This window comes from Cheilinus undulatus, linkage group 18 (assembly GCF_018320785.1).
Source record: "Cheilinus undulatus linkage group 18, ASM1832078v1, whole genome shotgun sequence".
Lineage (NCBI taxonomy): Eukaryota > Metazoa > Chordata > Actinopteri > Labriformes > Labridae > Cheilinus > Cheilinus undulatus.
The window spans coordinates 6155174-6359956 of NC_054882.1; the positions used below are offsets into that span (position 1 = coordinate 6155174).

Consider the following 204783-nt stretch of genomic DNA (forward strand, 5'->3'; position numbering starts at 1 on the left):
AAGTAAAAAAGCTGGGATTCTGAGTAACAGAATCACTCTGATATGTTACTTTTTTGCAGCGGCCCCAGTGGCTGGAAGTTCAGCCAAATCACCTGAAACTGCTCAAAAATACCTCAGTTTGGCAGAGGCCAATTTCTCACTCTGAGACTTTCTGTTTTTAAAATGTTTGCTTGCAAGGCAGTTTTAAGCACTATTTTCATCCATCCATCCATTTACTATACCGCTTGTCACTGGGCGAGAGGCCGGGTACACCCTGGACTGGTCGCCGGGATGACGTTTAGAGACAACCAGGCATGCTCACACTCACACCTACCGCCAATTTTAGTCACAAGTTAACCTAACAAGCATGTCTTTGGTGGTGGGAGGAAGCTGGAGAACCCAGAGAGAATCCACGCATGCACGGGGAGAACATGCAAACTCTGCACAGAAAGGCCCTGACCGGAAAGCAAACCAGAGTCCTTCTTTCTGTGGGGCAACACCATTAACCGCTGCGCCAATGTGCAACTCCCACTATTTTCATGCCATCTTAAATTCTAATGTAGATTTAAAATACTAACTAATCTATTCACCATTTGTGCAAAAATAAATCATACAGTTGAATTTAAAAACAGCCTTTAAACCAGCATCATTTTCACTCTCAAAGTTTTATCAGCCTACTCATCCTTGTGAAACCAACATTCTGAATATCAATAACTTTCAAATCGCAAATTTAACTACAAAAAAAATCTATCAACCAGTAAATGACTGATATGCACAGTCACTGTTTTTATTAATAACATTATTATTATTCAAATAATTTTCAGTCTTTTGTTCCAATCAGTCACTTTTATAAACCTCTCATTGAAATACCTTTGTCCACTACTCTGAACTCTTTTAGCTGGTGATTTTTTTCCAAAATGGAGTGACATTAAAGTATATCTTATCCTTTCTCTACTACAGTGAAGCACGTACCAAAGTGTGCTTGAATCATCCTGCAGGGACCATGAATGTATGAAGACAATTTTTATTGTAACCTTGCTAATATCTGTGCGCACATTTCATTTTAGACATTTAAAGGGGACATATTTTACCTTTTTCAGACAAGTTTATATTGGTCTCAGAGGTCAAAACATACCTGTGAAGTTTGTTGCTAAAAAAACACTCTAGTATAGTATTTTTGCATGTCTAAAAACCCCTCCGTTTCAGCCCTTCTCAGAATGAGCTGTTTCTGCGTCTATAGCTTTAAGTGTTACTGAGCTGTCTGGCTCCGCCCCTGACCACAACCCTCTCAGGAAATGGATGTGGCACTCCTGATGTTACAATGTTATTATAACAGGAGCGGCGGGCGGAACTTTTTTCCAAGCGGAAAGGCCACAAAACCTGGGGGTGGGCCTAACTTCTCACATGACATCATGAGGGGAAAATCTGAGAAGGGCTTGTTTTAGTACACATTTTCTGAAAGGTGGCGAAAGAGAGGGTGGAAGGGAGTGGATTTTTCTGTTTCTTGGGGGGATTGTGGACAGGCCATGGGCACATACTTTTGTTAAAAAAAACCTGAAAAGGTGATTTTTGCATAATATGTCCCCTTTAAGGCAATTGTCAACCAAATCACTGCACTCCACTAAAAGCAATGGTAACAGTGACCTTCTCAGGTAAACATGGACATCTGAAGCTCAAGACTTCATACTGAAAAAGTCTCTAAACAAACTTTTCTCTTAGCTAAAAAGCTTCCAGACTTAGAACTGAAAACTAGCTGAGGTATTTTAGTCAGGAGAAAAACGTCTGAAATCTTTTGTTCTGAGCTCTTTTCATTGCTGAAATAAATGAGCTGATTCCATTAATTCATTTCCTTTCTGTTTTAAAAGCTTCACTTTTTACCATCTTTGCTTGAGGAATTTGCCCCAGCAGATGACGGAGTCAACAGAAAATAACTACACATGACCTACAGGTGGAGTTCAGCCATTAGGTGAAAGCAGATAGGACTCCATATGGACAGTTCGTCTTTGTAATCTCTGATACTCCACTTTAAGAGGAATGCAGCACGGCTGTCAAACCTCTCATCTACCAAAAATCCTCGTCTTTAAACTTTTATTTATCCTGGGAACAGCTTCAGAATATTCTCACTTACACAGCATCTCACAATCAGCCATACTTGGAGATATTAAATTCTCAGAGCCCAGCTGCAACACGAGAAGCTGCAGGAGAAAATTCATTTTCAGAGCCCTGTTCATTAACATTTATACATCTGCTGACACTTTTGGGCAGTATTTCTGGAGGTTTTTGAATGGAGAAAGAGGGAATAAGAGATTAATGAATGATATGTTTGTGATATTTATGAGATTTATCAAATATTAGCCTATGGTGGTCCACGGCTAACGAGATGCAGGTTGCTCTGTGAAATCACACCAGGGGGAAGCAGTTCATACACCCAAGAATAACACGAACACGGGCCATCACAAGATGCAGAGCAAATTGAAAAAACTCTCTCCGAGCTGGCCTTCAAAGCCTGCACTGGAAAAACGAGCTGCATTACCATGAAGCTGGTCATACATCCAGCACTCCCTCCATCCGGAGTAACCTGAGAGGAAAGCGTTTCCTGGGATGTGTGTTCAGTTTTTTTGTTATCCAAACATGAGGATCCCACATGGAACCTGATTTTTCCGGTTTGAACAGCAACGAAAACATCGGACAGACTGCACAGGTGAAAAAACACTCACCGGAGGCTGAATCCAGCCTGCGACACTCAGAAATGATAATGTGGACTCCCCTGATGATGATGATGGTGTGACTGTGTGGAAGCAGACTCCAGGCTTGGCCCACAGTAATAAGATCAGCCTGTTTGGGCCTGACAGGCTGAGCCCCTCTCAGGGTGGCCCATCTGGCCAGCGCCCAGACCTCGGCGCCAGCCACCGGCTCCTCTGTGCGGGGACCCATCTGTGGTCCTGTGTGGTATCAACCATTACAGTGCCAGGACTGTCACCGGCTGCACATGGGTCCGCTGGTCTGTGTGTGTTCTGCAGATGGGAGACTGGGTCAGCTAATAGCATCGAATCACTCAAAGGGATTGTCTGAACTTGCCTGAGGTGGGCAGATGGGCCGGAGCAAGATAATTCAGTTAGAGAAAATCAGGTAGAGCGTCTGAGGCAAGCAGACAAACCTGGTGGACGCTGGTCATGTTGGACAAATTTACTCAAAGTTTAAACTATTTTTTCACATACTCGTGCTCCTTGGATTGTGCAGTAAAATCCTGTTCTCTGCTCTTTCGCAATATAGGAGGCTTATGTGGTTGGCTCTTTTATTGAAATGTGCTACTGTGTGTACATGTGAATTATTGTTGCTATTGTTCTAATGTATTGCTTTTATGTTATAATCTGGCAGCTTAATGTGTGTAGCACTTGGGTGTCCAGGACAAATTTCCCTAAGGGGAGAATAAAGTGTGTCGTATGGTTTCGTATTTGCATTCATGCCGTGCTCTGGCCCACCTCATCCTTCTGTGCTGGTGCCAGGGAAGTGTACCACGCCTGAGAATGGCATGGTGCACTCACACCAGTCCAATCAACTGGACTTCAGTCTCAAATGTGCTCAGGCACAGTACAGATTGCCTTGTGTGAGTGCGCCCTTAGAGCGGTGAACTTTAAAAATGTTCTTTTTAATCCTCTGAGGTCTTGAGATATTTCCTTGATTTTTATATTATTTGGTAATCCACCTTTTTAAGGTATCTGCAAATAACACAATACCCAAGTGTTTTATGTCAAAGTTTTCAGGACACTCTCAGCCCATCTTTGTCCTAGAGGACTGTGTAAAGTGTTGTTTAGCCCAAATGCTGCATTTTGAAATCCAGTCATTGTGGACAAATTTTTGTAGTGCTTGAATAGGTTCACCAAGCTCTTAGCTTCATAAAAGCAGAGCAAATATCAATAAAATAATAGGTAAGTACAAAAAAATGTCTTAAATGAAATTTTGTCATATCGTTTATGGAGCTTAATGTTGTCTGCCATTCTGTTTTTTGCCAAATGTTTCAAATATGAGATAAATGAGGCTGAAATATGACTTTAACTTTGCTTCACCATAAACAGAGATCAACAGGTCTTATACTCTACTCTTGCTTCAGTCTAACACCTTACCTCTGCTGCAAAAACTGTGAAGGGAGGGCTTTAGGAATCCACAGTGTCGGTTGGCAAAAGTTGGCAGACAAAGAATTCATCCAGTGACACACAGTGAGAGGTGATGGCTTGTGCCCATTGCCCTCTTGTTGGCCCTGTAGCTCTGTCTGTGAATCACATGAGATGGCAAGTGAGGGTGGAAGTGAAAGATGAGATTCTCCCGTTCACATAAGTGTTTGAACCACATTTCTATGATGTAAAATGACAAAGATATTAATAAAATCATAGCAAAAACAAAGCTGAAACACAGCGGCGCAGGCGCTGACCTCAGAGGATTTATAAATGTTTAAATGAACTAATCTATTCTTGGTTTTTATTCTTGGTCTTCATTTTTATTACAGATCTAACATATCTGGGTTTTTATGATGACTTTCTAAACTGACACCATTTCGTGTTTAGAATGTTCTGCTAGTTTTTTATGATGTTGGAGTTACTTTGCTGGCTGAGTTTTTCATGGGTTCATGGATTTCATGGTCCCATCTCTATATTTTCTAATCATGACGGGGCCTATCTCAGCCAGGACACTCTTGTAAATGAGATTCTTGATCTGGATGAGGTATCCTGGTTACAGAACTCTAAGCTATAATAATAACTGGGGTCAGTTGTTTGTATGCAAACCAAATGCTTTCTTTCTCATTCATTGCACTTTTCCAGTTGTCTGACTTCTCAAAGCCCTTTCAGTTTTCATGTGGCATTGACCTAATCATAATTATTCACTCCACAGTCACACACTGAAGGCTGCTAATGCTAAAGGTTGCTATAAAGTGGCCAACGATATAAAATAATCAGATTTATGCGTATTCATGCAAATTCACCCAGCAGCAGTGGTTAGGTGTCTTGCCCAAGTACACCAACATGTGACTGCAGGAGCTGAGGATTGAGCCCTCAGCCTCCTAACCTTGCAAAGCAGATGGATACACCCGTTTCCTTGTTTTTCACTGGTGAATCCATCTTGCAAAGCTCCTGCCTGAACCCTTAGAAAATGACAGGAACAATCAGAAACAAGGGGCAGTACTTTCAGGTGTGGCGGAGTCGTGACGCAAGCAGCAACAAGAGGCCGGTGCAGTTATGGTGGAAGAGATTAGCATGGATGCTGCTAAAGTGCCAGTTTTATCAGAACTTGATGACAACTCTTCCTTAAAAGAAGAACAAAGAACAGCAGTGAGTTGTTTCCATTTCAAAAATGACAAGTCGTGTACTGACATGTCTACAGTCGCCATGGTTCATGTTATTCAGCTCTATATGGAGTTTATTCCTCGGTAGCTGCGCATGCGCTCCTCGGATGCGGCTACGTCTCTTGTTTTGTTGCTCTGATTGGCCCATGAAGATGTGACAGACAGAACATTCATCCAATCATCTTCCAAGTTTTTTTTAAAGGCTCTGCCCTTTCCCAAACGCTGTATATTGAAGGTTTACCAGATGGATGCGTGAAACAAATCCATCAGGTGTGTCAGGTTATCAGCCTCCAGGATGAGAGAAAACCAACCTATTAAGCCACAGCCTGCCTTGACGTCAGTTTTTATCCATGAAGATGTCTGTAGATTTTATTTTGAGGCTATACAAAAACTCCTGAGACACATCAATGTATTTCTTTGTAAACAAAACCAGCATGAGGTTGTTTCCAGTGATAAAAATATACAGGAAACACTTCATTGATCATTAAACTCTTCTTTCTTTACAGCTAATGCCTCAAAGAATGAAAAGTAGAAAAGATTAATCAAATCTAAGATCAGTTACACTGAGAGTGTCCCTCTGCAGTTCAGATTTAATGTATCTGTAATCTTTTTGTTTATTATAATAATGAAGAACAAGATCTTTTGGGAAATATCGTCTCGGTCGACTGGAGGGGCGTGTTGGTGTTGGGTTTGATTGACAGCAGCTGCCGGGCTGAGTGCCGGTGTTTCACCGTGGGGACGGACACTGAAAACAAACTTGTGCTGTAGCTGCAGGTAATGAGCAGACAGCATGTTGTTAGAGGTACTAAGGAGTAGAAATCACACCGAGCTGTCTGCTCTGCCTCTGATAGAAATGACCTTACAGCTTAAACTCTATTACAACACAAAACACAAACACTCAGTAGGAATACAGGATTAGATGGAAGGCTGAAAATACGACAGAGCACATGCACAAGCTGAGAATTGGACTGCCGTTCAGCCACATAAGCCACTTATCCTTGAATATGTTGTTGTTGTGAGCGTACTGTTTCTTTGTAATTCGGTTTGAGGAAATTGAGAGCGAGATGAGAGAATGCAGAGACGACAGCAGCTGCATCGCTAAAAGATCACAAGAGACAGCCGAGCATGAACTAATACAAGACGAGACACATCTGTCTCTGAAATCTAATGGTACAGGAAGTGGAAGCTCTCATATGTGTATCAGAAGCAGAGCACAAAGACTGCACAGTACAGTACATCAGAGCTATTCAGATCTTACCGTGCAGGCCGAATCTGCTGCAAGGAGAAAAACATCGGACAGCAGATTTCAGGCCAGAGTATGGCTCTCAGGGACAGAAAACTACTTTAAGCTTTACTGGGCTGCACAATAAATTCATAACATGTTTAAAAACTGCCAAATCAAAATAGGAAATAGATGACAAGATGTGCTGCTCAGCTCTGCTGGCTCCACTTTTGAATCAATTCAACACACAGTAAATTTACTATAAAGTAAACAACTATTTTGGTTTCATGGATGCATTTTTCATAACTGAGGAGCAAAAGCTGCCCTTACTGGCTCATGCCATGAATGATCCCAGAATGCTTTGCTTCAATATTGCAAGAGTTTCAACAGGCATAGCTGAAGGAGTAACTAGATACCAAAGGCAACAGCTTAGACATATTTCTGGGTGGTTGATTTACAGAAACATATTCTGACTCTTTAGCCTGGGTTATGCTGTAGCCACTCCAAAATGACCTAGCCAGCAGTACACACTGGTGTGTTCATTCTGCTTTGCAAATCTCCACCAAAACGCTACTCGACAGTGAGATTGTTTTTTTTACATTTTTTAATGTTTTATTTTTCCTTTTATTATGACAGGGCAGCTGAAGAGAGACAGGAAATACGGGTGGAGAGAGCAGAGGAAGACATGCACCGAACAGCGCAGTACTCTGAATGTCCTTGCACATTAGCAGGCATAGGCAGAGCAACGGGGGTGGCCTGTGGGGCTTAAGCCTGATTTATGCTTCTGTGTCACGTAGATGGCGTAGGTACGCCGTCGACGCAACACCGTCGTTGACCATTCAAAGTTCTGCGTCGAGGGAACGCGTCGCTCTGCAATTCACCACCATGCTGCTAGGAGGGTGTGGCTGTGTGTGTGTGTGTGTGTGTGTGTGTGTGTGGTTTCAGTGGGGTCAGATCCAAATCCTGAACAGGTAAATTTACCACACTGCTTCGCCCACTGAGGGACCTGGATGAAGAAATTACGTTTTAAGCAGACCAATCACAGCCCTTGCAGTCCGCGTCGTCGCAACGCGTAGTTAGGATTTTTTGGAGGTGTGCGTCAGGCTACGGCGTAGGGGTCTGCATCGATGCAGAGGGCTACCCGTAGCTACGCCGTCGATGCAGAAGTATAAATCAGGCTTTAAGCCCCAAATGTTTTCTCAAAAGTCCCAAATCTTTCAAGCTGGTTAAATGTATTTTGCTTATGTATGCTATGAGAGATAAATACACACAGGAATAAGTGACAAACAATAGGGCGTTGCTGATAACAACATCGAAATTTGATTCTTAAAGCCAAACATAGTCAAAAAAAAATCTCATCATTTTTACCCATAACATCTCATGCACTCACTGCATAAAATTTGCCTTTAACATTCTTCTAAAAATACAGTTTTCAGCATTTTTGTGAAAAAATCTTTTTCTGTAACCCCACATATTTTTATTATGTTCTTTTTATAAAAATGCTTAGTTCTGGTTGTAAATTTGTACATCAAATTCCTACCCTACCTTTGCAAAGTAATTTTAAAAATAAATATCTATTTTTAGGAGACAGAAGTGAAAATTATCGAACTTTGACAGGGAATTTCATTATTTTAGAACATAAATGACACTTTTAGCACAAGTAAATCGAGAAAACAACTAAGTAAGCACTGAGGATTTTATTTTAAGTTGAACTAAATCATTTTTGCCCAAATGATGCATAAATTTGTTGGCACTTTATTTCTAAATTGGTGTTTCAAATTACATAAAAATTAGGGGTGGGAATCACAAGTGGCCCCACAATATGATATTATCACAATATTTAGGTCACGATTTGATATTACTGCAATTTAAACATTTTTGCAATTTATACACCATGTATTGCAATTCATGGACACCATGTATTGCAATATATTGCAATCTATACAGTTTTTTCAACTGTTTAGCTGGTTTAGCATTAGTCTTGCCTTCATGTTTGTTGCTGCTGATGTTGTTTGCATTCCTAATGTCCTTCCCTGATGCTGCCATGTTTGTTGTACTAACTTTCTCCTGCTCTATGACCGGCACCTCTACTTACCACACTGGACAAACAATTGTCCAAACAATTGATTTTATTTTTCCATTATCTTAGATATCAGTTCATATTAGCAATCAATATGAAAAAAAATCGATACTTGGTGGACGGGACAATACGATAAATCACCAGACAAAATACTGCGATTGTATGCTGTATTGATTTTTTCTTCCACCCCTAGTAAAAATAGTGCATAAAACTGCCTGATAAGCAAAAAAATTCTGGGGAAGCATCCCCCCTCACCGTCCCGTGTTTGGGTTTAGCACCTGATATTTAACACATATGGCTCCACCCCTGTTACCAGAGACATGGGAAAATAATATGTTAAAAAAATACCAAAGTCTGCACCTTTAGGGCAGAGTCAGGGGTGGTTGTGGAGAGTAAGCACAACCGAGGGTGGCATCCGGGCAGGTAGCAGGGTTGCCATGAGCTCTTGCTTGTGCTGTGGATATCCCAAGGGCCTGAACAACTGCCAGTGGTCTCGGGTCATATCACTAGGGGTAAAAAGGCCCGCACAAAAGAGATGCTGTCGAGCTTGACCTTGGCTGCTCAGCGACAAATACGTGTTGACATGTATCAAGCCTATAATGAATCCTTACATGCCTTTAACTTAGAGAGCGTCAATCTTTGTTCCTTGTTTGGGCTCCCAAAAACCTTTAAACAGTATGGATTTTGCATTTTAAGCTTTTAAAATGTTAATGTCCTGTCTTTCCCATCAGCCATCATTCATTTTGATGGAGCATTTTCACCCAGAAATGTGCAGGGCTGGCATAGTCTGGGTAAAGTACCCACATGGACTGCTCTTATTGATTAGCCTTCAACTTGAAGCACAGCCCTGAGAAAGTACAGCTTTACTTGTTTGTGGTTTACTGTAACTATTCCCATCACTGCAGAACTGTTTGCATCATATTACTGAGAAGTAACTTGATTTTTGTTGACGCCTGACAGTTTCTCTCTGCCGATTAAAGACAACTTTAAAGACTTCTTTCATTTATTATTCAATCTGCAGTTTACCTCATGCACAGCACTGAGATGGTAAAATCTCACCTGGGAGCAGCGTCACGTCTTTTTGATGCTTATGATCAAACCTTTTACCTTTCTTATACCCTCTTGCTACTTTATGGAGCTGTCACAACCCATTAAGCTCAGTAATACTGCATATATTTTAGACTCGGGTGGCCACAGTGGCAATTAAAGCTCTGGCAGTGTCGATGCAGCCATAAAGAAGACACACATATCAGCATTGTTTCAGCAGAGGTTCTAGCTACTGGACGAAAACACGACAAGGAGACTTCAAACGCTTCGCCGTGCACTCGCCTGGCTGCACAGTTTAAAAGCTCGACATGGTGTGTGGGACAATGGGGGCTCTCGAAAAGCATTGTGGTAATCAGGCCCGATGGAATTTTCCCTGCATCATTAAAAAGGGATTGGTCTGTTCACTGCGTCCATGGGAAGTGCCGTTAGTTAACCCAACAAAGGTGCTCCGGCTGTGGACCCCCAGAGATGAAGGGCATCACAGGGGCTCAGTGAATCCACCTCTAATCCTCCCGGCCCCATTGTACCGATACACTCGAAACCCTTTGACCACTTCCCGCTCTAATCTCGGTAGATTTGTGCGAGTTAAACAAGTTTCTGATCCATGGGCACAAAACTCCCCTCCTCCTCCTTGGCTGCCCTTCCTTCTTCAAGTTTAGATCCACTGGCTGGGCTCAGCTGAGAGTTTTAGGCCCCTTTTTTAACAACAAAACATAGACAACAGTTAGAGCTATGAGGAAAAATGCTGGTTACTGGGTATTGATTTGTGGTCGAACTTACTGTGTGGGGAATTTCTGCTGAATGTTTAGTTTTTATCTCTCTTTATTTGCTGCTTTTTATTTTCTCTATCTGAATGAAAAAAAAATATTTTTACTTTAGAATAGTGGTGGGACATAATGATCATCTGAGCACACCAGTGCCAACAATGCCGACAATAACAACAATAATGATGCGGCTTACAGTTCTGTTTCTATTTGTGACAGTTAAATATCCTCAGTGATGTCCACTCGGCTGTCAGATCGTTGCTTTGTTTCCAACTCTTTCCTCACTCTGCCTTTCTTTTTTGGTCTTAGCTTCATCCTTCAGCATCCTTTCCATCTCTAGTCTCAGCTGTTGTATTAAACACTGCTGAGATGGGCTAACTGGCTTCTTTTTAGCTGAAGGCCAGTGTGTGAACCAGTGCAATAGAACCATCACCAAAGCTACATAGTGCTGAAAGCAGATGACCAGGGCACTCTGTGGAATGGAGATAGAAGCCATTGTGCTTGTTGAGGTTATTGTACTGTTAGAGTGGCTTTAAAACTCTTCTAAGGTGGAGAGGCTACATATTGTTGCTTTGAATCCTGAGTGAAAGTGAATAAGTGTCCATATTTTTAGTTTATGTGAGAATAAGACTAAAAAATAGCACATTTTACCAGAAGTGAAGGTGAAATCACCTTTCAAAATAGCAAAAATATTCAGTATGCACTGAATAAAGTAAAGAAAATCTGAAAACCCCCTATTACAGTATTAACTGTTTGCATTGTTGGTCTTTTCTAAACTACCTCTGCCCATTTAATTGTTTTTTGCACGTCTTTCCAACCTAGTGTACAATACCATACTTTCAGTTACCATAGAGTGTAAATAAACATGATCGGCCTGCAAATTGCTTAAAGTCCAGCTGCCTCCTGCACATACGTCAAGAGTCACAGTGTCAAAGTCTGCAAAATGAGACAACAATGTGAACGTGACAGCAGCTTTATTGTCTTAGTGACTCATTTTGAGTTGTTTAGGTCAGATATGACCTCTAACACTCCTGCATGATTGTTAGGAGGAATAATCACTTTATTATAAGTCATGAAATTATAGCAAACCAATGTTTGTGCTTGTGTATTAGCAACTGCACCATGCTGAAGCTTGCATCTTCCAGACATGTCAGGGCTTAGGCAATGTACTGTGCTCGAGCATGGTACGCAGTCGTATTACAGTGCATGGTGAACTGCACCCACTTATATTTTTCCATGACCCCCTACATGTGTCGAAAAAAGTTGTGCCCCTCCAAGACCTACGCACAAAAATCTGACACATTGTTTTCAAAAATTCATATCAGTTTTAACTGTTCATTTATAACCCCCTAAAAAAGGGCCCATGTGTGTTTTTCTTACCTAAAGACATTTGTATAAATCACTTAAAAATGGTCTGATCACTGTTTTAGTGAATATGTGCAAATTTAATTTGGCAGCCTCATAGCAGCCAGAGCCTTGCACCCCACCTGAGATCTTTGGCATCTCCCCTAGGGAGGATAGGACCCCAGGTTGGGAACCAAGCCCATAGAGTATACTCACTTCTCTATCCCCTCCGATACAGTGATAATTTTGGCAGCTATCTTTAATTTTAGTCTTAGTCTTTATACCAAATGTCTTTTAGTTTTAGTCACATTTTATTCATTTCTACCCTTTTTAGTTTTAGTCTAGTTTTAGTCCACAAAAACTCAACACATTCTAGTCTAGTTTAAGTCCGTAAAAAGTCCTCACATTTTAGTTTTTACTTTTAGTCCAAGCATTTATTTTCTTGCCTAAATCTGGTACCAAATCATGCTAGCGTGTTCAATGCACTCTACCAAATCTGGGGTCCCTGCTTTCTACAGCTGAGAGACAGAATAGATACAGATGCATTGTTTTTTTGATGGATTTACCACCAGTAGAGAAATATCATGGATTTTGAATGTCCGACGAAAACTACATTACATTTTAGTCTAGTTTTAGTCATCTTGATGAAAACTAAACTTAGTTTTTTCAGTTTTAGTCATCACAGATCTATTTTTGTTAATCTTAGTCTAGTTTTTGTCAGTTTTAGTCATCAAAGATTTATTTTTGTTAATCTTTGTCAAGTTTTTGTCATGGAAAAAAAAGGCTGTGACCAATAGTTTTAGTCGACAAAATTAACACTGCTCTGATGTAGATCCATCAGTAGTGTAGACTAATGCTTTTTGCTTGGATGGTGTATGTGACCCACTGTACTCTGCCTCTGATTGGCTAGTACTTATTCTTGCCTTTATTGTTTGGGTAAGGATACCAGGTTAACTTAATCAGAGGCAGATTAGAGCAGGTCATAGTTTTCAGCTCTCTGAGATACTTACAACCTGAAGCCTAAGCAGCAGAAGTTGATGATCAATGTGAAGAGACAAAAGGTCTATCCTTAGGTGTACCAAACACGCAAGAGCAGTCCATAAAAATGTTCACGATTGCTAAAAATGTGGGGCAAAAATGAAGCATAAACCAACTTCTGCAGCCATCACTACACCACTGACAGTATGGAGCATTCTCACTAGTCAAACCATTGGACTCTGGGGTCAAATATGCTTGGATATGGTAGAGATTTCTTAGTGCAGTGGTTCCTAAAGTTAGGGGAACCCAAGTGACGATGAGCAGGGAAGCCTGGCGAGTTTATATAAAATTATGTGCATCAATTTTCTCCACTAATACAGTATGGTAAATTTTGTGAGACAACACTGAGTTAAACATGATTAACAATGAATCTACATCAGACGTCACAACTGCTTCAACGTAGACAAGAAAATATGACGAGTGATATTTTGTTCTGCATCGTTTTATCGCCCAGAAATTTTTAATGGAGGAGTAATTGAGAAATTCACCCCAATGTGTGCTGATAAAAATAGCTATTCAGACCATTTTTTCTTTGTTTAATCAGGCTGTAAACATGTTTATTTCTGCTGAAAATTGTGCATTTTTCAATGGGTGTGTGTATGTGACCTCCAGGGATTCTGCAGCTAGCCCCTAGTGGAGACTCTTGCAGGTTTCTGAACTTTTGCCTCAGTTTTCATTATCATAGTTTGCTGTTTGATTATGACCTCTTAATTTCAAATAATACCTCTTAATTGGCATCAAAATCAGAAAACACATTTTTTTTCTGCAGGATATTACTGAAATGATTGTAAGGAATAAAACATTATTTAACTTATTATTTAAGAGGATGCAATCAACAACATGAATCCTCTAAAATTGCTAACTGAATATTAAGATAGTTTCTTATGAATTTTCTATTACCTCAGTCATGAAATAAAACTTAAATTATTTGCATAGATATTTTAAAAAGGAAATGAAGTAAAAAGCTTCATCATATTAAGCATTAATATTAAAGTGCACTTTGAGATTTTCTCATGCCTCTCTCTGCAGACATTGATCTTCCACCCATCCACCCGTCAAGAGGATATTGTCTATTTGTGTTTGTGAATACATGAATGAGAGTCTGCTGAGAGGAGGGGGAGGAGTTTTAAGTAATAGCAGAGAGCTGCCGGTCGTGACAAAGCACTTGACAGGCACAGAGACACCCCCTAATTTCAGCTTGACCTTGGCTTGTTTTGCATTCTCCACTGCTGCTGGTGACGGTGACACGTGTCTGGGGTTGGGTCAGATCTAGGAGTTAGGATCTTAGGGGAGGGGGGGTGGGAGAGGAGAAGGAGTGTGAGTGTGTGTGTGCAGATGGACGGACCGTTAGGGATGCAGCCTTATATTCCCAGGAGAGGAGGCAGAGGTCAGGGATCAAAACCCCAGCGTACTCCCCTCCCTGCTCTGTGTCTGGGGACGTTCAGAGATGCAGAATGAAGCTCTGCAGCATTATGCAGTTTGTGCAATTAATGCAGCGATGAAGGAGGCCGGAGCGTATCAGGATTGGTAGGCTCTTTTTGTCTCTGTGTATACGTTTTCACGCAGGGGAGGGCTGTGAGTGTCTGCCAGGCCGTTGCAGCTTGCACAGTGTAGCAGTGCAGCTGGCACGTGCCACACACACTCACAGAGCAGAGTCTAGAGAGAGGTCTTTTAATTAAGGGATTTGTTAATTTTCTATTCAACCTGACAGTGATGAATGGGGGAGCGGAGCCTGCCCATCTCAGCCTCGGCTGCTCGGCAGACTCGGCGTCCTAGGAGGCCTCTGGGTGCCATCATCACCCTCTGAAACTGTGTTCACACATGAAGATTATTAACCCGTTGGAAGTCAGAGCCAGCCATGCTACACTCACTAGAGCTGAAAATAACACACACACACACTGTAGCAGCCAGTGTGGAAGCCTGATAGCACTGAGAAGTAAACAAATCCAAACAAAGGCCTGGTGATGTGAGAACAAAGAAAGATTTGTTACTGCTGCTCTGTCACAGTGGAAGTGACTCTTGGACCAGTTGTTGTTATCTTGGACAGCCACCAGTTAAACCTCTTTTTCAGTGTCAAAAAATATAAACATTAAACCAGGGGTTCTCAGCTGACCTAAAAGTGGTCGTGGAGCTGTCAGTAGAGTGTTATGGACTTGTACCAGGGACCAGTATGGAAGCCCTAAGTGGATGCATCCACAAATTTTACTTCACTCAATTTTGCCCTGAAAATGCCCCGTTGTTTTTCTCAAGATCACCAATTTTCCCATGACATCATCTCTCCGAAACGACTAAATTTGCATGTTAGCATCAGAAAGTTGAGTAGAATAAAATGAATGCATGTACGTAATGGTGGTTGTTTTTGTGGCCCCAGGCAAAGGTCCCAAAGGTGCTTGATGGGGTTTAGGTCAGGGCTCTGTGCAGGCCAGTCAGCACACCAACTCATCAAACCATGTCTTTAGTCATTTCTTCGGCACAGTCATGTTGGAATAGAAAAGAGCCTTTCCCAAACTGTGCCACAAAGTTGGAAGGATAGTATTGTCCAAAATGTCTTTGACCCTGCAAAACATCAAATCTTCACAGCTGTATTTGTCTCATTTCTAGTTGAAAATATTTCTGACAGTCCCTTTAAATATATAGTAGTAGAGCAGGCGTCCATATATAGAGACTATAGTCCTCAATGCACTGGTCCAAGGATCAATACTCGGTCTCAGCGCTGTTTGGTGCATGACTTCCCTTACACTCTCTCCTCATTTTTCCTATCCCTCTTCAGATGTCCCCAAAACAGACCCCAAAGTTGATTTAAAAAGGAAGTATTTGGTGCCAGTTTAGCTCAGTCCTAACGCAACAATTGCAAAAAAGCCCCCAAAGAAATCCTTTAAATAGATATATTTAATCACACTAATTTTTAGACACATTCAGATATGAAACATAAAAAGTCTGCTTTGCAAGAAATAAGTCACAAAATGGTAATTTGGCAAGAAAATAAACTTGCTGAGTGTCTTGAAATTAGATTCATTTGTTCATAATATTTCAAGGCACTTTAATAAAGTTAAATGGATGGATGGATGGATGGAAGGATGGATGGAAGGATGGATGGATGGATGGATGGAAGGATGAATGGAAGGATGGATGGACCGACGGTTGGATGGATGGGTGGGTGAATGTATGGATGTATGGCTAGACAGATGGATCTATGGATAGATGTATGGATGGGTGGGTGGATGGATGGATGGATTGACAGACTGACGGATGGACAGACAGCTGGGTGGGCGGGTGGATGGATGTATGGCTATACAGACGGATGGATCTATGGATAGTTGGGTGGACGGATGGATGGATTGACAGACTGACGGACGGGTGGGTGGGTGGGTGGATGGATGGATGGATGGATGTATGGATGGATGGGTGAGTGGGTGGGTGGATGTATGGATGTATGGCTAGATGGAAGGATGGATGTATGGGTGGATTGGTTGGATGGATGGACAGACCAATGGACGGATGGCTGGATGGATGGATGGCTAGATGGATGGATGGATGGATGGATGGATGGACTATACTATATGGATCCTGAGGGAAATATTGATCAGAATGTTTAAGGACACATGTCTTGAAACTGCAGCAACCGAAGGATTAAATAATAAAGAAGAAGAATCTAAATTAGATTTTTAAAAAACTTGGTTTGTTCATGACAGAGCAACAAAGCAGGAGAAAAAACAGGACTAGATATTTTTCAAGGTTAAAGACAGCAGAGTTTAAAAAAATAGTGTTTATCAAACTTTTGATGGCAATTTCTGCTATTTGTTGACAATCATAAACACATGCAGCTTTATGATTGTAGATACAAAGATCTTTTTTTTCATTCACAGCTAAACTAACAGATTTCAGATAAAAGAGTCCTCAAATGTTCATTTTTGTCTTTATTGAAGCCTCTCTAAGTGGAAACCCTCTGGTTATCCTTTGTTGAAGCTAACCAAGATGAAGCTTTGTTTAGCCTTCATCCCCCACACAGATGGAGCCACTTATAATTGTATTTCTCTGTCTTTGACTGATTAATTTCTCTAATGCACTTAAGTCTTTAATAAATCTGGGATGATTTATCACCATTCTCTCTGCTTTTAACATTTTCCATTCTTTTTCATTCCTTTATAATTGCTTCTGCTTTTGATTCATCGTGTTTTAAAGCCACTTTTCCTCATTCATGGCTCTTTTTCTACGCTCCTGTGTTTGAAAAGTGGCTTTTTCATAGCAGAAATCATCCTGTAAGATCAGCTGCAGTCCTTCTAAAGTGCTGTTGCTCTGATTGAACCTCTTCAAATGTAAACTGAATGTATTTCATATTCATTGTCAATACTTTCTTTGTTGCAGCCAAGCATGCTTTGCATTAAGATATAGCAATATATGCACCCTAAAGCAGCGGAGCCACATGTCATATTGTCTCTAGTGCAATTTATCTATTGTGATTTGGCAGCCATTCATCTTTTAAATGCTCTCTCATGATTTCCTTTGTGCACGCAGAGCCGGAGGTGACCTTGAAAATGGACCATGTGGTGTATTCTGATGATAATTTATTCTCACATACAAGGAAACTGTCTCGCTAACATGATTTTTTCTTCACGCTTTGTGCTGTCTGCACGCGCTGGGAACTTTTACAGCAGCTACCATGTTTTATCTTTGCATAGAATACATTCAGAGATTTATATGAGCATGCAAATTTCAAACACACTTTTTCTTTTGTTGATATCAGCATGATTTGACTTCAGCCTTGATCCTTTTTGACCACAAAATAGATACCCCTTTTACAGTATTTAAGGGGACTGCCAGTGTACAAAAACAGCTAAAAGTACCCTAAAAGTAGTGATAAAGTGACTTAAATCACACTAAACCCTGTCTTGGGAGGATTACACACTTTAGGATAATACCTTTGAGTTCTTTCCAGTCAAATATGCTGCCAGCTGGATCTTTTTGCTGCTGATTTAAATCTCTGAAGGGGTATTATTGATTTATTTCATCAATAAAAACCCCCACAATGCTTGAAAACTAGATTTCTGCTCTAAATTTGATATCTAAGATATGCAAATGACTTTGTCTGAACTTTTCTCCCCCCAATATTTCACTTGACTAAAATAGTAACAGCCATTGTCCCGGTCAGTTATCAAGCCCTTCTTTTTTGGGGAGCCTGCCTCACTGCTGTGACTGACACACTCACACGCACACAGGCGGCACACTCTGTTTTAATGCATATTAATGAAGTTAAACGGCCCACTGTAGGGAGGAGACAATGGAGCAGAGGAGGGCTGCTGGTGTGAGCACAAAGACGACGATTCTGGGGAAGCAGAACAGGTGCAGCTTTACATTGACAAATATAGTAAACTATAGGCTCATTGGTGCACAGAGGGATCTCTTTATGTCCTTGAATGCATCATTTTTGTCGTTTTTTTATGACAAAAGGTCACAGTTGTGGAGTTGCTGCACATCATGTCCTCATCCTCCTTTACCCAAACAAAGACTCCTGTGTCTCCTTTGTTTTGTTGGTGAACTTGAGTGCTGTTTTATTTATTTCTTTAACCACATAGTTGTCCCTGAGTCTAACTAACCAGTAACTAGAGCAGATCTTGTAAGATTCACCTCAACACAATAATGACTAAGCCATTTGCCTGTAAAGGTCAATATTTTTTTGGTACAACTGCATGTCTAGCAGCAAAGTCTGTAGTTTCTCAAGTGTACTGTGGTCCAAAAATTAGAGAAAACCCATGAACACCTGTGTTATAATGCCCAGTTTTACATAATAAATAAATATTTTATAGGCTGATCCAGTAGTTGAATAGTTGGTCTGAATAGCTCACCTTTTCATTGTTAAAAATGGCGATTTAGACTATAAAATCTGGTGTACAAGCAAAACTTTCATACCTAATTTTTCTTCTAAAATGTTGGCTGCAGCGTAAATACCAGGGCAACTTACCGACCAGTATTAAAAGCTACAACACACAATGCCATGCATAAAGCTGCCACTGTAACACAATGAATAAGACCCAATGTGATTGAAAAATCAATTCCATTTTTTGTGTATTGCAAATAGTTGGTTCACTGCTCAGAGAGAGCTAAAATACATAATAACATAGGCCAGAAAGGCAGGGTTTGATGCTGCTTTTTAACCGCTTTTCTTCCTCAGTAGGTCATAATCACGCATTTAAAAAATAATTGGTATGTACTGGTACTGTTGCCACGGAGTGCTGGTTTGACTGGAAACACTTCAGATGGTGGACGGCAGAGTGGAGGCAGAGATTTTAATTACCATACTGTAGCTCAGTGGTTTTCGAAGTGTGAGGTGGGCCTCCCCTGGGGGGGTGGGGGCACAGAACTTCAGGGGAGGCGCGGAACCATAAACAAGAAAAAAGGTGATTTGCTTTGTGAGCCTCTGCTGTGCATGGAGAAAAATGGAGAGACTTATAGTTATTATAGGGACTATGCTATAGAGCAGTATTACTCAACCAAAGAGCCAAATTGTTGAAAAATGCCTTTGGAAGAGCCACAATCTGAGAAGTAAAAAGTGGCAAAAACACCTTGAAGTAATAAGAAAAATAGGTTAAAGGTGGCAAAATGGTCAAAAAATGGGTGAAGAGGGGCGAAACTGGGGAGAAAAAGTGGAAAAATGGTCAGAAAGTAGCAGAAATGGGTGAGACGTGACAAAAAAATGAGTGGAAAGTGACTTAAATGGGGAAAAAAGCAGTCAAGAGTGGCGAAATTGGGAATAAAGGAAACAAGTGGTATTTAATGGCAATGGGTAGCCTAAATGGACGAAACAAGTGGCAAAAAATGGTTAAAAAAAAGGGCCAAAAATAGGATAAAAGTGGCAAAAATTGGGAAAAAGTGACAAAAAGACATAACAAAAATGAGCAAAAAATTGGAAAAAGGGATATCTAATGATGAAAGGTAGCTTAAATGGGCCAAAAGGTGAAAAAGGGCAAAAATGGGGTATTTAATGGCATTATAACTGAATAAGAGGGAAAGGCAGATGTTTAAGGACATCTGCAAACCAAAATATCCAAAATATATTAATGTTAAAATGTTTTAAGATTAGACATAAATGTTTGAAATGTTGTTGTTTAATTTTTTTTCAATTTGAATCCTTTTTGTGGGTGGGGGTCCACTAAATGAATAATTTCTTCTTCAAGTAGCACTAAAAGAGCGACACGGTGGCACAGGAACTTCATGTTGTGGACTCTGGGGAATGAAATAAAAAGCAGCTTAAATCTTTTCCCTTTGGGAGATTTCAAAAACAGACTGCGGCTTACATACCGAGGTAATTTAAATTCCAGATTTTATGGCAGATTAGGCTTGGAGTTTGCATAAACATATATAATTAAGGGTGAGGCCAACTTGAATGACAAGTGGGTGTATTACTGCTGTGTGCCAGGAGGCCAAAGGCCCGCCTCAGCTCCACCTCATTGCCAGTTTCTAGGTTGACTGAAAGTTAGGCTGAGTCCTAAATTGTATGCTTTAACACTATTCATGCTGAATGTCATTTCAATGAGGCAAACAGTATTACACACAGCCTGTGTGTAATACTGTATGCATCTTCCCAGTTAGTTTTTTGTCAGATTTTGAGCATATGAAGAGCTGTAAAGGTTATCATGCTTTTTTCTCTTTTTAGGTTGCAAAGTGACAGATTTTAAAAATGTAAACTACGCTGTAGAAAGAATAAAGAAATTGAAATACAGAAATGTAGAAGGCATTGTTTTTATGGGTGGGAGGAGGGTTTTAATTCACGGTAATGCGAAAGCACTCCAACATGCTCCATTTCCTATCGTGTAGCACATAAATATAAAGAGTTACTTTTAAAAGTAATGCTACCCAGCCCTGGCCAGGAATCCTTGGATTTCACGCATCTCTGATTATGTCTGTTAGCCAGGAGGCTGGAGGCAGGGGCGTAGCTCGGGATTCTGGGCCCCCAGAAAGAATATTACACAGGGCCCCCTTAACTGGCTAGCCAAGCAACAAATGTTGCAAAAGTTTGACAAATATCTATGCATATTAATATATTTTTGAACCATAATTTCTCCATGTATGAGCGATATTTTTACTATGGTTAAACTGAATTTACTTCCATTATTTCAAAATGCTGGACTACACCATTTGGACATTATTAAGGGAGGAGCAGAGGCCCCCCAGTATTTTATTTTAGTCTATTTCAAATAGAAATACAAATTTCAGTCTGTGGGCCGATTCATTCAGTCACTTTTGCTTCAATATTGACACCAGTTACCAGGAAAAAAAATAAATAAAACACTCTTTTCATTGTAGGCATCTAAAGGGCCCCTTCCTACTGTGGGCCTGGGTAATCAGAACCCTTTTCCCCCTGTGCTACGCCCATGGCTGGAGACCTGCCTCAGCTCCATTTTGCCCATTTATAGACTGACTGAAAGTTAAGCTGTGCCCAAAACTGCACGTTTTAACCTAATTCATAATAAATATCAGGGCTGCACAGCAAAAAGGTCCCTGATTCACTTCCCAGTCAGAGACTTTCTGTGCGGAGTTTGCATGTTCTCCCCGTGCATGCGCAGGTTCTCTCCGGGTACTCCGGCTTCCTCCCACCACCAAAGACATGCTCATTAGGTTAATTAATGACTTTAAATTGGCTGTAGGTGTGAGTGTGAGTGTGCCTGGTTGTCTGTCTCTATATGTCAGCCCTAATTGACTGGTGACCAGTCCAGGGTGTACCTGGCTCTCACCCAGTGACAGCTGGGATAGGCTCCAGGGACGGGATAAGCGGTATAGAAAATGGATGGATAATAAATATCTACATGTGATAAATGCAAAATGCAAATACATTCAAGAACCATATATGTGTACTACCAACCTCCTCGCTGGTGCTTGGTTGGGACATTTCACTCCAGTCCTCGAGTCTCTGCCACGGACATCGTTGTACTAGCCTACATACGTCTGCTATTTCCTTGCTGGAGTGCGACGTGATTTGTGTCGTGTGCAGGTGTGATGGATCACGTACAAAACAATAGGGTGCCAGAATGGTATTATGTTTATACTTCTCATCCAACCACAATCAAATTCACTCTATCCGGATGGCGAGATTCATCTGGATAGGTTTTGGGGTTTTTTTATTTGTGTTTTTTTGAATGATGACAAGCCGGAATGAAAACAAGCTGAAATGAAATAGGAGTAACGAGGCTATTTTTAAAATGTAAGGGGTAGAAAGTACAGATAATTGCATCAAAATGTAAGGAGTAGAAGTAAAAAGAAGGCTGAAAAATAATTACTCCAGTAAAGTATAGATACCCAAAATTTCTACTTAAGTAAGGAAACGAAGTATTTCTACTTAGTTACTTGACACCTCTGCACAGAAGGCTACTTGCTGTTTTTATAAGTGGGACAAGCAGCTAAAGCAGTTTAATTTTTGCAAAAGTAGATTAGCCCAAATTTTAAAGAATGAAATGGGATTACTGTGATCATACTAGAATGACCAACAGTGCACTGCAGCCCTCAGATTGTCCAGTAGCGATACTCGGCCAACCAGCACTTTGGAATAGAAGTAACTGTGCTGTAATGTTTAAAATACTGTTTAATAACACTCAATAACCACCTGCATAAAAAATGAATGCGTGTTGATTGTTGCACTAGCTTTGTGCTGCCTTGACAACAAAGCATGGAGACGAAATAGAACAGTGATATAGTAACATGATGTGGAGATGACAGCCTTTTAAATATGGTGAAACTTGCAGTAGCCATTAGCATAATATGCAGCACACATGTCTGAGGATGTAGCAGCATCATAGTATCTTGTTGCAGACACAGCCTTAGGCCTCGTCTCTGGCAGGTATTTTTAAAAGCAGGTTTTCCTCCTCTGTTTTCAAAACTAACCCTGATCACATATTCTATGTTTTAAAAAACACCTTCATCCACATGAAAATGCAGAAACAAGCACCATGTCAGCAGCAGGCTGTCCACTGTCTGGGTGAAGCAGCTCACTCTCAGATAGCACTGATGTTCCTCACATGTGAAAACTTCCACTGTTCATCTGCAGTGACATTTATACATTTATTTCCAAAGTTTTAGCATCTAACAATTATTTTTTTTACTAGTATCATACTAAAGTTTATAATTCTGTCATTTTAAAAAACTGGAAAGGACAAAGAACGGCTGATTTCAGCTTTCAAAGCCTCCTCCTACAAAGAAAGCCCCACTGTAAGGAAAGAAGCAGCAGTACATCAGTCTCCATCAGTATAAATAACTCTCCCAACACAAAGAAACCCTCTCTCCATGATAATGGTCATATCCTGGAAGAAAGACGGATTTTCCCAGCTCAGTGGCTCCCTGCTCTGCTCTGTGGACCCTCCTCTGGATCCACACGGATCATCAACTTGAACGAAGCCACGCCCCCGTGTTTTATTCCGGGGATTTTATCAGCGCCGACATGTGGAGCTCTCTGCACATCAGTCTGAGAGAGAGAAGAGAGAAGAGCCATCCACAGACTCCCCATGCTGACAGACACTCCTACCCAAACAGCCCCTCTCTTCTGCGGACGTTGAAGTGTCTCTGCGCGCTGACAGGATGGATTTCTTGGACCGTGGTTACTCTCCGTATGACTACACCTTTAATTTCTGGAACGACTACCTCGGCCTGTCCACACTTGTGGCTAAAAATAAGATCCACAGTCCATCCTGTAGTCCTAACTCCATAACTGAGTCTCTAAAAGCGACGCTGGGCTTGGAGGATGACTCCTCGGATTGCTCGTGCGTAATTGGGCACGCTGACGGACACTTGGAGTGCTGCTGCGCAGCCCCGGGCTCTCCTCCGATCTCCATCTACGACCTGAAGGAGCGAATGTCTCTGCTCAGGCCGTATGAACACCTTTCCAGCGATTCCCCGCTCGGAGACAGAGATTCGCCTTCTTACAGAGGGAGCTACACCGGCCTCGACCTGCTCTCCATGGAGAGGAGGCGCAAACAGACTCAAAGAAGCAAGCCTGAGCCCAAAGTGTGCGTCTTCTGTCGGAATAACGGCGCCCCAGAGGAGGTTTACGGCACCCACATCCTAAAGACAGCGGACGGGAGGGTGCTGTGCCCCATCCTGAGAGCGTACACCTGCCCTCTCTGCAGTGCCAACGGGGACAACGCGCACACCATCAAGTACTGCCCGCTGTCCAAAGACCAGGCGAGCCAGAGAGTGGCCAAGGGGGGCAGAGCGATCGGGAAGAGGCTGAAAATCTTCTGAAGGAAGCAGCACTGGAAACTACAGAGGAGCTCTGGGGTAAGGCAGGGAGAAGGAACGATGAGAGGAGGGAGGGATTTTCTGTGAGGCACTACAGTCGAAACGTTGAGGGGGAAAAGTCAGAATGCTGCGAAAAAAGACTAAAAATAGAGACAAAGTTACGTTTTTTTAATAAAGTCACGCTGAAACTGTACTTTAACATCGTTCTGGACTTTTTCCTCAACATTGTCTTCAATTGTTTGAAATAAAAGTTAATAAAGAAGTCAAAATCTCATGACAAAAGTTGTTGAGAAAGGTCAAATGCTACAGAAAAAATTCTAGATATGGAGGAAAAATTCAAAATATTAAGGGGAAAAATAAAAATGTTGAAAAAATAGTCAAAATGTTGAGTAAATAGTTTAAATATTGAGAAAAAAAATCAAAATATTGAAGAATAAAGTATAAATGTTTACAAAAAATCAAATTGTGAAGGGAAAATGACATTAATATTGATGAAAATAGGTTTACAATTTTGAAGAAAAATCTAAATATTGAGCAAAAGGTTTTAAAAATCCAGTAAAAAGTCCAAATATTGAGAAAAAGATCATAATGTTGGGGGAAAAAATACTGAGGGAAAATTTTCTGAGAAAATGTAAAAGTACATTTTCAAGAAAAAAACAGTATGAATTAAAAAAAAGTCAAAATATTGAAGAAAAAAGTCAAATTGCTGAGAAGGAATATGAAAAGTTGAGAAAAATAGTCAAAATTTTGAGGAAAAAGTTGAAATATTGAGGAAAAAATCAAAATAGTGAAGAATAAGTAAAAATGTTTACAAAAAATCAAATTTTGGAGGGAAAATGACAAAAATATCAACAAAAATAGGTTTAAAATTTTGAAGAAAAATTGAAATATTGATCAAAAGGTAAAAAAAAAATTGCAGTAAAAAAGTCTAAACATCAAGAAAAATATCATAATGTTGAGAAAAAAATATTGAGGGAAAATTTTCAGAGCAAATGTAAAAGCTAAAAAAAGAGAAAAATTTACATTTTCAAGAAAAAAGAAGTCCAAATATTGGAAAAAAAGTGAAATTGCTGGAAAGGAATGTGAAATGTTGAGAAAAAAAGTCAAAATATCGACAAAGAAAATCTTAATGTTGAGAGGAAAAATGCAAATCTTGAAAAGTAGTCGATATGTTGAGGAAAATGTTGAAATATTTTAAAATAAAGAAGAATTGTTGAGGAAAAATGTCAAAATGTTGAGGAAAATGTGAATAAATTGAAAGATAGTCTTAATACTGTGAAAAAAAATCTGCAATAATAAGAAATTAAGTCAAAATGTTGAGAATAAAGTCAATAACAAAACTACGTCCTAACAGTATGTCAACCTAACAACTTTTCTCGTGTTTTATCAACTTTTTTTTGAACATCATAACAACAAAAAAAAAATCTTCCTCCTCTCATTTCTTTCTCATGCCTGGTCTGAAGTATCCTCCATAGAAAACTCATCTTGTAGGCAGTTCTTTGCTCCATTTCATGCACAAGACAAGTCTGGATGAAGATTTTTGGATGAGTTTCTCTTCAAGCGTCACTGCTCCGTTGGTTTTGGTCTTTCTTGTGACTCTGTGGGCACATAGTTTACACATGGACGCATTGTGCGCAGTATTTTGGCCCCGTCCTCCTCCTCCTCCTCCTCCTCCTCGTCTTTCAGCACTCTGTGATCAAACTGAACCAAAGTACTGTACAGATCGACCTGTGAATGAATGAACACCTTCATGCTGTCATCAGAAGCTGCTGCCGAGCCGGAGTGCCAGAGCAAACAGCTCTGGCTTCATGAGATGCCAACGTAAATGACCCTGCAGCACTTCTGAACTGAGATGAATGTTTGGCCCCGTGGATGTATAAAAAGTCTGACAGACAGGCCATGCAACATGCAAGATCTTTCTATGGAGCACATTTTATTTCTAAGATTGATGTTTTCTACCAAAGGATGACTCTTTTTGTATTCAAAGCTCATTTCTGTATGTTGGTTGTCTTATATTCTTTACGTGACTTTATGTGTGTTGTACTTTGCAGCTGAATGTAAACAAAGGAAGGTAAATCTGCTCTTCAGACTAAAAAAACACTTCTTCATGTGAAATATTTTCCTGTAATTCTTGTAAATGTATAAAAAAGGTGAACATTTTTAGCAATGAGAAGCCTGACATTCCAAAGTCTTTATCTGTCAATAGAAATGTTTTATGTACTTATTTTTACCTTATGTATCATTGGGAAATATATTCACTGTAAATGATCTCTGAATAAACATGGAATTTGCATTTTTCTTGGACTTTATGAGACAAAAAACGAACTTTCACATCAGGCTATGATGTAGATGACACAATGAAACCACACTAAGTAATTTTCTCTGTTTAGATTAGTGTGAATGTGCATTTTCACAAGAGTATTTCTAAAGAAAAGAGGGAGCAATAGTAATACATGCAATGCGAGGGTGCCACCTAGTGTTGTAAGAATGAAATGGCAGCATCTTTTAGTGGTTTGGATGTTGCAGAAGGGTCTCTTTGTTGATCTCCTGGGCCTACTAGTATATCAGCAGAAAGTGATACAAAACCTTTACGGGAATTTTTCAGGCTGTGGTGTCTTTATCAGAGTAGCATGTTTTATGAATGAGCTTTATGTGTTCTCAAAGTTAGACAAGACTGTAGAAAGGCAATCAGTTTTAGGATTAACAACATGATCTTAAAGCAATTTTAAAAATGCGTCAGCTCACCTGCAAGGTGACAGATTCTTAAAAACCTCCTGACGTCCCTGCATGTCTGTGGCTTTTCAGAGTTTAAAATTAAATGCCCCTTTTTGAACGCACTTTATAATCACTGCACACTTGAAGTATTAGTTGTGCTAAAAACACATCTACTAACCTATAATAAGGCTTTGATACTTTTTTGATGCCAACTATTAAAAATAGGCCAGACCAAGGAATCAGACTGGACTTTATTGCAAGTATACCAAAAGATAAAACTCCTATTTTTTTCACAAACTAAAAGAAAAAACATCCCACTGAGTTTTTAACCAATCAAATCCCTAGTTCTGACTCTTTTTAAATAGAAATTTGAATTAAATATATCTTGGTCCATGCTCTGAAAACTTTCCTTTGACACTGATCCAGTAGCAGAGATGACAATCGATTAAATACAGACACAGAAATAATCCATATCCTTCTAATGGTTTGCTTTATTTTGTAGGTCACATAGAAACTTTAGTCAATTCAATTTGTTAAGCAGAAAAAGAAACTTTTAGACCCTCAATGTCATTTTAAATAAATCCTGAAACTAGTCAGAGGTGGCAAAAGTGTAAGACTTTAAAACTTCAGTAAACCCACAGTAGGGCTGGGTAATTAATTGAAAATGAGATTAAATCAAAGCATGGCCTGCTTTCAAATCGCAGAAGGTGCAATATTTCTTTGACGTCGAATTTGTATCAAAATACCAGTTTTAAACTTTTTTTTTGCAGCAGAGATGTTATGCATGACATATCATACTATTGTTCAGTTGCCTTTTTTTTAGAAGAATCTACAAAAAATCCAACCTTCTTCATTTTTGTACTTTTTTCTTATTAGATATAAGAATGAGAAAAACCCTTCAATGCACAATTCATATCCAATTTGCAATGTGAGTCAAGATCATTAAAATTAGACATGTTTAAAGAATTGTCTAGTCCTTGTTTAGGAATAAAAGAAAGTTAAGGAATAATCACATATCAAATTGTGATTGCAATATTGGGGTAAAAAAATTGCAATTAAATTATCTTCCAACATTGTTCAGCCCTAAGCTACAGTCACTTTAGTTATATTTACTTAAGTAGAAGTCAAAATATTAGTTTGTAAATCTGCTCAAGTAAAAGTAAACAGTAGATTAATCAAAGTTTACTAATCACACTGAGTCTGAAACGAAATGAACAGCTGTCCTGATGAACTATGGACTCATTCTCTCTTTGTGAAGTTTATGCCAAACTACTCTCCAGTGTCATGTTGTTGACAGAAAGCTTGGACCTTTCCATTTGTCTTTTAATGCTCACTTAATTCACGCAGTACTTGATGCTGTCTAAAATGTAGAGAAGAATAAAACTTACACCAAAATATACAATCAGTAAAGTATAAATATAAAGCTAACGCTGACTATGGTGCACTTTCAAAGATGAGTTTACGGCTAACTTTGTTAAATTCTACTGATAAAATAAAAGCAAGACGTGTTTTAGGTCATTTCTTTTCGTTCATAGTTTTTTAAGCAGGAAATAAAACAGATCAATTTCTTTTATCTGGTTTGGTGTGAAGAAAAATCATATTGCCCAGCTCTAGTTCAAAACCATACAAAATCAATTATACTGGTGATTGATAATAATGAAAGGCACCACAAGGTTAAAAAAGAGCATGTGTATTTCATAAGATGGATGTGTAGGGAAGGAATAAGTCCACCACAAACTGCAGGCAAACCCATTCACCCTGTCTTTACTAAAAATGTAGAAAATGCTGCACCCTATTTGTAAAATATAGCTAGAAGGTGTGCAAATGTTTGTCTGCATTTTTTTGGTCATCAACCCAATTAGAGATAATGGATACTGGATGCACAGGAGTATCAAAACACTTCTCAATATTGTTTTATTCTTACAAATACATCAACGTTAAAAATGTTGGAATAATAGCAACCTTTTACTTGTGCACGTTTGTGTAAATTATACAAAACACACCTTAATGACTGCTAACACTTATAAATGATCTTATGATAAACCTCTGCCAACTTTTCAATAATATTTTGGAATAAATGGTAAATCATTTATGCATGAAGTGTAAATACACCATCACACCAACAATTAAGGATGCACAAATGCATCAGTTTTACATCGGTATCAGCTGATACAGGCCCTGTTAAAGGGGACAAATTTTATCCTTTTAAGACAAGTTTATATTGGTCTCAGGGGTCCCCAAACATGCCTGTGAAGTCTGTTGCTGAAAAAACACTGTAGTAATTTTTGTATGTCTAAAAACCCCTCTGTTTCAGCCCTGCTCAGAACGAGCTGTTTCTGTATCTGTGGCTTTAAATTTTTCTGAGCCCTCTGACTCCACCCCTGACCCCGCCCCTCTCAAGAAATGGATGTGGCTCTCCTTATCCTCCTCTCAGCTGGCAGCTGAGAAGATCAGGGAAAGAGGAGGGCGGAACTTTCTTCCAAACGGGGAGGGCCAACTGAACCTGGGGGTGGGGCTAACTCCCCACATGACATCATTAGGGGAAAATCTGAGAACGGCTTGTTTCAGCAGAGAAAGAGAGAAGAGGAGGGAGTGGATTTTTCGGGTACTTAAGGGGATTGTGGACAGGCCAGGGGTACATATTTTGTTAGAAAAGCCTGAAAAAGGGATTTTTGCATAATATGTCCCCTTTAACAAACATCAGCCATTGGCAAAGTAACCAATATTTATATGTTGCTTCCTACCGATTAATGATCTGGCAAACTTAAAAGGTGAATCAAATAGATTTTTACTGGGCAGAAGACATCACCTGTTGGACACACTTGATATTTTTTCATGGTGAATGAGGAGAGAAAAAGTTGGCATGGTGGGAGTCACACACCAAAAGAAGTGGCATTTTGCTTCACTATTATTCTTAACATTGGTATAATTTTTACAAACAGTGCATCTCTATCAACAATAAAACACAAACAACTATTGATAAATTACATTATGTCTCAACAATCTTTATAGATGATGAATTTAGCATCACCTATAATACATTATAGTATGCAATTGTTAAAAAGCCCTACCTATGTTCTTTATCATCATAGTTTACCTTCATTATTTTCACAGTCAGCAGCTTTAATTATTGAACAGCGGTTCACAAAAAAATGCAGTGAACACTTTCTCTCTTTTACATTTTTAATGCTGTTGATATCATAACTACAGAAATAAACAGATGGGAGCATTTTGCAATGGCTACAGCAAATTTTATTGAAGTTTTGATATTTTATTGACTAAGAATGGATCTATTAATTGTGTAAATAAACAAGAACAAGACAAGAATGCAGCTCTAATAAACTGTACTTTATCAAAACATTGGCATGCAAACAGTGAATAAAAAGTTAACACATTACTGTATACTAGTATCAACATTTCTTTTGTAAGGACAGAGAGGAAATGTTTTAAAAATTCAAAAAGGTCTCCAAATTTCTGTGAGCATCAATGTCCTATAAATTCTTTAAAAGTCACTGTTTTAGCTTTTTAATTAATAATCTTGCTGCCTCACAGAAACCACACTCTCCACACTCCAGCTAAACAGAAGAGGAGAAAAGCTCTGGTTGCAGTTTTGGATGAGCTGTCTCTTTAAATGTAAAGTAATCAATGAGATGTATTGACCTCTAAAGGCAACTGCTTAGAACTGCATCAACATAAACAGACCTCCTGCACCACCATTATTAATACTAAGAAAACGTGCCAGTGGTTCGATTAGTATTCCTGGTTTTCAGCTTAAATGATGTGATGACCTCCATCAGCTCTGCGGCTACTATCAGGCTTTAGCTCTTCGTTTCTGTCCCTAAAGCAGCTAAACATGATGTAAAGAAAAAACGTGGTGATGGTTGAGGGCTTTCTTATCTTCATCACTGTTGTAATATTTATGGACATGCTGTATGCTTCTCAAACATCGGCTTCATTTCATCATAAAGAAAAAAAAATCTGCTGTTCGTGAGACTTCAAGAGTCAGTAAACAATTAGAGACTTAAACAATGCTGACAAATAACGGTCATTTACTGATAAAAAAATGATTTAACTCATTTCACCAGGTGCTTCTCAACTGAACATTCAGGACCCGACATCAACTCCTCTCTGAGAAATTATGATCAAATTTCTAATATTTTATCTGATTTATTTTAGAAAAATAGTACGGTTTGGATCTTAAACAGTATGAAACGTGACAAATCCAAGAGATAGAAAAAAACAGGCATGTTTTCAAAGAGTTCCATGGATGTTTCCAGGAATACATTTGTGACCCACTGAGATGGGTCCCAACCCACCAGCTGAGAACCATTGATTTAGATAATGCACTGAATTAAAAGATGCCTCTTTAACTCTCTCTCTCTGCAATTGAAAGCTTTTGCATCATGTAACACATCAAAACAGAACCTCACCAAACGAAACTAAACCAAACAGAACCACATTAAACCAAACCTAAAAACAGAACCAAAACGACCAAAACCAAATAAAACAGAACCAAACCAAACAGACCAAAACTAAACCAAACAGAACCACATCAAAATAAACCTAAAAACAGAACCAAAACGACCAAAACAAAATCAAACAGAACCAAACCAAATCAAACAGAACCAAACCAAACAGACCAAAACCAAATCAAACAGACCAAAACCAAATCAAACTGAACAGAATCAAACAGACCAAAACCAAATCAAACAGAACCAAACCAAATCAAACTGAACCAAATCAAACAGACCAAAACCAAATCAAACAGAACCAAATCAAATAGACCAAAACCAAATCAAACTGAACAGAATCATACAAAACAGAACCACAAGAAATCAAACATATCCAGCCCAAACCTAAAAACAAAACCAAATCCAAAAAAACTAAACCAAACAGAACCACATCAAACCAAACCTTAAAACAGAACCAAACCTAAGAGAATCACACAAAACCAGTGCAAACAAACAGAACCAAACCAATAAAAACACAACAGAATCTCACTAAACAGATCCACACAAACCAACAGAAGCAAACCAAACATACCCAAACCAAACCCAACAAAACTAAACCAAACCAAACCAAACAGAACTAAACCAAACCGAACCAAACCAATTTAAACAGAACTAACCCAAACAGAACTAAACCAAACTGACCCAAACCAAATCAAACAGAACCAAGCCATGCAGATGCAAACTCCCAACAAAACTAAACCCAACAAATCAGACCCAAACCAAACAGAACTAAACCAAACAGACCCAAACCAAACAGAACTAAACCAAACAGACCCAAACCAAGTCAAACAGAACTTAACCCAACAATACAGACCCAAACCAAACAGACAAAAACCTACACGTAGTACTAACCCCAAAAAACAGACCCAAACCACACAGAACTAAACCAAACAGACCCAAACCAAACCAAACAGAACAGAACTAGTCCAAACAGAACAGAGCTAAACCAAACCAGCCCAAATTGAACCATCAAACCAAAACAATCAATATGGGACTGTGCAAGGAATACAGCCTGGTGGTTATATCCTTCCAATTATGGGTCAAACAGAAGGGCTAGATGTTTATGTCTATAGTAGTGTGATTCATAGAATCTTATAAGCAAGGGATGTATACAACCAGTGTGACCTTTGACCTGAAAATCATATCAGTTCAACTGTAAGTCCAATGTTTGAAGAAAATCCCTCAAGGCATTCATGAGATAATTTGTTTAGAAGCAAGGGATGCATACAGTCCCCATGACCTTACCTTCCAAAATTGAATGATTTCATCCTCAGAAGATGATGATCATATGGCAAAGTATGAAGAATGTCAAAGTATAAGTATTCCAAAGATATTACTTTTAGTAGAATGGCCTGGAAAGCAAAAGCTGAACAAAAAGCCTAAGGATTGATGAAATAGAGACTCACTGACCTTCACCTGTGAGCTTCAAGTCATCCTTGAATCAGAGTGGAAATCTGTGCAAAGTCTGCAAAAAAATACCCAAATGGGTTCTTCAGATATCCCCTTCACAAGGATGGTCCTGATGGACAAACAACTCAAAAACATGATGCTTCTGGCCTTAGCTATCACTGGGCTGGTGGTATAACAGGGTTCGTAAGATAAGAGAATAGGAGAGGAATGATGAATCAAAAACTGTAGGTAATTCCCTCTATGTTGTCTAAATTGTACAGAAGCACTGGAGACAGTTGGCTTCATATAATGATAACCCAACCCTTGCCCTTGAGTACAACATTGCTTCAAAGACACGGTCATACAACAGTCAGAGAAACTTTTCCTAAGTGAGCTGAATTTTTAACATCTTCCACTATTTTTAATCTCAATTAGGTTTTTCTGGTTAAATAAAATAAATAAATAAACTCACTATAAGAACCCCAGTGTACTGCCTGCTTTTCAAACAAAAACTAAGGGTGATTTATGGCTACTCTCTGACTCATCTGTGGATGTAAAACAGCAGGAGGGTTTCTCTGTGTCAGCAGACGAGACTTTCTTCTCTCAGCGGTGTCTCCCACACACACTGTCAGAACATCAGTGACTCATCAGTTTGTTATCTAAATGGATCAAACAGATCCGTCTAAAGATACTCGTGGATCAATAGCAGTTTATAGGTCATCGCAAAAGGCTGCCTATCTAATAAAGGACACCCAGAGCTATAAAGGTCCTGTTAAAGAGAAAGTATGATCAGAAAGAGAAGAATTAAAAGCTATTTAGATGTTTGTAACATGGAAACAGGTGGGATATAGTAGAGATATATGTGTGCATGGGCTACTTTGGGATTATTTATTTAGATCTGAAGCATTAAGATGCGTCAGTTGACATTTATCACCCACATTAATCAATTTAAGTACCAAGAATTCATTGTAATGTATTAGATTAAAATCTTTAAGTGCCAGGATGCTGAGGTTTATAGCCCCATCAGTCTGTCTTTATGCTCTAAGTATCGATTCTCTCGAACTGGGATGTAGAAAAGACTTTGTTTCAAGTCATTCTCACAACATTTTCAAGTTTTCATTACAGTGTATTGAAGACCATATTCTAATCGCAAATGATGCACTTAAGCATTCATTGCTTTACCTCTAAGTATCTTGAAGTTGAAACTGTATGCCTCAGGGCTCAGTCATGGGGCCGCTTATATTCACATTTATTTCAAAAGTATTGGTCATAATGCATCCAGTGGAAATTGTCACCATATGCAGATGACACTGTCATTTATTGCTCTGCTCCTACATCACACCAGGCTCTCTGTTGCTTACAAGTTTCCAAACTCAAAGAAAAAGCTACTGAACCTGCCCATGACTACATCTCAAGGTTATATTATTGAGTCTGTATTGTCTAATAAATACCTTTTAGAGTCTTTTCAGCTTCCCACTGAGCGACTGGTAAAGAAGTTAAAGCTGCAACTGGGTTTTTATTTCAGGAATAAGTCTTGTTTTCCTTTAACTACTGTTTGGCCTAACTGTTTGGCTACTGTATAGCCAGTGGTTTCCAAATGGTGATGAGGCAAGCCTAGGTATGCCATGAATTTGAAAAACCATACCTTAATACTACGACTAAACAGCAACTACAGATACTGCAACATGTTTGTGTCAGCATGGCCTAAACTATCAAACATTAAAATAGCCATTCTTATTCTTGCGTCATTTTGAAACATGCAGTATCAAAGTATCAAAAACTGGATATCTTAGAAAACATAAACGTCTTCTGGGGTATTTTTGGGATAGTTTGACTGTGCTTTTTCTTCATATGCTGTCAATATATTAAGGATTATTTGGTGAAAAAAATTCTTATAACAGGTACCAAAAGTTTTGGATTTATTGCAACAGATTGATTCAGTTGTGAATAAGGCTGATATTGCCAAAATATATGCAGCAAAAAGGTAAACTTAAGTGTCTGTTTGTTTGTCTTTTCAGTTGTTTTTCAGTTGTCCCCAGGCACAGCAGTGTGCTTGAGGTGAGTATGGCTGGGCTGTAGGAATCTGTGCAGTCACTTGTCTTTATTACAACTACACACTAATTGATGAGTTTACAAGACATGTTGAAGGGTCTCTGTTGCATTGATATGAATATGGTGTACCTTGAGATTTAGGCTTGATTTTAAGTGTACCTTGGGGGGAAAACAGAAAATCACTGCTGTATCCCACGGGGCTATTGAGGTTAAGGTCTTTTATTTTTGTTGTTTTGTTGTTTCTCTTGTCCCTCTCATCTTTTTCCTTTTCTCCACCCCTACCCCCTTCTAGCCCTTTCCAACCTCATCACAGCTTCTGCAGAGAGCTGTCAACATGAGTCTGGTCTGCTTGAGGTTCTTGCCTGCTAAAGAGAAGGTTTTTGTTGCCACTGTAACAGGGCTGAGTACTGCTATTTCTGTACTCCTGCTGATTAACACTGATCTTTATTAAAATAGGCCATAACAGAGAGGATGGTCTAGACCTGCCTTCTTTGTAAAATATCATGGGAAACTTCAATTATAAATTGGTGCTATACAAACAAAGATTAACTGATTGATTGAACAAATCACAGGTCTTCAATTCATCATTTCTCTCTGTATCATTGAGTTGTCTGGTCTTCATTGGTCACTCTTAGACAAAAGCGTTGGCACGATCTGATTTATTGGGCTACACTAAACCTAACTTTGTCATGCTTGTGTGATTTTATTCATATGAAAGTGCTGAAGCAACAGTCATTACTCTGTGACTCAGTCACAAGACTTACTTTTGCTCTCTGTCCCTAAAGTGCATCTTGAAAAGGCTAAAGAAGTTTAAGGTCCAAGCTGCTCCTGAAGCTCGGAATCAACTGCAGTGTTAGTTTCAACAAGAGAAGAAATCCCAAACCGCTTACTATTTGCCTCCACAAGTCAATGTTGCAGACTGATGGGTAGCATAAAGCCAACACCTTGCTGGTGTTTCAGTCATTTAGTCCCATGACAACTCCAGAGAGCTGAACTAGTTCAAAGAGTATAAATGTTTTTACATAAATGTATGGACTTTATATTGACTAAAACTAGACTAACCCTCTGAGCCGTAAGCCTTGACTTTTTGTCTTAAAAAGCTCGTAAAACATCAACCCTGTGGTGAACAGTCAAACTGTAAACACCTTTTTTTCCCTAGGACAACGTGGACTTTAGGAATATGTGTGCTGAAGTAAAGTCACTTGAGTTTTAAAAAAAATACAGGGCTATAAATGCAAAAGAAAATACTAAATGGAAATTAAACTCAAAGATTTTATGTGTAACACGAAGTAAACAATAATTACTAAGACTGTTTTTACACAAACTTGTTCTCCCATCTCTTGGGAAAGAAAATGTGAAAAATAATCATTTTGTGACAAAAAGTATGTTCAAATTATTGAAATTTATACAAAAAGTCATTGCACTTCTTTGTAATGGCTGTTTTTGAGCCATTATTCAAAGCAGTTCCTGTCTGCAGTGACACAGAGGGCCACATCACAGGCTCTCTGTCTCTCTCTCTCTCTCTCGCTCTCTCTCTCTATTTTGAGCTAATAGTTTCCTGCAGGATCCAAGTGTAAAGACAGTTTGATACAGCATGACATGACGACAGAACAGCCTGCCATTGGTTGTCACAGTCTGTCACAAAGCATTGTGGAATACATAATGGTCGATAGCACTAGCTGCTAGCAGCAACAAAAATTGCAAATTGATTAAAAATAGACAAAAACGTGTTTAATGTCAATTTTACTGGTGTGGATTAAATCTCTAAGAGCCCAGAAAGTCTCTCACATTTTAGACTCGCTTAAAAGCCTCCAAAAAGGCTATGAAGGAATGGATAGCAGCATTAGAATGGCACAATGGCAGGGTGCAAGAGGAAAGAAGGTGACTATGACTTATAGTTCAAAAGTCATTTAACTTTTTATAACCTATCCCTTCTTTGTAAATACACCAGTGCCAGTCTTTGAGGGTTTTAATGATGAAAATATGACTGAAACTATGAAAACTTTAATCAAAAGACTAGGACTAAATGTAAAATATCTGGCAAAGTTAACACTGTGTGGAGGATGACGTTTCACGTTGTAGATGTTTAGAATGATGACTTTCAGCTCTGTGACTCAGGATTTGGTTGATCTGTGTTTGTAACTGCTGTTTTTTATGTCTCTTTGTTAAATGTGCTGCTGTCTGTCTTGGCCAGGACACTCTTGTAAATGAGATTCTTAATCCCAACGAGGTTTGTCCTGGTAAATAAATTTAAATAAATAGATTGAGGGCATAAAGTAGACTGAAATATGCCTCCAGAAGTGCAGAGAGCAAAGAGACTAATTAATTGAAAGCCTATTTTTAGGTTAGATAAAGAACAAAACGTGCACTACCACATCAGCTCTGCCTCCTGTGGCTCTGAGAGAGACTCTGAAAACCAACCAGCTCTCTCTTCACTGCAGCAGTCTGCGATTGGTCTGTGAATGCTGACAGCACTGATGCTTCTCTGTGTTGGAGGAGGGAGGGGGGTCAGCCTCTCTGAGGCTATAAAAGCCGGGGATCTGCAGCATCACTGAGCTGGTGCAGTGCAAAAACGCTCGCTCATCCTCACCGATGGTGTGCAGAACAAGGGGGACATAAAGAAACCTTCTGAAACTGAAAACATCCATATCCTTTCCTGAAACTAAAAAAAAATCCACCACAAAAAAATCATCATGAGCTACGACTCCTTCTACTCCTACCGCCGTCCTTGGGACAGCTACAGAGGCTCCCAAACTACCACCAAATCCTCCCTGTCTTCCTCCCTCTTCTCTTCTTCTCGAGCTCCTCCGTCTGGTAAGAGGATCCTGAGGCTGGCCTCCTCTTCGCTTCCTGATGGGTCAGAAAGGATGAACCTGGCTCAGGCCAGCTCCCTAAACACAGAGCTGCTGGGGCTTCGCTCCCAGGAGAGAGAGCAGCTGGTGGACCTGAACGACCGCTTCGCCACCTACATCGAGAAAGTGAGGCACCTGGAGCTGCAGAACCGAGCCCTGCAGGCTGAGCTGGAGGCACTGAGACGGCGGCAGAACGACCCGTCCCGTCTCCAGATGCTCTACGAGGGGCAAGCGCGGAGTTTGAGGGCAATGATAGACTCGGAGAACGGGGACAAGCTGCGTATGGAGGCGGAGAGAGACTACCTCCGTGATGTGTATGAGCAGATGAAGGAGCGGTTTGAAGAGGAGGCCAAGAGGCGGATGGATGCTGAGGAGGCTCTGCAGAGGGCCAGAGAGGAGGCCAGCAGGGTCGTTCTCTCCAACTATGACGCCGAGGCCTCAGTGGTGTCTCTGTGTGATGAGCTGGTCTTCCTGAAGAAGGTCTTTGCAGAGGAGCAGACAGAGCTGCAGGCCCAACTGCAGGTGGCGAACATCAGCGTGGACGTGGAGGTGTCCCGGCCTGACCTCTCCACTGCCCTGCGGGACATCCGGGCGCAGTACGAGCGGCTGGCCAACAAGAACATGCAGGCCGCTGAGGATTGGTACAAGAACAAGTTCGCGAGTGTGGCGGAGATGGCCAGCAAAAACAACGAGGCGGTGCACGCCATCCGAGAGGAGACCATGGAGTACCGGAGGCTGCTTCAGTCCCGCTCATCGGAGATTGAAAGTCTCCGGAACATCATCGACTCCTTGAATAAACAGCTAGAGGATCTGGAGGAGACACAGGCGAAGGAGGTGACAAAGTACCAGGTGAATAAAAAAAAACTTCTAATATTGGCTCAATAAGATTCAGGAAGTAATGTTAAGGACCAGAAATAAGTAAAGTAAGACAAAAAAAGATGAAAGGTGGCTGGTGTAGGGCCTTTACATTAAGGTTAGGCACAGCAGTGGGATGGAAAACGATTGATATAAAGCTCTAAGAAGAAAAAAATGCCTTCAAGTGAAAAATGTAGGCTAAGAGCAGGAGGAGTTCATGCTTCTTTTGCTACAAAATGTAAATTTATTCTCTGCAGCAGCTTCACCCTCCCCACACAGTAGTGCTCAGCAGGGGACTCACACAAAGGTGAAAAGCTGCAAGGTTACTGCTGAGATTACCTGACAGAGCACACTGTAGGTACTAGGACTCTTAAAGCTGCATAAAATGTGCCATCTTTAAATGACTTTGTGACTTGATCACAAACTTTAATATTGTGGATTTAATGGCTGTGTCTTTCTCTCGTCTCATAGATGAGGATAAGTGAGCTGGAGCGGGACATCGCTGAAGCCAAACAGGAGATGGCACGCTATCTGAGAGAGTACCAGGACCTTCTGAATGTGAAGATGGCTCTGGACATTGAAATAGCAGCGTACAGGTAAGACAGCTGCATACGTGAAGCTACACTTCCACCAGGAGGTCTGGTTTGGTGGAGTATGTTTGAGTATAAAGTTTGGTATGGTAAATCCAAATAGTGCTCCACAGACCCTGGTTCTCTTGCTTGGTGGATGAGGGTCTAAGCTGGATGGAATTTGCTGCAACAGCTACGTAACAGCATGATATCATGGCAGACCCCTGTCCCAAGGGGAGGGATGATTCTTCTGGCCAATCAACCAACTGTGCCAGCTGTGTCTAGAGCTCAACAGTGTGGTTCTGGAAGTAAAAATCCCATTCATTTTCACCACAGCAGATTCTATTAAAAGCCATAATGCCAGAAATATACAAGTAAGGCTTACCACAAGCTATCTGAGAATAAAATGATGGTATACCTCTTTAAAGAACACATAGTTTATTTTCTATGTTAGCCAATACCATACCCACAAATCTGCGAAGTCACAGCAACACCTCTGATTGGTGGGGCCTGCAGTAACAATAGAAAAGTCTGCCATACCGTCAAAGATTGTCAGTTGTCAACTGTGACATAAATACTTTGATAGTATGAAGCAATAAATACACAAGCTATGATAGACTACAACATTATCATTAAAGTCAACACTTAAATAAGACACTTGCAGGAAGAAAAGGAACATGTATAGTTTGAAAGTTTAGAACATTATTTTTTTAAGGCAGACAGTCTGTAGAAGTTTACTTTGATTTTTTTTTTTGTTTGTTTGTTTGTTTTTTTTGACAGATTGCCCTCGCGTGCACCTATCTGATGAGATCTGCAAAGCATTTTTCCCCTGTCTTTATTCAATGCAAAGTGTTCATCAACACCAGGTGTATTTTAGGCAGGTTTTAATAAAATCAATTAAATTATGTGTAGAAATATCAACCATAGCCACACAGCCAAGCCCATGTGCTAGCACTACAGCCAATCTCCTTTTAAAGGTGTTACAAAATACAGTCTCTGTTGTTTCCAACATTGTTAGCATTGAAAATACCGAAGTTTAAAACAACAAATCTTCAGTCAGATTTGCAGCCCAAAGAGAGCAAGAACTTTCCAAATATGATAAATATACTGTCAATGATTTAACACAGAAATAGAGTGATTATATTCCTGCAAATAAAACAGCGTGAAAGAGTTTACCTGCAGTGTTTAAGGGGAACCCTGCCTTTAAGACATGTTGACCTTATTGGATTAACAGCCATATCTTTTGTATGCACATTAAATACACAAGATTTCTGCATTTTAGAAGGAAAAAGGCCCCATGTCGATTCAGAAAGGCTGCCATTTTTGTACAACGCACTCTAGTTTGTGATGTCAGATCAGCTGCAGAGTTCTTCTGATGTATTTTGGGTTGCACTGGCCTTGAACTACTTTACAGTAACTTCAAACTCAAGGCCTTTGCATACCAACCTCATTTTTTAATCTGAATTTGCTGCATGTTAAAAAAGAAGTAAAAACCTATGTTGTATTAATTACATTTGCATACTGACTCTAAAACCTCTGGAGGTCTTAAGTCTTTTCAGAACAGGTTAGGTTATTTGCATTTCTTCGTATCAATCCAAGTTATTTAAATGGCTGATTGATTATTCAGAGCAGTGGCTGCAATCTTGTCTCTCTCGTACTGATACCTAAAGGTCTTTGTAAGCTGAATTTCCCAGAATGAGGCAAAATGGTCTCAAACTGTAAAGAAAAAAAAGAAGTGAAGATGATGTTGTGGCTCTTGTACTCCTTGTAAAAAAAGTAGAAAACACAGATCCATCCATCTTGACAGAGACCCCTTGTTTTGGGGCTATTTGCTTGTGCATCACAGCACCGTGCAAAGTTAGAGAAATAGAGCACAACTTTGTCATTCAGTCTCTTTGTGGCTGGGGTTACAAATGTAGGGCTGTACTAATATGTTCAGTAGTTGAAATCCACACTGAACACAGGCAAATCCAGTGTTTCAGTGAATGGCAAACAGGACTTAAGATTGTATTTCTTCTTCATGCAGCTATTACGATGAAAACAATACAGGCTTTATTTGGCTTCCAGTTAAAAGGAATAAGTCTGTGAGCACTCTTATAAACTGATCATCATCTGATTTCTGAAATGACCACACTACTCAAGTATTCATGTAAACAGCTTAAATCACAGCCTTTATCAGGTGGAATCAGATTAACAGCTTGCTTTAAGCCCAATAATCAAGAGGACAATAAGGAGGAAGTTATTTTAATTTAGATGGAGGTAATTATAATACAGATGATGTGAAAAGAAGAACGATGCACCCAGAGTGCACTGCACAAAAATGGCAGCCTGTATGTGAATATGTAAAATGTAGAAATCTAGTCTGTCTCTATGTACAACCTACTTATAAAAGAAAAACAAGTTGGCCAATTAAGACTAATCAAATGTATAGTATTAATTCAGGCAGACCATGGACTCAAGCACTCTGATCTCACACAAGTCCTCATCAGCTGACGTCCAGCTGCTCCTAAGCATTTTATTGGCTTATCACACTCATGGTGCCACATTCAACCTGCTCTAGCCTGACTAAGGCTGAATCCCATTTCTCCCCTTAACCCTCAATCTTAACCCTCAGTCTCAAAATGTGTGTTCCCACAAAGTGCAAGGGCTGTTTGGTGGAGTATGGGCCCAATTCTCCCGGGAGTTGAGGGGTGAGATTGAGGGCTTTATCTCCCTCAATTTTAGATGTTCCTGAAACTCCCTTGGTAATGAGGGTTATCACTCAAAGAAAGATGGTGGTGAATGCGGGGAAGAAATTGAGCTATAAATGTAAATTTCTGTGTCAATAGAGATCTAAAAATTACGAGAACCACTTCAATATCTTAGTTTAATGTTATTTTATGGATTACTTGCCTTTTTGTAGCGTATTTACTTTCATTCTTATGATGGTAAGCCGGTAACAGTGCCGTTGCGGACAAGCCTATGAGTTACAACTGGTGTTTCGCATTAGCTAATGGCCGTGTTATACGGTGACTTTCAGCTGAATATGTCTGTGGTTGTGGTGTTTATACATGTTAATGATATTATGGTATTGGTTGAATATTAACATGTTCTCATTCTTCTTCTTCTTCCTCTGAATCGACAGACTACACAGTTTCGGAACATCACTGCCCTCTATAGTCTGAAATCATAACTGTTATTAAGGGGTGTCCCACTTCTAAGTCACGAGATGGCCCTTACACTTGGTTTTGAGGGGCGAGTTAAGACTGAGGGTTGAGCTTGAGGGTAAGATTGAGGGTTAAGGGGAGAATTGGGATTCAGCCTAAGATCTACTGCTCCCTCTGCTAGCTGCTCTTTTTCAACCCTCCTCCACCCCAGCTCCTCCTTTACTCTGCTTCTGACTAAATCAAAGTCATTCTGTTGTCATTGATGCCTGCTCTGCTCTGGGTTTATTGCTCTTGGCAAGGATATCCCAGAACAGACATACTGCCAATTATAAATAACAACAGGGGCGCGCCATGTACGTGGGTGGCCTGGGTTGGAATCCGGCCTGTGGCCCTTTGCCTTATGTGTCTCCCCCACTCTTCCCTGTTTCTGAGTCTATCTGTCCTCCACTATCCAATAAAGGCAAGAAAAGACCCAAAAATAAATCTTAAAAAAAGAAACAACAAAGGGTGCTAATTAATAACAGATGATAATGAAAAATATTTATAAAATCATGCATGTTTCTTGACAAAGTGGTCCTAACTGAAATATGTTTTACTATGCAGAGTTTTTTTAATGACTTTCTCTGGAGGCTTGTTTCTAAGCCTTTATTTTGTCATAAATAATGAAAACTGTGTAAAATCTTTTTCTGTCTTTCAGAAAACTCCTGGAGGGGGAGGAGATCCGGCTGGCGTACCCTTCTCTTCCAGCCCTAAATTAAAAAAATGCCACCAGCCTGGCATAAACCTGAATTCTTCATCCCCTCTCCTCCCCTGCTCATATTTTTTACATTACCTCCCCCCATCATCTCCCTCCCTTTTTCTTTCCTCCTTTCAAAACCGAACCTCAAACCAAAGCTCATCCTCCTCAAGACAGATGCGCCCTTGTACTAAACAAGAGGTCCACCAGAAGTCCCCCTTCTTCTACACACGTTGTGACACCACATCATGAAGACGAAGTGTCTGCACTGCATTAGTCACAAAGCTACGCCGGACTGCAGTATTGTTCAGGCTGAGTTCCTCATGGTCGCACATGTAAAGGTCCAAGAAGCAGAGTTACTGTTTGACTAGTCCTAACCCTCACTATGCAAACATTTGACCAAGTGTTTGTGAAGGAGGACTCAACAATCCTTTAATCTCTTGCTGTTTGAGCTTTATCTGTGTTTAACTGATGCAACACCTGAGAGAACTCTGCCTATCAATCCTGCATTGTTCTGCACCCCTGGTTCTGCAGTAGAATCCCGTGAACCAGTAACCTTAAAGTTTTCTTTTAGCTTAATTAGAGACTCATTGTTGTCTTTTGATTTCTTCTTCCTCTGCAGTTACATCCACACTAACTATACCAGTTTTTACACCACAGTGAGTTAATGTCTTTCATAATTGGCAGCTTGTTTAAAGTTCTAATAAAGCGTTGTCTTTTCTTGCAAACGCTCATGTAATGTAAATGCAGCGGAAGTCTAACTGTTACTGGGTTCTCCTTATATTCATGCAAAATGTGTCTCACAGCCTATCTGCATTAGTTGTTACATTTCTGTTCTGTGATTTCATTCAAAGCTAAACAATGAAACTGAACGTTAAGTGCAGGAGCTCCTTGTTATCTGTCAGCTGATGTTAGGAGTAAACATCACTTTTAAACCTGAGAAACTAATACAAAGTCTGCACCATGTTTGGTGTACCTGTAACAGCTGGCAACAAGCTGAATAAACCTATAACTGACCTGCAAATCACATCACTTCTCCTGTCTTTATTTCATGATTTTAAAACTTTAAAAGACTACTTTCAGTGCTGTGCCTCTTCTGTAGGTCTTATTAAAAACTGAGTTATTTGCTTGTATTAGAGATGTTAAAATACTCTAAAACAATTCATATTTTTTCTATACAGAAATTTCAACTGGGTGTTTTGAGTGCATTTCCACAACAAAGCCATAATAAATCGCTGCGGTCATTAGGCCTTAAGACATTCATACTGATACCACAACAGCATGATATTTCGTGTCCCTTTCTGTCAGTTCATAGTGTTTTTGGAAATTCAGGACAGAGAGAGCATGGCACAGCTGACGTACAATCAACCATGCACATACATGGCACTGTGCTCCAACCCTGACTCTGCTGATCCTGTTTTTCTCTCTGTTCCTGCCTCAAAGGCAGCAGAGAGGGATGATCCCCTCATTCCCCATGATGCCTGCTTGTTGAAGGCAAAACATCACAGGGGTGTAAATATCATGGCTTTGAACCTACAGTATATAAATTCTGCCAACAGTGTGCTCTCATTCAAAACAAAACCAAAACATGACAATTAAAGACCAGTGCTGCTCATCTCCACTGTTTATTTATTGTTTGTATTAAGAACTCTGTTCACTGGAAACTGCAGTCTACATTGTGTATTTACTAAACATTAAACCCGTGCTGGCCTTCCATGCTTTCTGAGGTCGCTTGAAGCCTGAATGAGGAGGGCAACTTCTCCTTCATTAAAGAAGTGCAGTTTATGTTGAACAGATGGGTTTTTTCTGTGACACTGAGCGACTACTTGAACTACCCATTAGCTCGCTACCTGTTTCAGGGTGAGCTAGTGATGCTGCATTTTGAGTCGATGACACTAAATAGCTGCGCTCCAGTAAGCATTGATTTGTTCTGCCAGAAGAAGAAGAAACATTGATTTAGCTGTCTATGATTCTTCTTCTTCCTCAATGGTAATCCTGCAGGTACTTTAAAGTTTGGTGCAGCTGTTGCTTTATAAACACGTCTGCAAGGCATGCCTGAATGATGAAGAATTGCTGTGACATTACTGCGGTGCACTTGGAGGCAGGGCAGAGGCGCTTGGGCCCCGCTCAAGAGCAGGGTCATTCTAGGTGCAGCTTGATGTAGCCAAACTGGTGACGGAAAGGTAAATCAGTTTGGCTTAATTTGCAATGGCGAGGCCAAACGTCAGAGCGGAAAAGCCCCAAATGTCTTCAATACTGAGCAGCGCTGCTCTTTACTTGCTCTGGATATACTCAAACACCAAAACATTACAGTGGGTTCATAGTTACAGGAGTGAGCTTCGGCGACTGTACTCGCAACAGATGCCAGAGAATAACTGTGGTCCATCACAAGTAAGCAGCACTGAACAAGAATGAGATACTGCAACAGAACGGAAGCTTCCAGTATCAGTTACCACTGAATTGTGCAGAAGTCTGTCCTGTAACATCCAGCTTTTCAGGGCAATGATAGACAAGCCGTGTCTTACGTGGCTCTGTCTGACAGCCGCTGTAACAAGACTTGTCCCGTTACGGTTATGAAAGTTAAGAATTTTCTCTTAGAAAAAACTATTTGAAATATTTCAGGAAATGTAAGAACTCAAAATGAAAATAGATATGATAAAGAAGTAGTCATTATTTAAGTAATACAGATATTTCAATGCAAAATTTATACATACTGTAGTTTTAAATGGATCTGTGACTTGTGAAGTGTTTGGCTAAAAATGAGAGGCCAAAGCAAACAGCACCCCCTGCTGGTTAGAAAAAATATATATATTCAACTACAAGTATGGGGAATCAGTTCTAGTTGTTCATACAGTATTTGTATGGATTTTTAATTGTAATGTAAGGTACTGTTATATCTGTAGCCTGTTTATTTACCTTCTTTTAGACCACTAAGCAAATTAATAACATTTTTCACTAATGTAGGTATAATTAATGCACATATGCACATCACAATCCTTAAAACACCACCAACATCGGCCTTATTTTAGTCATAATGTCTATATGTTGTGTTTTATCAGTCACATACATTTTAAAGAAGCAATTTAGCCAAATCAGACCAATTTTCCCCTGGGTAGTGTTGTTGTAATAATAATCTCAGTGTCCTAGAAGTATTTAATGGTAATAAAAGGCCTCTATGTTCATAATTAGTCATGATTATTAATGCTAATTACAAGGGTTCCTTTGAACACATCAGTGCCCAATGAAAACACCCTTTTTGAAATATCAAAAATGTCTCCTGAAATAGAGGAACTGCATTCTAAATGATGATAAACCTTAAAGTCATGGCAAAGGGCGACTCATATCCAGACACTGTTGACGTTTAAGGTCATAATGTAAAGGATACGGTGTCTCCAACATACAGTAGCTAACAGAGTCTGCTGATATTAGTGATTATTTTCATAAGTGTACTTTAAAATGTTCTGAGTTCTGGGGCTGCTTTTCCCCTTCTCTGAGATGCATCCTGCTTAAATTTCTCCTTACTTACCGCTTTCAATGTCACAGCAACAACACAAACAGCAGCACTGCACCATTTCCCATCATTCCATGTTCCTGGCAAGCTGACTGTAGTTAAGAGGTGTTGGTGCTTTGCCTCAGCAGGATCATCCATCATCAGGCTGACACCAGCATCCCACTGAACCCTGAAGAAACAAGAAGAGAAACAAAAGGGGATTATTGCTTTTTCAATGTATGAAACAATCACTCAGCAAACCTGAGTGTGGATCAGCAAACCAAACATCTTTTATTCCACTAATGGTGATTCATGAGTGGGAAAAACTGGGGCTAGAGTCAGAACATCATGCATTACACTTTACATGTAAGTTGTAGTTTAAAAAAATGAACCTCAAGTGCTTCACTAAAAAGGAAAACCAGGCTGTAAAAATAATTTTTACAAGGCTTGCTCCCAACTTTTTTTCAGTAGAGGTGAAAAAGGGTCAAAAAAGACCTTTAAATACTTCTATTTTACAGCACTGTTAGAGCAAAAATGGTGTGCAGTGGAAGTATCAAAAAAAGAAAAAAGGGCCAGATTGATCAAAGTAAGTGTATAATTATAATCCTAATTGACTGTAAACCAGAGCTGCTACAAGATTCAAGCCTTATTTGGAACAGTGGGATTGTTTTCTAGTAAACAAGTACGTACTACCATGTTGCTTTTAAGTTACTGAAGTGATTTATTAAGTGTTGTTTTTATCAAAAATGTTATAATTTCAATCCTGCTATTCTTGTTTTAAGGTGCTAGCCAACCCAAGATGTGAAACAATTAAGTATAAAGTAAGTACATCAGTCCAAAATGTAGCAATTAAGAAGGCTAAGGAAGCAGAAACTTGATTTAATAGATTAAAGCAGATTACCGTATCTTTTTATATAAGTACAATATTTTAATAAATATAAGTAGTAATAATTAGGTTGTTGCCAGACCTGCACGCATAATTGGCTAGGTTCCACTTTACACCAATTTTGTAACATTTTAGCCCTTTTTCACTCTCATTATTGCCATTTTTCATCAAATTTCAACACTTTCTCTCCCAATGTTTGCCACTCTGAAGCCATTTTTGCAATTTTTAAACCCTTTCCACCAATTTTCCTGCCTGTTATTTGTGACTTCTAACCTATTTTTGCCACAGTTAACCCATATTCTCCGCTTTTTACATGCATTATTGCCAGTTTTAATTTTTCTGCCCATTTTTGCCACTTTTGTCCACTTTTTACACACATTTTTGCCAATTTTAACTGCATTTTACTATTTGTAAGGCCTGTTTTTTTGCCACTTTAAACCAGCTTTTTCTACTTGCAACCCATTTCAACATTTTTTCTTGGCATTTTTTTGTCTCATTTAAGCCACTCTTAACGCATTAATTTATATTCTCCAACTTGTTTGCCAATTCTCAAGCCCCCTTTAATCCATTTTGCCCATTTCTGCCTATTTTTTTTGCCTCTTTTAGCTCTTATTTTGCTATTACAAACCCCTTTTCCCTCCCTTTTAACTGTTTGTGTCCCCCCCCCCCCCCCCCGCCCTTTTTTTTTTAACCCATCTTTGCTTCTTTTAACCCATTTTTAATACTTTTATTCCAATTCACCACTTTTTCTGCCAATTTTAAAGCCGCTTTTAACACATTTTTACCAGTTTCCACCTACTTTTTTGCCTCTGTTGACCAATTCTTACTGGTATTAACCTTTTTACCACTTTCTACACTCATTTCTGCCATTTTGAGTCAATTTTAGCTACTTGTAAGTTAACCCATTTCACCACTTTTTTTGATGGTTTTACTGTGTTAGCCCATTTCTGTTGATGTTGAAACACCATTTCACCACCACTTTAAACCTGTTTTAAGTGTTTTATGAATAGGGATTTACACTTTGAAGAAGACTATATCCTACGTCATAATAGGTAAATAAATACTGTTATTTTGAGAAGAGCGGATATCATTTTGGTAAAGAAAAACTCCAACTTCACTGACTTCCTTGGGTCCCTAATATGGCCGGGCCCCTGAAAGAACTCCCCTGAATCCTTTTATCCCCCCTTGCGGGCGGCCTTGACTGTTGCACCTGACAAGCTAACCCGGTGTAACGGTTAAATTAGCGACCATGTAATCTGGCGTGGCTAGCGTAGTAAGAGGTTGAAAAAAATTAAGCCCTCTGTCCTCTTTGTTTAGTTTTTAGGTATAAATATATATTTGGTGGGCATATTTTGAAATTTCAAAAGATAAAACAGAAGAAGAATTCGCAAGGACTCTTTAATATCTGCTGTATCTACAGCAACCACAGTTGACTGCAAGTCATCAGTTTACACGATCACTCGTTACACCTTAACACCAGCTATCTAGCTTGCTACTTTATTTGTAGCTAACTAGCTCTCAGACACGGTGACTAGCTTAGTTTCACCGTCTGCCTCAGAAGTAAGCCTATACATCGTATTTTGTATTACAAAAATACTGATTTGGGGGGAGTTATGAACTTCGAAAACTCTCTAATAAAAATGTAATGTGCCGAAAAAGCCATCTCACCTTCCTACAGATGGCAGTAGAGGCTAGCGCCATGCTAATGAATTCACCAACCACTTCCTCAGGTCAGAGGACACAAACATGGCGGCTGCCTTAAGTCACTAACATTTCTGTCTCAATGTTGACTTTGAAATCTTACTGTTGTGACACACCATTACATTAAACGACCGATAATCCGCTCTTATTACCACATTTCAACGCCGACATGTTCCAGGTACTCAGCGGGCGGAGCGTCCAGGCAGCCCGGCTCCTCTCACCCAGGAGCGCCGTGCTCGTGGAGGCTGTCCGGGGCAGGAAGTCCCGCACCGACCCGGTGGCTAAGTCCAAAGAGGGGCGAATTAAAACGCCTCCACCTGTGGACCCGGTGGAGATGGTGGTCCTCAAGGAGAGATTTTCGGAGTACCAACTGATCATGAAGGCGTTACGGTACGTTAATGAGCAGATAGACGTCAGCAGACCGGTGGTGTTGTGGCAAATTCTGTCACTGCTTGAAAAATGTGTCCTTGTTTTACGTTTTGCCACTCCTCCATAAACGGTGAAAACAGGTGCAATTATTAGCACAAATGACATATTTGGTATCCCAACTGCGTCCACAAAGGTGTCAAAAATTTAATAGCAATTCTTAAATTCAGGGGTGGAAAGTCACTATTTTTTACTCAAATTCCTGTTATTTATTCGATTAATTGTGTGTTTTTATTTTGGGGTACATTTTGAAATAGGTCATTTTACTTTTACTGAAGTCCACAGTAATTCCCAAGTACTCAGTACTAAAGTAAACTTTAAATAATACGTTTAGCCTTTATTTGAGTAGATTTATCGTTTAATTTTATAATTTTAACTGTACTTTTATCTAAGTACAGTTGTTTTGTAATTTTTTCTGACTCAAAGGAATTATTTTGATGTTTTCTTATTCAAAACAGAAGGACGAAAATTGGAACAAGATTTAAACCAATCTCTTTTCAGCTTTGGATGCTATCTTTTCCCTCTTTGCCAACAAAATTCGAACAAATGCTGCCTTAATTTGCTTAAATATTCTTGTAGAACAGAAATCCTAAAATAACAAATGTATGAAAAATACTGTCCTATATGAAACTGGATTAAAGTGTATTAAGATTTGAAATCTGCTTTGGATCAGAACTATTTAAAAAAGGCTTATCTATCAACATAAGAACATCATAAAATAATAATAAATAAACTAAAGCACTAGATATAAACAAATAACCAAGTTTAAAAATGCATTTAACAATGCTGTTTGCTTGCTTTTCTTTGAAACCTATACTTGGAGTTGAAGGCATGCTAGTTAGAAACTAGAAGTTTCTACAGATCCAGAAAGAATGATTCTTTTAAACTTAATGAAATGTTCTTATACTTTAATTTGGTTCTTTCCTCTGTGTTTGCCAGGCTGGAGTTTAAGGAGGAGGTGCTCAGGAGGAAATACGAAGCAGAGACAGGCTCCTATGCAGAAGAGAGGATGAGGCGTGAGACTGAGGAGCATCGCGCCCTCATGGCCTTCAACGAACAGGAGAACCAGCGCTTACTTAAACTCAGGTAAAAAATACCAGGAACTAAGGTAGATGAGCTATTTAATGCTTGTTTTACTTTTATATATCTGCTATGTGATCTAAAATTAGAATTTGCTCCTGTTTCTGACCTTCTCCTCTCTATTTTCAGGTTACTGAGGTTCCAGAAGGAGAAGGAGGAAGCTGAGCAAAAGCAAATCGAAGCTGCTATGAAACGAGAACAAGAACAGCAAGAACTTATCAAACAAAGAGAGATGGAGATTTTACAACTACAGGTAGGATTGGTCAATCTTTGTTTATTTTTGTACCTCTTAAACATCAACTCTTCAGTCTATCTCACATGTTCTTCTAGTTTTCTGACAATATTTTTCCCCAGCTGAAAAAAATAAAAAATAAGAAAAGCTAGCTTTGTTCTAACTGTTGAGTCCAGACAGATGTTGTGGGTCAGCCCACAGAACTGGCTGGGCTGAAAAACCCAGAGAACCGGCCCTCCCCATTTGTTTTCATTGATGACATCAGTGCATTTGTGTTGGATTTTTTGCCACTATTTGCCACTCTTCACCCATTTTTGCTGTTACAAGCTCTTTTCTGACAGTTTTTGCCACTCTATGCCCTTTTTGCCAAGTCTGCCCATTTTTGCAACTTTTTACCTCTTTAAAGCTCATTTTGTGCTCTTTTTTTGCCATATTTCACAATTTTTTTGCCACTTATTGCCACTCTTAAACCATTTTGCCGTCTGAAGCCCCTTTATGGCAATTTTTGGCCCTGTTTTGCCACATTATGCCAATTTTTGCAACTTCTTGACTTTGAAAGCTCATATCAGCCACTTCTTTTTGCCACATTTTTCCTCTTATAACCCTTTTACTCAGTTTTTGCTACTGATTTGCCATTTAATGCCCATTTTTTGCCATTTTTTACCAGTGTTTTGCCACTATTGGCCCTTTTTTTTTACTACATTATGTCTATTTTTGCAACTTTTTATCCCTTAAGCTCATTTTAGGCACTTCTTTTTGCCATATTTTGCACAATTTTTGCTGCTGACTGCCAATCTTAACCCATATTTACTGTTTAAAGCCCATTTATGCCATTTATTTGCTGGTGCTTTGCCACTTTATGTCCATTTTTGCCTCTTTTTTCCACCCTTAACCCATTTTTGCTCTTTTGAGCCCTTTTATGCCAATTTTTGTCCCCATCTTATCCTTTATGCCACTTGTTGGCTGTGTTTTGCCCATCTTCTCTTTGTTGCCCCTTTATGCCACACTTTTGGTGCTGTTTTGCCACTTTTAGTTCATTTTTGCTACATTATGCCATTTTTTTCATCTTTATGCTCTAGCCCTAGAAACTTTATTGGTTCAACACAAAATCAAAGCAGTCTGATACATTTATTTGTATCATAATTTCAGAGAATTCTTGATGATAACCGTTAAATTTCAAGGTTAGAAAAAACTGATTCAGAATGTCCTGCATGATTTTCTATCATCTGGTGTTTCTTCCACAGATGTTTCAAAAGCAACATAAACCTTTTATCACTGGTATAAAAAGGATTGAATCATTATTATTTGTCTTCCAGCATCTTAGAAAGCTGCTGCTGATAGATCTACTAACATTTTTTTTGTAAGAAACATAAAAGAGAGGGTTTGTCTTAAAATTTGGAGATTTTTGGCTTTTGCTAACGTAAAGTGCTCTATGAACCCGATATCCCGGCATAACCAGTCCTAAAATGTTGGTCTTAGATTAATTTCTATCTTTAGATTTGAGTTTAATGTTTGTTCTCTTGTAGGAGGAGGCTAAGAACTTCATCACCTTGGAGAATTTGGATCAGCGAATAGAAGAAGCTTTGGACAATCCGAAGAATTATAACTTTGCCATCGACAAACAAGGCAGAGTTGTTAAACAGACGATGCTGAAGTGAAACAAAGGACCTAACTGTATACGTCTGTCTCTGAGGAGTGAAATAAAACTCAGACAAGGATCATTTGTAGTCTGGACTGTGAGTTCAGACTGAGCTGGCCTGGACAAGAGGACTCTGTTGTCTGTTAAAGAAGCAACAATGATGGGGCTTTCTATCAGCAGCTTTTGTTTGTCCGGTTTCTGCTTCTAATGATGTCACTATAGCATGTTATTTTTCACTATTGTTTTCTCAAATGTGCAGTAAATCAATGATGCATTTGTGTTCCTGTAAAATGAGTCTGAACCTTATAAAAGTAGGTATTGACTAGAATTGGACTTGGTTGCTTATTCCTCAGAGACGGCACTTTGACAGCCTCTACAAATGAAAACATTTGACCTGAAACTCATTTGATAGGCTATAATTTCTTTTTAGAGCATTGTGCTGAACCACAAGAGCCTAAAATTTAAACTGTTGATACTGAATGTTGATTATTTAGGGGAGGAATACTCTGACAACTAAAGGATAGGGACTATGTCTCTAACGTGCTTCAAATTTTGACATAAAATCAGACTTCGATCAGATAAAGTACCTTTAAACTTTCAGATTCTATCCAGAGTAAAGTTGTGAAACCTCCTGAGTGATGTGTTTAACCTCTTCTTAAAGGACAAATCCCTAAAAGCTCCATGTTTCTACTGGGTTGTGGTTGTTTCTCAATATTTACAGTGCATTCATAACGTATTCGGACCACTTTCACTTTTTTCAGTTTTGTTGCATTGCAGCCTGATGCTACTCTCTGCAAAAGCACCCCTTTAACCTTGTACTAGAAGCCCTTGTCCTCTAAGAGGCGCCATGCCTCCCTGTCCTCAGTGTTTGGAGGATATCCCATGTGAGCCAACGTGCAGCTGGTTAATCCTCTTGTGTGAGGCCAGGCGTGCAGGTTAGAAAGGGATGATGAAGTTCAGAGGTGAAGACAATCAGGCAACCTGCAGGTTCACAGCAAGGACTGACAAACAAAGACTTAAACATGGGACGATACCAACACTGCTACTTTAAAGCAACCTTTACATGCAACACCAGACCTTTGCTACTAAATATCATCAATGTATATAGAAGTTAAATATATCAGATACGTCTTCAATTGAAATGACATACATTTCATGCAACATTACTAGAGAGAACAAAAGGACAAGGAGAAAGCATGATTAGATTTGTTTAACATAAAACTCATGGAAAAAAGAAGTGCATTTGGCTCAAACTGCAGCTTTAATTCTTTGCAGCTGTTATCATTGTAACCCTCAGTAGCATGTCATATCTGGTCCTGTTCTCTGGCTGCAGGGTTAAGCAGTCGTAAAGCTGTGCACACAGTTAATACGATCAGTTTCTAAGGTTAATGGGATTGTTCAAACATGGTAGCAAAGGTCAGGATCAGAGGAGATGCGACAGTAAGATTGAGATCAGCTCACAGGTAAGAACCAAAACAGGCAGCTGTCCTCTGAACTCGGTCACTTCCTCACGGTCAAGGTGATTCCATTTATCTCAGAATCTGTTCATATATCTTTTTAGGTAGACAGTGGTCCTTTTAAAGCCTTATTTAAACAGGACTGACCTTCAAAAGCACCTGAGGTTAAAAAAAAAAAAAACGATTAGAAAATAAGAAGAAATAAAGCAATAAGAAGAGTCAGCAGCAATAAGGAACAGACTAGAGTAAAATGGGTGTAGTCATGAAAATACATTATGTTGTTCAATTAAAACATTATAATACATGTGTCAAACATCTGCATCTATACAGTAAAGTAGAGGCAATACAGGACATCATACTTGCACTCTGATGACCACCAGATGGCGATACTTGTAAAAGAAGTGCTGTCGTAAAGAAGTCAATGACCTTCTACTGTTAAAGTCACCTCGGTAAACTTTTCCTAATGTTTCACAGTTTCAGTGATTAGTTTCTAGTCAATTTAAGTCACCACAGTGTTTATTTGGTATATTAACGCCACACTTAGAATGAAATGAGCTTTAAAGGAGGGTGTCCTCAAGGACTCCCTGTTCCTGCTTTTTTGTCCTCCGTCATCCTCATCTTGCTCTATCTCTGCTTTCTTCTCCTCCATAATTCTCATCTTGCTATCCATATCTGTTTTCATCTCCTCCATCATCTTGCTCTGTCCTTACTTTCTTCTTCCCCATCATCCTCAACATGCTCTGTCCCTGCTGTCTTCTCCTCTATCATCCTCATCTTGCTCTGTCCCTGCTTTTTTGTCCTCCGTCATCCTCATCTTGCTCTATCCCTACTTTCTTCTCCTTCATAATTCTCATCTTGCTATCCATACTTGTTTTCTTCTCCTCCATCATCCTCAACTTGCTCTGTCCCTGCTGTCTTCTCCTCTGTCATCCTCATCTTGCTCTGTCCCTGCTTTTTTGTCCTCCATCTTCCTCATCTTGCTCTGTCTCTGCACCTTCACTGAAATCAGACAGAACAGTTAGTGATGAAATAGATCTCACACTCATCACAGTTCCTATTCCTCTCCTTTATTTGGTGAAGCAGGTGCGATTACATCAGCATACATGTACAAACAGCCACTCTTCAGGGTTATTGTAGTTGTTTTTTGGTTATTTTCCTTGTGTTCTGACCCTACATGATTAAACACATGACTATACATGATACAGACAGACTAAGGCTACAGATGGCTTCAAAACCACAAAGCAAACAGACAGAAATGCTACTGAAGGTGTTGATTTTAAGCACCGTCCTTCATTATGATCAATAAATACATTCACAAAGTAACTGTGGATGGAGGCAGGCGTGTTAAACTGAGCAGAAACTGATGTAAGGATCTGTATTTTCTTTACCAAACTCTTTTATATTCAGAGAAAAATGGTGCAATCCAGAGTGATTTATCCAGGTGTTGCTTTAGTTGTACTCTGAGGAGTAAAAAGTGTTTCTATTGTGTCCATTACACCCAGTATGAACCAGTTAGACCAGTGTTTCGTTCCTGTTAATGCCTCAGTTTTATCATTAGACTGCTCCAAGTAAAACACAAAAAAACTGGTTATAAAAATAATAAACCTCATTCATGACTCAAAAACATTCACTAAAGGCTGTACACACACAGATTGAATGACTGGCTTTGTAAAATCATCTTGTGGTAAAAATATAGCTCACATTAGACCAAAAATTAAAAAATAAGCACTTGAATATTCAAGTATAAAACGTCTGACAACACATTCACTGGTGAACAATACTGCTGGTTTCTTCCTTGAGATAAAAAAGGGGAATCTATTTAAATCAAAGATTTTGGGTGCTGCTTTTTGGGCTTTTGAGGTGAGTTTTTAGTCGTTTAATCGTCCAATCTTTGTCTCATATGGTTGATGATTTTAATGATTAAGAAACTTGATTGTTCAGCTGTCCGGGATATTTTTCAAACCTTCTCTCTGCCTCTTCACTGAAAGCATCACCTGTGAAAAACAATCAGTAAAATAACAAAATGGTTTTAGAAAACAGCACCGATTGACATTAAGTAGTGGAGTTGTTAAGTGTTCTCTTACAACTCAAGTTCCAAAAAAGTTGGGGCACTGTGTAAAATATAAATAAAAACAGAATTCATTGATTTACAAATCTCAAACCTATATTTTATTCACAATAGAACAAAAAAAACATATCAGATTTAGAATCTAAGACATTTTTATCATTTCATGAAAAATTTAGGCTCATTTTGAATTTGATGGCAGCAACACATCTCAAAAAAGTAGGGATGGGCAACAAAAGGCTGGAACAGTCAGTAGTGCAGCTGGAGGAGCATTTTGCAACTAATGAGATTTACTGGCAACAGGTCAGGAACATGACTGGGTATAAAAGAAGAATTTTAGAGATGCAGAGTCTCTGAGAAGTAAACATGGGCGGAGGCACTGCATTAAAAACAGGCATGATTATGTACCGGAAATCATTGTCTGTCAACATAGTTCACCATGCCATCCCCGAAAGACAGTTAAAGCTGTACCATGCAAAGAGGAGGCCATATGTGAACAGGATCCAGTAATACTGCAGTCTTCTCTGGGCCACAGCTCTTTCAAAACAGACTGAGACAAAATGGAAAACTGTTCTGTGGTCAGATGAATAAAAATTTGAATTCTTTAAAGCTGTGTCCTGCAGACTAAAGAGGTGAGGGACCTTCCAGCTGGTTATCAACACATGATTCTAAAGCCTGCATCTCTGATGGTATGGGGTTGCATTAGTGCCTATGGCGTGGGCCGCTTACACATTTGGAAAGGAACTTTCAAAGCTGAAAAGGATAAAGAGGTTTTCTGAGCAACATATGCTCCCATAAAGACAACGTCTCTTTCAGGAAAGGCCTCAACTATCTCAGTAAAACAATGCTAAAGCACATCCATCACAACAGCATGGCTTCACAGTAGAAGAGTGCTGTGCTAGCTTCCCTGCAGTCCAGACCTTTCACCAATAGAAAATATTTGGTTCATCATAAAATCAAAGACCCAGGACTGCTGAGCAGCTAGAATCATACATCAGACGAGAATGGGGCAACATTCCTCTCCCAAAACTCCAGCAGCTGGTCTCCTCATGTTTACGGACTGTCGTTAAAAGGAGAGGGGATGCTACCAGTGGTAAACATGGCCCTGTCCCTACTTTTTTGACATGTGCTACTCCAACTACTACAACCTCATAAATGTTGAAATGCCTCAGTTTCAACATCTTATTTATTGTTTGTGAGATCTGACAGTCATTGCATTCTGTTCTTGTTTACATTTCACACAGCGTCCCAACTTTTTTGTAGTAGTATATGAAACTCACCAATGTGGCAGTTATGGAGCCAGATTCGATGTCCGTCATATTTACAGTTGCATTTCATGGCGTTGTTGGTGAAGTCGCTCTCAGCCACCTCTTGATTTGGATTAATTACAATCTGAAGATGTAAAAATGTAACACAAACAATCAAAAACCTAAAAACAGAAGCGCTTTATTTGATCAGTGAGAATATTTGGATTGCTGCTCACCTGCAAGATGTAGTTCCCGGGTTTAACGTCTGTGATGTCGATCCACTGGCAATCGATGTCATGGCGGTATAAATCCCAGCAGCCAACGGTGATTCCCTGATCGCCAAAGTTTGCACACTCGTACCTCTTAGAAATACCTGGGAGAGACAAAGATAGATCAGGTATAGAGTTGGAAACAAAAACTGAGTTACTGTGAAGCATTTAACCATTTAAAAGATATTTAAAGGTACCTGGCAAGTACTAGTTCATTTTATCCTACATATTTAGAAGCTAAGAGGTTGATCAACAAAACAATGGACGGTTAAATTACTAATCAGTTTGACTGACTCCACTGAGAGATATGACTTAAACAGTCTGGCTGACTGATTTGAAAACAGGCTGTAAATCTGAAGCCACAGACTCACCCTCTTGACAGTCTGTGTCCTCCAGACAGAAGCTGGCTTTGTGCCCCTCAGCCACTTTGGTACCGTTTGAGTTCAGAAGGTCATAGTGGGTGAAAATATCCATGCTGTGGTAGTGGCTGTAGGACAGAGAAAATGCTGTGAGAAGCTTGTTGGTTATTAAATCCTCCACTAAACAATGTCCTTGATCTGAGGTTGCTTGGATAAAATTACCCGTGACAGGCGTGCCAGACCCAGGAGTGGCGCCCAGCCTTCGGTTTGAAGTCAGCGCGTCCGATGTTGTGGATCTGTGAGGAGAAGCGGAGCAGGCGCCGGTGTCCGTAGGGCCAGTTGGCTTTGGCTGCAGACTTTGACAGGCAGTCCTCCTCTGCAGCACAGTAGAGCATGTGCAGAGGGCGATCCTCAATGTAAACCGTCTGCTGGACCAGGGGGGCGTTCAGGACTAGGTCGGACGCCGCTGGGAGCAAAGGGAAGATTGGGATTGAGTTCTGACATGTGATGTCAAGACTGTTAAGCTGGGCAGTAGGAAAACTATCACCCAGTTGCAGGTTGATCTTCCAACATCAGGCCAGTGGCTGGGGTCAATAGATGAAATGTACAGTATGGAAAGACTTACTTTCATTGCAAGGCTTGAGTTAGAAAAATGTATGGCACTTTGGAACAAATGGGTTATGTATAAACATTAAGAAAAGTACGAGTGTACTCCAGATTGTATGAAAAAGATCTGTGTTTGTAATTGTAACACCTGTGACAATGTTGTGTTCTCTGTTAAAAAAATAAATAAAAGGAAAGTAAAAAAAAAAAAAAGACTGTTAAGCTGGCAATGTGAACTTTGTCTTAATGATAAACATCTTAAGGAATGTTAAGTTGTATTACTTTTATTAAAATCACTATCTAGTTGAGCACTTCAGATCTGCATCTGAATATCAACTCTTTAAAATGAGACATGCTTCAGGAAAGATGTCAAAAACAGACAGAATCAACAACATGCACATGTACAAATGTAAGCAAGTTATAGGTGCTGTATATGGGAAATCTCAAACTAAACCTCAGTATTAATGAAACAATTCATTTACTTTTTGTAGCAGTAAAAAAAAGTCTCATAAAAGCAGCTCTAATGCTTAAATTTGCTGCCAGAATAAAATAATATTTTTAATGAGTGACTGCTCTTGATTTTTGTCTGTTTTGTATTTGGGATTTTGCCTTTGTGAAAATTTCCTTGGAGATCATAAATGATCAGAGAAGAGCAAACAAATATTTTCCATCTGTTTATTGTGTGAACTCAGATTAGTGAAGCTGAAAATGAGATTAATGGTTGGTTTTGCCATCTTTTCAAGCAGACATAAATAAGGTACTTTAAAGTAAAACGGCTGTCAACTTTGTATTGATTTCCCATCAAAGCTTACCATGAGAAACATTTTATTTAACCCTCAGCTGAGGACTAAATCATAGCCCCCCTAAGAAAATTTCAGTGAAGTGCTGTTTGCAGGGGCGTAGCTGGGGATTAAGGGGCCCCCAGAAAGTATATTACACAGGGCCCCCCTTAACCGGCTAGCCAAGCAGCAAATGTTGCCTCATTTTTACGAATATCTCTGCATTTTAATGCACTTTTGAACTTTCATTTCCCCATTTATAAGCAATACTTTTACTAAATTTCTTTGTATTATTCTGCAGCACTGGGCTACACCATCTGGACATTTTTAAGGGAGGAGCAGAGCCCCAGTATTGTTTTTTACCCTATTTGATACTAATTTCAGTCTGTTGACCGATCCATGTAGTCACTTTTGATTCAATAATGACACTAAATGCTAAGGAAAGATAAATAAAAACACCTTTTTCACTGCAGGCCTCTTTAGAGCCCCTCCCTACTGTAGGCCTGGGTAATCAGTAACCTTTCCCTCCTGTGCCTCGCCCCTGGCTGTATTAGACAGCTTTTCCAAACATTTTGGTATCAGTTGTGTCTTCTTTTCATAGCCTGCAGTCATTGGTTGTAGTTTTCAACAAGTCTCAGACATTCTCCTGAGGAACCCCAGCCCATTCTTCTTTGCTGAATCGTTAAAGCTCCTCCAGATTTGGTGGTCTTCTGGCATGGACCTTGGTCTTGAGTTCACCTCACAGATTTTCAATGGGATTCATGTTTTACTGCTGACTGTTTGAGGTTTTCTTTCAAAATCTTCACAAATCCTTATTTCTTCATGATTCCACCTTTATGAGATTACCAGTTTCAGACACACTAAAGCATCCCCACAGCATAATCCTCCCACCATGTTTCACTGTGTTCTTTGGGTTATCCAAACATCACCAACGTCTCTACAACCAAAGAGCTCTAGTTTGGTTTCATTTGACTAAAGGACACACTTCCAGTATCAAAATCTTTCTCCAGGTTGTCCTAAGCAGACTTCGGTCTGGCTTTCAGGTGCCTCTTCTGCAGAAGTGGACTTTTTCTTGGTCCATTCCCGTGCAGGGCTCTAGTGATGGTCTTCTTTGAAGCTACAATTCCTGACTTGGCTGAGTCCTTTACTCGTGTCTTGGCAGTTGTTCTGGGGTCTTTAGTCCAGTGATTTTCAAACATTATTTGCTCAAGGAACACCTAAGATCAAGCCAAAATCTCGAGGCATCTTCATATCCATTCAAAACCAATGTACACCTAGACATGCCTCACTCCACCATTTGGGAACAACTAAATAAATGTCAATTTTAGCATATAAACAAATGCTAAAATTGACATTTTTGTCATACCAGCCTTACTCAAAATTGCTGATTTGTGCAATCTGCTGTAGCCAATCCAAACTTTTTGTACCTGTTTATAGTAATTTTTACACCAAATTCTCCAAAATACTTGCATATTAAGTAAAGGCACTGTGAGAAAATACACAAAATACTGCAGAAAAAAAATTTAGCTGTCTAAGAAATTGTCTACTTTTTGAACATTTTGATAATTATGATACTATGAGTTTTAAAAGTGGTTATCTTGATCATTGATAGAATCCAAAAAAATACCAGTGCAAACATATGTTAAAGTATCTTTAGCTGTTGTACAGTTATTTTAATCAGGCATGGTTGTACAAATTCTCAAAGCACACCAGTGTGTCACACCATTTGAGAACCACTGCTTTAGACAAATCTCTCACTAGTTTTCTTTCTAGAGTCTTTGAAATCTTTCTCTTCCTACTTCTGCCAGGCTTTGTGAACAGCACGATTCTTTTTCTCCAGTTTTAACTATTTTTTTTTGTTTCTGCCATGATGCTTTCTCCAGTGACAGCTCAAACCCTACTGAAGTTTTTTTAGACTGTGTGCTAATGTGAGATAACCCCCCCGTTTTAACTTAATTTTATGACCTTTGAGCATCGCAAAGTTAAAGAACATCACTGAACAGAAGTAGTTGGGCTATGGCTCAACAAGAAGGTCAATTTTAAAGGGGGCTGATATTTTAGACCCTAGTAGTTTTTTTTTGTAAAATAATTCTGTTTCTGTTACCAAAGTAAATAATGTTAATGTTTTTTTTTTTAACCTCTGATACCTTTTTGACATCCCATTTTCCTTTTTAAAAAAGCTGCAAATAATAATAAAATGGAAATATGGCCTGCAGAAGAAGAAAAGCAGCAGACACCAACAGAGGAAAGAAAGAGAGAGGAGAAAGTTGGATTGTCACCCTGATATTTTTCTGTATTTGACCCTCAGTTAAAAGCCCATTTTAGCCTAATTTAATTCTAAATGTTTGCGTTTCTGTCACTCACTGTCAGAACAGATGACTCCCGCTGCAAACTTGGCCGCAGACTTCTGGCAGTTGACAGTTTTGTGGTGCTGACACTGACTCAGAGACATCTCGTTTCCCGTGCACTTCACCCCGCTCATCACCATTTCAGTCACATTGCTGCTGTCCCAGTACCACGTTTCCTTAGAAGGGTCAGAGCAGAGCAAACAGACAAAGAGCATTGATCAGAAAACAACCATTCAAACACAGAGCTGCAGAGCTTTAGAAAGCTGAAGAAGAGAGAAACAGATGTTCATGAGTCATGTTTGGCTGCTCACTGAGGACATAGTGAAGCTAAATTTATGATCACTGGAGGACAAAAACAATGTTCAGATCCTGAAGGATTCAATGATCTGATCACGAACTGGAAGGCTGCTTTGTTCCATAAATTTAACAGGAAACTGAGCACAAAATTAAGTTAATTTGGGTATTTTGGATCACACATGAGCTTCATCTTAAACAGCTTTAAAGACCTGAGCTACCCAAATACAGCAGTAAAAGTCAGAGTTTTAATCCCTTAAATTGCATCAAATTAAACTCCATAATTACAATCCTGGAAGTCATAGTTTCAGTTGTATTGCAGCTACATGTGCCTACTTTCCCTCTGCCTACGTGCCAGTTTTCTTCTGCTTCACTCGGTGATTTACAACGTTTTCAAGAAGCCACAGAATAACAAAGTGAGTCTTACCCTGTAACTGTGGTGTGTTTTGATTTGTGGGTATCAGTACACCCAAATATCCAAATGACTTCATGTGAGCTGTTTAAGAAACCAAACAGTTACGGCTGAGCTTCAACAATGAGCTGGGATAAAAACGAAGGCTGTGGAGATGCAACTGAGTGCTGAAATGATGAAAAGGTCTATTTAAATGGTAAACTTTTTGATTTTAAAACACCAAACTGCATTATTTGAGATAGAAATTTTGCACTGGATGTTAGAGGTTCTTTGCAGCAGCCGAGAACTCCTTTTTGGGAGTGATTTCTGCATATAGAGACGCTGCCAAAAAGACCATGCAAAAATAAAAACATTCTGAAGCTACTTTTGTGTCTTAGAATAGTGAAATCTTCATCCAAAACATAAAAATGTAAAAGAAAAAAATGCACAGTCAAATGGCAGCAGGCAGGAATTAAAAAAACTTAGTTTGAAGCCTGGGCAAAAAATGTCACACAACGTCCATGTATGGTCTGTTTCCACAAAGCGGTCTGCTTTATTTCAGTAAAGTTTTCTTACGAAAAGCCGTCTTTTTACTGCAATGAGATCCAGATCATTTGGCTCAGCTCAGTAAGGCTGGTTGTTTGGCTCCTAAATAGCTCTTCATTTTGGTATAGGGCAATTAATCGCAAATGAGATTAAATCCCAATACCGCATGTTAAAATTTACAAATCGCAGACGTTGCATTACTGCTTTAACTTGAAGTATGTCAAAATACCAGTTCAAGACATTCATTTTCTGCTGCAGCAGAGATTTTATGCACATTATGCAAACATTCAAGTGTCATTTTTTTAATAAAATGGTTTACAAAAATTGTTCTTTTTGTCTTTTATGCATGTTTTTCTTAATTAAATGTTTTTTAATTGTTCTGCCCTTGTTCATTCTATCTAATATTGATGATGGCAGCGTAAGTTCACGCATGTCAGACTCCTAGCCACGATCGGCTGATCGCCAGATGACACCAATTATTGCCTCCCAGCTCCCACAGCCAATCACAGCTCTTTCTCTGCACACAACAGTCCATTTAAAGATGACAGACTGCTCCCTAATCCCTGCTTACATCAATGCTGATGCATCATGCTGCTACTGGCAAAGCTTACCCTCCTCCACCCCAGCCTCCTCTATTATAGCTTAAAGCTTGTTGCTCCCTCCTATTCAGATTCTACTTCTATGGATTAACTGCTTCATAAATGCATTGATCCATATGGGGCTTTCTAGCTAAGCACTCACTAGAAAGTCAAATCATGCTGCTTGACTAAAAGTAGGTTGTGATGTTGCTTGAATTTGTTGAAAAATACACAAGATGAGGTACCTAGTAGTAATCATACATCAAATCGCAATACTGGGGGAAAAAAACTGCAATTAGATTATTTTTGCATATTGTTCAGCCCTAATATGGTACCAGTTTGGCTTTTTTAAATTTGGATTAAATAACGACAAAGGATGGAGGAGAGGAAAGGAAAGCAGGAGCTAGCTACCGTGTCTCACATCAAAGAGTCTTTTGTGGAGCAAAATCATTATTTGACCTCTTACCCTGCTAGTGGTAATTTTGTCATCTAAAACTGTGACTAAAAATGTTTGTTGACTACCTTTTTTTCCATGGAAAGACTTAGATGACTGCAAAGAACCTATACTGTAAATCAATACAGTCTACACAGGAAGCCAAAATTCACAGAGAAGAGAATAAAAAATTTCAAGGATGCAGCAAGCAGCAAAATAAAGTAATTACCTGATGCTCACATGCTATTAGAACTTTTAAACATACAGAACGGCATTTTCTTTCTTAACCTTTAGGTATACCTAGGCACATTCTTTGCGTTCTGTATTGGAATTCTTGAACCAGTTTGTGTTGTGGAGCATGTGTATTTTTGCTCAAATACTCACGTTGGTGTCCCTTGGGGACAGAAAGTCCCCATTTAAACCCATTATAATTGCTTATTTTGATCGCAAATTTGCAATACCTTGTATCACTGTTACTGCCATTATCTGTGATGTAATTTTGAAGGGGGACCTTAGACTTGCAATTTTACTCCTAACCACTAGATGGCGCCATTATCCTTTTTGGGCCAAGTGTGTGTCCGTAGGGCACTTAAAAGACACACTTACAGTGGGATTTTTTTTATAGCTCTGTGAAATAAAGGCATAAAGAAATGAAATAAAAAACATCTGTGGGTGTTGATATGAATGTAAACTTGGGTTTCGCATGTTAGATATGAGAAATTGCATCTCTGAAACACCACTCCAACGTGCTTCATTGAGGATATGCCGTATGTCTATGTTCAGTGCCGTCGCTGCCAAACGGCATTAAAACCCAATGTTTAGAAATCTCAAAAAAGGAAATCAAAAACTTAGAGTATCAGGTATTTCAAATGATGTCATTATTAGAACTTGAGGTAATTACAAAAAAAAAAAAAAAAAATCAATTAAAAAATAAAAACAAATTATGAATACAATCATATAAAGTAGGGGTCAAAATGTTTCCTAGGGGTCCATCTTTTGCATAATTTCCACCAATTTCTGAACACTGTACAAAAAAAATGAAAATGCATTAAACTCGATTTTGGTGGTAATTGCTGACTTATGAACATCTTTGATAATAATTAAAAAAAATCCACTTAGCATTTCTTATATGGAAAACACCCCATTCTGCTGAATTGAAAATTGAAAACATTTGCATTGAAAGGGTTAAAAACAAATAAAATCCTGAAAATGACCAAAAATTTGCTATGACATGATCAGAACTGCAGGTGATAACAAAAAGCAAAACAAAACATTTAAAAAAAATATATACAAATTATAAATATTAGCATTTAAAGAAGATGCAGGAAATGTCACCCAGGGATATATGTGTGCAGTCGTTTAAAGGGATGCCGAAGGGTTAAAGTCAGCTTCTTAAGCCTTCTTTGGTTACTGTTGTTTAATGTCACAACAAAGAGGTTGTCATGCTGTTGTTTTTGTTTGTTTTTCCCGCAGACAATAAAAAAAGAACCATTATGTCCCACTGCAGAAACAATCCCTCACAAAAAAGCTTTGGTCTTACTTACAGTGATGGCATGCATGGAGTATCCGAGCCCTAGCTGCCTGCAAACCACCATGGCTTCCCTTGTGGTCCAGCCTGTGCTGCACACTGTGCCCCACTTGGACCCCACCTGAACCTCCACCCGGCCCTCATAAGTGCTGCGGCCGCCCACTATCCGGATCTGCAGAGACGTCCTGCTGGGAGTCAGTGAAGGGACATACTTCCTGTCCTGTCTGAGCTCTAACCATCATTGTTCATAAACCGTCCTGAGGCAGTGGAGGATGTTTCACTGAAGCGGCGGTTTGGTTAGGCTTTTCTAGTCGTGGAAAATGTCAGCGTGGTTTCCAGATGAGGTCACCACTTGGCTTTAGTGGTGAGTTTTTTTTAGTTTGATTAGAAACTTCATGTGTGACCACTTTGGTCTGGCCACAGAGAGGAGACCAGAAACCAGCATCGTGTTTCTACATGAAGGAAAAGACGCATTGACCATATGGAACCCAGAATGTACTGTCTCATATTAACACTTAAATGTTCCAGAATGTTCCAAAATAAGCCAGATTTATTGAACGTATCTCAGTACATATGCATGTTAAATCTCATTTTATAATCTGACTATGCCTGGATGCAAAATCCTGACAAAATAAAGTGTACTCAGAGAAAATCCGCTCTGATTTCATTATGACAGTACATGTTGAGTTCATATGTCTAATACACTAAAAGGAAACCAGCCGCTGAAGAGAGTTAGACCTAGTTTGGGGTTAATAACCTACTTTCAGACCCTGGTTAGCGTAGTTCAAGCCCAGCTGCCTGCAGGCCACCATGGCCTCCTTGGTGTTCCAGGTCTCTCCACAGATCAGACCCCAGCTCTGAGTCCCGTTTGAGTCAGTGCTCAGGACCTCCACTCGGCCCTCGTAGCGGGTCCGACCGCCTGTGATTCTTATCTGTGAGAGGCCGAGGGGTTAGAGAGAAGAGAACATAGATACACAAGGACTGGGCTGGATGAAAACTCTGTTTTAAGGTCGGTTTTGGTCTTGGATCTGTTAAAATTATGTCAAGTATCTATGAGATGAAAATGAACCCTTGCAGAGTTTTTATCCTGTTCAGTCGGCCTTTAAATGTATCTATGAGTATGATCTGGTAGAATACAAACTACACAAGCAGAAAAACTCTGTTAGAGAGAGATCAGTGCTGTCAAGAAAATAAAAAGTTCAGGCTTAAAGCAACTGAATAAAATCAGACAATAAAAATGTGGGACTTTTTACTTAGTGACAAATTATAGAATTGCTTTCTTGACAGCAGTGAATGAGTATTGAGTGAGATATTTGAAAAAAAAAATCAGATCTACATCTATGTTAGAAATGATCTACAGCAGCAGAGTAATACATTTATGTGCAACACAAATAAACATTTTTACCCTATGGAAAAGCAAAAACTGTATAAACAAATCTTATGTAGCTTTTTCTTATGCATAAATATCATATCTACACAGTTTTCTGCATCTGCTGAAAAAACTTTCAAGTTAATAGAACATTAATTTCCTCATATAAGCCTCTTTGATTGATCTGCAGAGCACCATTCAGAGAGCTCCTCTCTCATAGCTACCATTACGAGGTTAGACAAACGTTTAAACTAAGGAGAAGTCTCTTATTACTTCTGCATGGTTAAGAAGTGTGGGAGTTGATAAGAGTGACTGAAGACTAATTTTGGGGTATTTTTGTCTGGTTTCTTAAGCTGGGGGTTATTTAACAATATTGCCTTATCTAATTTCACACTGGCAAGTTAACCAATTAGCCATCACAAAGAATACTTAAAAATGGTTAAAGATAAGAGAAAACATTATAATCCTGGTATTATGTAGAGCAGGGGTTCTCAACCTTTTCAGCCCGCGACCCCCAAAATAAAGGTGCCGAAGACTGGGGATCCCACTGTACCTGAAGGTGGCTGACACAGCCGTGCACATTCAGGAATAGTCATGCCCATTAGAGGGGGAAAATGGGATAGCTTTCTGGAGTCCAGCCAAACCGGGGGCCAGCAAAATCATGGTCCATTGTAAAGTTAAGGAGTATTAAGTGGTAAAAGGGGATTCGAAAGTGGCTGAAATGGTGTTAGAGTGGCAACAATAGGTGGAAATTTGGTGAAATGGGATGAAAAATGATATACACTGGCAAAAAGGAATAACTGAGGCAGAAATAGTCAGAAATGGGCAAAACTGGGCATATCAAATTTTGAAATGTGGCTTAACAAGTGGTAAAAGGGGTTAATAGTGGCAATAATGTGTCAACAGAGCCAACAATAGGCAGTTGCAAGATTTGGTTTAGAAATGGCAAAAACAGGAAGAAAAAAAGTGATGGAAAGGGTTTAAAATGGACAAAAAATTTGGCTAAATTTGTGTAAAGTGGCAACAGTGTAATTCAAAGTGTTTTTAGTTTTTTACGGCATCTGGAGACCCCCTCTCAGTGTCTTGCGACCCCCAATGGGGTCCCGACCCCAATGTTGAGAACTCCTGACGTAGAGTTCTGGTAATGTTACATAGCTATAAGACTATTTAATGGCAAAATTACAAATGTTACATTGATAGCATTGTTAGCAGAATGATAAATTTACTGCTCCCTTTGGCTGGAACAACTGTGTTTTCTTATTTGACACCTTTAAGAGGCTGCTGGATGATCTGGAGGCAGGTGCTCGGTTTGTGTAAGTTCTACCTGACCTTTGGTCTTTTTTATGAATGTGGTAAATATTTGCCACATTTAATTATTTCATGTTCTCTAGTTTGCTATTATTCTGTATGAAAGACTGCTCATTGTCTGTTTGTGTCTTTGTTAACTGTGCTGCCTGACTTGGTGGACATGCTTGAAAAAGATTTCTGATCTCAATGAGGTTTTTCCTGGTTAAAAAAGGGTTAAATAAAATTTATAACAAATGATAATGTAATGTTACTTTCCTAACTAGTGTGGACATCAGCTTGCTTGCTTACTTAATGTTAATGCTGGTTTAGTGGAACAGATCTGGATGTACATCACATGTAATTTTACTCTTTTTGTAAAACAAGCTCTGTGTGTGCATTGAGAGGACAGGTAATAATTAGCATCAGGTATCTGTAATATTTAAAATTATTCTAACACAGTTTTAGAGATTTTCTGTCGTATCCATGCATCTGTATCTTTGTCTTTATCCTTTTAATTTATTAAACAACCATATCAATAAAATCTAAATATAATTGAGTCAAATTTTGGGGTATTTTCAGTTGTTTTAAATAAGAAGAGTTTGATTTAAACTGGTAATGGCAACCACGGAGAGATGGGGTTTAATAAAGGGTCAATTAAGATTCAATATGAAGTTTCAGCTCTGACCGAGTTCTCCAGTCCGAGGTAGGGCACGTTGCAGCGGACAGCAGCGTCCTCCATGTGCTGACAGTCCTCAGATGTGATGTTTTTGAACGGGCAGCTCCAGATGGACTTCTCCAGGCCGTGACACTTAACCTCGTTCATGTAGATCGGACCCATACCTGGATAGACAGATGGACAGGTACAGATACAGACAGAGCCTTTTAGGTGACTTTTTTTAAATTATAAGCACCAGTTATCTTGTTGGGGAAACATTAAATTAAGCTTTTTTTGAGCACGGATCCTTTAATGAGTTGATTGGATCACTTTAAAATAATCCAGGCCAACTTGCTGCACTCGAAGGAGCTGCAGAATAAACTGTAAATATCTCAGATTTCTTTCCTTATTGTTAGACTGAAGCAATGTAAGCAATTTACTGGTAAATCTTCCATTTACGAATCGGAGAATGTAAGAGTTCCTCAAGGCTCTGTTCTTGGTCCTGTCTTTCGAAAAAAATACATGTTTCATATCCTTGCTATGCTGATGACACTGAGGTATACATGTCTGCCACTGCTAACAAACTCAGCCCATGAAGCAGAACCGTAAGACGACTGTAATATGAAGTTTCTGAGTCAGTGGGGCTTGCTTCCAACATTCAGGAATGCGTCTTGGAGCGGTTCAGCTAGGTGGTGGTCTGACATTCCCCTGAACACTGAGCAGGTCTGCTGCTGCTGCCTCAGAGTCTCCTCCGCTCACTTCCTCTGCGGTAGTAATCAAAACGTGCACACGTGAGCGCAGACATCCCCACCCGAGCTGCACGTCAAAGGCTGCTTGTTCCCTCTGCAGTGGAATCTTGGAGCAGTTTACCTAAAATCTACACACACCTCAGAGGAATCGCCAATGAGGAAACACCTCCACTAAAATAAATATTTGAATATTGAGCTGTTATTCCGACATACATGACAGCACTCACACAACACTTTCATCTGGTACAGGGAGAATTTAGTTACAGTAATATTTCCACCAGAGACGTCCTGATACAATAATTCTAATCATATGATTGCAGCAACTTTTAGTGAAATCTGACTCATAATCTACATTTTTGTTTATGCTTTGGCGCTTCTTCAAACTAGAAAAATCTTTTGCAGTAAGTCCAAAATTTAACATAAAGATATTTCTACAAAACTCCCACACTCCCAGTCTTCCTGCTGTTATTCTAAAACAGGAAAGAAGGATCTGTCTCACTCACTTGTTCCTTTGTGCAAATGATGGTTTGGGCAGAAAAAAGCTAGGCTAGAGGATGATTAGTCACAGATAAGATCGAGGAAAGATGGCTGAGCTGCAAAAACTGACACTTCTGAGTGATTTTCCTCAGACAAAAGCTAGTTTAACAAATTTCCTCTTTTTGGAGCAGCCTTATGTGTGGTGCTTCATGAGAGCTGCAGAAAGTTTTATCAAATTACTTCTTTATGAAACCCCTTCACACAGCTGCACCAATCTCTAAAATCCTCCCAGGCTGCTTTCATCCTTCAGTGAGGAAATTTGAGTCGTTTTAGCTTCTCTGCCAAATTTCCACTCAGTCTGCAGCCAGCCAAAGAAATTAATATGAAAAATGTGTGATACTGAAGTGTGTGAGTATCCAGAACAGACAAAAAAGCAGCTGAGAAGATTGGTCCCAACATGAAGTATAACTGCTAGAGTTTGAAAACACTAAGATGAGATTAAATCTGGTAAAAAGCCTGAGTTTAGTCTTACGTCATCACTAAACCACCATTCTCGTTTCATTGACGAATTTCAAACCATGACGGAGAAAAGCAGTTAAAAGTGGCCTTCCTGAGTGGCGTCACAAGCTACTCTAAAAGCATCCTGGGACCGCTCACGTTGTCTACAAGGAAGGCCACTTTTAACAGCTTTTCTCCCTCATTATTTGAAATTCATCTATGAAATGAACAGAGTTTTACTGCTTAGTAAATACACCACATGAAGTGCAGGTTTTTGTTGAAAAGATTCAACACTTGACTTGGGAATGTCCCTTGGGGCCACAGCGTTATGGGGTCAGGAGTGGGGGATGGAGTCATGTGCTAATGTGGGTACTTGCAGTGCAGTGCAGATAAAAACAGAATAAATTTAATTAACTAAAATCCCAAGGAAAAAAGACTCCAACAAAACTTACTTTACCAAAATAACAAACCAGGTTACAAAAATCCAGAATACGAGGAAGACTTCACAGGAAACATCAAACAGCAAACAATGAACTGACACCAGAAAGGGAGAAACAAAGAACCTAAATACACAGGGAGTGATCAGACACAGGGAAACAGGTGAGGACAATGAGACACAGCTGAAACTAGTGAGAGTAATCAAAGTGAAGGGAAACTCAGGCAGGAAGTAAAAGGAAACACACACAAGGGAAAGCAACTACAAAATAAAACAGGAAACTTCACAAAGCACAAGAACACTGGACAAGGAGGAAGATATACATAAGAAACACTAGGAGGGGAGCATGGAAACAAATACAAACACAGGGAGTTAAACTAGACATGAAACACAGGGGACAGGGAACAAATGCCAACACTCAAATACCATAAAGTACAAACTAGGAAAAATCTAAGGAAACCTAAGACAAAATAAAACTAGAAACATTGAAATAACAAAGAATAAACAGGAAAACACTGAAAAAAACTGAGGAACATCACAAATCAAAACCTGGAACATGACAAAACCAAAAGTCATAGTGGAAACGCCCCATTAGTTAGAGCACAGAGCTTCAGTGTGTGTAGTATTATTTAAACCATCAGTTAACTTTAAAGGTCAATTTATGCAAAAAACACTTTTTCAGGCTTTTCTAACAAAAATATGTGCCCCTGTCCTGTCCCCAACCCCCCCCAAGAATCAGAAAAATCCATTCCCTTCCCCCCTCTCCCTCTCTATTTCTGTGTGCTGAAACAAGCCGTTCTCAGATTTTCCTATCATGATGTCATGTGGGGAGTTCGCTCTGCTCCAAGGTTGGGTTGACCCTCCCCGCTTGGAAGAAAGCTCCACCCTGCTCTCCTGATCTCAGCTGCCAGCTGAGCTGGTTCTGTCTCTTCCTCCCTTCGTGTCTCTGAGTCGGATCTGCTGTCAGACGGTTGCTCAGGTTTATATTTAAAATCTGACTATGACAAAGAAAAACTATCGCAGTGTCTGTTTTGTCCAATATACAGTTCTAGTATTAATATTTGGGATAAGTACTGATATATTTAAATAACACAGGATTAAAGCAGGGTTATATTCAACATATTTAACTTTTATACTCTGGGTATTTAGGCGCTGAGGTTTGTTAAGTTCCAACCATCTCATGATTTACTGTCACTCATGTGGAGGCCAGGTGTGTTCTAGAACAAGATGGACTTTTAAAATCTCATAACTCACTTTCACATGAAAAGTTCCAAAGCCTTACCGGAATAACACAGATGGTGTTATGATCTGAAATAAAGCCTGACACTCACTCAGGAATAAAGCATGCAGAAGACGAGCCGTTAAATGAAAGTTAAACTGTGTGGGATAAGTAAGCTGTATTTCCAGAAGCCGGTCTGGTCTGGTTTGATTCCAGAAGCCGGTCTGGTTTGGTTTGATTTATTTTGGTACAGTCTGGCATGGTTCACTCTGATCTTGGTTGCATCTCCACAGCCAATCGTACTCCTACGTGGTGGTCAGGGTTAAAAGCCAGATAGTGGAAGCTGCGTATTGTGATAGCTTGAGATAGCAAATAATTTACCAAATGGGAGCGCAAAACAGTGAGCAAAGAGAAACAATGGAGGAGATAAAGCAATCGGTGCTCTTTTTCTTGGCATGTGACAGGTTATGACAAGAAGACAAACCTTATTTGAGAGAAGGCAGATGGCCGCCAGGAATAATACAACCGAAAACTCAAGACAGTTTTGGGAGTGAGATTTAAAAGCTCAGATCAGAATTAGGGTGAAAATAAGGCCGCTCAGGAGGATAAGCTGACTTTTCTGCATTTTACCTAATGCATCTTCTCATAAATCAATCAAGTATGATAAGAATTTGGAAGTTTTTACCTGCAAGACATCAGCATTGGTGTCAGTATTTCTAACTATTAAACATTTTTAGTTTCCTGACTGTGGTGTTAACATTTGTGAAAAGAAAATCTTTCCATTTCTTATCCTCTTTTATTTCTCTATCACTGTATTAGCCTTATGAGAACATGAACAGTACGTTAATTCACTCTGATGGGCCCCAGAAAACTTTCTTCCTTTCATGTTTTTTAGTCCGTTTGTCTTTACTTTGGTCACGCATGCATTCCTTCACTTATTAAAATAAGCGCCAACAGAAGCATCCGTTCAGGAATGTGGACTTGTTGAGAGCAGCTTATCAGTCCTGTGGGGTCGTAAGATGACCTGAGAGATAAAACAGATAAACAGCTGATGACTGAACCCCTGCTCTGGAGATAGTAACAGGCACATCCTGCCTCTAGTGAAGGAGTTAAGAGAGATTTAGTCTTTGAATGTTTGATGGTAAGCATTTCTGGACTTCCAGTTTAGCTAGAATAACCCTCATACCAGTTAACCTTCCTTACCATGTGCTGAACGTTGTTTACAGTCTGACCAGAATCTTAAAACTCTTTCATAAGAGATTAATTGAAAGCTTAATTACGGTTTTCTCATTTGCCACCAGGACTATTTTCTTACTTGCTATTCAAACATGATTGCAATCTTAATTCATGTCTTTTTTCTGTATCTATGTCTCTTTTGGGCTAAGAAACCTTTTTGAACTTGCATAAACATTCAAGGATACAATAATGATAGCTTGAAACTTATGAAATTGTGTCTTCCAGGTAAACCTTCAGAGTAAAAAAGTGTTACTCAACCCTGCTGAACCAAAGAGCCAAATTGTTGAGAAATGTCTTTGCAAGAGCCACAATATAAGTTGCGAAAAGTGACAAAAATGGGTAAAAGTGGAAATAAAATATAAGGTAAAGGTGGCAAAAAGGTTGAAAAGCAGCAAAAAAAAAGTGTCAAAAACGGTCGAAAAGGAGCAAGGTGGGCATTAAATGGCAACAACTGGGTGAAAAGTGGGAAGAAAAAAGTTGCAAAAAAGTGCAGGAGGTGGCAAACATAGGTGAGAGGTTACCAAAAAATATGTAACAGGTGGCAAAAATGGTCAAAAAACACCAAAAACATGGCAAAAATGACTTAAACAGGCAAGAAGGTAGGAAAAATGGGCAGAAAGCAGTAAAAAATGGCAAAAATGCTGAAAAGAGTGGCAATTAGTGGCAAAATGCAGCTTAAATGGATGAAAAGTGGCCAAAAAAAACAGCAAAAAAGGGAAAAATTGCAAATAGCAAAAGGGGGTTAGAAGTATTACAAATTGGCAAAAAGTGAAAAAAAAGACGCTGCAAAAGTGGGCTTAGAGCAGCGAAAATGGATTTAAAATGGAAAAAAATGGAAGAATTGGCAAAAAAATTGCAAATATGGGCAATGGAAATATACAGACAAAAATATAAAAGTTGACAATTAAAGCCAACTTTAGAAGTGTGGGAAACAAACTGATTGTGACTTGCAATGGATGGCTTCTCAAGTCAAAGTTTCCTTTTTTTTTTTAGGTTTTCTGAGGGAATAATATTTCAAATTAAGACATAAAAGAGCCACAAATCATCACAAAAGAGCCACATGTGTATCACTGGAGTAAAGGTTTGACAATATCAATCTTAATTTTGTCAACCACTTTTGTATGAAACTGGAAAAATCTTTTGTTTTTTCACTTCCAGTCCATATCTAAAATGTGTTAAATGTAAAGTCTGATCAGAATCAGTTTTCGTGCTTGCCTAGACCAAAGAAGTTTAAATACTTTATCAATAAATGTATTCAGACTGGCTTGTATTAAATAATAATCAGGGTTTTTCTTAGATTTTACCATTATAAAAACAATCTTTTAGTCTTTGATATAGGCTGGGAATTACAGGAAAATACAACAAACATGTCTCTCCCTCTTGTTCTCTACCTTGTCCCATGCGGCCTCCAGTCAGAGCTTCCTTTGCACTCCCAAAGCCAAGCTCCCTGCAGACGACGCTGGCCGACTGCAGGTTCCAGCGATCGTCACACACTGTTCCCCACTCGTTGTCTTTCAGCACCTCCACACGTCCTTCGCCAACCCTAGCGCCTCCCTTCAGCCTCACATTGCTCTAGACAAAAACAATTTTAAAATCTCATCAGTCAAATCTTCTACTTCTCAGTAACCCTACGTCTACATATACACTGATTTGCTTTTATTGTTAAGGCTATCTATGCCAAAGCATGCCTAGTTTTGTTATAAAGTTAGTTTAAGGCAGCCTTACTGAAATTTTGAGTTTCTTCTTTAATCCGCTGTTCTGCATGAACTGTGGTCCTGGCATGCAGCTGACAACAGCCGCTATGCCTCCCTGACAAGTGGACGTGGCGTTTGGCTTGCTGAACTCCAACGGGCAGGCTGCCAGGTGGACCTCTGTGCCCGTACATGCCACTGAGTGGATGTGAAAGTAGTTCTTCTGACGCTCCAAATACAACCTGCAAAGAGCAGAGACAGAAAGCATGAGCTGTGCCTCCAATCCAGACTGTATTTTTACTTTTAATCACTTAACTTTGCCTTAAACTTAAAAATTTCTGTGTAATTTTTACGAATTTAATACGCAAAAGTATCAATAACTCACAAAATTTGAGTTATCTGAATGGTAAATCCTTTACCAAAACCTTCCAGTTAAGTCACCCTAAACCTTTTTTTAACAACTTAGGATTTTTTAAGCCCAGGCCAGACCAAAAATTTGTGATTAGAAGAGTTCAATCTTGCAACAGCTGCTCTGTAATGTTCTGAGACTGTAGGTTGTCACCGCTGCATCTGGAAACAATACCATCTTTCAACAGCTCTCGGTGCTTCTGCTTCCACTCATAGTGTAAAGATTAGAGTTTTATCAATTGTAGAATAGGTGTCCCCTCAAACATGCAGAGAAAACACAAACTGCCGATACTGCATTTCAGCCGGGGAATTGATGATGACAACACCATCTACTAGCCTGATTCAAGCTGCAACGGCTCAGTTCACTACTAGCCCTTGCAACATCGGAAACAGTCTTAGAATCCCAGAATCTTTGGTCTAAACTGGGCTTAACATGATGGGCAGTCTTAAGCAGCTACAGAACAGGGCATAGTGGTGTTTAAGAGAATAAACTATTCCTGTTCTTATGCACATCCAACACTTTTGCAGAAACCTCCCAGATGTTCTTATCAGTGTACATTTTGGATGCAGCATGTGTGTGGGTCTTATCTTAGCTTTAATGAACCCACTGAATAGTTTATCCTCAGATTACCTTTGGCTTGGGCTGCTCTGTTTAGACTTAGAGTAAGCTTTAGCTTTGGATGTCGGCCTGTAAGGTAAACATGGTTAGACTTCACAGTTGGAAGAACACAGCGAGACAAAGTGGAAAATAACAGCAAAAGCAGTGACATTTTGAGCTATAATTACACCGATTCAAAGGATGTGTACAAGTACAAACAAAATAACAGCTTTCAGAGGATTTGGTTAAAGTGACACATCCTTTACACCAGGGGTTCTCAACCTTTTCAGTCCGCGGCCCCCAAAATAAAGGTGCGAGAGACCGGGGACCCCCACTGTACCTGAAGGTGGCTGAACACAGCTATGAGAAGCCAAGAATGGTCATGTGGAGACAAGGCTGCCCATTAGGGGGGAAAAAATGGGAGAGCTTTCTGTAGCCCAGCCAAACTGGGGGCCAGCAAAATCATGGTCCACTGTAAAGTTAAGCTGTGGTATGTTATATTTTACCTAAATCATAACCACTCTTATCAAAGAAACAATTTTAATTCATTAGTGTAGTAAGTAGCCCTCGTAAAAATGTTAATCCTTTGGTTAAAAACAGAATCAAAATATGTTAAAAACACCTAAAATGGGTTAATAATGGCAAAAAATGGTGGGAAAGGTGGTGAAATTGGATTTTAAAAATAGCAGAAATGGGTTAGAGCTGCCAAAAATAGATTGAAGTGGACATATCAAGTGGTAAAAAGGGATTCAAAAGTGGCTGAAATGGCGTTAAGTGGCAAAATTAGGTGAAAATTTGGTGAAATAGGATTAAAATTCATATAATCTGGCCAAAAAGGGTTAGCTAAGGAAGAAAAAAGTACGAAACTGGCAAAAATGGGCATATCTAATCGTGATATGTGTCTCAAAAAGCCGTAAAGGGGGTTTCTAGGGGCATTAATGTGTCAATAGAGCCAACAATAGGCAGAGAGTTGCAAGATTTGGTTCAGAAGTGACAAAAAAAAGGCAGAAAAAGTGATGGAAAGGGTTTAAAATTGACAAAAAATGGGTTTCAAGTTGCAAAAATGTGTTAAAATTGGTACAAATTGGAGGGAAAAAGTGATAAAAATAGGTAAAAATTGGCAAACTTGATGTAAAGTGGCAACAGTGTAAATCAAACATGTTCATAGTTTTTTAAGGCATCTGGACACCCCCTCTCAGTGTCTTGCAAACCCCAATGGGGTCCCGACCCCAATGTTGAGAACCCCTGCTTTACACAACATTAAAAACACAAAATTTCACACAGAAATAGTCACTTAAATTCAGGCTTTGGTTATTTCATTACACCAACTCAAGCTCATAAAAAGTGCATAGCTGAAAAGTATGTGGACACAGACTTTGGACTCATTCTTGCTTAAATTTGGCCCAAGACTGTTTTTCATAGTCTCCTCCATCACCTTTGGGATGGATGTAAATTGCATTTATGTTTGGGTGTCCATATACCTTTTGCTATATAGTTTATGAGATGTAAAGTACAGTCATATGTATGTATGTTAGTAAAACTATGCTACTGGTTTCTGTTTCAATGTGCACCTCAAGTTAAAAAATAATTTTTATGGATGCATGGCACTGCTTTTTGTTCAGAGAGGATGCTAAAATCATCAGGGTTGGTAAAATGATTAAAGCATGATTATATCACACAATCTATGTGAGTGGTTTCTTTAGTGTTTTTAGGATCAGAGAGCTTAAATCTGATTTAAATCTAAAGTGTGGTTAATAAAATGCACTTTGTAAATTCTGCCACTAGGGGGCTCTTAAATCAAAGCAGTAACAAAAGATGACAAGTAGGGACTTGCCCAGCTCCATCCACCTGTGCTGCTAGCTTCTTGTTTTGACTTGATGAAAGCTGTAAGCTACTTGGAAAGCATTGTGGATCTTGCAGTGTTTTTTCAGGAGGACAACTTTGACAGCTTTTCTCCCTCATTATGTGAAATCAATGAGCCCTGGAAACTTGACTTATGTTGAACAACCATGGAAAATTTACTGCCTTCTGCCAAAAAGCATGCCATATGGAATGGGATTAGATTGCATAAGATAAAGAAGGTCTAAAAGGTATAAAAACCAAGCCCTGGAAACAAAGCACAGACTGATGTCAAAGCTGACAGATGAAAAAGGCCCCCAAAAATCTGCACAATAAAACACCCAATAAACTTTGTTTATACTGACAGAAAAAGAAAGAGATTCTTCTCTGGTTATTGAATTAAATAACACTTAAAATGCACATTTAAGAAGTTTTTTCTGGCCTTGAATAGATCAGCTTTGACCGTCCGCTCTATGTTAGTAAAAATGATCGAAATCCAAAAAGAAACACGAGTGAAAAGAAAACAGAACCTCCACCCAATGCAACCACAAGTTTTAGGAGGATACAATAAAATCTAAAAACCCATTCACATGCTGCACATCATAATGATATGATATTAGAGAGAGGGGAAGTGGTAATCTAGCTGGTAACCAGGAGCTGGATGGTTATTTTCTACTCCAACAGGAAACCCACTGTCAGTCTAGAGTAAACAGCGAGCAGGCGGAGGTGGACGGTGGGTTTCTCTCTGACAGTGTACCTTCCACCAGCTGAAACATTAACCTTTGGCCTGGACAGCTTCTCAGCCGCTCGCCTTTTCAGACGTCTGCAACAGTGAGACAGCCAAATTCTATCACATACAGGAGAGAGACTGCATGCAAACACACAGGCTGCATATATAAACACACAGAGAGGTTCCTGAGCTGCACACATACACGTCTCTCAGGTAAAGAACTGGAGGGTCAGAGGTGAATAACATTTTTGACATTCCTCAAGTCTTCACTATATTATGTTACAGACTTTAGGTCACCAATGTTCATCACTTTACAGAGCTATTTCAACTATTCAGTGTCTAGCACGTTGACCGCCTTTGAGCCACATTAATTCACTCTGTCAATGTCTGCAACCTAGAGGTATCCTGCTAGCTGTTTAAGAGAGGATTATGTAGGAACAGGTGCTCTATCTCCATATCTATGATAACAAGGTGCATTTCCACTATGTGGTCTAGTTTGGGTCGTTGGTGCGGTTTGGTACAGCTAACCCTGATCTAGCTTGTCTGATCCACAGCCATCTGCACGCTTACAGGGCTCTCTTAAAAATACAGGATATTTAAGCATGGCTTACTTTGTCCTTTTGCATGGGAAGATGACTATTTAGCACAATGGACAATCAATGGACTCTAGTGTGTCTTGCTCCAACCCTGTAAGGCCAGATGGGTACGCCTAGTACCACATCTTTAACCTGACAGATACGTCCACTAGGACAACACTCCAAGTTGCAAAGTGATCAGTTAGAACAACAATTCTAATAGCAAGAGGCATCCAATTCAATTTCAAGGGCAATGATTCTTGATAACACGTATAATGTACAGTGAATGAATAATAAAAGGAATAAGATTATCTTTAACTTATTTTCTCTTGTATATACGGTACTAGAGATGTAAAGGTGTACCGCCGTGGACACGTGACAGTTTCAAAGGGCAAAAAGTGTAGGTGTTTAAGTGGAGCAGACTGAAAGGAAATGGGAACCTTAAGTACCCATCAAACTTCGCGCTCCAATTAGTGGTTTGATCTTATAGCGGGTAAATGGTGAATACTACAAGTGGTAGTTTAGAGATGTGGAGGCTCCAGCAACTTTTAAATCTAAGGTGTAGAAGCATTTTGGTTTCTCGGCGTCAAGAAACGAGAAAGGAGAAAAGGTGGCAAACATGCTAAAAAAATATGCAGACACTGCCAGACTGTGGTGACATACTTGTAGGGAAATACGAGTAACATGAGGAGCCACTTGGCAATCATCACCCCAAAAAGATAAATGAAGATATGAGGAGCAGAATCCAGCCAGGCCAGAAGACTCTGAAGGAAGCGTTCACGATCCCACTTCCCCAAAACAGCATGGGGCTCAACAGAACACAAGGTGCATCAGTGAATAACTTATATCACCAAAGACCTACAACTATTTTTTTGGGTGGACAACAAAGGTCCTAGAAGGTTGGTAAACCCACTAGACCCAAGGTCTAAGTATATATTCTAAGCCTAATGCAGACCTAAGGCACTTATTTTTCATATATTTTAATATTCAAAGTGAAATTGTTGTTTAATAAATTCTGACGTCACTTTTTTCAACTCTTCATCTGTTGTTTTGGTTCTTCTTTTGTGTGTAGGTTCTCAGTCATCCAGGTCATGGTTATCCAACGCTGATCAAAGTAAATGTTGTTACCAGTCTTGTTGCCCCTTTGATTGGCGTTGGTTCTTCTTTTGGTACCACTATAAAAACCAGACTGAAGGCTTGTTAGTGAGGTTTTATTTTACCGTGAGATTTTACAGTAACTGTACAGCAACAAATTGACTCCCTTGGATCTCTGACCAAGCTTAAATTTCATTGTGGTTGTGGCCTTTTTTACTGGGAACCTGCTCCATCAAACTGAGCTAATCGCGCCTCTTTTTGTACAGTTTTACACAGAAATGTAAAATAAAAAGGATGACATGTCAGGTACTGTTGCATTCATTTGTATCCTTGTTTTAAATATCTGTCTTAATTTTTGCAGTGTAGCATAGCAGTAATTCTAAGTAAGTGATTTCTGCCTTAAAACATCTCATAGATTATTCATCTTTCTTTGGGTTCAACTGATAAGGTGCATAATTTCTCACTGATGAGCTGACATGCATATTTTGGTGGAAAATGATCAAACTTAGGGACAGGATGATTTTAAAATATCACAAAATAAACGTGGTAAAGTTGCACTGGTCAAACATCTTTATGGCAGCATTTCGCTTTGATTCAGTTAATTTAAAGCGCTACAAGACCTTTGGGTTATGCTCTTACTGAGTAAGACAACAGTGAAAGCTCACTGTCTGCCTTCAGTCTCCTACACTTTAACATTCTGACTGAACATACTAAAAAAAGCTAAGAAAACAAAGAACAACCCCGAATCCAGACGATTCCCCAGAGCTTCAGCCTTCACACACACTTGAGAGAAAACACACGTTTCCCCTCGTACTACTGTGAACCATCTGCAGGGGATGAATAAGACGCCTTCAGCTGGACTGCAGCCAGGAATGTGTGCAGTCATACTGGAAGGATAAACTGGGAACAGAGAATGGAGGTCTGGGAGTCGACTGTACTCACATACCACAGCAGGGTCTGATACTGTGGGAGGCGGGATACTCTAACGGTTAAAAGGTCTTAAGTGATGTAACTCTACTGCTGACCTTTGTTTTGGTTGAATTTTCAAACATTCCTTTCCTTTTTCCATGTTTTAAGACACAAATACACCCTGAAGATTTCACTAATAGCAGCCTAAAGTGCATCACACTGAAGACCATATTTTTATGAATGTTAAGCACTGATGTTATTCCAATCTGAAATGATTATTTATTTATCAGTTAGTTTAACTTAAGGGATGAAGCAATGTCAGTTCATGTCTCAGTATGGAAATCAGTACTTGCTGCTTGAGCTGTAGCAGATCATTTCCTGAAAACTGCTCTGGTGCCCTTAACAGCAGGATCAGATGACTGATTTTCTGTCTTTGCAATGACGCCATTTCAGACCATGCAACAGAAATCTTGTCCTGTGTTCGTCGACAGACTGGGGACTGATCCTAACCAACTGTCTTAATGCTGAAGCCACGTCTGTCTTTGGGACTATGCATGACTTCAGGGCTCATTGGGGAGGCTGGTTAAGAAATGTCAGTCACGCTTTTGTGATGCTGGCTCTCTGGAAAGAAACGACTGTGGACTAGTCCTTATGTAGAGGACAAAAGGATGGCTATCCTGAATAAAACTCAAGGTACTAATGTGGTAATGTCAACAAAAGTTAGACAGCTAGCCTGGCTAAATACTGTTATGAATATTAGCTATGCTAGCTTGACTGGACATAGGCAGAAGGTCCCCCAGAAGAAACAAAAACTGAGTTTGGGAAAGGTATAATGTCAATCTGCCATATGAAGATACAGAGATATGTTAATTATCATTTAGGGAAAAATGCTATTCTACTGGACAAAATCAGGAAAAACATGTCTTTGGTCAGGGTGTCAAACTAAATAAAAGATTAAGACAAATTCTGATGTGCCAGTCTAGTCGAGTTTGGGTCATTTGGGATCTTATAGACTCATTGTTGATTATGTCACACTACTAGAGTGTGTGTCGGTCTCAGCTTTCATAGTCAGGCCTGCAATGACAGATAAAATCTTGCAGAATTCACAAGGTCTGATCCAGCCTGAATTAAGGCACTAGACCCCAAGGTGCTTACTAGATAGTCTGTGTGCAGCCCCCTCATTTAGACATCTCTCAATATACTATACATTAAACCTGAACGATTTGAGAAAATAATCTAATTGTGATTTTTCCCTCAATATTGCAGTTGCGATTTGATATGCGATTATTTTACGGTTTCTCATCTTATTTAATATTCAACAAACATAAGCAATAAATCATTCTATATTATAACCAATTCAATACTAGATAAATTAAACAAGGGATGAGAGATTTTTTTAAAATCTAATCATGATTTTGGCTTGTATAGCAAATTTAATATCGATTGCTATACTGAAGGAATGATACATTTTTTAATGTTATTCTCATTTTGATCAAGAAAATCATATACACTGAATGGAAAAGTAGGATTTTCCTAAACTATTTTAAAAAGAAGACACTTGTATATATGCACAATGTGTAGAGCATGAATAGATCAGAAATGATAGATCAGAAATTTTCTGATCTATCATATTGGTCGACGTTTTCCATAACTAGTAGCCATCTAAAGGCTTTTAAACATGACTTTTAAACCATGACTTGCACTGACTGTGGAGCTGAACTATAAAAAAGGAACTTCACCGGGACTTCACTTATCTATCACGGCCTATCTGATGAATGGCGGCAAAATTAGTCAAACTCAAATGTCGGAACAAGAACTAACAGTCCAAGATAAGCCCATACATCTCTTGGATTTCCAGACCAATCCACCATAACTTGAATCTACTAAGCTATCATATTGATGTCTCTCATATGTTTTGTCAATAATTCTAACAGATGTGAAAACATGTGATAAGCCAGCTTTGGCTCTTCCTCTTCCATCTCTGTCAGTGGTTCATAATTCCTACACAAAGTGATGAACACAGACGAGAACATGAAACATGTGACCCCGCACACCAAATCCCAGCTTCTGTCATGTTAAGCCAAAGAAAAACAAAGACATCTTCAAAAGGAAGACAGAAGGATCGGAGGAGAACAATCAGAGGCTACAGATGCTTTGACTTCAGTCATGAGCTCTGATGTGAAGCTGCAGTCCTGAAAGATGGCTGACAAGTTTATATACAGTCACTCCAATATAAACAGCAATCACACTACATTTTTGGACATCATTTTATATTTTACAAACACCTTTTTTTCCCCATTCCTTTAAGCTGTATCTGTAGCCGCAAAGACAAAGTACTGACTGCTTTCAATTGATGAGAGATTAAAGATCTAAAATTTATAGAAGCTGTGTTGGTGCCAGAAAAGCAGCCTTTTGGTGCAGAATTAATTTATCAGAACATCTTGACTGCCTCTCGCGTCCTTGGCTTTCTTATTAATTTAAGAGTGGTTTAAACATGCCAGTCTTTTATAGAAAAAGATAAATGAACTCTGGTTGAAGTCGAGCACTCACTTGTAGAAGTTCTTGTTGACTTTCCTCTCATGTGGGAATCCCAGCATGCCACAGACCACACGTGTGTTTTTGATCGTCCAGCCCTGATCGCAGATCTGCGCCCAGCCGTCCTTGTACCTCACCTCCACCACGCCCTCTGTGATTGGCTTCTTCTTTTTGGCCACGGCCACCACGGGACGGAGTCGCACCTCCTCTATCTTGTTCTCATCGACGTGAGCCTAAGCAGAGATGAGTAACCAAGAAAAATTTATTTAATTTTTCTAAAAAATTCAAAGTTCAAATTTGCTTCAAGATTCATCATATCTATCTTTGCATCTCTTCTTTAGTAAAATACCACTGATTTGTGTTAAATATGTATTTACAGGATATGGATAACAGTAAACAATCATTTCATGAAACAGAGAAGTAGCCATCTTTAAAGCAAACATCTTTTCTTTGCATGTTTTTCTGTTAACCTCATTAAAATCCTCAAAAGGTAAATCAGTTTTATATTGTTCGACTTCAACTTATAGCTAATTGGTGACAGGAGGGAATAAAAGGGGTTGTTTTCCTTAAACAGATCCCTATTTCATTTGCTTACTCCTGCACGTTTCCGTGAGACTCCTAAATGAGAGAAACAGACCTCACAATGACTCAGACCCATTACGGAGAGAAACTTTGGGTCAAATGCTCTGCATAAAAGCTCATAAGAGGTAAACGTGACTCTCTGTGATCGTCAGTATTGCAGTGACTCATTTCCTTTCAGTTTTATTTGGAAAAAAAACCCGGCTGTGGTCTGGAGGCCACATCAGGGTGAATCTGACTCTCAGCAACTTTCAGAGTGAGAGTATCTGAAAGTCTGCCCACTTACTCCTAAGAAAACTTTTATTTCTTCATTATATTCTTTTGTGTAACACAGACACATAACCCAGTTACAAAAACACTTCATTGTGGTCTGTGTGGATGAGTTCCTTGTGGGACAGGAGGCAAAGGGAGTCTCAGGATCCAGGGCATGAGGCACAAAGGATGCCATAGTTTTATTACCCGTAATATATACAAGATGGTGGACAAAATAATATACATATATATCATGAAATTTCCTGATAATCCACCGCTGCATTCGTGCAGCTTATCCTGATTTCACACAAAACATCATCTATGTGTCTCTCTGTTAAATGCTGTCAAAGTTGGGGTAGAAATGTGGCTGTTAGGAGTTCAAACTTGGGAAATGTGCAGGAGTTTTCTGCATAAGTAAAACTGTCAAAAAGATGAGTTAAGAAGCATTTAGTGCAAAAACACTTAAGAAAATGTAATTAAAACTCAACCACAATGTTAAAACACAGAACTTCTTGAGAAACAAACTTGACAGAGACAGCTGGCTGTGCTATCAAATCTGCTCACTCCTGCCATGCAGCTATTTATCACTTCACAACAACACAATGGACATTAAACCTTTGGCTAACAGAAAACACAAGTCTCTGCTGACTTTGAGTGAATTAACCCAGTGAGATTAGACTAAAAGTTCTGCTGAAGGGGCAGAATTTCACATCTGAACCAGAGAGCCTGAGGTCACGACCTGCTCTTATCCACAAACACCCAGACTGAAGCTGCAGTCTGTGAGGGAAGGTGTCGAGTTTACAGCACACGCTGCATCGCCTCAGGACAGTAAAGTTAAAGGGCTGCTGCTTTAAACGGGTTCCAACACAGGGTGGAGCAGAGCTTATCAATGCCATGTGTGTGGTAGCTACAGGTGGAGTTGCACTGAGGCGTTGAATGTTTTCCACGTGGGTTTAACCATATAGTCTATAGGCTATGAAGCAGCAGCTGTAAAACATAAGCCCACTTTATGGGCTTGTAACAGCCTCTTAATGAACTCTAAACATAATTTAACTGCAACAACATTACTCAGTCTCTTTAAATGTATTTTGGTGACTTACGTCGATAACATTTGGGTCCACAAAGCCGGGAATCCTCTCATCTTTGCACACGACTCCGGCGTCCTCGTCATGAGTGCAGTCACTGTTGCCCCAGCCGCGATGTCTGCAGAATTCGATGCTCTTCTCTCCTCCAGCACACAGCACGTTGTCCAGCCAGATTTTCCCTGGACAGACAGCAGACTGTAAGTGGAGCTCCAGTTTACTCCCAGGCCCCTGATTGTACTGGGTTCAGGACTGGAAGTGACACTCGGGCGCTTGTGAATTCAGTGATCTGAAAAGTTATGGTAGGAAATTCTCCACAGCGGCTTCTATTATAGACACGAGGCTCAGTTCAAGAGTTAAGTTTATATTTATGTTTAAATGACTTGTCAAAAATAAACTCAAGTATGATGATTGGGAAATTTTAAGGCAGCTTTGAGGTCAAAGAAGTGAAAAATTAGAGAAAAAAATTGCAGCCTTAAATATTGGTTAACAGAAAAATATGTTTTAAAATATTTTAAATACATTTTATAAAATATCAGAAATATGTCGGCATGATGTGAGAGGATTTAGGTAACAAATTCAATGTATATGTAAAATATGAGTTACCAATGTTTTTTCTAACAGTTAGGTGTTCTCACATCTGATAATAAAACTCCCAAATATGAGTGTAGTGTGAAAAATAATACCTGTAAAAAAGTTTGAAATGTAAAAAAATTTAAAAATTGCATGAAATGTCACAAATGAATAAATGAATAAATAGATAAAAAGGCAGCATGCCTAAAACATGATGGACATAATGTTTAACATAAGGTGTAAAAAAATATGTCGTGTCAAGGTGCAAAATGCCCAAAATTTTTATCCCAAAACTTAAAGTATAAAATGTCTTTTATCAAAAGTTAACATGCCTAAAATAATTTACAAAATGTCAAAAAGTTAAAGGGCAAAATGTCCAAAAAAGTTTGACAAAACATCCAAAATATAAATGCATGGATAAAATATCAAAATTGAATAGGAACATGTTTAATAAAATTAATAAAAATGTCCAAAATTATTGTAGAAAATGTCCAAAATCAAAAGTGAAAAGTGCCTTAAATAATTTGTCAAGTGTCAAAAAAATAAGGGGTAAAATTTCAATAGAATTAAAGGGCAAAAAAATCCCAAAATGCTGGATGAAATTGCCAAAAATGAAGAGCAGAAAAGACACATAAAATATCAAACTATAAGGGCAACATGTTTAATATTTCTTTTTTCATGTCCAAAAAGGGGCAACAAGCAGGTAAAAAGGTAAAAAAAAAAGACAAAACGTGTGAGAATAAAAAAATAAATAAAATCATACAATAAATATTGGATCAAGTATTCAAAAAAAAAAGAGTGAAATGGCCCAAAAATTTGAGATAAAATGTAAAAAACATATTGGGCAAAATGTAAAGAAATAAAGGGCAAAATACCCCCCAAATTTTTTGATATAATGTCAAAAAATATTGAAAAAAAAATGAAGGATAGAATGTCAGTCAGTCTGAAGGTCAAAATGTTCAAATATACCAGAAAAATATTTCAAAATGTTGGACAACATGTTAAAAACTACTGGACAAAATCTCCATGAAAGGGGCAAAATGTCTGAAAAATATTGGATTAAAATCACAAAAACTAAAGGGTAAAACGTCCAGAAGTATGGGATGACGTATTAAAAAAATTAAAGGGCAAACTGTCTGAAAATATTGATCAAATTAAAGGTGTGGTTTGAATGTAGAAGAAAAACCGGTACAATCCATACAATAAAAAATAAGTCTACTAGTGGCTGTGTGAGGCTGAGCTAAACGACTAAGAAGATTTTTCTCATTCACAGTTAACAAGTTAATACATCGAAAGTATATTTTTTGCCATCAGATAATGAAAAGTTTGATCAGTCTGCAAAAACACAACCATAAGATTACCTGCTGCATCATTTTTTATTTATAGCTTAGCTGGGGGCTGCCATTGACATAGGCAATGCTTTACTCAGTTTAAAAAAAGCCTCTTAACCTTTTTAACATTCAATAATATCTGAACTTCAGGAAGCAGCTGAGGTCACTCTTACCTTGTCCCTTGCCATATTTGGCGCTGTGGGTCCATCCTGTTGCTGAGACGAAGCCCAGTTGGCGACAGAGCACGTTGGCGTTTATTATTGAGAAGTCGTCGTCACAGATGGTTCCCCACTCTCCCTTGTAGAAAAGCTCTATCCGGCCCTCGTTGTGTTTTCGTGGGTATCCAGCCAGTCTGACCTTTAGCCGCTCGGTCTGGGGCTGGGAGGACGGTGAAGGCGTGGGTGTCGGTGAGGCTGTGCTTGACGGTGTAGTCTGGGTTAAACAGCTGGGTAACCACAACCCAAACAGAAGGCTGAATGCTAGCTGTTGTCTGTGACGGGACTTCACCATTGTTTTAGCTGCAAGGGAAGAAAAGAAAAGACACCAGTCTAAAAACAAACATCCTGTGAAATCAACACTGGTTACTGGATCCACTGTGGTGGATTTTTTACATATTTTCTGTTTAGAAGATGATAGATGGGTGAATCTGACAGGAGCAAACATTTAAACTATGCTATATTGAAGAGAAAACACCCTCACCTTTCTGGGTTAGAAACCAGAGAGAAAAAAGAGAACAAGGGTAAAAAATGTCTCTTGGTTGTCGGAAAGTATCATAATGGCTTTAAGGGCCTGTCAGAATCCATTTTAGTTTTTATGATATAATGGAAAAAACCTGGCAAGTGAATGAAAAGGCTTTAAACTCAAAGCAATAAAGTCTAAATCCAATATGGTGGGGATGACGTTCATTCACTGGCCCACTAAGATTAACAAGGAATTATGATTTTAAGGTTTAGTCTAAAACCAACTACATGATAGAGGCACTGGTAGCATAATATTCTAGTATTTCCCTGTTTATGCTATGCTAATTTGACAGGCTGCTGGCCTGTAATCCCACAGACATGTGAGTGCTTTCAATCTTCTTACCCAACTCTCTGAGATAATAGCAGAAAATGGATTTATCAAAATTGTATTCCTCTTCACAGAAAATATATAACCCTGGATTATGTCTGGAATTTCCTGTAGAAGGGTCACAAATTAGATCCATTTATTTTTAGTGTCTGGATTAGAGACAGAGATAGCTTTTGACCAACATGGTCTGGACTGGGGTCTACATGTTTACAGGCATCTGTGGAAAGGTTGCAGATAATTTACAATATACTCAACATGCTCAGTCTTTAGTCATCACTCGCCCGTATCGCATATCTCTAATCAGATTCTGCCACAACCTTGTTTGTCCAATCATCATACACCTTTCAGATTTTAAATCTGTCATTCTCTCTTTCACAGTCAGCGAGTCATCAGGTGTGAACACTGCAACCCTCCTCCACCCTAGCCACCTCCTTTCAGTTAATCTGCGTCTAGTCCAGGTCCTCACAGGTCTCCTGCTCATCTCATTCTGCATACATCAGTCCAACTCTCCATGCCGTCTCATTGGTTCCCAGTCCAGCGTCTCAGAAGTCTGCTCTCATCAACACCACCACCAGTGTCTAGACTCCATAGGGGGTATCCTATTCCTGCCGTTTGCTTCACTACTGCTTCAAATACATAAAGTCGCCATGATGGACTCTAATCGCCAAAGACTTTGCACATTTCTCTTTCATTAAATTTGTAATAGGGCTTGGAAATTATTCAAAAATCAGACTAAATCCCAATATGGCCTGCTGCAGTTTTCAAATCGCAAAAGATGCAATATTTCTTTAACCTGAAATTTGTGTCAAAATACCAGTTTAGAACTTTTTTTGCAGCAGAGATGTTGTGCATTACATATCATGCACTCATTCTAGTGCCATATTTTTAGAACAGTCTACAAAAAAATATTTTCTTAATTTTTGTATGTTTTTCCTATTTAATATGAGAATTGTAGGGCTGACAGCCTTAAGTCGCTCGGTCGATTGATTGATGACCTCATTTCCGACCAAAATCCAATTGGTCGAACATTCGCACATGCTCCTTTAATTGGAAGAATCCATTTTTTGCAGGGGTGAGATGGGAGACATCATGTGCTTTTATTTTTGCAGTTATCTAGTGTTACGAAATATAATTTACAAAAAAAACAACTATGAATATAACTATTCAAATATGATTTACTTGTGCCTTTAAGGGTAATTAATTACAGGTTAAATACCCAGAAAGTCAAAACAACATCACTAGGACCCTCCCACCTTGGAGGAGAGCAAAGCTGGTAAAGCACGTTTATACTCCGTTTCCCATTAATTGATAACATGTCGAAAAGGTCAGTGGTGTGTCAACATTTTGTTAGAAAGGATGATTTTGGTCCATCCCATGACCAATCGATTAATTGATGATCTGGTGGTGCAATTTTAGTCGACATAGTTTTTCTTTGGTTGACTACAGCCCTAGAGAATTGTATAAAAGTTATCATTCCCTCTAATGCAACAGTTCAAATTTGCAAAATGAGTAAAAAACATTAAATTTATATATTTTTTAATTATTCTGCCCTACTTTAATCTAATATTGTGTTGGTCATAGTTTAGAATTATTTCTTTTTTTTTTGTTGTAAAATGCATGAGATGAGGAACTTACGAAATAATTGCATATTAAATTGAAATCACACTATTGGGTAAAAAAATCGCAATTAGATAATTTCCCCAAATTGTTCAGCCCTAGTTTAGATGGCGCCTCACATAGGCGGATGGCCCAGGTTGGAGTCTGGCCACAAGCTTCTGTCCTGCACGCCCCCTCTCTCATCCTTGTTTCTGACTCTGTCCTCCTCTATAAATAAAGGCATAAGAAGTCCAAAATCAGACATTTAGACAGGGTAGTTTATTTGTATCTGATTGCTTGTCTTCATAACAGTAAAATTAAGGATGCAACCCATCCTGATGCGAATCAAGTTGTTGGCAGGATAATTCTAATGAAATCATGGGACCAGTAGAAAAGCACAGTCCTTTCCTGAGATGTATGTTAAACCAGACAACGCCTATTCCATACTGAAACAGATCTTTATGTACCATTTAGTGCTGAAATAATACCAGAGACAGGACTACAGGCGACTCCTAAATGTCTCTCTGGTCTGCGAGGACACACTTAACCTTATAAATAGCTGTAGCTCAAACCAAAAGGCTCAGATAGACGAGCTGAAAATATGCTCAACATATGGAGGATGGATTGATGTGACCGTGTGGAGCTGCTCCGACAGTTTGATTCAAACCATCTGGTCAGTGTTTACTCGACTGTGATGTGGGGAAGAATCACAGGGAACATTAAAAACACGCAGGCCTCATATACCACAGGATCAGACCCACAGACAAAAGACACATGAATGTCTAGCTCTATCAAATTAACACCCTCCCAGTATGTTTGTGCCATTTCATAGCTCCATTTTTTTCAGTGCCAAAGTGATAATGGACGGTTTAAATGAGCAGACACAAGGATAATTCAAGCCTTGTTTGTCTGGAGGAGTATTCATTCATACTTTGGGATACAACAAGCCACTTTTACTCACTTTCCTCTCCTGTACAGCTCTGTCAGGCTCTGAATGCTAACATAGGCCGGCTATTGATACTCTGACAGCTTCACTCCCTCTTTGCTTTCAGTAAGTGGGGGGTTGTTCCTCCAGAGACACAAATACAGTAGTGTGATGTGTTTGTACAGAGACCACAAACTTAAGGTGCACTTTCCAAAACATGTCAGAGACTGACTGCATCGTCTGAGTCCGATTTCACAGCCTGAAGGACGCACACTAAGCCTTAGTCAGCCTGGTAGCATTAGAAGCTTTTAAAAACCTCGCTACTGTCTGAACTGAGGCAGTGGTGCCATGGTTTTATGCACATATTTTGTAAATTTGCTGCAGATTGGGCTGTGGAAATGAAATCTACTCCAGTAAAAAAAAAAAGATGCTAACACCCCTACACCAGGAAGACATTAGGAGAAAAGATGCTGTTTTTAATCAGCGCTCCTCCCGTTCACTTGGAACTAACTAACACACGTGACCTCTGTGGATTCAATGATCCATCACAGTTAAGGACTCATTTCCTGCTTCTTTCAAATGAGGCGAAAGACTTTTAGTGTGTGCTTTATTTCTGGAGCACCTTAGAATAAAAAAAGGGCTGCAATCAATTATTATTCATGTTACTTTCTGGAGGGGCTTTCTTGTGTTTATCAGAAAGTATAGCTGAGGAGAGACAGGAAATATGAGGAGAGAGAGGGGGAAGACGTGCAAAAAACAGCACCAGGATCGGGATTCAAACCTGTAACCAGTGCATTGAAGACTGTAGTCTCTGCATATGGATGCCTGCTCCAACAACCAAGTAAAACCAGCACCTAATTATCATATCAATCTGCTACCTGCCTACAAGAATAGCCACTCAAACTAATAGAAAATGTCATAACAATGTCTAAATGCTCAGTACCATTTCTGGGAACTCTAAGCAATGTCATGTAATAGCTGCTTTTGTCCAATTATTATATCAAAACCCATAGACTCTTCTTTTACTTTCATAGATTATTAAGAAAAGGAGCAAAGTTTTGCCTTCTTTAGGAACGTAGTTGAAATAATCTAGGGATAATCTGACCTCTCACCTCACTGCAGCAAGCCAGGACATTTCATATCGTTGCATTTACTCTGGTAAAGAGGATGCAGGTTTTGCACAATCAGCATTTACTTCATAACTCAGCACAGGAGGTTGCCACCTATATGGGTGCACACTTAAAGGGACTTATATACCAAGAAACATGGTCAGGAACCCTCTTTAAGTTCAGACTGGGTGGTTTGCTGTATGATTAAAACCCCTGCAAATGTTTTAAAATACACTTGAAGCTAACTTGAAGTTTGCAAAAAAAAAGCCCCTGAAGAACTCAGAGACTGTGAGAAACAACAGTCTCTGGTCTGATTAAACCAATACTGAACTGCCTGGCCTTTATCTGAACATTATGTCTGGAGGACACCAGACACTGCTCATTGCTTGTCCAAAACCATCCCAACTGTGAAGCACGGTGGTGGCAGCATCATGCTGTGGGGGTGTTCTTCAGCAGCAGGGATGAGGGAAAGCTGAACGGAGCAAAGCACAGAGATATCCTCGATGAAAAATTGTTCTGCAGCGCTCAGGACCTCAGACTGGGTCAAGGGTCCACCTTCCAACATGACAGTGACCCTAAGCACACAAACAAGACAAAACAGGAATGGCTAAGGTACAACTGTGTGAATATTCTAGATATTGGTCCTCTTCAACCTGACAGAGCTTGAAAGATTTACAAAGATGAATGGCAGAAAATCCCTGAATCGAGGTGTGCAAAGCTTCTTGCGTCAGATTAAAAAAAAAAAAAAAAAAAACTTGAGGCTGTAGGTCAGGGGTCATCAACTAAATTCGCACAAGGGCCAGCTTACGTCTATGCAGAAACTGTGAGGGCTGCCATGTTAAAGGAAACATCTTTGTCTAAATAAATGTATTTTCTTTAAATGTGCCTTATTTTTAGCCCTCCAGCAGTGAACTCAGTCCCTCTTCACTAAATCCCTATACTGCAGCAAGCCACAAGGGGGCGACTGAGATATTTAAGCCATATATTTCATGTAGTTTGATGTGAATATGCTGCATCCTCATTGGTGAAAAACAAGTGAAAGGAAAAGATATTTTTGTTTAGGCAGTGGAAAATAAACTCTTAACCCCCTGAACTGTTACATTTATGCAGAAATCTGCTGCTTCAATCAGGAATTAATAGAAGTAAGTTTGCTATGCATGTTATTTGCTAATAATGGTCAATAACAGTCTTTTTTTTTTTTTTGCAAAACTGATCAAACATTATTCCAATCTTTAAAAAAAGTTTCAATCTCACTGATTTTTTGAGTTACTTAAATATCTGTAGGGATCATAAAAGGAAAGAAAGAAAAGAAACCCTAAATATAGATTTTTTTTTTCCTCAGCAATTTTCCTGAATTTAATCAAGCTTCTGTGGGCCGGATGGGAAGCTGTGGGGGCCCCGATGTGGCCCCCGGGCCTCCAGTTGATGATCAGTGCTGTAGGTGCTGCCAAAGGTTCAACTAAGTAGCGTAAAGAGTCTAGATACGTCTGTCATCGTAAAATTTCATTTTATAAATTTGCAAACATTTCTAACATTCTATTTTCACTTTTGTCATCATGCATAAATGATTGTAGCATCAGGCTGCAACATAAAACTGACAATAAAGTGATGGGGTAAAGGGAAAAAGTTGCCTCGCTTCACTGAATGACAGATTTACATTCTTTAAATGTAGAATTCAAGTTTCTGAAGATTATATTTTTACTGTAAATGCATATTAATTGCAGGTATTGGTTACCTATTTCATAAATTTCCCTATTAGAAAGTTATCCAGAATAAATAACTGCCTAAAGCTGACTGACTGGCCAAAACGTTCTTTCAACTTATCAAAAGTAAAATAAAAGTTAAAAAAGCTTGGTAAACGACCTCTAAAGTGTGAAGTCTGCTGGATTCTGTCTGAATCCAGCACTAATAGGTGTAAAAGATGTGGGTGGGAACTTTGAGTGGGCCCAAAATTGCAGCAGTGAAGACCATGAGTTATGCACCAATAATAGCTGGAATGATGAAGTGCTGAGATTGAGCTGTTCTGCCACGAACCCAAGAAAAATATTGAAATTGTAGCAGTGGTTTCAGAACTATAATTTAGCCTCCTTAAGATATCCTCTCCGCCTTTAAAATAGAACAAAACAACAGGAGGTGTAGACAACAGGAGTTAGCCAGTGTTAATTTTTAGTTCATGAGACTGACAACTGATATTTGGATCTGGCATGTGGTGAAAATGAGCCATAGTTTAAGTAATTTCAGTGCTATATTTACAGAATGTGATAGGATGTAAACATGGCAGACAAAAATTGACTATTTCATTATTAAATATTATCAAATAAAGATGAATAAGCACTATGATGTCCAGCCAATCAGATAGTTCTGTGGGTGGGACTGTGCAGAGTGGAAATAGAGCCAGAGGGGAAGGCATAACTCCAGTGAAGCCATAGTAGTGCTCTTTTTAATCAGGCAAATGCTGAAGATCAGCTCTGAAAATCAGTCAGCCCCTAGAGCAGAAAGTAAAAGGTCACCCTTAAAATGCTTTAATGAAAAAGGCCATCCTTTACAGTACATATCAGCCCATCTCTAATTAAAACCAACCACAACCATCTTGACCTATCACTCTTCCTCACATCAGCAGGGATCCTCCATACCAATGTGCTCATGGATCAGGTCTTGTTAAAAGCTTGAATCACCCAGGCAGCGTTTCAGTAGTGTATCCAACCCTGAGACTCTGCATGTACGCGCCAAAACATGCTGAACGCTTTGGCTAATTGCAACCAGAGGTCTGTACCTTGCTGTGATTTGGTAGACTGAACCAAGCTGGGAGTGAAAGCTCCCTGCCTGGGGAACAGGAAAAGATTTTCATGCCTTTCTGGAAGCATGTTGTTGACCTCAGAGGAACTTTGAGAAACTTTATCTGTAAACTAGTCAACATGAGCGTGAGCCACATCAAAGAGAGACGATGGATCATGAGGAAAAATGGCAGCAGCAGATGAATAATGTGGTTTAAGGTATAGAGGAAAGTCACTCAAAAATGGAAAGAAGACAGCATGCTAAGATTTCCTAGAAATCCTAGGGGAGTAATAAGCTTTTGTAAGCTTTCTGGCCGGCCCAGCTGTTAAGTAAAAGCAGCCGAAAACCATAATGCTCTGTTGTAATCCTTTCCAAACACAGCAGAGAACTCTAACAGCACCACGCTCTAATGAGGGACTATTTAAAAGCTTTCAAAACCAACTTTTAAGGTGCTTTATCATCTAGTTTCTCTTATATTTATGGTGCTATCTAAGTATGACAAGCATTTGTCTTTATTTAGCTGTTTAGTCGTCAGAAAACCTAAATCAGCAGATCAATTTATCACATATTTTATTGGAAACAGCTGCAGATTACCTGGACAAATATAAATTTATATATAATGTAGGGATCCAACCATTAGAAAGTAACAAGATCTTCTGCAAGCTTTAATTATTGAGAGGGATCATGTCACTCAAAATTTGTTCTGCTGTGCAAAAATACAGAAATCCAACAACATATTTTAACATGCTGTTATTCCTTTCTAAACAAAGGAGCAATCTTTGAACCTTAATAGAACTATCTGAGTTGTTTTAAGTGGCTTTATAAGCCAGCCCCATAAATATACATCACATGAAAATGCAAGAAGGGATTCCTGTATGCTAAAAAACTTTTTCGCAAGTCATTATTTGGCTTTTTGCACTAATTTTGAGTCCTGTTGCTGCATTCTTCCAAGTTTTTCACTTGCAGTATTAAGCATTCTTTAAATGAATGAGCAAGTTCTGACTATAGATAGAAAACACCAAAACACAGCGGCAGACAGTCTGGATTTAGGAAAAGCAATCTTTTCATCAAGGTTGTCTTGCTGAGTTTGTAAAATCAGGACCAAATTCTAATATATACTGTCTCAGACATGCTTCTCTTAACAAATTATAGTTTTGCTGTGGAGATTTGGCTAAAGATGGAAGTTCCAGCCTCTTTTCCTTCTCTTAGCTCTCTACAAAGTCAAAATTGAACAGCTGTCCCTTACCTTATGTGTCCAGTATGAGGAGGTTATAACGGTTCCAGTGGAGAGATGGGGGAACTGACTCTTGGATTCTGGTGATCCAGAAAGGTATAAACCAACCCCCAGTGATGGTAGATGAATAAATATCCTTGTATGTCTGCTAGTTCATCTTCTTCATCAATCGCGGGTCCAATTTGCAGGACAGTGGTCCACCCAGCAGCCAATTACTCCTTCCAGCGTTATTGTCTGTAAATTGCCAGCTGTGCAGCCTTCACCGAGAAGGAGGGAAAGGAGGAGGAGGAGGAGGGTGCAGGACTGAAGGGGGCTGGTTTTATTCCCTGGAAAGACACTAACTCTTTCATGGATCGTTCTGTAACGGGCAGATGTCCGCTTGCATAATGCCAAAAAACGTGAATCTGGCTTATTCTCGTTCTCAGCCTACGTGTCTGACAAAACGCAACGTGTCCTCAGATTCAACTGAAGAGCAGCTAATACTTTAAAACACATTAACTGCAATCTGAATGAGATAAACTTTCCCTGACCTGAAATCTGGGCAGGATAAGAAGCAGAGGTGACTTCACACTAAAATGTGCATTGTACTTCTATTAATCTTAATCAAGATCTAACAAGAAAATGGAATTTAACTTTTCGAAAGCCTAAAAATAAAATGAAAACCTTGGGTTCTTTCCATTTACCTTGTATTTAATGAAATAATTAAACTTGTTATGGCTCATATAGCGTCCTTCCTTGGAAAAAAATCAGGTAAAAGTCGAGACTGGCAAAAGGAGCGTCGAACAAACGCAGGTGTACTGAATTCACTGGTAACCATGCTATCTGGTGACCTCTAGCCGAATGCGTCTGTGGTTGTGAGCATACAGCAGACCGCAAAAAGTTGCATTATACTGTTTTTTTTAAACAAGCTGCTAAGAACATAAGCCAATTTCCGCCACGTAAAACATAAAATATATAAGCTAGGTTATTTTCTGAATTAATAAATAAGTCAATAAATTCCAAATCATAAGATATTAAGTCATAATTGTGACATAAAAGACGAAATTATGAGATAAAACTTCATAATCACCATGTAAAATGTCGAATTTATGAGATTAAAATCTGAAATACTGATTTTCATAATTTTGATAAAAGTAAACTGAGATAAAAACTTACAATTTGACATGTCTCACTGTCATGACTATCTAATAATTTCGACTTTTACTCATAATTTGCACCTTTATCCCATAATTTCGACTTCATATCTCATAATATGAATCACTTTAATTTATCTCATAATTTAGATTTTTTTTTATCACATAATTTCACTTAATATATACTTATGATTTACTATTTCATAAATTCAAGTAGAGATTTTTTTTAAATAATTAACTTTCATATTTTTACATTTTAAATAAAGTAGGCGTCTGTATCTCGAAGCAAATTTGTACGTCACAGCATCACACATGCGCACTCAGGTGAACATCGCCAGTTAGCGAGGTCACCAGTTTTACTACAACACCGGTAATTTAGCGAGTAGCTTGCTAGTCAGCAAGTCTGAGTTGGGGGCCTGATTTTTTTTAACCACAGCACTACTTACAAGCACAAGTGTAGGTTGCCAATTTAACCCAATTCAAGTTAAAGTTTACGAATTGCTCAATCCTGAAAACATACGTTGGATGAGACAGGTTTCAAGTCATGTCAGCTAGCGGTTGTTTAGCTAGCTAGCATTAAAAATGCGAAATTGGGTACGCAAATGTTAGCGACAAAAATGAATCCGTTATCTAAAACGATACCCGATATTCGTTTAAACTGACAAAGATTCATAAAATACTTAAAAAGAGTGGACTACTTATTGGCGGGAGCGGAGACTTTCTTAGCCTAACCCCTTTTGCCCTGTAAAAACGCAGAACGCCAACATCCGAGCCTCAGCGCTTCCCGCCGAGCTAGGAGGTGAACTGCTGCCCCCTGGTGGTCTTTTTGTATATCATAATGATCCAGAATGATCTTAGCCTGTTTATTTGAAAGCTCGCATTGTATTTAAGTAGATGTCAAAAGATGATCTAAAAGATCTTGAATCAAACGCTGCAGGTAGTCATAAAAATAAGAAAAATGTATTTAACAGGGAGAATGCAATCAGAAATTTGTAATCACTGATACAAAACCAGGTACAAAGTTGTCTTTGCAATGTACAAGCAAACAGAAAACTTAGAATACAGATTATTTCTTTTTTAAGATCACACTGCTGAACAAATCAACGAATTCTATACAAAAACATGACAGGCACTTATTATTTACTTAATTATCTCTAGTTTCTTACAGATAAAATTGTGTACAATGAATTTTCAACTATACTAGAGGTGACTTTTCTTCAGTCAGTAGTTTGATTCATGATGGTCCCTGTGTTTGATAATTGGACCAAACAAACAGTGAAACTGGATGAATAACAGTAAATAAAATAAGAGACATCTTGCTAAACTCCCATAAAAATACAGAGCCTTATGGAGACAGACAAAGATGAAAATTAAGCTGAAAATGTGGATGCTTTCAGACAAACTGAGCAGTGTCAATTAGACAGAAATGGCTTTGGAATATGGGATTGTAGACCTCCTATGGAGGGAAGTACCATTCTTCTTGAATACAGGAAAAGCTGGATGATATAATGCCCTGCTTTTTTACCTCTATAGTGTTGCCACATGTAGCTTTCTACATTTTCACCACACTTCCTCTCAGTTTCACAAGGAAAGAAGTTTCTTGAGGGAACTTAAACAGGGCAGAGATAAAATTATGATTAAAACTTTACATTTTAAATAACCAAAACACTGATTGTCAAGATATCCCGATAGAAAACTGTTGAATTAAAAAAGATCTTTAACAAAAGGCTGAGCTCACAAATTCTGGCCCTTCATTTTAGAATACAACTTAAGAAATGGTGACCTCTTGTGCAAATATTTCACATTAAGGTGTAATTTAAGAGACTGTTAGTCAACATACAGTAAGGAAAACCTGCTATTTTTGCAGCAAATCCAATCAGTAACAATAAGGAAATGTTCACAGACGATAAACAACCAGTATTTAGTGGTTTCATGTGATTTTCAGTATTTTTTCAATCTGCTGTGAGATGGAACCATCCATCCATTTTGCATTTAATGCTACAGTAAATAAAAAAAAACAATCCAACTGTAAGTCATGCAAATTTTAGATTTCAATCTATTTAGTTCAAAATATGAACAAAAAGATAACAAATTTAGCTTGCCTGGTTTCCAATGACTTATTCAAACCTACAAATATATAAATTTATTATGATAGGTGGATTAACATACCCAATTTAAAGGAAAAAACACCCAAGTGATAGAAATTTCCTTGTTGTGGTTTTATAAATGCAACATTTCACTCTGATTTTGGTCTTTCATGATATCTTTGGGTTGACTTTTATATCTCTGGGTAAAGAAATGATGGTAAGTAACTCTTCTTTGGCTCTGGACACTAAATATATAACAATATAAGACACTAACTCCCACCCACCTGGTACCTAAGCTGAGAAATAAACAACATTTACTAGTGAATACTTGGACCCAGACATTGTACCCTCTGTTGGGTCTGAAAGACAAACTAGGTAGCAACAAGTACTTTGTCACCTAAAATATTTCAGGCAACTGTGGTGAAGTTCCTTGAGGTGTTTCGAACCAAACATGGCCTTGGTCTGAAAAGTCCTGCAAACAGCGACATTAGCTGCACTAAAGTTTGGTCAGGCAGGAGTTTCATCAACTGAGCACAAGAGGACCGACATTTAGAAGACACTTCTACTCTTAAAAATCAGCTTGATTATAGGACCTCAAATATTTGCCTGCCACAGCCAAAATTTAGCAGTAAGTGACTGGTGGCTGGCGTAACATCTCAGTGGAATCACATCTCAACAGTCTAAAGTGCTATTGGTCTCTGCAGCAGATTGACAAGTAGTTCTTTGGATGGATTAGGACGGATGTAGAAGCTCTAGCAAGGCTCCAACTGCTCCGAAGTAGCCCTAAAAACAGATTAGAATATCATATTAGAATAAAACAAGCAGCAACATTACAATTATGTTGTAAACAGCAGATTATTGTGAAATATTTACCTCATGTCGTAGGAAGAGTGCCTTGAGCTGTCCTTTAGACCAGTAGTCCATGGCGTAGGCCAGCAGCTTCATGGAGAGCGTGTTCACTCGGAGGAAGTTTCCCACAAACACCACTCTCTCGATGTTCTTGGGAATAAAATAAGGGTGATATATGAGTCTGATGTTTTAAACTGTGCAAACACACAGGACAAATATTCTAAAACAGCCAAAGTGAGGCTGATTTTACACATATGAAGCAAGCTCTGATTGGAAACTCTGGATACATGTGGTAGTCATATTTATTAGTCTGGTATGTTATGAACATTACAGCACTGCTGAAAAATATAGGCACAAATTTAAATATGAAATTTGTACGGGAAACAACTAATTTCATGGTTATAGCTGGTAATATCAGGAATGTATTGATTTCCTGTCATTTACATCTCTAAAATGCCTTATAAATAACATTATCATCATTATATTCTATTATTAATAGTGGTAGTAGTGGTAGAATTGGTATTATCAAAAAGGCAGCATTAGTTTAGAACTACAGCATGAATCTAGGGACAATGCCAACAACTAATAATAATAATAATAAAGTGACCTGTCTTGTGTCCTCAGTGAGGCATTCATGATATAGCACTAAACACAACCATCGTACAATAAAAAACATTTGATTCTAAGCAAAAAATAAATAAAAAAACAGAGAAATAACACTGGGTGCATATTTTTCTCAGAGGTTGAAAGAATTGAGCCCTCCCACGTTCATTGTGATCCCCTAAAATCAAACAATACTAATGACTGCTATTCAAACTTCATATCTACAATAGTTTAACGTAGTTAATGGTTAAGACTGACATATACTGTAGATGGCAGGTAAAGTGCAACGGCTTTGCAATCAGGGAAGTGCCTGTGACACACTTGGAAAAAATGTTCAAATAATCTGTTTTTTTTCCCCTGATAACAAGGTCAAAAACACACCAACTTGCATCTCTCTGTAGAGGTATAACCCATCTTTCTATCTTTTCACACTCAGGTAGCTCATGGTAAGAGTGCCATTCAAAGTGATGACATTATGGCTGACAATCAAATCCACTATGGAGAACATGAATGGCAGCAAAAGCAATGTTGAGCTCTATAATGATGAAGGTAAAGGGTGTCTCCTGTTTCATTTATATACTCTATTTAAACTGAAGAAAATATTTATTTGTTTATTTGTTTGTTTTACCAGGACAGTAAATATTTATCCACATTTCTGTAAATATGCCAGAGTTAGCCAAAAAGCTACCTCCCATCAGGAGTCCCTGGCCAGATGTTGATTTTGGCTCCATAAAAACATATTACACTAATAAGGAAAAAAAAAGAACAGAAATATGCACAAAAAGTCCCTCTCTTTGTAAACAGTCACCCTAAAGCTAACTCCTTCATAAAGACTTTATGCTTTACATGTAAGTGTTTATATGTGTGGCCAAACAGGATTTTTTTTGGGTGGGAAAATTATGAGATTTTAATAGTTTAGAAGGACAGCCTCAGAGTGTTTCTAGACAATTTCGTTCTTGGATTTCTAATTAGCATCGATTTGAGCTTCCTACTACTAATGTAGCTTACATTTCATTTATCAGACCAGTGATTCCCAACCTTTTTTCCATTGAATCCCCCCTTCATGTATCTAAAAAGAGCTGTGGCCCCCCACAACCCACATGAAAATAATAGTGACTTACTGCTGTCAAAAATATGCATCAATTTGAATTGTTGTCATCATTTAAAGCCAAACAAAACAGACAAAAACACAAGTTTTATTACCGAAAGACTTTTGTATGAACCACTCATGTGTTTTATCATGAGTCTAGATAGTTTGAATCCCCCTGATTTTAACAACCTAAGAGCAGACAGACCCTCGCGACCCCCCTGAAATCTCTGGGAACCAAGGTATTCGAGCATGCTTTAGATCTAGATTGTTCTTTCTGTCTCTTATGTTAACACCCCCCACTTTGTTTTGGCTGTAAATACTCAAACACAGCATGTGTAGATGACTTCCTCTCCGCCTTCATAGCCCTGTACAATGCTGCTTGATCAAGACGCCACAAGGCAGCACCGTAAAGAGGCTGAACGCAGAGAGGAAATGACCGGCAGGGATGCCAAAGACAAGTATAAATTCATACAAATCAAGTCCTCATTTATCTTAAAGCTAACATATTTTAAGACCGAACCCTGATATTAACTTAGAAAACAGCTCTCAGCTTCAGAATTAAAAAAAAAAACAATGTCTCTCCTAGCATTGAAATATCACTTTGGACATTTTTTAACATGTGAAACACCGATGCTTCTACAAAAAATAAGTCTCCAGAAAATACGGGCAAGTTTAACAGCTCCATCCTGTGGTACTAACCTCGTTGAGAGCACACATCCTGGTGATGGAGCCGATGTTGTTGGTGATGGTGACCAGAGTTGCTCTGGCTAGGTCCTCTTTGGACACCGACTCCCTCTTCTCTTTGGACATCATGTTGCCAAAACTTTCAAATCAGAACAATAGACACATTAAGTGCACTAATACAGCAAAAGTTTGGTTACATTCGACAAGAAAACTGCAAATTATCTTCTTTAAAGCTGCATAAATTGCTTTCGTTAAACACTGTGATTCCGCAATGACTTCAATTATCACTGTCCTGGTCTCCTGTATCAAAAGCTCTGACTATCCAGTAAAAACAAGCTTCAGCGGAAGGAGGAAGCTGCTGGAAACCGCACCTTGAGGCTACAGCCCAGCCTGGCAGTCCAAACCTCTCATAGTCTCCTCCGTAGATGTCCCGGACCAGCTTGTCCACTCTGGTGCTCTCCCCCTGAGAAGCCATTTCTAGAGCTTCCTCGAAAGTAGAGCAGCCGGTCAGCAGGCAACACAGGCCCAGGAAGGTCCCACCACCGAGGCTGCAAACACATACAAAGAAAATAAACCCTCACTATTCTGGAAAATAAACTGTTCTGTAACACAACGCCACCCCAGAACAGGTTGTAAAACATGATCTTCAAAACACTGAAAGCCCATAGACAGTATATGAAATTTTGTTTACTTATTTTGAATGTGATGCTGACAACACCTCTTAAACAAGCTGTAGCAACAGATTACAGTGTCCCAACTTTTTCAGAAGTACGGTTGTCAAAGATGGTTACTGGTCGTGGTTGTACTATAGTCTCAAATTAAATGCATAGCGTAACGTCTCAGCCAAAAGTAAGTCTGACAACTCCATGAACAGTGATTTAGTACATCACAGATCCATAATTCAGGATCATTCATCTTGTGTCTCTCTTTCAGCACAAACAAATGACGTTATGTTGAGGGTAACCGAGCTCTCTCAAAGTCACCAGACAGAGAAACCACATGTGAAAACAAATCGGTGAAGACAGCTATACTTAAACCATACCATATCCAGTTAATGAAGAGGCTGTGTCACTTTTTCCTCAGCCTGTGTGGTTCATCCGTCACATTATGTTTTCTCTTCCTGCAGACCCAAGAGGGCCGCTGACACCCAAAGCAAACCAAAACGTATCTCATAATTTCTCATTTTATTGTCTTTAAGGCTGTTAAAAATGTATCAGACCTCAAAAAGGGACATCTACATTCATTCATCAATGTCACATAAGAGCTGGACTCTTCATAAATACAGTTTAACAACATTTTAAATACAAACACTAGGACATTTTCAGGATAACCTGCCCTAAAATTTTCTGTTTGAATGAAAGGCGGGGTCTTAGGAGGTTGGGCAACACCAGCTGATAACTTCAGCACTGCAGAAGAGGAGTAGTTCATTGATGTTCCCTCAGACTCAACAATATGGCTGCAATAAAAGTTAAGTTCAAGACATTGTATTTTACACTGGAGTGAAAAAGAAGCACCGCCTGCTTGGCAGGGTAGCCTCTAACACTCATACCTTTTGTCACATCCTAACAGTGTGAGATGTTTTTCTGCTGTTGCCTAAATCAGACAAAATCCAGATCAAGCTGGTAGTTGCAAATGATCTGAGACTGGCCCTCTCATAGCTAAACCCAAGACTCGAAATGGTCTGGAGCACCAAATAAGCCCGAAGTAGTTACTGCAATCATTGCAGGACTGGAGGTATAAATCTTGAAGATGTTCAGTAGGTTTTTATTTTCTGTGAATTTCCTCTTCCGAGTCTGATTTTAAAACTCATTTCAAGGAGATGGTTGTTATTTCTGCAAAATTCTGAAGTTGTATGTAGTGGTAAATTATTTAAAAATGGGAATTTGTAAAAAAAAAAAAAAAAAGGTGATTGACAATGTGTTTGTCCTACTTTAACATAATTTGACACATTGATTTGTACGGTGAGGGGTAGGGAGGCTTGAAAATGTTTTCACCTTTCAAAGGGGGCCCCGAATGAAAAAGTTTGGGAACCACTGACATAAATTGTTAACTGCAAGTGTCCTTTGGTATGATTAACATATAGACCTGTTTCTTTAGGGTTTTGTCCATGAAACAATCAAACTTGAAGCTGATTTTTGACAGTGATTTATCACGTTTTAATTCATGTGAGGTTTAGCAGGGCTCAGCCTTTCTTAGACACAAGTAGGGGGGCTCCAGGGAAAACTGGAACCACTGTTACAGAATGTACTATCAAGCCGAAAGGGTATGGAAATACCCACTGGATCTCAGCTAACCCAAACTTCTTGCAGAAATTTACCAAGGAGGCTTACAGGAAATGTCTGGATAAAGTCCAGGCTGAATATTAAGTCTATTCTGAAAGTTTCACTATTTTTTGCTTGTTTAAAAGGCTATTCTTTTGCATTTCTTTGTACTCTAAATTATGAGAGAGACCAAATGAATAAAAGCCCTTTTCTCAGAAAAAAGGGATTTGTCCAACTGTCAAATTAAAATTCTTTTAAGGAATTTGTTCTTAGTATAAAAACACAACCAGGCATGTTAGAATCTGTAATTACAGCAGAAGAGAAGAGTTTGAACTCTTAAAAAATGATGAGATAGGAAACAAAACTGGGCTCTCCAGCCCATAAATACTCAAAAAGAGAACATTACTACCACTCCTACCAGAATGGTAGTTTGTACATCATTTGATGGTGGTTTGAAATAAGCTGAGCGTAAACTCAAAGGACTGCTCTATAGCGCGTCTGCCACAACCTTATCTAATGACGTTTAGAAGCAGATGTCATAAATGTTGGGGTGTGAGGAGATCTTGCTCAGTTGGCTTCATAGACAGAGGGACAGCTACCACGATATAGTCCAATACTGAAACAGAAACTATAGGTAAGAAGGCCCCCGACACTTTAAAATCCTTTTGTCTTTGGTTGCTAGTGGAGAGAGGGAACTGATCCATGATGTATTCCTATCTTCCCCTGGTTCTTCAGGAAACGTGGTTCAATTGAATAAAAGACTTAACTTCCAGTCATATGTTTTGTAATCAAAGTCTAATAAAGAGTCATCTCGATAATCTAAATCTTGTCTTATGAGCTGAGTGTCTTGCCTCTTCAAGAATGTATTCTTTTATCTGAGCAGTTTTATTTTATATATGCAATAATAATCCAGCCATATCTCACATTTGTCACCTAAGAGTTGTAAATTAAGCACTTTGCTTTATAAATATAAATTATAAAAGGTAAATAAAAGGGATTCCAAATTTTAATTCATCTACTTATAACTGTGGTTCAAGTTAAGGCCACTATTAACTGTATTAACACTGTGCCAATAGGATTGTCATTTTATAATAAATTTAACTGTATAGACTATTTTTATTCCTTCAAGCAATAATAAATGGCTAGTACCAGTGTTCAAGCATCTTTCATAGAACTTAAGAGACTGACGAAAAATCACATTTTGGCTTTTTAAAGCCCTTTCTCAGATGCACACAGAGACAATTTAATACACTTTTCAGGTTTCTCATGGAAGTCATCGACTTTGCTTCCCAGTATTCAATATTTATGGCTTTTTTTGCATTTTATAAACCGTTTAGCAACCATTCCCTGCATTTATCTTGCTGCCAGATTTCCTCTTCCATTAACCTTTTAGGGACACTTATGTAATACGCTGCTGTAAAAGCCACCATAATTACTATGAGTGGACCAGGCCACCAATAAGTAATAAGATCTTTTTATTAATTTATTGATCTCATCCTGTTTTTATTGGTCTTATCTTAAACTGCTTTTGAAACTTGCTTGTATGTTGCCCATTGTGTTATATTTATAGCTTCATGTTGTATTTGCATTGCTGCTTTTGAACAAATTAAAGCTCTAACAGAGAATAAAGTTATTTGCATTCATCTGCAGAAATCCTGTAAATATTCTACAAACCAACACAGCACGTTCACGCTAATTCTTCATCTCTGATTATTACCTGGTCCCTGTAACTCGTTTGTAATTGTTCTCAGAGTAGACGGCCAGGATGCTGACCCCAGACCCGATGTTGACCAGCAGCAGAGGGTAGGGGTTCTCCAGTGTGTAAGGCTTCTGGACGCAGCGATCCGGATCAGTGGGGTTTTCAAAGTAGTAGCACTCGGAGGAGCCGCTGGACACCACCGAGTCGATGTACAGCACACCCCGGATCAAGCAGTCCAACTCATCCAGCTTGTGGAGCTGCAGGTCGGCCATCTTTGTTTTTGTGTGTTTGTGCGAGAGGAAAGAGAACAAGGATAATATCACTGACGGGATGTGGTCAGGAGAACACACAGGCAGGAAACTGGGGTAGGAGGGAGAGCACAAGGGGGATAAGAAAACAGGAACTCTTATTGTAATTCTGCCGAAACATAAAAAATCTGTTGTGATTAAAAGTTGCAAAATGTGCAACAATTATTTATCTCAATATTTTATGATTATACATAGAGCTGTGTGGAATGCAATGTAAGAAAAATAAATATTCCTCTTTCTCTAAAACAGCATAAGGTTGTCACAGTAGCAGAATTTTAAACTTAGGTGTTATACTAGTAAAAAATCAAATGATAATGATGCCAGTTTTGATACCATGGCAATAAAAACACAGAGGTCCTGGAATCCAAAATTGAGTAATCCTTATTATGCAAAATTGCATAATAAACATTGGGAATGTTTTGGATCCAAAATGATTATCAATTTTTTTGTGCAATTTAAGCAGCGTGCAGGATTTGTCAGTGATTTTTAATGGCTCCATGTCTCTCCTCCGATCATAAATATAACAGAGGTTGTCTCATTTTAAAACAAATACTAAAATGTTGGCAATCTAGCCACTGCATAAGGATTTTGGGGGATTTAAAATTTGGTGAATGTCCCTTTTATGTCTCGGAATATGTTGGCTGTGGTTCATGGGTGTCAACTTTGGTAACACCAGCCATTATAGCAAGCTTTACATCTGTTATGACTCCAAATTAGCCTCTTCCTTCCTTCCTGTCCATCTTCATCCTGCAAAAGCAAACAAAAAGCGCACAACTGCAAACCCACCGTGCGGAAATCAGATTCAAACTTGTACGCCCCCCCTCCCGTGGCGCAGAGGGTGGTGTGAAGGCTGGAGAAGTGCTTGTTGCGGCCCATCTGCAGGAAGGCCGGCAGGTCATGCGTGGGGAAGCGAATGAAGTGCAGGTTGCCTGTCCTGCCGCACAGCGTCAGGTCCGGCAGCTCCAGGTGCACATCCCTGATGCCTGTTTTCCCATAGGCGATGTTGGAGGTTAGGTAGCGCCGGATGCTCTTCAGGTTCTCCACCTCTTCCTGCTCCTCCTCTGCTGTAATGTCTTTGGGCTCAAAGTACACCAGCTTCACTAGAGTGCCTCCAATGTCCATCCCAAACCAGGGAAAAGCTGCAATATAGGGGATAATGCATGCAAAAATGAAACATAAACATTTTATTCATATCAAAAATGTTTATATTTATTCAAATCCTCAGTATGTACATGCTTGTGGACTGTGCCCATACATAGAGCTGATGTCTCATTGTTGGCCGACATAATGACAAGCAGCTTCATCCACAGTTGTAACAGTACAGTGTGTACCGAGAACGCCATCTTGTTGCAAAATAGATCCTGTCTATTTACTGCCACCATCACAGCCCAACGATATTACATCGTTATACCACTGCCAACATTATTTGTCAATTCAAGCATTATCTAAACGTATTATAAACGAGCTACGTTTATTAAATTAATTTATAAGGCGAATTCCATGTTATTCTTATGAATTCTGTATGATAAATTACAGCCTTTTGTAGGGAACGCCTTTGATTTTCTTCAACATGCAACGGAACCTTCCCAGTAAATACACTAAGCCCACGCGAGCAACGGTTAACACCTACGCGGCCTTGTTTTCTTCACCGAGTCCCTCCGATGCCTCGCCGTCGAGTTGGAGGTCCGCCGGTCGGATATGGCTCTCCCCGCGGACACAGATGCTTCATTGTTGGGCTCGTGTATGAAACAACCGGGCATCTCCTTGTTGGACCGCGGCTGCTTCGTGGGCGTTTCGTCTTCGTCGATACCTTCATCGTCGCGCTGGTGGCCATTGAACGCCATTGAAATGACTAAATAACTGCATATATGCTGTAGTTTGTGATAAATAAAACCATTGAATGTCAATGATTTATGTGGACAATAAAGTCCGAGGCGCAATACGTTAGCTAATTAGCTAGCTAAGTAGCTGTGTCGTTATAAACGCACGGTGTACATGTCCTTTTTATGTTCGCTGTCAAGACATAGATGGGCGGGCTTAATATTTGACAGACGGACCCAAGAGCCAATCACAATGCGAATCTGCCGTGCAGAGAGCAGTTTGAAAGGGAGGCTGATGTCACATTTTTCTTAAGAGTATGCAAGGATAAATACCGAAAATAAAAGAGACTACATTTTATAATCCAAAAAAAACCCCCAAAAAACAAAAAAAAAAAAAACTGACATAAATCATTATTAATCAAATCATATTTTTTTCATTATATTTCTAACAAAATATCTTTTCTTTTTTTCCTCTTAAACATCAAGGACGCATTCAAAGGCGAAAACAAATCAACAATAAGTGGTTAACATACATTTAGCATGGCAAATTAAACATGTAAAAGACTTTTTTTCACTGTTACAGGTAAGGAATGGATATCTTTTCATTATTTGTATTTGTATTTTTTTTATAGATAATATCCATATCAACCTTTAATTTCTTCTCACGCATAATACAAATATGATGTCTTTTTACAGAAAAGAGATTAAATTATGGATTTCTATTGAAGAGTGTCTAGTGCTGGAAATTTTGTTCTAATTCAGTGGTTCTCAACTGCGGGTCAGAACCCAAAAGCGGGCCATGGACATGTGCCAGGAAAGAAAAAAGGGCCAAAAGCTCTATGTATGCATGCCACAAGTAGATACACAGTAAATCCAAACTGGTGTTTTTAAATTTTCCTGATTAGTATTAAAATCCAGTAGAGTTCTACTTTTTTTTAATCTATTTTTCTAATTTACACATTTTCCTGATTTTTCAGAAAAATGGAGCAAAATAAGATGTATGCATGCAGGATATCAGGAAAAATAGTTGAGAAATTACCAACCTTCCATACAGTCTTTGAAAAATGGAGCAAAATAAGATGCATACATGCAAGATAATAAGAAAAGTCATTAGAAATAACCAAATTTCCATGAGAAGCAATCAAATTTCCTTGTTGTCTTTGAAAAATGGAGTACAATAAGATGCATGCATGCTTATGCTTTTCCAATAAAGTGATTTTTGAACTTTTCTGCTGTGTCCTGTCTCGTGTTTATTTATGTTTTGTTCAATTTTGAGTCCAAACTGCAATGTTTTTTATTAAATACATTCTAATGATTGAAAAATTTCTAAAATATCGGTCCTGATTTCTCTTAAGGTGGTGGTTGGTAGGGATGAGAATTGAAATCTGGTACTAACATTTTACCTGCGCACCAGCGCATCCAATACCTACAGTACTGAATTACGAGACAGATTTTGGTGCTTCATTTCGGTACCCCCACCCCAACATGATACCCAAAGGAAAGGCATGAAATATGTTACGTTAAGAAGTTATACCTGTATCCTTTACTGATAGGTTCTACTATCTTATTTCTGAAATAGTAACCTCTATTTTGCTGTCGACCTTTAAAACACCCTTTTCTCTTTAAAGAATCTATTCAGGCACATTTAGGTATTGTCACCTTCTAAAAAGTGTCAATTTAGCACTGATGTCAGAGAAAACCCAAACGGTACCCAGCCCTAGTGGTGGGTCCTGATGCCCAACAGTTGAGAACCACTGTTATAGTATCTGGATTTGCAGAGTAAACATGCAGCTTTAGTTTCAATGAAAGAATTCAACATGTACATCCATAAATAACATTTTAGTTTTGGGTTTATTGATGTGATTGTCAAGTGCATAGCTAGATACAAGTGTATAAGACTTGGGCTAAACTAAACTAAGATTACAATTTACACTTGAACTATCATATTTGATCTTCACATCATATTTTGGGATCAAATATCTTCTTAAAATGTGCAAAACATTATGAATTAACCCCTTTCTTGCCCAAACATTTCAACACACTTCTTTTAATATCATCATCTCACAGAACATGACACGTATTTCTATTTGAAGGAAAAAAAATGGAATTATAAAAATTAATCTCAAACATTTACACAGGATGAAGGCCAGAAAGTACAGTTGCCTGTCTGGACCAGTGGTTTCCAAAGAAGGTTCCTTAAAGACCTACAGAGTACAGCAAAATTGTCATTTACATTTTTATCTCACTGCTTAAAAATCTAGGCAATTGTTACACTAACTACATTTTAGTTTTACTTTCACACATCAAGACAGAAGCAGACAAGCTCAGTTAAATTTGAAGATAATGTATAATAGCTCACATTTACCCCTAATGATTTTGTTATAACTAGCTTTCTAGTCTAGAAAGAAACAGGACAGTTCTTTTCAAGGAGTGATGTTGGTTAAAAAATAACATTTTTCAAGCAGTTGGTCTCGATTCTGAACAAGGGATACACCAATCAGATATGTACACCAGTGATGTGTAGGGTATTGATTACAATCAGGCAAATCCTGGGCATATATTTGGAAAAATTCTTAAATTAACCAACGTGTGGATGATCTAGCAGCATGTACAGGGCCATTTGCTTTAAGACAAAAACACAGAGCTTCCAATGCTACATGGACAGAGCTGAAGTAGTAGCAGTTTGATATGATTTCACACTTGCTTGTACATATTTTAAGGACAACTGTATCTGATATACCTCAAAAACAGGCCTTACTATATTATTTCTTATAGGAGAGCATGCCAGTCAATGCATCAATCCAATACCATCACTTTTTTCCATTCTGAATACCAACAACTTCTGCTCCTTCTTCTCCAAAACACTAGACCTTACAGCAAACAAATCTAATAACACTTTCTCTAACCAACCTCTTTTAACAGGCAAAGAAGTCTACTCCAAGGTTGACATGCAAAAGTTGTAAAATACAGGGTTATTACTGATACTGGTGCCAAAAATAACTGTTCAGCTCATTACTGATGCTGACACCAATGCTGTCTTCATGACATCTTTTGGTAAAAGACTCCCACTATGCCAACATTTTTTGCGTGTTTGACCATGAAAACAGATCAGTTTGTCCAACAGGTGACTTCTTCTGCCCAGTTAAAAAATCTCTTACTTGATTCACGACTCAACAACATCAAAAACAAACTCTCCTAGGTATGTGTGCAGTAAGCTGATTAAACGGTTAAATTCTGTAACACAGCTGCTCAGCACTAGTAGTCACCATAGCTCTGATTAATTGCTATACCCATGCTGCCACAATGCCCTTCAATCCGATGTAAACAACATGGACTGATAGCATCAATAGCATCTCATAGGTATAGCATTGTTTTGAATTATTTGGATCAGGAAATGGGGATAAAGTTGTACACAGGCTAAGTCAGTTTATACTCACATCTAAAGCACTGAGTGACAATATTCAGCTCAAGAATATGGGCGCTACCCTGGGGTGCTAGCATGCTAACCTTAGCTCCATTCTGTAAACCAACTTCACAACATTAACCAACTGCTGCTATGACTAAACATAATCTCAAATCATTCCCTTAGAAACACCTCTACTCACTCTCACACTCAGCATCACCAACAAACACAAACTAACTAAAAAGCTACATCATGACAAATACTCCCTTGCCTTTCCATGCTGTTGTTCTCAGTCACAAAGTTTATGATGCTGTTTGATATTTGAGCGATAAGGAAAAAATGCCCTGGCTCTGTTCTTACTGTGCAAGTACTCAATTGCATAACCAGTTATCATATATACTAGACTAGATATTCACCTGGCCAGTCAGGAGTGCCCGATTGGGCTGTGACTGGCCTCTTTGCCTCCAACTACCTGCACAACAAATGACTTAAAACTGGGATATAATCAGTTATTGAACAAAGGCTCCTTGATAATGGTAGAAACCAAAATCATAATGAGTTTGACTGACACTAAGATTATGATTATTAAACATTAGGGATGCTCAACATTTTTGCAGATATTGCTGATATTTCCCAGGTCATTTCAGCTAATATTGATGTCAGTTCTGACATATAAATGTAGGCCCTTTAAAAAAAAACTTTTAAGTTAAGAGATGAACAAGAAACACTCCTCTATCTTTCCCTGTATCACACTTTAAAAGTTTAAGGAGTTAGGACAAAAAAAGAAAAGACTAAAGCTAACATGGGGTCTGTTGGTCCAGCCTAAAACTCCACAAACTTATTCATATTTACGGACAATATTCACAGCCAACATAGGCCGATATTTACAGCCAAGCTAGGCTGATATTTAGAGTAAATAAAGGCCAATATTCACAGCTGATATAGGGCTATATTTATGGCCAAGCTAGCCTGATATTTAGAGCAAATAAAGGCCAATATTCACAGCTGATATAGGCCAATAGTTACAGCTGTATAGGCCTATATTTACAGTTGTATAGGCCTAGATTCACAGCCAACATAGGCCAATATCTACAACCAGTATAGGCTGATATTTACAGCCAGTATAGGCCTGTATTTACAAGTGATAAAGGCCTATATTTACAGCCAAGTTAGGCTGATATTTGGCTCTGGAGCTAGCTGGAGGGGTGTCAATTCACTCTTCAAGTACTGTTGAAGTGCCCTTGAGTAAGGCACTGAACCCCCAACAGCTCCTGGCAGCAGCAAGGCCATCGCTTTGACATCTCTCCATTAGTGCATGTCCATGGGGATCCTGTTTGTGCATGTTAGCATGTAACTCAGCCTATGTGTGTGTAGCATGTTCAACAACAGAGTGTAAACTGTGAATTTACCTTCAGGGATTAATAAAGTTTTTCCTATTATTATTATTATTATTTAGGCCAATATTGGTAGTTTAGAAAGACTGATAATTACAGCCAATATAGGCCAATAATTAAAGTTGATATAGGCCTTTTTCACAGCCACGTTAGACTGATAATCACAGCAAATAAGAGCCAATATTTACAGCCAATACAGGCTGATATTTACGGCCAGTGTAGTGGTTAAAGTATTCATATCTGCTTTAAGCTAATATCTGCTGGCATCAATGTCAAACTAATTATAGCCTTCATCCTTATTTAACATGTTTACCCACTGAAACTTGTCACTTCTCAAACCAAGCAGTGTGTGTGCAGTGGCTCCTTCTGCTCCTCACTTAAATTAAAATAAGAGTTGTTTTGGTGGGAGGGGCAGAGCATGCACAGTGTTGTAAAGGCAAGAAGTTTTCCCATTTGCCACACATGAGAACACCTACGATCTAAACAGGCACAGTAATTGCTTAATCTTGATTGTTTTGTTTTAATGAATATGGGAAGCCAAAGTCATAGCTGAACATAGCTCAACAACTCAAAAACTGTGTAACTTGGCCTGAAACCAGCCTTAAATAAAGGAATGATCCTATCATAATCCCACAATGAGGCAAACAGCTTCTTAATTAAACACAACACTTTGTTTGTGCTAAAACCACATCCCAGGTATCAGTATCAAGACTGCAAGAGTCTGATTGGTGCATCCCTGCAATGACCCAGATTCATCTGGAAGAACGGAAATGATCAGTGCAGCGTTTTGCTCACTGATTCTTTGAGTGCATAATTTCTAAGACATTATTTAAGAGCTTTGGAATGTTTATGACACATCACTCCTTATTAAAATACGTATTTGGATACCTATATATGTTTCTCTATATATTTACAAATAAATACAGACAATGCACTTGCATCTGTAGAAGCCAGATTTCCCACAATCAAGAGGATACTCAACAGTCCACATCCAGTTAAAGTAATCAGGTCCTGGCTCCTGAATAGACTAATCCTCACTGGATGAAAGCCAAAAGTCTTATCTTCAAAGTGCTTATCAGACAAGTGCAAACATCTCTATCATTTACACACAGCTTTGTTCTGCCTTCACAGACCACATATTTGCCCCAAGTGCACGAATAAATAACCTGAGATCCCAACCCAGAAACACTGAGTTCCGTTAGAAGAATAAGAAGGATAGATTTGGTTTCTTTTTAAAAGGGCTCACTTATTTTAACAGTTAAACGATAAAACACGGTCCAATTTGCCAACAGACATGAAATTAATGACATGATCAAAGGTCTGGCCAGTCAGCTATTATTATTACTATGGATAATTATTAAACAGCTGCCTAACGCCGTCCCAGCCTGTGACTACAATAAGGCACAGAACCCCTTAAGATCCTTCTTCCAAAGCCCTTAAAGCCTAATCTGCTCGTCCTTTAAAAAGCCATTAAGTCCCCTTAATTCTTAAACTTCCACGCCATCAGCAGTGCACAGGCGCCCACTCCTGCTGCCACAATGTACTTTGTATTAACGTGCAGCATGCGAGAAGGCTTCTTCCCTGAATCCTGCACCATCTTCGGCTCTGTGGAAATATCAGCTGGTGCAGGCTCAGAGGGGGGGTTGTAGTCCTCACTGGAAGGGGTTTTTACATCCGATACAGAGTCAGTAGGCTCGGCGGTTGCTAGTGGGGCAGGCTTGATCTCTTTGGCTGCTTCACCGTTGACAATTTGAGCCGGTGTTGGTGAGTTTTGTCCGGCTAGGTTGAGGATGGAAGGCTCCTCGCAAATTTGCCCAATGCTCTCAAGCACCTCCTGCATTTCCAAACTCTGAGAGGGAGAATCGTACTGATTTTCCTCCGGTTCGTTGTGGCTGTTAGCAAAGCCATTCTCCACGCATGGCACTTCAGAATTCACAATGGCAGACATGGCGGCAGAGCATGCAAGAGTGGGGTTGAGGATTACAGTTTCTGGTGCGTCTGCACTCATTTGCAAACGGCCACTATCTCCAGAGTAAGGAGAGCTGGGCACACAGATGGTAGGGGTGTCATCATGGTTCTGTGGTTGGACGCTGATGAGCTCGCCGGGTTTGCTCAGACACTCGCTCACGTCATCAAGGAGAGGGTCGTTCACCTCCTCAGCAGTAGCGAGCGGAGGGGAGAGGTTGGCTGTGATCTCTCTCTGAGGGCTGCTTTCAACAGCCTGTGGATGAAACAGATATAAAATGTTTTTTTTTAAATTTTAAATAGAGTTGGTTTATTTTTTCTAATGTCATCACTAGCTTTTATGTTTGAGAACTTCAAATCCGTGTAGTGCTTTTTAGTGACATCCCTTCAAATGATTTAAACAAAAACATTATAAATTTCAGAAAAGCAGTATTGGTTGCACAGCTTTTGTATTTAATTCTCTATTTTCTAGCAGTAAACAGTTTTTAATGAAAAAAAAAAGATTCTCCTCCACTGGATGAACAACACCAAGCTGATACCAAGCTTTATGATGTTTGACTGCTAGCTGTAATCAGATTAAAGGAAAATACTTCCGTTCTAGTTTCCAGAAACTTAAAGAAAGTGTGTGGCAAGGGCCAAGGAAAAACTGTTTAATTATAGCCTTGATCCACACCTGAGTAACCCAACTAGAGCAGCACCAGTGTCTAAATAAATGAGTTAAAAATTCATCCAAACTAAACAATTTGCCAAAAAGCTTAGGAGATATGAAGATGGCAAACTAGGGAACATGAACACAGAGAAAAAAGGATTTGAAAAGTGTTTTTCCCCACAATCCAGTGATGCAAATGCCATCAGGGAAGATTAAGGTTGGGTGATGTGGCCTCAGAAATTCTCAGAATTTTTCACTCTAAACTCAGTTTATGATTTTTATGATTATTATGTGGATAAAGAAAATAAAATGATTAAATTGTGGCAGATTAAGGGATGTCCAGGTATAGTCTCACTGGGGAAAGAATAGCTTCGTAGTCAAGAGATTCACCTCCAGTTTTTACTGCACAGCTGCTCAAATGCATGAGGGTGAAAAAGTGAGATAATGCAAAAATTATTCATATGTTTCTCATCCTGATCAGATGCCTCAGAACAATTAGCAACAATGCTCCAACTAGTTATCTAAAGAAAGAGAATAATGTAACACAACAATGCTCCACTTAAACAGACATTTATGATGTACTTTGATAAAAGTCTGTTGTTTAGTGTCGTACTTCCATTGCTCTATAGTTGGCTTTCTGAACATTAAACAAAGTGATGTCACTTTTGGAAATTCTTCAAGCACTCAAAAGACTCAAAATGCTGTCTAATTAGACAACGTGCTCTTGATACCCCGGTTATTTGACAGCTGAGGGTTTTGATTACACTTACATTTTTCCTTTCCAAAACCAATTCTGACACCAGTGTAAACTTTCTGGACTGTGGTGTGGAAAACTGGCACATTATTTTAGCCCTTCAGGGAACTCAGAACATGACTCAACGAATAGAATGGTAATGCATAGCCTCCCTGTGAAATTTAAAGTTGTTTTCCTGCTCTTAATTGTGAGTTCTACTGCTAAATATTAAAATAACAATGATTCACGGGGCCTTTTCAGTCTCTCTATCTGCCTTCCTCTCCATCAGGCTCCAGTCAGGCCATCTCAACAATGATCTGCATGTTTAAGCACGCACAGTTTGACAAGCATGATGTGATGACGGAACAGCCAGAGCATTCTGAGAAAGTTCGCTAAAGTCAATAATGATCCAAAATGGATAAAAAAAATGTATAAAAAGATGTTTAATGTCAGATCCAAGTTCAAAGCTTGTTCAAAAGGGCTACAGAGGCATGGATAGTGTCAATGGGAGGAAAAACGTAAGAGGCTGTGATTTATGGTTAAAGTTGTTTAACTTTTAATAACCTGTGTCACTTCTTGTCATATACAACAAAACCAGTCTGTAAGCGTTTTTAACAATGTACAACAATGTATGCAGGGAATAATGAATGCAATGCTGGCTCCAAATTTTGCTGCTGCAGTGGGTCCCTTTCTCTCCTTCCTTCACTGCTCTAAAATCGGTAGTTTGTGCAATGTTTTCTAGCAGTAAAGAAGAATTGATTTACAGTTTCTAATTTGTAATATATAGCAGTGTTTCCCAACCATTTTCCTTGGAGCGCCCCCTACATGTACCTAAGAAAAGCAGAACCCCCCCAGGACCCAAGAGAGGAGAAAAAGATACACACTGCCGCCAAAAGTCAGCACTGATTTTAACCGTTTCACTGATAAAACCCTAAAAAAGGCCTATGCATGCTTTTCTTATCAAAATACCTTTACATAAACTACTAAATGACTGCTTTATCATGGTTTTAGTCAATATTTGCAAATCTAATTTTGGCAGCCTCAGAGCAGACAAAGCCTTGATCTTTGGTGTCAATCCTGGGGGGTCCCAGACTCCAGGTTGGGAACCAACGGTATATAGCATAGCAAAATGAAGCAAAATTAAAAGTTGAACAAAATTGTATCGGATATGTGCATAAACATGTACTCGCTGATACCAGTACGAGCATTTTAAGTAGCATTGGATGGATGATCGAAACTGGTTTGTTGCTTTAGTGGTTGTGTGTTTCTTTAGTGACGTTTTAATGCCGCAGCCTAAAGGAATCTGACTAGACAAGCTCTTGACTTAATCCCACATCCTTTTCAAACAGAAAGTGCCTTAAAAAATCTCTACATTTTTTTGTTTTGCCTAACTATGACTTAGTATTAATACTTTTAAAGATGTTTTCAATAAGCAAAAATGGCAGCATTATTACAGGTACATAAAAGAATCTATCATGCAAAAACTTGATAGAAAAAAAGAGATTCTGATGCTATTTTATTATATTCAATAAATTTGCCAGGTGAGTACCAGAGACTGACAGTGCAGGGTATCTTTTTAAATCCCACCATCCTTATATTAGTATATTTTAGTATTCACCTGTGTAGTAGAAGGTTTGGATGTGTCTTCAGGCTCCAGGGCCGCAGCAGGAGGGGTGGTGTCCTGGACTGGACGCCTCTCCGGGGTCAGCATAGTGACAGGAGCACCATCAGCCACGTCTGAGTCGTTCTCAGTAGGAGAGGGACTCCGTGGTGGCATGGCCTCTGTGGTTGTTGTTGTCTGGAGGAGGTCTGAGCAGGCTGGAGTATCAATTTCACTCAGCTCCACAGGATCAGATGCTTCAGGAAGCTCCACATCATCGATTGATACCTCCTCCTTTTCTACGCTCACTTGATCGGGGATCACGCCATCATCAGCGGAGATGGCCTGGACGTCTGATTCAGAGTTTTCCTCTGGCTCCTGGTGAAAATTGATATCCCTGTGAGGCGCAGGGGGTGCACTTGCTTGGGTATGTGGCGTTGCAGGGGAAGGTGGAGGTGTTGATGGAGGAGGAGCCACTTCAATCTGAGCCGCCTTTGGAGGCTCAACGGTGGGCTCAGAGGGAGGGATGTCCTCAGGAACCTGGGCTGCAGGAATCTGGGGGGGCTGTGGCTGCACTGGGACTTGGAGAGGCGGTGAAGGCTGAGCTGCTGGCTCTGGAGGAGTCGATGCCTCAGCTGGCGTAGAAACAGCAGCCTGACTGTTTTCCCCGTTCTCTGGCATGGGCGGATGACTGGCAGATGGTGCTGGATGGACTTGTGCCCGGACGGCAGTCGTCGCAGGGGAGCTGGGGTTGGAATCTGGGGCAAAGCAAACAATGTTATTTTAATCTGATATGAATGCACATGACCTCAGCTAACACTGACAATATTCATTAAATCACATCCCATTTATCCAATTTAACAGTCATTTTAAAACCAGAATCTTGTGAGAGATGGATCAGAACAAAAATGTTTTAGTCTTGCATATACTACATTTCATCCGTTGCAGTGTGACTATTTAATTTGTCATTTTTTACTGTTTTTTTCAGCTATAAAACCGTTTGTATTGCTCTCTTGCACTCTTTACAAACTCAGTCTTTAAAATACATGCAGCAATTAATCCCTGAAGCATTTTGAGAACATGAATAAACAAAACCTTACACTGACAGACCTTTATAGACTTCATAGCAACCATACTTATGCGTTACTCTGGTGAATAAAGAACGAATATTGCGGAAACAAGGATATGAAAGAGAATGGTAAATAAAGCTATTAAACTAAAAGGTTGCATAATGCAGAATGCATCTAAATGAGAAAATGTTCTAAATATAGAGCATAAAGCTTTTAATCTTTGAGGCAATTTAGTTTTAAGCCTGAACTCTTAGCTCTAGCCTCAGGAAGATGTTACAGACCAGTAAGAGCATTCAAAAATGTTAATAGCAGTTATTTTATTTGGTTAACACCATGATAAAGCAACAAACAGCAGAATGCACAATTTCATATCTCCCAGCCTTTCGCTGTGTCTTTTTTTCTTAATATCTTTGGCGTTTAGTTTCTGCTGTTTGGCTATAATAAATGATTCTTCCTTTACATTTTTCTTTTATTTCTTATAATGCATGCATGCATTTTGCATTTACATTATGTGGGCTATTTGGCAGGGGTGGAAAGTAAGTAATTACATTTCCTCAAATTACTGTAATTGAGTAACTATACTTTTACTGGAGTACAATACTGTTGTACTTTTTCCACCTCTGTTGACTACTTAAGCACATAATAAGGGATTGATGGCAGATTTTCCCATCATGCTCTTGGGCAGAGTGTTTGGATGTGTTTCGTTGTGTTTGAATGTTGCCTATTTTGGGGCTATTTTGGTCATATTTCTGGTGGATTGTTTTTGATGTGACAAATTTGCACCCTGAATGAAGTCATCCACTGAGTTAGAGTTCTCTTTTGTGACTTAAGTAGCCCCCGAGGGTATTCTTCATCAGTATGCATTGCCTTGCTATGAGATTTACCTGTTGCCCACCTTGCCACTTCTTTTCATGAGTTGCTGCAGCTCCATCATACTGTAAAATATTTAACATTTTTGAAGCGTAGTTTCACTACATGTGGTATAAACCATTGAAATACTGTATAAGTATTTAATTTAACTCTATATGAATTTTATTAAAACTTTTAATTTTGCTGTGTATTTGACTTTATTATAGAGATGGGACTGTACCTGAACGACCTTGTTGGAGATCCATTCTCATGTTTTTCTTGCTAATAAGGAAGGATCATATTTTACTGTTAAATTCCTCAGCAGATACTCAGTACTTAAAGTAAACTTTTATCTTAGCTTTTAACTTTAACTTGAGTAAATTTATAGACCAGTACTTTTACTTGGACTTAAGTAAATTTAACCAGACTAACTGTACTTTCACTTAAGAACAATAGTCGTGGACTTTTCCCATCTCTGCTATTCAGTTTCTATCTAACCAAAAATCCTTAAAAATGTCAGCTTTTATGTCTATTTTCTTCCTGCGTCTCTGTTTAGTAGGAGCAGGATGAAAACATTACCCCACAGAAGGATTTCTTATTAGTCGATTAAAAATTTTCATTCCTAAGTTCGAAAACCGAGACATTTAATATCTTCATAGAAAACATTTGTTGATGTGAGAAGTTGAAGGAAATTACAGCAGACAATGCATGCCCTGTTTTCTGAAAGAAGAAAATCAAAGTAACACAAATCATGCTCATCCTTACATGGGTGCTGGATCCCAACAAAGTCTCTCGATAATGCAAAGAGGTCGACACATAAGCAGGCTCCCATTCAAAAATGTATAATAGATTTACAAGACTGAGGAAGAGCATGTTGGCACAAAAGGCCACTACAAAACACACTTTAATGTTTAAAGAGTGAGGGTAAACAAAGAAAAAGACTTTAGCTGATGTAGGTCTGTAGGTCCAGCCTAAATGCCCCAATTTTTTTTTACATGGTCGATATTTACAGCTGATATGTGGGTTACAAATACCAGCTGGAATTTTCATATCTCTAGATACCAATATTTAACACTTCAGGCTACTATCTGCAAATGTCAAAAATATCTGCAAATGTCAATATCATGCTGAAAATATTGTGTATTCCTAGCTGAGATTATCATTCGTGTTCGCACGCTACTGTTAGCAGATGACTTGGATATTGTTTTGTGAAAAAGTAAAAGAAAATGACAGTAATCAATACTTTTTAATTGAGATACTTTGCATACTTCAGAATCGAAATGCAACTTGAATAAAGGTTTAAGGTGTTAGAAATAATATATCTCCAAACAATGTTTATCTCTTCAAATGTAGCTGATATTTTGGAATTTGGAGCTTCATTCCCTGGCCAAAACTCTCCAATCCTCCCACAGATTGCTCTCACAACAGCTCCACCAGGAGAGGCTTGGAGTTGTAGATTTTCTCTGGAGGTCAGTCCTCAAGGACAAGCTGTTTTGCTTCAACAGTATTAACAACCTTTCAAATCTCTGCATGCTTGCTTCTACTTAAACCGTCCGAGCATGTGTAAAGAGAGATGACTGTAAACTTCAGGCCTTTAAAGTCACACTGAGCCAATAATAGACCAAAATGATGATCTTTGTCCAAACAGCATATGCTGTGATTAATGTTCACCAGTAGGAATAGTGCATGAGCTAGTTATGCAAACACTGCAGCCATCAAATAATATTTTTGTTTGTGGTTGTAATAATTTGGTCCTTACAGCATTTTTTGGAGAATACTACATTTATTTGTGCATTTTTTCTGTGATGTGATCTATTCAAATCTAGTAAAAAAATTCCAAAGTTTATTCACTTTATCACAGCCCCCTTTAAAAGGGTATTTTACCAGTGTTACTCCTCTACAACTGTAGGGACTACAGGGAGTGAGAGCAATGTTTTGATATCCTAGTGCTGATTTCAATACTTTCCAGTGTTTGCGTAGAATCCACTCATGCAATGAAGATAAAATATTCCTGCCATTTTTTAAAATGAGCCTATGTGTCTGAAAAATAAATATGTAATACAAAGAGATGATTAATCCACCTGCTGACTCACTGCTGGCTCCTTTCAGAGATTCGTACTCGGCTCTGATCTCAGCTGCGATGGTCGGATGCTCACACGCCTCGAGTGCAGAGATGAATTCTTCTGGCCAGTTCTCCCTTCTCTTCAGACAGTCCAGGAGAAGCATCATGCCATCGTAGTTCCCGTAAGTCTCTCTTTTTGCCTCTACGGTCTCCTAAAAACATCATATGACAAGTCATACCTGGTCTTTGGCTCCACCTGCACAATGGTGGGTATTAAAGAGAGTGCCAAACTCCTTCTTTTGGCAACACCTGCCTGTATTGGAGAGACTTTTTCCTGTGTATATCAATTCATATTTAGGCCAAAGGGGGCAGAATGGATTGGAACAATGCCCTTTCACAACTGCACAAAACTCCTGAAAATGTTCTGAATTTACCTGGGTGAGCTATATGTGTGAATGCATAGGTTTTCTCCCTGAAGTTTCCCTGCTATCCTCCCACCTACTCCACCCCTACACTGACTAGGGGGCAAACTGAAAGCTTCCTCTTGCAAGGGGTAATGTTAACAAGTCAGTAGGGGAATTTTCTAAGTAGGCTATTTTGAAAATTTCCCCAAAAATTCCAGGTTTGCATTTGCGAAACAGGCTTGGTCAAGGTAGCAAAGAGGGTCTCCACATACTTCTTATTGTTTGTTTTGAAACCCAGATATTGCATCACTATTTTCTCAAAGTGTGGAATCTACTTGACTATAATCAGCTCAAAAACACCTGAAGAAAATATCTCAATACAAGCAAGCTGTAATTATTAATAAAGGTGAAATACATGTAGCCCTACATTTGCCTGTACAATAGATTACTCAGATATTACTCAAATAGGTCAACAGTTCAAGATCCTCATTCCAAATAAAACTTACCCTGTCATGATCTGTTAAGCATGGCAGATGAGGTAGTATTTCCCTCACTTTCACCTTGGACACAATTGTTGGCATATTTCGCCGCAAGTATCCTTTGTAGAGTTTGTCCCTGGCATATGCCATCTGTGAAAAGAGAAAGAAGACAAAAACATTTAAGACTTTAAGTAAAGAAATTTAACCCAGGTGGAATTTTTGGTTTACACAGGCACACATTTACAGTTCTTTTACAACATGGGTGATGTGAAAGTACCTAAAAAATGCTTGATCATCTGTGGAAACTACAGAATCAATTCGGGGATTTTTACTCTATGAAACTGAAAGTGAAAGTGAAGGTCAGCCATCGTGCTGCAGCCATGGAGGAAAAGGGAAAAAAATTTTCCTGTCTTTTTCATTTCATCATATCTTTGACTGTGTATTTATTAAACATTTATTCGATGAGACAAGCCTTATTGACATTATAAGACTTTTTAATAGAACCTGAACCAATATAGAGGCAACAGAATTTCAAACAGTGCACAGGAAAGCAATAAAAAGCAAACACAGCAAATAGAGTAACAACCTTTAGACAAATATGCATGAAAGGCACAAAAGGAAACACATCTAGCGGTGGAAGTGGTCACAAATTCTAATAGAATTAGCCTCAAACCGGCTCACTATATTTTTAGGAGAAGATTATGTGAGTCACACAGCCTCAATCCTTTTTCCTTTTTTTTTTTACAGGGAGGACAACGCTCTGCTTTATTTCAAGGTTGCAGCTGTCTGGAGTAAGGAGAAACCAAACAGGCCTGGACTGGTTAGTTACTGATTAAACACCTCTACACTCCGGTTTAATATCTGAATTTTAAATATGAAGCATGATAGTATAACCCCCGACACACAGACACATTCCTGTGGTTTTTCAGGGTCAAACAGAAAGCATTTTTGTGTTGAATACACCTTAAATCCTTCACTTTGTTTGTACCCAAACAGTCGGGAGCAGTTATCTGTCGGCAGGTTAAGTCAAGAGGAACGTTTTCATGGGATGATCTGTCATTATAGGCCAAGTCAAATGGAGCAGTACGCTTAAGTTTAGTGTAAACGTCACACAGCAGCAGCGTCTGGATGTGGAATAAATGTCAAAGGAGCAAAGTCTTCCTCTCTGTATCATTAGCCTACAAGGTTTATGTGACACACAGAAGTGCAGTCAGACAGGGAGGTAGTACTACAGTGAGACAGAGCCTGAAAACTACAACTACCAATGCAGTTAGTGTGACTGTTTTTTGAATTTTGCAATGTGAAATAAAACCTTAATTATCATGGATCCCAACTTGACCTTAATCTGTGAATTTAACTAATTATTACATTGCTATCTAATGCATTTTACAAAAATATTGATTGCTGGTATTTTTAACCTGAAATAATGTTACAAAAATAGCCTAATGCTTTGTTTCAGAGAGCCCAGAAAAACTACATTCATGATAATGAAGGTAGTGTTTAAGTAAGATATAGTTTATTCTAACTTTTTCCAAAGTTTTTCCAGAAATTTTAGTGCCTTTATCAACTACAGGGTTTTTAAACCATATTGCTTTACTGCAATCTAACTTTATGTTTCTAAAGTTTCAGAAAAAACTGAAAAAAAAACCCTCAGTGTCTTCTTTTAAATCTCTTCTTAAAAGTCACAACTATTCATTTACTTTTCTTAACTGATGCTGTATTTTTGTGCTTCTTTACATGGCTTATATTGAGACCAGGGATGCATTCATGCATTGGTTCAACAGTTACATTGGTCCTATTCACAAACATCGGCCATTCTCCAAATAATTTGGAAAGATATCAGTTACCAATGTTTATCTGCTGTGTCCAGTTTAATGTTGTCATCAGGTATAAGTAGTTCAAATAATTGAGATTTAGTCAAACATAGAGCTAATCGCAAATTAGATTAAATCGCAATATGGCTTGATGCAATTTTCAAATCGCAGAAGACTCAATATTCCTTTCACCTGAAGTTTGTGTCAAAATACCAGCTTAAAAACGTTTTTGCAGAAGAGATATATTATGCAAAACATATGCAATCATTCAATTGGCATATTTTAGAATAATCTACTAAAAAACCCTACTTCCTAAATTTTTGTATGTTTTTCTTATTAAATATGAGAATGACATAAAAATGACCATTCCCTTTAAAACAACAATTCATACCCAATTGTCAATATAAGTCAAAATCATCATAATTTGATATTTTTTCAAAATTGTCCAGCCTTGGTTTAATCAACTATTGTGTTTGGTTATTGTATAGAATGACTTGTTGCTTGTGTTTGCTGGAAAATAAATAAGATGAGGAACTTAAGAGATAATTGCAAATTAAATCACAATCGCAATATTGTGGGAAAAAAACCTGCATAGATTGTTTTTCCAAATTGTTCAGCCCTTGTTGTTTCATTGTTTATTTGTTTTATTTTGTCTATTTATATATTTCTTTTTTGCATTCCTTTCTTGATTTAACAGTGCAAATGCAAACATATTTGTCACTATTTAACTGTATTATCTTTTACTCTTTTTCACCTGGCCTCCTTAAAACTGTTGGCATCTTGTTGCTCTTCCAGTTAAATGTACAAAGGTGTTATAAAAATCTAATTTTCTCTCTGGGATTAATCAAGTACTTCCTCTCTCTATATTATCATCATTTTTTTAATCATTATCAGTAGAAGGAGTATTAGTAGTATTGTGATTTGCTCCCAAATTCAGAATGGTGATATTCTTTCACGTTATTGTGTCCTAAGTTCAAGGGAAGAGAATGAATCATTATATATATTAAAATGCAAATAATATTATTAAGTATAGTCCAAAATCTTTGGGGTATTTTGTTCCATGTTATATCATATATTTGTATTAGGGATTATCAAGGCAGTGAAATAGTAATTTTTCAAATTATGATCTAAGAGCTAGTTTGGATACTTCATCGCAGTAAATCACACTTTTGAAAGCATTTTCAATAATTCCATCACATTGCATTTCAAACACCAATTGTAACTCTACACTGGCTATGTGAAGCAATTCTTATAGTTGTTGCAATCTGGTATGGTTTGGATGTACATCACAGAGATATATTCTATGATCTTGACTTTTAGATTTCTCTTGTGTGTACAATAGGGAGTATTAACTGTATAGTAGCGCTCACTTCTGATGGTACCCATTGCAGCCAGTGGAATCTTAACAAAAAAGCATAATCATTAAATAGTCCCTTTTGTGTTATTGTACAAGCATGGTGGAGGGAGACACTCATTAAGTTTGAATAACATGTTGAATAAATAAAATGATTTCCACATATGCAGGTAATAAAAATTATTTGAACATACTTAAAATATGCCACATTTCTACAAAGTTTAAACTGTGAAATGCTACAAAAACTACACAGTGTACCTTTAAATGAGTAATGCATTGCTACGTAAGTGCAATCAGAAAACTTAACTTAGAAGTAGATGGCAGCTATGAAATGCCTATTCTGTCAAACATAGTGTTTAACACCAGTGTGCATCAAGAAATATGAAGGAGGAGTGTAAGTACAAAATGACTCACTGATGTTCAGTGATCTTCTGTTAATGAGTTCACATTTAGTCATCTTCTCTGTGTTGATAATTATGCAAAAATTGTCTTTTTTATGCTTCACTAGTATGAAGCATATTTACTGCACAAATACTTAACTAGTATTTGGGACAGCTGTGGCTCAGTAGGTGATTTCCACATAATGAAGGGTGTGGGTTTGATACCCAGTTCCTGCAATCACATGTTGATGTGTCCTTGGGCAAGACCCTTAACCCCAATTTGCTCCCACTGCTACGTTAGTGGCATTTAAATGGGTATAGATGTGTATAAATGGGAGAGTTAATACTGATGGCCAATCTCCATAGCTAATCTGCCGTCAGTGTGTGAATGTGGAGTGAATAGAGTCAAAAGGTAGGTGGGACCTGCAATGCTAAAGCGCTATATAAGCTCAAGTCTATTTATTTGTACTGTCACTTCCGTTCAGATAAAACTTCTGCTTTTATTTATTTATTTTTATACCTGCTTTTATTTTAAAAGTCAGCACGAAACTTCCAGTGGATCAGAAGTTACAATACCGAACTTGCAGTGGGCAGAGAAGTGAATGTAAATAGCAAAAGTGAAATTTAATAAGTAAGACATTTGCCATCACGTGGCGCTGATGGTTTTGAGACATTCAGAGACACAGCAGTGTTTCTTAGTAAGAGTTGGAAGACGCTACAGTGACTAATAGGATCCAGCTGCAGCCTTGCAAGTAAGGCTTAACTACAGTGTGCCTACATTAACAAAATAGCATGCGACTATTTTGATTATAATTTGAGAACCTCCTTGAAGCCTTTACATTTACATGACAACAAAATGTCTGCCCTGGTGTCTGTAATTTGTTTCAGTTTATTGCTATATGCATCTATATTGCTTACTGGCAAGATATTCAACTAATAAATGCTGGTCTGAATAAGGCTCATAACGGTAGCCATACAATTCAGGTAGTTTAAGTGTTCAAAAGAAATGTCTAAAGTGAATGTCTATTTAATTTTTCAAGCATGCATCTAAGTGTAAAGTGTTGACAGATTGCAGATTAACAAGGCAAGGAAAGTGGAGTGGGAGGGGGAGAAATGAATGACCTCTAAACTGTCAGGTCATGGCAGTCCTTTTCTTGCACGTCTCCTTGACTTTCCCAGACTGTGGATCAAATTTCGTTCCTATCAGATCATAAAAAGGTGCCTAGAGAATCAAGATTGCAAATATGACAAGAAGTGAAAGTAACAGCTATCAAGACATGCATGTTTGTATGAGGAAATAAAGTCTCAAGCACATTATTTGAGGAAAACAACTCCCTCAGAAAGCTTGGGGGAAACTGTACAAGAACAATGGGGACACTTAAGGCCGACATCTATATGAAAACTACTAAAATATGATGCAAAAACTACTTTTAGGGTTTATTTTCGGGGTAAAAACTATTTGAAAGGATTTGGGGGACTTAATTCAGACTGTGCACACTGATAATGGGGACTGACATCATTATATTGTCATATAATGTTGCATAAGTCATCAACACTGCGACAAAACAGTAATTAAACTAAGCTAGCAGTCTTAACGTTTGTACAAGCTACTTTAAAATAAATAAATACGACACAACCTAACTCAATCCATCTGTTTCCTTAGCAAGCAAACAAACACTGACTTAAACATTCAATAAAAGAGCATTCTCTAGTTCAAATTCAACTAATTTATCGTAATTTCATAAAGAAAGTCATTACCTTTGCTGTTTTTGGTGTCCAAACGGTCGTGACTCCTCAGACGATCCACTCCACTCTCACTACAGCCTGCGCTGTGGACTTCCAGAACACATCTGCGCAGCGGTTCCTGAGGTGCTCTGCGTTCTGCCTTCCTATTGGACGACAGCGCCGCCAGTCAACTCTTCCACCAATGAGATTGAGATAAATCATCAAAGGAGGCGGGAGGTGCTTAATCTTGACCCCAAACGTGACATTTCCTGTGCTGTACGATTTCTGGTTGACATCTGTCTCTAATCCCTGATCCTAATCCGTTCACATGGACACTCACACATAGTAGGAGACAGAGAGAGAGGAGGGGACTAACTGTGTTATTAATACATGTCAGGAGAACATATTTAACCCACATAGGACAACTACAATATTATTTTCAGATTAAAATAAAGATGGGAGTCCACCAAGGATAATCCAGGAGCACTGAGGCTGACATTAGGCAAATAAAAAGAAGCATAGGCATTGTTTTTTCTGAGTAAAGCTAGTAACTTCCTCTTGAATAACCCTGTTCTATCATTAGTTGACTTTACTGTGACATAATATATTTTCCTCTTAACTGTACTTTATTTGGTATCTACTGTTATAGATCTAAACACCTGATAAGATTGTCAAAACATTCAATACTTAAATTCTTTACTATGCATGTGTTTCAAAACTATAGTATACATTTGTACTTAAAAATGCCTAAGTAATATAACCACATTCATTGTATTACAATTGTGTAATAGAGATAAATAAATCCATCAATTATTGCAGGAAAACTCCTACCCACTGTCTAAATTGCACTAAAACATTGACCAAATCTCAAAACCAAACTTGTGAATAAATTTGTCTACAACTTAATATTTTAAAACAAGTAGTTATTTGACTTGATGCCATAAAGTTCATTTTTGTAGCCATCATGTGAAAACATATATCAGTGTTGTTAAATTTTATTAATATTATATCCACATTTAAAATTCTAGTATAGCTCCCTCATAATTTGTAGACTTATAATGTGACTTCCATAATACTGTATCAATACACAATGATTGCACTTTAGTAATACAGTTGGTTAAAATTATTATATTATAGTATTGGTACATTTGTTTGTGTTTCAAACTGAATACCCAGGCCAAACTGATTTAAACATTTGACCCCTGTAAAGGTAACTTCTTTGCAGTTGTATAACAAAGTAACATATCAATTAAATACTCCCTAACTCAATAAATTAAACAGAACTTAAGAAAATATACTTTTATTTAATTTGCTGCCAAAATGTTTTGCTTATTGATTTGTTTTCATGTCCAGCACAGATTAAAATGCAGTCATCTGCACTGAATCATCATTGATCTGTTCAAACGCTATAAATAACTGATATAGCAGTTTTAATTCATTTCTAATCCATAATTTCTCCTCCATAATCCATCATTTCCTGTGTGTGCTGCCTTTGGAACATGTGTAAACAGCAGCAGAGTGCAAAACAACACTAACACTTGGATTGGATTGATCCCAACATAAACACTGGAGTTAATTCTACAATCTAATTTGGATTCCTAAAGCTGCCTCTGTACAGTAGAGGATCACTGCGTGGGATTTAGTGACATCTAGCGGCGAGACTGGGACAGAAAACATAAAAGGCCAATAACGCTGCTTTTTCAAGCATTGACTGACTAGAAATAGTACATACGTATTTGATTTTTATTAAACTTGGATCATTTTAATAAAAACTGACTTTAAAGGTATTTTCATGTGGTCTCTTTGGCTGAGTGTCTACTGCGGCCGTTAAACGCGCTCAAAACGGGGAAAACTACTTTGTCCACTCTGGGCTTCTGTAGGAGTAGGCTATGGCGCTAAAACATAACTGGATTGTTGGAGGACACCTGCCATCTCTTCTGCTGTAGAACTGATTTTAAAGTGACAAAAACACGATGGTTATTGTTTTCAGCTAAAGATACACTTGTGAAATCAGACACAAGAAGATTATACTAATTTCTGGCCAATAAATCCCTTTAAAAGTGCACATTAAACCTAGCAAGTACGAACTAGACGAAATCAGTTGTATGCAATGCTGCCACGGCACCTGTAGGGTTGATTTCTACAGAGCAAATACTGCAATAATCATCATGTAGGCCTACTCTCAAACAAGGGGTTCTCAACATTGGGGTCGGGACCCCATTGGGGGTTGCGAGATGCAGATGCCTTAAAAAAAAAAAAAAAAAACTAAAGACAATTTTGAATTACACTGTTGCCACTTCATTTTAACCCATTTTTATCACCTTTTCCCACCAATTTTGCCAATTTTAACATATTTTTGCCACTTAAAACCCATTTTTTGCCAACTTTAAACCCTTCCCACCTCTTTTTCTGCCTGTTTTTGCCACTTCTAAACCAAATCATGCAACTATCCGCCTATTGTTGGCTCTGTTGACACATTATTGCCACTATTAACCACTTTCACCACTATTTAAACCACACTTCACAATTTAATTTGCCCATTTTTGCCAGTTTCTGACTATTTCTGCCTCAGCTTACCCTTTTATGCCAGTTCATATCAATTTTCATCCCATTTCACTAAATTTCCACCTATTTTTGCCAAATTAACGCCATTTCAACCATTTTTGAATTCCCTTTTACCACTTAATATGCCAATTTTTTCCACTTTAGCCCCTTTTTTGCCACATTTATCGAATTTTTGGCCTTTTTACCTATTTCTGCTACCTTTAAAATCCGATTTCACCACCTTTCCCACCATTGGTTTGCCATCATTAAGCCATTTTACCTATTTTTAACATATTTTCATTCTGTTTTTAACAAAAGGATTTTACATTTTTAGGAGGGCTACTTACTACACAAATAAATTTAAATTTGGTTCTTTGATAAGAGTGGTTATTAATCAGGTTAAATATAAAATACTAAAGCTTAGCTTTACAATGGACCATGATTATGCTGGCCCCCAGTTTGGCCCCCCATAAAGCTCTCCCCCCCCCCCCCCCCCTTATGGACGGCCTTGTCTGCACATGACTATTCTTGAATGTGTATGGCTGTGTTCAGCCACCTTCAGGTACAGTGGGGTCCCCGGTTTCTAACACCTTTATTTTGGGGGTCACGGGCTGAAAAGGTTGAGAACCCCTGCTCTAAAACACCACCGTGCTAAAAGAGACTGCATACAAGTTAATTTGGGGTTTGTTTTTAGTTATTTATTTGATGCGTCCTGTGAGGTCAGTACTGGGGAAATAAAAGCTACTCTCGATTTACAATGCGTTAATACTGGCATGTGATAAGTACTTGGTTCACAGTATGGTTTTTAGAGTATTTTCTTTTATATATATGAGATTGAGGAGAAATAATAAACACAATTATTCTTTATTTCAATGCTCTAAAAATAAAAAGTACAAATGAATACCTTTATCATAAATAAGATGCTCTCTGTTGGTGATATAGCACCAACATTGGATTTAATAGACCAAAAATTTCCCAGGGAAGGACCCCTACCTCTCCTACTGGGCATTAAACGCCACATGTCTACATATCAAGCACGTCATAGCAAGGTAAATCAGTGTATAACAATCAAATCCATAAAGTAGTGGATTATTGTGGTATAATGGCATAGAATATGTTCAAAAATCATGATAGATGATCTGATATTACACTTGAAGTAGCCACACATTGTCTATTTCCGTAAATTAGACCATGCCTCATTGATATTATAAACTAATGGGATATGTAGAATTGAAGTCATGATGCTACTTAAAAAAGAAATGATGAGAAAAAAACTGCTTGCTGACATTTGGTGCCCTGTCATTATGTACGTCTGTGAATTTGTTAACTGAAAGGAAATTCTTCAAAATGTCTTTTTACGGTGTAAATATTATTTCCAGCTTTCAGTACATTTAATATATTTTGATGGTTTATTTGGCTGAAGAATGAGATACATTTTGAACAAGATGATGGAGATTTTATTCATCATTATCATTACTGTTGGCACTAGAAGTTGTAGTAACAAGCCTCCAAACATGCACAAGTTAAACTGTCTTTTGAAAATCATGGCACCCACTGTCCAGGTTTAGCAGTAAGGCTTTTATAATTGTGATAGCTAGGAACACCTGTTGCTACAGACAGCTGTTACCCAGCTGATTTGGACAGATTTAAAGTAATTATAACTTAATTTCTCCTTTTTAAAATCCTCCTTTGTTTCTGGAGATTAAGCATGCCAAACCAGATGATTGTTAGCGTAACATAACTCTCTGAGCCTCCCTCTTCATGTCTCCACTGTCCTGCTGATGCAACAGTACTTTGCCAACCAAACATTGATTTAATCATTCTGTCAATGAGCCAGTGCATTGGATGTGACTAAAAGTGCTCTGAAAATAGCCCAGGGTGGACGGATGGATGTGCTGAGTTTGTGACACGGTTAAAGTGAAGGAGTCCAAGTGAATGACTAGAACAGTGAGTGGGACTAATCACTGTCAGATTCACTTTGAGTCAAAGTTTATCATTAGATCAGCTGATGATTCAGTGGTAGTTAGCCTCCTGCAGAACCATGAGGAAGGCCACAGTTGATTCTGGACAGTTGGGTTAGACGTGATGACTCCTACTTGCATCTCATTGTCTTTAAACAAAAGTGGTGATTTGTACCACAAGGCCTGCATGATTTTGAAAAAAAAATCTGATTGCACATATTTTTACTGATATTGCAAATGCATATGGATTGCTGGATTAAAGGGGTTTTATGACATTGTCATTTTAAGAAGAAAGGTTGGGAACCAAAAATGTTTAGTTATGTTTTAATTAACTAACTAACCTAGTAAGTTAGTTAGTTACTTAGTATAGTTATTTTTAGTTTAGTTAACCTTAGCTTAAAGTTAGTTAACTAACTAACTATACTAAGTTTTCAAAATATTTTTGAAAAAAAAAAAGTTTAGTTTAGCGAGTTCTGCTCGCTCGTTATGAGTGTGAAGAAAGCCGCCCACACGGCAGCCTCTCAGGGATTACGTCACATGCAGCGCCGCAGGTGCAGAGTGCCCTAGTGCCGGTCAATTTAGTGGCCCAGTGAAAAACGATGAAGACCAGGACATTTTCACCACTTTATAAAAAAAACAACCAAGGACGGCAAAGACGTGAAAACAGGCATGTCCTGGGAAAACAGGACGTTTGGTCACCCTACATTATAACTATAACCGCCATCTTTGTTTTTGTTATAAACAGTCGGACCGTGTGACGTAACGTTCTAGTCTGTTCTCTATGACCGGCTCACAGTCATCGAGTGTCTTTAAATTTTTATAGCGCCGAGTGTTGCGTTCTTCTCAATTATAGCATCAGCGAATTTTAGCATTGAGATGTTTTCAATTTTAACACTGATATAACGGAAACCTCCGCCATCTTTGTTGTTGTTATAAACCATATGGTCGGATCGTGTGACGTAACGTTCTATTCCCTATGACGTAGTTGTCCATTGGTCCTTGGGTGTTAAAACGCTATAAAAGGCTCCCACTCTGCCTCTGAATCAGTGAAGGGCGCTGAAAGAGACACAACGTGTTTTTGTGTTCGAGTTTGCAGAGCAAGTTTTCGAGCTTTTTTAGGCAATTTTTCGAGCTTTTAAAAGCCATTTTTCTAGCTTTTTAATCAAATTTATCTGCAGAAATGTTCGGACTTTCATGGGTTAAGTCGACCGTTGGTCGCTGCATTGGGTGCCCGACAGAAACCATCAGAAGATTCAAGTCTGATAATTTGTTAGATCCACCCAAGTCTGAATCACCTAAGAGGATGGACTTATCCGCTGCAAGAGAGACTGGTCTCAAATTACTGCAGCAAAATGATTTTTCAAGAGGAGACAAACAGGGAGATCAGGGAGAGGAGAAACGTCCGTCTACCCGCGTGCTTTCACGTCTACCCTCCCTCCCAAAGCCAGTCCAGTATTACATGCGCTACACGAAAACTTACCTTCGTGTGAAAAAGGCAAAAATTATGTCTTATTTTTTGTCTTTGGATTATGCAGCATACTTTGGCATGGCTGGACTGAGACTCTCAGCTATATGGACAGTAACAAAAGGCAAGTTTCTGTCATGTTTTGGATTTGTCTCCAGAGTTTTTAGACCGCCCAAGAAGACTGTAATGTCAGTTGGACAAGGGTCAACTGGCGAGTTTGTGGCAAAGGCCAAAATTACTGCTGGTCAGCTGAGGGCCAAAGGAGAAACCTCTGCTGGTCAACCAAGGGCCCAAGCAAAAGCTGCTGCTAGTCAGCCAAGGGCCAAAGAAGAAATTTCTGCTGGTCAGCCGAGGGCCAAAGGAGAAACTTCTGCTGGTCAGCCAAGGGCCAAAGGAGAAGCTTCTGCTGGTCAGCCAAGGGCCAAAGGAGAAACTTCTGCTGGTCAGCCAAGGGCCAAAGAAGATGCTTCTGCTGGTCAGCCGAGGGCCAAAGAAGAAGCTTCTGCTGGTCAGCCGAGGGCCAAAGAAGAAGCTTCTGCTGGTCAACCGAGGGCCAAAGAAGAAGCTTCTGCTGGTCAACCGAGGGCCAAAGAAGAAGCTTCTGCTGGTCAACCGAGGGCCAAAGGAGAAACTTCTGCTGGTCAACCGAGGGCCAAAGAAGAAGCTTCTGCTGGTCAACGGAGGGCCAAAGGAGAAGCTTCTGTAGGTCAACGGAGGGCCAAAGGAGAAGCTTCTGTAGGTCAACCGAGGGCCAAAGAAGAAACTTCTGCTGGTCAACCGAGGGCCAAAGGAGAAACTTCTGCTGGTCAACCGAGGGCCAAAGAAGAAGCTTCTGCTGGTCAACCGAGGGCCAAAGAAGAAGCTTCTGCTGGTCAACCGAGGGCCAAAGGAGAAACTTCTGCTGGTCAACCGAGGGCCAAAGAAGAAGCTTCTGCTGGTCAACGGAGGGCCAAAGGAGAAGCTTCTGTAGGTCAACGGAGGGCCAAAGGAGAAGCTTCTGTAGGTCAACCGAGGGCCAAAGAAGAAGCTTCTGCAGGTCAACCGAGGGCCAAAGAAGAAGCTTCTGCAGGTCAACCGAGGGCTAAAGGAGAAACCTCTGCAGGTCAGCCAAGGGCCAAAGAGGAAACTTCTGCTGGCCAACCAAGGGCCAAAGCAGAAACTGCGGCTGGTCAACCAAGGGCCAAAGGAAAAACTTCTGCAGGTCAACCAAGGGCCAAAGAAGAAACTTCTGCAGGTCAACCAAGGGCCAAAGAAGAAACTTCTGCAGGTCAACCAAGGGCCAAAGCAGAAGCTGCCGCTAGTCAACCAAGGGCCAAAGCAGAAACTGCGGCTGGTCAACCAAGGGCCAAAGCAGAAACTGCGGCTGGTCAACCAAGGGCCAAAGCAGAAGCTTCCGCTGGTCAACCAAGGGCCAAAGCAGAAGCTTCCGCTGGTCAACCAAGGGCCAAAGCAGAAGCTTCCGCTGGTCAACCAAGGGCCAAAGCAGAAACTGCAGCTGGTCAACCAAGGGCCAAAGCAGAAACTGCGGCTGGTCAACCGAGGGCCAAAGCAGAAGCTGCCGCTGGTCAGCCGAAGGCCACAGCAGAAGCTTCTGCTGCAGCCTCAGAAAAATCCAGTCCTGCTAAGACCACCCAGAAGAATGGCGGCCATAAAAAACGCAAAAAGCGTAAAAAATGAGGCCGACAACAGAGTCACTTGTCAAATATGTTCAAGTGACTTTTTTCCAGGCTTTTAATGCCTTTTGGGTTTTCCCCAGGTGCTCTGGTTTGCCCCACTTAATAAAGTGAAAAAAACTTCATTAAATGTGCTTATGCAATTTTTAATTTCCCGTAATCTTAGTTTGTCTCAGTGCACTTCATATATATATTCATATCAAACTGTCACTTAAGTTTTATCTGAATTAGGGCTGGAAAATTAATCCAAATAAGATTAAATCCCAGTATGGCCTGCTGCAAATTACAAATCGCAGAGGTTGCAATATATCTTTAACTTGAAATGTGTAAAAAAAAACAAACTGTTCAATATATCAATTTTTTCCAGCAGAGATTTTATGCACATGATGCAAAAATTTAAGTGTCAACACGGGTATCCACTCAAATATGACTTACTCCTCACTAATCCCTGCTTTCATCAATGCTGATGCACCACACTGCTGCTGGAAAAGCTTGACCTCCACCCCAGCCTCCTCCTTTATAGCATAAAGCTTGTTGCACCCTCATATTCAGATTCACGCTACTATGGGTTGATTGCTTCTGAAATAATTTAAGTGTCAATACACATTGCCAAAAATGTGGCTATCCATACGGGGATTTCTGGCTGTGCACTCCCTGGAAAGTCAAAAAATGCTAGTCGACTAACCCAGTAGGAGAATCTTTAGAGCAGAGCCTTCTCTGCTAAGTAAAACCGCTCATCTGTTTAGCAGTAAAATGGTTAAATGTATGTTCCTGAATGGATATGGGTTATAATATAGAATGATTTATTGCTTGAATTTAATGAAAAATACATAAGATAGGGATCCTAATAATAATCGCATTTTAAATTGCAATTGCAGTGTTGGGGGGAAAAAATCGCAGTTACATCATTTTTACAAATGGTTCAGCCCTAGTATGTATTTTTAATTTTGCAGTCTCTTGGGTTAGGTCTTCAGGGCAAAAAGTGTATTTTTTAGAGGAGCAGAGTGAAGGGAGGAGGGAACTACACTTACCACAGGCCCTTGTGTACCCATCATCCTTTGCACTCCACTCACCTGCTTGATCTAACAGTGCGAAAGTAGTGGATGCTACTAGTGGTGAAGGAGAGCAGAGTGATGAGGTTTTAGAGATTGTGGAGACTTTTAAATCTGACGTTCAGAAGCATTTTGGTTAACTGTAGTGAGAAAAGGTGAGGGACAAACACTCTGTTTTTCCCAAATGAAGTGTATGTGCTTGCCTTGTAAATGAATTAGACTCAATTGCAGAAAAATTTTGCAACGTATGACTTTGAAGTCCCTTTACTTTCCATTTTCCCTCCTCATCCCTAAATACAGGTGCTCTATGCTTAGAAAAATCAAGTCTGAAATGCACAAACTTAAAGCATCAACTCTTGTTTTGTTGCACCAGTCAAAGCAGAACAAACTTTTACCACTAAAAGTGTGGGTGAAACCAACAAAATGAGTTATGGCTCTGTTATGAAATTTCATCAGATCGTGCCAGCCTGCAGACAGAGCAGGAGCTGGCGAACATTAATGGACTGAGGCTGTTCTAATAGTAGGTACATCTTTGTTGTACGGCATGTTGAAACATCCTTGCAATAAACTAAAGGTACCTTTCAAAAAATTAGAATATTGTGAAAAAGTTCAATATTTTTGTCACTCATTTCAGAAAGTAAAACCCAGATATAATATAGACTCATTACACATAGAGTTAAACATTTCAAGCCTTTATTTCTTGAAATGTTGATGATTATGGCTTACAGATAATGAAAACCCAAAATTCAGTGTCTCAGAAAATTTGAAAATTACATAAGATCAATTAAAAAAAGGATATTTTAAACAGAAATATAAGGCTTCTGAAAAGTATTCTATGCACTCAATACTTGGTTGGGCCTCCTTTTGCATGAATTACTGCATCAATGTGGCGTGGCATGGAGGCGATCAGCCTGTGGCGCTGCTCAGGTGGAAATGATCATGGCAAACTGAAAACTAGTCAGAAGGCAAAGGCCAGTCTGGGAGACCTTCAGCACCTTCTCCTGCATGCAGAGACGAGGTTTACTTAAGCTAACTGATATCTGAGGTCATTTGTTCCATCAGCTGCTGGGTTTTAGATAAACTGTGGGCACTGCTGCTATGACACGTTCTTTATATTATGGCCTCTTGTCTCACTGCCTATCAGTCATGATGGGATCTGTAAAGTTATGCGTAACTCATATTTATTCAGGTATTTTTATGATGTGTACAGCCTGTCCAGAATGCTGCTGCAAGCAAAACTGCCCCTCAGGAACAACGGACTTTCCAATCCAATCCAATCCAACCCATATGAGTCCAACACCCACAGCTATGATTGATTTAAGCGCAATAAAGCTTGACCTCATATTGCTTTTCGCCTGGGGCGTCCAAACAACCAACAACATGCATGCTAGACTTCCTAATATTTGCTCGATTCTGCACGTCTTTCACAGCTAAAAATGCATTTAGATATGTTTTATTTTTAAAGTCTATCAAAATTTCCCATATTTGTTATCTATATAGATAAGATTTGTAATTGCATTATAAAAACTTGACTCATCCCTACTAAATAATACAAACTAAAATAATAAAGGTTTTGTGGTTGGGCAGCTTTAAAGTTGAAAGCAAAAGACCTAAAACTCTAAAATAGATAAATAAGAAACAAAATTTGCATTAAAAAGTCTAGAACATGTAAATTCTTTTAGAAATATGATACCATCTAAGTCATTTGTTAAATATTCAGCATCAGTAATGCATTTAAGAGCATTTTGCAATGAGTTATATTTAATTAACTGAATGCTGTTCAGTCAACATGATGCCTCAGAGCGTTGTTTCGCTTTGCCCAGCTGGTAACCCATTTTTGATGATGTGTGCCAGTTTTTATAGCGGTGCTTTACTGCACTATATTGCATTGCATTTATTGTAGTAACTGACCTGTGAAACTCTGCTATCTGCAATCTCAGAACTCACTGGCAATCCTCATCTATCATCAGATATGTAAATCTGGATTATCTTGAGTGTAATCAGATTTATATTGCCTCTGTTATGTCACCATGTTGTTTGCTTTATGGCCTGAAAGTGAAAATTGGCTCAGTTTTAAACTCTCTGTGTGGATTTCATGCTGCTTTTAAACTTCTAGACACTGGCCTTTAAACGCTTTATTTATACTTCACATTTGAAGAAGAAAACACTGGAATTAAATGACTTTAAATGATGCATAATGGAATTTTATCACAACAGTAGGATTAAACCAAGCACAATGTCCTTACCTAAACACAAGGTGGCGCCACCTCCTCACTCACTGACTAGGAGAATTGAATTTCATGTAGATGTACAGGTATGCATGCAACATTAATAACAGCAGCTCTCTTCTTGCACGACACTAAAATAAATTGATGCATGACTTCGTTAACCAGCTGTAAGTTCATAGTATGGACGGTGTCCTAGTGATCTAAATAACTGGAGGATTATGGGAAAGGATAATGGCATCAGAGAGGATGTTTGTTCATTATAGTGCTGCTCTGTTTAACAGAGATTAAATCTGTTTGATTTCACTGCTGTAATGTAAAGATATTTAAGGATTACATGATTTTATCCTCAGCACGTGCCCGTAAATACTTTATATATTATTGCATTATATATAGTTCATGTTTAGCCTGCAGTTTAAACCGTTCTCCTCATAGATTTTCAACTTTTTTCAGAACTTCTTAAGCAGGATCACTGTTTGGTATTTGTTTGAATCTATTTAATCATCTTTTTAAACTTTTTGTTGCTTTTTAAAAAAGTTTTTGCGTGGATTTTTTGCTTTATTTGATAGGAAAGCTAAAGAGAGACATGTAATAAGGGAAGAGGATGGAGTAAGACACGAACCAAACAATGCCAGGATTGAGAATCAGTCCTGTGACCAGTGAATTTGGGACTTTTAAAACAAAAATGACCAATTAAAACATCTCAGAGAATTTGTCTGCAAACCTAAATTGTGTTTTAACCTCAGCTACAAACTCAAATGTGCTGAAATTGTTGCTTTAGTTTGGATCTCTGCTGGAGTTTGCCGCACAATTTCCACTTTGAAACCAAAGTTTTGATTTTTTTAAGGGATGATTTACAAAATTACGCAAGAAGAAGAGTCTGTTTAGCTAATGCCAGTATTGGTAGGATTTTTCTGTTGCTCTAGCCCAGTGTTACTCAACCAAAGAGCCAGATTGTTGAAAGATACCTTTGCAAGAGCCACAATCTAAATGGTGAAAAGTGGCAAAAACAGCTTGAAGTAGCAATAACAATAAGTTAAGGGTAGAAAAAAATGGTCAAAGAGCAGCAAAAATGGGTGAAAATTGGAGAAAATGGGGAGGAAAAGGTGGAAAAGGGCCAGAAAGTAGCAAAAATGGTTGAGAAGTGACCAAAAAAATGAGTTACAGGTAATAAAAAATGGTCTAATAGTGGCATAAATGTGGCAAAAAAGGAGTGAAAAGTGACTCAAATGGGCAAAAAGCAGTCAAGAGTAGCAAAAATGGGCAAAAATAGGTAACAAGTGGTATTTAATGGTAAAAGGTAGCTTAAATTGGTGAAAAGTGATGGAGAAAATGGTGAGAAAGGGCAAAAATGGGATAAAAATGGCAAAAAGAAGTGGCTAAAATGGGCAAAAACAAGGAAAACAGTGATTTTTTATGACAAAGGTAGATTAAGTGGGTGAAAATGGGGAGAAAAAAACTGAAAAAGGGCAAAAATGAGATAGAAGTGGATAAAAAAATGGGTAAAAAGTTGCAAAAACTGTCAAAAATGGGAAAAAAGTGGGGGGAAAGTGGTATGAAAGACAAAAGGTAACTTAAATTAGCAAAAATGGGATAAAAGTGGCAAAAATGGGCAAAAAAGTAGGAAAATAGTTGTTTTAAAGGCAAATAGTAGCTTAAATGAGCAAAAATGGGATAACAGTGGCAAAAATGGGCAAAAAAGTAGGAAAAAAATTGTTTTAAAGGCAAATGGTAGCTTAAATGAGCAAAAATGGGATAAAAGTGGCAAAAAATGGGCAAAAAAGTAGGAAAAAAATTGTTTTAAAGGCAAATGGTAGCTTAAATGAGCAAAAATGGGATAAAAGTGGCAAAAAATGGGCAAAAAAGTAGGAAAATAGTTGTTTTAAAGGCAAATGGTAGCTTAAATGAGCAAAAATGGGATAAAAGTGGCAAAAATGGGCAAAAAAGTAGGAAAATAGTTGTTTTAAAGGCAAATAGTAGCTTAAATGAGCAAAAATGGGATAAAAGTGGCAAAAATTGGCAAAAAAGTAGGAAAATAGTTGTTTTAAAGGCAAATGGTAGCTTAAATGAGCAAAAATGGGGTAAAACTGGCAAAAGTTAGAAAAAAAAGTGGCAAAAATGGGCAAAAAGTAGGAAAAAGTGGTATTTAATGGCAAAAGGTAGCCTAAATGGATTTAAAGTGGCAAAAAATGGTGATCTGGGGGGATGATACTTAAAATCAAGACATAAAACAGCCACAAATAATCACAAAAGAGCCACATGTGGCTTCAGAACCACACGTTGAGTATCTCCCAACTTGTCCGCCATACTTCACAGAGTCCCAGTAACCCTTGTTTATACTTATCCTCTCATAACTGCCAGACAAATGCACTGCTTTCCACTCCAGCATCTCAATACACACATTTCAGCACCTATGGATATGTTTTTAGCCAGGAAGCTAGACAAGATGTGTCTTCTACTTTAAAATAAACAAGACTCAGCTGCAGAGAACAGACAGTTCAACAGGGTATGGACGGAGTTTTATTTGTGAAAGGCCCATTGGTGTACAACTCGAGAAGGCATTTTCAGCTCTGGTTTTTGCTGCAAGACGATTTTAAGGGCCCATGGCATCCTTTCCAGGCTAGAACAGTACGAGAGAGCTAAATCAGCATCACTGCTAGAGGCATGGATTTTAGGCAAGAAGTAAAAGACATTTACAGCTGAAGGCAAGGCATGCTGCATCAGTTGAGGAAGTTGTTATAGGATAAAATCCAAAATAATTTGAGTGACTAAAGCTATAAAAATGAATATGCATACAGTATGACATAGGGCTGTCAATATTTATCTACAGTCCCATTCAAATTTTATTCATTATTTTTCAGAGATTTCGAAGAATATTCACAATAATAAATCCTTAGACCTCTAAAATGTTATCAGTTCATAGTGAGTCAGGGTGGACATTTGTGCAGAGTTTGAGGGAAATCCCTCTAAAAGGCCTTCAGATATTGTGTTCACAAATACAGCCCTGGTGCACAAATGGTTTATATCAGCCAATAACCTGAAAGCGCTGAGGCATTAATATCTCAAACTGAACTTTGGTGTGTTCAGACTAAGGTTTTTAAAATGGGATCCACATTAGGGACCAACTATCTTCAGCTCAGATGTTTCGATTTTAGTTTCACTAGTATTATACCATAGTCGCTGAAATATCTCCTGATATTTACAACCTAAAATTCTCTTATTTAAGGCTGGGTTTTTACACTGCATTTCCCAGAATTCCCTACAAATCATGAATCAAAACCAAAAACCCTTGGATATCTTCATTCATGCATTTCTCTTTGGCTGTCTATGCACACAGGTTTGAGCTCTTGTCTTTGTCTGTTCAGCTGTGGATGGCACTGCTGCTCGACTCTTTAATCACCAAGCAGTGAAATGTGAATCACATCACACTCAGAGGATTTCCCTGGAGAGTCAGAAGATGGGGGGTGTTAAGAAAACACATGAGCTGAAAATAGAAGGCTGTATGATCTGATTTTCTCACATACATGATGACAAAGTGGACATTTATTATCAGGGTTTTAGATTTTCTCTGTATAACTGTGTAACAGATTAATAAGACAGAGACAATACCAAGCCATATTTCTGTGGTAAAATCCCAGCCTTGTATCTCTTAGTGTAGCTCAGAATAAATGCCAAAAACTATTACAGTCCTTTCTGACTCCAGTCTGCTTCAAACCTTTCATTTCTTGCAGGGCAGAGAGGAGAGGATACAAATAAAGCCACAGCAACGGCCTGAGGCAGCAGCGACATCCATCACGGTTGAGTGAGGGAAAGAAACACAGTGTACAGCTCAATAAAAGAGCAGGACGCTCCTCTATTCAGAGGCCTTTAGCTTTAAAACCACAGACCTCTGGTAAGGAGAGACTGACATGCAAGACTCTCTCTGTGCAAATGTTTCTGCTCTGACTTCAGCAGTGATTCAGTAGAGATGGAGAGAGACTTCATTCACCTTTTACTTAAGTAAGAATTTTACCCTAAAATACTCATTTACAAATAAATGTGCTTTAAATGTCTCATAATAGTATGCAGGGAGCTGAAAAGGAGCAGAGGCATTCCTAATACATGGTTACTTTGATTTTTATTTCAGTTTTATTGCTGCAAACTCACTTTATTTTCTTAAAAGCCAGTTCTGATGCTGTTTGCATATTGCATTAACATCCATACTAAACATTCAGGTACCAGTTTGATTGCACTTCAGGAAAAACTATGCATTAACAATCGTATGTCTCTGGTGACAACCTGCTTTCAGAACTCATTAGCTCACCTCTTATGCAAATAACGTATACATCATTGCTTTGGCTCCTAGACTTACTGAGGGGCATTTTTATCTGCCAGCCTTGCTGGTCACTTGCCATCTGAATTTTAGGTACGGTGTTCAAATATTATTGAGCAGATGCTTTTGTCTAAAGAGAAAGCACAATTCAAAAAAGATCGAGACAGGAGGAAACATCAGCAACTGTTTCATCTGACACAGGTGCTGCCATGTAGTGCTAGAGGCAATGCACATGGTGTATAGAAGCTGTTTTTTTTGTCCTTTCCCGAAGCTGAAACGTGTCATTTCTTAGGAGTTATTTCAGTCTAACAACTACACTACCAAGGTTTACTTATTAAACTGAATATACTTTAAAAAACGGTGGCAAAATGAGGAAAAAATGTTTAAAAAAGCACTGCTAGCCAATGCCCCTCCCCCTTTTCCTCAAACAGGCCTGTGGGCTTATTTACAAAACTGGCAAACACACACAACTGGATCTCCTAGACCAGGGGTTCCCAAACTTTTTAGCCCATGACCTCATGAAATAACAGCGCCAGAGATTAGCATTCATCACTGTCTCTGGAGGTAGTTAAAGCATACGAAGTTGCTCTAATTAAGTGGTTCTCAACGTTGGGGCCGGGACCCCATTTAGGCTCGCGAGACACTGAGACGGGGTCTCCAGATGCCTTAAAAAAACTAGGAATATTTAAATACTTTGCTCCAATTTTGCCAGATTTCAACGCATCATCATCACTTTTTTACCACCAATTTTGTCAACTTAAACACATTTTTGCCACTATAAACTCATTTTTTGTCAGTTTTAAACACTTTCAACCACATTTTTCCCCTCATGATGTCATGTGGGGAGTTAGCCCCGTCCCCAGGTTCAGTTGGCCCTTCCAGCTTGGAGAAAAGCCTCACCCTCCTCTCCTGATTTGGAGAGCCACATCCTTTTCCGGAAAGGGCAGAGTCAGACAGCTCAGAAACATTTAAAGCCACAGACACAGAAACAGCTCGTCCTGAGCAGGGCTGAGACAGAGGGGGGTTTTAGACATGCAAAAATCCTATACAGGAGTGTTTTTTCAGCAACAAACTTCACAGGCATGTTTTTGGGACCTCTGAGACCAATATAAACTTGTCTTAAAGGGGTTAAATATGTCCCCTTTAAGCACAAATCCAGAGGTTTTATTTTAAATTCGGCCCATTTTAAGGATATTTTTTGTGTAATAATGTTTTATTACAATTGAAATAATTACTTTAAATTTCTCTTTGCTTTTTTGGAAAGCATCCTGTGACCCCTGACCCCTGCAGGAGTCCTGACCCCCACTTTGGGAACCACTGTTCCAGACACGTTGTTTTGATAGCTGAGATTACAGAGCCACAGTGCTAGTCAGGACTTGTTTATCGTCATGGAAACGCTGGATGTTATGTGAAAGACGACATAAGCAGGTGAAAACTGCCATTCTGTTGCTGCCTGTTCATGTTTCTGCTGTGATGGACTACGATTACTCTCTGCCATCAGTTGTGACTTCAATCACTCAAACCCTCCACCCTCCTGAAACGTTGTGGCCCAACTAGACATTTCCAGATTGAATTGAGCCACGTTCACAGCTCAATTCTTGCTTTGAATTCAGAGGCCTGATGACGTCACTCAGCAACAGTACTCCCCTGATTGAAGTGATTTCTGCATAGAGAAAGGCCACCAAAAATGTCATGTTTTGAGCTGTTTACATCTATGCCAAGCATTCAAGTGCAAAAATATAAGCATTTTTCATTCTTAAGGTACTTTTTTTGTCCCAAAAATTGTGAAATATTCTGGCAAAAACATGAAAAAAGTTTTATAAAACTCATGGAGAAACTGCAGTAGGCAGGAATGCAAAAAGTGTCACACAATGCTCATGTCTGGTCTGTTTCCTCAAAGTGGTCTGGTTTGCTTCGGTACAGTTTTGCAATGGTTTGGCACATTAAACTCTGGTATTACCCATCTTTCCTTCTCACCAACCTCCAGCCATGATGTGAAGTCTTTTAAGAGATCCAGATCAGTTGTTTGACGGCTCTTCAATTGGCTCCAAAAGGTTTATTCATTAAATAGCATATTACTGCATGTTTGTGACGAAATGAGGGTTTTTTATATATTAAAGGGGCTTAAAGAGCCTCTTAGCTCAGTACAAGACTCTTCTGGACTCTTGTCTCCCTTCATCTGGCTAGATGACGCTATAAGGTCTGCAGGACTGTGCAATTTGTAATATTGATCACCTCCACACTAAGTTAATCTGTCAAACTGGAAAAAAAAATCACTTTTTTATAAAGGTTAGGGAAAGCACTCAATGTATGAGGAAATTTCCTGATGATAATCACAGCATACAGGTCCATTTAGAGCTTTAAAGTACTAACTTTCCTCCGTTCTTAATCATTCCTGATGGCAGCCCCCCCACTTCCTGACCCCAACAGACATTCAGGGTCACATGATTGCAAACAACCTATTGGATGAATTTCTCATAATTTGGAAGAAAAGCGGTTAAAAGTGCCCTTCTTGATATGCGCTGCAAGTGATCCCAGCATACTTAGCAAGTAGCTTGCAGCATAAACCAAGAGGGCCACTATTAATGACTTTTCTCCCTCATTATGTGAAATTCATCAATGAAAAGAAACCTTAGTTTGCTGATGAGTACGTACACCTTATGGAGTTCAGTTTTCTTTTAAAAACAGCTGAGGTGGTTGAAGCTGTGCAGCCTGTTCCTATTTGTCATCTTTTGTTATTGTTTTGATTAAGAGCTTCTTGGCAGCAGGATTTACTTACTGTGCTTTCCCTCATACTCATTTGTTCCACTTAAATGAAACAAAGAAGAACAGCGAGGATTCTTCATGTATTATGGATGACAGCATCTGATGCATTGACATGCAGACTTCATTTATCATTAATGACAGCGGCCTGATTTAATCAGACAACATATGAGTGTTTGTTCTAACATTATTGTAGATTCAATTGCATCCCATCCTTTGACAATCAAGAGGAATTTGGGGGTCAACTTCCATCCAACAGGGCTGAATTGTGTCATGGACCCTGATAAAGCACAGACACCAGTGCAGCCACACGGTCCTCGCTGCCCAGAGTCATGCCTCTAGACATTAAGCAAAAATAAAACAGAAAAATGCATAATATATGAAAATGTGGCAAATGTGTGACTTACCCTTGGATGTCTTACCCTTTTTTCTGATTTTATAAATCAATCATGGTCAGTATGATTTGGCTTTTTAACAAAAACTCTTTAATGTCAGAGTCAAAACAGATTTCTAGAAATGAATGTCAATTAAACAAATATATGTAAGGTAAACTGCATAAATATTCACCCCCTTTAAGGCGACTGACCTAATTCAACAGAGGTCCAGCCAGTTGGTGCTAGTAGTCTCACAGTGAGTGAAATGGGGATCAGCTGAGAGCAGTGAATGTGTCTCAGTGATTGTAGTATAAAAACACCTGTGTCTGGAAGATCCAGCCACTGGCTAACCAGTATTCCTGGCTGCCATTACACCCTGAAGACAAAAGAACTTTCCAAGCAACTTGGAGAAAAGATTATTGAAAAGTGTAAGTCAGGGGATGGATGCAAAAAACATTTCCAAGGCTCTGAACATCCCCTAGAGCAGGGGAGTCAAACTCATACTGAGTCCGGGGCCAGATGTGCTCTGATGAGAGGTCCTGGGGGCCGGACTATTTAGACTATTTGTGGAAGTCAACCATGGATTCTGAATTAAGGCCTAACCTACGAGCCTAACAAGCTCAACATTTAAACATAAACTACCAACCTCATTTTCATCATTAGTAAAATGTGAAAAAATATAAATAACACTTATGATAAATCATTCTGAGATGAAAATAAATACTAACGATAGATTTAAAGGATCGAAGTGTGACATAAAAAGTCTAACTTATTACTTTTAAAGGTCAAAACATGAAATTTAAGGGCAAAATAATGTTTTTAAAAGGCAAATAAATGAGATGGAAAGTCAAAATCACAAGTTTAAAAGGTAAAAATACAACTTAGAATGTTGAATTGTGAATCTTGAAAGTCAAAACATGAAAAAAGTCAAAATCACAAGTTTAAGTCAGAACTGTGAGATGCAAAATTAATGCAAAACTACTCTTTACTTTTTCAGATTTTTATAATTTAACAAGGATATTTTAAATCATCAAGGTAACATTTGCACGTTTACTGGAGGAAATCTGCAGACCTCAAACTGGTGGACCAGTTATAATAGAAAGATCTTATGATCTTGCGGGCCGGATACAACTGCACCACAAATGAGTTGATTATAATTGTGCAAAAGTAACCTAATAAAACTGTGTTCAAATAAGTTGGTTTGAAATGTGTTAAAATAATGTAAAAAAAAGTTGTGTTAAACTAGTGATTGTAATTATGTAAAAGTAATCTTAAAAATGTGTTCAGACTAGTTGATTTTAATAGTGTACCAGGAACATGAAAAATTGTGTTCAAATGACGACCGCATACTGCCCCGTCTGAGCTGTGATATCTATATATTTCATTTCTAAGCTGAAAAAAATATCTTTTTGTGTACTAAATAGCTTCCTTAAAAATGTAAATCCCCACTGAAAAATAATAAATAAAAATGATTTGCTACAATGGGTTAATAATGGCAAAAATGATGGAAAAGATGGTGAAACTGGATTTAAAAAGTAGAAGAAATAAGTTAGAAGTGGCAAAAATTAGATAAAAATGGCAATAAAGGCAAAAATGGGCATAAAAAGTGGTAAAAGGAAGTTACAATGTGGCTGAAATTGCTTTAAATTGGCAAAAAAATGCCTTAACTGAGAAAGAAAAAATAGGCAGATACTGGGAAAAATTGGTTAAACTAGCAAAAATGGGCATGTCAAATGGTGAAATGGGGTTAAAATGGGAAAAATTGGTGTAAAAGGGTTTAAAAGGGGTTAATAGTGGTAATAATGGGTCAACAGAGGCAACAGTAAGCTTAAGTGGGAAAAACAGGCAGAAAAAAAGTGGAGGAAAGAGTTTAAAACTGACAAAAATAGGTGTTAGATGATGAAAATTTGTTAAAATTGGTGGGAAAAAAAATGATGAAAAGGGGTAAAAACAAATGGATAAAATTGGTGTGAGGTGGCAACGGTGTAATTCAAAAATATTCTTTGTTTTTTTAGGGCAACTGGAGACCTCCTCTCAGTATTTCGCAACCCCCAACGGGGTCCCAACCCCAATGTTGAGAAGCAATGCCCAGAGTTACCATGCAAGAAGGAGACTAGAGATAGGGCACTAAGACACCTATGACTACTCTGAAGGAGTTCCAAGCTTCAGCAGCTGAGATGGGAGAGACTCTGCAGACAACTGTCAGTTGGGTTCTTCACCAGTCAGAGCTGTATGGGAGAGTGGCAAAGAGAAAGCCACTGTTGAAGAAAAGTCAGATTAAATCTGGACTAGAGTTCACCAGAAAGCACGTGGGAGACTCCATGGTCAAGCGGAAGGAAGCTCTTTGGTCCGATGAGACCAAAATGGAGCCAAACATGGCACATCACCACAAACCACCCTACCGTGAAGTACGGTGGTGGCAGCATCATGCTATGGGGATGCTTCTCAGCAGCTGAAATACTTTTTATAGATAGTGTATCTGCTCTTTTGCTCATTAAGCTTCTGTAATTGTCTCCATAGATTTTGTAGGTGTTTTAAAGTAAATCGATAGCTTTATGACACATTCAACCAAAAGAGTTTGCCAAGAAGTGATTAAAACTACTGAAATTGTATTAAACAATTAGAAAACATTATATTCTCGCTTAGGCAGATTTGTTAGGCACTGACTGACTGCTAATATCGTCTAACAGTTAAGAAGCATATTTTTGGTTCATTAGATGAGAATAAATGCATTTTATAATGTATTTAAAGGAATTTATCCCCCAGCATAATCCTGACAGTAACGTGGATTCTTTGCTGTAAACTGTCATTTCCTCTGACTGACGTTTTTCATTCTATATCGTTCAACAGCTGTTTATGTCCCGCTGCTTTTAAAACTGATCCAACCTTTAACCCTGACAGTGCTGCTGCATGTCTGAGTTATCCAGGATCATATGAGCACTTACAGTTCAGACGGACACAGCCTTTAAGCACTCAGCAGAGAAGCAGGGTAAGGTCGAGACACTTTACTCATAACCCAGAGCCATCAAGAGTATTTCCCCTCTGATGACTCCTCATCCATGTCGCTGAAAGACGGAGCTGTGTTTGAATGAAAAGAAACCAAACATCCCCCACCATCATGTGAAAGACGGACAAACTGTATGCATCAATTTTTATGAGATGATAATGTTGTCAGCCGTACAGAAATGGTAAATATTTATAGCCTCCAAAGCTATAATAAAGCCCGTTATGTAATGTGGGGTAATGCAGCCACAAACATTTGCTTCATTTAAACATAATACTGCCATTGAAGAAATTAAACTGCCTTTGGGGGGTAAAGTCCATAAGAGGAGGGGGAGAGAAGTTTGTGATGTATGTCGGCTCTCTCCCTGCCTGTTCCTACTTGACATGTATGGAGCAGGAAAAGCACCCTTTAGTTAATGAAAGCCATCTTATTTATCATTCATGCAGTCATTGTGATTCCTCATATAGTGGGTTAAAGGTGAGCCGTCTGGTGGAAAAACTGAGCAGATAACAAAGCTCTGAACCCTGACGTTTCACCAACAGTCTGCATGAAATGAAAGAGACGTCAGGTCCCATTAGCTCAGGTCTGATGGACATCTGGGTCTGAAAGTGAAGCCTGCTGGGACCTCAAGTGTCTTAAACCTGCTGCCTTTCTAACAGTCAGCAGGGGGCGACCCCACTGGTTATACAACCCCAATTCCAAGAAAGTTGGGCTGCTGTATAAAATGTAAATAAAACAGAATGCAGTGATTTTCAGATCTCATAAACCCGTATTTTATTCACAACAGAACACAAGCAACATATCAGATGTTGAAACTGAGACATTTTCAATTTCATGAAAAATACTTGCTCTTTTTATGTTTGATGGACGCAACACATCCCAAAAGTTTATGCCCAGTGTCAAAAGTTTATGACAACAAACTCAAAAACAAACATGGCAACTGTGGAGGAGGCATTGATAACATACCTCTTGCATAAAAGACAAAAACGGAAGAAACGTTGTAGAAGGCCAACTTGCACAGCATCTAAACCAATTTACCAATGGGATGTTGCCATCCAAAAATTTAAAGGTCACATATTTTACCCTTTTAAGACAAGTTTATATTGGTCTCAGAGGTCCCTAAACATGCCTGTGAAGTCTGTTGCTGAAAAACACTCCAGTATTGGATTTTTTCATGTCTAAAAAACTCCCTGCTCAGAATGAGCTGTTTCTGTGTCTGTGGCTTTAAATGTTAATGAGCTGCCTGACTCCGCCCCTGACCATGCCCCTCCCAAGGAAATGGATTTGGCCCTCCAGACCCTGAGAGGAGGATCAGGAGAGGAGGGTGGAACTTTCATCGGGGAAGGCCAACCGAACATGGGGGGCGGAGCTAATTCCACAGATGACATCACGAGGGAATAATTTTAGCACCGCTTGTTTCAGCACACATTTTCTGAGAGGTGTTGTTAGAAAAGCCTTAAAAAGTGTATTTTACAAAATATGTGCCCTTTAAACAACAAAGCTGAAACTTGGAGAAAATTCCACAACTACAGCAACAATGTGACTCATTTACATGATACATACATGTAAATTTCATCTTCTAATTTTAGTTTTGTTTTCAGTGGATAAACTCTTTAATTTTGGCTATCAACAATCTGTTCAGCTACTCTTGTACAGATCTGCTACCGTGACATTTAAATATCCCTGCAATTATCTACCTCTAACACTGATCTTTTCAAACAATTAGTAACAGGTTGCTGCTCTAAAAGCTTCTAAAAAGTTTCATTCAAAGTTAGAGTCAATTTCCCCTATCACATTTAAAGTCCATTAAAAGTTCTTACATATCCAACTATAAAACTCACTCTGACAAGTTACAAGCACACTGTTGTCACAGGACAGTGTTTTTATCTTTAATGAAGGCATCGAGCAGAGATGTAGGGATTTAGTTGTCACTTAGTATTTTTCTTGATTGTTAAAGAAGAGTTCTGTCTGTAATCCATTGTGAAATCCTCCCACGGTGGAGATAAAAATACTTGGGGAATAGAAATCTCAGTGACCTGAGGGCAGACACCAGAAGACATGCAGCTCTATTGTGGATGAATTAATAATGTGCAGGAGCACAATCACACTGAAGAGCTCTGGAGGCTGCCTGTGTGTTTTTTTTTCTCTTCAACCTGTAACCTTTCTTTTCGCTCAGGCAGACTAAAATGTCAAATCTGCCGGGGTGTCGGAGCCACAGGCGGCCGCTGCTTTGCTGGTAAACACACAGATGACTAAAAGCGGGTTTACTTCCTCGAACCCCTGAAAGGTCACACTATTAACGCAGGTCATGTGTGCTGGTACGGAGAAACTGACCATTCATTATAGACAGCACCGGACCAGGACTGAAATACCGTTTCAGGCACCTAACATGGCAAAGATTCTCATTACCTCCGCCAAGGAGGTTATGTGATCGGGTGGGTTAGTTCGTTTGTTTGTTCTTTTGTTAGCAACATAACTCAAAAAGTTGTGGATGGATTTTCATGAAAATTTCAGGAAATGTCAGAAATGGCATAAGGAAGAACTGATTAGATTTTGGGAGTGATTCGGTTCCCTGTCTGGATCCAGGAATTTTAAAAGGATTCTGTACTATTGGGAGATAGGGCTAATGGTGGAGGTCTGCGCTGTTACCATTTTACACCAGGAGATGGCGGACATGAGTAACTTCAATCCCAGCAGCAGCTTTTGGGTGTGTTTCTATTCAAAGTTTTGGAGTTTATAGAGTTTGAAAGACGCACGCCTGGTCGAGGAGACGAGTCGGAGCGTAACAGAGATATAGACAGCGAATTGTAGCGAGAATACTCACAATGCTGGGAGGAATAGAGGAATATTCACCCTCTGCCATGACTTCCAGTCGTCTGGTAGATAGATGCATCTGTTGGCACCCGTAGCGAAGCCAGTGCTTTGCCTCACTGTGTTTCCACCCCATCGGGGAGGGAGTAATCGGTGAATGCCATGGTGGGGGCACATGGGGATGGATCCAGGAATTTTTTGAAGGGTTCTTCACTATTTGGAGATAGGGCTAATGGCAGGGGTCCGAGTGCTTTTCAAGTTATTAAAGTGTCACAGGTGAAAGAAGAACTACCGCCTGGTGGTTATAAGTTATTACAAATAACTAAGACTGTTAACATTAACACGTTAATGCTTGTGATTAATCTTGAAACCCTAACGTGTAAAAAAAATGCTAACGCAATTTAATCATATGACTAAGTTTGCTCCCATAGTCCTCCAAAATGGATGTTTAGTGCCTGGGGGTGAAGAGGTGAGAGAGTCAGACACAGCCAGCAGTGATGAGTGAGGAGACAGACCCAGGTCTGCTTAATGGCTCTTTTCTTTTTAAAAAGCTGGCGAATGTTAGTTAAGATAAAACCAAAATTGTGGGTACATGCTGCAGTGATGAACTGTCTTTACACCACTTGTGTGAAGCTGGCCCCCCAGACAATCAAGCCACGGTCATAACCACTATCTACAGCTGCTTCAGGACAGTTTTCTTCTTCAGCTGCTCAGATAAATGCTGAAAAGTGCTCCAAAACTTTGAGCAAGTCCTGTTTGTTAACAATATTAGTCCGGTGTAGAAATCCACGGTGGAATTGGCAAAACTGAAGTTAATTAGCAAACTTTAGGAGCTGAAGAAGAAAATATGATATGTTCAGGTAACCTCAGTAAATTAGAGGACTGTATTCTATATATGTTATGATGTGTTCAAATGTCATTAAAATGGGAAAAGTTAGTTTTTGAGGAGAAACCTTAATAAATACAATGTGAATAAGTGTTTATATTTTGTCTTTTTGTCTGCCTTTATTTTGTCTTTCCTCCAAACTATAGAAACACTTGACAATAACAACCTTTAAAAATCTAAAAACATAAAAATATCCTTGAATATGAAAAAAAAAATGCTGTGGTTGATCATGATTAATCACGGTGTAGTGATGTGATCAACTTGATTCTTTTTTAAATCGAGTAACAGCACTACAAAAAAACTGCAATTTTAACCAAGACAGCAATAATAAGTATGTGTTTACCATGCCATGTTACAGAAATGATAGTGGGCTTCTTGTCTGACAAACCGCTAGGTTGAAGGTTTTCTTTAGACTACAAGAAAAAAAGTTAAACTATAGCATGCCATATTTTTAATATTTTTAATCCTCTGGGGGCCAGATGGGAAGCTGCAGGGGGCCAAATATGGGCCCCAGGGCCACCAGTTACAAATTCCAACAAACACACTCCTAAATCTTATGGAAAGCCGTCCAAGAAGAGTGGAGGCTGTTATATCTGTAAAAGGGGGACCAACTCTATATTACAGTGCATATATTTGAACACAATGTCATCACAGTCTCTGTTGGTGTAAATAGAGTGTATGATTCCACCTGACATTGAATTGAATTGAATGTAATATATTTGGAGGTCTGATGTGGCTGGCTAATTATTACTTCACTGTGTGTTTTTAGCTTCTATTTTGGGCCTGATTTGCCCCAACAATAATAAAGGGCGTGGCTGATTCAAAGCTTGTCACAACTAATTATTCGTCCCCATAATCCTTGTGTCTATAACGTCAATACAATCACTGTACTGCTTTTGAGCATGTTGGACCGTCCCGGATGTTGTATTGTAAACATGTTAGATATTTTCCATTCTGGATCAGGCCCCCTCCAGTGGAATACCCACATTAGCCAATGAGAGCAAGCAGACTGGCTAACATCTCAACCTGGATGCTGCATACTTTTACAGCTCACAAACATAAACACAGCTGTTCTCCATTCCCAGTGGACTATTTAAAAAGAAGACCAGCTTGTGGTGTTATGTATGATCCTTGTCCATGTTTGATTTTCTTCTAAAGTCACATTTGATCATGTGAGTTTTTTGTGAGATCTTGATCTCCGCTGTGAAAATGATACTACAAAAGTGAAGGTCTGGTGGTGTTTCTGAATGTCTAGGGTGAGTTTGGAGGACTATGAAGCTCATGTATTGCACTTTAAAAGCCAGAAATGGCATTTGTTTCTTAATGTGAGTGAAACTCTGCAGCCACTCGAGCAGACAAAGAAAATACACCCACATTGAGCAGTTTTTATTTCAAATATGACCAAAACACTGCCTCAAATGAGACATGATATTATGATTGTATTTGACCTACCATGCTGCTGGATTAGATGTGATTTAATATGGAGAAATGATCTGTTTGCACATTTCAGGTCAGCTCATAACCTCCTGAATTAAATGGATCCAGGAGGAGTGATGCTGGGATTGTGTGTCATCTGTGATTAAGGGTATGTTTTTATAGACTTTGCAGAGGAAAAACAAAACAGAGCAGTCGTTATTTGAGAATACTTTAACATCCACTTTATGCATCACACTCACATCAGTAAGCTTCATATTTACATTGTACAATAAAAAGATGTATAACTGGACCGTGCAGCAGTTCTGCAGGCAAGAACGAACAAAAGTAGATAGAAATATGTGTAACATCAAACTTTATTTAACTCTAATCAAGCTTACACAGCACACAGGCCTCTAAAAACCGGTCAACGAGGGTCTGCACTGTAGGTCAACAAACTAGAAACCAGCTTCAGCTATAAAAAAGACACTTTCATGTAGGGCTGGGCAGTATATCCAGTGTTTAAAATGCAGTTTCAAATGATACATATGGAAAGACAATATCATTCATAGTCATGTTGTTGATGTTAATTTGAAACATCAGTGCTCAGTTAAAACAACCCAGTAATGCAAAATGCTTAAAGGTCATAATGTATTTGAAATGTTCCATGTCATTTTACCAAAGTTATTTAGTTTTATTTAGGGTGCACTTTTATTTTTAGTAAAATCCATTTATATTAAACCTATTTAATATGATGGGAGCAGAAATAGCAGTCCTAGAGGCCCCAGTATTGGGCTATTTATTTGAATTAATGTAATATTGCAGGCAAACTCCTGCAAACTGTCAAAATAGGCACAATTACATCGGCAACATTTTAAAAAGTGGATGGGAATGGCAAAGAGAAAGGGTTTTTCCACATTTAGGTTGGCAATGTTCGGAAAAGTGGGTGGAAATTGAGGGGTTTTGCACAATTATGTTGGTAATATGTAGATGTAGGTGGTACTGGCAAAAAACAAGTTTATTTTGCACAGTTATGTTGGCAATATTTGGTAAAATGGGACGAACAGGGGAGGAGTAATTTGCAGTTTGCACAATTGGGTTGGTAACATTGTGAAAATTGCCATGTAGGAAGGGTTATTGCGCAATTTTGTTGGGGTCATCTAAGAAAGTGAGTTAAATTCATGATATGAGGGAGGGTTTTTGCACATTTAGATTGGCAACATCCAGAAAAGTTGGTAAAATTCATGATGAGTGAGGGGTTTTGCATAATTACATTGGAAACATCTGTACAGGTGGGGTGACGAGAGAGGGATCTCTGTGCAATTATGTTGGAAACACTTGGAAAAGTGGGAGAAAATAACCGCAGGCAAAGTTTTATGCACAATAACATCAGCAATATCCAGATGTCGTGATTAAAAAGCAATTTTATCCAGTCACATTGTCAAAATCTGGAAAAGTGGCTGAAATTCTTGATAACAGAGGGGTTTTTCTGCAGTTACATTGACAACCTCCATTTGTGACGAGAGAGGGTTTTGTGCAACTATGTTGGCAACATTTGAAAATGGGTGGAACTGACAGAGAGCAAGTTTTTTTGCGCAATTATATTGACAACATCCAGAAAAGTGGGTGGAAGTTGTGATCACGATGATTTCTGTGCAATCACATTGGGAACATTTGGAAAAGTGAGTAGAACTGACAAGGAGCAGTTCCTTTTGGTGGCATCTGGTAGAGTGGATGGAAATTGCAAATAGAGCGAATTTCATGCAATTTCATTGGCAACATCCAAAAACAGCAAGATGAATTTGGGATTTGAATTTGTTTTTTGTGCACTTATATTGGTGGCATTTTAGAGAGTGGGTAGGATGGATGAGCAGCAAGGTTCCTTGTGCAACTATGATGGCAATATCTGGAAGAGTGGCTGGAATTTGTGATGAGACGGTTTTTGCCCAATTATGTTGGCAACATTTGGAAAAGTGGGTGGAACTGGCGAGAAGCAAGGGTTCTTGCACAGTTGGCAACATCTGTAAAATGAACTGGGTAAGGTTTTACCCAAGTGTTTTCAAATGTTGCCAACTTAATTGTGCAAAGTCCCACACTCATTACCAGCTCCACCCACTTATCTAAATGTTGCCAGTGGATTTGTGCAATTTAGATAATGCTCTCTCTCTCTATGGTTAAAGTGATGAACTTTCTGGTACCACCAATCATAAAAATAATGGGGATTCCATCATTTCTGGAACATGATTTTTTAAGACTGTAGAAAAATGAGACATCTTCAGTATACAGAAATGTTCCCAATGTTTTAATGCAATTAATTACCATTTTTGGCCAGTTTGGTGTTCTAAGACTTCTATCTTAGTTGCCAAGATATCAAACTGGTATCAATATTGTTTGATTTCCAGTACCTGATGAACATTTGTTAGATGTTTAAAGAAAGAACTATGAGATATAAAGTGATCAACATTCATCTAAAAATATCAAGATATGATTTTTAGTCCATAAAGCCCAGCCCTACTTTCACGTCTGATCCACTACAACATCTTCTCCTCTCTCTCCCATGGAACCGGATCCTGCTCCTCCTCGACGTGCGTATTCCTGCGCCCTGTCCAAAAGTGCTCTACGTCCGGGATGGTCTTCTCCTTTTCCCCGGAGACAGCGTTGGCGACGGCGTTGGCTCCGACTTCCGCTCCGTTTCCTTCCGTTTTGGCGCACTTCTTGTCGCTGTTGGGGATCTGTTTGGAGCCTCTACAGGTTGCGATGAACCAGATGGTGATGAGTCCTTGGCGCACATCGTCATACATGGTCATGAGTATCACTGGAGAGAGCGCACTGCATGCGTAAAGGAGGACTTGTGCAAAGATGATGAGACCCACAGGAGGTTTATTGAAGCCAAGTCTGATCCAAGTGAAAGTCCCCCACTCTGGCAGAAGCATGAGCCCCAGGGCGCCGCTCAGGCACAGCAACACCAGGGTAACTTTGCTCTGGTGCTGAGGGCTGGGTGCGTTGTTCACGGCAGCATGGAGAGTTTTTGTGTAGTAGGCGAGCGTGCAGATGACAGGCGCCACAAAGGTTGCGGTTGGATAAATCTTATAGAACAAACTCATGAAGTCAGACGCACACACAGGCATCTCAGAGACGCAGATTTTATCGCGTCCTTGCGGCACCAAAGAAGCAAAAAGCATCTGAGGGAGAGGGAACATCATGGACACGATCCAGATAAACGCCAGAGCTCCATGGATCCACGTAGGGCTGGAGAGAGAGCTAGGGACCAAGGTGTGTTTGGCTCTGGTGGTGGCAGCCAGGATTAAAGTCTTTGCAACCACGCACGAGTGCTGGAACCAGTCCGTGGTGCTGCACACAAAACTCCCAAGGGTCCAGCTCTGCTTGTAGTAGGTGACGGCGCGCACGGGGGCGCACAGCAGCAAGATCACCAAGTCTGTGGAGGCAAGAGAGGCGAGGAGAGCTTTCACCTCGGAGCCTTTTCCGTTTCTGAAATCACGGATGAAAATCAGCAAAACGAGCAAATTCCCAACTGCTCCAGAGACACAGATCCCGATCAGGATGACAGGCATGGCTGTTCTGGTGTCCTCCCCTTGGAGAAGTTGAACTCCTCCAATGAAATCAAAATAGGAGACATTAGCAGGGCGATTAACATCCATCTCTCCCCTTCTGACTTTACAATTACAGCTCCTTAAGGTGGAATAAAGTAGCAAACAAAATTCAAAGTTTTCTTCTTTCTAGCTCTACTTTTCTCCACGGATTAATCTCCCTGGAGTCAGTAGAAAAAACGCGGAGGAGCTGTCCAGGGCGCGCGGTGCTGAAACGCGTCTAATGGGGTCGTGATAGCATCAGCAAGTGGGTGAGCAGGCTCGCAGGTAGGCTATTTCAAGTGCTGCCATTTAGCGTCGTCAAGCACTCACGTCACTTCATCATCAGTGTGGCTCCAGGCTGCAGCCAGCCCAAATGTGAGCGCAGCGTGATGTGATTTACATTTGAAGCCACAGAGGGATCACCGCTGCTGTGTCAGAGTATCAAAGTCACAGATTATCTGTCAGGCATCTCTTTGGATGAAAAAACAATCATGAAAATTACAAAAAAGGCGGCAGGAGTCACAATATGATTAGTGCAGGCATGCTTTAATAATCATAAAATGGTTAAAAATATAGAAAAACAGTGTATAAGTGCTGATAATTACGCTTGAAATCTTTACTCACAACTTTTCTTTATTTTACTGCCTATATTCAACGAATATTGCCTTTAAAATGTTATCAAATTATACTGTGAGTTTCCGTTACAACCGTTGCTTTGTGTGACATGAGAGCCCCTGCACTCTTGAGTGGTGAACCCCGTGTCCTCTAGCCGTTGAGCACAGGTAAGTTAATTATTAAAAAATACGCCAAAATACTTTAAAATAAGTCAGTTTTTCTTAGTGAAGCCCTTTCTATCCATGTCACATTTTGGCAATAATAAACAAAAATCTTTATCAAACTGTTTTGTTATGAAATTGATAAATTATTGAGTAATTTAGTTTCATCGCGTTGTAATGCTAAGCTAGCTAGAATCATAGCTTCACTACTGATCTCCATGTTGGAGCTAGTTAGCCAACAGCTCGTTATATTGTTTTTCATCGATGTTTAAGCATTTTCTGCAGTCTTTTTACTATAAAAATCCAAGTGAAACATCTAAAATGCTTTTGATGTTGTCAGAAATTATGACATGCTAGTGCCAAGTGGAGATGCATTATGCAACCACTACAAAAGTATTACATGCATACAGTAGAGGACGAGCATTCCTGATTTTAAAGAATATTATTATTATTATAAAATGTATTATTTATGATGATGCATGATAGACACATACTCAGGTATTCAAACCCAATTAAATCTGCGCTTTTGTGTCAGTTTTCCACTTAAAATGCATTTTTTTTCCAGTCTGCAGATCAAAACAAGTGCCTGTTTCTTGCACATTTTTAACCAATCGCAACACAGCATATTAGTATCAAACCCAAATTCTGGCAGCTGTTTTTGATTTAAATCTTAGTCTTAAGATGAAATGTCTTAGTTTTAGTCACATTTTAGTCATTTCTACCCTTTTGACTTTTAGTCTAGTTTTAGTTGACGAAAACTCAAAAACATTTTAGTCTAGTTTTAGTCCAGAAAAGTTCTCACATTTTAGTCTTTACTTTTAGTTCAAGCATTTATTTTCTTGCCTAAATCTGATACCAAATCATGGTAGTGTGTTCTATGCACTCTGCATAGAACAAAGCTATAGATGCATTGTTTTTTCCAGATTTACCCACAGTGGTGAAATATCACGGATTTTGATTGTCCGACGAAAACTAAATTACATTTTAGTCTTGTTTTAGTCATCTTGATGAAAACTAAACTTACTTTTTATCATTTTTAGTCATCACAGATCTATTTTTGTTAGTCTTAGTCTAGTTTTTGTCATAGAAAAAAGGCTGTCAACTAACATTTTTAGTCATAGTTTTAGTTGACGAAATAAACATTGCTTTTGGTCCTTTAAGAAATCATCACACCACTCTGAATTTTGGTATTTTTGTTTATCTGATACTACTTAACTTGCCTTTAATTTATTGCTTTATTTAATGTCTTTATTACAAATTGTGACAAGAAATCATAATTTGTTGTGCTTTACAGTTAAGCACTCTTTGTTACTTGTACTTTATTGGTAATAAGTCAGTTGTGCTACTGTTAAAATCAGTTTAAAACTGTCGGTAAGAGTTACAAGATCTTGATTAGTAGACATATCTGGCGAATAGACTGGCTAGTTTGCATTGATAAATCAGCATTTGGTATGTTTATGTGAACTGATAAGTAGTTAAATTATTGGCAGTGTTATTTGTTATTGAGCCCATCATCTGTGTTTTTTTTTAAACAGTTAAATTTCATGTGGAAAATGATCCACTCAGTACATCTTTAAAATTCCCATTTTGGAGATGATTCACAAACATTTTTAGTTCCTTTAATGCATTTTATCCCATTTAAAACCAATTTCTCACCATCTTTATAACATGACTAGCCCTTGTTCTTAACTTCTTTTTTTACATAATGTATATTGTTTTTACTGCAGATTTAGTGGGTTTCTTCTAACAAAATATCACATTTTAAAAACTACTTTGATACATAACAAAAGCAGGAATACAAAATAATGTGACCTAGTTCAGTGCAATTGTAAAATTCCAGTTTACACACATCTTCCATTAGAGGATAGTGGACATTTAATTTATCTTTATTTTTCTAAATACAAATGTAATGTTTTTATGTTTGACGCTGTGAGAAAAACAGAAATGTCCAAAAAAAAAAAAAAACAGACAAGTGCAGCAAAATGCATCAATAATCGATTACGAATCGAATTGTAGCCCAATGAATCATAATCGAATTGAATCGTGAAGTGCCTAAAGATTCCCACCTCTATTCAAAATGTAATAAGATATTGTATATTGTATTGTTTATCTGATTTATCTGCCATTACAAGTCCAATACTAGTGCCTGATTTTGTATATTTATCTCATTGGATTGTGTGGTGTCATACGGACATTGACTGTGTAAAGTGGTTAGAATTTATATACTGGTTTTGGCAGGGCAACTACATTGTTTAGTTTAGAGAGAGATCTAGATTTGGTTTGAACTCACACAGCTTGTACAAGTTTAAACTTGTAGTTCCTGGTGTGTCCTATCCCCATGGGATCCCATATTAAAATGTCAATTTTTAAGGTGGAATTAACATGATAAAATATTATTTAAGAAAACAGAGGAGGTGTCAGTAGCTCATATCTTTATTGGTAGACACCATACAGGCGTGATTTTTAAAAGATAACATCTCTTTTAAGTCTGACTAGGCCTAAAAAATATTCAGCAGTTTGCAAAACTTATTTATCTTGACAATAGATTGTGTAGGCTAGGTGACATTACCCATTGGTTTCAAAAGAGTTCAAATGAAGCTTAACGATGGCAGTTACCACATTGGAAATGCTTGACTCTTGCTAATTTTCCATCAATCTAGAAACAGGCAAAAAAGTTGGAGCAGCCCAAATCCTCCAATGGCCCCATCTGCCAGTCAATTAGTGTAGTTCTTTAAATGAGTTGGATATGTTAAAGTATTTAAAGTTATGTAAATGTTGACAAGGACCCATCTGTCTCTACCAGCAGACTCCCTGTGTGGTCTTCGGCATCATTTATCCAACGTCAACTCCCATTTAAAACATCCACGCATGTAAAGCTACAGGTCTGTGCACGGTATACGTCAGTAGAGATTATTTGGCGTGAAATAACATGTGAAAAGCAGGAAATGTGCAATGATAGGACGCAATGCCTTAAGACAGTGACGTGTTTTATGTATGCCATTTGGTGAGACCAGACTGTGCTGCGTGAACCTGGTATGAATAATTTTGATTTGAAAGGCCTGAAGTCAGGGATTGCTGAGACACTAAGAACAGTTTGTGACCTGCTAATTAAAGTCACTGTTTGTGGAAACCATTCAATTTTAAGATTGCAGAGATACAGAGGCTGACTTACATGAAGATTTGTCACATCATACCTGCTCTCTTTAGTATGATCAGTAGCACAGTCACAAACAACTTTAAACTCACCTTTTTATACCCTGTTTTACTAGAGGTTTTCACAAATGCTTCACTGATTCAAGTATGAATAAATTGAGAGAAAAAAAATGACATTTCATGCTCATTATCAATCCAACACAGTGACCTTGATGCTTAAGTACATGCAGCAGACTCCAGCACAGAGCGAGGTGTGTTTACTTGACTCGCAGAGCATCCGGCTGATGAAGGGGAGGGAGGGTGAAGGTGGGGGGGACTGGTGTTAGGGAAGGGGGGGATATCTAGAGGTGAGGGTGCCCACTCAAATGCTGTCACCTCCTCTAAGAGGGCTGGTTGCTAGGAGACCAGAGCCACCATCACAGTATGGGGTTAGGAAGATGTGAGGCGTCATGAAGCTCTGTGAGATAGGCTCCAATAGAGATGCTTTAAAGAGACTCTGGAGCTTCAGACCTAATGAATGAATCGTTACAACGCAGTGATTGCAGACAGGAAAATAGACTCTGGGGGTATTTAGAGTGATAGTATAATAGCACAAGTAGGGGTGCTGTCTGTGCAGCGTGCAGTAATCAGGGATAATTGATAGGTTACGGACAGAAAAGTGCCAAGAATAAGAATCAGTTGACACAACCATTGATTTTACCTCCAGGAGAAACAAGGGAAATGTTCTCACAGTGATGCACCTATTGTATATCGCCTCTTACATATAAAAGGGAGTTTGGGATTGAAAAGTTCATAAATAGAGAACATACATGTGAAGTACTTTTTGTGCAGTAAAGCTGGAATACTACACAACAAAATAAAAATACATTGCTGGTAAAATAAAAGGTTTTATAAAGATAGACTGAGTAGGGGTGTTCAAGCTCTTCATCAAATTGTGGCATACAGATTTCGATGCAAATGTGCAATTCTAACTTATTTCAGGAAAAACAAGAAATATTTTCCTACTGCCGAACCATAAGTTTACTCATCCATGCAGGACTTTTCACATTTTATATCTGCAGTGCATTTTAGAAAGATTTTAGACCCTGTTTACTTTTTTTTTAATTTATGTTGGAGCCTGATGTTACAGTTAAAAAAAACATTTTATTCTCATTAATGATGACAGAGTGGTAACAGAACTTTAGAATTTTTTTCAAATTTATAAAAGATGAAAAACTGAAATATCACATGAACATAAATATTCAGACCCTTGGCAAAAACACTGTAAATTTAGCTCAGGTTCCTCCTATTTCTTCTTAACATTGCTGAGATGTTTTACACCTTGATTAGAGTCCACCTGTAGTAAACTAAACTGATTGGACATGATTTGGAAAGGCACACACCTCTCTGTTGAATGCCTCACAGCTAACAATGCAAATCAGAGCAAAAACCAAGCTGTGAGGTCAAAAGAACTACAGAGCTCAGAGACAGGATTGTTGACAGGCACAGATCTTGGGAAGGCTACAAATATATCTGCTGCACTGAAAGTTCCTGAGAGCACAGAGGTCTCCACAGTTCTCAAATAGAAGAGGTTTGGCACATGACTCTTCCAAGAGCTAGCCGTCTGGCCAAACTGAGCAATCAGGGAGGCCTTCTATGGAGAGGTGTATGCCTTTTGGCACAACTTCACCAACTTCAAGGTGCATGGAGGATGACTTGTCTTGAAGGAAATCTCCAGCAACACTTGTAGTTTAGAGAACAACTTTATTAGACCAACACGTTTCAGACCAGGATGACTCTGATGAAGGCCACAAGCTGAAACACACCAGTCTAATAAAGTTGTTCTCTAAACATCAAGTGTTGCTGGAGAGTTCTGTGTTCTTCAATCAGTGGACTCCAATCAAGGTGTAGAAATGATTGACAGAAATGGGAGGACTCTGAGCTACATTTTTATTGTTGGGTTTGAATACTGATGTCAGCGTGATTTTTCACCTAGCCAGCCATCCATTTTCTTCCGTTTATCTGGGGCTGGGTCAGCAGCAGTGTAAATTTTGGCAGCTATTTTTAATTTTAGTGTTAGTTTTAGTCTTTAAATGAAATGCATTTTAGTTTTAGTCACATTTTAGTCATATCCAACCTTTTTACTTTTAGTCTAGTTTTAGTTGATGAAAACTCAAAACATTTTAGTCTAGTTTTAGTCCATAAAAAGTCCTCACATTTTAGTCTGTACTTTTAGTCCAAGCATTTATTTCCTGCCTAAATCTGGTACAAAATCACGGTAGTGTGTTCTATGCACTCTACCAAACCTGGAGTCCCTGCTTTCCACATCTGAGAGGCAGAATAGCTACAGCTGCATTGTTTTTGACAGATTTATCCATAGTGGAGAAATATCACAGATTTTGATTGTCCCACAAAAACTACATTACATTTTATTCTAGTTTAAGTCATCTAGTTTTAGTCATCACAGATCTGTTTTTGTTAGTCTAAGTCTAGTTTTTGTCATGGAAATAAAGGCTGTCGATGAACATTTTTAGTCAGAGTTCTAGTCAACAAAATTAACACTGGTCGGCAGGCTGAGCAATTCCATCCCTCTCCTCAGCAACATTTTGCAGCACTTCCTGAGGGATCCAAGGCACTCCCAGGTAAAAAGATATGTAATTCCCTCCAATCTCATCTTGACCGCTTGAACCCGCGATCTTACTGATCTTACTGATCTTATTGATATTCCATTTTTTTATTTGTCATAAATTTGCAAAAATTTTGAAAATTCTGTTTTCTCTTTGCCATTAGGGGCTATTGTGTGTGGATTAATAAGACTAAACATGATTTTTTAAACTGTAACGTGAGTCTACAACATAAGAAAACTGAAAAAAGTTTTTGAATGCACTGTACAAAGTGTACTATCTCTACTTATTCTTCTGTAAGTTCTGAGTTCATTTACCAATAATTAACTAACAGGTCTCTTAAATTAAGGGCCTAAGTAATTATCATAACTCACCAAATAACCTAACCTTTTAATATTTGACTACTGAGATTTTCTTCCATTTATTATGGAAGGGATTTACAGTAGGGGATAAGAAGTAGTATTGTGTCAAATTTTAAATGTCTGATGGGGCACTTGCTGCAGTTACAATTTTAAGGGGTGCTGAGATTAATTTTAAGGGTGCTCCAGCTCCAGCACTCCTAAACATGGTCTCAGATCACCTATGGATGGACTAGATCAAACAGACAATGACCATGCTAACAGGCTGATGTTCACTATTTAGTATTTATCATCTTAACCTTTTCACTTAATTTACAAAAAACAATCAGTACAATGGCAGATGATGGGGCATCATCAAGTTCGCAGCAGTTTTGACAAAAACTAACTGTAATAGGCAGATAGGGATAGATTTCCCAACAAAACCAGGTCACAGTTCACCCTGCTTGCCAGGAAAATCTGGTGCACCTGTCAGAGTTTCTCCCAGCTGGGAGTCTATGTTGATGTTACTCTGTTAGTTTACCATGTGCTTTAGAAAGGTCAACACCTTTAGCTGACTTTCTTTTTTTTGACTTTGCTATGTTTGTTCGGGTTTCTGAGTAGTGAAACAAAAATCTCCTCTTTATTTACTGCTTATCCAGTGACTCCAACTTTTACTTGTTTCGGGTCGTCGTCTGTTTACCATTTTAGAAAAATCAGGTGACAGAAGGGAGCTATGACCCTCCTCTATCACCTCTCAGAAATCCACGACTCATTTTTATGTTCGATGATCAACAATTTATTATTTAGAAAAAAAAAGATTGTTTTGTGGGCTTGCCTTTATTTTGGCTAGGATAGCTTTAGAGGGACATGAAGTATGGGGAAAAAGAGTAGGGAGAAGACATGTGCCAAAGAGTGTCAAGACCAGGAATCAATCCTGCAACCAGTGCATTGAGGACTATAGCATCTGTATATGGGTGTCTGCTCTACCCACTGACCTAAACCAGCACCCTGTTTGTTGACATGTGACTGTTTTTTGAGTTTAGTATTTTAGAATAGATTAATATGTATTCTAAGCCAATGCAGTGGAGAAAACTTTAGGGTAGTGTCCTTTCCCAAAAACCCTTGGATTCCAATTCTTGCTAAATTTTTACAGATGATAAGAAATTGTTTAGTATCATCTGCCTAACAATAACATTTGATGCTGTAATGGGGATCAGAGCCATTAAAGCTCAGTTATAACTTTTTTTGAGAAAAAAGAAGGGGCTCGAGTAGGCTGCCTTGAAGAACACCATAATTCCCTGTATATTGATTGTAAGCTTTCGTCACCAAACCCTTAAAAAACAATGCCACCAGACTCATCTGCATTGGTTTCAAATGATGCAGCTTTGGACTAATGAGTCCGGGACCTCTAGGGTATTCTGGAGGAGAGAGGTCCTCTACTTCAGATGACATTTCTTTCACAAAGTGTTTTGGATAGGATGTTCTGGCTCAGGCTGCACAGCAGCACAAGGGTTAGCTGTTAGCTCACAGTTAGTAGGACATTGGTTCACTTTACTGTCAGGGCCTTTATGTGCGGAGTTTACATGTTCTCCCCGTGCATACGTGGGTATTCTATGGGTACTCCAGCTGGATGGTGATGGCAGGATGGTGTGAGTGGGCGTGTCTTATAACCTCTACCTTTCCAGGGTAGAGATTAGGGTGGGGATTTAAGATGCACTTCAGCTTAAATTTTTGGGGTTAAGTTACCCCTTTAGGACTTTAGAGGAGGTAGACTTCTCAGCATCCTGTATAGCATTTTCATTCCAGTCAAAACCATGCTGCTAACAGCCTTACAGAGCTGCTGACATGAATGAACACTTCCAGTCCTGTCCTAGTCTCTAATGGTTTGCATGAATGACACAAATTACCATGAATCCAAAAACTTGATACATCTGAGAAGGAAAAGCATCTTGAAAATGATCTTCTCCTCATGAGGTGTTATCTTTCTGTCAGTTATCACAGCTATTATCCTTTGAAAGGTGCATAAATGTGCTATGAAATTGTCCCATTTGGCGTTTTAGACAGTATGTTTCTCAGTTTGAATCCTGCAGGGATGAAAGACTTCTTTTTGACCCGTTCGTGCTCCTGCGTGTACAGTCTGGTACTTTAGCTGTAATTGTGGACCTTATTCTTGAGAAATATCTCTGACCAACTGAGATGTACAAGAGAAAACGCTTTTCTTTACCGCTTTTTCATCACTCTGCACCCACCACCCCTGCCTAGACTGAATGTGAGAGTTGAATCCTTCATATCCCCCTGGGCTTTTACAGAACCAGAGACAAAAAAAAAACAGTAAAAGAAAATGGTGGAGAGGAGGAGGGGGTGGGGAGAGCACAAACAAAAACCCAAAGCCCTGTAAGAACTCCAGTAATGCTCCCTCCAGAATAGAAACAAAGATAAAGTAGTTTTTCGACCACAGGGAGTTTAAAAACGCAGACCTTGCCATGACACATTTCTGTCCTGAGTCCTCTGATGCAGAAAAGCTTTCACAGAATCAAAGAAAACAAATGCAGCTTTTTATTTTAGTCATTAGCGTCATTCAGAGGGATCAAAGGTAAAAAGGTCTCCCCAGGTAACCGCAGACACAAGCGGCGTTGTTATCAGAGCCTCTCTTTATTGATGTTATTGCTCAGAAGTGGAGAAGCGATTAGCAATTTGTTGTTGATGTTTGCGCCTGTTTTACATGAACTGCTCTCTAGCTCCACCGCCATCAAACAGAGCTGAAGATAGCAGGCTGCTGACATCGAGACGCTCCTATAGATGACGAGACTGACAGTTACCACAACAACCTGTGGATGTGAAGCACTTGACTCGCCAAGCTGCTGCTGACAGTCCTCATGTTTTAGACAGATCATAGATTCCACATATATGATGGTAAAAAAAACACCATACTGCAAAACCTCAAATGTTTTCTGCTGTATGTCTCTTTCTTTCTAGTCAGAAATATCTCACTACTTTCAATTATACTGGAAAAATGGAGGAGAAATTCAACAGCTAAGCAGTTTGATGTATAAATAACACTCTACATTAGATTGATTTACATATTCCATGGTTACAGGTGTGAATATGTACCCCTATTTACTGTACATATCCACATATAAACATCCTTATTTATGTTTTACTTAAGCTGTTTTTCTTTGATACTGAGTATTTATTTTCCTGAGATCTATACCTATTTTGCCTGTCCAAAAGCAAAAAAAAGGACCTAGAAGTAGGCTTCATGTACCTGGGCAGGGGCAGCATATTGCTGTATTGCTGTATTTTCCTGATATCATAAGCCTAACAAGGCTGTGGCTCAGTCAGTAGAATTGGTCATCCCTTGACAGGAAGGCCATGGGTTTGGTCCCTGGCTCCTGCCCCCACATGATGATGTGTCTTTGGGTAAGGTATCCAGGCGCGGTTGCATTCACATCTCATCCGAACCAAGCCAGAGTCCACTTGAACCGCGCCCGAGACTACCTCCCCAAGTGGGCCCGGGGCCGGTGCCCGGGCGCGGTTAATTTGCATTCACACTAACAAAACGAACCGGACTTGGGGCTCAAGTGCACTCAGATCCGGTACCGGGCCCCTAGTGTGAAAGCACCCTTAGACTCAGTCCCAGTTCTAACTTTTTTCCCTACCTCTTGATTTTGAGTTCCTCCTTGATCATCAACAGAATTTATGTAACCACGGTGTCCTAACCTGATATGTCCATGGGAAACCTCCCATTTTAAACGCATGGTAAGAGCAGGACTTTTCAAAAAATCCTCAAAAGGAAATTGGACGAAGGTTCTGTCTTTTGCATTCATCATGGGCCAATCAGAGCGACAAGACAAAACTAGAAAAGCACTCGAAGAGTGCAGACCTCCACCATTAGCCCTATCTCCCAATAGTACAGAATCCTTCAAAAAAATTCCTGGATCCAGACGGTGATCTGATCACTCCCAAAATCTAATCAGTTGTTAGTGGTCGGGTCTATTCTCAGATTGGAGCTTTGCAGCCTGGATCCTACTGATGACAGATGTGGAATCTGGCCAGCTATCTGCTTTGCAAGGTTAACTGTGTCCTCTTTTTTTAAATGCCTGTTCAAAATCAAAAGGACCATGATGCTCTGAATAACATTAACTTGTGATTTTATATTTTTATCATAACAGGTTTCAAGGTATTCTCGGAGAGTGGGAGAGATTTATGTAAAGCTTTGTAATGTAAGATGCTGAAAACCTACTCTGTCATCACTGATGGTAGTGATGGTATCACTGTCTCCTATGGCAACTGAGATCTTGATTGTTACTTATTGTCAAACTAGCAAAAACATGCTGAGATATGAAGTGATGCTGACCAGGCTAGTAGCACCACTTTTTAACAGCTTTTCTTCCTCATAAATTTATAATCTTGTATTTAAATAAGAGAGGGTATATTGTTAAGTGAATAAACTTGTGGAGTAATGGTTTGAAAAAAATCCTCAGTTTGAGAGAACATGTAACTAGCAGAGGAGGCTAGTTCTACTTGCTGACTGTACGTCTGTACTTCACAACTATCAGTGTTACCAGAGCAGGACTACAAACTCCACATGATTAAAAAGGCACTAAAAGAGCCACACAGTTGCACAGAAACTTCTCATTGAGGAGTTTGCTGATTGCAATTGAAACCATCACACAAGGGGACAGTTTAAATCTTTTTACCCTCTGAGAGACCCTCAAAACTGACTACATCTTATATACCAGTGCAACATTGATACTCCAGATGTTATGCTACCTTATAATGACGAGTATTCATACCTTTAGTTGATGTGTTTTTATTCCCAAATTCCTCTTCCATATTCCTTAGCACTCTGAATCATACTTAACCTGGAGGTTAATCGAGGATTTCTGCGAGTGATGTGACACTTTTGTTGCTTTGAGCTCACCTTTTAAAAGTGTAATTGTTGACTTCAGCTCGCATTTACTCTGACTGGCATGTATGAAAACAATCTTGAAAACATAAAACATCTAATATTTAACTGTTTTAATCCCCCGCTTGTGTGTGAATAATCCTTTGTTAAATTGAGCTGCAGGAAACATCATTATCTCCATCACCGTTTTGTTTCAGGCTCCATGCAAAGGGATAAATGACTCCCTTTAGCAAAAGGGCAGACTCCCGCCTGCAAAACAGCAAATAATTAATGTCAGCCTTTTTTTATAGTGCGTATGGGAGGGGGAGCGGATGGTAAGCTTTTCCTTTTTTTCCTTCTTCAATTATAAATACATAAAAAGCAAATGACTGCCTGGAAATTGAGCTGATGCTGTATTGATTACGGGATTAGTGAATATTACTCTCATCATTTGCTTTTTAATGATTCATTGTTTTTAACTCTTCTTTTCTTTATGCAGATAAATATTACCGCTGTGCTGCTACCTGCTGGGCCTCCCTGCTGTCTGCTGGCATGGACGCTGATCACTCATTGTGTGCCACATTCAGGGTGTTTAGCTGCCTTTTAGTCCGGAAAAGTGCAGCAAAAACCAGTGTGCAATGTGAGTTCAGCATTATTACAGATCCAAGGGGTTCCTGAACCCCAGGCTGAGACCCAAAAATTAGCTTATTAAATTGTTGTTTTAAATGTAAGACCCCTGATCCCTTTCCCTCTGTCTCATATGCAAACTTTTTTTTTTTGTTTTTTTTTTTTTGTTATCATGAGAGGCATGATTACAATTTCAAGCACTTAAAACTTATAAAAGGCAACCCTGATGTTCATTTTCAAGCACCTGTACCAGCCCTTGATTTTTGATTCATTGTGCAGCCTTGGTTTGTGTTCTGTGAGCTTACAGTGCTTTATGTAAACACTGATGACTTGTCTGTGACCTGCAGGTAAAGACTGGTAGGAGAGTGCCACCCTGTGACAGAGAAAGGTAAAGCAAAGCCAACACTAAACAGCCATGTCCTGCATTTTTGATTCTTTGTTAGTATTTGATGAGGTTTTCAGTTTGTCTTAAAATGGTTGATTTAAATCAAATTTGAATCAATGCAACAAGCTTTTGTTCAATCATCATGTTAGAATAATCATGCAGTAATAAAAGTTATGAAAGCTACAGCAGAATAATAAAAGTAGCAGTATTAATCAATAATGCTATAATGACAGTAGTGACACTGACTTGAAAAAACTAGTGTTTGCATCACATTTCCTATTGAATACTCTAATATTATTATCCTTAAATCAACCGTTTGCCTCACAATATGAGGGAATATCCACTGCTGTATTAAAATGTGACATTTATTGTTATAATATTGTACAATCTTTTTTCTATAGATGGAAAAGAATTAATGCAAATGTTAAGAAATCCTCAGCTTTCACTTACTGAGGTGTCAGTTTTCATTTATCAACAAAAGGGGGCAGCAGATGACTGTTAGTAAAAAGCATGACATCATTCCACCTGTCAGCCACTAGATGGAGCCCTTGACTGATAAAATGTTAAAAGGATCATAGATGGAGTGAATCTGAATAAAAAATAGAGTTTCTGGGGCTGTGTTTGAGTTTACCTGATATGAAAGCACTAAACTAAGACATTTCGATGTAGTGGGAGAAATTTAAACAGCATAGATAAAGCTAACATAGTAATCTTAAAGAGCTGTAATGCATGCAAACTCTACACAGAAAGGCCCTGTCAGACATGAACCTTCAACTCATATTGATTTATAAAGCAGATTTATAGAAGCATGCATGCAGACTAAAAATCTTTGTAAATGAAAAACTAAAGCAAAACAGGCAGACATAAAGAAGCAGAATCTGACAATAATAGGTAACATTATGCACAACTAGCATTTTACATAATAAAAAAAATTTTGAAATCCAATACATGTGTAAAAAGAATACAGTTTGAAAATTAAAAGGATAAAATAACAGAAAACGCATAACTTAAAACAGGAATTCCACAGCATAACTTCATATAAATGCCAACGGTTTAATTGTTGTTGTTAATTTTGTTTAAAAAGAGACAGAGAGCTTAGACCTCTAGAGGCCATGAGTACCTGAAGTTTTCCTTCATAGCTTAAATCTCTTGTTAATTTTTGCACACACTCTAATTAAAAAGAATGAAATTCCTTGAATTCATTTCAGACAACAAAGTTCACCCTTTTGCTCTTTATATACAAACACTAAAAAAGGATATGAAGCTTTTTATCTTTTATATACAAGACCATGAGGACGTTTTTTTTTGTGTTTAAGGAATGCAAAAGATGCTGGAAAAAATGTGAGATAATAGATTATAGGGATGTGTGCTGTAGGATATAGCTGATATCTGATATCAATACTGGTAAATAGACGTAGTTGAGACCATAGGCAATTTTAGAGCCTTTTTCAGGGTGCTCAGTAACACCTAAATTTCATCTAACCACCCTGAAATAAAAGAGGAATTCTGACTAAAACTTTGCAGACATTTTTATTGTATCTTTTTTAACTGTAGATTATTTAATTTTAATAAATTCCATTTAAGTCTTGAAAAAAAGACTCAAACAATTTTCTTCAGAAGAAGGTGTAATTGTAACACATGTAGGGATGCATCATGAAACTTCAATGATACTTTAGTATTGGGGTAAAGTGTTGAAATACGGCTTAATAGTGAATAGACTATCCTGTGCTGAACTGTTGACAAAGTATTGTGTACTAAATAAATATCAATTACATCTGAAAGATATTAAAACTTCTGCAAAAACAGCATGTGAAAGCTTTTGTTACACATTTCTTGTGTAATATTTTGTGGTGTAAACTCACATTACTACGACTACCTGTGTTTAAAAAATAAGTATTAATATGACATTCATATAGATAAAATAATTTGTTGTAAAATAAAATGGGACGTATAGAAGGAGGACTACAACCATGCTCAGACTCTATATGTCACTTATTTTAAGGAGCTGAGCACCCCTGAAAGTCTGATCTTAAAAATGCCCCTGGTTCAGACCTAAAACCTCAGCCTTAAAACAGACTTTAAAGGTGATGTGGGTCTGCTGGTCCTTGTACATATAGACGATGTTTGGTTGTAAATAATGAAATAAATTTCATCTGCTGATACTGATAATCAGCTTTAAAACTGTTATCAGACAATATTGATATGCTGATGATATCGGGTTTCCTATAAATGATGTAACATGTACAGTATGTAACATATGAGTTAATTTATCCTTCATTCTATCCATTATCTATGCAGTGAATCCTGTTCAGGGGTAGGGGGGTAGAGCTGATCGCAGCTTTCACTGGATGGGGTATTTTCCTAGACTGGTTGCCAGTTGATCACAGGGCTGACATGTAAAGACAATTCGGCACATTTGTATTCATATCTACAGGCAATTTGGAGCCACCAATTAAGCTGAAGAGCATGTTTTTGGTCTGTGGAAAGAAGCTGCAAAGAAACTATGTATGCACAGGAATATGTAGGTATATTTTATTGTTGTTTTAAATTTTAAACAGAGAGCTTGCTGCTAAGATCTCCAGAGGCAGGGAGTGCTATAAGTTTTTTTTATAACTTGAATTTGTTATGAATTTTGTGCACACATAAAAAAACCCTTTGAATTTCCTGTTTTCAATTCAGGCAATGTATTTAACTCTTTTTTTTTTTCTCTCCATGCTCAAACATTAGACATGAGATATTTAGCTATCCCAGCTGTAAAAACAGCCAGGCACATTTAGATACATATTTACAGGCAATTTAGAGCCACCAATTGAGCTGGCAAGCACGCTTTTTTAAAGGAGGTCCAGGGAGAACATGCACACAGAAAGTCCCTGTATGACGGGGGTTCAAACCAGGAACCTTTTTGTGGAAAGGTGACAGCACTGACCACTGCACCACCATGCTATCCAGTTCAATCTAAATAGAGTTAATATGGGTCCATTTTCCATTATTTCATTATTATTCATTATTTATCAAAACCTCTGGGGGAAATTGTTTTGGGGCAGCTTGAGCCTAAAGGATGTCAAAAGCAGAGTCACAATAAAAAATATATTAGATATTAGAAGCTAAAATGCAGAATTAGATCTTAAATGAATACTAAATTTCAGTAGATTCTTTAATATATGGACAAAACTGGATAAAACAATAAAATAATATGTAATATAGTTCACATAAGATGCATTCATGTAGAGTTAAAATGTGTTTTTTATGATGCTTTTATAGAAAATTTGTTAAAGTACAGAGCAGCCTGCAGCAGTAGCAGCCTGTGTGCATGCAGACTATAATGTAATACTCACACACACAAACACACACACCTAAAGTGATGAAAGACAAAGTTTTAATGCACACAATAAGAAAGCAAATGTGTTTTGTTTATGGCAAAGAAAAGCCCTTTTTATTTAATCTAGATGACTTGTATGTTTCCTCCTTTATGCACACAAGGCCCCGCTAATCTTGTTCTCCATCGGCCCCTGTGCATAATGAAAAGGAGCTTATCATGATGCTGGCCTCGGGGTGACGTCGACTTTCTCCATTTCCGTGCAGAATAAGGTGAACGCCACTTAAACCACGTGACCGGCGGAAATCTCCCAGGACCTATAGGTGCCATCGCCGCCTGAAATGGGAACAATAACTCGGAGAGAATAAAATGAAGAGTTCAATTGGGAAGCGATTAAAATGAATAGAAGCTTTGACTAGATAAGACACATACCATTTCCTCATCTATTTAACATTCATTGAATTGAATAATCCGCTCTTATTATCGTAAATAGTCTGCATATTTACCCTGAATATGCTAATTTATGTTTGCTGCAAGCCCTCTGTGACTTAATAATTTTTCCATCAATATATGCATATCTCTGCTTTTCTCCTATAGCTATTTCAGGAGAGGAGTGGAGAGAGAGCGAGGGGGCGAGAGACCTAGAGAAAAGACATGAACACAGTTATATAGTGCTTATTGTTTCTGTAACTTTTCCACCCTTTTTTTTTGCACTTTGCCCAAGGCCAGCCGAGTTACATTTCAATCAAAAGATTCATTGTAAAGTCATTATCCCAAACTAGGCCCCGATAATTGGCTGTCATTTTGCATAGAGGTAGCACTCTGGCTTTAGGGCAAATGACTGCGGCCTTATCTTTCACTTTTAAGGAAAAATAATGGACAATTTATCATTAATCTTCTCTGGGAAATAATAACAAGTTAAATGTCAATCCCTGTGTCGTGCCTTACAAATAAAATTGTGTTGCTCAGGGCCTCGGCTGATCACCGGCTGACCTGTCCTCTTCACTGTGAAGGTAAAAGGAGAAACCAAACACAGGAGACAGCGAGAGGGCAGGTAGGAACACAGAACATTAAGGTAAGTCCTCTGAGACACGTAAACATGCATGTAAAGGGAGTATAACGGCATTTATCTGTGATTTTATTGTACTTCTCCCTTAGCACTTGGACATTTTCTGTCTTTAAAGCTCCTGTAAGCCATTTTAAAATGGATAAAAAAAAGACTAAAATGATATTAATGTCTCTTTATGACCCACAAAAGCAAACAGCGACAATCTTGAATATTTTTATGTTTGTGACTGCTGCAGTGAGGTAGCTACCTGACAAGATGGTTTAAAGCATGATGAAAATTTTCAAATTGTTTTAAATGGATTTTCCACAGCAAATTCACAATGTATTCGACAACCTAAGAAAGCAGAAGGTGATTTTTGTTAGTAAATGCTACGTGAGCATGGACTAAATAGCAAAATTAAGAGGTCCTAGTCTGACCACAGGGGGCACCAAAATCCTAAAGTTCCCTGCAGGAGCTTTAAAGTTTTGGTTTTAGCTTGTCTTTCTCAGTGCCATTTCAAAGCAGGATATTTATCCTTTTTGATATTTCGCCTTCACTCTGAATGCTGCAGAGACGTAGTGGAGGGCGATTTGATCTCCCCTCTTTGGGCCATCTTTCCAGCTAGTTTAGACTGCATGCATGGTAGCTGTGAAATGGCTGTATCAGGGCTTGTTTTTTGTTTTCTGTGTTTTACTTTTTGATTTATCACCTGGTTTAAACAAGAACCCACAATTAGTGCACAAATGATGATTAATTGCATGATTCATTGTCCTTTTCCACACATTTTGGTTTAGCCACATCAGCGTCCCTCCCTGCAGCTGCAGTGCCGTAAGATAAGTCCACCACCACTCCTTAACGTCTCATTTCACTGTAAAACTCACATATAGCCCAGTGGACAGGTCAGAAATCATCTGCACCTTGTGTAATCAAAGATGAACCTTTTTACTGTTCCCCTTTTTGCTTTCCAATCCCTTACAAGCTCCTTTTTCCATGGTTGTGTTCAAATAAAGCTCTACCTATTAAAGCAATTGACACCAAAACAGTTGTGGATGCAAAAATTCAATTTTAAAATGCAGCAAAAGGATGCAATAAACCATGATTAACAACAGAGATTCTGGGGTTTATAAATCTTTTGACAGCAATAATTTCAACACTGGATTTCTTTATAACTAAAGGGACTCAAACCAATATTTGGGGGATTTTTACAAAGCTGTTTCAAGTCGGAGCAGTGCCCTACCAGGTGATTGGAGCAGTGACTCCCAGCATTGTTCCTGTTGTTTTTGACCATGATTTTAAGGCTGCCAGTCAATCAGGGTATGCAACAAAAAATACTTTTCACATCTATTTAATAAGACAGGTGCATAGGAGGGCTATCTGTCCATCAAAAAAATAAGTTTCATCCCCACACACTAGCTCTTACTAGAAAAATAATTTAGTACTAAGAGCTTTACCAGGAAAAATGTTGTTAAAATGGTAGGGCATCTTAGATAGGAGCTACAGGTGAAAAAGCTACTTCCTTTTGAGTTCCAGTCTAAATTTTAAAGGGAGCTTTTATCCCAAAGATCCAATACAACATGAAACAAGATGATATGGTTTAAAAGTTTGCAGCATAAAGTCTTCAAAGCTTTAGCTATGTAGTATTTTAACATTTAAACATGATCACAGTAAATAGGTGGAAGCTGAGGCTGGTGGTCTCGTCATTCAACATGATTTTATAAACTAAATTTAACCTGATGGAGCACAAACTAATGGGTTCATCAAAGTTAAAGGACTTGATAGTGAGGGGAACATGACCTTAAATTCTAAATTTCAAGCTGATAAACGGAACGGTTGTGAGATTATTGAGCCTAAATCCATACAATTTTTACCATAGAGAAAGTAAGTGGATATGCATGGATTTATCCACTAAAGACCTTAAAGATATTTGTCATTTTCATTTGAATTCTTTATAACTGTTAGGATTTTTCAGTCTTCTCCAGGACTGTCTGCATTTGTTAGTAGGATTTATTGCACTAAGCTGAAACAGAGCAGTAAATAAATCCACTACATATGGATCGTGAACCAGCTAAATGACTAATTTATTCGCTGTTACCATGAAGCATTTGTGATCTTAAGTCAGTCTTCTTTTGATAAAGCAGCAGGCCTCGGTCAGTGACCCCGTCCACTCCGAGGGCCTCATCAGTAAACAATCTGAGATAAATGGCGAAGTGAAAGGTTGTCACGAGCAGAGGACGACACTCATTCCCATTCGTTTATGGGATTAAGCGTCTGTGAGGGGACGAGGCAGAATGACTCGTTTGGCATTCAAAGGAAACTGTGACACCAGGAGAGCCTGTTTGATCAGGGATCAATTATCAATCAGTCTATACAGGCGAGGACGGGGAGATTACCAGCGCTGCATGAGTCGTGTTGACAAATAACCTCCCAGATTCTGACAATGAATGCACACGGACAAACGCCTTTGGCTTTGACTCTGGCCACGGCTGAGATTCAGATTATTGTCCATCTGATCAGCAGATTAGAGCTGTTTATGTCGGCTCCATCATCACACATCATTTCTGTTCTCATTTCTGCTGAATTAAGACGCTGACTGACTCACATTATGCCCTTGTGAGATAACTGACTCTGTCACTTCTTCAACAAATCGCCTCTTTGGAAATTTATTTCACCATAAAATGACTTTAAACATTGTAGGTTTACTTTACATGTACATGGCATAAGGTATGCTGAGGAACCTTGTTTTTAATGCTGGTCAATGCACAAAAATAAACATATGAAGAACTCTGATTGTGGACTTTCAAAGTAGGGTCAGGATAATAAACTTTAGAAATAAATATTTTACAATTTCAGTACTGTGAAAAATTATTCATAATCACACAAATAAGACTAAAAACAGAGGGGGAGGTCAGACTTGTATTATGTATGGTAAAAAGAGTCATAACCAGAAAAAACTAAGGCACACTGTGTTGAAAAAGTTAAAAAGCCTTTAATAAATGGGCTAAAGCGCCTACGCATTTCAACTCACAAAGTCTTCATCAGGGCATTTAAAAACAAGTGACTGTCCACAGAATTTCAAGGCTGTGTCAGCTGCCTTGCAATCAGTCAACTGCTTCTCAGGTGCAGTGAAAAAAGTGGGTGTGTACTCTTAATTGGTGCACTCCAACAAAGCAAACTCAGTGCAAGAACAACAGCCATACAATCAGCAGTTACAAAAAACAGACATCAAAAACAACAAACATGATCATAAAGGAAAAACAAAAAGTCAAAAACATGACAGAGAACATACAAGATAATGATCCCACAGAGCTCTCCCATTCTTTGGCTAATCTTCATATCTAGTGAGGGGGAAAATGACCCACAGATATGGGGTGTAGTCCAACTCCTCATTTAGTCCTGGACTTGTTGTAGCCTTTAGCTTGAAAACTGATTGCAAGGCAGCAGCCACAGCCTTGAAATTCTGTGGACAGTCACTTGTTTTTCAATGCCCTGATGAAGACTTTGTGAGTTGAAACGCGTAGGCGCTTTAGCCCATTTATTAAAGGCTTTTTAACTTTTTCAACACAGTGTGCCTTAGTTTTTTCTGGTTATGACTCTTTTTACCATACATAATACAAGTCTGACCTCCCCCTCTGTTTTTGGTATCATGAACTTTTCCTTGAGACCTAAGAGCACCTGTGTTTGATATTTACAAATACGTGAAAGCAGCACTCCTAAGCCATCTTGGCTTTTTTATCAACACATATAAGACTATTCGGCAAAGATAACCCGAGTAAATACAAAGTGCACTTTTTAAATGAGGATTTCATCCTTAAAGAGAAAAAAAAATATCCACACCTGTCTGACCCTACGTGAAAAGGTAATTATCTCCTAAACCTAATAACTGGCTGTGCCGTCCTTGCAAGCAGAGAGTCTTTATCATCCCTGTGGAGGACTTTTGGCCCACTCTTCATTGCAGAATGGTTTAATTTATCCACTATGGAGGGTTTTCTACCATCAACTGCCGTTTTAAAGTCACGCCTGAGCATCTCAGTCAGATTTAAGTTCAGACTTTGATTAGGCAACTCCCAACCCTTCTTTCTTTAATTACAGCAAGTGATCCAGGTCCTGAAGCAACAAAGCAGCCCCAGACCATCACACTGCCACCACCATGTTTGACTGTTGCCATGATGTTCTTTTTATGAATTTATGTTCAGCTTTCATCTCGTCGGTCCACAGAATATTTTCCCAAAACCTTGGGGATCAGCAGAATGTTTTTTGTTGGCCTTAGTACTCTCCCATGGACACAGTTTTTTCCCAGTCTCCATATTATTGTTGAATCATGAACACTGACCTTAACCAAGTCACATGAGGCCTGCAGGTCTGTAGATGTTGTTCTGGGTTCTTGGAGTTATTTTGTTAGGTCGGCCACTCCTGTGAAGGTTCAGCGCTGTTCCAAGTTTTCCCCATTTGTGGATAATGGCTCTCATCATGGTTTGATGGTCCCAAATCCTTAGAAATGACTTTTTTTCTCATCTGTTCTTAAATGTCTTTAGATGGTGCCATGATGTGTTGATTTTTAAAGTCTTTTAGCCTACTTTACTTTGTCAGACAGGTTCTATTGAATGGATCTGAGGATCCAATAGGTCTGGCAGTAACTTTGGCAACTTTCCAGATAATGTGGTTAAGCACTGTTAATTCAGGATTTAACAGCAGATGATCCAGCATTTGCTGACTTTGGACGAGATGGGGAATCAGGCCCAAAATCAGCACGATTACCTTCTAGTGTGTTTGTTGCAATGAACTAATGAGCATTGTGTCAGTGCCAAAAAAAACTTGTCAGTAATGTAGTTTTTGCAAGTTAGACATTGGGTAAGAATTTGCTTGCATATCTTTAAATATTTTAAATTTGACTTTGGACAGTTATTCTTTTTTTGAGTGCTTGAATGAAACTAGGAAGATTTATATGTCAATATGTTAATGTGTTATTTTGAATTAGGTATGATATGACAGATAGAAATAGTGGATAATAATATGGCACTGTCCTGTTGTGTTATCTTATCCTCTGTGAATCACACAGTTTTTTCTCCCATCGCAGCCTTTATTGGAAATAGATGTACCTGTTTAGAAGGGAAAGGGAAATTTTGGGGCTGGTTTTTAACTCTTTTAAATCCTGCAATTATTTGCATCAGTTAAGTGGTTGAACAAGTAAGATAAACCTACTCTTTAGTTAATTTTCCTGCGTTTTATCTCTTGTTTTCTCCCGCTCTGTGTTCTGTAGAGAAAAGCCTTTGTATGTCCACATCAGCTGCTCCCACTGAGTCATGAATTTTTCATCATTTGTGCCTGCTAAACATATTTAACTGCATTTTTGTTGTAAAAAGTGCAACAGATGAGGATTAATGTGACCAAATGCTACTATTTGCTGATGCTAATGTTGCAAATAACCTCCTGTCGTTTGCAGCAATAATAAAAAGAGATGATAATACCTTCAGAATGAATGTAAAGGAGTCTTTGACATTGTTCTGAGGGCTGTTGTCTCTGACTGCATCAATAGCTCCGGTCAGCGTCTCTGTGTGGAGGGCAGGTTGAAGGTTACAGGAGGCCTCAGAGAGCAAACAGTCCTCCATAATCCTGACCTTCTCCTTTCTCCTGCAGCCAGCAGTTGACCGTGACAGTTAAGAACCGCAGAGGATCCTCCGGCACGTCTGGACGTCCCCCCAAAGTCAGAATGACACAGAGAAGTCCCAGACAGACGGGCCGGCTGTGAAGGATCATGAGAAGAAAGGTATGATGTTGATGAGAATATGGAGTTACGAAGATAAAGATTATTTAATGTCTTTAAATGTTCAGTATTAGTCCTCCACTAACCTAAAGACTGAGTCACATACTGCAGATCAACTTATTTAGTCTTATAAGTTAGTATTTGGGGTTCAATTTTGGATGTTTGGGAAACAGAATCTGAGGAAACAAACTTTGTTTTGGAATTTTGCTTTCAGATTGACCAAAACTTGTGAGACAATGGTATTTAATACTGAAAATTTACAGCTTTAAAATATGATGCTTTATTCCCCTCTGCATCTCCCTCTTTTCACACTTTTATATGGGATACATGGATCTGTTAGAGGAAATTCAATAACAAACAATAGGGCAATTAATATTCAAATACTGAAGAAATGACATCCCTTAATGTCAATTCAGGGGTTATTCACAGGAGCAATTTCATTCATCTAGATGCAAAAACTTGCCTCTCACTTTCAAAAAATTATGACAGGCAAATTTGACATTTTTTTCTCTTGATAACCCAAAATCTTCGGTAGGTGGCGCTCTTTAACTTGAATGTACTATATTTCGAACAATTTTCCCTCTTTGTGGGCATTTATCTCCCTGCACTCACTTGTTGTGACTCCTGAGGAGCTGCTCCTCTGCCCTCCTGACCTGCAGGGGGTCAACGAGAGCAGCTTTACAAATCCTGACTTTATAAAAACACGGAGAGGCTCCACATGGGAATTAAGTCTACCCAGGCAACCCCAAACAGTAAATTACAGGGGGCTTACATGATTCCTGCGTTCCCCGGGGACATCAAACAGTCAGATGGGCTCCGTTTAACTCAGCGCCGTTCGCTCCACTTCAGATCTGCTCTTCTCTTTTGTTCCACTGTGTTAGTTCAATCCCTAAAAGACTGCAGGGAGGCTGCTCGCTCTCTGCACGCCTTCTTATTCTCTCTGTTTGTAGAGCTGTTTAGACATCTTCTTTAGCTCATCAGAGAGCGCAGATAAACCTCTCTTCTAGTCCTTTCATACATGCACAAACTTCCCCAAATTTTGGAGCAAGCTGCACGTGTGAATGTAAATGGCTAAATTATCCTCAGGTTTCATCCAGGGAAAATAAGGGAGTGCGCTCTTTTTGAGACAAGACCTTGGATGAATGCCCATGAGGCCCAAAATGATACCAGAATTTTAAACATCGACATGATCCTTGTGAAAATCAAACAATATACATGCTTGTTTTGATACAACAGCAACACAAAAGAAGTCCTAGATACCCAAGATAGCGTAATTTATTGTTTGCAATTCAGTCAACAACCACTGACCCATGTCTTTCCAGGAGCCAATCACATTTCCAGCAGCTTTGTAAAGCACTCAGACATTTGGCTTTTAAATCACCATATAAAAGCAAGAGAGAATTTGGTTGCTTGCAAGAAAAAAATTATGAAATTATGAGCATCAGATAAAGGAAATGCTGATATAAGATAACCTGAGAGGCTAAAGAATGAAATTTACTTTATTCTGTTCCCTAAACTTCACATAAATGCAGCTCCCTGGTTTAAATGGAAAAGCATTCTTAAGCATGCAGTGGTGAAGTCCTTATTGAAAGCATACAACACAAATTTAAGTGTGGTGTTTTCTTTAATGACAGCTAATATCAGTCTAAAATCAGTGCTAAACGCTGTTAGAGCTGCTGCCTCTGCTGACGTGTAAAGGCCCACCGGTCTGCATTGACTCAGGGACAATAGGTGGTATTATGTCTGAGCTCTTCATCAGGAGGAGCCCCCCGCTGGGAGCAGATTAGCCTCTTCATGGGGGATGTGACGCCCAGAGAGGAAGTATCAGAGGAGGACAAACACAAGGACAAATCATGAGGCCGTCACTTAATATTCAGCACAGACAGTCAGACAGCAGGAGAGGGCTTCCTCTGAGACAAACACGGAGATTTCCTCCTTACTCCTCTTTGTTTTCCTCCGTTTTTATCCTGTTTAGCTGCCACTGAGATGATTACATCAGAGGCCGGGTTTTTATTAAGTAACAGGGAGTGAAAATGCACAACACCATGGGGGATTTTGACTCTTTTTTCATTTTTTCCAAGATTTTTTTTTGTTTGTTTTTTTAGGCCTTTATTTTGATAGGACAGTAGATAGGGTGAGAAACTGGGGAGATAGCGGAGAGAGAGATGGGGAATGGCATGTGGGAGAGGAGCCACAGGATGAATTTGAACCCAGGCTGGCTGCATTGAGGAAAACAGCCTCTGTGCAGCAGGCACTTAGACATAACTATGTGATTGTATTTTATATATAAAATTCATCTTACATTATTTATATAAATATCAAAAGTCATGCACTTTTTAAATAATATTTTCCGTGGTTAAGTCCATGTTTAAATCTTCAGTTACCTCTAGAAGTAGGGCTGTACCCAAACAGAAAGTCAGATACCTGTAGTTTAAGTGGAATTTCAAAATGCAGTGAAAAGGATGCAACTGAATGCAATTAACTAAAGAAATTCTTAGATGAATCGAAATTTAAATGTGTGTCCTTTATGTTTATATATATATGTATATGCATGCTGAGTTCTGCATTTATTATGTTATGATAGAAAAACTCTTTAATCATCAAAGATAACAAGAAAGCATTCTGCATTTCCAGCGTGCAGTCTTTTTCTGCAGAAATACATTCTATGACCAACAGATGGCGTCAGAAACAAAGATATTAAGACTGAATTTACCACAAGCCTAAAGACATTATAGTCTCCTGACTTGTATGTGCATTAAACATGTATGATAGACTGACTTTAAAGACAGTGCGGTTGGAGGGGGAAACAGGTACACAACTTTAAGTACCTATGCTAAACCTTGTATTTTCTGCTAAATGTTTTTAAATAAAAGGCTGTTTAACTTTTCATTTTTATACATACAAACGCTGTGACAATACACTCTTGAATTTTTCTCCTTCCTCCTTGTTGAATGATTGGCAGCTGCTGTGGTTCGTGCTCTTTTTTTCCCACATGGCCCCCCCACAGCCGCAGTTTAGCAGATAATTAAAATATAAATCAGACAAAGACCACTAAGTCTCGTTACAAAGGCAGAGCCCTCATCCCCAGAGCTGGTAAACCAACACCGCATTATTGACCCGCAAAGAAAAACACGCCGCGCGCTCTCTCCTCTCTCTCTACCAGCTGTTCACCGCAAGTGTTGAACTGCGCGAGCCGCCGAAACGAGCTCCAGAGCGCGGGAAAGGCGCTGCGTTCAGGAGCGACTCGGAAATACAAGGATGCACGAGTTATGTTCAAACGTTGACATCATATAAACGACGATTAGCGATTAATCTTATACATACTCCATGTAGATCGTTTTAGGGGGAGAAAATAAGTAATTATGAGGCTGTTTCTTGCTCTCCATGTTCCTGTTTGATTAGAACCTTGTGTTGACCTGAGTATTTATTCTCTTTTTCAAATTTAGATCCAAAACAATGTCAAAAACACTAAAAAGACGGTTAACCTAGCATAGCTATAAAATAATCTAACATATACAAACAAGCCTAGCAAGTAAAACACCATCCATGGATGAAAATACTGATAAAAACACAATTTATTTTAGTTTGAAAAGGTTTTCATTGGGTTTGTTGCATTTTCTCATTTCACTGATATAAATTATGCTTTATATTTCAGGGTTGGTATCACTTATGGCCTCAGTAGATTTGCATCGAATTTACAAGGTCCCAAATGCTTTAAATCATGGATAAGAAGTCGGTTTGTTGTGGTATAGATCAGTGGTTCTCAGCCTGGGGGAGAGGGGGTTGTCAGGTGCCCTCCAAAAAATAATTTTTAAAATAATTTTTAGGTGAGTTCAAATGGTATATCTTACCCATTTTTATTAAAAAATATATGCATAAAAGGAGTTAAATGTAAATTAAAAACATGAATATTTGGTGAAATTTATGCATTAATCATAATGAAGAGGATCAGCTTTCCAAGTTCGCACATCATCCTTGCACAGTGGCCATGCTATCCTTCTCCTTCTCTGAATAAAATCCAATGTTATTTTATGTCCTGCCAAAGCTAACACTTTACTCTACATTGGCCTACCGCATTTTCAATGGCCTACTGGATGCATGACCTCTCAGTTGTGGTGCAGGCCATTTGGGCTAAAAACACTGATATGCCACACCCATCAACATCAAAAGTGTGTGGGGTAAAAGGAAAGACTAAGAAAGACCTCATCCTTTCCATTGTTGACATTCACGCCTTTGAACGGCCTGCAATTCCAAACTGTAAGTCTGGGAAATTCACAAGAAGCTCTTTGCCTGAGGTGCAAAATTTTTCAGATTCCCTGAGGAATTTTGCTGAGGCTCAGTAAATAATTGCAGGAGCCAACCAGCACCCACAACAATCCAGTAATAATATTTAAAAAAATCATTAAATGTAATTCTGCACAGGACTATTCTTGAGTGTTATGGCTGTGTTCAACTATGCTTCAACCACCTTTAAGTACAGTAGGGATCCCCAGTTTCAGGCACCTTTATTTAGGGGTCGTGGGCTGAAAAGTTTGAGAACCCCTGGTATAGATAACATTATCAATTTTGCTTCAATATGAAAAGGATTATATGGGTGAACTACTTGTACAAGGAACCTTGTAATCATGTTAGCCTAATAGAAATATTAAAGTTTACTTTTAGAAGTGACCCCAACACAAACACATCAATTTATCTTTTATTTAATGTGCTGATCAACCCTCTACCGCTGTCACTGAGTATTGACTGACCAAATAAAGAAAATTACATTTATTCATTTAGTAGCTTAGAAAATTTTATTCAAATCAACAAAACAAATATATTTTGGCCTAGCCCATTAGAAGTCAAAGTCAGTTAAGACAATAATAAAATATAATTTAAATAAATTATGATTTAATGCTAATTTAACAAAGGGAAAACAAGTGTTTCGGACTGACAAAGTTGAGAAAATATTTAAAAGTGAAAATATAAAAATAACTGGACAAACACCACAAACTAATCCAACAGAAACTTAACAGTTATTACGACATTAAAAAATAACACTGAGAATGGTCAGCTGTTTTCTTTTTTAAACAATCTGTTTCACTTTCTGTGTCTGCAGGGGAAGAAAGTGATTTAATTTGGGCAGGGTTGGAAAGTAACTAATTACCTTTACTCAGATTTGAGTCGCTTTTTTTTAATTTGCACTTTTTTGAGTGGTTTTTAAAATCAGTGATATTACTTTTACTTTACAATATTTTGGGAAGAATGTTACACTTTACTACATTTTAAAAAGTACTAAGTAGAACATAAACACCAAAAGCCAAAACAAGGAGGCTGAAGCTTTCTGCCAATGACATGAAAGAGGTAGGAAGATTGGCTTTGACAACACCCAACAGCCAGAAGCACATTGTGAGAGAAAGATTACACATTTCATTCAAAAACATGAATTGCATTTAACTTTAGGATAAGTCACACCTTATAATAAAACAACCTGGTGGGAGATTCATATACCCCTGTCATTAATGAACATAAGGGAAAGATCATATTTCACTGTCTCATCTTGCAAATTTTATTTTGCAAGCTGCAGTTTCCAAAATAACCAACTGTACCTGAATGCAGCATGGAGGGGAGGCTGTGAGTCTGCTGTGGGCTCCATGGCTTATGGCGCTGAATTAATCTCCTGTGCTGTTTACAAAGGATAACACTCATCTTCCTTCACACAATGAAACACAGAGCTGATCTGAATTACATCAATCTGCTCACAATTGAAACAACTCCAGAAAGCTCCCTCTTATCCTGACATGACACTGAATTAAAGCCCTAAATTGTGAATGAAAAAGAAGAATTAACAACCCTTTTGTTCTTATAATTAGCACTGATGTAGCAGAGAATGAAGCTTTTATAAAACAAGGAAAAAGCAAGCGAGATGTGCATTTCTGCACTTAAATATATATAAGAAAATAACTTTAACTGTCTCTGATAGAAAGACAAAGGTATAAGAGCTGCTTAAACGATTGCATGATAAGATTTTGACTCAGAAAATCACTTGTGTGACTGGTTAAGCCTGCAAATGTATTACTAAACGATATTCAAACTGCAAAATAAAAAGGTAAAATTCTTGATACAGTATCTGCTTTTTATAACTAAGACAACATGCAGAGAAAAGGCATTTACAGGGCATAAAGGCACGTCATCATGGTTAATTTTATTTTTCATTTTTTGCATTAAAAAATAGATTATCATATGAAGACATACTAACTGTACATATATTCCAACAATACTGTTTAGCCTTAAATTAGTCCATAGACTACTTAATACTCAATCAATATGTTTTATAGTCCTATGAATTGGAAGGAAATAATAACAATCTATCATTTAAACTTCATATTTCATATGAAAATCCAAATACAGTAGTGGACTACAATTAAAGATTGTTTTCCATGAAATAAAAACATGTTCAACACTGGATAAAGCCAATTGTTCAAAATAAATCTGCTTTATATTGCTATTAAAAAGCTCAGTTAATGCTCCTTCTTCATGTTCAGTGTTGACTGTGCAGATATGTTAAAAGATTGCGGTCAACTTCTTGTGTCCTCTCCCTGTCCTGATAAAAAACTCATTATGGATCCTCAGGTCCTGCAGACACCTGATCTCCTGCACGCAGTCTAAATATTTGGATTTACATAAAGCCCAGTAACACCAGTATCACCAGTGATCAGTGCCCAGTAACAGCTGCTGCTCACCAGCAGAAACATGACAGACAGGAGGGGATGCTGCCACAATATGGGCTCAAGAAGTTCAACCAATAAGCATGACCTGATCATCATGATAGGAGGATTCACTGCAGGAATATTGTATATAGGACAGCATTTCTTCCAGAAGAGTGTACCTTATAAAGTGGCAACTGAGTATACACTCTATGTAAATTTCCACAGTCATGTAATTTTTCATATAAGAAGCTCATAAAGGTGACAGCGTAATAAGATAGGTGGGCAAGGCAGCCCAGAGGAGGAAAAGAGGAGAGCTTTTAAGGCCCAGCTGCAACAAAAATAAAACTGTTATTTTTTATTTTTTCTTGAAAAATCTCAGTGGACCACTTGAACTAAACCATTCAGCTAGGCATGTCAGACTTCATAGCCATGCCATGACCTGCAAAACAGTAGAAAAACTCTGTGGTAGCTTTCTGGGGAAATGGGGGAAGCGTTTTGCAACTAATTAGGTTAATTGGGAACACATCAGTCACATGACTGGGTATAAAAGGAGTATTTTAGAGAGGCAGAGTCTCTCAGGAGTAAAATGGGCAGATGTTCACCAGTCTGTGAAAAACTGTGGCTGTGTCCAAAATCACTCTCAATACACTATATAGTGAATACGCCATTTTGTAGTGGTGTCTGAATTCTGAGTGAGCATTGTTATTCACTATATAGTGCACTCGGTCTTTCCCACAATGCATTTTGAGAAGTAGTGAACAACCGATGCTCACTAGCCCAGCAATATTTACCATCATGCATTGCAGCTGCTGCTCTCAAACATGACAGACGAACAAGAGCATTACAGGAGCACATTTTAAAAACTTTATTTCATGCTTTTTTGTTTGTTGGTTTTAACCAAATCTGTAAGAAAATGTTAAGGATTTAAAATGGAGTAACTCTAAAGATTACAAGACATGAGACCTTTACGCAAAAATAAGTTACATTACACACAAAAATGTACACTATTTTGCCACTAAAGACACGCTTTTTTTTATCTATTAGTATTTTTATTTTTTTGTGTGAAAATACATTATGTTTAGTATCAGTTTTCAGTGAAATTCTACTGTTAATTTTGATCTTCAAGCCGTTGTTGCTAAACGTTTTAACTGTGAGACGGCGATGACGTCATTTCCCGTGGCTGGAGTAGTGTCCGAAATCATTTTTGTGTTTTGCAGTTGAGTCCACTATATAGTCCACTATATGCTGCTCACTATAGAGTGGATAGGAGGTAGGGAATGAGTGAGTGGGTTTGGACACAGCCTGTGTCTACAGATTGTGAAGCAATATTATAAAAAGTTCCTCTATGTAAAATCGCAAAGACTCTGAGTCTCCCATTATCTACAGTCCATAATATCATCAAGTCTCTGTGTACAGGGAACACGGCTGAAGGCCACTTTTGGTCTGCATTAAAACAGGCCGGATTCTGTACTGGAAGTCCCAAACACAGTTGGCCATGCCATCCAAAAATGACAGTTAAAGCCGTGTTATGAAAAAAAGAAGCTGTATGTGAACACAATCCAGAAATGTCGCCATCTTGTCTGGGCCAAAGCTTGTTTAATAAACACTGAGGCAAAATGGAAAACTGTTCTGTGGACATATGTCTCAAAATTTGAAATTGCTCTTGAAAACCATGGATACTGTGTCACAACAGCATGGCTTCACAGTAGAAGAGTCCGGGTGCTGAACTAGCCTGCCTGCAGTCCAGACCTTTCACTAATAGAGAACATTTGGACCATTATAAAACCAAAAATCCACCAACAAGCCCCAGGACTGTTGAGTGGCTAGAAGCATAGATCAGACAAGCATGGGACAACATTCCTCTCCCAAAACTCCAGCAACTGGTCTTCTCACTTCCCAGATGGTTTATGAGACTTGTAAATCATTGTTTTTATTTACATTTTAAACAGCACCCTAACATTTTGGAATTGGGGTTTTAATACCATGTTCAGTGTGGAAAATGCAATATTTATTTTGGATTTAACATCTGTCCTTTGCTGATTTAGACAGATTCTGTTTGCATTTGGAGTGTATATGTATGTTTTTATGACTGATTTTGGAAACAAAATTTTTCTTATTTAGCCTGATACAATATGTTCTGATCATGGGGAGTTTAAAGCATGTTTGCAGGATTTGTTGGTCTTTAATCGATGTAAAAGTTCTTCCTGCATGGATGTATCGGTCTATATTAAAGTATATATGTTGTGAGGTGTGTTTACAGGCAGTCACAGCTGTTTTTTGGCCCTGTGTCGGTGTGTTGCTGTGGGTGTCATGTTTAAGGAGGACAGCAGCTTTTCATTACGCTCATAGTGGTGAGAAAGTGAGCCCTGATTAGGTTTCTAATTACCCAGTTTAAACTCTAAGTAGGCCATTTGCACTCCGCTGCTTGAACTGGATCCATCTCGGGGCCTGCGTCTGTCTGTTTCTCTTGGCTCTATGGAAAGAGTCTGTGTGGCAGCTGCCGGCCCTTATTGTCCACACTTGAGTGTGTGAGTGTGTTTCTGAGGATTAGCCGTGGTTATGTAACAGCTGTTGGTGTCAGATATGAATCAGTGAGCCTGATGAGCGCATGATTGGCAGCTCGGCTCCCAGAATAGACGAGGAATCCGTCTTTGATGAGGCGCTGTAAGCTCTGGGCTGATCTCTTCACGGGGCTTTCTATAGAAATCTCTCTGTCGTCTGTGTGATTGGCGCGGATAACATCTTAATTAGACAGATTAGATGGTAAGAAAATATTGCTAAACATTTCAGGCCCTCATTTAGACCCTGTTAGATGCCTTTATGATGCTCAAATAGGTTTTATGTGTTGTGTGATTATTAGACGTTGAGGGATGTTTGACAGCTTTTAAAACTTCATATCTGACTGTGAAGATTCAGGAAATGAAAGGGAATTTTTGGCCAATGCTGAGGGAAATTCATCAGTTAAAATATTTTTGTTAATATAGGGGAACCTTGATATTGATTCATCTTTCTATACTTATTTTTATGCAACAAAGGTTGACTATGGGGCGTCATACCTTTTGCATCAGGAATATGCATTTCCAGGAAAATTACCACTGGATAGTCAATAATCCATCCATTCATGATGTATACTGCATATATAGGTCAGGGTCAGGGGGTCTTGAGCCGATCTCTTCTGTCATCGTGGCATGGTCTGGACTGGTCACCAGTAAACCACAGGGCTGACATACGGAGACAAACAACCAGGCCTGCTCACACTCACATCTACGGGCAATTTAGAGTCACAAATCAACCTAAAGAGCATGTTTTTGGACTTATGGAGGAAGCTGGAGTACCCAGGAGAGAATCATGCTTGGGTAGAGCACGAAAAGCCCTTTTCTGACTGGGATTTGAACCAGTAATCCAATGCTGTAAGGCGATGCTAACCACTGCACCACTGTGTAGCCTGTCACTGGCAATAATCACAATGAAATTGAAATAGACATCGCCAGTGATTTACTTCTTCACAGATTGACCAGGATGCTCATCTTTATCTTTGGCTTGATGCTAACACATCATGAAAACAGCCATTGACAGGCTAACAAATTGAGCATTTAGCAACTGCAGTAATAATAATATTAAGAAACATATTGTTGGAATGATCTTGATACCCAACAGTTTTATCAGCATCTTTGTGGTTGGCCTAACAGCTCACCTGTTCAATGACCTTGGGCTACATGGATGAGCTCCGCTCAAGCTTTTGGCTCTGGCTAAAGAGACAGGGCACTGCGCGGAGAGCTGCAAATTCCTGAAGAGGGCTGAGAGTGTCAAGGAGACATCCCTGTTTCACTGTCCCGCCAACAGGAGATGTTCTGGGACAACATCAGTGAATGTTGGTCCCCGGCTGAAGACCCTGCAGCCAGCCAAACAAGCACCGGTGGAGGTGCAATAGGCCTAGGGTCAAACAGGTAGAGCATCTACCTGAGATGCCATATTAAGTTCCTTGCATCTCTGAGGTCTTTATATTTATGTTGTAAATAAATGTTGCAACATGTCCCTTCAAAGCCATGCACGGCAGTTTTGTTTTAAACCCACTGGATTAATGTGAAGGAAGCTGATAATAATCTGGACAGTCATCTGACTGCATCAACATGGTGTTAAATCATTGCCACTAAACCTCGGTCTCCATCAGATAGGTGCATTGTGCTAATGCTGAGTGAGAAATGATTTTTATCTAGCGGCCTAAATTTAGACTTTTGCGAGCATGCTGCAAGGACAACCATTAGGCCAGATCTGGCCCTAACAGTGAGTCATCCAAGTGAGTTTTCATGATGGGACTTTCTCCTTGGAAGGCCAACTAGTGAAGGTAGATGAGCACATAAGCACCTCAATCTAGTTGTGGACTGCACTGAGGGGACTGCAGAGGCTCTGCAAACCAATTTCTTCTTTGGACACTCAGTCTGCACCAGGAGGATGCAGGATAGAGGATCCCCCAGAATATCGTAGAAGCCAAAGAAAAAGCTTTCAGGTATCTGTGGATCAGGAGGGTGTCTGGTGATCTAAGACTGGAAAAAACTTTATGGCCCTGGGTTCATCACTGAGGATCTGCTTTAGTGTCAGTTCATAGTGCAGGCCTAGTACTAACGATAACGTGTGATGGTGGGGTTTTTAAGCAAAAGCAAGTTAAGATTTTTAAGCAGCTGAACAGGGATGCATATCCCATTTCCAGGCTTTTTTTTTGTTGTTGTTGCGATTTTCTGTCCACCAGATGGCGCCATTTGCCTCAGCTGGTGTCCTTGCAACCATCAGCTGTGTGACTGCAAACAGGCCAACTTGTCCTCATATACATGAGTGTAGTTGGGCCAGAAAGAATCTAACCCTATCTATCAATCAGATTTCAATCATTAAATCATTAAGAGTTGAATTTAGCCAAATTGACTCTCAGCTCTGTGAATGCACTTTGACCTCATAACTCATGCAAAGCATGCCAGCCAGTCCTCCACTTACACTTCCCATTGATTTGCATGCATGCAGAACTGAGATTTATGCAAAGTAACCAAGGTTAAACACTTTTGCATGCTGGATTTTTTTAGATTATTGCCTTCAAAGTTTAGAAAAACACTTGTGGGCTGCATTCACTTAAAAATCCAGCTATTTAAAAATGTACAACATTGTCCTTGGCAGCGAACTCATACAAAACTGGCAGACTAAACTTTGAAAAACTCTTTCATATTTATTTCTTGAAGCTGTGTGATGTATGTCTGGATGAAACAACCATGACGCCTGCCTGCTGCCCTCACTGCCTTACAGTTATCTGGACTTCAACCAACCAAACCTGCTTCAACGCTCTGCCAAAAATCACATCTTTCTACAGCCAAAACTTCAACTTGGCATGGCTGAAATATTCCTGCAGCATCTTCCAACTCACAGAAATACCATGAAAGTCATATTTAAGAGCCATCTTTCATTCCAGAGATGATTTCTATGAAGCGAAAATAGTCAGTACAGAGAAATCACAACCTTTGCTTTGACACCTGCACTCCTTCAAACCCAATTAAATATCAAACCTCATTACTGGGTCTCCTAAAATTAATTTCCTGTAAAAAGTTATGGATGAATTTGCAGTATTTGAAATGGCATGACCACAATAGAGAAATTAAATATTAAGGGGGGTGATACACTGGACTAGTCTGAGTCAGAACATTATTGGTATTATTTTTTATCAAAGCCAAACTCTCTCTTTGTCCTGAAGATCATCCTTGGGGTTGACATTTCTGTTTTTGGAGAATAAAAGAACTGACACAGGAAGGAGTGGGAAGGATATCTTGTGGTCTAAAAGCTGCTGAATCACCCACACTTTCAGCCTCCCCCGATGAGTAAAACACTTCAAATTTCATGGGTACAAAGATTTGTAAAGTAGCACCAGTTGCCACTTCAGAGCCACTCTGTTTACCCGGTCTTTACCTGAGTGGAAAATCTCAAGTGCTTCTGTCAAAATACCCTCAAAGAAATCCTCTCAAAGAAAGAGCGTCCTCCTCCTGTCAGCATAAATTGGCCCATAAAGTGTTATTTTAAATGTGGGCGGCAGCAGACTGAAGGTTGGATAAAAGCTTGCCTCCAACTTGAAGGCAGGCGCTTTGAAATGGGGGAACAAGTGGTGCTCTGCAGGATTTCAATAGCTGTCGATGTGCTTTGAGCTGCTATAGTGGAGCCGCCTGAGAGCAACACAGGAAGCTTTTAGTTATTTGTGTAGCTGCTGGGTTTTATCTCTTCAGGATGTCTTCTTTGGCTCAAGAGAAAATACAAGACATACAACATCACATGAAAGTGTAGAAACATTTAGCAGCCATTGCATGTTCAAAACAAAGAAAAATTCAGTGCGTATTGATTTTAAATCACCAAAAGACACAAGAATCAATTTTTCCAGTTGCCTCTGTTAAGCTACAATTCCAATTCCAAAAAAGTTGGGGCACTGTGTAAGATGTAAATAAAAACAATGATTTTCTCAAACGATGTTTATATGAAAAATAAAACTTTGCCTATGAAATGTGAGCACACAGACTATTCTACAGTCTATCTACCTTGATGAATGAAACGGGGATTAAATAACGATTGCATTTTTCTGCAATGAACATGGTATTACTACCCCAATTCCAAAAAATCTGGGACGCTGTGTAAAATGCAAATACAAACAATGATTGTCAAATCTCATAAACTCATACTTTACTCACAGTAGAACATAAGCAACATACCAGATATTGAAACTGAGACCTTTTATCATGTCATGAAAAATATTAGCTCAGTTTGAATTTGATGGCAGCGACACATCTCAAAAAAGTAGGGACAGGGCCATGTTAACCATTGTGTAGAATCCCCTTTTCTTGTGGAGACCAGTTGCTGCAGTTTTGTCCCATTCTTGCCTGACGTAGGATTCTATCTGCTCCGCAGTCCTGGGTCTTCTTTGATGGATTTTTTTCTCTTATGATGTCAAATGTTTTCTATTGGTGAAAGATCTGGACTGCAGGCAGGACAGTTCAACTACTAGATTCTTCTACTGTGAAGCCATGCTGTTGTAATAGATGTGGAATGTGGTTTAGCATTGTCTTGCTGAAATAGATGTAGTCTGGATGGGAGCATATGTTGCTCTTAAACCTCTACCTAGGATGGATTCTGGAAGCTGGCCATAGACGGAGTCCCTGCTCCCTCCATATGTGCTAGACATGATGCTATTCAGTTAAAAAAAACCTCACAGGCTCCACATGTCAAGGTCTAGACTTGCACAAGTCTTTCCTAAATTTGATCAAACTTGTCAGGGGTATAATCCAGACCCAGCAACTCTCTTCTCTCCCACTCATTTTGGGTGTGCCCAAGGACAAGATACTTTTGAGCAGGATCTCTAAGACATTTTCAAACATGTGTACCAAGACCATCAGCCTGGAGACACAGCTGGCAATATTTGTTGTGGCTCTTAGAGATCTGGGTCTCTCCTGAACTCAGTCCAGTGCATTTTCATCACTACTTGCAACACACCTCATCTTGTTTAACTGGAAGTCTAACTTGCCACCACTAGGTCAACAATGTTATGGCTCACTTACGGCTTGAAAAGATTAAATATATGACTCAAAGATCGGTTAATGAATTTTACAAAATATGGCAGTCATTCCTGGACTTCTATATATTGTTAACAGATAGTTTTTATTGTTTAAATTGTATTTATTTCTCCATGTGTGATTTTTTTAGTGTCTCTGTTTTGTTGTTTGAATGATAATAAAACCTCTATGCCATATGCACTAATGCAACCCTATACCATCAGAGATACAGGCTTCAGACCTGAGCCAGGATGACAAGCTGGATTGTCTTCCTCCACTTTAGTCCACAGGACACAGAGTCCAAAGTTTCCAAATGAATTTTAAATTTTGATTAATTTGACCACAGAACAGTTTTCTATTTTGCTTCAGTCCATATTAAATGAGCTTTGGACTTTCTGGATCCCGCGCACATATGGCTTTCTTTTTTTAATGATACAGCTTTAACTTCCATTTCTGTACGGAACAGAGAACTGTGTCGGCAGAAAAAAGATTTCTGATGGTTCCTGAGTCCGTGCAGTGATTTACAGTACAAACCCATGCCTGTTTTGCATCACAAGCATCCAGTACTGACCTTCAGCCTTGTCCCTTGCTCACAGAGGTTTCTCCAGATTCTTTGAATCTCTGGGTGATATAATGGACTGTCAATGGTGGGATATTCAAATTCTTCACAATTTCACCTTGAGGAACATTTTGAAATTGCTCCACAACTTTTAGACTACATTTTTTACAGATTGGTGTACCTCTGCCCATCTTTGCTTCTGAGAGACTCTGCCTCTCTAAAAGGCTCTTTTCATACCCAGTCATGATATGACCTTGTGACCAATTAAACTAATTAATTAATTAACCTAATTAATTTGTTGTCCAGTTTTTTGTTGCCCTGTCCCTACTTTTTTAACTGTGTTGCAGCCATCAAACTCAAGATGACCAATTAGTTTTTCAAGAAATGGTAAAATGGTATATTATTGTTTATGTTCTATTATGAATAAAATGTGAGCTCTGTAAATCATTACATTCTGCCCCAACTTTTTTGGATTTGGGGGTTTGTTTCATAATCTGCCCTTGTTTTAGAAGCATTAGTTTAAAAGCACACACAGACTTAAGAAATACAATCTGGCGATAGAATTGACTCCTAAAGTATTTCTGGGTCACATCTTTCTTCCATTGCTACTCTAAGGTTGATGGGTTCATCAGCATTGAATGTATGGATGATACAAACGTCATTAGTGTTTGTAAATTAACCCACAGAGTACCTCTAACCGAGTACCTGTCAAACTCAATCACAGAGGGGGATGGATTCTGAATTAAGGTCTAACCTCAGAGCCTAACAGGGTCCACATTTTACCAAACTGCCAGCCTCATTTTTGCCAGTAATGAATAATGGGGAAAAGAAATTAGCACTGGTGATAAATGATTTTAAAATTTAAAAAGTTAAACTTATTGGTTCAAAAGGTCAAAAGGCAAAATTAGATGTTAAAATAATGCTTTTAAAAGGCAAATATTTAAAAAAGAAAGTCACAATCATGTTTTAAGGCAAAGATATGACTCAAGATTTAAAACTTTGAACCTAAAAGGTGAAAATGTGTAATAAAAGTCCAAATAATAAACTGAAAAGGTCAAAATATAAGAAACAGGTCAAAATAATAAAATGAGATGAAAAGTCAAATAATAAGTGGAAAATGTCGAAATATGAGATAAAATTCAAAACAATGAATCTAAAAATTCAAAATATGTGATAAAAAGTCAAAATAATAAACTGACAAAGTCAAAATATGAGATAAAAGTCAAAATAATAAACAGTAGAGTTCAAAATATGAGTTAAAATGTCAAAATAATACATCTAAAAGTTAAAAATATGTGATAAAAAGTCAAAATAATAAACTGACAAAGTCAAAATATGAGAAAAAAGTCAAAATAATAAACAGTAGAGTTCAAAATATGAGTTAAAATGTCAAAATAATACATCTAAAAGTTAAAAATATGTGATAAAAAGTCAAAATAATAAATTGACAGTCAAAAAATGAGAAGAAAGTCAAAATAATAAATTGAAATGTCAAGATATGAGATAAAAAGTCAAAATAAAAAATTGACAAAGTCAAATTAGAGATAAAAAGTAAACTTTATAAATTGAAAATGTCAAAATAAGAGATAAAAAAGCCAAAATAATAAATCTAAAAGGTCAAATTATGACATTAAAGTCAAAATTATAAATTGACAAAGTCAAAATATGAGATAAAAATTCAAAATAATAAATCTAAAAGGTCAAAATATGAAATAAAAGTCCAAACAATTGACTGAAGTCATAATTGTACGATGAAAAATTTTAAATAGGAAATTAAAACACAAATGGATTTCTTTTCCCATATTTCTTTTTATCTAATTATTTTTCCTCTTTATTTTTTTCCACATTTTTATGACTTGAGGATATTTGATATCATCAAGGTTAAGTTTACATTTTTATACTGGAGGAAATCTGCAGATCTCATATTTTTGGGCCAGTTATAAAAAGAATATGACATGTTCTTGTGGGCCGGGTGTAACTGTACCACGGGCCAGATTTGGCCCCCCGGACCATGAGTTTGACACCCCTGCTCTAACCTAAACCAATGATCTTTCTGACTTCTTGGCCAATAACAGACTTGTATATGATGTATAAGACTGTCTACTTCCCTCAGGTCAGGCAGCTGTAAAGTCTCCCCCATCGATTGATTTTCTCACATGTGCGCGGTTCAGCACTACATCACAAACACCAGCGGCAACATTAACTGGCCCCAGTCTCCCCATCAGTCACTCCCAAACAGTCGTAACCTCGGATGCCCTGGGTCGAACAAGGCCTTTCACAGCAGCACGTCAACCGAGATCAGACGGACTGAAGCTGGCAAATCAACTGGGAGAGTATTCATCCACACAGTGACAGCTAGAGAGAAGCAAACAGAGACTCAGCGGTGAAAGAAGGACAGAAGAGAAGACGACTACTAGTTAGAGAAATATAAAGTAACCCCAATTTAAAAAGTCAAAGACAGGAAATAGCTGTAAAGATGATATTATCGACCACAAGCATACTAGGAGTAATTAAAACCTCCATAAAACCATCAGGAAGCACTGGTTAGGAATTTAATTTTCAGGAACAGGAGCCTCTGTGTGGAGCTTACTCGACACCCAAGGGAGTTTTTCTGAAAAATCCTGCAATATGTGATCACGTGCTGTCATGATGTTCATGTATGTCCCACAATCATCCATGAAGCTAGTGTGTTAGCTCTCTAACAGGATGTGCCATTCAGTATCAGCCAGTTATTTCCCATATAGGTGATTTAATGCTATGACCTTTGGCTGTTTTGTTTGAAACGTCCAGTCTGGGGCCAGTGACTGTCAGAGAAAGTTCCACAGATATCTCTAAATCAATGTATCAAAAGATCATATAAAGCACTTTTTGTAGAACTTACAGGCAGTGATGCAGTGATGCAGTTCCTTCACTTAATCTAAATTTTAATATTAGAAAATTAATTTTTCAAGGATTTATTTTGGGCTCCTTGTGCCTTTATTGGCAGAGGAGAACAGTGGACAAAATCGGAAACTGGGACAAGAGAGCTGTACGCATGCAGGAAAGTGCCACAGGCTGTATTTGAACCTGAGCCAACCACATAAACCTCTTGGCCATCTCCACCCCAAGAATCATCTTCATCATTTGCTTGTTGTTGATCCAAATGTTAAAATGAAGAACAAACTAAGAATTTGACCTGATGACAACAGATAAAACAATAAAACCCTGTCAAAGTTTTTACTGCTGCCCCTGAAAGGAACATGAAGGTCTGGACCTTCATGTTCTGTTTTCAGTACTTATTAGAAATTTCATTCAAAAACATTAATTCCAATGACCCCAACCCTATGACTGTGAAAGAAATAGTCAGGTATACACCAAAGCTGATGGGAGTCATACTCTTGGAAGTATAGATATCTGCACCAAATTTATTTAACCTTATATGTCAAAGTAAAGAATGGTAAAGAAAGACTGTTCTAGTTACTTGGCAATTCAAAACATCTAATACAGACTTTTAAGCTTGACATTTGCAGATGGATTTGCGATAATCAAGATAAAAGAGACCAAAATCCTAAAATCCTAATATGAACCAGTCAAAGCTCATCAAAGTTTTTAATGTTCTATTGACTGGAAAATATCAGTAAAAATCTACTTACAATCCAAATTTGATTGGCCACCTCATTGTGGTTCGGCTTTGCCTGGCCTGTTGCTGCTATCCTGCATGTTGTCACCCACTCTTTCTCGCAGTTTTCTTCTCTGTCCACTGTCCTCTCTAGCAGGCTGAAAACAAAACAAAAAATAAAGTTAACAACAACAACAAACTCTCATGAATGCACTAGAGTTAAATGGCTCACTAAAGTCTTCTGTGAATAATAAATGTCTGTAAATTGGGCTATGGTTTGTTAAAATGCTGCTCAGATTTTTCAGTATGATCCAAAGTGGTGGATTTTTAGTGCCTAAGATGTAGTATAAAATACAAAGCGTTGAAGAAAATGAAGGACTGCTCTTTCAATGAATTCAAACTTGCATTATTGCTATGCAGGCTTCTGTTGACATTTTTACATAATTTAGTGGCAAATAAGCTTGTCCAGTCCAGGCCAACATAGACTGAAAGATGCATCTTTAACTAGAAAAGCACTCAGAGAGCGCAGACCTCCGCCATTAGCCCTATCTCCCAGTAGTGAAGAATCCTGTAAAAACATTCCTGGATCCAGGCGGTGATCTGGATCACTCCCAAAATCTAGTTTGCTGATTACTCCCTCCCCGGTGGGGTGGAGACATGGTGAGGCAAAGCATTGGCTTCGGTACGTGTGGACTGTCATGGCCGAAGCACCCATGGCACCCAGAGGGTGAATATTCCTCTATTCCTCCCAGCATTGTGAGTATTCTCGCTACAATTTGCTGTCTTTCTCTCTGTCACGCTCCGACTCATCTCCTCGACTGGGCGTGCATCTTTCAAACTCTATAAACTCCAAAACTTTGAATAAGTTACTCATGTCTGCCATCTCCTGGTGTAAAATGGTAACAGCGCTGCCCTCCAGCATTAGCCCAATCTCCCAGTAGTACAGAATCCTTTAAAAAAATTCCTGGATCCAGACAGTGATCCGGATCAGTCCCAAAATCTAGTCAGTTTTTCCTTATGCCATTCCTGACATTTCCTGAAAATTTCATTAAAATCCATCCACAACCTTTTGAGTTATATTGCTAACAAACTAACAAACCCATGCGATCACATAACCTCCATGGTGGCGGTAATAAGCAGTTGTGATTGTGTAGTCTGTTAGGACCCTGGGCAAAACATCACATTGATCCATTGATCATCAACATTAGGGTATGAATGATTTACACCAATAAAAGTTGTGAAAATCAAACATTTTTGTTTGAAAATATTTAGTATTTTATTCATATTCTAAATTATTTCTGGATGAGTGCTGTCAGATGGGGTCCCTTGGGGGGAAGTGCAAACTTTGATTGACCCCTATCTGAGCTTGGGCTCCAAGCAGTAACATCCTGCCTTGCCTGTTGACCTCTGCTATTTCATTCCTAAGATCCATGGTTCCTCCTGCAAAAGTATAGCAAACTTTACAGGCACAAAAATTCAAAACATAATGGAAAAAAGAGTGTCAACAAAGTTGGATTTTATGTACTGCATGTGTGTTTACATATTGGGCAGAAAATATTAACAAAGAGTGTTTAGGGGTTTGTGAAAAGGTTCTCTTAAGCGAACTACAGATTATAATTTGTAATGTCATGATTGTGCACTTGTAGACAGAGGAGACTTAACACAGTCAAACCACAACAACCCCAAATATGGAGGCCAATTACTCTGTCTGGGACATCTGGTCAAACAGAGTAGCTTTAGGGTGTGTTACCGTCAACCCCTGCTTAAAAATAATGTTCACAACAACTCTGGCAATAAATGAAGATCCAGAGACATGACTGAGAGCTGTGGGAAAACCATGACCTCCAGTTGAATTCTTCTGTTGAATAAAACTGTCAGCTATGAGACATTTCCTCCGAGAATGTAAAAAAAGTGGAGTTTAGGTTTGTGCAAATGTACACGTCTGCTGGGCTGCATTAGTTGATGGATGGAGACAATGATTCAGCATCATTTTAGTCTGTTTAAAGCCAAATGGATATACTCTAATTGGGTCTAACTACTTCAAATTCAGACCAGTGTCTTATATTAAAAAGAAATTAAAATCTGTGGAGTTTAGTGAGTGGGTTGCACCAAATGAGCCACTTGATACCACCTTGGGCTGTGCTATTTAAGCTTTATCACTGTATTTTATTTTTTATTTTTATTTTTTTTAACATAAACCAAAATTATTAGAGATGTGCTGATTCTAAAAATCTGGGTCCATAGTGATGGTCAAAATAGCAGTTTAGCCAACTTTAGATGTTTATGTTTTTTTTCAATACTTCTTTAGTTATAAGAACCCCACTGTGCTAACATTTGCTCTTATGTTTTACCATGAAAAATAGTCAGTATCTCTGTATTGATGTAGCATCTGGGTGCACTTGACGTCAACATTAAATTAATTACATACAACAGATAAATATCTGCCACTGCTATGCCAGGTTGTTTGCTGATGGCTGATATTTATCAACAGGATGATATCAGATGCATCCCTAAAAGTTAATGATAAAATATTAATTGTAGCCTTAGAGATTTTATTATGTTTGAGATATTTGATGGTATTTATGTTTCTGTAAGTACATGGGGACAGCTTTGTTTATGTGTATGACCATAGGCAGTTAGACCATTAGGAAACGATAGGCAATTGCCCTAGACCTCATGCTTCAGGGGGCCTTAAGATTAAGTCACCATAGGTGTGAATCAGACATTAGATATACCTTGACACTTACTTTCAGTGATTAACAAGTATATTTTTCATTTAATCAAATAAGATATATTTTGATAATCTGATTATCTATAAAGTGCAAGAGAGTCGGGCTGCAGACCGTTCATCTCTGACTCTTCATGTGGGACGCCGCATGTCTCAGAATGGAAATACATGCTCAAACTTTTGAAATAAAATTGGATTTAACTTCCATTTAGAGTAAGGGTAAGGGTTAAGGTAACAGGATATCAAAAGTTAAAAACTTGACCTGCAACACCTAATTACAAAATGGTCAATAGAGCTGAGCCAAAAATCTGCTCAGGAAAAAAAGCTTGTCCTAGATCAAAACATTCTAACACAGCAAGTGTAGCTTACATACCTCTGTTATCTGCGTAAGCTAAGTATATAACAGAACTACATAGCTAACAGAGCTACATAGCTAATGGAGCTAAAGCTAAGCTCACAAAGCAGCTACTTGAGCTGTGTATCAACATTATCTGTGTAGCTAAGCTAGCTGTAGTGAAATTTGCGTTCAAATTGCTAAAGCTAACACAGTGTAACAGTCACAATTCCATTGTAGTACCTAATTACGCCACAAGGTGGAGCCCTTGCTATCTTTGTGCAAGTGGCAACCTCTGGTCCTGAAAAATTAAGCAATGCGGAATTGCAAAAAATTGCAATACTGGGAGTGTCCACTTGAGGCTGGCTGTAGGAACACCTGAAGTCCAATCTGGACACATGTTAAACAGCCGGTTTTTACACTAGAAATAAACTGGTTTACAGCCTGGTTCAAAACACCAAGCGTGTCTCATTAGCTAATGTCTTGTGCTTTCACTGTACGGGGGATGAATTTTTTTGTACCATGATCGTTTGGATTATATTTGGGATAAACGTCACTTCACGGTGATTGGCGCGTCTCATTTGATTGACAGATAGCTTGGCTGGCAGAGGCTCTGTTTCTGTCAACCAGAACGCTAACTAACTGGCTGACAGGAAGTCGCGCTTGGTGGGCAGGCCACTAGGTTGATCCAAAGTTCGGTTGAGACTGTGATTTCAATATGGAGGCCTCCGTGGATTGGCTTCAAGAGCTGTTTGAGTCCACATATTGTAAGCAGACGACTGACGTCACGCAGGTTTTGTCCAGTTCTAGTCTATGGTTTATGTTGTATGAGCCAGAAAGTAGTTGGCGTGTGCGTCTCTCTCTGCCATTCTTGCATGTATGCATGACAGTGAAGAGGACTCCGCCATTGTATGGTCTGTTTTCGGTTTTGTAGAATAAAGTACCGTGTGGAAATCCCCATACTGTCCTCTTGTCACTTGTATGAGCTAACCTGCTATCCTGGAGCTTCTGCTTCTGCTGCTAGCCTCTCCACCTCAAACCACCAACCAACCGTTACACAAGCTATATCATAGCGAACGTAGCTAAAGCCAAGCTCACAAAGCAGCTATGTAGGCTAGATATACTGCGCCAGCTTTAGCCACATTTACCAAAGCTCACGTTGCTAAAGCTAACTTAGCAACACTGGCTTAAGTAGTAACGTTAATTATGTTGCTAGAATAGCTATTTTAGCTTTAGCTGAAGCTAATAAAGCAAAAGTGAGCCACTGTTCATGTAACTACTTCTAAAACGGGTCTTTGCATAATTTAGATTACCAGACCAAAGCTCTGATGTGTTTCACTGTTTTATTTATGAAATGTTTCTTAGTCTGTAATGCTTGTAATGTGGTTAACTTATGAATGGAACTGCCGGACTTTGTTATGAAATAAGTTGAATTTAAGAAAAAATTAAAACTAGAAATATGCATCGGGAAATTACGACATTTCAGTACTGAGATAAACAGTGAAGAACGGGCTAATGCCAGACCCCTCTTAAAAAGTGTCTTTTGTAGACCCCTGGCCCCAAAGACAAATTCCAAGCCCCTCAAAAAGCCTGGTCTAGAGACATGTTAAAACATAATATTTAAATGTGGTGAGTTTGACGGTCATAATGCTCTTCCAAAGCCTCTTTCAGACTGGGTGTGTGTTGCTGCGTGCCAGCTGCAGTCGTGTCATCACAGCTTTCATACCAGTATGCTGCGACAAGCAGCATTCTTAGTGTGAGAGCTCTGACTTGTTAACATGTACTCGGAAATGAAAATCAAGCTGGTATGCAGCCATCATGCAGCTGCCATGCACCCAGTCTTAAGAGGTGATGATAGAATTAGGTTTAGGGGTAAATATTTA

General features: G+C 38.8%; 7 protein-coding genes across 11 annotated transcripts; 3 read left to right on the forward strand and 4 right to left on the reverse strand.

Annotated features, from left to right (window-relative positions):
• The first annotated feature begins 23276 nt into the window (after positions 1–23276).
• LOC121525774 (nanos homolog 1-like) lies at positions 23277–24671 on the forward strand. Its single transcript, XM_041811897.1, has one exon. It carries the CDS (start codon positions 23376–23378, stop codon positions 24036–24038), a length of 663 nt encoding a protein of 220 aa, XP_041667831.1. The 5' UTR covers positions 23277–23375; the 3' UTR covers positions 24039–24671.
• A 12578-nt stretch (positions 24672–37249) lies between these two features.
• On the forward strand, positions 37250–43027 carry si:dkey-33c12.3 (uncharacterized protein LOC335380 homolog). Its single transcript, XM_041811896.1, has 3 exons — positions 37250–38403; positions 38881–39005; positions 42822–43027. Exons 1-3 carry the CDS (start codon positions 37396–37398, stop codon positions 42880–42882), a joined length of 1194 nt encoding a protein of 397 aa, XP_041667830.1. The 5' UTR covers positions 37250–37395; the 3' UTR covers positions 42883–43027.
• Positions 43028–48976: 5949 nt separating this feature from the next.
• Positions 48977–52926, forward strand: mrps26 (mitochondrial ribosomal protein S26). The gene is made up of 4 exons (XM_041811898.1): positions 48977–49327; positions 50303–50449; positions 50573–50696; positions 52202–52926. The coding sequence occupies exons 1-4, from the start codon at positions 49107–49109 to the stop codon at positions 52331–52333; spliced, it is 624 nt and encodes a 207-aa protein (XP_041667832.1). The 5' UTR covers positions 48977–49106; the 3' UTR covers positions 52334–52926.
• A 1153-nt stretch (positions 52927–54079) lies between these two features.
• loxl3b (lysyl oxidase-like 3b) lies at positions 54080–96320 on the reverse strand. Of its 2 annotated transcripts, XM_041812363.1 has the most exons (15): positions 96054–96320; positions 87508–87852; positions 85449–85612; positions 83533–83750; positions 74863–75070; positions 74529–74709; positions 68553–68707; positions 65973–66143; positions 65228–65383; positions 61458–61617; positions 57934–58177; positions 57724–57839; positions 57320–57456; positions 57117–57228; positions 54080–55765 (listed from the first exon to the last, which is right to left on the reverse strand). In XM_041812363.1, exons 2-15 carry the CDS (start codon positions 87842–87844, stop codon positions 55692–55694), a joined length of 2433 nt encoding a protein of 810 aa, XP_041668297.1. In that variant the 5' UTR covers positions 87845–87852; positions 96054–96320; the 3' UTR covers positions 54080–55691. The 2 variants fall into 2 exon arrangements, with proteins under 2 accessions (XP_041668297.1, XP_041668296.1); XM_041812362.1 differs by lacking the exon at positions 65228–65383 and having other exon boundaries at positions 54088–55765; positions 96054–96319.
• A 1798-nt stretch (positions 96321–98118) lies between these two features.
• pank2 (pantothenate kinase 2) lies at positions 98119–108800 on the reverse strand. 2 transcript variants are annotated; one of them, XM_041813546.1, is made up of 7 exons: positions 108386–108800; positions 107542–107894; positions 106466–106719; positions 102859–103035; positions 102503–102626; positions 100135–100260; positions 98119–100044 (listed from the first exon to the last, which is right to left on the reverse strand). In XM_041813546.1, exons 1-7 carry the CDS (start codon positions 108597–108599, stop codon positions 99994–99996), a joined length of 1299 nt encoding a protein of 432 aa, XP_041669480.1. In that variant the 5' UTR covers positions 108600–108800; the 3' UTR covers positions 98119–99993. The 2 variants fall into 2 exon arrangements, with proteins under 2 accessions (XP_041669480.1, XP_041669481.1); XM_041813547.1 differs by lacking the exon at positions 108386–108800 and adding an exon at positions 108011–108355.
• A 943-nt stretch (positions 108801–109743) lies between these two features.
• On the reverse strand, positions 109744–128567 carry mavs (mitochondrial antiviral signaling protein). 3 transcript variants are annotated; one of them, XM_041813544.1, is made up of 6 exons: positions 128490–128560; positions 127854–127953; positions 123211–123333; positions 122320–122512; positions 118338–119077; positions 109744–115593 (listed from the first exon to the last, which is right to left on the reverse strand). In XM_041813544.1, exons 3-6 carry the CDS (start codon positions 123331–123333, stop codon positions 114853–114855), a joined length of 1797 nt encoding a protein of 598 aa, XP_041669478.1. In that variant the 5' UTR covers positions 127854–127953; positions 128490–128560; the 3' UTR covers positions 109744–114852. The 3 variants fall into 3 exon arrangements, with proteins under 3 accessions (XP_041669478.1, XP_041669479.1, XP_041669477.1); XM_041813545.1 differs by lacking the exon at positions 127854–127953 and having other exon boundaries at positions 122332–122512; positions 128490–128567; XM_041813543.1 differs by lacking the exon at positions 127854–127953 and having other exon boundaries at positions 128490–128567.
• A 28903-nt stretch (positions 128568–157470) lies between these two features.
• On the reverse strand, positions 157471–158598 carry LOC121525930 (G-protein coupled receptor 151). Its single transcript, XM_041812150.1, has one exon. It carries the CDS (start codon positions 158596–158598, stop codon positions 157471–157473), a length of 1128 nt encoding a protein of 375 aa, XP_041668084.1.
• Between the last annotated feature and the right edge of the window lie 46185 nt (positions 158599–204783).

Excerpts from the sequence above, each read along its gene's own strand:
- pank2 (XM_041813546.1), bottom strand. The coding sequence starts at position 108,599 with ATGGCGTTCAATGGCCACCAGCGCGACGATGAAGGTATCGACGAAGAC. Across the intron at positions 107,895-108,385 it reads GGTGAAGAAAACAAGGCCGC|CTTTTCCCTGGTTTGGGATG; the intron begins GTAGGTGTTAAC and ends CCTATATTGCAG. Across the intron at positions 102,627-102,858 it reads GGCTGGGCTGTAGCCTCAAG|TTTTGGCAACATGATGTCCA; the intron begins GTGCGGTTTCCA and ends CTGATTTGAAAG.
- si:dkey-33c12.3 (XM_041811896.1), top strand. The coding sequence starts at position 37,396 with ATGAGCTACGACTCCTTCTACTCCTACCGCCGTCCTTGGGACAGCTAC. Across the intron at positions 38,404-38,880 it reads AGGAGGTGACAAAGTACCAG|ATGAGGATAAGTGAGCTGGA; the intron begins GTGAATAAAAAA and ends CTCGTCTCATAG. Across the intron at positions 39,006-42,821 it reads ATTGAAATAGCAGCGTACAG|AAAACTCCTGGAGGGGGAGG; the intron begins GTAAGACAGCTG and ends TCTGTCTTTCAG.
- mrps26 (XM_041811898.1), top strand. The coding sequence starts at position 49,107 with ATGTTCCAGGTACTCAGCGGGCGGAGCGTCCAGGCAGCCCGGCTCCTC. Across the intron at positions 49,328-50,302 it reads CTGATCATGAAGGCGTTACG|GCTGGAGTTTAAGGAGGAGG; the intron begins GTACGTTAATGA and ends TGTGTTTGCCAG. Across the intron at positions 50,450-50,572 it reads CAGCGCTTACTTAAACTCAG|GTTACTGAGGTTCCAGAAGG; the intron begins GTAAAAAATACC and ends CTCTATTTTCAG.
- mavs (XM_041813543.1), bottom strand. The coding sequence starts at position 123,333 with ATGGCATATGCCAGGGACAAACTCTACAAAGGATACTTGCGGCGAAAT. Across the intron at positions 122,513-123,210 it reads GCTTAACAGATCATGACAGG|GAGACCGTAGAGGCAAAAAG; the intron begins GTAAGTTTTATT and ends TGATGTTTTTAG. Across the intron at positions 115,594-118,337 it reads CCAAACCTTCTACTACACAG|GCTGTTGAAAGCAGCCCTCA; the intron begins GTGAATACTAAA and ends TTTCATCCACAG.
- LOC121525930 (XM_041812150.1), bottom strand. The coding sequence starts at position 158,598 with ATGGATGTTAATCGCCCTGCTAATGTCTCCTATTTTGATTTCATTGGA.
- LOC121525774 (XM_041811897.1), top strand. The coding sequence starts at position 23,376 with ATGGATTTCTTGGACCGTGGTTACTCTCCGTATGACTACACCTTTAAT.
- loxl3b (XM_041812363.1), bottom strand. The coding sequence starts at position 87,844 with ATGGTGAAGTCCCGTCACAGACAACAGCTAGCATTCAGCCTTCTGTTT. Across the intron at positions 74,710-74,862 it reads AGAAGAAACTCAAAATTTCA|AGCAATGTGAGGCTGAAGGG; the intron begins GTAAGGCTGCCT and ends GTTTTTGTCTAG. Across the intron at positions 57,457-57,723 it reads GGACACAGACTGTCAAGAGG|GTATTTCTAAGAGGTACGAG; the intron begins GTGAGTCTGTGG and ends TGTCTCTCCCAG.